This window comes from Loxodonta africana, chromosome 1, assembly GCF_030014295.1.
Source record: "Loxodonta africana isolate mLoxAfr1 chromosome 1, mLoxAfr1.hap2, whole genome shotgun sequence".
Classification (NCBI taxonomy): domain Eukaryota; kingdom Metazoa; phylum Chordata; class Mammalia; order Proboscidea; family Elephantidae; genus Loxodonta; species Loxodonta africana.
Window position 1 is genome coordinate 61,363,440 of NC_087342.1, and position 288,358 is coordinate 61,651,797.

At 40.4% G+C, this 288,358-nt stretch overlaps 1 protein-coding gene across 4 annotated transcripts; it reads right to left on the reverse strand.

The window, feature by feature from the left end:
- Positions 1-4,640: 4,640 nt before the first annotated feature.
- On the reverse strand, positions 4,641-230,494 carry KIF13A (kinesin family member 13A). Of its 4 annotated transcripts, XM_064281105.1 has the most exons (40): positions 230,386-230,494; positions 229,995-230,085; positions 128,846-128,858; positions 105,455-105,515; positions 85,935-86,027; positions 84,432-84,612; positions 81,710-81,797; positions 79,280-79,414; positions 78,477-78,589; positions 69,154-69,265; positions 68,589-68,801; positions 66,204-66,314; positions 64,570-64,704; positions 61,776-61,906; positions 60,156-60,242; positions 59,888-60,054; positions 52,805-53,018; positions 51,261-51,423; positions 49,988-50,128; positions 49,125-49,274; positions 45,858-46,019; positions 44,977-45,150; positions 42,539-42,690; positions 40,615-40,747; positions 40,286-40,432; positions 37,200-37,238; positions 35,098-35,197; positions 33,587-33,713; positions 31,413-31,468; positions 29,277-29,401; positions 28,842-29,018; positions 27,888-27,980; positions 27,580-27,732; positions 25,522-25,599; positions 21,550-21,597; positions 20,415-20,520; positions 17,469-17,620; positions 16,846-16,950; positions 10,256-11,047; positions 4,641-6,246 (listed from the first exon to the last, which is right to left on the reverse strand). In XM_064281105.1, the coding sequence occupies exons 1-40, from the start codon at positions 230,438-230,440 to the stop codon at positions 6,220-6,222; spliced, it is 5,400 nt and encodes a 1,799-aa protein (XP_064137175.1). In that variant the 5' UTR covers positions 230,441-230,494; the 3' UTR covers positions 4,641-6,219. The 4 variants fall into 4 exon arrangements, with proteins under 4 accessions (XP_064137175.1, XP_064137184.1, XP_064137193.1 ...); XM_064281114.1 differs by lacking the exon at positions 37,200-37,238; XM_064281123.1 differs by lacking the exon at positions 16,846-16,950.
- Between the last annotated feature and the right edge of the window lie 57,864 nt (positions 230,495-288,358).

Here is a 288,358-nt window from a genome sequence, read left to right on the forward strand (position 1 = left end):
ACACACACACACACACACACACACACACGTACCAATTAGCTTTGCTTTGGCCCATGGCCTCAAGTATGTAAGTCCTAACTAGCTATACTGGTTTTAAAGTATATGCACAAACCTTTGACACTCCTCTTTTTAAAATGAAGAGCCTCATTGATGAACAGTAGTCATTGAGCTCCCTTTGAGTGGAGGCAGGACTTAGTGACTCACTTCTAACAAACGGAATGTGGTGGAAGTCATGGTGTGTGTGACTTCTGGCACTGGGTCATAAAAGACACCGTGGCTTCTGTTTGCTCTTCTGGATCACTCGCTCTGGGGAAACCATCCACCATGTGGTGAGGACATTCAAGTATGGAGAGGGCTACATGGTGGGGGAGCACTGACTTGCCAGCTCTGAGGGTGAGCCACTCTGGAAGTGGATCCTCCCAGCCACAATCAAATCTTCAGTTGTCTTCAGTCCTGGCTGACATCCTGACAGCAACCTCCAGAGAGACCAGACATAGAACCACCCAGCTAAACCACTCCTGAATTCCTGACCCACAGAAACCATGTTTACTGTTGTGTAAGTTGCTAAGTTTAAGGATTTGTTATGCAGTAATAGGTAATACACTACCTTTCTCACAAATGTATGCCACTTTATATAAATCCAGTTGCTGTGGGGTCGATTCTGACTCATGGCACCCCCATGTGTGTCAGGGTAGAACTGTGCTCCACAGGGTTTTCAATGGCTGATTTTTCAGAAGTAGACCACCAAGCCTTTCTTTCTGAAGTGCCTCTGGGTGGACTCAAACCTCCAACCTTTTGGTTAGTAGTGAGCATGTTAACCGTTTGCACCACCCAGGGACTCCCTGTATTTAAAAGGACTAGAAAAAAAGTATAGATGAATTGGCATCCTCTGAAAATCATCAAGGAACCCTGGTGGTGCAGTGGTTAAGCATTGGGCTGCTAACCAGAAGGCTGGCAGTTTGAACCCACCAGCCATTCCACAGGAGAAAGATGTGACGGTCTGCTTCCATAAAGATTATAGATTTGAAAACCCTATGGTTTGTCCTATAGGGTTGCTATGAGTCGGAACTGATGGCTGTGGGTCATAGGATATCATCATCATCAAGAGAGCTTTGAGTATAAGCTGTGCTGAGGTTAAATATTATATACCCATTCTTTGTATAGATGCCCTTATATGTACCCATTCTTGGTGAGTTGCTCTCTTCTTGGCAAGTGGTGAAGCAAAGCATTGTAACTCTGCTGTTGGTAAATAGGAGCCTTGGTGGCACAGTGGTTAAGAGCTCGGCTGTTAACCAAAAGGTCGGCAGTTTGAATCCACCAGGTGCTCCTTGGAAACCCTATGGGGCAGTTCTACTTTGTCATACAGGGTCGCTATGAGTCGCAATCAACTCGATGGCAATAGGTTTGGTTTTTTTTTTTGGTTGGTAAGTAGGCTTGGTTTATTTGTGGTTCGCCACACACTAGGTAAAGGTTATGATGATTCAACAAGGGTGACTAATCGATCACACAAAAGTGTCTCTTGCTTTAGTTCAGTTGTGTTTTTCTTTGACTAAAAATCTCAAGAGAACGGATCTACTCGGCTGTGATTTTCCCAAGACCTTGTGCTGGGCTAGGGAAAGACAAACGATAACACAGAAACCTAAGAATATCTCTAAGGTTTGATTCAGGCAAATATGTAGGAGAAAAAGGCCCAAAATAACTGCTTGAAGTTGTTAAAACGCTTAACGTTTTCCAGTTTTAAAATCCAAATAGTTAAATGCATTTTAGGCACTGTAAAAGGGTTAAGTTGGCTTGTATAACTACAAGACTGAACTGGACCTTTTTTCCCTCTCTGTGTTGATCTTTTGTCCCTCAGGATACTCCAATTTCAAAACTTACCTCCTTCTTTGTAAACCACTCATTGTTTTATTAATCAGGTTCCCAATGGCCTGATGAATAGGGTCCCATAAGGACTCAGGACTTCCTTTCTCAATGGCAGTCCCGTGCTGAGAAAACCTACAGTGAGCGCCAAGATGCAGATTGCTGCCAGCTGGGCTCAGATTACCGTGATTGAGACACCGAAAGCATCTTCTTGGGCTGCAGAACTGTAGGCAGTAACACAGGCACCCAGTGAGCCTCTGGGAGGGAAAAATTACCTGTTTTACCAGGAATACCCAGAGGGAGGTGTGCATCACAGAACATCTGAAAGATAAAGACTAAGGATTTCATTTCGACTTAAATCAATATGCTGCATCCAGGAAACGATGGCATTGAGGGGTGCTCAAATCTATGAGTCAATTTTTTCCCTCCTTGACAGATTAAAAACAAAGTGACAAACAGGCTAAATTTAGACTTTGGGATTTTGTTTTCATAAAAACGCATCCTCTCCTTCCGCCACCCCCGTAGAGTCCTCCACATTCCAGACCCCACCAACGGGAGGCTGTGGACACCTCCAGGAGGTCCCAGGTCCACTGGAAGGCTGCTGTGCATTGCAGCAGATGGCCTTTCTTCTCAGTTAGGAGAAAACCTCAGACAAACTGCTATCTATTATGGATTGTCTTTTTTGGTTTGTTTTTTAATTTGGAAGGTAGGCTTAGCCTTACAGGAAAAAAAAAAAAAAACGAACAAACACTTGTGCTAGTAGGTGATGCAAATGGATAATGTACTTGGCTGCTAACAGAAAGACTGTCAGCTCAAGTCCACCCAGAGGTGCCTTGCAAGCAAGGCCTGGTGATCTACTTTCATAAAATCAGCCATTGAAAACCATACGGCACACAGTTCTACTATGACACACCTGGGGTCACCATGAGTTGGAATCAACTCAACCGCACTGGTACTTGGAATGTTACTGTGGCAAGTTCAAGACTGAATACAAAAAGCTTTCTACACAGCTGCCCACCAAGAGCACACTTTTCTTCTTTTAAAACTCTTGGTCCAGAAGCAAGCAAGGGCTCTATTCAATTACGTCTTCTTCGAAGATTTTTAATTGTAGAACATTATGTGACCAGAAAGCTTTACTCTTTTTAAGCTTAATCATGTAATTGGTTGTCTTTTCCCAACATAGTTCTAAAGCTTGAATATTTTAATTAAAAAAAAAAATTATTAGTTGGAACAACATAGTTTAGTAGAATCTTACCCTTACTTAACCCCAGAGGTATTTTTCATAAAAACAGTTATTCTTCCTTTAAGTGAGTGCCATGGAAACACAAGGCTATATTGTTGTTATGATAAAATGTGTGTCTAAATAACTATAAAAAAAATGTGATGGCACTACTAATGTTATAGTTTGGAAATTAACTGTGAAACACATCCCTATATTTAACTACCCAATAAAATATGCCCTGAAACAGGTTTGTTCTCTCCCCATCCTAATGACAAATGACAGCGTCAATGACCCAAATACCACTGATATCTCCTACTAGTAAGGGCACGACAATTTGTTCATTTTGTCTTGAACAGTATTTTTAGTTATCACCGTTTATCTAAATATTAAATAGCTGCTTTTTTCTTTCCATTCTGTAAAACTCAAATAGGTTTTGGGATTTTTGTCTCTCCTATTTTCTCCTGGAAGTCTCTATATAAGACATTCTTCTGTCCAGAATAAAAGAAAAGAAAAGAAAACAAAACATTGCTGTTGAGTTGATTCTGACTCATAGCGATCCTATAGGGCAGAGGAGAACTCCCCTATAGGGTTTTGAAGGAGCAGCTGGTGGATCTGAACTGCTGACCTTTTGGTTAGCAGGCAAGCTCTTAACTACTACGCCACCAGGTGTCCTCTGTCTAGAATAACCAAAGTTGTAGGCTAGGCTAATTCTTGATGGCTTTTTTTTTTTTTTTTCCAGAGAGGCTATTGTGAACAACTGAGATTTTTTGGGGGAAAAAATTCTGTGATAACTGTTTTTGGATAAAAATTTCATATTAAACTGATCTTTACCACTGTTTCATGGGTTGAAGGGCACTGCCACCTGCTCTAAAGCTTGTTAAAGTATCATGAACATGTTTAACACATTGTGTCCTTTCTGCCCCGCCTGTCCCCCCCAGTACTGGTCACTCTGGAACTTGGGAACACTGAACACACCCTCTGTTCTCTCAAAGTTCCAGTCCTGCCTTCGAGAGGCCTGCCCCATTACATGTCACCTTCAGTGGGCAGAGCACCAAGAGACTGATGAGGAGCATGAGCTGAATTCTGGCCTTGCCAATTGTTCCCAGTAACTGAGGCACATTTCTGCCTCAGTTTTCCATTTGCCAAATGCTTTATAACAAGAGTACCTAAGACATCTGTTGCTGTGAGGATTAAATGAGATAATAAATATTAAATGTTTGGAACAGTGGCTAGCACACAGTAGCCAAAAAACTAAACCCATTGTCATCAAGTTCATTCAGACTTATGGCGACCCCATCTGTTACAGAGTAGAACTCCTCCACGGAAGTAGATCACCAGGTCTACTTCCACTGGATGGGTTTGAACTGCCTGGGTTAGCACTTGAGCACAAACTGTTTGTGCCACCCAGGGCACAAGGGACCTTAGCACGCAGCAGATCCTCAATGAATGTTTGCAGTTCTATTGTTTGACACCATAGAGACATGCATACATACAAATACAGCAAATTAGAATTTGACCTGAAATGTATGGCAGAGTTATTAAAGACAAACAAGTGATGTTTTCAAAACCTGAATTAAACCATTTGTATTCTAAAACACACAAAAATCTGTACCAATTAAATACAATAATGTTGAAAAAGGATATAAATTACAGTTTTTTTCTTTCTTTAAACAGACAATAGTAAAATACTACAGTCAGCTCACTATACACAAAAAATCATGAACAGCAGCTTTTCATTAAGGTCTCCAATATCTTCGTCACTTATTGATGCTAAGAACTTAAAAAGGTACAGCAGGCTGTACACATTCTCTCTCTCTTGCTCGCTCTCACAACACATCCAATCCAATTGTACAGGCATCTACAGAATAGATACAGAAAGTACTTGTGTACAAATGTCCACACACATGATCCTTCCCTGTCTCCATCAGTAGGAGAATCTTACAAATGAAATCACGGACAGCAGGGTCACCTGTAACTGATCATCTCCTGCAAACACAATGAAGTATGCGCCCGTGAAGAGCTCAACCCATCTCTTCCAAATTTTCCAGAATTAAGTAAAATAACAACAACAGCAAAACCACACCACAATATCACCTAATAATCCAAAACAAAAACACACACACACAAAAAAAAACCAAAAACCAACACCCCCTCTTCCCACCTAACTCTTGGTATGTTCTTGTGTTTTCTTACAGTAATACTGCTCTCTGAATTCCACCTGCCTGGCTGGGCTGCACCAATGTGATGGGAGACACAGGAGTGAGAGCCCCAGGCATTGTCAATGGTTATAATACAATGTCAAGTCAGCAGATGGTGGCCAGGTGGAAGACCAAAGAATATAGTTGTGAGATTTATCAGTGTGCTTATGAGAGGACAGAGAACGGCAGCATGTGGCTTGGTAGCCAAGAGAACTATGGCACCAAACTTGCAGTCAAACATATATGTACACAAAAAACAAGAGTGGACAGCAAAAACGTTCAGTCTTATGTAAGTTCTTTGGTTATAAAGAACAGCATTCCGTAACCTTTTCTGCAAAGAGGGATCTGCAACCTCATCCCTACACAATAAGGTATTTTTCATTCACTTGCATCTAAGAGATCGCCCATGTTGCTTTGTAACAAAGTCCAGTACCTTCTGATTTTCTACAATTCACCTTTACCTGCATTTTAGCGTGCAGCCTTGTCTGTCTCTGGACAAACTATAGATACACATTTCATATACATTATATATATTATTTATATTAAAAAAAAATTAGAGCGTTAACTCCAGGGTCTACAGTAAGAATCGATTAAAGTTGTACAAGAATAGAGTTTACTTGTTCGAATCTGTAGAGGTTTCTACACAGTAGGGGTGTGTAGTAAGTGCAAACAAAAATACTGCCACTTAATTAATCCACGATTTTCGGTTCTCTTGCTTTCTGGAAAAAGCAGAGGCTGCCGATTCATCCAAGTGACAAAGTGCCGCTTCTCCCACGCAGAAGGGGGAAGGAGGTGGCCCAGGAGAAGGGTCTCTGTTTCTCCGGGCCAGAGCTGGTCTGAGGTCGGGCAGGGCTGCAGCATGTTTTAATGATGGAGGCTGGTGCTTGGCGAGTCTATGGAAGATGGCTGCCATTCCGTGGCCCCGAGCGCTCGCTGCCTTCACCGTGCAGTTGCAGCTGTGCTCCCCTAGAAGGCAGAGGCTCCATGAGTTCAAGCTCTCATCCCTCCCTCCCCGGCCACCCCAAGGACTGCACTCAGCCCTCACCACTCCTACAGCTCCCACATAATAGGGCATCTCTTCTAAAGGGACCCTCAGGATTGGGTCTCTCACAGAAGCCACTTCTGGAATTTACACAAGGGAGAAACACAGGCCCACAGTAACACTTCTGGGAAAAGTACAGGCACATCTTGTTTTATTGTGCTTCACTTTAGTGTGCTCTGCAGATGCCACATTTTTTACAAACTGAAGGTCTGTGGCAACCTTGTGTCGAGCTAAGTCTATTGGCGCCATTTTTTCAACAGCATGTGCTCACTTTGTGTCTCTCTGTCACATTTTGGTATTAAACTTTTTCATTATTAAATCTGTTATGGTGATCTGGCATCAGTAATCTTTGATGTTGCTATTGTAATTGTTTTGGGGCACCACGAACTGTGCCCATATAAGACGTGACGGCAAACTTAATTGATAAATGTGTGTGTCCTGACTGCTCCACCAACTGGCCTGTCTCTAAAAAAAAAAAAAAAATTTTTTTTTTCCCCAATCCCTGAGACAGACAATATTGAAATTAGGCCAATTAATAACCCCGCAATGGCCTCTAAGCGTTAAGTGCAATTTGAAGTGTTAATCATTTCAAATGCTAGAAATGATTAAGCTTAGTGAGGAAGGCATGTCAAAAGCTGAAATAAGCCAAAGGCTACTGGGCCTCTTGAGCCAATTAGCCAAGTTGTGAATGCAAAGGAAAAGTTCTTGAAGGAAATTAGAAGTGCTACTCCAGTGAACACATGAATGATAAGAAAGCAAAACAGCCTTATTGCTAAAATGGAGAAAGTTTTAGTGGTCTGGACAGAAGATCAAACCAGCTACAACATGCCCTTAAGCCAAAGCCTAATCCAGAGCAAGGCCCTAACTCTCTTCAATTCTATGAAGGCTGAGAAAGGTGAGGAAGCTGCAAAAGCAAATTTGAAGCTAGCAGAGGTTGGTTCCTGAGGTTTAAGTAATGAAGCTATCTCCATCACAGAAGTGCAAGGTGAAACAGCAAGTGCTGATGTAGGAACTGCAGCAAGTTACCCAGAAGATCTAGCTAAGATAATTGCTGAAGGTGGCTACAGTAAACAGCAGATTTCCAGTGTGGACGGACAGCCTTACGCTGGAAGAAGAGGCCATCTAGGACTTTCATAGCTAGAAAGGAGAAGTCAATGTTTGGCTTCAAAGCTTCAAAAGACAGGCTGATTCTCTTGTTAGGAGCTAATGCAGCTGATGACTTTAAGTCGAAGTGAAAATGAACGCTCATTACCATTCAGAAAATCCCAAGGCCCTTAAGAATTGTGCTGAATCTACTCTGCCTGTGCTCAGTAAAAAGAACAACAAGTCCTGGATGACAGCACATCTGTTTACATTATGGTTTACTGAATATTTTAAGCCCACTGTTGAGACCCACTGCTCAGAAAAAGAAAAAAAAAAAAGATTGCTTTCAAAATATTATTGCTCATTGACAATACACCTGGTCACCCAAGAGCTCTGACGGAGATGTACAAGGAGATTAATGTTTTCATGCCTGGTAACATCCATTCCGCAGCCCTTGGATCAAGGTGTAATTTCAACTTTCAAGTCTTATTGTTGAAGAAATACATTACGTAAGGCTATAGCTGCTACAGTGATTCCTCTGATGGATCTGAGCAAAGTAAATGAAAACCTTCTGGAAAGAATTCACCATTCTAGATGCCATTAAGAAAATTCATAATTCATCTTAGGAGGTCAAAACATCAACATTAACAGGGGTTTGGAAGAGGTTGATTCCAGCCCTTATCGATGACTTTGAGGAGTTCAAGACTTCAGTGGAGGAGGTAACTGGAGATGTGGTAGAAAGAGTAAGAGAACTAGAATAAGAAGTGGAGCCTGAAGACATGACTGAATTGCTATAATCTCATGATAGAACTTTAGTGGATGAATAAAAAGGAGTTGCTTTTTATGGATAAGCAAAGAAAGTGGTTTCTTGAGATGGAAACTAGTCCTGGTGAAGATGCCGTGACATTGTGGAAATGACAACCAAGGATTTAGAATACTGCATAAACTTAGTTGATAAAGCAGCAGCAGGGTTTGAGAGGACTGACCCCCATCTTGAAAGAAGTTCTACCGTAGGTAAAATGCTATCAAACAGCATGGCACGCTATAGAGAAATCTTTTGTGAAAGGAAGAGTCAATCAATGCATCAAACTTCACTGTTGTCTTAAAGCAGTTGCCACAGCTACCCCAGTCTTCAGCAACCACCACCCTGATCAGTCAGCCATCAACATCGAGGCAAGCCCCTCCACCAGCAAAAAGATTATGACTCACTGAAGGCTCAGATGATGGTTAGCATTTTTTAGCAACAAAGTGCTTTTTAAATTAAGGTATTACATTGTTTTTTTTTTTTTAGACATAATGCTATTGCACACTTAATAGACTACTCGTTGCCGTCGAGTCAAATACGACTCATAGTGACCCTATAAAACAGAGTAGAATTGCCACATAGGGTTTCCAAGGAGCAGCTGGTGGAGTTGAACTGCCAACCTTTTGGTTAGCAGCTGAGCTGTGAAACACTGTACCACCAGGGCTCCTTATTAAATATAACTTCTCTATGCACTGGGAAAGCAAAAAATTTGTGTGACTCACTTTATCGCAACATTTGCTTTATTGTGGTGGTTCTGGAACTGAACCTGCAATATCTCCGAGGTACGCGTGTAATGACAGCAACATCCAACATTAAAGTATAAAATGTATTCCTAGGCCTACACTCTAAGTCATTTCCTGGTGAGACCAAAAGTTCCAATAAAACTAGTACTTTAAAAGGTTCTCAGATAAACTTTAAAACTGTCAAAACAAATTACAAAAACAGCAGGAAAAAAAAAAAAAAACAGTAAAGCGGATTCTTTTCAAAAAAAGAGAAAAACTACATACGCCCATCACCCCGGTACAACAAATGTTTTTATAATTCTACTTTTAAGCTAAGATTTTTGGCAAGGACACACTATTCTGGAACTTTTCAAAAAGCTCAACAGGTACTTTTCCTGTTTGTGGAGTTCTAAGTAATCTAGGCCATGGGATAAGAGTGGGATATGGCCTCCTCTCTGTGAGCCATGCGTCTCCCAGTATGGCCCTCAGAGTCCCTGCATTACAGGGTGTGTACGTGTATGCGTGTGTACGTGTGTGTGCACATGTGAGAGAGAGAAAAAACCTTGTCAACTCTGCTCCAGGCATCCTGAAAAAATCTTGGGGGTGGAGGGTGACTCCAGCAATTATAAATTTTTAAGAGCCACCTACCCTCAACACCCATGCAGAGTCTAACGTACATTTAATTTTAAGGAGCACTGCTATGAGTTGGAATTGACTCAACAGCAACAGGCTTGGTTCTAGGATGAAGAATAAAGAGGCCTTGACTATGAACTTCTCGAAAGAATGACTGAAACGCTGATGTAGGCCAGCTATGCCAATTCTGCTTCAGGATCAGTATAAAGGAAAACAGTGATGAGTGACTACTCTTATTTTGGTGGGGAAAGAAAGTCTTTCTCTTATTTTAAGAAATCACTGTTTAGGGTTTGCCAGTTTTTTAAATGAGTATGCTGTATAAATGACCACATACTGACATCTTAAGGGCTAGTATCAAAAGCAGAGGACATTGATGGTTCACTGGTAGAATTCTCTCCTTCCATGTGGAAGACCCATCGCTATGAGTCAGAATCAACTCAATGGCAATAGGTTGTTCTATGTATTTCGTGGTCCCAACTCTTGTTCCCAAAGCAGACTTGCTCCCCCATAGAGCATCAGCTGGGCCGGATGTGAGCTTGCTCCCCAGCGGGTCCATTTTCCCTGTCAGAAACATCTGAATGAGTCTATCCTACTAACTTAGTGGGATGAATACCCTATGGGGGTTGCTGCACAATGAGGTACGCCCATTGATAGCACAGAATCCAAAGGGCTGCTTCTGGAGTCCATTACCTGGTCACTGTCTGATGCAGAATGCAGCTGGCCAGGGTCCTGCAGCCCCTCTGGGACACTCTTACTCTCAGTTTTATTTGGTAGGTTCCTCCTCCTCAAAAGTTCTCCAGCAGAAGAATCCGTTAAACCATCAAAATTGTTCCCATCCGACACACCCATGAACTCTGTGAAAGAATGATCCTCCAGGATGTTTGTGGTGTGTTCTACGGTCACCTCCCTGGGGAAGAATTCCCTGGCTGGTGGGCCATTTTTGCTGGGGCAGGCATCTAGTTCTGAACATGAGCCAGCTCTACACAGTATTTTGGAGTTTTTCTCAAGGATGCTTTGGGATGATGGGCTCCCTTTGGTTAAGGCACTGTTTTCCTTGAGTGGCACCGTGATTAACTTATCCTTTACCAAGCCTCTTTCTAGCTCTGTCAACTCTTTGTTTGAGGACAGTCTGCACTCGTGCGTAAGCGATGGTCCAGAATGGTCATGGGTATCTGCATCCTTCATCTGAATGGCCAGCTGATCTGAGCTGTCACTAGAAGGGACCACCATGTCAGACAGAGTGGCATTGGAGGCACTGTGGGAAAAGTAGCCACTGGTAATACTGCTGGTGGTAGGGCTACGGGATACTTCCTTCTCCAAGACCCGTGAGTTTGTCAAATCTACTTTAGAAGAAAACCACTCCCTGTTCTCCAAGCCAGCATTGTAAACACTGAAGTCAGCAAACTCCACAGGTACATAAGGCTGCGAGCTTATCAGCTTCCTGTTGATAGCTTCCAGCTCATTTTCCTCCTCCTCCGAGTCCTACAGAAATGAAGCAAAAGTCAGTCATTGGCTCCTTATGGCAACTGTATCGTTGAGACAAATTTTAAATACTTTCCTACTAAGGGCATTCGCATTCACATTCACATGTTTCATGTTTATTTTCTTTCTAAGTTTGGTCAAATGTCACCTATTGTGCTACACAGGTGAATTCTCAGAAACCTGTGTGCATAAACCCATTATCTCCTAACGTGAAGAAGACTTATTTCTTCGGTGTTCACTCAATGCTAATTTGAAAACATTCTTTCTGCTGGTTTAAGAGAATGGATGAAACTGAAAGTGCAGAGGACTTTTAATTATTACTCAGGATTAGTCTTCAACAGTGGCATCCTCCCTTAATAAATGAACAGAAGAATGGCTAAAGGCAGAGAGGGCCCTTCTACATTTGTTCTTACAATCTTCTCTTTGGGAAGCAAAATACAGGTAATTACGGTAATTTGTGAAAAGTTTCTGAGCTTTTTAGTAGGGGAGTGCGGTAACAGGACAAGGAGTACAATTTCAACACCCATCCTTAGTATTATGCTAAATGTTGCAAGGCTGCAAAATACTAACCACCAAAGTGATAACTACAGTTTTCCAGGGTTTCTGAGAAGCATGAATAGAGGATTTGGGTAGAAGGTACAGAAGGCTGAAAAGTGGTTTAAATGAAAATCTCCTTGCTCATCAAATAGCTGTTTATAAAGATTAGTGAATACACAAAAGTGGGTGACATCAACTCCCTGATCTCTCTCCATATGAATGATTTTTTTTTATATTTGGTAGAAGATATTATTAAACCAATGGGTATTTTCTGTTCAAATAAAAATAATATTACTATCTAGTCATTTCTAATAACCTCACAAACACCTGATGACATTCCAAATATTCCTTTTCTCACTTAAAATATGACTTTCATTCAGCAAATATTCACTGAGCACGTACTATGCGCCAGCCACTGTCCTAAGCCCTGGGAATGCCAACGGTGAGCAAAATAGGCCAGGTCCTAGCCCTAGGGGAGTTATGTTGTTGGGTCCTTGATCTTAGAATAATCCTGGACACGCTGCTTGGGTGGTGGAAATTTCATTGAAAACTAGAGCCATAAACCACAAAAAAGAGTTAGCTCTTTTCACTGGTCATTTAGTTTAAGAAATTAATTAAAATGTCCATACAGGTATTTATATAACAATTAGCAGACAGTACAGACCTGGAACCAAAAAAATCAGCCTTACTAATTAAGGTTACATTTCAAACTTATTAAAAAAAAGAGACAGAGAGGCACACAGGCAGAGAGAGAGACTGATGGTGGCAGATGACTGCTGACAAAATAAATTTCATCTGTTGAATCTTATAGCAATATTTTTTGCATCTCATAAAATTCAAAAATAGTCTAGTTCTCTCTTCAATCCTTCTTAGTTTCTAAAATAACTTGAATATAAATTATTAAAAAGCATTTAGTAGTCTTAAATTCCTTTGGTTATTAACCAAAGCTAAACATCCAATGTCAGTGATAAGTTTCTGGAATTTAGAAAAATAAAAATTGTTGGCAACACTAAGCTCTTGTTGTCTTATCTTTAGCTGCATTCTATGAAAAAGGGGAAGGAGCCCTGATGGCACAGTGGTTAAGTGCTCGGCTGCTAACCAAAAGGTTGGCAGTTCAAACCCACCAGCTGCTTTGCAGGAGAAAGATTTCAGCCTTGGAAACTTTATGGGGCAGTTCTACTCTGTCCTACAGGGTTGCCATGAGTCAAAATTGACTCAATGGCAATGGGTTTATTAAAAAGGGGGTGGAACATTCTTTTCCCCAGGTAGGGGGAATGCTTGTAAAGGCACAAACAGTGGACAAAATTATCTGAATCAGTAGCCTTTACCTGTATTTTCTATATATTGTCATGTTTAGACTCAAAATTGTATTTCCTTTTGATTTAAGCTGGCAAAGAAATACAATTCTCTGAGTCAAAATACCTGATGCAGTTAATTACTAAAAAGTTGTGTGCTGGAAGGAAAATCAAATTTTAAGACCAGAATACATAATTTGGGGCCCTTTTAATGCCTGAAGTTCTCTTTTCTAAAGATCGAGGGAAGGCACGGTATCCTAAAATACAACTTTGCTGAAGGAGATAATCATTCGTGGATTTATCAAGTAAGAAAAGGCTGAATAAGTGTGAATTTATCACACTCACAAAGAAAAAAAATTATTCTTAAGGGATGAGAATGACCATAGTAAAACAGCTCAAATATGGACAAATACAGTAACACACTTAAAACTCACTGCTGTCGAGTCCAATCCAACTCATTAGGGACCCGACAGGACAGAGTAGAGCTGCCCCACAGGGTTCCCAAGTCTGTAATCTTGACCGATGCAGACAGCCACATCTTTCTCCCAAGGAGCGGCTAGAAGGTTTGAACCACAGACCTTTAGCTTAGCAGCCGAGTGCTTAACCACTGCACCACCAGGGCTCCTCAGTAATGCACTTAGGAAGAGGGAATAAATGACCTAAAGGGAAAAGCTAAAGGAGTAGGGACAACTTATCCCAGAAAAAAGAAAGTTGGGTCAAGATTAAACATTTTCCAACATTTAAAAGGAGGGTGAAAGTTTACCAACTTATTGCCCTCAAGGAGAAAAGAGAAGACTTCATTGGGTTAAATTGCATGTTGAGGGAGTTTGGGTAGATATATAAATAATATTTTTGGTATAAAAGTCTATCTACCTAACCAAACTCCCTCAACATGCAATTTAAGCCAAGATAAATATTATTTTTCATATAAAAATCTATCATTGTATCTTAATGAAGACTAAACTAAGCACTTTCCTACTATTCCTTAAAGACAGAAATAAAGAATCAAGACCCTACCTAAAAGTGGAGAATGAAGTCAAGTTCTCAAACTTCTCTATAGCTAGAGTCTTCATGAATTGATTTTTGCACTTTAACTTGTACAGCTGACATTTACCTACAGACAAAACACCTTGCTTTTAAAAAGCGATCAAAAGCCACATTAAAGCAACGACTCTTTACAAGGAGCTTCGTTCAGAGTAGTTTTCAGCCCCAGTACAGTCAGGTCTGTGCTGTCCACCAGGGAGATGGCCTGTTTTCAGGACTGTGTTAACCAAGGGCTCCCAGTAGTTCTGTCCATGGTGCTTAGGAGTGGGCAGCACTTTGTTAGAAAGGCGCCCCAGCAGAGTCTACTGGAAATTGTACTCTTAGAAGCAGATGGATTGACTGGAGTCAGCCCAATTCTGCTGAGGGATGGGGCTCCTTGTTCTTATATCCTCGTTACCTGTGCAACCCTGGGCAAGTCACTCAATGCTTCTGGACCTTTGTTTCTACTTCTATAAAATGAGAGGAATGAACTATAGGCTGTTTATACAAGACTTGAAAGAAGGGTAGTGTGGATACTGGGTGAAGTGACTCACTTTTTCTCTCCTATTCTTCTGCTTCATGACTTAAAAAGATAAGACTCCAGAGCATACTGTTGCTACATTCATTTACTTTATTTACATAACACATAAAGTGCATTTCTATATCTTCCCAAATTGGTCAGACAACAAAATCTCACCTTATGAATCAACCACAACTATATTTACTATATTTAACGTGAAATTACAGGAGTTACTAGAGTAATTAAAAAAAAAAAAAAAATTTTTTTTTTTTTTAGAGTAATTAGGGGGGTGAAAAAAAAAACTGAACAATGTCTCGATATTCTCAAAAATGATCTCAAACTCCCTTGGTCACTCTGGACCACTACTTTACCCTCTGATCTTCCAAGAGTGCAAAGGAAAGTGAATTAGGAACAAAGGAAGAAAGCAGTTTACATTCATTTAAAAGAAGGGAAATAAAGTTTCCCAAAGAGAAACTGGAGGTTCATGTCAAGAAAGCAATGTACCTAAAATCTACCAAAATACCCTGGAAAAGCTGCTTTCTGAAATAAATCAAACAGTCCAGTAGGCTCAGAGATGAAGCTGGTTCAGTCAGTCAGCTTTCTAAGGAGAGTGGAGGCAGGTGTCTCAAGTAAGACTCCAGCAAAGAACATGGTACTATCAAACCCTACTTGGTATACTTCATGAACATTTGGCTGCTTGAGATTTCCTGGGTCGAGAGAATCTGGTTCTATCCTACTCTCTGCTGGCAGAAAGCCTTAAGGTGGCTTTATTTAAAAGTATTAAAAGGAAAGCAAAGAAATAACTACAACACAAATTCTGTGAACTGTGAAAACTCTGTTGGCCAGCGCCAGAAGGGTTACCCAGCAGTGTCTTGATGGTATGTTGTCTTATACCAAAACGTATTTTTTAAAAAGGTTTACAACAATGCTTGTGCATGAGGGTTGGGAGAGAGATGTGGCAGTCTGCTTCCGTAAAGATTCACAGCCTTGGAAACCCCATGAGGCAGTCCTTTAGGGTTGCTATGAGTCAGAATTGCCTCAATGGCAGTGGGCTTGGTTTTTGGGCACTATGGTCATCATTGGTATGTGAGTAGACATATGTAATCAGCCATAGAGCCAGGGGATCTGGAGGGGAAACAAACCAGCCACTTGGCCTTCTTAGCCCAGGCTGCTGTCCTTATTAACTAAGCAGATGGTGATCAAGTAAATGCCTGAGCAGCTCATTACAATTCAGAGAGATGAAAGGACAACTGCTGATCCTCTCATTCTTCTCCCTCAAAAAAAGCTGGGGAAATGGTGTTTTCCTCTTTTCCTCAGTGGGCATTAGGAATGAGAAGGTCATTTCTAAAGATCCACTAGCACCCCAAGCATGCAAACGAGTGGCCAACTGCACATCTGGATTAAGTTCCGGTTAGTCTGACACGGTGTGTGTTAGCAGTACGTTTTGGAACTTGGAAGGGCTCTCACATTCATGAGCCTTTAGAACGAATGTAGCGTGATGGAATTGGGGAAGTAAGACTTCCCACACTCTGCCCAACACTGCAGATCCTACGCAGACATAAATACCCAGCAGCCCGACTTGCTTCAAGTCGGCCTTACTTTCCCAAAGCCTAGGAAGGCACATGAAAGTGAGAGCTGAGACACACAATTAGAAAATTCTTTCCAGCCTTGAGAATATGCAAATTAAAAAAAATTTTTTTTTTAAATCGAGATCTAATTTATAATCTAATAAGTATGGTAGGCAGTGTTTTAAAAACCATTTCTCAAATCTGTAATTTAAAAACCAAGTGCTGGGCAATGAGGTTTTGCAGGCAGAGTTTCAACCTATCTGTGGTGAAATATACACAAGCCATCCCGAAAGCAAGGCCAACACCAAGGGTGCTACAAGATATTTCACCGGGTAGTTAAGAAAGGCTGCCTACGGCACAGAGATGATGATGGTGGCTGAGGATGGACTGTGGTGTGGCTACAAACTACAGAATAATCTTGGCAATAGCATCAAGCAACATAAAAAAGCTTTCAGACAGACCCACAGCTAAATGCATAATTACTTACTCCAAGTAAATTCAATTCCTCTAGGTAGATTAACTTCAGAATCTGGGCAATATGTATAGGCACATTAGAAATATTTCAATATTAGTTACAGTGATCTCTTTGCTACAATTTCATAAAGACCAGAATCATTAGAAGCACCTTTCTCCCCTTTTTTCCAAGCAAACTAATAAACTAGAATTGGCACTTAAAAAAAATCATCAGCCATGGCCACATCCATGCAAAATTTCATTACCAATGATCACATGTTTTTTAAGAAAGCAAACACCCAACGCACAACTTGATTTCTTCACAAGTATTTGGATGATTGTCTGTGAAAGGGCCTTAAACCCACCACCAGGCAATATGACAGAAATGGTTCCAGAACTTACAATCTTCTTCTCAGGTTTGCTATTGTGTTCTACTGGCATGCGGCTGCCATTGCTTCCTGAGGGTACAATGCAGCCAAGGTTATGTGGCTGAGGTGGAGACATGCTCTGCAAAGGTTAAGACACACACAGATGCATCACACACAAAAGACAACGACAGTGAAAATACATATTAAGTACATGCAAGTTAGAAAGGCAGTGCAAACACTTTTATTACAGGTGAGTGGTGCAGCAACCAATTTTGCAGGCCGGACTTAAACCCCTGATGATATCTGACAAGACTACATGAGCTTCGGTAGCAAAAAGCACAACTGGCTTCATCAAATTAAAAACATAAAAGCCTCTAATATTTTCCAAATGTCCAAGAAACATCTCTTTCTCATTCAAAAGATAAAAATACCTTGAAAATGCTATTTACCACAAAGAACAAAACCACAATCGTGACCAAAAAAAAAAATTTCTACCACAACCCTGTGTGCTTAAGAAAAAGGAATTTCAGAATAGGATTCATGGGTGATAATCCACCTATGTCCACATGCATCATCCAACCTGTTAGTTAATGCAAATTGCTACTTCTCCAGAGGCAACCTTCTATTCTGCACAGTACAGACAAGTGAAGCGTTTACCTCCTGGCTCAGAAGAGGCCTCGTTTCAAGAGCTGTCCTTTTCTTATGCTCCTCTTTTACAGGCATGAGGGGTTTGAAAAACTTTGGTGGCTGAGGAGAGAATGCTTTAAAAGGGCTGACCATTAAGGCATGAGGATTCTCTGATGTACAACCTGGGGAAGACAAAAAAGCAAGTTTACAGGTGCAGAGCACTGAAAGCACAGGGAGAAGACAATAACCTCGCCACAGGAATATTTAATATAACAAGGAAATTAAGAGGCTAACATTTGGCTACACATTCAAACAGATGCAGACAAGAATAGAGGTAAATCTGAGTATATACTCGGTCTTAGTTATCTAGTGCTGTTATAACAGAAATACCACAAGTGGATGGCTGTAACAAACAGACTGAATTCTCTCATGGTTTAGGAGGCTAGAAGTCCAAATTCAGGGTGCCAGCTCTGGGGGAACGCTTTCTCTCTCTGTTGGTTCTGGGGGAAGGTCCTTGTCATCAATGTTCCCCTGGTCTAGGACCTTCTCAGCACAGGAACCCTGGGTCCAGAGGACAAGCTCTGCTCCTGGTGCTGCTTTCTTGGTGGTATAAGTTCCCCTGTCTCTCTACTGGCTTCTCTCTTTTATACCTCAAAAGAGATTGTCTCAAAAAACAACCTAATCTTGTAGATTGAGTCCTGCCTCATTAACATAACTGCCTCTAATCCTGCCTCAGTAACATCACAGAGGTAGTACTTACAACACATAGAAAAATCACATCAGATGACAAAATGGTGGACAATCACACAATACTGGGAATCGTAGCCTAACCAAGTAGATACACATTTGGGGCATACAATTCAATCCATAACATACCCCAAAGAACTGAAAACATGGCTCAAACAGACACTTGTACACCAATGTTCACTGCAGCACTATTGATAACAGCAATAAGGTGGAAACAACCCCAGTGCCCATCAACAGATGAATGGATAAACGAAAATGTGGAATAGAATATTATTCAGCCACAAAAAGAAATGAAGTTCTGGTACATGTTACAGCATGGATTAACCATGAAAATATTAAGTGAAATAAGTCGGACCTAAAAGAACAATTAGTGTGGGATCCCACTTGCATAAAATATCTAGAATAGACAAATACATAGAGATAGAAAGTAGATATGTGGTTTTCAGGGGCTAGTAGGGGGAGTGGGAAGTTATTGCTGAAGAGGTACAGAGTTGCTGTTTGGGGTGATAAGAAAGTTTTCAAAACAAACAGTGGTAATGATTTTACAACATTACGAGTGTAATTAATGCCACTGAATTGTACACTTGAAATGGTTCATGTGGCAAATTATATGTTGTGTATATTTTACTACAATTAAAAAAAAAGAATAGAGATAAACCTATAGAGTCACAAAAAGTTCCTAAAGGGCTGTTCAGCCTGAAAAAAATCAGAAACCAAATTTTCCACCCTCTTTTTTAAAATATAAGAAGTGCTGTTGGCATAGTGGTTAAGCACTTGGCTGCTAACCAAAAGTTGGTGGTTCAAACCCACCAGCCACTTTGTGGGAGGAAGATGTGGCAGTCTGCTTCTGTAAAGATGACAGCCTTGGAAACCCTATGAGGCAATTCTACTCTGTCCTATAGGATCTCTATGAGTTGTAATCAACTGGACAGCAGTGTGTTTGGTTTTTTGGTTTTTATGATTTAACTTAAGTGCCACTTACCAGACCATTTCAATGCAGGCTCATCTGCCACTTCTCTGAATTCTCAGAATCCTTATTATCTGTACATGCATTTTGGCATTTAATCATTTCATATCTTCTATGTATCTTATTTCCACAGTTAGATTTTAAGAACCAGGATGGCACTCTCGTACCTTTCATTGCGTATAGCATAGTAGAAGCTTGAATAAATATTATACAAGTTTTCTTACAAATCTCTCTTTTCCTCAAGGCATCCTGCTCTATTTGACTAAGGAAGGACAATTCCTTTTTGCTTTTACTCATTTCTTACTTTATCTGGCCTCTCTTTCTCATTCTAAATTTTCTTTCCACGTCATTGGTACAATGGCGCTTAGTAGGTAAAATATGAAGTGTAAGGTAACACAACCAATTTACCTATTCAGAGAACATTGTTCTTTCAAGGCAGTGGGAGACTGTGTATTTAGGCAATGACGTTGCCACTGATTAAACTAATTTCTGGTATTGTTGAAATTGCTTTAGGAACCAGTGCCATGTTCTCCTAAAAAACTCTTTAGTTTGAGTAAAAAATATAATGATGTTGTTGTTGTTAGGTGCCATCAAGTCAGTTCCAGCTCATATAGACCCTATAGGACAGAGCAGAACTGCCATATTGGGTTTCCAAGGAGCAGCTGGTGGATTTGAACTGCCAAACCTTTTGGTTAGCAGCCGAGCTTTTAACCACTAGGTGACCAACCCCCCGCCCCCCCAAAAAACCCACACTCTTTGCTGTTGAGTTGATTCCGACTAATAGCGACCCTACAGGATAGAGTAGAACTGCCCCATAGGGTTTTCAAGGAGGCTGGTGGAGTCAAACTGCCGACCTTTTGATTAGCAACCATAGCTCTTAAGCAGTATGCCACTAGGGCTCCAAAAACATGATAGAGGTGTAAATTCTTTGGGTTAAAGGATGAAGTCAAACTATAATGTAATAAGACTTGTTTGTGTCTCAAAACTGACTTCAAACTCATGAAATGATGAATGAAAAATGATTTGAGAATTCTAAAGTGTTATACAAAAATCCTAGTATTGATATTTGGATACACAATGGGGAAAAAAGCAAAAAGAAATTGAGAGAATATGATGTATTCTGTTTAAGAAGAGAGTTGGATCTTCAAGCTAATTAGAATTTCAGCTTCAGATCTTATACACCACCCATGAAAGACCTTCTTTGTCATGCGTTTCCTAAGTACTTATAAAAAAATATCACTGAAAAACAATCTCACTGCTACCTTCTTTACTCCTTCGAGGTGAATCCCTGGGTAAGGTTCCATAACATGCTACATCTTGGTAACTGGAGCTGTAGTCAGACATGTCTAACTGGTTCTCCGGCCAGCCCTATAAGATAAAAGTATGGATTAACTGTAATTAAGTCCTTCTAAAATGAGAAATGAAGCAAAGATTTGAGTTCCTTCTTCTTTTTTTTTTTTTTAATGAGGGTGTATGCCATACTTTGTTTTTAGTACGAATTTCAAAAACAAAAAAGTACTGAATAACAAATACTATCCTACTCAAGGTATGAGTAAATGTTAGTATTTTATTGCATTTGCTTAAGATTTAATAAAATCCTCACAAATATAGGGAAATCCTCTTTTGTACCCTACATTGTCCCATTCACCTTCCTCCCCCTCCCAGACTCAACCACTTTAATGAATCTGGTATCTACCTTGGGTGACTAGGTAACTTAAAAGCCAAATTGAAACACTTTCGAGAATGAAAGGGTTCTATTAATAACTCTGCCTGGGCTGCACGCATAAGCTGGAAACGTCCCAGGCAAACCAGGTGGTGTGTTTACACTACGTATATTTGGGATTTAAAAGTTTTAAACAGGCATAAGATACTGGGGTACTAAAAGGAGGAAACTCTTGGATATACAGAAACTTATTTCATATTCCTTCAACTTCTCAAGAGTTGGCTGCCTCTAAGGACTAGATTTTAAACTTCTTGAGGACATAATCTGCATTTATTCCTTTTGAATTATCCACAGTCCTTGGATACAATTTGTGCTCAAGAAATATTTGCTGAATAAGATGGTGATGCAAACTGCCCTTAATTTTAAATCCCTAATTTTATCCAGTTGGGATAATTTTGATTTTGCTATGGTGAATGTAATACTTTACGCAGTTGATTGAGTTAGACCCATAAAGATAGATATTTAATTATGAGTATACAGAATGCTAACATAACACTGTAACACTAAGATTGCAGAGCAATTTCACGAGTATTTTAACTTGGAAACGGAGATATGGAGAGAATAGTTTGCCTAAGATTAAGATGGTAAATCCAGAGATTTTAAAAATATCACTATCCCCTGACTTTCGAGGTTTAGATTATGCTTGGGCCCTATCCATGTTCACGTGGACACACCTTATCATCTTCGTCAAAGCCAGAAAGGTCTGGTCGACTGGAAGAGACCTACAAGAGATGAACGGTTTTTATTAATGTGGTTTTTTCATTTAATATAATTATTTTTTCTAAAGAAATATAATGTCACAGATACATTGAAGCCTGTTTGACCCTCTCTTCATGCTCCTTCTTTCTTCCCAACCCTAGCAGTAACGACTACCCTAAGTTTGGAGTTTATCATCCCCATACATGTTTTATGTAATCACATGTGTATATATCCATAAGCAATATACAGCATTATTTTGCATGTTTTTATATTTCATGTAAGCGGTATCTTACTATACACTTTAACAGTTCAATTTTTTACTTGTTCCCTTCTCCTACTGATAGACATCTAGACAACTTCTAGATTTTTTGTATTACAAACTGTGATGCGACGAATGTTCCTCTTATTGCCTCTAAGTACCACTCTAACAACATCCAGCAAGTATTGCTACGTGTTTTGTTTTCAAAGTAATTAGTTCTAATTACATCCTGTATAGCAATGGGAATGGCTATATATCTAAAAAATGGATGTCTGGGTTGTAGATAAGGTATGTGCATCTTCAGTCCTGTTCTTCCATGGGGATTTTAAGATTAGCTTTAAAACCGAGCCCTACAAAACATGCTTTTGGGGATTTATAGGTCAATGTAAGGAGAAGTGACAGTATGTTTATACTGTGTGTTCCCATCAATGAATGTAGTCTGTTTTTCTATGAGTTGAGGCCTTCTTTTTGGTTACAGCTGTATTCAGCTTTTCTACTTCTTCTTGATTCAGTTTTTGCAAGTAATTTTAATTTCATTTAAGCTTTTGCATTTATTGGCGTAATATTATTCATGGTTTGCTCTTATGATGTCTAAGCCTCTGCTCTATCTGTAGTAATATCCTCCTTCTTATTCTCAAATTTCATAATATTTCATCTTCTTTCATGTTTTCTTTTCTTCCTCAAATCAATCTTAACTAGAGATCAGTCCATTTTACCAGCCTTTTCAAAAAAATCTGCTTTCCAGCTTTGGTGACCCTCTCAAGTGTTTCATGCATCTCTGTCCTAATCTTTAGTGTTTCCTTCTTCCTTTGAATTGATTAGACTTCTGCTCCAGTATTTATGATTTCCTTCCTTGTTTGAACTTATTCTGATTTTCTTTTTCTAACTTTAAACATTTTTATCCATAAAGATTTCACTATGTAACTCTAAAAGTTAAGGAACTCTTTTTAAAACCTTAATCACAATGCCATTATTGCATCTTAAAAATTAAGTGATTTCCTAAATAGTATCTAATACCCAGTCAGTGTTTCAATGTCTCCAGGTGTCTCATAAACTTTTTTACAGTTAATTTATTTGCAACAGGATCAAAAAAACTCATACATTGCAATTGGTTGATATTTTCTTTAATCTACGATTTTCTTCTTTTCTCTTTTCCCTTGAAATTTAATTAAAAAAAAGAAAACCAACAAACTAGGTTATTTGTTCTATGAAGTTTCCTACAGTCTGAATTTTGCTAATTGAGTCCCTATAGTGTGCTCTAACACTTTTCTCTGTGTTAGATGTAGAGGCTTGCATACAGGTTCAAAATTTTTTTTTTTTTTTTGCTAGAATACATCATAGGTGGTCTTTATTTCTTAAGCTAAATGCTTAGCTCATTATTTTTCAGTCCTCTTCTTTCTAGTTAAGAGCTGTACATTTCCTAATACTAGCTTTTAAGCTTCTATTCTCTCTACTGTCTAGTATTCTGCTGTGTAAATGGAATAATAAGAGAATTTAAGGCTAATGACAACTCTCCAAGTACCACTTTAACTGCACCCCACAAGTATTGATGTGCGTACCCTTTTCATTATTCTAATTATTTCCACCGTATGACCTCTTCTTTGATATGCTGAGCTAATTAGAAGTTTGTTTTCCAACTCCCAACTGTATGGGTCTCTTATTACCCATCTCTAATAACTGCACTGTGGTCAGAAGATATGTCCTATATGCTATTGATTATATGCATTTGCTTTGTGGGCTACTGCAAGGCAATTTTTGTAACTGTTACAGGTTTTAAATCATTTTCTGGCAATTCTAGAGGTCGGGAAGGCCAATAATACTATCTTGGAGAGCTCCTTACTTTTGTTCTACTGCTTCTATGAAACAGACTACTTTGAAGTGGTCCACACACTCATCTGTCCTTTCTTCCCATGACAGTGTCCCGCTCAGCTAGAAGCAGCTTCTGCTAATTACCTTTTCTAGATAAATCAGTTGAGGAAGATAATCAAAATGGTCAAAGGCAAGACTAGGAACCAGGGTGGCATCCACAAGGAGGTGCTTGGCTTCCTGTCACACTGATGGGCCTCACAATAAACCCTGTCACAGAAGCTAAAATGGGACATTTATACTGACTCAAAAGCAGCACCCAGGGGCTCTCTGGCAGCCAGGATACTCCTTCAACCTACGAAGTTCAAAGAGGAATCTGGCAGAAGAGAAATGATAACGGACTACTCCCTAAACTCTTCCTCCCTCCCATCTCAAGCTCTATTTGTCTTTATGTCTCAAGAAACTTCTTTCCAGAAGATAACTTTGTGAATGTTGTTGTTGTTGTTGGTTGCCGTCAAGTCAATTGTGACTCAGGTAACCCCATGTGCGCAGAGTAGAACTACTCCATACAGTTTTCTTGGCTGTGACCTTGCAGAAGCAGATCGCCAGGCTTTTTTTTCTGAGGTACTGCTGGGCGTATTCGAACTGCCAGATTTTAGTAGTTGAGTACAGTCTGCGCTACCCAGGGTCCTTACTTTATGAATAGGGATTTGCGGTGCAATGAATTACTTAATATGGCCTGTCTAACCATGGTCTTTGTGACTTAGACACAATGACTGAGTGGGATTATAGAAATAAACTAATTGTGGCCCACCAAGGGGAATTGGTCAATTTTGCCATCCTGCTAGGTTTAAAATGAGCCACCTAAGAGGCAGGAGGACAGGATCTCACCACTGCCAAGAAAGAAGAGCTAGGAGCAGAGCACGTCCTTTGGACCTGGGATCCCTGCACTGAGAAGCTCCTGGAACCAGAAGACTGAGAGAGGGAGAGAGAGAGAGCTGTAACACTGAAGACGGTGAGAAGCAGTGGCAGAAAAACGGCAGCAGGAGAGACAGGTAGGAGATAGCACAGTGGGCTTCCCAGCCCATGGAGCAAGAAAGCTGAGTGCCATTGAACAGAAGGCTTGCTAGTGGTATAGGGTGTCTCTGGGTGCTACGTGGAGCTAGGTTTGCTGACCCATGGAACTAGAGCTGAGCACCCTCAGGTTGAGGCTTATTGGAGGAGTGGGGTGCCTCTGGCTACTTATCAGCAGAGCTAAAAGAGCTTTGTAATACTTACCTGAGCAGGGCAAAGATCGAGGGGCCAAAGAGAAGCATGCCTGTGGGCACAGATGGGAAGAGGCCGTCCTGGTGGACGAACTATATCCTAAGTGTTCCTGAACCTGAACCGAAGCCTGTCACTTCCCTAATAAACCCCATAATCGTGAGTATTATCGGTGAGTTCTGTGTGGCCACTGCAATGAATTATCCAATCCAGCAGAGAAGTAGAGAGTGCCATGGGAGGGATGGTGGGTGTCAGAACTGGTAAAGATGGTGTAGAGAGGAGACATGTCTAACTCCCACCTCATAGGAGTCAGCCTTGGGCTGTTGATCTTGATTCTCTTTCCGCCTTGTGAAGTTAGAGGAGGTCAGATGCCACCTTCATGCCATTTTCACAGGAATAGTAAGATTCCATTAAAGGAAAGGCCATGTTACATGTGACTATGTCCTCTGGTGTGCTACCCTGCTGCAGATGAGTGGGTTTGGCACTTTGGGAGCTCTATACCAGCACCATATGGTCTACTCCCACCTTGTAAACCCCAACCTCATGTCCCCTCATGTCCTCCACTCTGAATTCTGAGATACATCACGTAAGAAGCAGATCCATGGAGGATGTAACTTACGTTATGAACATTTGGTGTACTAAGGCTCCTCCGCATATGCCGGGCTTTGGTGGAAAGTGCTTCTTTTACAGTGACGGCCTGCAAATACGTAATAGTTTGAAAATAACATTTCTTATTTTTTCCCTCTGATTCCAAAAGTAATCTTTTTTGTGTGTAGAAAATACAGAAATTAAAAATTACTTCAATACTGGTGACTACTGCACAACATGGGGAATGTGGTTAATGGCACTGAATTGTTGTTGTTGTTACATGCTGTCAAGTCGCCTCCAACTCATAGCAACCTGATGTATAACAGGACAAACTGTACATGCAAAAATTGCTGAAATGTTTTGTTATATGTATTTCACCACAGTAAAAACTTAAAAAAAAAAAAATCACTTCAATCATACACACGCATGCATCTGTATTTAGAAAATAAAATCACTGTATTTACTTCTTGGGGTTTTGCTTTGTTTTCTTTTTTTAGTGAAAAAATACTTATTGAGTACTTGCTATGTGTCAGGCACTGTGATAGGAGAAGAGGGGTTAAGAAGACATTGTCTTTGCTTTTAAGGGAGCTTTACAGTGTGATATTTCAATACCCTTTGGTAAGTGCTAATGGTAGAGATAAACATGGTACCATGAGAAGACTAAGAAAGGAAAACTTAATTTGGTTAGGTCAGTCAAGGTCTGAGTAGGTATTAAGGATCACTTTCTGGTGGGAAGTGATAATTGTGCTCAATTTTTTTTTTTTTTGGTAATTTGACCACACACCTAATATCCATAGTACTTTTTTTTTGTTTTTAATTGTGGTAAATATATATGAAACAAAACATTTTTTATTTCAACAATCTTCACATGTACAGCTCAGTGACATTAATTATGTTTATCATGTTGTTTGACCATCACCCTCATCCGTTCCCACATTTTTCCATCACCCTTAACAGAAGCTCAGGGTGCCCTAAGCAATGAGTCCCCTCCCCACTCCACCCACTCCGGCCTCTGGTACTTTCTAATAAACTTTGGTCTTTATACACTGGGCATCCACTTGTTGTTTCGCTTCACAATACACCAAAAGGGTTTTTTTTTTTTTTTTCATAGATAAAATCAGGAAAACTGCTGAAACAAAGATATTTATGCTGTGAGTTTTTCATATAGGAGGGCAGAGAAAATGAAGAATACCTCTAACTACATAGCCATCTTACTTGCAAAACTACCATAAACTTTTAGGAAGGCTATGGTTTACTCAGAAACTCTGGTGGCACAGTGGTTAAGTGCTAAGGCTGCTAACCAAAAGGTCGGCAGTTCGAAGCCACCAGGCACTCTGTGGAAACCCTGTGGGGCAGTTCTACTCTGCCCTGTAGGTTTGCTATGAGTCGGAATCAGCTCAATGGCAATGGGTGGTTTACTCATGTGGCAACTTTAGGTGGGACTTTTGCTAAAGGAAGATTTTTCTGACAGACTCTAATCTTGGCCCTTCTTGTTGATCAACATGTGCTTCCATAAATTTACTGCCATTGCTCTTACAAAGTAGTGCCTCTTCTGTCTTATAGCTACTTCCACGGCCTAGTGGATGATTTTCTCTTGAATGTCCTGCTGCCACCTCAAAAGTTAGCCTGGGTTCAAAAATTAGGGAGGCAGTAATTGTCCGTGGTTAAGCACATGGTCTCTGTAGAGTCAAGCTGTCTGGGTCTGCATCCTGGCTTTGTACCACTTACTAGCTATGTAATCTAGGGCAAGTTAGCCAACTTCTCTTGGTCTCTATTTTCTCATTTGAACATGGGGGTTCCCAAAGTCCTTACCCTATAAGGTTATTTTGAAGATTAAATGAAATAAATATATCTAAAATACCCAGGGCACAGTGCTTGGCAAATAGGCAGTATTCAATGAAGTTTTGCTGCTCTTAATACTTTTGCTACTGTTTTGTCCGAGTCACTTCTCTAAAAAGATAGCTACTCGGGTGTTTCTTTTCTGGTAGATTTAGAGAGAAGGAGTTTGATAAGTAAATTTCTCTTTGTCTGTATAGGGCTGGGGACTGGTAATCTATCATCTTCCAGTCCAGACATCCCAGTTACTTGCCTGGCGGAGCCGTTCGAGACTCAGAATGTTTTCCACCTGCAGCACACCACGTGTGTACTTCTCAATGTAGGTCTCCCCATCCGACGTGCCTTCGTTTTCACTCCTTGCTGCCATGAGAGCCAACGTTTCCCGGTCCTCTATCTCCTCTGTTGCCTAAAGGGACAGGAAGGCAATTAGAGTACTCTCACTTGAGCATTATTTTCATCAAAATTTTGGTGAGAAAATGATTTTAAGGTTTTGAGAATTTAGAGTTAACATCTTCTCCATTATTTACATATCGATACTTTTTAAAGTAGTATATATTTTACCTTTGGTATATTGGATACTATTTCATAGGTGACACCACAGGAATAAAATATATTTTTCAATGATATTCTCCTCTTCAAACTCTGGGTGAAACTCTGATAGAAAAGGAAAGCAGTATTAAGAGTTAGGTAAAAAATTTAGTATTTGACACAGTGGTTAAGAGCTAGGTCGCTAACCAACAGGATGGCAGTTTGAATCCACCAGCCGCTCCTTGGAAGCCCCATGGGACAGTTCTACTCTGTCCTATAGGGTCACTATGAGTTGGAGTTGACTCGATGGCAATGGGTTTTTTGGTTTATGCATTTGATACACATACATACTATTCAGCAAAACAGAAAAAAAGCTGAACCTAAAAATTAGAATCTCCAATCCTGTGTGACAATAATGCCCAGCTATCATTTGATTTGGGGATTAGATTACAGAATTTCTAGCATATTCAGGTGTTTGGTGGTGGTGTCCCTTTCCTATTGGCTGCCTCCCTTTTGATTTCTTCAGGGTTCAATCAGTCTATGAAGGGACAGTCAGAAGAAAACTGGAGAGGATCAGTTTTGTTGACAGCACCGTTGAGATGAGATTTGGAGAGACAGTAGGTGAGGGCTTATTTGGAGCCCGCATTTCGTCCTGGCTTTGTCACTATCCTCCCTGGATCTGACACTTAATCTCTCAGTGCCAGTTTTTCCAGTTTTCGAGCAGTGAAATATCATAGCTCTCCTGCCTCCTAGAATTTTGGGTCTCCAATCAGTGGAGTTAGAAAAGTCCTTTTGTGGATGACATTCCCCTCTGCTGTCCTCATGACCCGCTACCTTGGGTAAATGAGAATCAAATGATAACTTGACCAACGTGGTAACATCCTGCACGCCCATTGCATTAGCCCCACAGAAGAGTGCTCTGTGGTGACAAGAAGGAGAAAATTTCGAGCTCACATACACCACGGCAAACTCAGGCCCTGTAACTACCTGTTTATTGTAAATGTTGGCTGCAATCCGTTTTCGCAAGACTAACTCCATAGCAGCCGGGTGGCTGAGCTGGACTGTGGTCTTCACGATGAGGTAAATCCTTTCATTCTGGGGTGTGACCCTATTCAAGTGGACGGAATCATGTACTGAGGAGTCCCAAGAGGCTGTGGCTGAAACCTAGGAGTGGCACAAGGATGGAGGGACGGAAACACAAAACAACTCAGGCGTAGCTGTTTCACATCACAAACCAGAGGAAAAAAAGAAATTCAACTTTATTAATCCAATAGGTCTCTTTCCTCACCTTTTTTGAATGCCAATATACATGTTTATTTTTTAAAGTCCTCATTCCTCTATCACCAAAGCAGACCACCACAGTTTAATGGGCAGACAGCCATGAACCTGAAGCCATGGAAGAGAACCCGCAGGCTCCCTTACCTCATCGTCACTATGCTTTATGATGGGCAGGTAGAAAAACTGGCTCCCGTGCTCCTTGGGCAGGATGGAGTTCACACCCGATGCATGAGGGCCGACAAGCTGCTCATTGGCACTGAGGTCATCGGCTAACCATACCCAGGGCACCGAAAAAAGGAGGGGGGGAGAGGGAGTCAGGTTTTAAGCAAACATTAAAAATTTTTAAAATATGCTTTTTACAGATGAAGTTTACACAGAACACATTTTCCTTTCTTTCTTCCATTCCTTATCTTGCAATTGAAATAGAGACTCCAAGATACTACTAAAAAACAAACAAACCAAATCCGTTAACTCTTACGTCAATTCTGACTCACGGAGACGCCACGTGCATCAAAGGAGAATTCTGCTCCCTAGGGTTTTCAATGGCTGCAATCTTACAGAAGCAGGTCTCTAGGCTTTTCCTCCATGATGCCGCTAGGTGGATTCACACCGCCAACCTTGCGTTTGGCAGCAAAGTGCAACCTGTTTGTACTACCTAGGGACCTACAGATACTACCGTGGGAGCTAAAAAGGTGCCTTTGTGAGTCTACTATAAAATGGACAGAATATATTCTATATGTAGGCCTAGGAGCAAATATTTTCACAAAATAAACTCACCTTAGAATTTTGTAAATTTCTGGTGTCAATTTTTCCTATAACCTAATGGTAATGTTAGGTTTGTTGTGTTACTTACACAACTTAACACTAAATTAGGGATTTCAGCAGTTAAGTTACCAATTTAGAATCAAAGTTCTAAGCACTTGGGAGAAATAGGAAGATCATTTTATTCCAATGCCCTATCCAATGTGGGCTTCCCCTTCACAAATTTCTGTAAGTGGTCATCAACCTTTGCTTGTACACCTCCAGTAATGGGGAACTCACCACCTTATGAGGTGACCCCACAGAAGCAAATCTGCTTTTTTTTTTTTTTTTCCAAATTGTGCTTTAGGTAGAAGTTTACAGAGCAAAGCAGTTTCTCATTAAACAATTAATAGATTACTGTTTCGTGATATTGGTTGCCAAACCCGCGACGTTTCAACTCTCTCCTCTCCTTGACCTTGGGCTCCCCATTTCAATTCGTCCAGATTTCCTATCTCTTCCTGTCTTCTCGTCCTTGCCCCTGGGCTGATGTACCCATTTAGTCTTGTATACGTGGTTAAGCTATGTGTATTATTTTTTGTTTTATAGGCCTGTCTAATCTTTGGCTGAAGGATGAACCTCAGGAGTGACTTCAGTATTAAGTTAAAAGGGTATCTGGGGGCCATACTCTCAGGGTTTCACCAATCTCTGTCAGATTAGTAAATCTGGTCTTTTTTTGTGAGTTTGAATTTTGTCCTTCATTTTTCTCCTGCTCTGTCTGCAAATTCACTTCTATGCTTTAAAACAATTCTTCATGTGAGGGACCAAAACCAGCCTCCCTGTATCTCCCATCCATCCATTACTGGTCTTCAGTCTAGAACAGTGGTTTTCAGGGTGTATTCTGAAGAGCCCTAGGGTCCTGAAGAAGGGCCTGCTAGGAGCCTGCCTACCTCCAAACTCAGCAACTCTGCTTTTATGTTCTACATATGGGGTTCCACTTAAGAGTTCATTTTGACAAAGGATTTTATTGATAAAAAACATTGAAAACCACTGTTATAGGTTCACCCAGGTTCGATCTCATTGCTGTACTAGAAAACAACTCTTAAGGTAGTGTTCTTGTATCATAGGGTGCCACTGGCATCAGAATTTTCAGGAGGGTTGGTCCGCAGTTATAAATGTAGATTCCTCCGCCTCTACCAAGGCTAAAGATTCAGAATCTCGCCGGCGGCGGGAGAGGTGATTACATTCCAGGTAACTTCTAGGTCCTTTAATATTTGAGAAAAACTGCTCTAATGTTCTTGTATGCAGTTCTCGATCTCCCCAAGTACTCTCTCTTTTTTTTTTAATGAAATATCCACGTCTATCTTCCAATGATTCTAAATGTTACGCTTATACATAGTTGATTGGAATAAAAATGTCATCTAAATATGGCATATGAGTAATTAGAAAAGTGACTTAAAGATCAAAATGATGTGAGTCTGACTAGATTACAAACCTTAATGAAAATGGGATTACACCCCAGGCCTTTAAGTGTCTACTTACCGTTCAAATCAAGGAAAAGAACTGGTATGTGGGTTTCCATTCCAGGAGGTGGGATCCTAAATTTAATAACAAAATTTAATCATAATAAAATATGTGTTTTACATTCTGTTAAAGAACTAATAAAACACCACACAGGCATGGCAGCAGGACAGTATCATTGTGAGATACAGGATCTATTAATGAACTACTTCCACATTTCCTGACCTCCTTGATAATACAAATCATAGAAATTATGTGACTTACATAAACTAAGACTAGGAAGAAAGGCTTGGAGATTGAGAATTAGCCAATGGAAACCTTATGGATCACAACAGAACACTGTCCAACTTGCTTGCTCTGGACATGTCATCAAGAAGGATCAATCCCTAGAGAAGGACATCGTATTTGGTGGAGCAGAGCACCAGAATGGATGGGGGAGACTCTTGGGGAGGAAGGAGTGGTTTAATAGCCACAACAATGGACTTGGACATGATGGTGATCATGAGGATGACAAAGGACCATGCAACGTCTCATTCTGTTGTACTTAAGGTCACTATGAGCTGGAGTCAACTCAACGGCAACTACCTATCTTTCCAGTTAAAACAAAGATTAACTGAAGCCTTTCTAAAATCATTTCTATTGATGGGAAAAACGGAGAGAGAAGTTAAGAGTGGGGACAGGGGACAGGATTGGAGCCTAGAAGAAGCAAATGAAAGGGACAATATTTAAGAAGATCAAAGGAGAAGAGAATGAAAGATGTAAAAGTAGGAAAGAGTGTGTGCAGGAGAGACCAAGGTAAGGCCTTATCAAAAACTGGCCCATCTGCATCAGAAGCACCTGGGGGGCCTCTTAAAATCAGGAGTTCTGGGCCCCATCCTTTCTCTTCCACATGAGAAGAACTAGGGTTGCGACCCAGGACTCTACATTTGACAAACACTCAAGATGATCTCAGACATGCTAAAGTTTGAAAACACCTCAAATAAGAGAGATGTGGGTAAAGAGAACTAGCCTAGAGGGACAGCTTGAGGAACAAAGGAACAAAACGGAAGTGGGATGAGATGGCTGTCCAGGGTAACTGGCTGGCAGCTGCATTCCACATGACCTATAGGACCTGGCACAACAGGAGCATTTGCAGTGAGAAATATCAGGTGACAAGTTATATCCTTGCAAATTCTGATTTTTAAGTTTTATAAGACAGACCATGAAATCAACTATACTTTCATTTATCATCAGGGTTTCCAATGACTGGGATTTTTGGAAAGTAGATCAACAGACCTCTTTTATGAGGCATCTCTGGGTGGATTTGAACCACCAACCTTCTGGTTAGTAGCTGAGCACTTAACTGTTTGTACCACCCTGGGACTCCTCCATTTTATCATTATAGACACATATAACATCACTAATATTTCTATGCCTCCCCAAAAGAGATGCTGGGCATTGTACATTCTGTGTACAAAAGGAATCTGATTTCTCTTAAATATGTAGGATGTTTTATAAGCAGAATGAGAATAAGAAGCAGCAGCAACTAGTATTCAATGAATGGGTACTAAGTACAAGGTATTTTATATACATTATCTCTAATCCTCATAACAGTACCAAAAACGTAACTCTTTTTTTTATTAATAGATTCGGAAGCAAAGCATCAGATAAGTTAAATAACTTGCTTAAGGAAATACAGTTAAGAGCTGAAGCTGGAAATGAAATCCAGATCTCTTTGACTCCAAAGACTCTGATACCATGCTACTTCTCATGAGCAGATAATAGGATTGATCGTTTGATTGATTCAATCATTATTTGTGCATTGCTGAAGTGCTTTCTTACTGGTACACTAGACACCAAACTAGATAGGCACTAGGGCAAATAAGAAGATATATTTTCTGCCCTCTTCAAATATACTCTGAAACATCCTTCTTTCAAGCCAAAAGGAAAGAATTTCTGCAGATGAGAGAACAATGTCCCAATTGCTTCTGCAGAGCAGGAAGTGCATGGTATTGGATTCCCAGCCAGGTAAATGGCAGGAAGTTGGCTGCAGTGCGGAAGAAGGCGGGAGGGAGCGCTAGAACGTTGCCCTTTCTGGCGCAGCTCATGTTGGCTAGCATTTGTTGTGATAATCCTGGAAAGTCACATGTATAACTTCTGCCACTGACACTCTGTACCATCCTGCCCTGCCTGCCTGGAAGGAAAATGGGACTCACCAGTCGGCGGGAGCGCCGGGGATGCCACTGCCTGGTGCTGGGACCAGCACAGCGTTCCTCTCCTCAGTCAGCCCCACCCACTGCTCCACCAGCCGGGCTTCCCGCTCCACGTCATCCTCTGTCTTCTCTGCAGAGCGAAATGAGGAGTGAGTGCCAAGAAGGGAGCAAGTGCACCTTCTAAACTTAAACGGACAGATTCTTACTCAGTGGTAACCACAAGTGGTTTAAACATCCACAGCGTTCCCAAACAGGATCTGAGACTTCTAAGTTCAAGAATGAGTATGCAGATGAGCTCGGGAAGCTAAGATGCTAGCTTAATGTGCCATAAGGTGGGAAGAGTAGAAACAGCAATGGGACAGGAAGCAGAAGAAGGGTTATTTTACTGGTTCCATAACCCGGCAAAGTTATTCAACAAATGAGTCTTAGTTTCCTAATCTGTTAAAGTGGGATACCTGTCACATCTACTTCATGCACTTGTTGGAACAACCAAATGAAATAATGGGAGTGATTCTGCTTTATAAAAAAACTAGATACCATTTTATAAAGATGGGGGATTAAAATGCACCATATATTCCGCTCCTTAGAATCAACCTTTTTTCTTCCATTACAGAAGGAATTTCACTGACATACACTAAAGTCCTCTTACCCATAATTCAATTCTGAGGCTACCTATATGTAGTCAAAGTGAGTTTTCATTAGCAGGCTGAGCACAGACACAAACTGACACCACGAATGTTGAGCCAGGATGTTTCAGTGAGGGAGGATTTTTGCTGACTTCTGCAGGAAATGGATTAACACTCATGATGCATCCTTTGGTGCATAATCAATCACAGTAAGTGAACTGTAAAGTCAGGATGAGAAACTAAGGACTTTACGAGCACAGTTCTACTCTAGAATCTAAGAGAGCCGTGGCCAGCGTTGCCAAATGTCATCCTTGGGGCTAGGTGGCAGACAGTGGTGCAGCAAGGGGCAGCCCTGAAGAAGCTGGGCTCACGGCTCTGGCCAAACAGTAGCTGGGTGGTGACCTACCAATGCTGGGGTTTCTGAAGTGACCCTTTAACTGCTGTCAGTCCCAAGTTCTGACCCTAGAATACATCGTATTGAGGTATTGATCTTATTTGTGTTCCTAAAAACAAAATTTAACATTTAATGTCACCGTAAAAGCACAGTTTTAATGAAAACTGTATCACTTTCACGTTCAGAACTTTTGAAAACCAACACTCTACAATAAGATTCGCTCACGTGTATAATTTTTACAAATTCAAAAAAACTAAGATACTATGTCTAACAGTGGAAGAAAACAACCCAGCACTATTATGTAAAAGTGAAAAAGCTATTCGCAGAAAAAAAATTTAACGCCACATGCCTTCTTTTCTTTTTTTTTAAATTTGTGGTAACTATAAAAAAAAAAAAATTATATATATATATAATTTTTTTTATATACGTAAGAAAACATTTGCCATTTCAACAATCTTCACGTGTACAGATTAGTGACATTAACTATCACACACCTTTTTTATTGCTGACTTTTTTAATCTGTTCATCTAAGTATTCCCGTCGTTTAATGAGTGCGTCAGACCACCTCTCTCGTACACAGTTTAAATCTTCTTCCTGACATCAGAGAGGAAAAACATTTTGCTGTACAGTGCAGAGACAACCATTTCTTTTACTTTTTAAGGATATTTAAGTTGATTAGGAAACTTTTCATTAGGAAAGGCCATTGAATATAGCTGTGTGATTAATATGCGAGAAAGCAAAGAGGTCCCAGCAACACTGCATGCTGATCAAGGATCCCATTACTCAGAAATCAGAGCCCCTGGATCTCCAGAAGGATAATTATATTGAAAAGCAAGACATCTCCAACTACACCAGCTGCTGGACGGTTTTTACACTGTGTGTGCATTTAAATCGAGGCTATTCATTGGAAGGATTTGTGATTTCAAACAGGACACCATGAACAGAGCCCAAACCATGGAACAGCAAATGGGATGGAACAAGACAGCCATTACATAGTTCACAGTTCAGTGGCCTGATAACACATATTATCTGAAATGCAAGAATAGGTAGGCAGAGACCCTTTCGAACTTGTTGCAAAGGTTTCACTTCCAATAACTACCATCAGGCTAACCCGAAACCTCCCATGTGACAACCCCACATGCAGTCAGCCATGCTTTAAGAAATCCCAGAAGCATCTGTTGGACTTCGCTGTGAACGAGACAGGAAGCACACAAACAGCCCGCAGGACATTAGTAAATGGCGTCACTGAGAACCCGGGGGATGATGAAAACTTCCCTTTGTTTGTTTTTGTTTGCTTTCTTTCTCTTATGAGGAGGGAAGGAAAACCCACCAAGCCTATTCAAAATGCTGACTTGCCTAATCCCAGTCTAACCCTTAAGACTTAACATTAACAACTGTTGTTGTTGTTAGTTGCTGTTGAGTCACGAGACTCAAGGCGACCCCACATGTTACAGGGCAGAACTGCTCCATAGGGTTTTCTTGTCTGTAATCTTAATGGAAAGGAGCACCGGTGGTGCAGTGGTTAAGTGCTTGGCTGCTAACCAAAAGATTAGTGGTTGGAACCTACCAGCTGCTCCATGGGAGAAAGATGTGACAGTCTGCTTCTGTAAAGATTACAGCTTTGGAAACCCTATGGCACAATTCTCCTCTCTCCTATAGGGTCACTATGAGCAGGAACCAACTTGACAGCAATGGTTTTTTTAATCTTAATGGAAACAGACTGCCAGGCCTTTTTTACCATGGTACTACTGAAGGGGGGTGGTGCAAAGAGTTTGTGCCACCTAGGGACCTTACGTTAAGATAGACACATGCTATTTGAGGACTTCTGAGGCTTCCCCTACAATGCACCACAGTTTACATACAGGGAAAACATCTTTTTAAAGCTTGTGTGAAGAATCAGTGCAAAGACTGGGAAGCCAAACCCAGAAAACATTATCTTGGTTTGCTGCTCTGACCACTATTATCCCCAATCCATGACATGAGGTCAGTGAGTCTTCATGAGGTAAAACTTCTTATCTGCACATATTTTCTAGATTTCCAAAAAGAAAACGCTGAGACTTGAATTCTACAAGTCATGGATAACTAAGCTCATCCCTAAGGACAGAAGAAAACTGGCTAGAACAAAAACAAAAAAATATGTGCATAAAATGTCTTCAATATTCTCACCCAGCGAAAGTCTTGTAAAGTAAAGCGGCATATTAGAACAACGCCAGTCTCTTGGATAGAACCAGCAAAGTGCAGTTTAGCATAGGAAAGACAAGACCCTAGCCCAAGATTATGAGTGGATAACTGTGTGATTTTTAAGATTACTGATTTGAATACAGTGATGATGCTCTTTTTTAGCAAGGCTTTACAAGCTAGTCATTTCAGATGGCATAGCAAAAATGCAGAATCTGGTTATAAATTTTGAGCTGACAAGGAAATCTGTGGAAATAGCACTGTAGCCCTGATTACGCTTAAAGCAAATCAAAAGCCAGGGAAAAACTGCATTCTCAGTCTCCTGTCCTTCCTCCTCCTTGCCCCCCCCCGCTTTGCGAACGCTGGCCATTAGCAGTAGCTGTGCCCCATGCCACAGGATCGACAGCAGCAGTAATACCTGATAACTATCCATATCATCACCATCCTCATCATCTCTCTGGGAGGAAAAAAATAAACACAAAGGACATGCATTTTTGTTTCTCAAACAGCACACAAAGAAAATAATCCTATAGCTTAACACACACACACACTATGCTGGACAGCTCACAACATCAGCATAATAAAACACTTAATTGAATCTCAAAAAGTTTAGTGGATTTCATTCTGTTGCCTCTAATTATTTAGAGATTTTAGGGTTTTTATAAAGCGAGCGGTCACCTGAAAATAAGAACTCCATTGTTATGCAAATAGTTGGCATGTATTGACGGGTAGGCTATTTGACCGAGTGAGGTCTGGGAAGGGCCTAGAAACGCAAAATGGCACAACTAGAAAGGACTAGAAAAATCTAGAGATTCTTTTGGGAACCTTTAGTTTAGCGATGAGGAAATAAAGGCCTGGAAAGATGAAATGGATTAACCCAAGGACACCTGGATACTGGCAGGGTCAGGACTAAAATCCAGGCCTCTGGTCTCCAATCCCTTCGGTCATCACAAGCAAAGCCCACAGGGAACCTAAGGCTACACTGGGCAAGATTCCATACCCTACTACCACAATGAAAGCACAGGGAATTATTTTGCCCATGTGGATCTATCAGTATCCACTATCGACCATGACAAGACCCCTGGGAAAACTGTAACTGTCTCGAACCCATGGCAACATTTTATACTTTTGTTGCTACTGTTAGTTGCCCTCAAGTCAATTCCAATTCATTTTATACCATTTACCTAAAATAAAAATTTTGGCAAAAACTTTTTTTTGGGGGGGCAAAACTGAAAATCACCCTGCTAAAAAGAATTCTAGCTGAGACTATTTTCCTTAGACACAAGGATTTAGGAACCCCCCATCTGTAGAGACCCATCCAGACGAAGATGGGCCCTACTCAAAATGAGTGCTGGGCCTCCTGCCGCCGCCTTTCCTTTTCCTGTGCTTACTGGAGGGGCTGATATTCAAACAGGCAGTTTGTGGAGTGGCCTAGTTAGAGAAGAGACATTAAACTGTTGGTTTTTGTTTTTCTTTTAAATGCTTCAAAAATATAGTTAAAATTACTCTCTTATCTGTGTAGGCTTCAAAATATACTTGGGTTTTTCTGTTTTCGTTTGATTAAGTGATAGATCATTATCATTTAAATGACTAACTTCTTAAGTGAAAGTCTAATACTGAAGTCATTTTTCTAAATATTAATATTAATATTAATTCTGAATTAATATGGAGCCTCACAGTAAGGATAAAAGGACAGATGCTCATATCATTTACAACAAAGAGCTACTTAGAGTAACTGAAAACTGGCATCAACTTTCATGATGTGAAACTGCTGTGAAATCAGCATATCCTGGGTTGGTCTGCGCTATTCTAAAGTACTATGTCAACAACAACAAGAAGTTACTGGACATAACCTTGAGCATGGCAGCAAAGGGGGAAAAAAAATCTTAAAATAGCTACAGTTTAGATCTGTATGGCTTGTACTATGCTCTTTAAAGGGTTTGTAGCACTGCAGAAAGGTTAATAATTTAGAGCTCAAATTTCAATAATCAGTTTTAACTCCAGGTGGAGTTGTTAAAAAAAAATGCAATTAATCAATAAATCCTTATCCTATTCCTCGAACAGGAGTTCAGTGATCATATCCTGTATCCATACTGATCATATTCAGTGATCCATATTCTGTAGGTCACAGTTTAGGACACAGACTCACTGTTTAATCTGTGACCAGAGACTTATTAAGCCATACAGTTTTATTGCCGAAAGGGACCTCTGAGAATTAAGAAGGCCACTTCATCATTTTAGAGAAGAGAAAATGAACTTGAAGCATAATTGACCCAGTCAAGGTAACTATTTAGTAAGGCTGAATTAGACTGAAGAGCCCACATCTCCTAACTCCAAGTTAGGGCTCTTCCTACCTTTCTATCTGCAGCCACCCCAGAAGATGACCACCAAGGGAGTGACTGATCTGGGATGAGAACACATACAATCCAATGTCCTACTTCACAGGCAGCACACACAAGGAAAAGTTTGGCGGATGAAATCTCTCCACAAACAGAACAGCCCCTGTCCTTGGAATCTTATTCATCTGTTCCCCCAGGCTCTGAAAGCCAGAGGGGTCCTTGGCCTGAGGCCGGGAAGGCAAGATCTGATCCAGCTATGCCTGCCTTAGAGGCAAATAGTCTGCATAGGGATTTTTAGCCTTCCTAAAAAGCTTTTTTTAAAAAGCTTTGCCTGAATGCCAAAAGGAAATTGAGATAGAAGATGAATCATGCTCAAGACTAGCTGGGCTGATGCCCAGACTCCACAGAGAACCCAAAGGAGAAAAGTTTTCTCCTCATCAGGATTCTTTAAAGAGGAGGAAGCGTTCCCTATCACATACTGCAGGGGGGGAGCCAGGATGTGCTGGTCTGATTCTCCCCAGACCCTAGTTCATGTCTGGTAGTAAACTGAGGGCTTTGTGAAGTATATGCACTCCTCTAGACCACTGGGGGACAAGTGCCACATCTCACAGTTTATGCTCAGGGAGTTCTGAGGAGTCCTGACTGATAACATGAAGACCAATTCTTAGAGGTTCTACTGTATCTTTTTTTTTTTTAATGAGAACTTTTAAGATTTAATGCATGGAGATTCAATGAACAAAAATGATCATGAAATCAATTTTTGATTAAAAAAAAATAGAGATTTCAAAGAGCTGCTAATTATGCCAGCGTATGGGGCAATATTATGATAGTGATAAAAGTGTATTTGGCCAGGCCATGATGCCAAATATCCAACATAATTTGGGCCAGATATAAAATGAACCCTGCCCAGAGTAAGTGAGTACTGTAGCATTAGTCCGTGTGTGTTTATAAATAAAACTATTATTATTATTAAACTCTAAGCAAATAAAGAATTTTAAATCTAGAAGAAAAGTCACAGATGGAAATGTGAACTGGGGGCAGATATATGGTTAAGGCACGGAGATCTGTTATATTCCCAAATAGGTTCCCATCATAGCTCATTACCTGATTTAATGCTGTATCAACCAATCTTTGTTAAACACTCTTTTTAATCTGTTTGTCTTACCTGGTAACTGTCCAGCCCTCTTTGGAGTTTGGTAGACCTGGCCGTTACGCAGCCAATGGATACTGACAAGATGGCTTCAACCATAAGAGGCAATGTCCCTGAATGCTGTACAGGCTTCACTGTTACTTGCACTCTACGGGAATGACCCTGCAGAAGTGGAGGTGAGGTGGGGAGTGGGTGCCAGGGGGTGAAAAGGGGAGATGGAAATAAAGAAATAGAAAGAATTAAGGAAGAAAGAGGCAAATAATTAGAAGATGCCCAGAAACTGTGTATAGGAGTGGGACAGAGAAAAAACATAAAACCAAACAAATAAAAAACATACGTAGTACCTGTCTTAGTTGAAAGATGCCTCCCGTGTTGACATCTTTTGCCTGATGAAGTTCCACAGCAGTGTATTCCCCCAACTCATTCAGTTCTAATATGGAGATCCACATTTCTATCCTGCGAGTTACTTCGTTCCACCTGCAAAACCACAACCCAACACACAACCATGTCATCACCCAGGAAAATTACTGGTACTAATAGTAAAAAAGCCACCATTCACTGAGCATTTACTCACCAAGATTCTTTTTCTTAATGAGCTCTCAGAACAGCCCTATGGTGTAAGTTTTTTCTGTGCATTTATTTTATTGAGGCGGAGCTTCATTCAGTGAGATTGCCAGATCATTAGTATGCGGTCGGATGAGTTTTCACAAAGGCATACACAGCGTAACCCACACTGCCATGACTTCAGGAAGTTTCCTCATGCCCCGTCCCATACAATCTCCTCACACCCCTGCAGCAGCCATTTAAATGCATAGAGTAATTTTCTCCGTTCTAGAACTTTACATAAGTGGAATCAGGCAGTATGTCCTCTTTTGTGTCTCACTTCTTTCCTTCAGCATAATGTTTTTGAGATTCATCCGAGTGGGTACAGATAGTTCTCTTGTTTTTAATTGCTGAGTAGAATTCTATTGGATGACTATTCTACAACCTGTTTATCCATTCTCCTGTTGCTTGCAATTTGAGAGTACTATGAACAAAGTTGCCATGAACATTTGTGTACAAATCTGTTTGTGAACTTATGTTTTCCTTTCTCTTGGGTAAGCTCCCAGAAATGGGACTGCTGGGTTACAGAATAGGTGAACGGTCTACCTTATGAGAAACTGCCTGTCTTCTCCCAGACTATGGCTTGCTTATTCATTTTCAGAAAGGTGTGATTTTTTTTTGAAATTTTTTTGATGAGCACAAGCTTTTAATTTTGATTAAGTCCAACTTATCAATCTCTTCTTCCACAGTTAGCGCTTTCTGTACCCTCTCTGAGGTTTTGTGACTACCTTTGTGATCGTTAAGGTTGCGTGTCAACTTGGCTGGGCCATGACTCTCAGTGGTTGGGCAGTCGTATGATGATATGATCACTTCCATGATGAGATTTGATATAATGTGATCATCTCCATGATGGGATCTGCTGTGAGTAGCCGAACAGTTGAAAAGGAGTTTCCTTGGGGGTGTGGCCTATACTGACTATAAGTAGGCTTCCTGGTAAGGCTCGTGGGTTTTTGCTCGCTCTGGATCCTGCAGCTGGCTCATATTCATCTGACCGCTGGTTCTTGGGACTTGAGCTAGGAGCTTACCTGCCGTCTTGACTGCCAATTTTGGGATTCGTCAATCTCTGAAGGCTGTAAACAAAAGCCCTGCTGTCTGACCTGCTGATCTTGGGTTCACCAGCTCCTGAGGCTACGTGAATCAGGAGAAGCCTCTATCCTAAGCCATAGACTTGGGATGTTCCAGCCTCTACAACTATGTGAACCATCTCCTTGATATATACCTCTCTCTCTATATATACACATTTACACGCTTTACTGGTTTTACTTTTATAGAGAACCTAGCCTAAGACAATCCTCAAGTTGTGAAGATCGTCCCGTTTTCTTCTAGAAGCTTTATAGTTTCAACTTTTACATTTGAGGTTATAATGCATCTCAAATTAATTTTTGTGTATGCTCTGAGGTAAGGGTCAAGGTTGATTTTTTTCCCCCATGTAGATATACAGTTGTTTCAGTCCCATTTGTTGAAAAGATTATTCTTTCTCCATTGAATTTCCTTGGTGCATGGTAGTTCCTTTTATCTTTGTTTTATAAAGGAGGAAACAGGCTCAGAGAAGTTAAGCTTCCTCTAAGTAACAGCAGCAGACCCAGAGTACACAGCCTGTATTCTTATTCACTGTCCAAGGGCTAGTGCTGGCCCTGTGTCTGAAGTTCACAGCCAAGTACATACCTGTCATGCAGTGTCCTCGTCTTAGCATGAAGGGAATCGACTTCCCAGATGGAGCTACCATTTCCGGTACACCGGTGCCCCCATACTTCAATTGCCAATGCTCCATCTGAAATGAACTCCAGGAATTCTTCTGTTACGTTCACCACAAAGTCCTGGGAAAAGGGGAAGAAGGAAATAGCCAAAAGAGTTACGTACAGATGAGCCTGTGAGATTTCCTTTTTATCTTTCAACTGTATGTAGATTCAGGTTGGAGTACTTTAACCTGACCCAACCATAACCACCTCTGAAGTTTTACAGAAAAGTACAAGGAGCCACAGAATATTAAATCTAGAAGAGAAATTATGAGACAATTTAATTAAACCTCATTCTTTTATAAATGAAGGAACTGAAGAAAGCGACTTGTCCAAAGCCTTACTGCTTGTTAGTTACAGAGATGAGTTACAGCCATGTTCCCTTACTCCTCATTCTTTCTTAGTTCCACAATGCCACTCTGACTTCCAGCTGGTGTGGATTGATTCAGAACATCAAGATAGGAACTTCTGATTATTCCTTCCAACAGAATTAAATTCTAAACAATTATCTTTGTATCTCTCTGCTCTTAAATTCTTCCACCCCAATTCCTTATTCTAAAATGCAAACAGATAACTGTGAGGAAATGAATACTGAAGAAGTAGGTGCAAATCACCCAGAAAAACACAGTGGGCAAGGAATCAAGCCAATTTTCCTTCCAATGGCCTCTATGGAATTGCAGGGGAAAACTTCTCTTTAATTTCTGGGAACAGCTGAGCTATACTGTTTAACCTCACACACACTCTCTTATTTATTTCATTTGGAGACAGAGCCAGAATTTTAGAAGAAAAGAAAATTTAAGAATCAACTAGTACAATCTACACATTTCAGAGATGAAAAAAAGAGAGACCCAGTGAGTATGTGTAGCTCCTCAAGGTCACACAGTGAATCCAGTGGCTTTGGGACTAGTTCTTACAAAAACAGTGGCTAACTAGGATGTATTTAAAAAGTTAGATTTCACCCTTCTAAATAAGCAGCTTTGAGGATTCGAAAGAAAGACGGGGAATATATAAACAATATTCAGAGAGCAATAAAAATGGTCAATAATTCAGACTTAATGGTCTGCATGAGACTGGAGGGACCCCAGAGGTCATGGTCCCCAGACCCTCATGTTAGCCCAAGACTGGAACCATTCCCAAAGCGAACTCTTCAGACAGGGATTGGACTGGACTGTAAGACAGAAAATGATACTGGTGAGGAGTGAGTTTCTTGGCTCAAGTAGACACATGAGACTATGTGGGCAGCTCCTGTCTGGAGGCGAGATGAGAAGGCAAAGGGGGACAGGAGCTGGTTGAATGGACACGGGAATACAGGGTGGAGAGGAGAACTGTGCTGTTTCATTAGCGGGAGTGCAGCTAGGAGTACATAGCGAGGCGTGTATAAGTTTTTATATGAGAGACTGACTTGATACATAAACTTTCACTTAAAGCACAATCAAAAAAATGGTCAAAAAAAGATTTTGAGAAATAGACTTGGTAAATAAAGATAAAGAAATGTGGGCTAATGATTGATTTGTTGCAAGAAAAAAAGACCTGGCATCTTTACATGAGTGAAATTGAGATGAGGCAGATCTCTTTGCTAAGTGGAGAACCAGAGAGAATGGACACAATTTGGGTCTTGAGTATCTGCTCAGTGCTTTCCAAGGAAAAACAAAACCATGTAGTGGATTGAGCCTGCCTTTCAGAAATGAGTCGTTGGCAGCCCCGCACAAAAGCAAGGAAGATCAAGTGACCTCTCAAAGGAGACTCATCCAACATTCACCAAAAATTCACTTTGCTCATCTTATGTATGTTTTTAAAATTCATAGGATACAACAGAATACTATGCTGCATTTCTCCCTAACCCCCCGCCAAAAAGAGAAGCATCTATATCAACTTACATGCTACTATGTTCACATATATTAAAATAATAGGATACAAATCTGCAGAATGTATAATGTGATACCACTGTTATAAAAAATGTTTAAGAAGTTAGGCACACATGGCTATAAATATATGTATGCCCGTTTATGTGTGTACATATGTTTACCATACACATATAAAAGCTGTAGAGCAGTTTAACAGTTTATGAAAACTTTAATTTAGTTTCTTAAAATACATAGCAAACTGCCCTTGGTGGTTACACCTCTGGGGAATAAGATTCTGAGTAGAGGTGTTTTTCAGATTTTATTTTAAATATTTCCAAATTTAAATTTGTAAGTACATTCTGTACTTACAGAACAGAAACACATTTTGAGGTTTTAAAAAAAAAAGCAATAAAATATTAATTTAAGAAAATCCTTAGGGAAAAATTTTAAGTTACAGGTAGGTCTTTGAACTGCACCTAACCCGGCTGCCTCCACGTGGCTCATTTTGCAGCGTCATCTGTACCTTACAGTGAGAGAAAGTCACTGTGTACTGGGCATCCTTGGATGGTGGAGAAGGGACTTCTGGGTCCACCACGGGTGCAGCCACTGTAGACTCACATTGGTCCCAGAATGTGTATTGACAGAAGACAAAATTGGAGAGGTTCAAGGGCAGCCCAGATGCCTCTTTAATTTTCACCTGAAGAGAGAAAAATGCAAGGGTGACTCCCATAAAAAAAAAATAAATGAATAAAACTAACATTTTTTTCTTATTTTGATGACCTCAAATTTAAGGGTAGGCAATGTAACAATCAGCATCCATCTGACATCTGTAAATAACTGGCACCACTTCATTAAGGGTTAGATCTACAATTAAATCTGTAGATCGGTGCTGTAACTACAGTATATAAACGTGACAACAAATGTACACATTGCCCTAAAATGTTCTTATTGACCGAGTTTCTGATATAAATGTAAACTTTTCTAAAAAGAACATAATTAACTGAGCAACATAAAACTAGCTGCAGCTGATTCTGACTCATGGCAACCCTGTGTGTGTGTCAGAGTAGAACTGTGTTTCATACATTTTCAATGACTCATTTTCCGGAAGCACATCACTAGGCCTTTCTTTCAAGGCATCTCTGGGTGGACTAGAACCGCCAACCTTTCAGTTAGCAGCCAGGCATGTCAACCATTTGCACCACCCACGGACAGCAACTAAGCAACATATATTCCCCTTTAATTAACTAAGCAACACATGCTTCTTACATGCCAAATAAATATGTAATATGCTTTGAAATTTTACGCAAGTGCCATCAGAAAGTGCTCCATTCTTTTGGAAAAGGACCGTCCACCATGTATCTAAACAGGACATTTACATGAGCCTCCCCATGACCATGCTCTCACCCGGCATGTCAGTTTTTTGACTCGGTGAATGATTTCCCCAGTGCTGTCTACGACTTCGAGGCTCCCACTTTCACTAGAGTTCTCCGAGGAGTCATCCTCCACCACGCGCTCCGGAACAGCTCCTGTCACGCGCATCACTTCCACGTGGAGACGCCCTGCAACCTAGGTCAAGGCAAGAGAGCATCTGGAGTTCAAAGACGCCCCATGCACAACCTGGTCCAACACAGACCGGAGACAGAAGCACAGCCTACAATATCTCTGGGGAGCCGCTCTGAAGCTACTGCCCAGTCATCTTCAGCAACAGGAGGCTCCCTCCTCCCAGGGCCAGGCCATTCCACACTGGTCCTTGCAATCACTCTGCCTTACTTGGAGCCAAATTTGCCTCCCTGAAACCTGCCTTTAGGAAGCATCCCTGGTCTTATCCCTCATCCACATGACAGCCCTGGAACAGCTTAAAGGCAGCTATGATATTCTCCCTGGAGTCATCTATCTTCTGTGTTTGTTTGCAGAGTCATTCATTTATTCATTTGATCAAATGCTTCTTGAACATCCATCCTCAATACGAAATACTTAACTGGAACTAAGTATTTAAAAGTAAGTGTTTAAAACACTAACATAAAGATACAGGCTCTGTTGACAGGAAATGCACAAGCAAATGGGAAACATAGAGAACAAAAAAAAACACCAGTGGAGAGTAGTTGCCATAACAGAGATATGTGCAGGCTGTTATGGGATACACTTGCCCGCTCAACAAATATTTACTGAGAAGCTACTCTGTGCCAGGAATTATGCTAAGTGCTGTGTTTACAGCAGTTACGCAAGCAGACAGGGCTGCTGGCCTCATGAAGCTTCTATTCTCTTGGGAGTAGAGAGCAGCTATGTAACTCAGACTGGAGCTGGGAGCAGGATGAAGAACGGCTTCATGAGGCAGTGACACCAGACCTATTCTGGGAGGACCAGCATATGCCAAGTAACAAAGGTATGAGCAAACAGTTCTTTTTAAAACTGTTTTTTATACTCAGCAGGCTTTAAATGTCTTCACTCTCCTGGTGGTTCTCTGATATGTTCCACGTTAGTAGTGTCCCTATTAAAGCTGGATGCACAGATGTGAACTAAATTATGGGGGCTATGCTGAAATTCGCATTCCCTGAGTGCTTAGATTGGCTGAGCTATCTTTCATGACAGTTTAAGGATGAACAAGACTGCAGGTTGTGAAGATGACTCAGGGTTCTCCCAGTGTTGCTGTCATATTGGAATAAATAACCATATTTTCTTAAAGGTAGCTCAGATCCAACTTCCACATAGCAATTAGCACTGGCACCAAGGACCTGAGAGAAATTAGTTGATGATATTTGACCAATTAGACAAATACGGGAGAAGCAGTAAGAGAAAAAGAAGAAGAAGAAGAAAAAAGTAAAAGATAATCAACTAGAAGACAGTGATTCTTTAGCTTTTTGGGGTGCTTTTTGAGAATCTAATACACTTTAAATATAATTTCAGGGAGATTCATGAAACACCCAAAGCACACCATGGACCCCAGCTCAAGAACTCAGGAACTAAGGTCTCAACCATTGGATTCTTTGCCACATGCGGTATGCCTATTTTTAACCTGATGTGGTGCGATGGATCATTTTTGTGTAGCCTTTCTCGCCATGGTCTTTTAACTCCCACCCAAGTGACTGGGTGGGACTGTGCAAATAAAGTAACTGTTGCCCACCAAAGGGACTGGTTAGTCCTGCCATTCCTGTAGGCTTAAAATGAGCCATCCCAGGGGTGAGAGGAGAGGATCTCACCACCACTAAGAAAGAAGAACCAAGAGTGAAGCATGTCCTTTGGACCTGGTATCCCTGCACTGAGAAACTCCTGGAACTAGGAGACTGAGAGAAAGCTGTAACACTGAAGATGGTGAAACGCAGTAGCAGAGAAATAGCAGCAGGAGACATGGGCAGGAGACAGCACAGTGGGCTACCTGGCCCACAAGTGAGAAAGCTGAGTGCCTTTGGGCAGGACGCCTGCTGGCAGAGTAGGGTGCCTCTGGGAACTTGGTGGAGCTAGGTTTGCCAACCCACAGAGCTAGAGCTGAGTGCCTTTGAGCCAGGGCTTACTGGTGGTGTGCGGTGCTTCTGGCCACTTATCAGCGGAGCTAAAAGAGCTGTGTAACACTTGCCCGAGCAAGGCAGGGGCCAAAGGGCCAGAGAGGCATGCATGCAGGCACAGCTGAGAAGAGGCTGTCCTGATAGAAGACCTGTATCCTGAGTGTTCCTGATCCTGCACTGTAACCCGTTACTTCCCTAATAAACTCCTAAGTATTGTCTGTGAGTGCTATGTGGCCACTGCAATGAATTACTGAACCCAGTAGATAAGGAGAGCATGCCATGGGAGGACGGTTGGTCTCAGTACTGGTAAAGATGGTGCAGAGGGGATGCATGTCTGACCTCTGCCTCATAAGAATCAGCCTTGGGGTGTTGATCCTGATTCTCCTCCTACCTCATGAAGTTAGAGGTGATGCCACCCCCATGCCATTTTTACACCTGGGAGAGAGCAACTCTAGTCACCAGTCTTTTCTAGCAGAACGTGCACAGGAGAGTTATCATGTGTAGACGGTGTACTTGCAACACCACATTTAGGAACCTGGGATCTATTTCTCAGCTGCACTTTGTGCAGAATAGTATCTTATCCTCAGTCTGCTCTGTGAATTGCAAAAAACAACTTAGTAGTTCAAGTTTGTATGTTATTGAAGGATGAGCTAGAAAGTATTAAAAATAAAAACAGCAATTGATGAAGCGGGTAAAAAATATTTTTTTAATTTGAACTTGAACATTTTCTGATATGTCCTATGTCCACATAAGGACAATATACCTAAATAACTAAAATATGAGAGTTCAAAAAGAGTAATAGTGGGATATGAAAGTTTGTTTTCTTTGAATGCTTTGGATTTCAAAAGAATCCTCCCAAGTTGTATCTTGTAAAGACCATTTTGGGGCCAGGAGTTAGGAAAGAACTAGAGTGTATTATAAAGGGAAGAGACTAAAAGAGAAATTAATTTCAGGCATAGAGCTGAATCTGGTTACCAAAATGTTTTTGATTTTATTAAAACAAAGAAAAAACCTGCGAACCTTACATATAAAACTTGCTGTAATAATCTTTTGAAACCATGACTTAATTCTAGCAGTTTCTATCTGCATTAGCAGAGAAAAAAGAATGTGGTTCTGACTACTCACCTTAGTTTCTTGATCTACCTCAAGAAAGTAGCTGGCCTAGTCTTACCTCCCCCTGCTGGCTGATGATGGGAACTGCATACTGGAGTTTCACATCACAGAAGAGGCACTCCAAGAAGACATTAGCCACACCAATTAGGTTGTGATTCTCTTGGGCTTCATAAAACGGGTCACCTCGTTTCCCGCAGAGTCTCTTTGCCTAAAGGGTTGGAGGAACAGGCAGGCAAGTAAGAAACAAAATATTGGCTTTTTTTTTTTTTAAAGAAAGCACTTACTCATATAAACAAGAAATAAAATTAGAATCATGCCATTAAAAAAAAAAATTAGCACACTAGAGGGGCTTGTTTTCTGGGGAACTAAGTGATATCCACGGGGAGGACTCTGCTTTAGTCACTGCCTCTTCTTTCCAGTCACACCCCACCTGCAGCCTTTTCCATTTCATTCCTTGTGCTTTGCCTCCTTTTCTTCTCCAAGCCTTGTTTTCCATCACTAACATCCCCAAAATGGATTATGCTCACTAAAATCACTCTGAATAATCTACCCAGGCATGGTGACAGGCAGGGGCGCATGAACATATGCTAATGATACAAAATTCACATCGGCTCCACCCAAGCTGATTTTTTACCACACTTCATTTGGCTTGAAATACAGTAAAAATGCAGCCAAATAAGAGTAAGCTACATGCTCTCTTCATTTAGTTCCCATCTGTGTGGGGACCACACGTTACCCTACTGATTAAACGTAGCACTCCTTTCAAGATCACTTTTAATTTGCTTTCCTAATGTAGATGCCCAAATATCATTAGAGATATTCCCTGGCACGTGTGTATATATGTGTGTGTTCTGATGGCTAAACCACTTAAATTCTCTGCTCTTATGTAACCAAATCTCCATGACATTTTGCATCTCTTACCTCTGGAACTTCTTCCTTCCATTCTTGATAAAGTTCTCTCATGTCAATTAATTTATTCTCCAGCTTCTCAATGGTCCACACTTGGGTGCTCTTTCCTTTCCTCCTCACTTGAATAGCTGGCTCACTCACTATTGCCCCTCTCTGCATAGTGAAGAAAAGCAAACAGAACAAGCCCTTTATTTATTAATTCATAAAAGTAATATATAGCTTTTTCGGGCTGCTGAAACAATATACATTACAGTAATATAGTAAGTTTGAAAAACACATCGATGTGTACAAAAGAAGATAAAATTCTACTATCTAAGGAATATTCTGGTTTGCTTTCCCTTGTCTCTAAAGACCCATACACATACTCTCTATTTTTTATCACAATTAAGACCAACACAAAATATAATTTCATAGCCAACTCTTCCCACCACAGTTTTTATATTGTGATCATTTTTTGTGTTGTTAAATATTCTTCATAAATGTGATTTTTAATGGCTATAAAGCAATCCATCATGTGGCTTTACCACACATTTGACTAACTATACTCCTATTGTTCATCTTGATGGCTCATTCTTTCTTTGCTATTATAAAGGCCACTCTGCTAAGCTTCCTTGTACATAAAGTACTTAAATCTTTATGTATAATTCTGATTATAGACATAGAATAAATGTCTCAAAAGGGAACTAAAACCCACTCAAAGACTAAAACCCAGCAAGACTGCTATGATAGTCCCTGGCTCACTTTCTAGCACACGTGCTGGAGGGCTAAGTGATGGATGAAAAATTTTCTTTAGAGTTTCTCCCTACAGGAAAAATCCTTCAAGTTGAAATGACAGGAAACTTCCAAATGGCTGCAAACAGTTCTTCTTGGTACATAAAGACAGGTATTGTATAAGTCTTCCTTTCTTATAAAATTTACTCTTAAAAGGTTACCTTAACAAAACATACACATACCTCCAATTTCAGAAAGGGGCCATTTTTATGAAAGGGAAAGACAGGCATGATTACTCATGGATACTTCTAGTTTCACTGTTTTAAAGAAACCATTTAAATTAGCAAGCTCTTTAACCACCAAAATTCTGCATATTCTGATCATAACATACCTAAGGGCATTGTTTAAATAGCAATTCTTACCTGAGAAAGTCTATAGAGGGATTCTTAAAAAGAATAAATACTTCTGGTTTCTATGTGGTTCTCCTCATGGATTTTTATGGACGTTGGTTTTATATTTCATTTTACAGTACTTCCTGTTGTATATCTTGCTCTTCTTTAATAAAGTCTCTTACCTTTCTATTGGCACTGAGGTTTGTAGCAGGGATCTGAAGAGTCACTTGGTAATCAGTGAGTTTGCTCATTTCCTCAGCTAAGAAGTTTGCTTCCCTCACCAACGTATTAGCTTTCACTAGCTGCTCTCGGAGCTTTGCCAGGCTTTGTCGGAAGAGTTCATCCCTGTGGTGCAAAAGAAAAGGAAATGAGAAAAACTAAAAGAAAACTATGACCCTGTTTCTAAGTGAGTCATATTATTAGAAAATGGTAGAAAACTCCTGTTAGGCAATATTTTCCACCTATTTTTACCAGGCCACCTCCTAGCCTTCCTTCCTTCCCACCAGGGATCTGTGGGCTATCTGTCGGGAACTATGAATCAAGAACAAATTTGTGAAGTGGCTTAACTAAAAACCATGTTTTAAATGCTATGCCATTTTAAGGCTGACTCGATTTTGATGTAATGATGGGAAGGGGGGGAAACAATAAAGGAACGCTTTAGAAAAAAGAAACAATGATTATGACCTGAGTGCTTGTGGGAGGGGCAATTGGGCAGGGGAGAGGGACCCGGAGTTAAAAGAAAAGTGTTTTATGTAAGTCTTTCAGTCGGTAAAAGGCACGAAATGGGGACTTTTGTGGCAGCAGAGTTTTTTTCCAACTTTCTACACAATGGCACTTCCTGATAAAACCTTCTCTAATACCTGGACAGGGTCAGAACCCTATTATATATTTTCCCAATCTCATGTCTTTTGCCTCAGGAGCATTTATCATAGTTGTAATTTTTCATTTATTTGTATAATTATTTGATTAATCAAATAAATGTAAGAGTCCTTAGGGAAGAGACCATGACTTTTTAACTTGTCACCACACCTAGCTGTAGCCAAATGCAAGGCCCATAGTAGGATACCCAATAAATGCCCATGGAATGAAAGAGAAACGCACTTCTGGATTTCACAGTTGAATCCGGGTTCAAATGTAACCCAGTCTAGCAGATTGCTCTAAGCAATGTATTTATACACCTCCTGCCCTTACTTCTTAGAAAAAGGATGACCCTTGAACATCAACATCTTGAGTCTTTTTTCGTCACCTTAGAAATGACACAGGAGACAAACAAGGATGCTACTAAAGATGACCTAAAATATATCACACGTTGATTCTGCCTTCCCTCATTTCCTGAAGTCCCTGGGTGGTGCAAACAGTTAACATGCTTAGCTGCTAACCAAAAGGTTGGAGGTTTAAGTCCACCCAGAGGCACCTTGGAAGAAAGGCCTGATGTTCTACTTCCAAAAAAAGCAGCAACTGAAAACCCAATGGAGCAGAGTTCTACTCTGACACACACACAGTTGCTATGAGTTGGAGCTGACTCATGGCAACTGGTTAAAGGGGGCAGTCTTTAACAACTACCACCAAAGTACACATACTTCAAATGGACAGTATCTTTGAAAGGAAAAGCCAAATGCTGGTGAACCAGATATGAGATTAAACCTTTCCTTCTTTGCAAGGCTTGGCCCTCTTTGATATGTCTCACAAACGCTTCCCCTGAAGTCGCCCAGGTTGCCGCTCTTACCTCTCCTCTGCCCACTGGGTCACCTTCTGCTGAGCTGTCTGGCTGCTGTAGGCCAGGCGGTCAGGGCCGCTGCTCTGGGGCTGCCTCTCAGGGGAGAGCTGCTGGCGGAGTTGCTCCAGCTCGCGCTCATACATAAGCCGCTGCTCCTCCAGAGCACTCCTCTTTTCCTCCAGATATTGTTTCTCCAGGACCTGAACCACATTTTGAACTGGGTCTGGTGAGCCAAGAGACAAGGCGAAGTGTCTGTCAGTGGTGGCTACCGCAGGCATCCATATCCTACTGCCAGCCCATCAAGGCTTCCCCCAGCAAGAACCAGCTCTTTCTGCAGAATCCAGCCCTTCAAGACGCTTTCTGTGAGAGCCCTGAAGGGCCTGTCAGACGAGATCACCTCACTTTTCTTTTTACTAACATTTTAGATAAACGTCCTATATGTAAGCATTCCCCACATCCACTTTCTTCAGCTTAATGTGCTCATGCTAAAGTTTAGGTAGACCATTAATCTACTACAAGCAGAGGGTGAGGAAGAGGGTGTGCTCTTGCCCAGTGAGAAGCAAAACTTCCTGAAATCTAGTTCAACTCCACAGACAGAGCCACACAAGATTTTACTTGTACAGTAGCCAATTTCTAAGCCCATTTAGCTTCGGTTTTGGTATATGAAAAAAGTGTTTATATTTTTTTATTTTAACCACTAATCTTATTACTGTTAAATTTCTCTAATGAGGGAGGAAACTTACAAATTACAACATGTGTTTGAAAATACTGATTGAGTATATATATGGCCTGACAATTCCTTGGGTGCTAATATCTAAGAGGGCAATTCACATGTAAAAACACCAAACAGCTGCTTCCAATGTCTCCTTGGTGCAGAACCACAGCTCACCACATACATATGGGTGAATTAATGGATGATGCTCAAAGGGGCCACTACTATGATTATTGGTGGTTCTGGTGTCAACCATAAAGAGCTAATTGACTGGGCAGGACACAGGTTTGGTAATGACCAATGAGCTGGATGCCACAGAGAAAGATTAAGGCACTGGTCACATGTACAAAGGAGACAGTTACTGACATCCCTCAGTGAGGAGACTGTAGAGAAGCAGCAGGTTAGACAATCTGGATGGCAGAACAAGAAAATCACCAGCATACTAACTATTTCCTGGAAGTACATGGGACCTACAGGAATTGAGTTCGCAGACTGGCCTGGGGCATTTTTATCTCACCTGATAATGGCTATTTATTGACTGACTTAAAAAAATCCTATCCATCTATGAAATACTCATGTAAACTGCACTAATTTTCTATGTGAGCAGTAAAAGAAAAAAAAAGATGTTAGTTTTAAAAAATAAGGTTAAATAGTACAAAAGTAGGAAGCAATTTAAAAAAATCACAAGATACACAGAGTGCAGGTAAGTTGTTTTAATAAAAATGAGAACCACAATGGCAACAATAATGCTACTAGCTGCAGACTACATTTCAGGGAGAGGTACCATGCCCTTTGCATGCATGACCTCAGAAAAGCCTTGCAACAACCTAAGGCTGGATATCATCCCCATTCTAGAGATGAGGATATTGGGGCTCAGAAAGGTTAAGTAGCTTACCTAAGATTGTAAAGAGCTGGTAGGTGATAGTACTAGGTTTTAAGCTCAGATCAGAGTTAACTGGCTGGGGTATTAACTCAGTAATAAATTGATGGAATATTCTTACCCCCAATGTTTTATTCCAAATTAAGTACTCTGACTGGTAAAGAGCAGAAACTTTAAAATACTGTTCTTTGCTGATATAAAATTCTATAATCCAGTATTTTTTTTAAAGAAGAATAGTTTCCTTTATAGAGAGTCCTGATATAGACTGCCTAAAATATGTCACTTGAAAACCTAATAAAAAAATGAACTCAGAAAAAATTCTCACACAAAGGCAGATTGTGGGTGGGTAAGACATAATCTATAGAGCGACGATCCGTACATTCCAAAGCGTTAGGGTTCCTAACATGGTCCCGGAACTTCTGAAGAAAATACGAAAAACATGACAAACTTGTTTGAAGGCGTCTGAAGAAATTTTAAATGTATAGATAGGAGAACACATGTTCTCTCAGAAATTTTACAAAATACATTTCTCAAACAGTATCTATTCTTTCTCTTAGGCTCGGAGTAATTAACTATTGCAAAAATTAATTGTTTTTTAAAAAAAATTTAAAAGAAAGGACAGGGTCTACATCATCCATTTACATTTATATAAATATACAGAAATAAATATACATTTATAATTACCTTCAAGGGCCCTAACTTGGCGTTTCTGAATCTTCCAGACGAGGAAAACTGGAAACCGCCATTTTATAAAATAGTATTAAAGGCTTTTGCTAAAAGACACTAAAAAAGATATTTAACCCTCACTTCTTCTTGTTAATCTAGTAGCATGGAAACCCATATGATCCAATGGCTGCAGTAGAAGGATTTTATCTCAAGATTCTGTGTCGATGCAGAGACAGTATGACTGAGCCTGTTTAAAATGCCTCAGTAGCTACCAGGGAATCCCTGGGTAGCGCAAACAGTTAAGCACTTAACTACTAGCCGGAAGGTTGGTGGTTCAAACCCACTCAGATGCCTTGAAAGACAGTCCTGGCGATCTGCTTCTGGAAGGTCACAGCCTTGAAAACCCTATGCAGCACAGTTCTACTCTGACAAACATGGGGTTGCCATGAGTTGGAACTGACTCGAGAGCAACTAACAACAACATTAAGTAGCTGCTAAGGCATCCCTGGTTAGTGGAAACAGTTTAAGCCCTTGGCTACTAACTGAAAGACTGGCAGTTCAAATCCACCCAGAGGTGCCTCAGAAGAAAGGCCTGGCAATCTGCCACTGAAAAATCAGTCACTGAAAACCCTAAGGAGCAAAATTCTACTCTGACACACATGGAGTCGCCACAAGGTGAAATCAACTTGATGGCAACTAGAGTAGCTGCCACCTGTATTTACCATGTACTCACCGCTCATGTTGTGTCCACAAATCAACAGGCAGCTATGAAAGAGAAAGTAACTCACCAAGACCTTCCCCAAGCTGCCCCACAGTACAACCTTGTAAGACCTGCCCCAGGGGACTCCCTGCTCTGTCCTCACTGTATGTAGCTCTGAGGGAGTCACAGGGGTTGGATTTTGGTTTTACCTCTGATTCCAAAGCTAGTCTGAAAATACTCTCTCTTAGGGATATTTGATAATCAGTTTCAAGCTTTCGCCATGATAAAACCAATTGCCATTGAATCGACTCTGATTCATGGCAACACCATGTGTATCACAGTACAACTCTGCTCCATAGGGTTTTCAGTGGCTGATTTTTTATAATCAGATCGTCAGAGCTATCTTCCAAGGCACCTCTGGGTAGACTTGAACCTCCAATCTTTCAGTTAGCAGCCAAGCTCATTAACCATTTATACCACACAGGGACCCCTTCCACTGCTATAAACCAAAAGAAACCCAAACCCATTGCCACTGAGTTGATTTCAACTCATAGCAACCCTGCAGGGCAGAATAGAACTGCTACTATAGGGTTTCCAGGGCTGTAATCTTTATGGAAGCAGACTAACATATCCTTCTCTCACAGAGTGGCTGGTGGGTTCAAACCACCGGCCTTTCAGTTAGCAGCCGAGTGCTTAGCCACTGTGCCACCAGGGCTCCATTTTTTTTTTAAATAGGAGTTCATCCTTAAGAGCAAGTTAATCTGGCTCTGTGATACCGCCCAGGGCAGAATCCAAAGATCAAGTGGCCTGCTCTCAAAAAAAAAAAAAACAGCCAGTCAAATATCAGGGCATTATATACAGTTTTACTTTCCTCTTACCCCCCTCCTCCTGAATGAACTGTTATAAAATTTAGTGAGCCTAGCGCCTAAAGGAGATATTTCAGGTTGGTATATTAAGAAGAGAGAAAGGACTACATTTAATTAGACACAGCACTTCCTCTTCTTCGTTATTCTTTCCTGGACATAGAACTATGAATGAGCTCAAATCTGCCCTGTTAATGGCATAGAGAATGCTGGTGGGGGAAGAAGGGCATTTAGGTGAGGAAATAGAATAACTTCACATCAAAATGTTCAAAGAACTGAGGTCGGGGGAAGTAGATCCTTAGGGGAAAAAAAAAAAAGAACATTTTTATCCCGGATGTAGTAAGCTAGATCTGTGACTCTTGTTGTTAGTTGCCATCAAGTTGGCTCTGACTCATGGCGACCTTATATGACCCCTTGTCAGTCCCTTATAGCTCTTTATTTAGAGCTGCCGTTGATACTGTGAAAATAGATGAGCGTCTGGTGCCTATTTGGAGCCCTTGGGAAAACGGCATTATTGTCCACAGATACTGGGTTTTCTTTTACTTTTAGATCAAGTGAATTGGGTTTTAGATTATTATTTACTCTAAAGACTCAAAATTATATTATTCTAGCCTATTACTGGAATAATGTATGTGAATATATACCTGGAAGTACTACTGCCCTGAACTGCTGTGCCACCAACAGTAATAAAGCCACCAATAATGGTGGCATTAATACCAATGACACGTTTCAGTATGTCAGATGCATAGGAAAAAGGTAGCTACCAGGTTTGAGGCATTGGGAAGATAATGGAATTGGGACATAAGGGGCCCGTAACTGAAAAGGAACATTGCTCATCAAGAATTCAGAGCAGCTTTGCCAGGCAAAAAACTTCAGCTTCTTCCCAATCATGTTTGTTAGATTTTACCAAAGCATGTAGCAGAAGCATCAACCACAACAGCACCGCCCAAAACCCATCGAGAACCCTCATGCGAAGGCCAATCCATTAAAAACCTTTCTCCCAGCGTTTGTGGAGGAGCTTCGTCTGAAACCACACGAGAGGGAAGAGAATCTTCAAATAGGACCACCATGGGGATGACCACCAGGCAGACAGGCTTATTATCGGGAAGCCACCTAATAGCAGGAGTGAATTGCTTTGAACACTGTCTAGCCACCAGCCAGCCAATGTTGAAATAACACTTGTATCAGAGCATGACCGTGTAGCCTGTAGGGAAGTTCCATCTACTTGTGGAATTGGGTAAGGGGTGGGGAGGCAGAAACGTTACTAGACAAAATTAATACTGGAGAGCAAGGCTCAGTACGGAATACAAACGGTGACTCATGTGAACCCCATGAGTCAGAAAAATGATGACTCTAACTAGTTTGGCTAAGAGGACTGAAGGAATTAACAATTACTTCCTAAATACTGGTTATTCAGAGGTTTAATATATATATTAAGAAGATGGCAATTGGATAAACTTAGAAATCTGTGATCAGGATGGATAAATAATTAAATTGATATTACCAGGACCCTCTGCAGAATTAAAGAGAGAATAGAGATCTCTAGAGTTCTGTAACCTTCTTTGAACAAACAAGCTCTCTCCAAGTGGGTGTTCCTTAACCTGGAGTTTGGAGCCAACATCCTCCTGTCACACCCTCCTACAGCATGTACCAACTCAGGCTTCTAAGAAAATCACTCACAGGAGACTTGCTGCCCAGGCATGTTGCTAAAGTGACCCACTGATGTGATTTTGGCGTTTGCACATCACTTTGGAAAGTCTTTCAGAATTCCTGCCAGCTTGCTGGGCAAGTAGCAAAGCAGACCAAAGCCTGAGTTCTAGCTATCGCCTGTTTTGTGCTGCAGTGTTCAGTAGGTAAAAGCCTCAATAGTCAATTTAAGACCCTAATTCCAAGGATGCTTAAAGAGAGAAATTACCAAACTTCTTTCATAAAGTTATTAATTTTTTTCTCCATTCTTTTTGTTGTTTTATACTTCTGCTTGCTTTTCAGAATCTAGCCTTTTCTTCATACTTCTTTTTTCCAATTCAAGATAGGGGTCCTTGCGGCTAAAAATCCAGAGATAAATAAAAAGGTCATAACCTTTATTTCTACAAAAGAATCTCTAATTTGATATGCCAGAGATTTGACTGCCAATTCTCTAGCCGTGCTCAAATTCTTCCCAGGTAGGCTTAATCAAAGAGCAGAGTAAGAAAGGACATGCTTAAAGAAGAGCTCAACTGTGACAGACTAAAGGCTTTCCAAGCGCTCTGTCAGGTATTGGTGGCTTGTTCTAGAGCTCTCAGGGTCCCTGGAGGTCCTCCCTGGTTCACGTTAGGAACCCCTAGGTACCCAAAGAGCAGATAAATGGGAAAATAAGGTTGGAACAAGTCCAGAAACTAACCGGTCATTTTCCCAGGTGCCTCTGCTTGTAGCCTCAGCTTTATCCTCATAAAAGAGTTCTAGTCCTGAAATGCTGTTTTATCTCTGGTAACATGCAGACTTTCCTGTCCTGCTTCTGGGAGGTTGAGGGATGAGGAAAGGAAGGGACAGACTTATAAAATACAAGCAAGGAAGGAATCTGGTGTTTCTGAGCACACATGAGTGTGTATAAGCTCAGAAGAAGAAAGAAGAGGTAAAAGAACACTGACTTTCAGACAAGGAAAGAATCAACTTTAATGCAAACACTGAACACCATCTGGAAAGTGTGATCTAGAAGGAATGTTCTAGGGAGGATCTCTTTCTGAAAACTCTGAGGCAGACTGGAGTGTAAGTAACACAAATAGCCTATAAAAGCATTTCATTTTTACAATTGGTTTTGTAAAAGTTATCTGGGCTCACTAAACAGGTCTCTTGGGGGTATAATTTCTAATCAAGTTTGTAGTAAAATATTGGGACTTTCATGTTTCCATTAGATCCTATTTGAAAGCCCTGGATTCATACTCTGCTACGGGTTTCCTACTCTGAAGGATTCAGCAATGACAGGTTCAATAAGTGGGAAATTTGATAAGCAATTCCATCACAATTACTCAGTATGGAAATGTTATCATCTGGCTTGGGAACAAGAGGTCTCAAAAAAGGCACTATCACCTCCTGGTTATATCTGAAGGGAGCCAAATATCCATCCCCTGGAATCTTCTCTTCAGCTCCTCACCTATGGCCTTTTTAAGGAATTAGTGCTTCTGTGTGTCTAGATTTCAGAAGGACACTTTAACTTCATACACACTTATCTCTCTTTGAATGGTGGGAGATAAGGAACGGCCCCAGGCAACAGAATCCAGGGTTAGGGTCTTACCATTGCTGTTCAGCGTTTTCATGATCACTTCCATCTGTGCAAACTCATAGTTATAGTCTGGTTCTGAGGATGCTTCACTGGCTGCATCCATGTCATGCTCCGGTGGACCCGTTTCTTTTTCAAAGTCTTTCAACCAGTCTCGCCGTTTCCTTTTCGGTAAGTTTATTCTGTGGGGGTTTTCACCATTAGAGAAAATCAACTTGTTTTACCCTTAAACCAGTAACGTGAAAACTTTATATGAAACTATTACTGAACATGGAGATGTTACCTAAAAAAGTGGTTATTTCCCCACAGGATTCTATCACCATGCCACAGCTGGGTGGTGCTGCACACGAGGGTGCCGTTTACACAGGACCTGAAGGGACACAGGGAAGATGGTAAGGTAAGAAGATGGAGGGTAAGAAGCACAAACACCAGCTCTGGGGGAACCTTCTCTGAAGAGAAGTATCCCAACTAATATACGGAGAAGTAATAACAGACTATCAAAATTTGCAACCACTAGAGAATACAGGATATAGACAATGATGACTAAAGGTGGATAACATCTCTCAAGGAGCCCTGGTGGTTAAACACTTGGCTGCTGACTGAAGGGTTGGCGGTCTGAACCCACCCAGCTGCTCTGAAGGAGAAAGCCCTGACAATCCGTTTACGCAAGATTTGCACCTTTTTCTCCGATCCCCACAACTCTATGGTACCTGAATGTCCCAAGGTTACCAGTGTCTTCCTAAATACAACACCCAAAAGAAGCTCGCTGGCTACAGTTTTGACCCTTTCTTTTAATATAGGAAGACACTGTATGACTAAAGATTATTTGAAATCAGGAAAAAAAAAAACTCGTTGCCATCGAGTCGATTCCAACTCATAGCGACCCTATAAGACAGTAGAACTGCCCCACAGAGTTTCCAAGGATCACCTGATGGACTCAAACTGCCAACCAAAGGAGCTGTAGCTCTTAACCACTATCCCACCAGGGCTCAAAATAAATAAAAATCAAGGAATGGTATCATTTCACCATTAAATATCTTAAGAATATCTTAACAATGGTATCAATACAACACACACTTTCACGTACTCCGTATGCTATTATTGTTAGTCTCAGTTTTTCATCATTTAGAAATTGATATGTCCTACATTAACAGAAAAATCTGAAATGAATGCAATGTCCTTATAAAAATTATAGTGCTCCAAAAGTGTGTTAATGAATATTTAACAGACTTTGTTTAAACTTTATAAATCACTGCAAAATAATTCAAGACATCATTCAATAGAAATAAAAAAGTAAATACATTATCTTCCCGATTCTCAAATTTCTACATATTATGGTCTGTTTTAGGAAATTTTTGTGCAATGGAGTTATATGATTAACTGTTTTCTTATATAATACACTGAATAACAGCAACTAATTTTATTCAGTACTTATACAGGTCAGGCACTGAGCCAAGGACTGGTAATTCTACCTTATTTAATCTTAGAAATCCCCAAGAAGGAGGCACTATCAGCCCCATTTACCACATGAGGAAACTGAACCTTAGATAAGGAAGTGTCTTATCTGACATCACACAGCCAGTCAAGACAGAATCTGCCTGATCCCAAGGCCACCAAAAAACCCACTGCTGTCGAGTTGATTCTGACTCACAGTGACCCTATAGGACAGAACAGAACTGCCCCATAGGGTTTCCAAGGTTGTAAATCTTCACAGAAGCAGACTGCTTCATCTTTCTCCTGGGTCCCAAAGCCAGTGCTCTTAAACAGGTGTGACATCATTCTCTACACCTGGAAAACCCTCTACACCTGATGATCCAGTGTATCATTGACTTTGACATAACTGAAGTCTTCTCCTGAAAATGAAGCACCCGAGACATGGTAAATAGCCATTTGCTTTTCTTACCTTGCGTTTTCTTTTGGGGTAAGAGACACATCTCCATCAGATGCAATGTCAATCTCACAGTGCTCAGGCTGAATTCCTATGCCAAAGAGCTGTATGTCCTGAGAGGTATCTGCACCCACCCTGGTATGAGCCTAGTCATAGATTATTCAGGAAGAAACACACTGATAAGTTATTCAACAAAATTGATCATGATCGGCTTGAATAACCCAACAGCACATTCATGACAACATTCAGTGAATCAGACAGGAGATGCTAGATATCTGGGACATTATAAGTCAAAAGCATTCATTAACATATTAAAAAATATTTTTAAACACTATCGGGGGAAAAAAAACCCAAAAACCAAAAGAAAAAACCTTGATCAACAATAATTAAAGATTGCTTAAAATTATTAGTAGAATTCGTTGGCATTCCAATTTTGACTTGATCCCTTACCATTTATGTGACTGTAGACAAGTCAGTTCACTTTCTGAGCCTCAGTTTCTTTTTTTGTAAAATGAGGACAATACAGGGTTCTTTTAAGGACTGTCTGAGGTAACAATTAAAATGCTTTAAAAACAAAAATGTACTATATAAATTCAAGAAACACTCAAAGCAGTTTCATGGAAAGTCATGTTTTAAAATATGTAACTTCAAAAAATGCTAAAATTGGCTGAGTTTCCAATAACAATATTACATAGAGTACTAAAGCCTGTGGCTTCTACAACAGACCAATTAGCAGGATAAATACCTCAGATCTCAGACACATGAGGACTCTGACTGTGGTGCATTAATCTACTGCTTACACCCTAGCATTTTTTCTAACACTCCTAAAAATTATTTAGTCTCTCTTCAACAGAGAGGAAACCCTGGTGGCATAGTGGTTAAGTGCTACGGCTGCTAACCAAAGGGTCGGCAGTTCAAATCCGCCAGGCGCTCCTTGAAAACTCTATGGGGCAGTTCTACTCTGTCCTATAAGGTCGCTATGAGTCGGAATCGACTCGACGGCACTGGGTTTGGTCTGGTTTGGTTTATTCAACGGAGAAAGTGTTGAGGCTTTGTCTTTCAAAACTGAGATTTCAGAAAGAATTCCTGACTCCTTCATCATTTCCTAAATAAACAGATCTAAAGTCCTTTGGAAACCCTGGTGGTGTGGCGGTTAAGTGCTACAGCTGCTAACCAGAAGGTCGGCAGTTCGAATCCATCAGGCACTCCTTGAAACTCTATGGGGCAGTTCTACTCTGTCCTACAGGGTCGCTATGAGTTGGAATCGACTCGAAGGCAATGGGTTTGGTTGTTTTAAAGTCCTTTAGTGGGCTCTCAATAAGTCAAGGGCTATTTGCACCATAGTTATGTCTCTGGGAAAAGTAGAATAAAAAGGATGATAGAAGACTGAGGCTCCTTCTTCAATTCTACCTATTTCTCCACTGTATCCTATATATTCATTAGACAGATCAGAACCCTAACTAACCTTCCACACGTAGGTAATTCAGAGATTAGAGAATCTCTGCATTTAGAGATTTAGGGTTTCGGATACTGCAATGTAAACTACCTTCAAGTTCCTAGGTCCCCAATCCTTGAGAGTCATTTAAACATTCCCACCTGTATTTATATATCTCCATAACACAGAAGGAGAGCCTGGTGGTGTGGTGGTTAAGAGCTATAGTTGCTAACCAAAAGGTCAGCTGTTCGAATCCACCAGGTGCTCCTTGGAAACCCTATGGGGCGGTTCTACTGTCCTATAGGGTCGCTATGAGTCAGAATCGACTCGACAGCAACTGGTTTGGTTTTGGATAACACAGAAATTGTATGCATGTGTGTGTGTGTTTGTATGAGATTAAAAATGTCCTAGTAGTCATTTGAGCACCCTGTGTCATTCGGGGTGCCCTAAAGCAAACAGGTGTCTCATTTTTCCTGGAACAAAAGAAGCCAGCAGTTCTGAAAGTGTGGCCTGAGAACCCCTGGGGTCTCAGAATCATTCAGGAGGTCCCTAGATCAAAATTAATGTCTTTTGCACTCTCATTTTCTTATGAGTGTACAGTGGAGTTTTCAAGAGGATAAAAGGAGTAAGTGATATATGATGATTTTTTTTTATATCATGGTTCTGAAGACTAATAGAATGTGTGCTTGTATATATTTTTATATTTTAAGTTTATCTCCATTTTAATGTCTAATACAGTAAATTAGATAGATATAACGCACAAAAACAACAGTTCTTTAGCATCTCTGACTTTTTGAGTATAAATGAGTCATGAAGCCAGAAAGTTTGAGAACAGCTGCAAGGCTGCAATCAACTATCTAACATGGGCTTAGTCAGTGGCATACCCTGAGGCCAAAGGGCTAACTCCAAAAGGCCACACCCCATCTCCACAACTGAAGGGTGATTACAGGGCCAAGAGTTAATTTCTGAGGATGCAGGTTTAGAAGGGATAGACCTAGAAAAACCCTTGCTGTCTAATCTACCACAAGGGTTTGCTTTTGGCTTATGTTGATCTTGAGATCACCTTAGAATTACTCAGAAGCTTATCTGAGAATACCCAGATCTCAGAATCCTTGTGGCTGAATTCAGAACTTCTCAGAATCCTTCTCATACCCGGAGCTGCCTCGCACCCGGAGCTAGGAATCACCCTGAACTGCACAGAATAGCTGTTTTTCCTTCTCAATGGTGACCTAACTGTATTATCAATCCTTTTACTCTCAATAAGGCCTAAGCTAGATATAAAACACAAAATAAAAAAAGACAGGCACCCGATTCAATTGGGAATTGTACATGAATACATTAGGATTTCAACTGTTGGTTTACATACCATCTTACCTTTAAATAATAAACCAGGAGTTCGTTAAGAGCAGGGTCTGCATTTAGGTTGACTAAGTAACACTTGTCATCCCCCACCTTGATGCCAGACGTCTCAAGGGAAATCCCCATACTTTCAAGTTGTCGTTGTCTCTCCTGTGGACAAAAGGAACAAATGCAGGGAACTCTGTTACTCTACACACAAGATGTATCCATGGAAAATTTAAGGCACTGTTGCAGGGCACAATCCCAATAAAATTACACCTTCTACTCAGTTCAACCAAGCTTACTGAGAACCTACAATGTGTGAAATAGTGTCCCTGTTTCATAAGGACACCAAGGGTGAAGCAGACATCATCTTGACCCCTAAATGGTCCACAGTCTAGTAGTGGGAATGTGGCCTGCACAATTAGAATACAACAGAAGAGATTACTGTGCCATGGGAAGATGCAAAGTGCTATAGGCTTCAAAGGAGGAGAGGCCATGATGGGTTAAGAGAACAGGAAAGCACAAAAAGATGGAAATAACTCAAAGGTCTATCAACAGATGAATGGATAAACAAAATGTGGTATATACATCTAAAGTAATATTATTCAGCCATAAAAAGAAATGAAGTATGGATACATGCTACAACACAGACGAACTTTAAAAACATTATGCTATTTGAAAGACACCAGACACAAAAGGTCCAATATTATATGATTTCATTTATATGAAATGTCCAGAACAGGTAAATCCATAGAGACAGAAAGCACACTGGTGGTTCCAGGGGATAAGGGAATGGAGAGTGACAGCTTAATGGGTATGGGTTTTATTTGGGGCAGATGGTAATGTTTTAAAACAAGATAGAGGTAGTAGTTGTACAATATTTTGAATGTACTGAACACCACCAAACCGTTCATTTAAAAATGATTAATTTTACGTTCTATGAATTTCACCTCAATTAAAAAAAAAGAGGTATCAGGAGAGTCTTCCAGAAGAGAATACATTTGCAATGGTTCTTGAAACATAAGAATCTCAACAGGAAGAAATGGGAGAGTAGTAAGATGAGGGTACGGCATTCTAGGGGCAGGGCCTAGGAAAGTACAATGAAGGCTCTGGGCAGACTGGATGATTTCAGGTACCAAGAACCTTTAGCAAATGTGGGAAAGCAGTGGGAGATGGAGCTAGCAAAGCAGGTTGGGCCCATATTGTAGACGACCTTGAATTCATTCATTCATTAGAGCGTATAATATGCTAGGCACTATTTAGAACTAGGAATATATTAGTGAACAAAACAATGTTCCTTCCTTCATGAACACTTACATTCTACACAAACCATGAAGAAACAGACGAGTAAATATATAGAGTTTCCAATGGTAGTAAATACTATAGAGAAACATAAAGCAAGGTAAGAAGGATAGGAAGTTAGTTTTGTGTGTGTATGTATGTGTGTGTCTATGATATCTATAACAAACATATAAGCAGAAGCCTGGATGAAGTCCCAATTACTGCTTTAAGCTACTTGATTGGGATGGTCAAATATTTCCAAGTAGTCAATGAGATTAAAATATTAATGAAATGCATGGTGTAGAGATATGTACAACACACATATGCAATAAAGACAGCAAATGAAAAAGGAATCACAACATTTTATGCCAAAGTTATCAAGCTACCTGTGCAATTTCTTCTGTTTTCCTCAGCTTCTCTTCCCATGTCACTGTTAGTTCTTTTATCAGCTTTTCAGATTCTTCGAGCTTCTCCTTCAGTTCAGGGGCCTTCATAGCCTTTACAACGAAACCAAAGATATCTGATTTTTCAATTTTTTCCCTATCATTTTGTACAAGACAATCATTTATTGTCCTTCCTTAAGCAGTTATCAATAATCCGTTGGGAGCAAGTAATTAAGTAATACACGCTGCGGGTGTGTTTTGGATCCTTATTAATCAAGTGAAGTGTAAGAGAACTTGGTTTCTGCTGCTTAAAGGAAATACCAGTGCCCTGAATTGAAGTGACACAAATCATTCAGAGTGATTTTATCCATCATACTCAAATTTCACACCTAAAAGATACTAAAGTTCATCTTCAAAACAGAAAAGTAGGAGGAAAAAAAAACTCAAAAAACAGGTTACCTAAGCAAAATTCTTTTTTTCACTAAGACAGAGATCAACACATTTCACTAATAAATGCATTCCAGTTATATTAACGGACTATAAGTCCATTAATATAATGGACATAAGATTCTTCTTATGTATTTGAAAAATTGAATCTGGGCCCTTTATAACTACTTTTCTCTACTGATGCTAATAAATTTAGCATCTTTATTATTTGCTTGGAAGCAGAACATCTGGTTAAAATGGCAGACTTCCCTCTGAGTTTGTTCAGTGACAATACCCAAAGGATCTAAATATAAATATATGCAACTTAAAAAAGGTTTTGGCCCAAGAGACAGAAAGGGCCACATAGGCCACAGACTACATCAGCCTGAGACCAGAAGAACTAGATTGTGCCTGGCTACAACCGATGACTGCCCTGACAGGGAACACAACTGAGAAACCCTGAGGAAGCAGGAAAGCAGTGGGATGCAGACCCCAAATTCTCATAAAAAGTCCAGACTTAATGGTCTGACTGAGACTAGAAGGACCCCGGTGGTCATGGCCCCAGACCTTCTGTTAGCCCAGGACAGGAACCATCCTCAAAGCCAACTCTTCAGACAGGGATTGGACTGGACAGTGGGATAGAAAAAGATGCTGGTGAAGAATGAGCTTCTTGGATCAAGTAGGCAGTTGAGACTACGCATCTCCTATTTGGAGGGGAGATGAGAGGGTTAGAAGCTGGCGGAATGGACATGAAAGAGAGGGTGGAAGGAAGGAACAGGCTATCTCATTGGGGGACAGCAATTAGGAGTATATAGCAAGGTGTATATAAATTTTTGTATGAGAGAATGCCTTGATTTGTAAATTTTCACTTAAAGCACAATAAAAAAAAGGTTTTGGGACTTCACTTGGTAACAATGTGCTGTGACACCCTATAGTAACATGAGCCTCTTCAGAGCCAAACCCTACAAATAAGAATGATGGTAGGGCTTGGGCAAGAAGTTGAAATGCTGTCTATGTGGAAGCTAGCTGAGTCTGCCTGAGTCTCCAGGTATTAACAGAGCCTGAGAGTGCCATTTAGTGCTGGATACAGGGAGGTAGACATGAAAACTGTAGGGTGAGCCTGCTGTGGCTTCTCCTCTCTTTACCTCAGCGAAGTACTGCTCTGGTGATCTGGCCTAGATTCTATGTGGCTGTGGAAATGCAGATTCAGAAATAAGTGAAAGTAACTAGATAATTCACCTATAAACAAATTCCAGGATCAATACACTTTCCCCCCAGGATCACCCCTCCCTTCAAAGTTTATCAGCATTTTGATTTTAGGGATGTTTTGTAACCCTTGTTGGCATCAATTTGAAAATTATGCTCAATGCACTGAATGATGATTTAATAACAATAAAAAAACAAACAAAGAAAAGTCTGGGTGAAGTCAAGGAAAGATGGTAACAAAGCAGAATTATTGCTTTTGTTTCCTGCCAGGAGCTGATATAAATGAAAAAGCAAATGGAGATTTCTGGGTTATTCCTCGTGTTCGACCATCATCGATCACCTACCTCTATGACTGAATGAGTAGATGATACGTAAGTAGTCTCTGAAAACTGCAAGGCACTGCAGAAATACGATCTACAATGTTAATAACCAGAAAAACAACATGCTTGTTTTTTACAATTTCACATCAGAAGAAATGTGGGCTCAGGGGCCAACTGATTTAGAAGTAAATAATTAGGTGGCAGTGGCAGCAGCAGCAGAAACTCTCTCTTAACTGTTCGCCTCCTCATCTGTAAGCTCCTTGGGCGGATCGGGTATTACGTTGTTCTTTACAATACCTAGCACACAGCAGGTGCCGATAAACACTGAAATGGTGAACTACGCTGAAATGACCTCGAACCAAGCAAGCACGTCCTCACCAGTCACATACCACAAGACAGGGAATTTCAAACACAGGGAGCATCAGGCTCACTTTACCTCAGCCTGTGAGAGCTGCTCTTTCAGTTTCTCCACTTCTTCCCGCAGTTCGCGGATGACTCTTGCATTGGGATCCTCATTGACAATGGCATGGTTAACAATCCTTTTGGCTCGATCTGCGTATCTTAATGTAGAGAGGGTCTCTTCATAGTTGTCTGCTGCTGGGCTGATGGTGGCTATCATGGAGGTCTGGCTGTTGCCCCCCAAATTGTCCTGCAGAGTATTTCAAATACAGTATTGGGAAAAGAGGTCCCTTCCCCACACGTGGGATGCAAGCAGTGCACATACATGTATGACGTGATTCCCCATGGAACTGAGTCTGCATTTCACAAATTATTCTGTTGAGAAGATAAAAATGTACCCTTTCTATTATCACAATAAGGAGTAATACCCTTGAACAGAATTATAACAGAATAAAAAGCAGCTGTTATCCTCCTAGGAGTGAGGATAACAGTATTGTCACGAGAGTTCTTTGTGTACTTGGTTGGCTTTGCACACACCTTTCAGCTGTCACATCTGAAATAGCCAATTTATAGCTGAAAAAACATTTAGAATGATATGTTACCTTAAGAAGCCAAGTGAGAACTGAATCTCGGTAAGGCACAAACTTGTTTTTACCCTTGCCAGCTGCCTGGTCGGCCAGTGAAGAAATAACCAACCCCAAGGTTGTAAGTGACCTGCCAAGAGACAAAAAAAGTTTTATGACATGCTTGTTTCCATAAAACAATGATCTTCTAGGTAATAAGTATAAAAGACGCAGAACAAAGCTCTAAAACTGATGCAAGCAGGTCTAAATAAATTTGTCAAGAAGCTGAAATAATGAGGGGGGAAAAGTAGCTATTAATTTGACAGAATGAATTTAGAACCTCCATAAGAATCTAGGAGCCCTGGTGGCACAGGGGTTAAGAGCTTGGCTGCTAACCAAAAGGTCTGGAGCTCCTTGGAAACCCTATGGGGCAGTTCTACTCTGTCCTACAGGATCACTACTAGTTGAAATAGGCTTGACGGCAAAGGGTTTTATAAGAATCTGTTCTGCCCAATCACAGAATCACATTCAGAACCTGGAAACATAAGTTTGTAAGATCAGACTAGAGAATTTTAATTTACTCCAAATGTTATGGTTAAAGATCTGAACCATTTACTCTCTGGGTCTAACTTGGACCATTCTGGCCTCTAATTTTGTTTCTCAGAATAACCAAGTAACTTGCAGGGCGCCCTCTCACTACACATTATAAGGCACACCCTATTCATCTGCTTAAATTTGGCAAATTTATTTCAGTGTATACTGCATTAAAGTTCTACAAAAACAAAGAACTACCCAAGAAGAGGATAACATATGGCTACAGTTTCAACCCGTTACTCAAAGCAGCATCTACATCACCTGAGAGCACGTTAGAAATGCAGATCTCCGAAGCTTCCCCAGACGTACTGAATCAGAACCAGTTATTGATATCCTCAGGTTATTCCTATGCACATTACATTTTGAGATGTTCTTATTGGACAGTACCCAAAATGGTAAACACATTTAGTTATTGAGGTCTATTGTCCTCAAAATGTGGTCCCGGGAACTTGTTAGAGATGCAAATTCTTAGCCACCACCCCCCCTGCAACATTCTTGTTAGTTGCCATCGAGTCAACCCCAACTCACCCGATCCCATACATATCTGACCTAAACGCCACCTGATCCTGGGTCATCCCCATGATCAGTTGGGAATCTGACTGTTGTGATCCATAGGGTTTTCGCTGGCTGATTTTCAGAAATAGACCACCAGGCATTTCTTCCTAGTCCATCTGAGTCTGGAAGCTCCACTGAAACCTACATGCAAGGATCATAGCAACATGCAAGCCTCCACTGATAAATGGGTGGTGGATGCACATAAAGTGCACTGGCCAGGAATTGAACCTGGGTCTCCTACATGCAAGGTTAGAATTCTGCCACTGAACCAACAATGCTCCCACACCCTAGACATTCTGAATGAGAAGCATAAGGTGGAACCTAGAGACCTGAACTCTAACAGGCCTGCCAGGTGATTCTGATGTAGGCTAAAATTTGAGAGCCCTCACAACTTTAGCCTAGGTCAATGAGCTTTCTTTGGTGACTAACAGATATTCTCCACATCTTGAGAATGGGGCCCTGGTGGCGCAGTGATTAAGCATTTGGCTGCTAACCAAAAACACCAGCAGTTTGAAAAGAGCACTGTAAAAACAACAGGTTTGTGGGGCTGAGGGACAGAGGGTTTCCTCTCTTCTCACAGGTAAGTACCAATTGCACTTTTAAAGGGAAATCAATTGGATCCCAAGTTTAGCAGCCAGAAAACAGCAACCTCAGCAGATCTTACTGGATCGCAATGGGGATTGCATGATATTACACAGAGAAAATCCTTTGTAAATATTTTCAAAAATTAAATTTAAGACATATTTTTATTAACTAGGAAGCCCACAAATTAGCAAGTCACCTGGCATTAGCAACTGAAAATGAGCTTTCTTTCCAATGTCAACAACAGATTCCCATTAAATAAGTTGAAAGGAAAGAAAGTGTATTCCCCACAAAACAAACTCCCCAAAGGTGCGGCACTGAAAAGTCATGGAAATATAAAGTGAATTCAAGAAGCAGACAATGAGCCAGAACTGTAATAACTAACAGCCATGACCGCAAAGTGACATAAATATGTACATCACACATGACAGATTTAAAAGCTAAGAATGAAAACATGCCCATACAAAAACTTACCCAGGAATGTTCATTCACAGCAGCCAAACTGTGGAAACAACTCAAGTGTCCAAACGGATAAACAAAAATGTGGTGTATCTATACAATAATATTCGGCACTAAAAAGGACTAAAGTTTTGATACATGCTACAACATGAATGAACCTTGAAAACATTAAGCTAAGCGAAAGCCTTAAAAACATTATGCTGAGTGAAAAAAGCTGGACATAGAAGGCCATGTTTTAGGGAAATGAAAACATTTTAAAATTAGATTGTGGTGATGGTTGCAACTTCTTAATATACTAAAAATACTTAATCATATACTTTCAAAGGGTACACTTTATGGTATATGAATTATTTATTTCCTAGAAGCTTTAAAAAAAAAGGTCAAGCAAGCACAATTACAGTTTTTCAGTTGCTGTCAAGTCAATTCCAACTCCTGGTGCGCCCATGTGTGTGAGTAGAACTGTGCTCCATAGAGTTTTCAATGCCTGATTTTTTAGCATAGACATTAGGCCTTTCTTCTGAGGTGTCTCTGTGCAGACTCATACCACCAACCTTTTTGGTTAGCAGCTGAGCATGTTAACGTTTTGCACCATCCAGGGACTCCTTGCCAATTTTAGAGGCAGAAAAAGTTATTTAAGGAATCTCTCAGATTCTGGCAAGGCACTGCTCCTTCCCCAAAGCTGTTGGAGTTAGAGATTAGAAGGTGGGTCCTCATTTTAAATCTCTGCTGCAGGGATGCTTCTTACCACAAGTTCGTGGGTGGGGGTGGGCTCGCTGAAGAGGAGGGAAAAGCTAGGCTAGGAGACAACATTTATAAACAGAGAGCCATGTTTTATGACAGACATTTTAAAACTCTACCTGTCTATAAAAATGGAGAATTCAGGGTCGAAATGAGAGCAAATGAAACTTGGGAGGATCAAAAACAAAATAAATGCTGTTTCACAATAAACCAACCAATGAGGAAAAAGGAGAATCATAATTCAAACTTTTTTTTGCTTTCAGGGCCTTCCCAAGCTTAGTTTCCCTTGAAACTCTTAACTACCAGATTCCTTTTCTTGGGAATCAAATGTGATGTGAGTTATCCACACTGTCTGAGACGGATTTCAAATATGTTATTTTATCTACTTTTCCAATGATTGTTTTCTAAGATCAGAAGTACTGTATACAAACCAAAAAAACCCACTGCCATCGAGGTGACCCTATGGGACTCATAGTGACCCTATGGGACAGAATAGAACTGCCCTATATGGTTGCCAAGGAGCGGCCGGTGCATTTGAACTGCTAACCTTTTGGTTAGCAGCCAACACACTTAACCACCGTGCCACCAAGGCTTCAAGTAGTGTATAAACCAAAAAACCAGTTGCTGTCAAGTCAATTCTGTCTCATAGAGACCCTATAGGACAGAGTAGAACTGCCCCATAGAGTTTCCAAGGAGCGCCTGGTGGATTTGAACTGTCAGCCTTTTGGTTAGCAGACATAGCTCTTAACCACTACTTGAGGGCAGAGACCATTCCTTGCCATACATTTTCCTGCATGCAATTACTGTCCTTGTGGGTCTCTCATGTCAAATGCAAAGACATTTATCCAGATTTTCTTTTCCACAGGCTTGGACCCTGTAATGTGTAATGTGTAGATTAACAAGGATTCTCACCCTTAGATAATGAACAGAAGCAGGCTATTTTCATTCTCCCTAGATACAAGTCCATGTTTGATAACTCAAGCAATAGCATTTTTAAAAAAATGAAGAAATGAACACAAGTCACAGAAAGCACTCAAGAAGAAAAAAAAAAAGACTGAGACACATAAAATGATAGAAATATGCTTCTAAGTTGTAATATTATAAAATAAACTTAATGACAGAATTCTAGGAGTAACATACATTAATATCCCTAGAGCAAGTGTTCAACAAAAGCCATGTTTTGGAAATGTTAGATTATACTGTACTATATAGTGCCACAGCAGTGGAAATGGAAATGAGATTGGGAATGATACTCATCAGATGAAAACTGCTTACACTTAATGACTGGCCACTGTTGAGAATGAAATGGAACCATTCTCAGTCACATTCCTAGGGGTTAGTGGGAGAGTTCCATGCTCTAAATGAGTTCTTAGAGAAGCTGTACTAACCAGACTCCAAAAAAAAAAAAAAAAAAAAACTGGCTATCAAGTCGATTCCAACTCATAGCAACCTTATAGCACAGAATAGAATTACCCCATAGGGTTTCCAAGGACCGGCTAGTGGATTTGAACTGCTGACCTTTTGGTTAGCAGGCAAGCTCTTTAACCATTGCGCAACCAGGGCTCCGGCCAGACTCTAGTAGCAGGGAAAAGGCTCCTTCCTTCCACCACCAACAGACAGGTGGAGCCGCAGTCTGATTTTTCAGTTACACATTCCCCTGTGAAGAGGGCTACAGATGACCTGTACTTCCCATGCCTCGAACATACCATGGCCATGTGGTGGCCACACAGCACCGTGGTTCTTCTAATGAAAGGAATAAAGTGCACTGTAAAGCTCTTAAGAGCTTAAGGAGAGACGAAGTTCCTAAATCCATAGGCCATTAAGCAGACACTAATGTCTGTGTGATGTCCCCGACAGGTCTGGTTAAGAGGATTATTACTGCTCCATCAAAGCTCAAAAAGGGGGCAGAGAGAAAGCTTAGGAAACATGTCAGAGACTTCTTTAGTTTTAGTGCTCAACTGGGCCTACGAGCACTGATTTTAAGGCTTAGAAAGTCATTTGTGCAACTATTGTGCAGCACTTCAATTTATCATTTTATTTTACTTTATTAACACCCATTTATATAGTGTTTCCACCACCTGTCTGTCAGTTTGTTGTACTGTGATAGCTTCTGTGTGGCTGTGATGCTGGAAGCCATGACACTGTATTTCAAGTATCAGCATGGTCACCCATGGTGGACAGGTTTCAGTAGAGCTTCCAGACTAAGACAGACTAGAAAGAAAGGCCTGACAATCGACTTCTGAAAATCAACTCTATGGATCACAACAGGGCATCATCTGATATAGCACTAGAAGATGAGCCCCCTAGGTTGGAAGGCACTCAAAATACACAGTGGCTGCAACAATGGATTCGAGCACACCAACAATTGTGAAGATGGTAAAGGACTGGGCAACATTTTGTTCTGTTGGACAAGGGGTCGCCATGAGTCTGAGGTGACTTGACGGCAACTAACAGCAACAAGAGTTAGGGGACTGAGCTCAGAGGCAGCTCCCCTCCCTTCTAGCCGGTGATCTTGAGAAAAGCGCAGGACCACCGTGGCAAACATCCGTGGGATGGTAAATGTGCTATGAAAAAATTTCCATGCTTAGACACTGGGATATGCAGCATTTCCCAAACTTCTCTGGTCAAGAAAATCTTCCTTCCTTTGACTTTTTTAATGAAGTGACTTACTGCTGCCCTAAACTTTGTGTTCATCAAGGGCAGGAATCATGTTGCAACGAAGTAAACCCCGCAAATTTACCATCTTGCAGCTCTGGAGGCTAGAAGGCTAGAATGGGTTTCACTGAGCTAAAATCAAGGGGTCAGCAGGGCTCTGTTCCTTCCAATGGCACTAGGGAACTGTCTGTTCCCTTTTCTTTTTTCCACCTTCTGTAAACCACCTGCATTCCTTGGCTTGTGGTCGCTTCCTCCATCTTTCAATCCAGCAATGGCTGATCACATCTTTCTCACACTGCATCAGTCTGACCCTTGCTCTCCTGCTTCTCTCTTTCACTTATACTCGTGATGACTGTATATTGGGCCCACCTGGATGACCACTCTATCTCAAAACCACTGACTTAATCACTCTGCAAAATCCCTCTGCCATGTAAGATACACAGCCAGAAGTTTGGGGAATTAGGACGCAGTCAATCTTTGGGTGCTGGGAAGGCATTTTTCTGCCTACCACAATGCCTAAATTACTTTAGCATTTGATGCAGTGCCAGGAACTCAATAAATGTTTGCTGGTCTTTTATTCATACTATTTACCGTATACCCAAGCCTCAGCTTCCTCATCTTTAAACAGGGATAAAAGTATCTGTTAGGAGCGTCAAATGAAATAATGCATGTGAACATGCTCTGAAAACTATAAAGAGCTATAAAAACAAAGATGGTACCTCATAATCTAGTAGTAGGGAACAGACATACCCATTTGTGAAAGGGCTAGAATATAAATAAGGAAAGACAGTACAGGGCAGAGAGAACGCCAATCAATTCAACAGTCATTACGAAATAGAGACATTTTTTTTTTTCTTTTATCATTGTGACCTTGAGGTAGTCCAGTTAGGGGTGCTACATAATTCAATGTGCAAATGAGGACACCTGAGAAGATTTAGGGGGGCGCTCTTACTGTTTACTCTGGAACAAAAGTATAAACCAGGACTCTTCCAGGCAAACGGAATGCAGGGTCCCCCTAAGTGGAGCCCAGTGGCTAAGCCTGGGCTCTGGAGCCAGACTGCCTGCATTCAAATATGAGATCCAGCACTTAGAGCTGTGTGACCCTGGACAAATTACTTAACCACTCTCTGCCTTGGTTTCCTCATCTGTAAAATGGAGATAACAGATTAATCTCATGACACTGATGTGAGGATCAGATGAATCATTACATATGGACCATTTAGAATAGCACCTGGCACATAGTGAGTGCTCAGTAAAAGCTAGTGATCATTATACATCAAGGCCACACACATACACTCTAAATTCCCACAAGTCCGCAAGCACAGAACGCGCAGTGTTTTCTCACAAGCCTAGCCAGCAGGCAAAAGGCTGACATGGCTCACACCAGTAAGCAAATCTCCAAGAGGGTGACAATCCTTTCTTTGGTACCTGCTCCCTCACACCCCCATTCCTGCTTTGCCATCTGAGTTTCTCAGCTCATTACAGAACGCAACGCAGAGCTGTAGTGCCAGTCTGGGATCTTGTAATGCTTCGTCATGAAATACAGCAAAATCCTTTGTGATTCGAGCAGGAGACAGGATGCCTGGAAGATTAACTTTCCAAAGCAGGAGTCTTTCTCCGGGAGTGGGGATGTGTCCATCTGATAGAGGGGGCTCTATTTTATTTCTAATTTTAAACTACTGTCTGCTGAAACCATAATGCGCTGACATCATTTTAAAACGCAGGCTGCACAAATACGTTCCTGAAAATATTTCCTCTTGTCACATTCTGTTTTAAACTAAATCCCAAATTATTCCAGCTCTACCGAAAAGATGACAAGGACAGGCTAAACTTGCTAAACTTGGAGTAATGATAATGATGATCAGAAAAATAATAGGTACAACAATTAATATTTATTCAGCACGTACTATGTCTCAGGCATTGTTCTAAGCACATTATGGGCATTTAATCCGCATTTCCTCTGCAACTATTTTATAGGTAGGTACTATTATTATTACCATTCTACAGATGAGAAAAATGAGGCACCGAGAAGTTAAATCACTTGCCCATGATAAGCATACTGGGTAAGTTATGGAGCCAGGATGAAACCAAGATGGTCTGGCTTGAAGGCAAACTCTTAACTACAAACTCTGCTGCCTTTCCTGCTGGAAAACAAAAGCCACATCCTCTGGATTATCAGAAGCACATACAATTTTCCAGTCCATCATGACTTGGTCCCCATTCATCTTTTCAGACTCATTTATTTCCACTCCTGTGCACATTCTCTCGCTGTCCTGAGTTACTGTTGCTGTTGGGTGACTCATGGCGACTCCATATGACAGACTAGAACTGCCCCATAGGGTTTTCTTGGCTGTAATCTTTATAGAAGCAGATTACCAGGTCTTTCTCCGGAGGAGCTGCTGGGTGGGTTTGAACCACCAACCTTTTGGTTAGCAGCCAAGCACTTAACTACTGAGCCACAGGGGCTCCTTTCCTGGGTGACTGCCTCACTGAAAATAACAAGCCTGGCATTTTTCTGGACCTCTGCTGCCCCCTCCACATGCAATGCCTGTATCTCCTTTGTCAACCTAGCAAACTCCTACACATCCTTCACCACCCTGCTTTCTTTTAGCCTGTGATGAATGGAATTGTGTCCCCTCCGCCCCCCCCCGCCCCCCACAAAAGATGTGCTCACATTCTAACTTCTGGTACCTGTGAATGTGACCTTGTTCGGAAATAGGGTCTTTGAAGATGTGATTGGTTAACATGAGGTCACACTAGAGTAGGTGGGTCCTAATCTTATATAAATGGTGTCCTTATAAAAAGGGGGAAGACACACAGAGGCAGAAACACAGAGTGAAGAAGGCCATTTGAAGATGCATTTATAGGCCAAGGAATGAATGCCAGGGCTACCAGAAGCTGGAAGAGACAACAAAGGATCTTCCCCTAGAAGCTAAAGAATGAGCACGGCCCAGCTGGCACACGGATTTGAACTTCTAGCCTCCAAAGTTATAAGTCAATAAATTTCAGTTCTCACAAGCCACCTGCTAGTAGTATTTTGTTTCAGCAGCCCTCAGAAACTAATACACAGCCTTTACTGCATCACTGTACCCACGTAGGAACTCAAGGCAAACAGCAAGATTTCAGTATGGTAGTTTTTCAATAACCTTTTTTTTTTTTTTTTTTTTAAGGTACTGATATTGAAACAGTATTAACCTTAGGTGGAGCTCTGGAGGCATGGTGGTTAAGGGCTTGGCTGCTAACCAAAAGCTCAGCAGTTCGAATCCACCAGCCACTCTTTAGAAACCCTACGGGGCAGTTCTACTCTGTTCTATAGGGTCCCCATGAGTCGGAATTGACTTGACGGCAACAGTTTGTTTTTTTTTTTTTAAACCTTAGGAAGGGATTCAAAGCAGATTTTCTTTTCAGAATAAACTTCCCCAGTTCATTTAAGATAATGACTGATCTGTAAAATTGTGACTTGTATTTACCTAACACCACATTTATATGATGATACACTATGTAGTGGAGAAAAAAAAAAAAAGTTTTTCTCCACTACACGTATGTGTGTATATAATCTTTGAGCAGGGCTGCACCATGTAGCTTTACCTAAATCAACCTCATGCATCTTAACAGGGGCAGGCTGTTTTCAACTCAGATTACTAAATCTGCATAGATTATGAACAACTTGTGCAACAGGCCCCTTACAACACAAGTCTCCCAGGACGCACACCAAGCTGGATGCAACACTCCAGTCTAACTCTGAGATCACCAATGTTGTCCTCACAGAGTCAGCTTACTTGTTAATGTTGCTGCCTTCTTTCAGTCGCTCTCCCGCAGCTCCTGTTTTAGACACTCTTTCGCTGCCTGCCAGGTCTACCAAGCTGACCTTACTGACTTTCTCTCCCGAGTTCTAGTTGTAAGAAACAAGAGAGAAATGACACACATCAATGAGAAAACCACACAGATATCAACACCTATGTCAACACTATAATTAAGAGAGCAATGTGAGTATCCGTCCCATTCCAACAAGGCAAACTTCTCAGGAAGTTTTTAAACTGCCAAAGGAGTTATCTGGACGAGCGATCCATTTCATACTCAATGTTTAAACCGGAGTGGAAAGCTCGCATTTTATTATGTATCTGGGTAATAAGTTCACTCAGCTTCCCGGCATCTAGTCAGAAAGCTGGAGGTTTTCTTTGGCTATGAGGAAATGCTAGGATTCCTGCACATTTAAGTCAAATTCCTCTTCTTCTGAAAACGTGCTCTTTAGGCTAAAAGCTGTGGTGTCCGCTGTGATAGCCCTCAAGTACTACAAGATAGAGTCAGTTGTTTTAAGGGAAATTTCAGGAAGAAAGTACAGACATTAGGAGCTGTGTGGTAATATCATGCTCTTGAGGGAGTTTACATTAAGAATCCAATTTTCTTTAAAAAAAGTTATATAGAAAGAAAGATCTAGCAAATTAAATGATTTAAGTAGCTCATCTAGTGAGTAGAAGAGCTGACATAAAACCCTCAGCCACTGACTCCTCCTGATCTATCTCACCCAGGCAGGCATTTTGAGTCATTCTGCTGCTGCTAGAAGTTCTGCCCGGACCCTCACCCCAGACTGCAGGTCATAAAGTGTCTGTGTGATGATGATGTTGAACACGGCATGGGAGCGGCTACTTTCTTCATTCATGTTGGTTGCAGCTACCGTCCGAGACTTATTTCCCTCAGACATCAATGACTCAATATCCTAGAGGCAAAGCATAAGGAAAACATTACAAGCAAAAAACAAGAACACCGTACTGCCTACCAGGTGTAACTATTAATTACAATCCCCTGACGCCCTGGTTACCGCCCTCCCATAAAAACCTCCCTGCCTTCCCTCCATCGAGCATGGTCTGGTCTTCCACCTCTTTCAGTGCTTCCTATTATATGAAATGTCTCCCCCATTCTTCTGTCCATCCCCCAACTGTCTTCTTTCTATGTTGCTGGTGTTACTGTATACCATCAAGTCCATTTCAACTCACAGCGACCACATAGGACAGAGTAGAACTGCCCCATAGGGTTTTCGAGGCTTTTCAGGAGCAGATCACGAGATCTTTTCTCCCATGCAGTGGCTGGTAGATTCAAACTGCCAACCTTTTAGTTAGCAGCCAAGCGTTTAATCATGTGCCACTAGGACTCCTTCTCTCTAAGTACCTATTTTCTCCTTTGCAAGTTCCTAGGAGAGAAAAGAGCTAATGTTTATTGAGCACCACAGGTACTGCAAAGGTAGCTACCTGGTTTAACTCTAACTCTCCCATGCTTATCAGCCTTGTCTTGCTATCACCCGCTATGCTCCTCTGTCTCCACCAGCACTGTGGGTCTCCCAGAGCAGGGGCTGTTTCTTATTCATCTTTGCACACTTGCTCCTAGAACACCTGGATCCTATAGATTCTTATAAAATGTCTGATGAATGAACATGACGAAAGAGGTATTTTCCTGATTTTGCACACAAAGACACTGCAGTGCAGGTAAGTTAAATAACTTTTCCAATATGTAGCAAGAGGCAGAGCTGGGATGCAAATCCCAAGCTCCCTGGCTCTTACTAACATGTAGCAGGATAAGATGGACAAAGAACCCAAGCACCCCGAGCTAAAATGAAGGCTCCTTAGCAAAGCATTTGCTAATTCCACAGACCCACTGTACGACTCTGCATTTTTACGTCAGGCATGTTTCCATTCATCTCAGAATCAAAACATTTTTAAAGGGATGACTGCACCATATTTCTAATCTGAGCCATACTAAGAATATCTTCATTTAAATGGCTGGAGAGTGTTACCTCGCAGATTAATTTTAGTCATACTGATTTGACATGCTGATACAACAGCCATATAATATATATATAGCACAAGTAAGTATGAGTATTCATACACTCATTTGCATTCTTCAGCAACAGAGATAGCTGTTCATGTTATAAGATTTCCAAAGCAGGGATTACAGAAATAAGAGCAAAACATTGAGCCAGGCCTTAAGAAGGCATAAAAGTTAAGGAGTAGGTAAAGGAAGATGAGTCACTCAGTGGAGAGAGGAATGATTCAGAAAAGCAGAAGAACCAGAAAAGTGAAAAGCGATGGAAGCTGAGGCAGGAGACACCATCAAAAAGAAGGGGTCGAGAGAACTAGATGGTACCCAGCAACAATCCATGACTGCTGTAAACTGACAGTAAATCAGAGTGTAACTAGTAACACAAGAGAGAATCCCTGATGGAGCAGGAGAGCAGTCGGATGCAGACCCCAAATTCCTATAAAAAAGAACAGGCTTAATGGTCTGACTGAGGCTAGAAGGACTCTAAAGGTCATGGTCTCCAGACCTTCTGTTAGCCCAAGACTGGAACCATTCCCAAAGCCAACTCTTCAGACAGGGATTGGACTGGACTATAAGACAGAAAATGATACCAGTGAGGAGTGAGCTTCTTGGATCAAGCAGACACAAGACTATGTGAGCAGCTCCCGTCTGGAGGCGAGATGAGAAGGCAGAGGGGGACAGAAGCTGGTTGAATGGACATGGGGAATACAGGGTGGAGAGAAGGAGTGTGTTGTCTCATTAGGGGGAGAGCAACTAGGAGTACATAGCAAGGTGTATGAGAGACTGACTTGATTTGTTAACTTTCACTTAAAGCACATTTTTTAAAAAAAATTCTGGAAAAAAAAATAAGAAAGGGTGGAGTGAAATGCTGTTTAGACTACCAGATTTGTCTAGAAGGATTTCACTTGGCAACCCTAGGGTAAACAGTTTCCAACAGAGCAGTGTTAGTGAAAAGATTCAGCAACCTCAAAATGTTGGGCATTTCAGCCACACTGTAAAACTTTCACAACAGAACAGCTTCAAGCGTGTGATTAAAAGCCCTTTCTCCCTGTTTGGCATGTGTTGATCCTGGGTTTCTGAGGCTATGAAGGATATCAATACGCTATAAAGTATCAACATAAAAATATACCCAACATCAGTTACACTATGACTTACTGTCAGTTATTTTTAATGACTTTTTTTTTTTAACGACACTTACCTCAAAGCTAGTAACAGCCAGTTGAGATAAACCATCTACATATGGCCCCAAAACTTTATGCTCTCGAACTTTAAGAGACTGCCTACTCCTGTAGGAGGGAAGAAAATGGAATGAATGAATCAGACCAAATTTGGAAGCTTTTCTTTCTTTGTAAGTATGCAGAAATTAAGATTGCAATTTGGAATTTTTTTTTTTTAATGATCAGAAAATATTCTAAAAATGACTTTATTTGGATTAGCTAAACAGCATTCCATATAAGGAATCTCTTATGTGGTGATTTCTATTTAAAGTAACTTACTATTTAAAAGATTCTATTCTGAGTCCCAAACTAAACAGCCAGTGTTACAGAATACTAGGTTAGGCTAACTTGCTTTAGTAGATGAACTTCAAAAAAATGAAATTCTGCACATAAAAAACCAAAAACCAAACCCAGTGCCATTGAGTCAATTCCGACTCATAGCAACCCTATAGGACAGAGTAGAACTGCCCCATAGAGTTTCCAAGGAGCACCTGGTGGATATGAACTGCCAACCCTTTGGTTCACAGCTGTAGCACTTAACCACTATGCCACCAGGGTTTCCATTCTGCACATAGGAGGTTAAAAAAAAATGAGGGAAAGAGCATGGCCAGATTGAATTTAAGGCTGTTTTGTTTGCTTTCTTAAATATTATTTTATTGTGGTAAAAATATGTATATATACCAAAGATTTGCCAATTCACTGCTTTTTATATGTACAATTCAGTGTCATTGACTATATTCATCATGTACAATTATCACCACCATTAACAGAAACCCAGTGTCCTCTAAGCAATGACTCCCCCTTTCTCCCTCCCCCGCCAGATCCTCGTAACCACTAATTGACTTTGGTCTCTACACACATGGCCTATTTCATATAAATGTGATCATACAATATTTGTCCTTCTATGACTGACTTATTTCACTCAGCATAATGTTTTCAAGATTCATCCAGGTTATACCAGGAATTCAGGACTTCATTTCTCTTTATGGCTGAGCAATATTCCCCTGTTATGTATATACCATGTTTTGTTTATTCATTCATCTGTTGACAGGTATTTAGGTTCTTTATACATTTGGGCTACTGGGAATAATGCTGCAATGAACATTATTGTAGAAGTTTCTGTCCGTATTTCTGCTTTCAATTCTTTTGTGTATATACCTAGGATTGGGATTGCTGGGTCATAGGGTAGTTCTGTGTTTAACTTTGTGATTAAGGCTATTTTATACAAAAACCAAACCCAGTGCCATCGAGTCAATTCCGACTCATAAGCGACCCTATAGGATAAACAAATTCTCAGTAAATAACGTCTTAAAATTTTTGAACGAGTACTGCACAGTATTAAAATGTTTCTACTTTAATTTACTTCTTTAAGTATGCATTATTTTATGCTGCTTCTATGCTAACGATTTTAAACAGAAAATGATATTACAGTATACTGGTGTTTACAGTTACTGGTATTTTCTTTATACTTAAAAAACTGGCTCTGCTGTTGAAGATTTTAGGCTTCTTTTGACTTTTTAAATGGCAAACCTGGTTTGGGGTCTATTTGAACAGCTTTTCAAGAGACAACTGAGATTAAAGGCAAAGCTATATGTATTATGACCATATTGTCTATGTCATCTTTTCCATACCATCAGATATTCATTACTTTTAAAATCAAGAGTCAGTGCTAGGCATCAACTCAAGTGAGAAAAAAGGAGCTAAGAATTACTGGGAATCCCTAGGTAGTGAAAATGGTTAATTCCTTGGCTATTCACTGCAAATTTGGAGGTTCGCCTTTACCCTGAGGCCCCTTGGAAGAAAGGCCTGGTGATCTAGTTCCAAAAAATCAGCCATTAAAAACCCTATGAACCAGAGTTCTACTCTGACACACGTGAGGTTGATATATGTCAGAACTGACTCGACAACAACTGGGTTTTTTTTTTTATCTTTCAGTGGTGGGATTATAGATCATTTTTATTTCTTCTTATACTTTACCTATTTTCTAAATTTTCTATAAATTTATTTTTAAATCAGCAAAAAAAATTAATTTTAAAGAAGTAAACAGGTCTCTCCTTTCTTTACGAATCTAGCTTTTATTACCTATTTTAAAAAAAATACAGACGCCTGGGTCTCACCCTGGGTTTACTAAATCATAATCTCTAGGAGTGGGGCTCAGGCCCATGTATCTTTTAAAAGTTCCCCACATGAGTCCAATGCACCAAGTAGAAAACTACTTGCTCAGGCTGAGTTGTTTGAATTCTTCAACTACTTTACCCCCAATATAGAGGCACTGCTTTCCAATATAAATGAAGGACCAATGTGTCATTCTTAAATCAATTTTTAGGAATAAGGTCATCATGGCAAAACGATACCAATAGTAAAAACATCTTTATAAAATGGCATTATGTTAGCAAATTTATACATGAATATAGAATAATCTGTAATGTGTACCGGGTACACCGATAGGCTTTGAGAGGCTGATAATTTCTCAGTAAGTGAACGCAGGGTACTAGTGACCAAGTCCTCAAATAAATTTATAACTTGTAATTTTAACTTAAGGATCAATTAAAATGATTAGCCCTATTACTTGTGAGGATGGCGCAGGACCGGGCAGTATTTCATTCTGTTGTACATAGGGTTGCTATGAGTAGGAACTGACTCAATGGCACCTAACAACAACAAGGACCCCTATTACAAACTTAATTTCAACCGTTAACTCACCCTTTGGGGTCTAAAAGGTCCCGTACTTTCTCATTATAAATTTCCATATAAGATACTTCAACTTTGAAGGTCTGTGATTCATTTTGCTCCAAAGAGATCCTTTGAAATAAAGCACAGCAGAGCCTTGGAATGAGGCCCAGCTGCTCAGCATTGCCCATCATGGAAAAGGATTTTCCTGAACCTGGAGAAGAGCAAACAGAAAGAAGGAAGGGTAGAAGAAGCAGTAAAACGTAATGCATCAAGCGTGCAAGTTTTCTACATTCCCCAGCCAAGGTCACACAGCAGGAAAGTGGCAAACTTGACCTTCCAACCCAGGCTCTCAGACGCTAAGGCTACTGCTCTTTCCACTACACTCACGTCCTCCAGCTTCATTCTGACCACTAGGTCCAGAGGGCACCTTCTTTACAGATGGGTGAGTATGTACCCACTAAAAACACATAGTCTTTAATAATACATACAATAAACCACCAACTATACATTATTAAATAATATAAGCAGTATATTACTTTTTTAACAGTATATTACTCTTCTTAGTATTTTATATTTGTGCCTTGAGATATATTCTGAGTCTCCTAGTTATCCTGTAATGTGATATAAGACAGTGCTGTCATGATTTCTTGATTTATTTCCACTTTATAGTTGAAAGAAGGAGCCCTGGTGGTGCAATGACTACGTGCTTGGCTGCTAACCAAAAGATTGGTGGTTGGAAGCCACCTAGCTGCTCCTCGGGAGAAATGCCTGGTGATCTGCTCCCACAAAGACTGCAGCCTATAACACCTTATGTGCAGTTCTACTCTGACACTTGGGGTCTCTATGAGTCAAAAAAATGACTTGACAAAACCTTACAAGGGAAACATGGTTGAAAGACTGGTAGCTAAGAGCCATTGGGTTTTTTTTTTTTTGTCTTAGTTCTTTCAATTAAGTGTGTCAAAAGCTTAAAACCAACCAAACCCATTGCTGTTGAGTCGATTCCAACTCATAGAGGCCCTATAGGACAACGTAGGGTTTCCCTACCCCATTGGATTTCCAAGGAGTGGCTGGTGGATTAGAACTGCCAACCTTCTGGTTAGCAGCCATAGCTCTTAATTACTGCGCCACCTGGGCTCCTATGCCAAAAGCTTAGGTTTAATAATTTATCATCACTCAGTTGCATCCTAGTGAAAGTCTTCAATATAGAATGAAACTAAGAGTTTTTCTACAATTTTTACTATAATATCTATATTGAGAGATTGGTAATTATTTTTCTAGTTTAAATACAAGTGAAAACTATAATTTAGGAAAATTACACTTAATAATTTGAAACTAGCTTTGCTCATTAACACTGAAATTACTCAATTACCAAAGCTGTTGAGCCTTCAAAAAGGTCACTTCTGATCATCTAATTTTAGTTAAATCCACAAAGTTAGAAACATTTTTCTGTTGCTTCCCAAATGTTTTCTATTTCCAAATTTTTATAAATGCATATTTAATATCATTGACTGCAAAACAAAAGCAGCATCTTACCTGTCTGTCCATAAGCAAAAATACAAGCATTATAACCCTGAAAGGCCTTTTCAAGAATTCCTTCCCCAAGGCACTTGAAAACCACTTCTTGACCTAAAAAACAAAACCAAAATAATAATAACAAATAAAATTTAAAAACACCAAAAGAGAATGATTTTTCTTGATGCATTTTTATTAATAGTTCCTGAACACACTGATAATATTCTCTCAATCCAAAAATATGTTAAAAGTGTACTCCATACCTACTACGTGTAGCACTCTGTATTAAGAGGTTAATATATGCAATTTCATATACTCTTCTAAACTAGAGCTCAGTACCTGGGTAAGTTTATGATTCTACACATTGTTTCCTTCTACTTCGTTTCCCTAGGCATTAAAGTTTCCCTTCCATTGTCAGCGGGCTATATGGAAGCATCATTCAAATTTGATTTAGTTTCTTCCCATGCCTTAAACCCAAACCCACTGCCGTTGAGTCAATTCTGACTCACAGTGACCCTATAGGACAGAATAGAACCGTCCCATAGGGTTTCCAAGGAGCACCTGGTGGATTTGAACTGCCGACCTTTTGGGTAGCAGTCGAGCTCTTAGCCACTGTGTCTCCAGGGCTCTTTCCATGCCTTAGCATCTAAAATATCTTAAGCATGAAACAGCTTATCTCCCCATCTGGATTCTGAGCTTCCGACTAACAGGAACCATGTCATACACAGCCTGATGTCCCTTCAGCACCTAGCACAGTGTTTTACACATGCTGCATGCTGAAAATGGTGTGTCACTAATGGCGGAATGAGGTCTTGAGCACTGAAGTGCTGTTTGAAGACTCACTGGCCCATCACAGGCATGAAGAGTGAGATGCAGGCACAGGCTCTTACGTGAACCTGTCCACTGTAGGCTGCAGCTTTTGGGGTGTTCTATCACGTATATGTTGGAAACCCTGGTGGCGTAGTGGTTAAGTGCTATGGCTGCTAACCAAGAGGTCAGCAGTTCGAATCTGCCAGGTGCTCCTTGGAAACTCTATAGGGCAGTTCTACTCTGTCCTATAGGGTTGCCACGAGTTGGACTCGACAGCAGTGGGTTTTTTGGGGGGATTATCAAGTATATACTACATTACAATCATGCTGCAAGGAAATGCGTAAAAATATTTTTGAACACTTAATAATGCAGCATTTACTACTCTTTGAATTTGGTGATTTTCTAACATTCATTCTCACCATTGCACACAAAAAGCACACCAATTGCTGTCCAGTTGATTCTGACTCATGGCAACCCCAAGTATGCAGAGTAGAACCAATTTATAGTGTTTTTGAGGCTGTGACCTTTTGGAAGCTGATCACCAGTCCTTTATTTTGAGGCAGCTCTGGGTGGGTTCAAACCGCCAACCTTTCAGTTAGGTAGTCTTATGCTTGACACCCAGGAACTCCTTTATTAACGGAAGTAAATTTATATTCTCCTTTCTCTGTGCTCTTAAAGCCTTACAAAGACCACTGGTTAAAGCACTCCTTTCCCTGACTGGAATGAGAGCCCCTGGTATCACAGACTATAATTTCTTTATCTTTGTAATCCTAGTGCCTAGTACTAAACGTTTAATAAATGTTTGTGGAAAGGATGAGTTGGTTTAACTGTTTCTTTAATCATACCTGCTACTACAATATGCTAATTCCTTTTACATGTGAAAATGATGCAACCAAATATAAGCTTTTGGATGTATATTGTTCTCCTATGCAAAGTTGGATCTGATTTTAACAGTCCTGATATACTGTGATATATCCAGGCTGCAGAATGGGACTTGTAAAATGTGTCAGCATGAAACAAGACATTTTCAACCATTAGGATGGCACAAAATAAGATTTTGACAACCAATATTGGTGAGGAGTGAGGAAATAGGAATTTCCATTTACTGCTGATGGGAGAAAAGACAGATACAGTCAATTTGAAGGACAACCTGCCAGCACCTGTTAAAAGGAATCAGTCCACACTCTGTGACTCCCTTCTAGGCATCTATCCTAGAGAATCCCTGGATAGTACAAACGGTTAATGTGCTCAGCTGCTAACTGAAAGGCTGAAGGTTTGAGTCCACCCAGAGGCACCTTGGAAAATCTGCCAAAAATCAGTCATTGAAAACCCTATAGAGCACAGTTCTACTCTGATACCAATGGGGTCCCTATGAGTTAAGAGCCAACTCGATGGCAACTGGTTTGGTTTTAACTAGAATCAAGTTAAATGCCTACTAGCTGGGAAGTGGATAAAGTATGACTAGTTTATATAATGGAACACTTTATAACAGCCAAAAAAACCAAAAATTATATGTGTAAGCAATGCTAGATTTCGAAAACATCACTGAGTGAGAATAAAAGTCATATTCAGAACTGTACATATAATGTAAAAACTTATGTCAAATAATGTGTATGTGTGAGAGACAGAGAGATCCATGGATGCTTAAGTATGAAAAACAGACTGGAAGAAAATACATCCAACTTACATAACCTATTTCTCTATTTGTGACTTCAAGCATCTAGTATAGACCCTGGTGCCAACAGGGAACTCAAAACATGTTGATTGAATGGGTAGATTTTTTACAGTGGGTATAATCCTAATTGTTGTGGTTGTCCTTCCTGAACAAACAGGTTTGTTGTAAAGACTACCTGAAGACGTGTATGTTTGCATGGGTGTGTGCATGCACACACATACACATCCTCTGAGAAGAATAAGGTATTATCCAGTAAATACACACTGTTGTTATTGTTGTTGTTTGCTGTCGTGGAGTCAGCCCCTGACTCATGGCGACCCTATGCACAATGAAACAAAATGGTGTCCAGTCCTACACCATCCCCATGATCAGTTGCAGATCAGACCACTGTGATTCACTGGCTAGTTTTCTGAAGTAGATCACCAGGCCTTTCTTCCTAGTCTGAGTCTGGAAATTCCACTGGAACCTGTTGAGAATAGTAGCAAAACATGTTCCATCACTGACAAACGGGTGATGGCTGCACATGAGGTTCAATGGCCAGGAATCAAACCCGGGTCTCCTACATGAAGGGCAAGTCCACCCAGAGGCACCTTGGAAAATCAATTAAGCCAATGCATCAAACACACACTAAACACACAAAAGGTGATATTATGTTATAGTCAAGTATGATAGAATCTTGCGTCACTAAGAAAATGTGTGACCCACCCTGTCACATGACTTTGCATATACATCAGTATATTTTTCTCAAAGGACCTTCTGTATTCCATATGGATTCCCAGACCCTAAGCAAGTGGCAGAGCTCATATCCAGAGCTGAGCCCTTTCTTAGAAGATCCTGAATTAAACTGAATCTTGTGTGCTCAAGCTTGTTAGAACTGTTTATGGTCCTCAGCTAGATCCAAGTGCCATTTGAAGGCATTCTACAAGCAACGCTTTCTTGGCACAATCAGATAAATGGAGCAATCCTGTTTGATCTTCCGCACTGGTTAACCAGCCCATGGGAAGGGGGTAGGGTACAGGTAGAGACAGCACACTGTTTAAGATTTAGCTAGGTCAGACTTCCTGACTGTAATTTATGATTTCAATTCATATTTAGTAATTTGAAAGAAAGCAAGAGTTATATAGTTGTTGAAAGGATTCAACTGCAGAGAAGCACTGTATCCAAAGAGATTTTATCATGGTCATGCAGAGCCTGAATTCATTAGGCAATCACAAATTTATATCTATTTCTATATCAGGTAATGAAATGTAGCAGTCTCTGGTCTTGATCCTGACAACTGGACCAATAAGCAACATCATGATAAATGGAAAATACCAAAGTTGTCAAGGATTTTCATTTTACTTGGATTCATAATCAACGCCCATGGAAGCAGCAGTAAAGAAATCAAACAATGTATTATACTGGGCAAACCTGCTGCAAAAGACCTCTTTAAAGTGTTAAAGAGCAAATATGTCACCTTGAGGACTAAGGTGCATCTGACCCAAGCCATGGTGTTTTCCATCACCTCATATGCATGCGAAAACTGGACAATGAATATTGAAGACTGAAGAAGAATTGATGCCTCTAAATTATAGTGCTGGCAGAGAAACTTAATATACCATAGACTGCCAGAATGAACAAATCTGCCTTAGAAGTACAGCCAGAAAGCTCCTTAGAAGTGAGGATGGCAAGACATTGTCTCACATACTTTGGACATGTTATCAGGAGGGTCCAGCCCCTGGAGAAGGACATCATGCATGGTAAAGTGGTGGGTCAACGAAAAAGAGGAAGACTCTCAACAAGATGGACTGACACAGCAGCTGCAACAATGGGTTCAATCATAACAATGATTATAAGGATGGTGCAGGACCAGGAAGTGTTTCATTCTGTTGTACAAAGAGTCACTGTGAATAGAAACCAACTCAACGGCACCTAATAAACAAAACAAACATTTTCCCTATGTTCTTTCAAGGGCAAACCACAATGTCCCTTTTTTCTTGGTAGGAATCCCCCCCCCCACCCCCGAGTGCCATCAAGTCGATTCCACATTTAGTCTTTTAAAATAAGATTATTGGTCTTGGGAGAAAAAAAGGAAGAACACTATAGAGCTACCTGAAATGATATGTTAATAAAAGAGCAGGATGTTCAAAATAAAACTGCATAAAAATAAATGCAAATGATCAAATAATTCCCCAGCTTATAAAATACAAGAGCAAATTTCAGTTTAGCCTATATCCAAATTATTGCAAACGTTAAACAGGATGTGAATTAACATAACTAAATGGTATACATCATTATGCTTGCTACTAAGGAAAATGCAGAGAATTAATTCTTATCAACAACCCCGGCTGCAATGCATTTTCCATATTTTATATCACTGAATTTTCATAATACTCAGGTAAGAGAGGTATGGATTGTAATAGATAAGGAGACAGGGGTTCTGAAAACTTAAGGCATCTGCCCAGGATCATACCTGTAGACAGAGGCAGGGCCTGAGGAGGAAGCCAGGTGAGCCTGACCCCAACGTCTGTAGGCTCTGACTACACTGACTCCTGAATATTAAGGCTATGTCCATCCATAATCAGTAACTCACTCTGCCCATCACAGGGAATCAGATGCTGTCACCTCTGGTTCCCAGGATACTTTACAAACTCCCAAAGTGGAACTTACCATATTACACTGTTTTTTTTTTTTTTTTTTTTTATGTGTGTCTCTATCATTGGATTGTGAGCTTCTTAAAAGCAAGGGTTGCGTCTTTCTAGAATGCCTGGCACAGAGTAACTCACAGAGACCCTTGTGCAGCAGAGTAGAACTGTGCTTCATAGGGTTTTCAATGGCTGATTTTTCATAAGTAGATTGCCAGGCCTTTCTTTCAAGGTGCCTGTAGGTGGACTCTGACCACCAACCTTTCAATTAGCAGCCGAATACGCTAACCATTTGTACCAAGTAGGAATTCCTATTGAGTGAACTATTCCTGTGCTGACACTGCTGTCTTCAGACTAAAGTGCATTTAATTGAGGGCACCTGTCCTCATTAATGGAGCCCTGGTGGTGCAGTGTTTAAGAGCTACGGCTCTAACCAAAAAGGGCGGTAGTTCGAATCCACCAGTTGCTCCTTGGAAACCCTATGGGGTAGTTCTACTCTGTCCTATAGGGTTGCTACGAAATGGAATCAACTTGACAGCAATGGGTTTGGGGTTTGGTCCTCATTAATAAAGAAGCCTTGGTGACACAGTGGTTAAAGTGTTTGGCTGCTAATCAAAAGGTTGGTGGTTCAAACCCACCAGCTGCTTCTCAGGAGAAAGATAAGACAGTCTGCTTCCATAAAGATTACAGTCTTGAAAATCCTATGGGGCAGTTCTACTTTGTCCTACAGGGTCACTATGAGTTGGAACTGACTCTATGGCAATGGGATTTTGGGGGAGGGTCCTCACTAATGGACATCAAAATATTGTTCTTTATGCTTAATAAAAAATGCTTAACTGTATTTAAGTTTACACTCTGGTCAAAAGTATGGCTCTTTTTGGAATTCTAACGAGCCCCTAAGACTACAGTAGCCTTTGTTAAATAATCCACTGGGGTGAGAATAGATTCGTCCACATAATATGCATCTAGTAATCGGATACTTTTGATAAAAATTACAGATTACACTTTTATTGACATCCACAGTAACCTTCTGGACATTATGACAAAATATACGTGACTGAAAGAAATAAACTGTCTCCAATTTAAATAAATAAGATTTTAGAAAAGACACAAGTTCTTTTAGTTAAATATTTGCAACTATGCTTGATAGAGTACAGTTCAGATTTCTCATATTTAATAAAGTTTTATTTATAACTAAAAAAAGGAAAAATTGGAGAAAAACAAAAATGGTATACGAAAAAGTAGAAAAAGATTATACTGTGTTTTTGGTGAAAAGAATTTTTCTCCTTTCCAGCCTTAAGTAACTATCCTGAAGCACAATTTGTAAAAGGATAAAATACAAAGAACTATTGTAAAGTGCATGTATTTTTAAAAATCAAAGCCAGACTAGCTTCTAGAAAAGACTGGAATACATTTCATCACTATGGCCTCACGTCTCAAAGGAAATTTCTTCTCTTCTAAGAGAAGAAATAATGAACATTTCCCCACCTCTACAAATACACGGCAGCATTGGCATTTTTAGTAGCTGTTTCCCTTTCTATTCTATGAATGTCCCACAATTAATATAATCAATTCCCTAGTATGGATATTTAGAATGCCCCCCCAAAAAACCTTTTTTAGCTGCAAAATTTATCCTTATCTTTATATACTTTTCTATTGATTTTATAAGGAAAACTCCAGAAAATCACATTGTTAGGTCTTATAGCAATGAATGAGTCCCTTTTCTCTAAACCCTTGACAAAAGCTGGCTATTATTCTTCATAGTTTTGAGCAAATTAAAAAAAAAAAAAAAATCATGTTTTATTTATTCTTTAGTAAACTGGCTACTTAGGACCTATGTTTATTTCAATAAGTCAATTGGTTTAGTCATTTGCTCTTTTTCATATTAATTTTAAAATGCTTATTATATATTAAGGGTATTAACTTTTGGCCTATCATAAACGTTCTGAATACTTTATTCCAATCATTTACCTTTCAGTTTTATGTGGCTCTTTGTCATACAAAAGCTTTTGGTCTTTCATATTCACCTATTTTTTCCTTTATAAGTTTGTCTATAATAAATGTCATGCTTCAATATCCTTTTCCATCTCCAAATTATACAGATATTCATGCATATTTTCTTCCACTTTTTTTTTTTTTTTTTTTACAGTTTCATTTTCCAACCTGAACTCTACTCCTTACTAGCTATATGACCCTCAGCAAGTTCCTGTTTTCTTCATTAGTAAAATAGGGATAACAGTTGCTACCTTATTGGGGTGCTGGGAAGATTTAATAAGGCAACACAGGTAAGGCACTTCACTCTGCCTTGTTAGTATAAATTTAGAATATATTTTAGCTATTACCTATTATTAATATAATCCCTGAAATCTTTAATCAACTGTAATTAATTTTGATGCAAAGAAGGAGGTAACCATGTAATTCTTTTTCCTTCAAATCTTCCTTCTGTCTTTGCAAAGGAGGCTAGGCAATTAGGAGGTGATCTAATTTCAAAGATGAAATAAAATAGAAAGGGCACTTGTCTTTAGATTTTTGAAAGGAGTCATTCATTGCTATTTTTCTAGCTCCTCTAGAGGTCCCACTTCTAAAGTCCCACTGACCAAATATAATGGTGGTCCACTCTCACACCAGAGAGAGTGAGAAAGGGACATAGAGAGCAAGTGAGAGACAGCACGCATGTGCACACTACCAAGTGTCTGTGTGCAGTGTGGTGTGTGTGCTGCAAGATGATGAGGAAAGGAAGAAGGAGTGTCATTACTTGGATCAGGGTAAACCAGTTGCTTTCAGTCGATTCTAACTCCTGGTGGCCCCATGTGTGTCACAGTAGGACTGTGCTCCACAGGCTTTTCAATGGTTGATTTTTCAGAAGTAGATCATCAGGTCTTTCTTCCAAGGACTCTCCAGGTGGACCTGAACCTACAACCTTTCAGTTAGCAGCCAAGCACGTTAACTGTTTACACCACTCAGGGACTTTGGACCAGGGTATGCCAACCTATACTGTCCCATGGAGAAAAAATATTTTCTATTCTTTTATAACATGGAGCCCTGGTTGCATAGTGGTTAAGAGCTCAGCTGCTAACCAAAAGGTCTGCAGTTCAAATCCACCAGCTGCCCCTTGGAAACCCTATGGGACAGGCTACTCTATCCTACAAGTGTTGCTATGAGTTGGAATCAACTTGACAGCAACGGGATTTTGTAACATTAACATACCTCAGAAGGGTACCAAAAAAAAAAAAAAACCCAATGCAGCAAAAGCTACATCAATAAAATTGTAAATGGTGGCATGTTCTAGAGTTCCCCTTATTTTTCAATTCTGGTGCCTTTTTAGCTGTATGAACCCCTGGCCACTATTACAGTTCATCAATTTTTTGGTATCGATGACCTTCAGAGCACCACTCGGACAGGAAGAAACCATGACAAAAATGGCCAAACTGTCAACCTAAGCCTAAAAGTGCCCTGTCAACTCTTTATACAGCCTCCTGCCCTCCTTAACCTAAACAGCTCTCCGTGAAGCACAAACAACAGCTACCCTTCACTCTATGACACAGGAAAAGCACTAAATATCAAAAACCTTTATATGGTCTCTCAAACTGAGACCATGGTTTCTCCAAAAGACTGAAGAGTTTTTGTTTTGATTTTTAAAACATAACATTCCCCTTTTCAGTGTTGGAAAAAATGACTTGTCCACTGCTTTCTGAAGCTCAGGTCCAAAAAAAAAACCTAGCTGTTTACGCTGTGTGGTGGTGGGAATCAGGGAATGTGACCAGTGCATGGGCAGATGCAATACACCAACCTAAGTGTTTCCTGACAACAGTTTACATTCAAAGAGAATGAAATGCTGCCTGTATGGAGGAACAGGCACCAGCCCATAAGCTCTACATGCCTGGCCTCGTGAATCCACAGGGCAAGCCTGGCCTCACTTGTTAATACCCATGGCCAGGATGCCAATTTCCTTTGCGGCATTTATGATTAGCCCTTCTATAACCATGAGGACAAGTCTTACAGCACTGGCATGCCCAAAGTAATAATGCAGTTACCCAGAATACATTGTCAGAACAGCAGAGAGAGCCCCAGCAGGGAATTTCTGCAAGCAAAGTCACAGGCCTGAGTCACCCAACCCTGAGTAGTCACATATGATACAGACCTTTGAAAAACTGACACCCTTGAGTCTCCACACTTGGGCAGCATATTCTGTTCCTATAGTGAACAGCAGCAGTACACTCAAAGCTACTGTACCTATGTGCACTGGGAGCTGGGTAACCAAGGTAATCCTTTCTCTAAAGCAAGGTCCTGATAGTAAAACACAGAAGAGAAAACAGGGATGAGAGGGAAAGAAGTGCCTATCATCCATTTGCCTACGATCTGATTAATGAAGAGGTCCATCGGGTCAATTCTGACTCATAGCGACCCTCTAGGACAGAGTAGAACTGCCCTCTAAGGGTTTCTAAGGCTGTAAATCTTTATGGAACCAGACTGCCACAGCTTTCTGCTGCAGAGTACCTGGTGGGTTCCATTAGCTGACCTTTCTGTTAACAGCCAAACACTTTAATCACTGTACCACAAAGGCACAGGGTAAAAAAGTCACAGTGGACTAGGTTCTAGGAAATGGGAAAACAGAAGGGGAGGACAGATCCCATTCTTGTTTTACAATCTGTATTAAGCAAGGGAGACACATATAGACCATGGATCTACAAAACTATGCATTTCTCTCAAGTAGCTACAGGGAAGAGCATCTAAAATTTTAACACACTAATTTTATCGGTTTAAACAGAGTCCCTAGTTTTCCTGCTTTTCGCCACCTCTTTTCTCTTTGGAGTAAGAGTAGGAAAAAAAAAATGGTGGGGCTCAATATTTGAGATGTAAATTTCTGGGCTTGCTCACGGGTGCGGGTGTTTTTCCACTTCTGAACAGTGCTGACAGGCATAGCGAGTCTGATGAGTCTGGACTTGGCAGGTGGCCTAGCTCCAACACAAAGCACCTGGACAGTGCAAGACCAGACAGGTGCTTCACGCACACCTGAAGGGGCTTCTAAGTAAATGGGGTTTAAGTAAATCCCTCTCTCTAACACCTTTGGTGTATGGAAGTGTAGCTCTCAAAATTGTTGTATGTAGTAAAATCTGGTTTAAGTTAAATGACCAAAGAACTACAGAGAGTTCAGATAAAAATAACTAAGGCTTTAAAGCTGGACTCAGTGACTTTAGACTGAAGTTTTAACCAACTACACGGTTTGCCATTAAGGGGCCTGGTAAATGGATCCCGAGAAACAGGGCCACGAGGGTAAAGGTAGACCATAGGGCCATTTTCCACAGTGGGATCCAAGAGCTATCAGCATTTCAGTCCTCAAGAGTCTTACTTTCAGCATGGCATGAGGTGACTCACCCAGATGAATGTTTCCACCCAGAGACAGCCCTGGGGCTTGTCATGAGCTGGCAGTGAACGTGGGCTCTTTATTTGCTGCCGGATAAAGTGGCTGACTCACCCAGGAGGGGGTCATGCAACACTGCCCTCAGTACTGGAGCCCAGGATGAAAGAAGACAACAAAGCCACCTCACCTGTGGGGACTGACCTATGCACACTGCCTTTTGGGGTTATTCAGGAGGGCACTTTCACATAAAACAACTGCTGAAAAAGTAAATGTTCTTTCAAGTAAATGTTCTTTATTTCATCTTTTCTTTGGTACCAGACAGGGACTATCTGCTCTATAGTATTCAAACAGGAACTTATACCACCTCTCTGATAAAGAAATATATCTACTGGACTGCAGGGTGCAAAATATTTACAGACTTGGGGGTGAGGGTTAAAACAAAGCTCAAGCCAAACATAAGCATTCTGGAATCTAGACAACTCTGACAGGAGGGAGAACACTATTAATATTATTCCTGGCTGGGTTCCTGCCCAAGCACTCCAGTGTAACCTCCTTAGCACAGGCTCTCTCAGGGTGAGAGAGAAGGGTAAGAGCCAGGACTGGAGTGACATCCATAGCTTTCACTAACATATTTATCATCATTGATTAAAATCCACATTTACCATTGTGTTCAGCCATTTCACATGTAGCAGGGTCTCCCTGAACCTCAGTTTCCTTGTTTGTAAAATGGGGACAGTACTTGTTTCTACCTGATTTGGGTGTGTATCGCAATTAAGTTGTTGTTGTTATTAGGTGCCGTGGAGTCGGTTCCAACTCATTGCAACCCTATATACAACAGAAAAAAATACTGCTTGGTCCTGCGCCATCCTCACAATCATTGTTATGCTTGAGCCCATTGTTGCAGCCACTGTGTCAATCTACCTTGTTGAGAATCTTCCTCTTTTTTGCTGACCCTCTACCTTATCAAGGATGATGTCTTTCTCCAGGGACTAATCCCTCCTGATAACATGTCCAAAGTATGTCAGAGGTGGGAAAATTAAGTTAGCCATGACACATAAAAGGCCTAGCATAGTGCTGGGAGACTAGTACTCAGGACGATGTTGTCTACTGTTGTTATTGATAGCTACCTCTTAAATACCCTTAATGAAGTTAAGTAATGTCTTTCTATGTCAATAAATACTTCAAGGCAAAACAGAAAGGAAGGTATGGAAGAAAATGGGATGGGTGGGATAAATATACAGGACTGGGGGGTAAGAAATAAGAGAGAAGAATATGTATATAATTTTTTTAATTTAGCAATATTAGCTTAACTCATTTATTTCTTGTATGTGTGTGTGTGCTTTAGGTGAAAGCTTACAGTTTAATTTCGCATACAAAAATGTATACATTTATTGTTATGCGACAGTGGTTGCAATCCCTATAATGTGACAGCACACTCCTCCTTTCCACCTCGAGTTTCCTGTGTCCATCCAACCAGCTAACTCGTTTATTTCTGACATCTTTATGGAATAACCTTTCTTAACTGACCCCCAGTTCTCTATTCTCTGGGCGAGCCTACATTCTTCCTTCCATTTATAAAATACAGTGGTGGATGTCCACTGTGCACTGCATCACCCCAGCTGCTGGGCTACGCTCTGGACCTGTACCAGCTGAGTTATGTTTTTACAAAGGGTCAGTTGTGTTTGCTCCTACACTGGCTTATGTCAGCTGTACTTCTCTTTAAATATACAATTTAATTAACAAATTCAAAAAAAGAGGTCCTAATTCTGAGCCAGTAAGTTGAATGCTTAGTAACAACTGAAAGAACTGCTGTCAAAATAAGTACAGGTGAGACAACTGTAAAAGATTAGGGAAACATAGTAAGTATAGATGGATTCTGTGTCCAGACTGCTTCAGACTCACTTAAACTGGCATTCCTGGTTTATAACGAATCCCTACTTTAACAATCTTTTCAAATAGCCAATTAATTTTTTTTTTCTTACAACTAGAGGGAAAATTTCTATGATATTTGACAAACCTAATAGTTAACAATTATTGTTTTCTCAGTGCAAGACATTTGCTGATTGCCTGTTTTCATGCTCACATGACTTACAAGAAGAAGGTACTGTGATTATCATCCAATGTCGCAGTAAAATAGCGGCAGAGCCAGGACTTGGTGCCCAGGAAGTCTGACTCCAAAGACTAGAAATCTGACTTTCAATCAAACAGAGCACTTGAAGAGCAAAATAGCGAACCAATATAATGTGATTAAACAAAGTGATACGGCAGAACTCTGCTAAAAAAAAATTGGTTCTATTTTTGCTCCTGTTGGCTTTTAGACTGCAAATTTTGATGCACAAATGTTTTGTTTCATTACTGATCTCACTTCAGTTAAACAATGTGAAACAGAAATTGTTCCTACCTCTGAGAAAATAAAACCTCCCATCATGGGAGCAGACTCTAACACGCCTGCTCTGCCTGGAGGGACAGCCCATACCTCGGAGGGGCTCCCTGCCACCTCTCAGGATAAAGGAGGGTGAAAAGAACAAGAATGAGAAGTGCAATCTTTCTCCTGCACTGCAGGCTATTAGCAATGCCTGAAAACACACGACTTCAGCAAGTCTGAGCAACATGCCATATGGCAAGAGCTGTTATATAATTTCTAAGTCAACAGTTTAGAATCTCTCGGGTCAGTAAGGAAATGTTAACGTCCACGCCAATCCCCAGATTTGCCATACCAGCTTGGTTATTTTTGATATAAGAATTTGTAGAAAAATAAGGTTATGAAAATATGTCTTAACTATAAAGAAAAGAATCATGGTTACTGGGAGTTACTGTTATTTACCAACATGACACATTTTAGGCAATGATTAAAAGTATATATATATATATATATATATATATATAGATTCATTGTAGAGATTGCCTTAATTGCAATCAATATTGACTTAAACATTTACAAAGACCTATTTATTATGTTATGATAGCTCTCCAGTTTATTAGTACTTGCTATAATAGTTTCATAATCCTAAATGTGTATCCATGTTTATGTGCATGCATATATGGGGCTTTGGGAGACATGGGTTTACACAGGTTTACATAGAAATGTCATGTTTTAGGTGCATTTAGTCATTCGAACAGAACGAGGGGATACCACATGGTTTAAAATCAGGAAAGGTATACGTCAGAATTGTATCCTTTCATCACACTTATTCGATCTGTATGCTGAGCAAATAACCCAAGAAGCTGGACTATATGAAAAGGAACATGGCATCAGGACTGAAGACAGACTCATTAACAACCTGCGATATGCATGGGACACAACCTTGCTTGCTGGAAACAAAGAGGACTTGTACTTATTGATGAAGATCAAGGGCTACAGTCTTCAGTATGGATTACATCTCAACATAAAAGAGAAAAAAAAATCTCACAACTGGACCAATAAACAACATCATCATTTGAAAATAACGAAGTTGTCAGGGATTTCATTTTACTTGGATCTGCAAACAACACCCATGGAGCAGCAGTCAAGAAATCAGGCAATGTACTGCATTTTGGCAAATTTGCTGCAAAAGACCTCTTTGAAGTGTTAAAAGGCAAAGATGTCACTTTGAGGGCTTCTGTGAGCCTCACTCCAAGCCACAGTATTTTCAGTCACCTCATATACATATGAAAACTGGACAGTGAATAAGGAAGACCAAAGAAGAATTGATGCCTTTGAATTACATTGTTGGCAAAGAATATCAAATATACCATGGACTGCCAGAAGAACGAACAAGTCTATTCTGGAAGAAGTACAGCCAGAATGTTCCTTGGAAGCAGGAATGGCAGACTTTGTATCACATACTTTGGATGTATTATCAGGAGAGACGTATTATCTGAAGAAGGACATCATGCTTGGGAAAGTAGAGGATCAGTGAAAAAGAGAAAGACCCTCAACAAGGTGGACTGACACAATGGCTGCAACAATGGGCTCAAACATAGCAACGATTGTGAGGGTGGTGCAGGACTGGGCAGTGTTTCATTTTGTGGTACACAGGGTCGCTACGAGTTGAACTGACTCAAGGGCACCTAACAACAACAACAACAACAAGGTGCCTAATTCTACAGGTTACTTTTTGTCTTTTCTTAGCCCCAGTACAAGGGTAGCACAAATGGTTAAGTGCTCAATTACTAGCCGAAAGGTTGGCAGTTCTAATCCACCCAGAGGTACTTTGGAAGACAGGCCTGGCAATCTGCTTCCAAAAGGTCACAGCTTGAAAATCCTATGAAGCAGTTCTACTCTGCACACATGGGGTCACAGGGAATCAAAATCGACTTAAAGGCAACTAACAATAACAACAGCACAAGGGTATCTTGCTTCAAAGACTCAGAATTATCTGCCAGGCAAGCATTATCATGACTATCTAGCCATAAGGTCATTGGAGGAAGAGAGAATATATATGAAGTGTAAAATGCCTCAAAGCATTATTTAGTGCAATTCAAACGGCTACACAAACAAGCCTGTGCTTCACCTCTGAAAAGTCCCCTGGAACAGCTGTGCAGCCAGCCTGAAATGTCTGATTCGTGTTTTATCAGAGAGCTGGAGGAGATATGAGATCATTCTAGGCTCTATCTCCTCATTTCACAGATGAGAAAACAGACACCCATACACACAGGTCATTTTGCCCAAAGTCTAACAGTTTGTGCCCAAACCAGATCTTTTAAGTCCCAGTACAACGCATTTTCTTTCCAAAGTACTGAATCTGCTGCTACCACCACCACCACCGCCACGGAACAGTGATAAAGATGATAAATATCAAGTGAGCCCTTCCTAAGTACCAGGTACTGGGTTAATTAAGTACTTTACAGGAACAGGTCATTTGATTCTCAAATCAATCTTGTGAGACAGAACTATTACTATCTTTACTGACATACAAGGAAACAGAAGTGACTGGAGATTAAGTAACTCATCAGACTTTTCTCAGATAGAAAATGGTAGAGGCAGGATTTGAACCCTGGCAATCTGACTTTTTTGTAATCTGACTTAAGAGCCCACATTCTTCAACCACCCCACTGCAGTGCCATTACACATACTATAATTATGCGTTTCTAAATCAGAAAGGTTAGAGTGGAGGCTCTTGCTATAACTTTTAATAAACAGCAAACATAAGGCAAAATTAAAGCTTTGCTTCTCTTTGCTCTCAATCAATCCCTACCCTTATCCTTATCCCCTGCCCTTCTCTCTCAAACACACACACACACACACACCCGTCCCCAGTTTTGAAAGCTGCCTTGAGAGCCCTGATTCATTATCAATGATGCCATTATTCATTAAGCCTGACGAATAGGTTGGTTTCAGGAAATAAGTGCTTAGCCTTCTCCATTTCCTCTATTTCCCACAAGAGAATGAATGCTTCTATCTTAACTTTTCTATCTACAATTAAGAAGACATTGCTGTTTTTGCTTTAGGTCTTTTTTAATGAAAAAAAAAAAGAAAACCAAATTAGTACAGAAGCCAATCTACTAGTAACATGTTTACTAGAGAGATTATTTACAATGGCTAAAAACGAACTTAAGGGATTAGCAGAAAGATAATTATACTTTTTAGCTAAGGTGGTCACAGTATTTATATAATAATGAGGAATATCTAAAGAATAAGAATTTCCCCCCAAATTTTGTAAACAGACATTGCTTTGTGAGCCAGGAGAATCCTATTTCAGAGATGACTAGAACAAGATGCCTAGAATGTGATTCATGCAACCTAAAATTTAGTAAAGATGGCTATCAGCATGTTTAAAAATCATTTTTATTGTATGATCCCACTATATGAAATATCTACACTAGGCTAGTGTATAGAAACTAAAGTTTATTAGTAGTTACCCAGGGTGGGTGGGAAGGAGGGGGAAAAGAGGACTCACTGCTTAGGGGACACTGAGCTTCTGATGTGGGTGATGGAAAAATCTGGAAACGCATATGGTGATGGTTGAACAACATGACAAACGTAATTAATATCACCGAATTGTACATATGACGAATGTTGAAATGACAACTATTTTACAATGTACTGACTGCAATTAAAAATCTTATTTATCTTTCTTAACTATTTCTGAACATAGCTATTTGTAATGAAGAGCTATAGAAATCTTGAGTTTCATGTTTGAATATTTTATCATCTGTACTTAGTGAAATTATTTCTGATAACAGAAAAAAGTGTCTCCTGTATTCAGGGACATGAGTGATATAGTGCCGGAAGCCAGAGTGGTCTCTCTGGGCAATAAAGGAAGATGTGAAAAACAATCTCCCTTAGCCGTTACTATCACTTTTTAAGTATTTTATTTTTATTGTTGTTGAGAACATACACAGCAGAAATTCAGTTTCTACAGGTACAATTCAGTGACATCGATTACATTCTTCAAGTTTTGCAACCACTGTAGCCATTATTTTAACCACATCACTCCAAAACCAACCAACCAAACAAACAAAAGCCCACTGCTGTCAAGTTGATTCTGGCTCATAGCGACCCTATAGAACAGAGTAGAACTGCCCTATAGGGTTTCCAAAGAGCAGCTGGTAGATTTGAACTGCTGACCTTTTGGTTAGCAGCTGTAGCTCTACTCCAGCAGCCCCTATTATACACTGCCTCAGTCTAAACTCAGTCTACCTTTTAGGATTTCCTATTATCTGGCCTTACTCAACATGTACACATAGGTTTCCCACTGCTTCATCCCAACATATACTTTCTGCCCAGAAAGGCTGCACACCATACTCAGTCCACATCTGCACCTTCACTGAAGAAAAAAAAAAACCAAACCTGTTGCCGTCGAGTCAATTCTGACTCATAGCAACCTTATAGAACAGAGTAGAACTGCCCCATAAGGTTTCCAAGGAGCAGCTGGTGGATTCAAACTGCCGACCTTTTGGTCAGCAGCCAAGCTCTTAACAACTACGCCACCACCTTCGCTGAAGGGCAAGTCAAATGAAGCATCGATTATGAGTGCCTTCCATTAATCAGCACATTGTTACCTATTTAACCCTTGCAATGACAATGCAGGAAACCCTGGTGGCGTAGTGGTTAAGAGCTATGACCATGTAAGTATGATCACTCCTATTTTTCCCATTTTACAAAAAGGATATCACAGCTCAGAGAGATGAAAGAAACTGTCCAAGAGAACCAAAATAGTGGTTCTGAGATTCAGACCCAGATCTGACTTCAAAGCCCATGTGTTTTCCTCGATAGCATGTTCCTTCCTCTCGTCTCACTCGATGCCCTCTACGCTCACCTTCATCTAAAAACCCTATGCTTAGCTTATGCACCCAGTACAAGTCCTATCTCCTCCATGATGTCTTCTCAGGCAATGTCAGCCTTATCACACTGTGCCTCTTCTCAGAATTTCTACAGCACATAAAACCTGTAAAATTTAGTTTAACTATATATTATATCTAAATGTTTACTGTTGTTTAATATGTATTTATTTTGGTCTCCAAATCTATTTTTGAGTTTCTCAAGGACTTCCTGGTCTGCACACATGGTAAGGGTTACATGAGTACTTAGGGAATTATTCTGAGACTTTTTGGCTTCCTGGGTTATACAAAAGGAACAAAGAACAGACTCTGGGCCGGGGCACAGAATGGGCGGTACAGTCAGGGCGCAGTGAACTGGAGCCATATCATAAAGGACCTTGAATGCAGTCCAAGAGTTTTTTAATTTTATCTAGTAGGTGATGAGGAGCCCTTGCAAGTGTCTGAGAATGGCAGAAGAGCTTTAGTTCAGGAAGTTTTATCTGGCTGCATCTGCACAACATCAATTGAACACAGCAAAAGACTGGACTCTATAGCTTCTGTCCCCCTTTGTCTCTGTAACCAGCAGGAAATTTTGTACCTTTGTTATTTACTTAAATCTAAAAGCACACTCCCAGCACAAACATACATAGGGCTAATGGTCAAGGCAGACTGCTTCAGACTCTTTAGAATCTACTATCTAAAGTCCTAAAGAACCTATAAGCAGGCAAATTAATTATAACTGACATTAAGAACTACTTATTCGCTTTAACAAAATACACTACTGAGCTTACAGGAATGATGTTTTTGGAAACGTGGGCTAATTTACCCAATATGAGCAACTGAAGCAATTCTCCTAGTGCAAAACTGTTAATTTCTGAAAAAAAATCATTTATCAAAGAATTTCTCAACAAGTTTGCTTTCCAAGTTAAGGAAAAGGCTATCAATTAAAAAAAATTTCATTCCCTATGAACAAGTAATGTCCCTTTTTCTTTTTTTTAAGATCTACATGTTTTAAGATCTGTATCTTTTCCTCTCCTTTCCAGAAAACTAAGCGGGAAAGTCATTCAGCTGATACTCACGTAAGTACAAATAAGAAGACAGTGTTCATTAAGATGAAATATCTATGAAAGGGGGCGGGGCAATCAGTAGGTAAGAATCAAAGCCTTCCTCCACTAAAACAAATGCTTCCCTCTTGTATTAAAGCAATTGTAACTGCCTTGTAGGAAAGCCTAAGATTCGCCTATGATCGTAAATGATGAATTGTTCAATGGAAAGGGGGATAAAATGCATTAAAGCAGGGACAGCTGTGAAACAGGGGGCCAGGAGGGAAAGTTTCCCTGAGGAACATGCAGTTTTAGTTAATGTCAGCACTGACTGCTTTGGAAACTTAGTATATGAGTGGGTTCTGGAAACCAACAGCACCTGTGCTTGGCTTACACATAACAGTGCCTTTGAAAGTCAGTACACAGGAAAGGCATGACAAATTAAACCTCTTCTTCATGTGATCATCCCAACAGCTACTGTTTATGGCTTGAGGTGGTTCCCCCATCATCGCTAATTCTTGGAACACCTCTAAAGTTATTAAGTACCCCTTTCAGATGAAGCTTAGTGACGTTAAAAAAACTGGTCAAGGCTTCAAAGCAGTAAGTGACAGGGCCAGAGTCTGAAACCAAACCTCGCTGGCTTCAAAGCCCACATGCAAGAATTGGAAAGAATGAGTACAAGTTTCACAAGAAAAACAAAACTCCAGAATAATTCAAGAAAATAGATATAATGGAAGAAGTGGCCAGGGGCCCAACAGTCAAGTGCAGAGAAATAACTAACTTACCAGCATATTTTGTCGTGTTAGATTCATCCATGGACCAAAAGCAATAGTCAAAGGCAAATACCTGAATGAAAAAAACAAAATATTAAACTTAAAATTACCCTTACATGAGTACATATGACTACAAAAAAGAACCCAAACAAAAAATTACTGATGAAAAGGAGAGGGATGTCTGCTAGTGTTTGATTTAAAAACAATGTTTGGAAAGGAGCCCTGGTGGCGCAGTGGTTAAGGCACTTGACTACTAACTGAAAGGTCCATGGTTCGAAACCACCAGTGGCTCAGCGGGAGAAAGATGTGGCGATCTGCTTCCATGGAGATTTACAGCCTTCGAAACCCCACAGGTCGCTCTGAGTAGGAATCAACTCGACAGCAGAGAGTTTTTTTGAGTTTGTGTGTTTGGTGCCTTGTTAATCCTTGAGTTTCTTTTAGATTAAATGTATGATTACCTTTCTGTATCATAACAAATTGTATATAAAAATTACTACATATCTAGAATTAAAGCAACATCACAACTACATCTTTTTCTAAATGATACGTATAGTGAGGGAAAGAAAACGAGCTCTCTCCCAAGTCCCACAGTTATCTGTTGGACACTACTGGCTGGATCTCCTCTGGCTTCTCAAATTCAACATGTGAAAACTAAACTGATCAGCTTTCATTTAAACTAGTTCCTCCTCCTAGCTTTCCATGATGTTGTCATTTCTAGCATCACTGAAGGTCAAAACTCCCCATTTGGGACTCCTTTCCCACTCCTGTTTCAGCATGCAATCTTGGGCCAAATACCATTAACAAATCAACAATCTATTCTTATATGCACTAGCTTTCTGTATAGCTGTTGAATGCCTGCTATGAGCCAGGAATTGCTGATACTTCCTCTCTACCACCGCCCATCTAACCACTGTTTCCCATGCATGTTACCACCACTTGTGTTCAAGTCATTATTAGCAAATGCATATGGCAACGTTCCCCAAAGTGTGTTCCAAGGAAGAGTAGTTTCATGAGATAGCCCATGGATAGAAGATTAAATCATGCTGGAAACAGTGCACACTTTATTTGAGATTCTCAATGCATAATACATATTAAAGGCTCTAAGAAGTCCTCCAGCAAAGGAAAAAAAAACAACCAACTAGCTGCTTTCAGGTCGACTCCGACTCACAGTGACCCCAAGTGTATCAGAGTAGAACTGTTCCATTGGGTTTTCAATAGTTGATTTTTTGGAAGCAGATTGCCAGGCCTCTCTTCTGAGGCACCTCAAACCTCCAACTTTTCTGCTAACAGCTGAGTGTGTTAACCATTTGCACTACCCAGGGACTCCCCTCCAGCAAAATAATCCATTTAATTGTTTTACCTTTTTATTTCCCCAAACAATTTTGGCAATGAAATTCTTTTTTGAGCAACATCTACTGACATGCCTTGAAACTAGTTTTTCTCAGAATACTCTTTAGCAAGCTCTGACCCAGATGACTCAGCAGCCACTTTCCTGGGCTCTTTGCTAATATATAGCCTTTGCCGCCTTGCAGTCCAAATACCCAACTATGAGCATCCATGGGTGGGATCATTTAACACTTGATCATTTCCAAGGGATCATATGCGCTGAGCAACAGACCCCAAGCTCTTTGGCCTGGCATCTGAAGGGGCCACACACAGCGTGGCACTTCTAGCTGATTTCCCCCAGCTTCCTCATGCTCCAGCTGAACTTGTCATCACCTTGCAATTCCTAGGTACAATGCCACCTCTGTCCCTGTTCTTGTCTTCATTTCCACATTCAAAATGTTTCACACTCCTAAGGCCCAGTTCAATACATTTCTTTTCCAGGAAGCATTCTTTGGTTAACTCCAAAAGAGTGAACTTTCCCTTTTCTGAAATCTCACAACACTGTTTAATCTTTTGCTATAACTACTATCCCTACACTTAACTGTGTATGTGATCTGTGTATATGTCTTATCTCCACTGGCAGACGAAGTTCTTTGAAGGCTGAACCATATCTAATTCATCTTTGTATCCTGCACTGTTCATAACGGTTGCTTTATAATTATTTACTGAATGATTAAAGGCATTGAGGCCTCGCAAGAACATAAAAATCTTTCATATCACACAAGTCTAAGTTACGTTCTGAATAGTTTTAGCACTACATAATATTTTAATGCTTTTAAAACTGATTCAGGTATATACAACGCACACAACTTACATCATCAACCCGAGGTCCAAATTTAATTTACTTATACAAATATTTGGAAACCCTGGTGATGTAGTGGTTAAGCGCTACAGCTGCTAACCAAAGGGTCGGCAGTTCGAATCTGCCAGGCGCTCCTTGGAAACTCTTTGGGGCAGTTCTGCTCTGTCCTATAGGGTCGCTATGAGTTGGAATTGACTCGATGGCAAAGGGTTTTTTTTTTTTTTTTTTTAATTAAAAACATTCATTCTATTCCTATACTAACCAAGTTAAAAAAGAAAACACTATAAGGATCATGGAAATAAAAATAGGGACAACACTAGGGACTCTAACATATGGCATAAATAGGATACAAACCATAACTAACAATGCACAAACACCAGAAGAGAAACTAGATAACTGGGATCTCCTAAGAATTAAACACTTATGCTCATCAAGACTTCACCAAAAGAGTGAAAAAAGAACCTACAGACGGGGAAAAAATTTTTGGCTATGACAAATCTGACAAAGGTCTAATCTCTAAAATCTATAGAATACTTCAACACCTCAATAACAAAAAGACAAATAATCCAATTTAAAAATGGACAAAGGATATGAACAGACACTTCAACAAAGAAGACACTGAGGAGGTTAACAGACACATGCAGAAACGCTCATGATCATTAGCCATTAGAGAAATGCAAAACGAGACTACAATGAGATACCATTTCACCCTGACATTACTGACACTAATCAAAAAAACAGAAAATAACAAATGTTGGGAAGGTTGCAGGGAGACTGGAACTCTTATGCACTGCTGGTGGGAATGTAAAATGGTACATCCACGACAGAAAACAATATGGTGCTTCCTTAGAAAGCTGGAAATAGAAATACCATATGATCCAGCAATACCACTCCTAGGAATATATCCTAGAGAAATAAGAGCCATCACATGAATAGGCACACATACACCCATGTTCACTGCAGCATTATCCACAATAGCAAAAAGATGGAAACGACCTAAGTGCCCATCTACAGATGAATGGATAGAAAAACTATGGTACATACACACAATGGAATACTATGCAACAATAAAGAACAATGAGGAATCTGCGTAGCATCTCACTACATGGATGAATATGGAGGGCATTATGCTGAGTGAAATAAGTCAATCACAAAAGGACAAATACTGCATGAAACCACTACTACAAAAACCCAAGAAGAAGTTTACACACAGAAAGAAACAATCTTTGATGGTTATGAGGGAAAGGGGGTGGGCAGGGGAAATCACTAACTAAATAGTAGATAAATGGCGACTTTGGTGAAGGGAAAGACAGTACACATTATAGGAGAAGCCAACACAACGTGACCAAAGCAAAGTCATAGCAACTTCACAGACCCATCCAAACAGCCTGAGGGACTGAGTTACTGGGCTGAAGATTGGGGACTATGGTCTCGGAGGACATCTAGATAAATTGGCATAACATCCTACTTTGGTGATTAGCGTCTGGGGTCTTAAACGCTTGCGAGTGGCCATCTAAGATACATTTACTGATCCCATCCCATCCCCAGCAAAGCAGAATAACAAAAGCCACTAATGGACCACACGAACCACAGCCTCCACCAGCCTGAGCCCAGAACAAATAGGTGGAGCTCAGCTACCACTACTGACTACTCTGACAGGGATCCCAATAGAGGGTCCCAGACAGTGCAGGAGAAAAATGTAGAACAAAATTCAAATTCACACACACACACACACACACACACAAAAACCAAACTTACTGGTCTGACAGAGCCTGGAGGAACCCTGAGACTGTGGCCCCCAGATACCTTTTTAATTTAGAACTGAAGTCACTGCCAAAGTTCACCCTTCAGCCAAAGATTACACAGGTCTATGAAACAAACAGTAACACACGTGAAGATCATGCTTCTTAGCTCAATCATGTAAATGAGACCAAATGGGCAACACCTGCCCAAAAGCAAAGATGAGAAGGCAGGAAGGGATAAGGAAACTGGATGAATGGAAATGGGGAACCTGGGGTGGAGAAGCGGAGAGTGTTGACACATTGCAGGAACTGCAACCAATGTCACAAAAACAGTGTTTGCATAAATTGTTGAATAAGAAACTAATTTGTTCCGTAAACTTTCACCGAAAGCACAATAAAAGAGAAAATAAAAAAGAACCTCAGCTATGAAACAATAGTTTCAGCCAATGGAGTGAGGCATATTTATGCATTCTAGGGCTCTTTCAGTGACTCGAGAGACCACACAGGCGTGATCCAGTTAATCTTCCTGCCTCTGGGCAGAACTCAACTTCAACACTTCTCCTGAGAGATGATGATCTGTCTTGTTTTCAAACATTTGCAGAAAAGGAGACTCCACAACCTCCCTTCAATGGCATTTTATAACACTTAACTCTCATCCCCAGGACACTTTCCTTTCTTTTTGACCTAAATCAACTCTCCTTACTTCAAATGGCCAATAGAGGCTATTTTCTACTTTTTAACTATCTTTATTGGTTTCTTCTGGGGTCTCAAATAATTCCTCTTAGTGGTTACTAGACACAAAAAATAATTATTCATTTCCTAATGCTAATTACTCATGTCTACTTCAAACTTAGTTTTAACAGTTTGCTATCCTGCATACAAAGTAAGAAAGCTAGAGATTTATATTCACAGTAATGCTACTTACTGAAATCCATGTACAACAGAACAAAACTCTGCCCTGTCCTGTGCCACCCTTACAATTGTTGTTTTCTTGAGCCCATTGCTGCAGTCATTGTGTCAATTCATCTCATTGAGGGTCCTCCTCTTTTTCACTGACCCTCTGCTTTACCAAGCATGATGTCCTTCTCCAGGGACTGATCCCTCCTGATAACATTTTCAAAGTATGTGAGACATAGTCTCACCATCCTTGCTTCTTAAAAGGTAGATGGAAATATTTCATTTTCAGTATTTTGTCCCCTAAAATTCAGACATGTGTTAAAAACAAGCAGAGGAGAAAGCAGCCCTGATGGTACTGGTAGACACAACTGTTCTTTGCTTGCCAAACTGCCAGCCTCTCCCTGAACTGAATTATGTCTTAATCTCAAAAGGTTTGATCACTGCCATTTGACAATGGTCATTCCTCAAATCAGTCAGGAAGTACAGGTTATTATTTTACTAAGCATTTACCAATAAGAAAAGTTGAAGCCAAGAAATTTGAGTGATTTCCCTAAAACTCAAAGAGAATGAATAGAAAACTCTTCTTATAAGTTTTTTTTTTTTTTAATCTCAGTTGGGCATGATCTCCCCCTTCCATGAAATTCTACAGCACTTTGTAGCTCACGTAGCACTAGTTCACACACGGTCCTATTTCATGCCTCAGTTCTTCTGTGTGGGTCTTACCTCCAACTCTATATGTTGAGCTCCTTTGGGGCAGGGACTATGTCTCACGCACCTCACAGTGCCTGGCTGTCCACCTAGTACAGGAAACCCACTGATGCAATATTTTTTCAATTAGAAAACATACTACCAGGGGAGGAAATTGGAATGCAGTGGAAGAGATGGAATGAATGTGAGAACTGTTTTGAATAAGCAGTTCAAATTGCAGAATATATTTTTAGATGTTTCAATACTTTCGGATCCATGTTTTTGAGAACTCAGTTTCTTCAACGGTAAAATACGGTTTGGCCACTAGGTGAGAACTGGGATTCCCTCAATATCATCACATGATTCAGGTGGATAAACAAGTAAGGCCACATCATGTATAATTTGTAGTTTTACACCAGAATTAGAAAAATTACTTGTCTGACAGTTGGTCAAACAATGATCTGTTATGACTGTTATAACAACAGTTTTAAGGATGTTTAAAAGAATTTCTCTGCCTCAGGTAGTCCCACCATTCCCCTTGCAATCTTGTTATTACTACAAACAAATTACTTGTAAACGATTATTCTTCTTTTCATGGACAAAATTTAATTCATTACTGGATAATAAAAGATTTGTTACAAAAGGGGTACACAGGTTAATTTTGGTAACCATGATTTTCTGAGGTCTTATAGATGTTTTGATTTTCCAAATCAAAATTCATTGATATTTCAAAAAAGATAACAACTATTTTCTTGAGAGCTATTCACTGGAAAGTGGCTACTTTGAACAAAAAGGAAAAAAATTTTTTTTCCAAAACCAGCACATTATATTAGAGAAATGTGTTAAGGCATGGAACTCATTTCATTAGAATTCCTAAGTGCTTCTATCATCTGCTCATTATGAAGTCAGTAATATCTTAATTCAAGTGTAGAAGATAAGGAACTTTTTAATACATACAACCAAGTAAAAAATAAATCAAGTACGGAAACAAGTATAAATTTTATATTTCATCAATGTCAACCAACACCATGAGAACGTTTTTTGTAAAGGCATTCATACCTTCCAAGAGCCTTTGATTAGAAAAAGAGCCAAAAGTACAGATGTTCTCTAGTCAATATTACAATCTGAAAGCCATTGTCTTCGTTGTGTTTCACAAAATTTAATCCCACCTTCTCAGAATCCCACTCCTTCCTCTTCATTTGCACCTTGTAAAACTTATACAGCATTTAATTCCCTGCAGCCTGATGTACACATCTGCTCCACCTTCATCACTCTCTTAAAAAATGTTAGTTTTGCGTGTGGGGGAACCACTGAACAGCTAGGAAAGTTACTACAAGCTGTTTTTAATAAGGCAAATGTGTTGAGTGATATATATTCTGAGGCAATGGAGTTCCAGGTCTTGCGAGCAGAATGCAGCATATACTCGAACTCCACGTGTACCTTAAAGTGCTATCTCTGCTGGCATTTCAGCAGAAATCAGTCTACAGCTAAAAAAAGAAACTTGTTCTATGTTCCGTGAAGAAACAGAATGTGTCACTATTTTAAGAGATGTGATCTGTAATCATTTTCCTGAGCCACAGACATCAAATGTGAAAATACTTAAACTGTTATTATTTCTGTATTCTTTCATTTGTCCTTTCTAGTTGTATCCTTTCACTAATATGTTCACCAATTGCAAAATGTTTAACCCAGAAGGCAATCAACAAATTGGCCATTTGCCAATCCTCTCATTTTACGGGCTGTAGGGAGCTCAAATACGTATTAGGCATGTTTTCTATCCCGTAGGGAGCATGTTTGCTTACAGGCTAGTTAAAAAGACAAAAATTAAACAATTAATACTCTTGAAAAAATACAGATTTTTTTTTTCCAAAATCTTTTTAATACTTTTCCCACTGCCTTCTCAGGCACAAGGTGATTAATCCAATAGTTATTATGTCAAGACAATTAACTTTTATGCAAGGAAATATTTTTGAACATATACATCAGATGATTTTTGCAAACTGAGTCTAAGTCCATCCTCTTTCAATCTCTCCTTATTAAAATCTTTCAATGCCATCTGAGCCCCCTAAGTTGCAAGGCACAACAATGAACTCAAACATACCAACAACCAAGATGGCACAGGACAAGTGACGTTTCATTCTGTTATACATAAGGTCACCATGAGTTGAAGCAACTAATGTGGCAACTAACAAACAACAATGTCATCTCAAATGTCACTCCCTTATGAAAACTTTCTTAAGGACACTATTGCTTCTTGCTCTGAATTCCATACCTATCTAACCAGATTTTGCATGTATATATATGTACATGTATGTATGTACATGCATGTATATATATGTATTATATATGTATATATACATCTCTATTTCCCTTTGTTCTGCTTTATCATTAACTATTTGTGGACAAGATCTTTATTTCATGTTTTTATTATGCATAATTCCACCAAACAAAAATACTCCCAAGAGTTTACTTTTCAAAACCAACTTCCTGGTGAACTACCTTTTAAATGATCTTGTAAATCTTTGTTTTCCTGCATTATGGCTGCTTAAAATAGTGCACAGAAATGAGTGTAAATCCTTCAGCAGCACTGCCAGGATAGGAGATACCACAACAGTGCTTTGTCAAAGCTTGTTTTCCCTTCAACAGTGAGATGACCTAGACTGGTGTCACCCCACAGACATTATTTTATGTTTACCGAAATCCCAACCCTTCCCCAAAGAGACAGAAGGAAGTTCCCCAATTCATCTATGTTTTACATCAAGGGCCAGCCACCTCTTCAGTTCTGAAAGCCTCCACTAGTGACCAAGAAATCTTCTGGGTATTTTGGGCACAGTGGGAAGTACACAGGAAAAAGAAGGAAAGAATATATAGACAAATAAGGGACTCCCCCTTCTGCTAATAGCCTCTCTCTCCTCACCTTCCTGCCCACTGAGCTGCAACTCATTCTTCAAGACTTGCCTAAAGCCACCTCCCCCAAGGTTTCCTTGACTTGCTCTCTGAGAAGTAATTATTCCCTCCTCTGGGCATTAAAGTTGGATTGTCTGTGGGAAATTAAACCCTGGGTGATGCAAATGGTTAACACATTCAGCTGCTAATCAAAAGGCTGGTGGTTCAAGTCCACCCAGAGACACCCCAGAAGAAAGACCTCCTGATCTACTTCCAGAAAATCAGTCACTGAAAACCCTGTGGAGCACAGTTTCTACTCTGACACACATGTGGCAGCAACTGGTCTGGTGGGAACTAAAGTAAAATACCTAATATAATGCTAGGCCAGGAAAACAAATAAACAAACCCATTGCCTTTGAGTCAATTTCAACTGATAGCAACCCTACAGGACAAACAGAACTGCCCCACAGGATTTCCAAGGAGTGGCTGGTGGATTCTAACTGCTGATCTTTTGTAGCAACTGAGCTCTTAATGTCACCAGGGCTCCAAAGTAAAATACCTACTAATATAATACTAGGCACATAGAAGTAACTCAGTGTACAGCAGCCGATATTATCAGCATTAGCATTATCTACTAATGGGCTCTCTCCTCAGTTAACAATACAGCTACCACTTATGGAGTGTTTACTTGTATCAAAGCTTCAGGCTGTTGTTGTGTGCCCTTGTGTCAATTCTGACTCACAGTGGCCCTACAGAACAGAGCAGAACAGCCCCACAGAGTTTTCTAGCTGTAATCTTTACGGAAGCAGACTGCCAGGTCTTTTGTCCTGCAGAGCCATCGGGTAGGTTCAAACGACCAACCTTTCAGTTAGCAGCTGAGCACTTAACCATTGTGCCACAGGCCTCCTCAGGCACCAGGCTAAGCACTGTATATTCTAACCAAGCTATGAGCCTTATTGAAGCCAGGCACTGTGCTAATGCATACCTTCATTTCCTACAGGTACAGGACCCAACACACAGGTGCTCAATAAATTTTTAATAAACTAAATGGAGAGAGAAAAGTGAAAAGACAAAAAACGTCCATATCCGGTAAGAGGAAGAGCTACTACAGACTGTTTCGTTCTGTGTCAGAAGCATCAATGCAAAACATACTACTTACTAGTTTCGAGACCAGAATCAAAAAAAGATTCCCCGGAAAAAGAAAAAAAAAAATTCCCTCTATGTGGACTCGCTTCACGCTGCAGGAAGGAGTGTGTCTCCTCTCATTCTATGCCGTCTTTCTCCTCTCTTTATACAACCAATTCTCTGTTCACATCTGCAGGCCCAGCTGCCACTAACAGCCTGTCCCTAGACACTACCTGCTTTGAAAAACCAGCACCTGAGATCTCTCCGCAAACACCCGGTTCTCTAGTTTTAGAAATACTGTACAGGCTGGCTTGCTGATGTCCTGTGTTGTGGTTCCTTCCCAAACTGGTCATTGAAAGACAACTGGCATGAAAGACATACACCAGATGTGTGCACATTTCACCACACTGTTATGACACTTGAGGCAGGCCAAAAAAAGCAAAATTATGGTATTTCATTTCATTTCTAAATTTTCCTGTTAATGCCAAGTTTCAGCACTTTTTTCCCGTTCATCTCTTTCTCCTGATATCAGAGATGTGAAGGGGCATTTTTTTAAAAAAAAAAAAAAAAAAGGAAGCATCCAACTTCATTCGTCTTGGAGAGGCCGGAGAGAAACTGAAAGGCCACTGAACCCAGAAAGCCTGTCTGATCACCGGAACTGTCTTCACCGCTGCTGTTAGCAAAAGCAGCACTGCCAACATCCACTCCTGCCTGTATTTGGGGATATCTGTTACTGGGCACCAAGAATGAGCGTCAGAATGATTATTCTTAGTACTGGTGAACTGTATGGACAGATGCTGCCTCCGCATTTAAAAATCTGTCAAGTAACTACTGTCTTTTTGTAACATCATTCATCGTTTCCTTTACGTATAGATGCCTGTGTACGCATAGCAAACAATGTCTTGGATTACATGGTCAACACTGCCTGACCGTGAGGATGTCAAAGCCTCTCAAAGATTCAAAGCAAGGCAACAGCATCTGTTGCACACCTACAGGGAATAAGGCACTGTTTCTGACTTCAGGGAATTCACAATCTGGTATAGGAAGCGACTGTGCTGTGCCAAGTAATACTCTGCACTGCAGCTAAAATTTCTAAGGGCGCAAGGAGAAGATGTCTCTTTAAAGAACTGATTCATCTTTGCATTCATTTAACAAAAGCATTTACTGAGCAGTTATTATGGGCTAGCTAAGGCATAAATGAGTGCTCTCACTCTTAAAGATCTCATACTCTATTACAGAAAAGTAACCAAGAAACTTTAATTGACAAATGGAAAAGAAATTGAAGCTGTAGATGATTTCATTCCACTTGCATCAACAATCAACATTCATGGAAATAGCAGTCAAGAAATCAGATGATCTATTACATTGGGCAAATCTGCTACAAAAGGCTTAACATTTTAATGTTTTAAAAAGCAAAGATGTCACCTTGATGACTAAGGTGCCTCTGACCCAAGCCATGGTCTTTTCGATCACCTCACATGCTTGCAAAAGTTGGATAATGAAAAAGAAAGATAAGAAGAACTGATGCATTCGAACTGCGGTGTTGGCAAAGAACACGGAATATAGCATGGACTGCTAAAAGAATGAATAAATCAGTCTTAGGTGGAATACAACCAGAATGCTCCTTAGAAGTTAGGACGGTGAGACTTCGACTCTCTTGCTTTAAACATGGCATCAGAAAAGACCAATCGCTAGAAAAGGACATCATTGTTGGTAAAGCAGATGGTCAACGAAAATGAGGGAAAACTTCAACGAGATGGATTGACACAACAGGTACAACAATGGACTCAAACATGCCAACAATCATGAAGATGGCACAGAACCAGGCAACATTTCATTGTTTTACATAAAGTCGCCATGAGTCGAAGCTGACTTGACAGCAACTAACAACAAAAACCACCAAGAAAAGTAAAGAAGGTAGTAAAGGATGACAGAAGAATAGAACTCAGTATACGATCCAGAAAGAATAAAAATGGAATAATTAAACTGGAGGAAGGAACTCAGGAATGGTTTCTAGAAGAGGAAAAATTGGGGCTGAATTTTGAAAGATAGCTGCTGAGTAGACACGTAGAAAAGGCACTCTAATAAAGGGCAAAGTTTGTAAGCAACACAGAGAAGAAGGAGTTGAGTGTGACTGGAGTAGGATGCAAAGTGCAGTAAGTAGGCAGGGGGAGAGAGAGAAAAAACTAGAGGAACAGGTTAAGACCAGATCATGTAGGGCTTTACATGCCTTATTAAGAAGCCTGAAATTTACCTTGCTGGCAAGTGATAGGGTCATATTTTCATTTTGGTGGCATTAATGTGGAAGACGGACTGAATGGGTACAAGAGACCAAGAGGCCAATTAGCAGATCATTATGACAGTAATTACACGTCATTATAAAAAAAAAAAAAAAAAAAAATTTTTTTTTTTTATGAGTCAGAATCAGCTTGATGGCAACTGATTTGGTTTTGGTTCCATGATAATGGTCAGATCTTCTACTACTCACCCCAGGGCGGACAGGGAGGAGCTATAGTGAACACCTACTCTTTTTTTACTTTTATTTTTGCCCAGAATTCCAATTTATTCTGAAATAGCACTTTTTCTTTTGAGGAATTCTCCTGTCCTCCACTTAGCCATTTGGCTCCTATGAGTGCTGCCATGTTTTTATATTCCCCACTACTGATTGCTTAGGGGAGAGGCATAGATGCTCAAGCTGGACCACTACCAGTTCCCTAATCCCTTGGCCATAGTTAATTGATCCCACAATGGATGTATGATTTGGGATTTTTAGACTTGGGTCTAAGGAAGTCAAACTAGTCTTTCTTTCTCTGATGACTGATGCCTAAATCTGGGACACATTGAGGGCATGTTTCTAACCATGTGGACCAGAGAATCAGAGAGAGGTGGTCTGTAGTGCGAGACAAGTGAAGGAGACGCACAAGAGCACAGTGACAGGAGGTGGGAGACGGGGCGGGGGGGGGCGTGATGACACTAGAAGTCCAGCTACTTCCTGCCCTTGAGTTCTTTGAGACATCCTAGAATCTTTATAATACATTTATCTTTTGGTTAATATGGTCTGAGTTCCTGTCACTTTTACCTACATGAGCTGAATTACCCTGGAAGGCAGAGTTGAAGCCCAGGGCCAAGGGGCCTCCACCCAGAATCCAGAGGGCATGGCCAACATCCAGAGTCTGGAGGGCAGGGCCATTGCCTAGATGGTCTCAGAAGAGAGGATTATTTTCAAGCCTTGAGAGCTAATTTACTTTGCTTTCTTGGGTTTTTTAGACTTGGTGCCTATTATCCCTTCTTTCTGTCAAATTCCTCCCATTTGTAATGGAAAATGTCTACTTTGTGCCTGTCCCACAATTGTACTTTGGAAACAGATACCTTGTAATCTAGATTTCACAGGTTCATAAATGACCCAGAATGGAATATGCCTGAAGTCTCACTCATATATGATTTAGATGTGAGATTCAGACAATGAGATTTTGGACTCAGAGTTAAGACTTTTGGGATCATGTGATTGGGTGAATGTGTTTTACATGTGGGAAGGACAGAAATTTTGGGGGGACAAAGGGTGGAATGTTACAGATTGACTCGTGTCCCCTAAAAATATGTGTTATAAATCCTAACCTCTATGCCTGTGGTTATAATCCCATTTGGGAATGGGTTGTCTTTGTTACATTAATGAGTCTCTTTTTGAGTTATAAAAGAGATTAAAACAAGCAAGCAAAAGAAGCAGAGATGAGGGAGGAGAGACACCAAGCCACATGAAGATCACCCAAGAGCAACAGCTAAGAGACAAGGACCTTCCTCCAGAGACGACAGAGAAGGAAAGCCTTCCCCTAGAGCCAGCACCCTGAATTCAGACTTCAAGCCTCCTAAACTGTGAGAAAACAAAATTCTGTTTCTGAAAAAAAAAAAAAAAATTTTTTTTGGCAGACATATTTAAAAAATAAAGAGAAAGATATAATTTTAGTAATATATTGTATTTTAACAAATATATCCAAAATATTTATTTTATATTCTTTTTTTTCTCTCATACCATATCTTTGAAGCCTAGTGTGTATTTTACACTCACAACACATATTTTGTGCTTAATGGCAACCATACTGAATAGTGCAAGTCTACAACTCATCTCATGAGACAAGATTTTAGTTTCTGGAAATCCACTACAGCAAAGCAGTAGAGGCAACAGAACATAATGACATTCACAGATTATAAAAATAAGACTGAATAAAACCACACTTCACATGGCGTAAGTTGTATATAATAAAGTTTTCCCCTCCTTTTTTTCTGAGCAATTTCTGTGAAATGCGGTAATTAGTATACCTTGGTATCTTTTTAAAAGATACTGCCATCAAAAGGAAACAATTTCATTTCACTATAATGTCATTTTCTTCTGATTAAGATATTTTTAAATATAAGTTTGCCAACAAACTTATGTAAGCAGATGGATTAAACACCTTGGAGTTGAGTAGTGAAGCTGAGAAGTGAAGTTAATTAACAAGATCTAATTGTTCAAATAAATCATATACTAAATTATAATGTATTAAACAGAACAATCATGGATAAAAAAGAATATGAGCCTAAACAAAGTGGTTTACAGATATTAACATTTTCTACAAACTTTTCCTCCTTACACTTTCTACCTATCTTGCCCCACAATACCCCACAAACAGAAAAACCACTTTTCAACCCCTCTGAGGTAACAGAAAGTATATTAGACTGGCCATCAGAAGGTACAGGTCTGGAGCCAAGCTCTCCCACTGGATAGTCTTGCCACTTCATTTCTTAAACCTCAATCTCCTTGGCCTTAAAACAAAAGGACTTGAATGGTCTGAGTTCAAAAATCTCTCCTAGCTCTGCAGTGACAACTTGGCACATGAAAAGTGCTCAACAACTATTGAGGGAGAGAAGAAAAAAAGGGAAAAGGGAGAAAGAATTCATTTGTTCTTCTCTGTGTGTGTTTCAATTTGGCTCCTTAAGAAGAAAAGATGCTTATGCCAAGTATGACAAAAGCATGAAAAATGAAGGGACCTAGAATGTGCCAGACATCCTGGGGCCATCTGGGAATCCAGGAACTGGGCTACCGAAGGCAAAGCTACTGTGACCGAGGGTATTTTCCTGTACTCCATCAACAGAGTGTGTATAATGGCCTAATGAGAGACTGACTCTCCACATACATGTGCCAACTCCCTTTATACCACATCCTGCTAAAATACAAAGTTTTATCAAAAAGTGACTAAACTACCAGCAACTTTTCAATTTTTACCTTTTTTTATAATACCTCTAAGACAGAAAATTCTGACTCAAAATTACAGTCACACTGGCAAGGAGAGACATACCTACCCAACTCTGAAAATTATGAGTAATTTACAAATATTTTCTCCCAGTCAGTGGCTTATATTTTCACTTTCCTAACCATGTTTTTAGCAGAAGCTTTTAATTTTAATGAGACCACTCTATCAATTTTTTTCTTACATGGATTATATTTTTGGTGTTATACCTAAAATGTCATCGCCAAACCCAAGGTCACCTAAATTTTCTCCTACGTTATCTTCTAGAAGTTTCATAGTTCTGCATTTTACATTTAGGTCTATGATTCATTTTGAGTTAATTTTTATCATTATTATTATGCTTTAGGTGAACGTATATGGAGCAAATTAGTTTCTCCTTCAATAGTTTATACACAAATTGTTCCATGACGTTGACTGCAATCCCTGCAATGTGTCAGCGCCATTTAATTTTTGTGAAGGGTATAAGATATGTCTAGATTCCTTTTTTTTTTTTTTGCACTTGAACATCCAGTTGTTCCTACACCATTTGTCTCTTCTGTACTTCATTTTGATATTTTCTGCCACCCTATCTTCCACTTATTTTACTCTTTCTTCAGCTGGATCTACTCCACTGTTGCTGTTACGTGCCATTGAGTCGATTCTGACTCATAGCGACCCTATGTACAAGAGAATGAAACACTGCCTGGGCCTGTGCCATCCTCACAATCATTGTTATGCTTCAACCCACTGCTGCAGCCACTGTATCAATCCATCTCATTGAGGGTCTTTTTCGATGACCTTCCACTTTACCAAGCATGATGTCCTTCTCCAGGAACTGGTTCATCCTGATAACATATCCAAAGTATGTGAGATGAAGTCTCATCATCCTTGCTTCTAAGGACCATTCTGGCTGTACATCTTCCAAGACAGATTTGTTCATTCTTCTGGGAGTCCATAATTCAAAGACAACAATTCTTCGGCCTCCCTTGTTCATTGTCCAGCTTTCGCATACATACGAGGTAATTGAAAATACCATGGCTTGGGTCAGGCACACCTTAGTTCTCAAAGTGTTATCTTTGCTATTTAGCACATTAAAGACGTCTTTTGCAGCACATTTGCCCAATCCAGTGTGTTGCCTGGTTTCTTGACTACTGCTTCCATAGGCTTTGATTGTGGATCCAAGCAAAATGAAATCCTTGACAACTTCAATCTTTTCTCCGCTTATCATAATGTTGCTCCTTGGTCCCGTTGTGAGGATTTTTGTTTTCTTTATGTTGAGGTGTAATTTATACTGAAGGCTGTAGTCTTTGATCTTCATCAGTAAGTGCTTCATCTTTGCACTGTGAACATGTGCAGGTCTTTGCAAATGTTCTATTCTGCTACTAAATGCTAATACTGAATCTTTAAGTTTGTTTTTTTCACATTGATAATTTACATTGGGTTATTTCCTACATCTGTGATATCACTTTTTATAAGTAACAGTTCTCTCCGACAGGTAACTCTCTCTTATCTGTTTTCTCCTTGAACATAATAAGCATAGTTATTTTAAAATTCACATCTAATAATTGGAACATCTAAGTTATATGGGGGTCTATTTCTGTTTTTCTGTGTGACCTTCTAGGCCACACAGGCTGTCAGACACACTGTTCCAACTTTAAGCTACTTCTTCCTGAATAACATACACCAAAACCACAGATTTACCTCTTTAAATTTCTACCTTCTCCTGGATCTTGGTCTGGTTATTCCTTACTGTGGTACAGTGAATTACTTAATATGGCCCTTCTAGCCATGCATAGTCTTGTAACTCCCACAAAACCACTGGGTGGGACTATGTAAATAAGGTGCTAGTGGCCCACCAAGGGGATTGGACAGCTTGCCAACAATACAAATAAGGTGCAAAGAACCCTTGTATAGGTGGGACCATGCAAATAAGGTGTATGGAATGCTAAGGGGATTGGCCAATTTTGCCATTCTGCTAAGTTTACAGGAAGTCAATCCCAGCAGCAAGAGGTGACCTCACTACCATCAAGAAAGAAGAGCCAGGAGTTTGGAATGGATCCTTTGGATCAAGGCGGCTACAGTGGGCAAGCTGACTCATGAGTGAGACTGCTGAGTGACTTTTGGCAGGAAGCTTCCCAGCAGAGTGGGATGCCTCTGGGCACTTGTTGGCAGAGCTAGGATTGCCAAACCATGGAGCGAGAGAGCTGAGTGCCTTCAGGACTATAATATCCTTACCCAGGTCACATCCCTGATCCAATGTAAAGGGAGTTTCCCTGGGGTATGGCCTGCCTAACCTCTTATCTCTCAACAGATAAAAGAAAAGGGAAGCCAGCAGAGAGTTGGGGACCTCATATCACCAAGAAAGCAGTGCTGGGAGCAGAGCGTGTCTTTTGGACCAGGGGTCCCTGTGAGAAGAAGCTCCTAGTCTGGGAGAAGATTGATAAGAAGACTCACAGAGAAAGCCTTCGGCTGGAGCTGATGATCTGAATTTGGACTTGCAGTCCACTAGACAGTAGACAATAAATTTCTCTTTGTTAAAGCCATCCACTTGTGGTATTTCTGTTACGGCTGCACTAGATGACTAAGACAGACTGGAATTTGTACAAAGGTTGGATGGAGCATGGAGGTATATTTGACTTCCACCTCATAGGAATCAGCCTTGGGCTGATGCTGATGGTGATTCTAGCCCCTCAAGAAGTTAGACGAAGAGGTCACACACCCCATGCCATTTTTATACTTACTAACTTATCTTTCCAGTGCCTTCAAGCACAGGTATTATTCTTTTGTACAGTCCTGGGTGTCCTCAGTGGAGTGAGAGTTGTTATTGTTATTTGGTGCCGTCAAGTCGGTTCTGATTCACAGTGACCATATGTACAACAGACTGAAATACTGCCCAGTCCTGCACCATCCTCAAAATCATTGCTATGTTTGAGCCTACCTTTGTAGTCACTGTTGTCAATCCATCTGATTGAGAGTCTTCCTCTTTTTCACTGATTGTCTACTTTACCAAATATGATGTCCTTCTCCAGGGAATGGTCCCTCCTGATATCATGTCCAAAGTACATGAGATGAAGTTTCACCATCCTGACTTCTGTGGAACATTCTGGCTGTACTTCTTCCAAGACAGACTTCTTTCTTCTGGCAGTTTGTGGTATATTCAATATTCTTCACCAACACCATTAATTCAAAGGCATCAGTTCTTCTTCGGTCTTCCTTATTCATCATCCAGCTTTCACATGCGTATGAGGCGATTGAGAACACCATGGCTTGGGTCAGGCACACTTAGTCCTTAAAGTGACATCTTTGCTTTCTAACACTTTAAAGAGGCCTTTTGCAGCATATTTGCCCAATACAACACGTCATTTGATTTCCTGATCACTGCTCTCATGGGCATTGATTGTGGACCCAAGTAAAATGAAATCCTTGACAACTTCAATCTTTTCTCCATTAATCCTGATTTTGTTTATTGGCCCAGTTGAAAATTTTTTTTTCCCTTTATGTTGAGGTGTAATCCATACTGAAGGCTGTAATCTCTAATCTTCATCAGTAAATGCTTCAAGTCCTCTCGCTTTTTGCAAAGAAGGCTATGTCATCTGCATAGCACAAGTTGTTAATGAGTTTTAATTTATGAGTTAATTAATTAATGAGTTCTTCATATAGTCCAGCTTCTCAGATTATTTGCTCAGAATACAGATTAAGTATGGTGGAAGGATACAGCTCTGCCACACACCTTTCCTGATAGCCCCTTGTTCTGTTCGAACAATTGCTTCTTGGTTTATGTACAGGTTCCTCATGAGCACAATTAAGTGTTCTGGAATTTGCATTCTTTGCAATGTTATCCATAACTTGTTATGACCCACAGTCAAATGCCTTTGCATAGTCAATAAAACACAGTTAAACATCTTTCTGGGATTCTCTACTTTCAACCAAGGTCCACCTGATATCAGGAATGATATCCTTCATTTCATGTCCTCTTCTGAATCTGGCTTGAATTTTTGGCAGTTCTCTGTCGATGTACTGCTGCAACCAATTTTGAATTATCTTCAGCAAAATTTTACCTACACACAATATTAATAATATTGTTTGATAATTTCCACATTCTGTAGGGTCACCCTTCTTTGGAATGGGCACAAATATGTATCTCTTCCAGTCAGTTGGCCAGGTAGCTGTCTACTAAATTTCTTGGCATAAATCAGTGAGTGATTCCAGCATTGTGTGTGTTTTTAAAAAACCTCAATTGGCATTCCATCAATTCTTGGAGCCTTGTTTTTCACCAATATCATTGGTTCTTGATAATACGCTATCTCCTGAAATGGCTGAACATCGACCAACTCTTTTTGATACAGCAACTCTGTATATTCCTTCCATCTTCCTTTGATGCTTCCTGCATTGTTAAATACTTCCACCACTTGTCTGTCAGTCTGTCATACTGTGGTGGCTTGCGTTTTGCTGTGATGCTGGAAGCTATGCCACCAGTATTTCAAACACCAGCAGGATCACCCATGGTGGACAGGTTTCAAAGAAGTTTCAAGACTCAGACAGAGCAGGAAGAAAAGATCTGATGATCTATTTCTAAAAACATTGGCCAGCAAAAACCTTATGAAAAGCAGTAGTGTGGGAGAGGTGAGATTAATTCCGAATTGGCCATTTCTGACTGCACAAGTCAGAACCGGACCGTTCAGCCTATGAGTTCCACAAATACTCTGCCTCTTGTGGCCGTTTGCACAAATGCTTTTATTTTATATTATGCATGTGTTCCCTACCCCACTCTCATCAGAATGCTGGGACTGGGTCTTACCCATGCAGCACACGTGTCCTGCCCAGAATAATTATAGGTTACATTAAGCCAACCAGTCTTCTCTGATGCTTTTGCTGGTTATTTATGCCCAAATCTCATTGTTTTAAATTAATAAAATTTCATTTGTATATGATCATCATCAAAAGCATCTTTCCCTTTCCACATCATCTTTCAACATTTATATTAATTCCTGCAGGGAAAGGCCTGTATCTTCTTTAATATCTTTTTTTTTTTTTTTTGACTCTATTGTATCATTTGTTTGATTTCAAGTTGATCTTTATACTTTCCAGATGTCCCTTACGGCATGCATTTATTTTTTTTAACTCAGTGATTTAAAACTAAAAAAAAATTTTTTTTTTTTAATTTTCCTTGTACTTTTTAGGAATTATCAACAGGATACCTAGTGAAACCAAGGCTGAAACTACTAGGCGTATATACTGGTTAGAAAGTACCCAAGATTTTTCTGTGTACAAAGCAGTTAGTTATTTTTTAAAATGTGTATGTGTAGCTCTGTTTAATCTCAGTGCCTCTCCTTTCCTAAGTACCCAAATGTGGGATTGTTTAGTATTTCATTCCCTTTTTCTGTGGGGAAAATATAAAACATATTACAAGAGTGACACTGTGTTACAAAACTTCTGGGAACCAACAGGAAGGGAAGGAAGTGCTACATAAAAGGCACTCATGTCTTCCTGAGCAGGGCCCTGTTGGTATAGTGGTTAAGAGCTATGGCTGCTAACCAAAATGTCGGCAGTTTGAATCCTCCAGGTGCTCCTTGGAAACCCTATGGGGTAGTTGTACTCTGTCCTATAGGGTCACTCTGAGTCAGAATCAACTCGAGGGCAATGGGTTATCTTCCTGAACAACAGATAACTTTTTCAGGTCGCAAATCTCAGAGATAATATCCACATCACTAATTGCTCAGGGAGGGCTCCCTAATCCTCTAGATTTGACCAGGATGCCATTGCTTATACTTCTACAGCATTATATATTTCCTCTTTCTTAATAGATCTCATATTTATATTATTTGTTCAATGAATGACTTCCTTACTGGAGTTAAAACTCTTCCTGCCAAGGACAATACCTATGAAACTATTAAAAAAAAACAAAACTGTTGCCATCGAGTCGATTCCAACTCATAAGAATTCCATGTGTCACAGACCAGAGTTGTCTTGGCTGTAATATTTACAGAAGCAGACTGCCAGGCCTTTCTTCCATGGTACTACTGGGTGGATTCAAACCACCAGGCATTAGGTTATCGCTGTTGTTGTTGTTAGGTGCCGTCAAGTCGGTTCTGACTCGTAGCAACCCTATGCATAACAGAACAAAGCACTGCCTGGTCCTGAGCCATCCTTACAGTCATTGTTATGCTTGAGCTCATTGCTGCAGCCACTGTGTCAATCCACCTCGTTGAGGGTCTTCCTCTTTTCTGTTGACCCTGTATTCTGCCAAGCATGATGTCCTTCTCCAGAGACTGATCCCTCCTGACAACATGTCCAAAGAATGAAGATGCAGTCTCACCATCCTTGCCTCTAAGGAGCATTCTGGTTGTACTTCTTCCAAGACAGATGTGTTCGTTCTTTTGGCAGTCCATGGTATATTCCATACTCTTCGCCAACACCATAATTCAAAGGCATCAATTCTTCGGTCGGTCTTCCTTATTCATTGTCCAGCTTTCACACGCATATGATGTGATTGAAAATACCAAGGCTTGGGTCAGGCACATCTTAGTCTTCAAGGTGATATCTTTGCTCTTCAACCCTTTAAAGAGGTCCTTTGCAGCAGATTTACCCACTGCAATGCATCCTTTGATTTCTTGACTGCTGCTTCCATGGCTGTTGATTGTGAATCCAAGTAAAATGAAATCCTTGACAACTTCAATGTTTTCTCCATTTATCATGATGTTGCTCATTGGTCCAGTTGTGAGGATTTTTGTTTTCTTTATGTTGAGGTGCAATCCATACTGAAGGCTGTTGTCTTTGATCGTCATTAGTAAGTGCTTCAAGTCCTCTTCACTTTCAGCAAGCAAGGTTGTGTCATCTGCATAATGCAGGTTGTTAATAAGTCTTCCTCCAATCCTGATGCCCCATTCTTCTTCATATAGTCCAGCTTCACATATTATTTGCCCAGCATACAGATTGAATAGGTGAACGAATACAACCCTGACGCACGCCTTTCCTGGCCAACTGACTGGAAGAGATCCATATTTATGCCTATTCCCAAGAAAGGTGGAAATTATAGAACAATATCATTAATATCACACGCAAGCAAAATTTTGCTGAGGATCATTCAAAAACGGCTGCAGCAGTATACTGACAGGGAACTGCCAGAAATTCGGGCCAGTTTCAGAAGAGGACATGGAACCAGGGATATCATTGCTGATGTCAGATGGATCCTGGCTGAAAGCAGAGAATACCAGAACAATGTTTACCTGTGTTTTATTGACCATGCAAAGGCATTCGACTGTGTGGATCCTAACGAACTATGGATAACATTGCGAAGAATGGGAATTCCAGACACTTAATCGTGCTCATGAGGAACTTAATATTAATTAGGTTATTAGTCAAGTGCAAACCATTTGCATCAACCAGGACCTATAGGCCTTCAGTAAATACAAATCGATGAAAGTCAGCATTTTAGTGGGTTTTTATACTCCAAAAGCTAAGTTGGATTCTTCTTCATAACCTCAAAGGCAAGTAAGCCTTGCCTATTCTGGATATCTTACCCTGTCCCAAGTAGCCATGGTGGCACAGTGGTAAAGCGCTCAGCTGCTAAATGAAAGGTTGGTGGTTTGAATCTACCACCTACTCTGTGGAAGAAAGATGTGTCAGTCTGCTTCTGTAAAGATTACAGCCATGGAAACCCTTTGGGGAAGTTCTACTCTGTCTGATAGGGTTACTATGAGTCGGAATAGACTCAAAGGCAACGGTTTTTTACCCTCACCCAACACAGCTTAGATTCTGACCTTATAGTATTTGTAGTAACAGCCTGTTCTGGTCCTATCTCAGAAACCACAGATATAAGCAATCTCATCAGTCAGGAGCTGGTAGAATTTCTCCTTCCTTTTGATACCAAGTGTGCCTCTGATACCCAATAAAATACTCACTGGTAACAAAATCAGCCTTCAGTTATTCAGGGGTTGATCATTCAGCTCCCTGACTTCTCTTACTTTTTTCCCATTTACTCTCTAGCTTTTGGGCTCCTCACTGGTAAACACACCATCAAAGGCTGACCAGAGCAATAGGGACAACTCCAGTTAATGAACTTTGTGATTGGCTGGGATCTACAATGGAGCACATGGAGGTGGTGGAAGGTTGAATATATAAAAGTTCAGATGATTTTTCTGATAATTTCAACTACTTTTAGTAAGGCACAGAAAAGACAGTGTCTCTGATCAATAACCACAGTTATCACACTACCACACTGTGATGTTACTATTTTTGTCCTTCCACTTTCTAAGGTGGTGATACTAGGTCCCAGGTCTTCCTCTTAATCATTGTGAATTACGACATGCGGTTCTCTCTCTTTGAGCCTCATTTCATCATCAATAAAATGGAAACAATAATTTGACATGTTTGCTTTGAGGATCAGAGCATTCATTTAGAGAAGGAACTAACACGTAAAAGTGCTCTGTAAATGTTGAGTAGCATTCTCGTTTTATGTTATTGCCAACGTCATATGTTCACAATCCGAGTTTTACATTACACTGCTGTTTTTTCTTGTCAGGGATAGGTGTTTCACATGGTTTATTGTGATGGGTAAAATCCTGAATTTGTAAACACTAAGCCACTATACCTGCCAAAATTCCATATAGGTGCTTACCTTGGGAGGTTTCCTTAATGATAGAAACAAAAAATTTCAGCAGCACAGGTAAAGAGGTTGTCAACACAGCAGCCAGATCAGCGGGAAGCAATGGAAGAGAGAAAACATAAGGTGAATTCAGCATCTTGATAACGTGAGTTGAAAGATATTCTACTTCATGAAGCCTGGAAGCAAAATTCAAATACATTACTGCCTAAAGTGGCAAACTCTTATATTTGCTCAAAAATACAATATGGGCACAATGCATTTCTTTCCTGGCTTAACAGAATGACCCCACAGTCATTCAGGGATATTTTTAATGATTCTAAGAAATGCCAGTGGAAGGGTGTCAAGATAAAGATGCTACAGTCATTATTGCATGTGGTCAAACAAATACTTTTAAGTTAATTTTCACATTTAAAGCTCTTTTCTGAAATTGGTATTAAAACATATGCATATTTTCCTTTGACTCCATATACTCTTAATTTATACGGGAGTTTTTCTCACTTAAAAAACCATGGCTCTAAATGATCATTTTCACATATTTCAACCCTGAGAATTTTTAAGTCACATTCTTCCCCCACCAACAACCATACAAGCTTATCTGTTCCCATATACATAGTCTTGTATTCTGCTTTTTCACCTAATATCATGATGCTAGGGGCACTGTACATATTTTAAAGTATTATTTGAGAAAATTATTCTGAGTAAACCTTTTTATCAAAGTATACATGCAGAAAAGTGCATGCATCATAATTTCTCAGCTCAGTGAATGTTCAGAACATGAACACACCTGCACACACGCACACTGTTAACATCAATTTTCACATATTAAGAACTCCGAAAGGGCTGAAATTGAACCTGAACACAACTCTAAAAAGGAAATAATTTTGAAAGTAGCAAAATATTAAGTTGACTTGTTTTGTAAATACGTTCCTTGTGGGCCAGTTAAGGCATTGAGCTACGATTCCTACGTTAAGACAGTTCTTATTGTTCTCCCTAACATGGTTATTCTTGATCAACCTCTGATACCATCAATTCACATACTATAAAACTAGCATGAAAGAGAAACAGAGAAGCTTTTCTCAGGGTTTCAATCCTTGTTCACAGGGAATAGAATCCTGGGGATAAGTAAACAGATTTTCCAGGGCAGAGGCCATGGGAAACAAAAGGTACAGGTGAAAACAGCATGGCGCCTTTTCTCCATCACTGCGTCCAACACTCCTCACAGAGCTCCTAGGACCCCAAACAAAGCCCAGAGCTCAGCAGCAGGGAAAGAATTTCCATGGATTCCACAATCAGGTAGATGATTTCACACATTTGAATCCAGGGAAAGAAAATTATGACCTTCCTATAACACAAACCTGAAGCATCATTTTGAAATTCCATGAATTAGCTGAAAGGAAATGAGTCCTCGTGTCTTATGTTATCAGCTCAGACAGCCAGAAACAATGAACATGATTTTTGTTTTAGTTTTGGAGCGGAACTATATCTAGAATAACTGGTATCTCCGGCTGCTACCAAGCAAGTCTCAACAAACTTGTGCGTCTACCTTTCAAACCCAACATTTATAGATGTTATAATAAAAATGCATGGCTTTAATCCTAACAGAGCTATGGAAATTCTGTACATAAAGTTTGAAATTCATGCCAAGAAAATTTCCTGAAGTGGGACACTGCTCTGAAAGGCATCTGTTCAACAATGAAAACTTCATGCACAGCACTGTTGACTAAGTCTTCTCTTATTTTGTTTATTTTTAAGAAGTCATTTAAATAACTGTTTATCAAAGAAAAGGAAAAAAAAATCACTTGGGTTACAATAAGACAATCAAATGAAATAACATGGGACAACCAGGAAAATACCCGTTTCCCATGTAAGCTGTGATGAACCAAATTACCTAACAGGGGGGTAGAGCAGCACAATGGGGGGTAGTGGGTGGCTGGGACAGTCTAACAGGAATCCCAGAGACCTCTCCAGAGTTCAAAAAAAAAAAAAACTCAGTTGCTGCTGAGTCAATTCCAACTCATGGTGATCCCAGGTGTGCAGGGTAGAACTGTGTCCATAGAATTTTCAATGGTTGATTTTTCAGGAGTAGATTGCCATGCCTTTCTTCTGAGGTGGCTCTGGTAAACTTGAGCCACCAACCATTCGATCAGCAACCATCATCCATTAACCATTTACATCACTCCTTTTGCACCCCAGCTGTCTGATAATCATCACCAGCTGCAAAGAACAAGTGCTGGTTTCAGCCAGCAGTGCATTTACCTCCTTAACTGCCCACTAATCAAACAACCCTTTCTTCATTCATATCTCATTAGCGTTTTCTTTATTCTTCTTAGGAAGTCAGTTCTATTTCAACACTTTTAGTACTTTTAAAGTAAGTCCTTTTTACTTATAAAGACAGTATATTATATGGTGTTATGGGTTGAATTGTGTCCCCCTAAAAAATGTGTGCCAGCTTGGCTAGTCCATGATTCCCAGTATTGTGTGAGTGTCCACCATTTTGTCATCTGATGTGATTTTCCTACGTGTTGTAAATCCTACCTCTATGATGTTAATGAGGTGGGATTAGCAACAGTTATGTTAATGAGGCAGGACTCAATCTACAAACGATGCATTGTTATCATTAGCCAGTCTTTTACTATTAAAATATAATAAAAATAGTAAAAATCTTTCACTATTAAACTACAACCTACAAGATTAGGTTGTGTCTTAAACCAATCTCTTTTGAGATATTAAACAGAAAAGAGAGCAGAGAGACAGGGGGACTTCCTACCACCAAGAAAGCAGAGCTGGGAGCATTACACACCCTTTGGAACTCAGGGTCCTTGCGCTGAGCCAGTCCTATGCCAGGGGAAGAGAGATGACAAGGACCTTCCCCCAGAGCCGACAAGAGAAAGAAAGCCTTTCCCTGGAGCTGGCACCTTGAATTCTGACTTCTAGCCTCCTAAACTGTGAGAGAATAAATTTCTATTTGTTAAAGCTATCCATTTGTGGTATTTCTGTTATAGCAGCACTAGATCACTGAGACATATGGGAGTGCCAACACAATTCTGCTACCTTCCTTTGTGTTTCTGAGTAAAGACTCCTTGTTGAGAATGAATGGAGACTGGGCAGCAGGGTAGAAAAGGAAGCCACCAAACTCATCTGCTGCTACCCATATGTACTCATCATTTAGTTTAAAACAAAGATCCTTACTGCTGAAGAAAAAGCAAGCCCTTTTTTTTTTTTTTTTTTTTACTGCATCATCACTTTGGCAAACCTTTCCTGAGATGTGACAGCAGGCAGCTAAGACATCCCTAATTCAGAACTGTAGGTACTGCCCTAATCCCCAGAGACTATGTGTCACTTTTCCTTAAGTATAAAGAAAAACACTTCCAATGTCAGTTATACCAATATTATAATTAAATACAATATGATATCCTTTGGAAAAAAAAAATAATGTGACAAACCCAGTGACATTCATGTGAAAAAGGATGAATGAGGGTGAATACTGTATCTATATCTATCAGATTCAACATACCCATTGCTGTCCAGTTGATTCTGACTCATAGCGACCCTACAGGACAGAGGTGAACTGCCCCATAGAGTTTCCGGGGCTGTCAATCTTTGCCGAAGCAGACTACCGTATCTTTCTCCCTCAGAGCAGCTGGCGGGGTTGAATCGCCCACCTTGGGGTTAGCAGCTGAGGGCTCAAACACTGTGCCACCAGGGCTCAACAGAATCAACATACTCAATATTAAATGTGTATTTTTAAAATTTGGTCCCTTTGTTAATTACATTAGTCAAAGCCATGTTTAGGTCTCTGTCAGATCCAGCTACTGTCGAGATACCTGAGCGCAGAGAGAGGCAATATCCCAGCTAAGCAAATCTCCAGTGAACTAAAATTCTCTCTTCAAACAGGCCTCCCTGACCCCAGTCACAGGCTCAGTTGCTAACTCCTTAGAAAGAATATTCCACCAACACTTAGCTAATGTTACGGGTACTTCTGACCATGCTCCACCGCCTACTCTCTCATTCATCCTCTGAAAAGGTCTTGTTTTTAGACATGTGAACATCTGTAATTTAAAAATATGTATTAAACCTGTTGCTGTCGAGTCGACTCCAACTCATAGCGACCCTACAGGACAGAGTAGAACTGCCGCATACAGTTTCCAAGGAACGCCTGGTAGATTCGAACTGCCGACCTTTTGGTTAGCAGCTGTGGCTTTTAACCACTAAGCTACCAGGGCTTCCAAAAATATGTATTAGAAGACTTTTTATGTATTCCAAAAAAACTAAACTGAATAGAACTTGACATTCTAAAAGCCAGCTAAGTAATATTTTTAGGTCTCAGAATTTGGAGAGAAAATAGAAAGTGCAATTCAACAGTGATACTAACTCTATCTTGGAAGAAGCCAAAGCTTCCTTTCTCTTCCAAGACAAGCAGCCCAATCTCCTCATGCCATTCACAGAATGTGCGTTCACCACCCAACTCAGGTAATTTCCACGCCTTTATCCTGCTTCCCTCTCCCCCTCTGCCTGATCAAATTTCCCACCCTTCAAGACTCAGCACAATAAGCAGATGAAAATATGCTCAACATTATTAGTCATTAACCCGTAGCCCACTGCCATCAAGTCAATTCCGACTCATTGAGACCCTACAGGACAGAGGAGAACTGTCCTATAGGGTTTCCAAGGAGCAGCTGATAGATTCGAATTGCTGACGTTTTGGTAATTAGCCAAGCTCTTTAACCACTGCATCACCAGAATGCAAATAAAAAACACAATGAGGTACCACTTAATATCCACTGGTACGTCTATTATTTTAAAAAATGGGAAAATAAGGAGTGTGTGGAGAAATTGGAACCCTCATTAATTGCTGATGGGACTGTAAAATGGTATAGCTACTGTGGAAAAAAGTTAAACACAGAATTTGGCAGTTTCTGAAAAAGTTAAACAGAATTATCATACAACCCAACAATTCCACTCCTAAGTATATACGCAAAAGATAGAACAGAATTTTAGCACCAATGCATCTGGTTTGCTTCAGAAGAGTATACCTTCTAGAATCTACTTGACTTAAAATACACGCTCAATGGCATTTTTTAATTGTTTCCCTTGTAGCCCCCCACCCCCTCATTTTCTATAAGACTTTGCTCTTACCACCTATGGATTTTGCTAACAGCAGTGCGTTTCAACAACGTAATTCCTGCAGTTACCATGAGGCTGCTGTGGTTCAATGGGAAGACCCTTTAGGGAATGGTTGAGTAGAGAAGTGAAGTCAAGAGGAAGGGAACCACCACCAAAACGTATGTGTGTGCTTACACAAATATGTATACAGGCATATATGTGTATGGGTATGAACATGAACGTATATATATGTACACAGATAGTTGTATCTATAGGCATATGTACATACACCTATTATATGGATATACATACATATTATATATGTATATCCATATATATAATAAACCACATAGTGGACACAGTTACAGATACTTCTTAGACATACCCAAACACCTCGAGAGATTGGTTTTCAGAGTTTAAAGGCTTAGGACCATAGTATCATGGGACAACTCAGATAACTGGCATAACATAGTTCATAAAGTGTGTGTTCTACAACCCAATTTGGTGAGTAATGTCTGGGGTCTTAAAAGCTTGCGAGCAGCGATCTAAGAAACAATTATTAGTCTCTACTTGTTTGGAACAAAAGAGAAAGAAGGAAACCAAAGACTCAGAGAAGAGAGTAGTCTACAGGACTAATAGTCTACACGAACTACGGCCTCATCTATCCTGAGACCAGAAGAACTAGATGGTGCCTGGCTACCATTACTGACCACTCAGATCAGGGTCATAATAGATGGATCCTGATAGAACAGGAAAAAAATGTGGAACTGACCTCAAGTTCTTAAAAAGTCCAGACTTACTGGACCGGTTCAGACTAGTGGACTCTCCAAGACTATTGCCCTGAGATACTCTTTAAACCCAAGGCAAAATTATTCCTTTAGGTTACCTTTTAACTAAATAACAGATTGGCTCATAAAACAAAGAATATCACCTATCAGTAATGGGCTCTTTTAAAGAATCATCTATGTGAGACTAAATGGTCAAAAATTACTCTAAAGCAAAGGTGGGAAGGTAAGGGGGCAGGGAAACTAGAGTACTGGAAATAGTACAACCAGAACGGAATGAATGGGAATGACGACATAATATCACTGAGTCATTTTGGTAGAAACTGTTAAATGGGAACCTAATTTGCTGTGTAAACTTTCACCTTAAACACAATAAAATATTAGTTATAAAAAAAAAAAAAGGAAGTAATCAGACTGGGAGAAAACAGTAGAGGCAAGAAACTTGTGGGGTGGATAAAGTTAAAAGTAAAGATGCTGGGGTGGTAAAAAGATAAGAGTGTCACAGTCAAAGAATGAGACATTGACCTGTAACATTTCAGAGGCAGAACATTTCAGGGTGGTAAACTCTAACCTGGTCTTAGTAGTATGTCTGTGAAATGGAGTGGACAATCATTCTTTTAATAATACCTAACACTTAAGAGTGGAAATCCTGGTGGTGTAGTGGTTAAGACTTACGGCTGCTAACCAAAAGGCTGGCAGTTGGAATCCACCAGGCGCTCCTTGAAAACTCTATGGGGCAGTTCTACTCTGTCCTATAGGTTCTCTATGAGTTGGAATCGATTTGATGGCAATGGGTTTTTTTTGGCAACACTTATGAGAGTACAAAGGGTTATGTGCTCAGCTGCTAACAAAAAGGTTATGGTTCGAGTCCAGCCAGAGGTATCTCAAAAGAAAGGCCTGGTGATCTACTTTCAAAAAATCAGCCTTGAAAACCCTATGGAACAAAGTTCTACTCTGACACACATAGGGTTGCCAAGAGTCACAGTCAATGTTATAGCAAAGGGTAGCACCTAGAAGTTCTTTGTGCCAGATATTATTCTGTTAGTTTTACCTGATTTAACTCATTTAACCTTCTTAATAACCCTGTAAGGCCGGTACTGTTATTTATTATCATTTTTCAGATGAAAAACACTGAGGAATAAGATACAGAGACTGCATGACTTGCTCACGTTTACACAGTTAGCTGGCAGCAGCGCCATGATTCAAACCCCAGCAATCTCTAGCACTTAACCCACTCTTAACTGCTACATTATTTTGCCTCTGTTGAGTCTAGAAGGATTTAGTGAAAGCTCCTTGAGCCTAGGCTAAGGTTTTAGATAGCAATCCTTGTGGGTATTCAACTGTGTGGATCACCCTTATCTACGTGGGACACAAATGTGGTTAATGCGTGAAGTAGCCCTGTCCATGCCCAGGTCCTACATGAATGTGCAGGAGAAACCTACAGAGAGTGAACCTCAAAGAAGAAATACTTTTAATGTGCAAGACGGCTGTGAAGTTAGAAGAAGACAGCCAACTGCCACTTCCCCTTGAGGAAGCAGAAAATTGAGCACCACTACAGAGGTTATGGAGTCCTTGGGTAGTGCAAACCGTTAATACGCTCAGCTGCTAACTGATGAGAATGAAGTGGTATCTCATTGTGGTTTTGATTTTCCTTTCTCTGATGGCTAATGACACTGAGATCTTTTCATGTGTTTGGTGGTCATCTGAATGCCCTCTTTGGTGAAATGTCTATTTGAGTCCTTTGCCTAAATGGAGTTGTTTTGAGGGTTAAATTAATTAATATATGTAAAGCCTATGAAAGAGCGCCTAGCATGTGGTAACCGTTAAGTAAGTGTTGGCCATTATTATTATTAAAAGGAGCCCAGGTGGCACAGTGTTTAAGCAGTTCAAACCCACCAGCCACTCTACCAGAGAAAGATGCGGCTGTCTTCTTCCGTAAAGATTATAGCCTGGGAAACCTCATGGGGCAGTTCTATTCTGTCCTATAGGTTTGCTATGAGTTGGAATCGACTCGACGGCAACAAGTTTGGTTTTTGGTCTCTGGGTGGCGCAAATGGTTATCACTCAGCTGCTAATCAGAAGGTTGGTGGTTTGAGTCCACACAGAGGTGCCTCGGAAGAAAGGTCCGTGATCATCTTCCCAAAAATCAGCCATTGAAAATCCTGTGGAAACAAAGCTCTACTCTGACACACACAGGGTAGCCATGAATCAAAATCATCTTGATGGCAACTGGTTTGGGAGAGGTCTATGAACAAAACCACAAAAATATTCATGTAAATGAGTTGGGAGCAAATCTAAGGCAGAAGGGGGCTGGAACAAAGTTGGAGAGTACAGCATACATTCAGAGAACAATAAAAAGACAGGGGTAATAGAGGGTAGTAAAGCTGAAATAATATATAGTGATCAAAGGACAAGGAAGGCCACACTGACTTTTCTTTGAAGCAACTGCCATGAAGGTTTCTGAAATAGGAATAAGGCAGTCAGATCTGACTTAGGAGGGTAAGACCCAGTGTGAATGAAGAGGCCATACCATCTCCACAGAGTATGCAGTGAGACGCACAGCCCTCAGAGTATGTAAGCTGAGACACACTGCAAAGGCAAGGGCTATAGAAAAGCAAAGAAAGATAGGATGTAAAGGTAAGAACATAAAGACAATTTGAAGAGAAACTCTATAAGATGTGTCTACTGATGTGTCCCACCCAGCCTCTCCACCATGTCTCTGAAGGTGGAACCACTGCTGTGTGACGGGAAGTGACTTTAGTATGTGACTTCGGGATCAGAACTTGAAGCTGATCTGACGAGATGAAGAATAAGGGAAAAACTACTTCAATTATATCAATGTTTATTATACTATTGACAGTTTAAAAAAATGAATTCAAAATACATTTGCTATTTAAAAAAAGATAATCCCAACATACTTTAAAAAAAAAAAAACAAAACTCATTTCTTTAAAAAAAAATTATCACTCCACTTATCCTGCTCTCATTGTCAATAAAACTGACAAAGAAAAACTTAGCTAACTTTGTTCTGGGGAGGAAAGACTTGTGGTTTGATTTTTTTTTTTTTTTAAACATATCTGGACTACATTCTTCTGGCATAACTATATCTGGCTAAAATTTCTACAAGAAGTAATATAGCACAGCGTTGCTGTCGTTAGATGCCATCAAGTTGGCTCTGACTCATGGTGAACCCATGTACAACAAAAGGAAGTGTTGCCGGGACCTTCGCCATCTTCCCCATCGTTGGTATGCTCAAGTCTACTGTCGTAGCTACTGTGTATTCTGAGTTCCTTCCAACATAGGGGGTTCATCTTCCGGTACTATACTGGACAACATTCTGTTGTGATCCATACAGTTTTCACCCGCTCATTTACAGAAGTATATCGCCATGTCCTTCCCTCTGTCTGTCTTAGTCTGGAAGCTCTGCTGAAACCTGTCCACCCCGGGTGACCCAGCTGGTATTTGAACTACAATAGCATAGCTTCCAGTATCAGAGCAACATGCAAGCCACCAGAGCATGACAAACTGACAGACAGGAGGCAGAGGATGTATTATGCTGTGATCTAGCTATGCTGACCTTGGGCAAGTTTACTTAACCCCTCTGAACCTTGGTTTCTGTGTCTAAAACTGGGGATAGAAGAGTGCTCCTTCAGGACTGTCGGAGGATTACATACAAGGACCCACCTAATGCTATTCACTGTTAGCGCGTGTAGCTATTGCTCAATAAATGCTAGATGCCATCGTTGTTGTTACAACAAATATCCCTCTTGGATTTTATATGCAAAAGGTCAGCACGTCTCAAACAAAATTTCATCTCTGAAAAGGTTCCTGGGAGCTGAAGAATGAGAGTACTTCTAAAACAGGCTTCGGGTTTTTCCCATAAGGGAAAAAAGTTTTTCCCTTTATGTACAAAAAAGCAGAAGAAAAAGAGAAAGAAAACAAACAAAATCCTCAGGAATAATTAAATAGGCATGCATTAAGTTCCCAACCTTTCTAAGAATTAAGCTATGATCTTAACTTTGAAGGAACAGGAAGGAGCAGGTGCTTAACTGCAAACACCTCAGCATACTCCATCCAGCTGGTCATACCTGACATCTGGTCCCAGGTACTGCTACACCTAACTACAGGGGTCAAAAAACCTCCTAGGACAGCAAAGCTGGTGCCATGGCAGCTGACAAAATGGCCAGAAGAATAATGATCTAAACTTTAAAATTAAACAGACTTTATTTTTAAAAATGACCTAATGTATAAAAATGCATCATTTATTTTCTTAGTCTAATAAATACAGGGTATTTATATAATCACTAGCTGAAGAATCTAGAAGTATATACTGTTCAATGTGAAAAGCTGGCAATAAAAGGTCAAGGGTCAGGGTTAGAAAGAGAACCCAATGGAGAAAATAGCTTTAGGTTCCCTTTCCCAAAGTGACACTAAAGAGCACCAGAGAGCTAAGTCTCATTACCAATGTAAAATGTGACCTATAGGCCAAAGTTGAACGGTTATACTGTTTAACTACCGAAGCCCACTGAAATGAATGGTGAGGCAAGGCGACCTAAGACAGAAGAGGTCCATTCTGGTAGTCATTCTCTAAAGCATTTTCTGCAATCAAGAGGTACTGGCTTTGTAACAGAAGCAATAAACTTATTTTTTTTAAATAATGTTTTATATATTATGTTTTCAGTGAAAGTCAGAAGCAATAAACTTTTCAAATAAAGTAAATAACTGCAAAGTTATATAATTCTCACTGGATGTTTTCTAATCTATTAAAGTTTCATAAATTCATTCCATTATTTTAAAACTCTGATGGTGCCAAAAATTGTTCTAAGGCTGTAGGACTTTGTGAATAGAGGAAAATAAAACTCCAATTTTTTAAAAATTACTTTTCTGCATCGTTTGATGTGATCATGTGTTTTCTTTTTAGTCTGTTAATATGCTTTACACTAATTGATTAAAAAAAATCATGGCGAAATCTACGTAACGTAAATTTTGCCATTTGAACCATGTTTAAGTGTACAATCAGTGACATAATGACACTGACCGCATTGTGCAACCATTACCACTATCTATTTGCAAAAGTTTTTCATCACCCTGAACATAAACTCGGTGCCCTGTAAGCAATATCTGCCTATTCCCCCTTCCTCTCAGTCCCTGGTAACTAACAAACTTTTGTCTCTATGGATCTGCCTATGCCAGATATTTCATATAAGTGGGATCATACAGTATTTGTCCTTTTGTGTCTGGCTTAGTTCACTCAGCATAATGTCTTCAAGGTTCATCCGTGCTGTCACATGTATTAGGACTTCATTTCCCTTTATGTCTGAGTAATATTTCATTGAACGGATACAGCACATTTTGTTTACCCATTCATCTGCTCCCATTTTTTTTTAATTAGCATTTTTTCCTACACTTATGTAAAATTTGTCTGCCACCCAGCAAAGACAAGTTTTACTGATGCCAGACATACCATCTCCACCAACTGGAGAAACCCTCAGAGTATAGCCCCTGGACACCCTTTCAGCTCAGTAATGAAGTCAGTCCTGAAGTTTGACCTTCAGCCAAAGATTGGAAAGGCCCATTAAAAAAAAAAGAAGGAAAGTAGGTCTGCCAGGACAATCCCAACCACTACCTATATTGGAAGCTCCCTGCAGCCAGGTCCTGTAACTGCTTTGCTGGCTGCTGTTTACATCCTCAGCACTTAGCACACAGCAGATGCTCCGTAAGAATCTACTGAATAAATCAACTGAACCACCTTTTTCCAATTCTTTACCTGGGACATGCTGCCTTTTGGAGTTTCACTTTGTATCTTCAGGCTTCCTTTTCCCATCTTTGAAATCATGAGGTTTTTTTTGTTTGTTTTGCTTTTTTAATGTCTTACAATAAAGTCTACAGATGGCTTAAGAGGAGGCAAGGTCACATGAAAATAAATATCCTCATAGTAATGGTTCAGAAGCACAAAGAAAAGGCTACTTGTTTCTCAGGCTATCCTCCCCAGCTAGGAACTGACCTGGCCCCTGCACAGAGAAACCCCAAGCAGATACTGATGGTAAAGATGCCTAAGCAAAAGAGAATTGGTTGGAAACACAATTCCTGTAATTTCTCCTTTCCAGAACTCTTGCAGAACTACAGATTTCCTTATATCAATTTTTTTTTTTTTTTTTTTAACGCATCTTGTAGCATCTGAATAAACTAAGAAAGTTCCCTTTTAATCAAGAGGATACTCTCCACTCAGAACAACCAAGGACAGGAAAAACAGGGTCAGGGGAGGAGCAGGGAGCTGGAGGCAGCTGATCCCTGGATGGATTGTGGAATGAATGTCCAATGAGTTTTTAAACCACTAATTTCAGGAATCAATGTGCACTAATACTTTCACTCAATATTAGCTGAGTTTTTTCCTTTTTAATGAATTAGCTTTTTTACGCTTACAATAATATTGCAGTAAGCACAGTCGCATCACATACCCCTTGCTCTTAATTACAATGATCTGGCAACACAGAACCAGAGTCAGTTGTGACCAGTACAAAACTGAAGAACGTCACCACTTTTTACAAGTCCCACCGTGCCATTCCAGGACGTAGGAATAATGTTAGTATTGTGAGGCAGGTGAGGTCAAAGATGGATTTGTGTCGCCTTCACCCATGTTTTCAACTCAAAGGAAGCATAAAGAGGTGACAGTCAACTCAGCTGAACCTTGAAAGAGGCGGGGGTGTTTGTTAGATACAGAAGGGAGCCAGGTGTGCAGAGAAGGAGGAAGAAAGGAATCTATTCCTTGGCAGTCCTCTGAACTGTAGGAGAATCTGTAGGGACAGGGAGCTGATGGAGATGCAAAACCAGACAAGAAAGAAGGGCTGAGGCAATCTGGTTATCAGGTAGCTGGTTACACCTGGATGAAATCTGGAAGTATCACCTAGCCCAGAGCTCCTGAAAGTATAGACTGAGAATGGGTACCAGTCCATGAGCTGTTTGCTACTGGTCCTGGAGGAAATACGAATCTTGTCCAAGGTACCAGCCACTCCCTCATCTTCCTGTGGGGGTCAAGTGTCATGATGCCTCCCCCAACATTTATGAAAGTACTGGTCCCTGATGGACTGGAATTAAAAAGAAAAAAAATTGTCCTTTACTATTTTAGATATTTTGAGAAGCAATTTCTTAATCTATAAGATATTCAGGTTAGAAGGCAAACCTCAAGTATCTATTACTAAATTCTAAAATAAGTTTTTAATATTTTTATTGCTTTTTAACTACATTATTTATATTGCCTCTTTTTTTTCCACTAGCCACTTAACATGATGTCTTCTGAAAGCATTTTAAATACTGCTGCCCAGGAAGCAGAGTAAAAGTGCTTCAGAATAAATTCCATCTCTATGTAATCAACTGGTTAAAAAAAAAACACAGTCAATGCAAAACTTGAGATGACTAGACAAGTGTATATCCACATACCTACTAATCTAACATAATGATGCTCCTAGGGTCTATATAGACATATTTCTAAAATTAAATGCCTACATAAAGCAAATGGAAAGTTTTACAAGTGACGTGAAGTTATAATATAATTACTATCCACCATAACAACTTCTGTGCCCTTTTCCCAAATATTGTCAAGGAAAGTAACACCTGAACTGTTTCTCCAGACTGACAAAACGTGTGACAAGAGCTGAGTGTCACAGGCCTCCAAGTAGGGCTGTCTCTGTGGAGCGCCCTCCAGCACGCTGCACGCAGCTCCTGTGCCTGATCATCATGACTGCAATTCCCTGTTGGGTGAGCCAAGCAAGAACTCACATCTGGTTCTTGTTGGGTGCCATGGAGTTGATTCTGACTCACCATGACCCCGTGTGTTACAGAGTGGGACTGCCCCACAGGGTTTTCTTGGCTGTAATCTCACCAGGTCATCCCCCCACCCCCACAGAGCCACTGGTGCGTTTGAACCGCTAACCTTTTACATAGCAGCAAAGCACTTAACCGTTGTCACCAGGGCTCCTTACCCGAAGCAAAATTAAGGAGACACAGGCGGCTTACAAAATCAAGCAAAATTAAAACAGCTCTTGTGCAATTTTCTTGTTATTATCCTGAAAATTATCATGCAGGAAGTGTTTTTAAAAATGCAGCACAGACCATCCATTCTCAACTTAAAAATAAAAAATTAAGACCCTCTGTGTGGTTATCCTCAGAGATAAATGGCTGCTACTAAAGGCCTGACTTCAATTAATGAATGGTGCATGCATACATTTAACAACCCAGATTAATTTTCCATTTATGTGAAAGCTTGTGCCTTGATAGCTTGTGAGAGCATGCTTATGACAGTATAAGCAATAATATATCTGTATTTTCTACATTTGGGGGCCAGAATCAAACATCATGTTCTATGCAGTAGCTTTATGAAAGCAAGGGTATTAGCTGAATAATCTTTTAGTCCTCGATAGATGGTTGGATGCCACTGAAGTGACTCCAATGTATAACAGAATGAAATGTTGCCTGGTCTTGCATCATCCTCACGATTGCTGGCATGTTCAAGTCCATTGCTGAGGCTACTGTGCCGATCCATCTCACCATCTCATTTTCACTGGCCTTCTATTTCACCATATATGATAGCCTCCTCCAGATCCTGCCTGATGATGATGCGTCCAAAGCAAATGAGTCAGACAATTTTCTACGATCCATAGGGTTTTCACTGGCTAATTTTTGGGAGTAGATTGCCAGGCCTTTCTTCCTAGTCTGTCTTAGTCTGGATGCTCTGCTAAAACCAGTCCACCATGAGTGACCCTGCTGATATTTGAAATACTGGTGGAAGAGCTTCTAGCATCTCATCAACACACAAGCTACCACAGTGTGATAAGCTGGTAGAGACACACAGATGGTTGTTTATGAGAGTCAGTACAGTATGGTGGTTAAGAGCAGGGATACAGAAGCCAGGCTGCCTGCATTCCATTGTTGGCTCCACCACTTTCTAGCTATGTGACCTTGGACCTGGCATTTAAGCTCTCAGTGTCTCAGCTCCTTCATCTGTCAAATGGACTTTTTGTTGTTGTTGTTGTTGAGAATATACACAGCAAAATATAGACCAATTCAACAGTTTCTACATGTACCATTTAGTGACACTGATTATATTCTTCGAGTTGTTCCTCCCCCATTAACATGATCTCACTGCCCCCTAAGGTTCCTATCTAAGCTTTCAAGATGCTGTTGTCAATTTGATCCCACATAGTTCTTAAATGAGCATATTGCAGCCCGAGGTCACCTTTTAGCTAAATAACAAAATGGATCACAAAATAAAGAGTATCACGTGTGAATACTGGGCTCCTTTAAAAAATCATCTATATGTGACCAAAGGGTCAATAATTACTTGAAAACAAAGATGAGCATGTAAGGGGGCAGGGAATCCAGATTTAAATGGAAATGGAACAACTAGAAATAATGAGATTGTTCGTGCATTGTAAAGAATGTAAATAATGTCACAGAACAATTTGTATAGAAATTGTTGAATGAGGACCTAAACTGCTGTGTGAACCTTCGCTAAAAACACAATAAAAAATTATTTAAAAAAAGAAAAAAATCTCCCTTCCTCCTAATAAGGAGGTTTCGGCAGAGGCGCCAGGGGAAGGCCTCATTTGAGGGCCTCCCATAATGGAGGTACCTAGGCTAGCATGTGTAAGAGCAGGGCCAACTAAGAGACTGAGCTGAGTCCTTGACTGCAACTCCCTTCAGATACTACAGTGCGCTGGCTGTGCACCAGGTCTGGTGTGGGGAGAGCAGCTTTCCCCCACAAGGCCTGTCAGTTAGGGCCTTTCTAATTGCCTTTGAAAGGCCACACATAAGATTTTGGCCAGGATCTGGACTCCTCTTCGACAAAACTGGAATTTCTCAAAAAGAGGACAAGAGTTGGGAACAAATAACATTAAGTCTATTTTAAAGGATTAACATCTGAAAAATTATTTGTGCGTTTTTTGTTATGACTTTCTCTTGAGTTTTTTTCCTTGTTTCTTCAGATTAGTCTACATACCTACAGGGAGAAAAAGTTATAAAATTTCTTTTAATGGACCTCATGGAATAGAATATCTTATATCACAATTAACGGAATGTGAAATACATCAACTAGTTCTTGTATTTTAAAAAAAAAGAGAATAATGTTTGGTTTTAAGAAGACTTCAGGGGATATTTTTGGTTTAAGGTTTAAAGATTACCTTAGGGCAATAGTTTCAGGGGTTCATCCAACCTTCATGGTTCCAGGAAGTACGAAGTCTATGAGAATTTGAAATTCTGTTCTACATTTTCCCCCTTTTGATCAGGATTCTTCTACAGAATCTTTGATCAAAATGCTCAGTAATGGTTGCCAGGCACCATCCAGTACTTTTGGTCTCGGGACAAAGGAGGTAATTTTTTATGGAGGCAATTAGCCACACATTCCATATCCTCCTCCTATAACTGGAATGTCCCATGAAACCGTGACCCTAAACCTCCAAACCAAGACACCAAATCCCATGAGGTTTTTGATTGTATATAAGCAGCCTCAGCAGCTACATTTTTTCTTTTTTTGTCGTCGTTGTAAATCTATCACACAACTTTTGCCAGTTCAGCTTTTTACAGGCGTACGACTTATTGACAGCAATTACAATCACCAGCTATGCAAACCTACCCTTAAGCAGTGTGATATTTCCATCACCGTTAGCCCCTCCTTCCCCCTCTCTCCCACCCCTGGTAACCATTAATAAACTTTGTTCTCTATACATTTGCCTTTTCTTGTCTTTTAACATAAGTGAGATTATGTAATATTTGTCCTTTTGTGATTGACTTATTTCACTCAGCATAATGTCTTCAAGCTCCATCCATACTGTAGCATGTAACAAGACTTCATTTCTCCTCCTGGCTGAGTAGTACCACATTTTGTTTATCTATACATCTGTTGATGGGCATTTAGGTTGTTTCCACCTTTTGGCTATTATGAATAGTGCTGCAATGAACATTGGTGGACAAGTCTCTTTCTGAGTCTCTGCTTTCAAGTCTTTTGAGTATATTTCTAGGAGTGGGAGTGCTCAGTCATAAGGCAGTTCTATTTTTTGTTTTTTGTTGAGGACCGGCCACACCATTTTCCACAAAGCTGTACCATTCTGCGTTCCCACCAGCAATGGATAAAAGTTCCAATTTCCCCATAATCTTGCCCAAGTTTGTTATTTTTTGGTTTTTTGTTTTGTTATTTTCTGTTTTGTTTTGTTTTTTGATTATGAGAATGAAACAGTATCTCATTGTGGTTTTGATTTTCATTTATCTGATGGTTAATGATGCTGAGCATCTTTTCATGTGTTTGGTGGTCATTTTAATGTCGTTTTTTGGTGAAATGCCTTATTTAAGTCCTTTGCCTAAATGCAGTTGTTTTGAGGGTTAAATGAATTAATATATGTAAAGCCTGTGAAAGAGCACCTAGCATGTGGTAACTGTTAAGTAAGTGCTGGCTGTTATTATTATAAGGAAGCTGGGCAGCGCTGTGGTTAAGCAGTTCAAACCCACCAGCCACTCTATGGAAGTGACGGTCTTCTTCCATAAAGAGTACAGACTTAGAAAGCCCGTGGGGCAGTTCTATTCTGTCCTGTAGGGTTGCTATGAGTCGGAATCGACTCAACGGTAACCAGTTTGATTTTTGGTCCCTGGGTGGCAAAAATGGTTAGCACTCAGCTGCTAATCAGAAGGTTGGCAGTTCGAGCCCACCCAGAGGTACCTTGGAAGAAAGGCCAGTGATTGTCTTCTGAAAAATCAGCCATTGAAAATCCTATGGTACAAAGCTCTACTCTGACACACATGGTGCGGCCATGAGTCGGAATCAACTTGACAGTAACTGGTTTGGCTTTTGGTTTTATCGTTATGGCTTTAAAGATGCTTTCACAGATGCTTAAAATATGCTGGTCAAAGAAAACCAGAGGACAACAAGCAAAATGCAGTTAAAGGTATGGGAGTAACAAATTTGGTGCAAAATCTCCCACTTTCGGCCATTTAATTTACTTATAAACTCCATTCTCTCCATCTGCCACAGAAATAGCTGTGTTACAGATGCCAGATGCTTGGGGGCTTTGAGAGCCTACAGGACCAGCCACCTTACGGGCTCTGGGGCCAAGAGACCCCCTGACTCAGCAGCCCACTTATTCTTCAGGACATCTGTGCAGAACCATCTAGTTTCAATGTCACATTGAGTCAAATCACCCAGGCAGTAAAATCAGAATTCAAATTAATCCCATTTCTGTTACTAATGAGATTTTAGGAAACATGCTAACAGGGCAGGATGGCATATCTCATCCTTGTCTCCATACTGAACTGGGAGCTGTGAGTCTTTGCCAATGAAGTGCTGATGACAAGAGCCACACCAGTGGCCAGCACTCATAGCAGTGTTATTCTCCAGGTTAGGAACAATGAGATGAAAAACCTTTTCAGTGCACAGTTTCATTCTAGGGTCTAGATATACCCAAAAATATTTAGGACGGGATGCAAGGATCCATTTTAAATTGCATCCAACCACACTGCAGAATGGAAGAAATGGGTGGGCAAAACAGGAGCCTGTTGTCCCGTGTAACCTCACTATATATGTGATCACTCTACAATGCCTATCACCCTCCCAGAGCTGAGTTCACAATGAGGCAAGTCTGAGATCCGATTCGTGAAGGTTTAGCATTGTGAAAACAAGGCTGCAAGATTCTCTCCCCATGCTCTCCTTGAGGACAGCTGCCATGTCCGAATTGCTTTTTATTACCCGCCTCCGCCCCCGACCATATAACAATGCTTTCTTTGCATGTACTATGTACGTGGCTTAAAAAAAAAAAAAAAGGAATTATCCATTAGTCAAACTCACATGACCAAAGGAACCCCATTATGATGAAATTCTTCAAATTAAAAGGCTTCCTTAAAGTTGTATAGGAAATTCATTATTTGCTGAAGATATTTTTTAGATATTAAAAAGATCAGGAAAATCCAAGTAAATTTTGGAGGATGAAGACAATTTCTTTAGTTTAAATGAGAATCTCAGGTATGAACAAGAGGCATCAAAGCTGGCAGACTCTCTTCCTGCTAGAACCTCAAGAATTATCAGTAATAGAGCAAACAGTAGTATTAGCAACTTAGTTCTCTGCTTGAAAAGGCACAAAGAAGACAAAAAGAATCTGTTAGACAGTCTCAACTCATAATCCCAATTACAACAAGCTATTAATAAAGCCATCGTTACTATTCCCATACTTGACCAAGCCAGATCGAACTCAAACAGAAAAAAAAAAAGTTCCACAGTCAGACAAAACCAGTTGAGTCAATTCAGACTCATGGCAACCACCCTTTTGTGTCAGAGTAGAACTGTGCTTGATAGGGTTTTCAAGGGCTGATTTCTCGGAAGTAGATCACCAGAGGCCTTTCTTTTGAGGTGCCTCTGGGTGGACTCAAATGCCAACCTTTCAGTTAGCAACTGCAGCGTCTACATGGCAGCCATAACCTCAGTGCTCAGTGCTGCTGTCCCTGAGACCATGAGACTGTGTTGTGTCTCTGTGACACCAGAACGCTACTCCTATCTTCTGCTTGATGGCAAGGAGGGACAGGGAGGAGGGAACTAATGTTACTGAACACATCTGTATGACACCCATGGTTCCTGGCACCTTGCCTTGTTCACTCAATCCTCAGACAACGTGAGGTGGAAATTATTAGCCCCATCTCTCCGATCACATAAACTGCCCACATGGCTGAGTAAATGGCAAAGCTAGGATTGATACCTATTTCAGGTTCTTTTTTGGTATATTCCCTTACCCCCACATATAATCTTGAAACCAGAATGATCTTTTTAAAATAAACTTTCTATCATTCTCCTAGCTTAAAAACCTCCAATGGCTCTCTATTGCTCTCAGAATATACACTTGGAACGCACGTACCTCTGCTTACCCTTCACACCCCTCATCTCCTTTCCCCTCCACCGTAAATTCATAAACCTCTTTCCCATCTCAGAACTTTCTCAAATGCAACTCCCTCTGCCAAGAACACTCTCCCCTTGCGGTTCTTTCTTGCCTTTGGCATAAATGTCACCTCCCCAGAGAGGCCTTCCTTGACCTTCCTTATTTCAGGACCCCCGTTTACTCACAATCATTGCTCACAGTTTCCCACGTGGTACTTACCACAGTTTCTCAGTGTCATGGTTTACTATCTGTCTAGGTCACCTTATAGTCCCTGGGTGGTACAAACGGTTAATGCACTCAGCTGCTAACTGAAAGGCTGGAGATTTGAGTCCACCCAGAGGTGCCTCAGAAGAAAGGCTTGGCAATCTACTTCCAAAAAGGCAGCAACGGAAAGCCCTATGGATCAGAGTGCTACTCTGACGTGTATGCGATTGCCATTGAGTTGAAGTCGACTCAATGACAACTGGTTTTTAGTCCATTTTATGGTAAGCTGCACCAGCACGGTGACTGTGCCTGCCCTGTTCACGATAACTGCATGCCTGAAGAATACAGATGTCCCCCAAGGCCACGTGACAAATCATATTTGAAGGACTGCCTATTTTTACATAAATAACTGGGTGCATTATTTTACTACTTACGGCAAAGTAGTTTTCATTTTGGTTAACCACTAATTTGAAAGTTCTTTTCAGTAAGGATGGTGTTTACCGGCTTATTCACTGGATTACTCAAGAGCTTTTAAAGTAGCAAGTATCAGGTCCAAAATAAAACCAAACCCACTGCCGCTGAGTCGATTCCTACTCATGGTGACCCTACAGGACAGAGTAAAACTGCCCATAGAGTTTCCAAGGAGCACCTGGCGGATTCAAACTGCTGATCTTTTGGTTAGCAGCTGTAGCAGCCCTGTCACTCTGCTTTATTTTCTTCTCAGCACCTTTAGCCACTTTAAACTATCTCATTTAATTTTCTGCTTACTTATTTATCAGATTTTCTCCCCTGGGCCCAATAGTTATGAGATCCATGAAAACACGGACTTTTGTCTTGTTCCCTGCTATAACTTCAATAACTAAAAGAATGTCAGGCACAGTCACTTAATAAATACCTGTGAAATGAATGAATGAGTGAGTGAGAGAGTTCCTTGGCTCATGTCACCGGGTAACATTACAAACAATGGTGATACTGCCCTGAATAATGGGGTTTGTGTGAAGACCAAACATACATGCAAAGTGTTGTGTTTTTAAAGGTGTTATATTAGGGAAAATTTCAAATACCTACAAACGGAGATAAAAATAATGCAACATAATGAGCCCACCTTCAACAATTATCAGTCCATGGCCAGTCTTAGGCAGGTAAAGTATACTGGTTGTTGTTTTTATTAGCTGCCATCAAGTCGGCCCCAACTCATGTGACCCCATGCACAACAAAATTAAACACTGCCCAATCCCATGCCAGCCTCATGCATGGTTGCAGATCCAACAATGTTCTGTGGTGAAACATGTGATTTTCATTGGTGGGTTTTCAGGAGATTACCAGGCCTTTCTTCCTAGTCCACCTTAGTCTGTAAGCTCTGCTGAAGCTTGATCAGAATCATAGCAACATACAAGTCTCTGGTGACAGATGGCTGATGGGTGTACATGAGGTACACTGGCTGGGAATCAAACCCAGGTCTTCCACATGGAAGGTAAGCAATGAACCACCAATGCCTCATTAAAGTATATTTAATGCTCCTAAAATAAAGCTGCTAGAGATTCTCCACTTTAAACATCAAATATTAATGTCAAATTCAAGGTGGACTCACATGTAGTCCCGGGAAACTAACACATTAAAATTTTCCAAGGGACTTCTCAAGGTTTTACACAGCACTGAGAACAGTTATCACTCCTTTTCCCAAGGACCTCAACCTTCCTGTACACAGAAGTAAGAAAGCCTGTGGGCACCAGAAATAGATGTTCCACAGCCCCAAGGGAGCCAGCCATGTCTTCACTCCCAGCACACTCAGGGGCACTACCAGCTCCTATCTGACCTGGTCTGTTATCTAATTCTCCAGCACAGGGCAGAAAGGTCAGCCAACAGGCAAGGCTGTGAGGGAGGGAGGCTGACAGTCCAGCACTGTGATGAGACACAGGAAGCCAAGACCAACACAGGCTCCTTTCACCACCAGAAAATAATGGATGTTCGTGATTATGGCGACACAGCCCCTAGACTCTGTTTAAGATCTTGGGAAACTATGGCAAAATGGTTAAGGACTGGTGTTTGAGGAATAAGCACCAGTTATGTGGAAAATTAACTTATATTAAAATACTTATGAATAGGAAAACACGAGCAGCAGGTAGAGTTGGGAAAGTTTTTTTTTTTTGACTGAAGTAAGAATAATTTTAGATAAAGTATCTAGCCAATTTTCCATTTTTCAGGCTTGAGTTTCTCTAGTTTTTCTTTAGTATTTTGGTTGAAAGGATCAAACCCACTGCCACCAAGTTGATTCTGACTCATGGCAACCACATGCGTGCAGGGCAGAACTACTCCTTAGGGTTTTCAAGGTTGTGCCCTTTCAGAAACACACTGCCAGGCCTTTCTTCTTCTGAGGTGCCTCTAGGTGGGTTTGAACCTTTAGCCTTTCAGCTAGTAATCAAGCAGTTAACTGTGTTTGTGCTGCCCAGGGACTCCACAAGCAGACTATAAGCAGTAAAACACCTGACTATACACACCTTAGCTTTGCTGTGCTCTATTGTGCTGTCCAAGACACCTTAGCATTAAAAAACCAAAGCCAAACCCACTGTCGTTGAGTTGATTCTGACTCATAGTGACCCGATAGGTCAGAGTAGAACTGCCCCATAGTTTCCAAGGAGCGCCTGGTGGATTCAAACTGCCGACAATTTGGTTAGCAGCCGTAGCTCTCAACCACTATACCACCAGGATTTCCTATCTGAGTGGAACACCACAAAATAAGTCATATGTCCCCAGTCTGAGTAAGGAATTTCTTTTGAAAGTTGAAACATTATTCTTCTGATCAATTTACAAAACTACTATTTCATCCTACTCTCATTATTTTATATATATATATATATATATATATATATATACACATATATAGTCTAAATTAAAAGTGAACTGAAAATAAGTTGCCCTTAAAAGTTCACATCCTACCTTAAGATAAATGATTATATGTAAGGTCCTGGAAAAATTCCACCATGATCCTAAGACCTAGGTAGAAGGCACCAATACAAAAGAATGGAAAACACTCTAATGGCACATTTCACTAAGAGTATTCAGAGGAGGATTATTACTTTAATTTACACTAAGCGGGGGACGAGGCTGCTGGCATAGTGGTTGAAGCACTTGACTGCTAACCAGAGGGTCGGCAGTTTGAACCCACCCGCTGCTCTGCAGGAGAAAGATGTTGCAGTCTGCTTCCGTGAGGGTTTACAACCTTAGAAACCCTATGGGGAAGTTCCTAGGGTCGCTATGAGTTGGAGTTGACTTGACAGCAGTGGGTTTGGTTTGGTTTGGTAAGGAAGGAAAGAGTTTTATAATAAAATACACCCACCTCTCACTTATCAACAGAGTTCCAAAGACCAGGTAGTTATGTGAAAATCAGTGTTATGCAAAAATGGAGATCACAAAATGGAGGATGACTACATCATTATATAACTGCCAAACCATTGAGAATCATGGCTCAGCCAAGTTGACACATAACCTTAACTGTCACAGCCAGTGTTACTCTCTCCTCACACCCTGCCATTTATTATTGCCAGATGTATGTCGTTAATATGCAGAATAGTCTGATAGTAGATTTTTTACTATTGCTGTAGATGTGAAATGTCAAGTAATGAAATAGTGATAAGTGAGAAGTAGGTATATGTTTTGAGCTTCTACTTCTGCTGGCCCCCAACTTAAAGATTCACAAGGCATGACAGCATGTCAAAGGCTCTGAGAAGTCCTGCAGTAAAAAAAAAAAAAAAATTAACTGCAGAACCATTTTTCCTTATGTGGCAACCCTTAACATCCAGTAGAAGCAAAGACAATTCAAGACAAGCTGAACAAATCTCAAGTAATAATCAGCTAATATAGAAAAATACACTTGGGCTTTCTACTTTATGAAGGAGGAAAAACATACTCATCTAAAGACATAGTTTCAAAAATGTCAGAGGACCACAAACATGAAGAAGTAACTCCTTAGTGCAATCTTTCCAGAATATTTTTCTACATTTGAAAATAAATGCAACCAGCTGAGCTTCTTATTAGAGCTTTGGTCATTTCCATAGGGATGTTTTCAAACTAAACAATGGGTGTGCCCCATAACTGACTCTCTAAGTGGAGACACAATGGAACAGAACATCTGCCAGTAACTGATGAGAAACAAGGTGGGGAGGGAAAAGGAAGGGAGGAGAATGCCCTTGGAAAGTCGAGTTCGGGAAGAACAAAAACTCTAAGTGTCTTCCTGTGCTCTCAAGGCTAGCCTGGTTCCAAAGACTAGCCTGGTTGAAATATTTGGGCTGCTAGCCAGCCCCAATCTATCCAGAGCCCCCCAAAATAATTTGTTATTTACCAGTTTCCATCAAGTAAACTCTGACTCATGGTGACCGCATGTGTGTCAGAGTAGAACTGTGCTCTGCAGGGTTTTTGATGGCTGACTTTTCAGAAGTAGATCACCAGGCCTTTCTTCCAAGGTCCCTCTGGGTAGACTGGAACCTCCAATCTTTTGTTTACCAGCCAAGCGTGTCAACTTTTTGTACCACCCACAGGTTCCAATATGGTATTAGCTCTAGAAAAAGTGCAGTGATCACAAGAAAGGGCTCACCCACAAGATTCTGCAGAAATAGGGCTTTGATTCCAACTTAGGAGACTCAAGTGAAGAGGTAGCAGACCCTAGGAGAGTCCAAAACAAGTCCATTTTCCAGGAAACCAAAACCAAACTCATTGCCGTCGAGTTGATTCCAACTCATAGTGACCCTATAGGACAGAGTAGAACTGCCCCATAGTTTCCAAGGAGCGCATGGCGGAATCGAACTGCTGACCTTTTGGTCAGAAGCTGTAGCTCTTAACCACCATGCCACAATCTCCACAAATGAAATTCTCCAGTATTCCCATTAATAAAAGCAAACCATTTGGAAATTCCCAACCTTTACCCAAGACATTTGGCCAGAAAGGAGTCAACTCTTGAAACTTTCAATGACAAGCCGATTTGCTAAATTTGGGGTCCATATTGTTTTCCAAATATCAGTGAAGAAACAAAACTGGAGAACGGAAAAATAAACTGTAGTGGTCCATACCAACCTGTACGCTGAGCAAATAATTCAAGAAGCTGGACTATATGAAGAAGAATGTAGTATCAGGATTGGTGAAAGACTCATTAACAATCTGTGACATGAAGATGACACAATCTTGCTTGCTGAGAACAAAAGGGGACTTGAAGCACTTACGGATGAAGATCAAAGACTACAGCCTTCAGTATGCACTACAACTCAACATAAACAAAACAAAAATCCTCACAATTGGACATCATGATAAATGAAGAAAAGACTGACCCTCTCAAGGATTTCATTATACTTGGATCCACAATCAAGACCCATGGAAGCAGTAGTCAAGAAATCAAATGACATATCGTATTGGGCAGATCTGCTGCAAAAGACCTCTTTAAAGTGTTCAAAAGCAAATATGCCACTTTTAGGACTAAGATGTGCCTGACCCAAGCCATAATATTTTCAATCACTTCATATGCATGAGAAAGCTGGACAATGAATAAGGAAGAGCTAAGAACAATTGATGTCTTTTAATTATGGCGTTGGTGAAGAATATTGAATATACCATGAACTGCCAAATCTATCTTAGAAGAAATACAGTCAGAGTGCTCCTTGGAAGCGAGGATGGTAAGACTTCATTTCACATACTTTGGACATGTCATCAGGAGGAACCAGTCCCTGGAGAAGGACATCATGCTTGGTAAAGTAGAGGGCCAGCAAAAAACAGGAAGACCCTCAACAAGATGGATTGACATTGTGGTTACAACAATGGGCTCAAACATAACAATGATTGTGAGGATGGTGCAGTACCGGGCAGTGTTTTGTTCCGTTGTACATAGGGTCGCTATGAGTTGGAACTGACTCAATGGCACCTAACACAACAGTCCATATGATGCAATACTTCATGGCAGTGCAAGTACATGAGCTACAGTTATGCACGTCAGTGTGGATGAATCTCAACAACATAATGTTAGAGGAAAGATACAAGTCCACAAATAATATATCCAGTATGATTACATTTACATAAAGTTTCAAAAAAAGGGCAAAACTCAACAACATATTGGGGATACACAGTTAAATGAAAAACTGTTTTAAAAAAGGCAAAGGAATGATGAATGCAAAAATCAGGAAAGTATTGGGAGCACAATACTCTTGAATCTCCTCTGAAGTACAGATAATCTGTTTCTTAGATGGGTGGAGGGTATGTGGGTGCTTGTTATTATTATTATTATTCTTTAATTCCCCTATATGTTTTATATCCTTTTAAACATATATTTTGCAATTTTCAAAAGTAACCAGTAATTCTTAAGTCACTACAAAAAATAAATTTAAAAAGATAGAGTGGATAAGTCAGGAGATTTCTATTAGGAGAAACTCACCAACTGTGGCTAAGGTCAAGAAAGCCCTTGGAATTCAATGAGTCTCTGCAATTAAAACAGGAAATTCCATCATATTTTCCTTGTTCCTCAGACCTGGAGGTGGCCAGCATGAGTCCCTGTTTTTCAGATGGTTGGTAGCAGGTTTTTTCATGTTTGTGAAAAGACAATATATGGTGATTAGGGGCAACCCTCTTCACGATGATTACATTAAGGAACACAAATTTTCAAATGAACCACTCAGACAAATGACAAGGAAAACAGACCACAATCCTTCACAAGCTGCACTCCAAGGATCAAATAACAGCTCTTTAACCCGTTCCCAACTTCCTCCAATGCTCCAATGGTTGTTTTGTCTTTTGTTTTGTTTTAACCAATGCCTGAGCCAGGAATATATTATAAGTCTTCAGTTCTTATCTCAGACGTTGTCAGTGGGGGCATTTTTTTTTTTTTTTTTTTCTCAGACGTTGTCAGTGGGGGCATAGCTCTCAAAAATCTTTCCTTGAGGCTAAGCAAGCTCAGGAGGCCCAGTAGGATAAAAACTACCATTTACCGAATAAGCTCTTTAAGGTCAGGCCCATGTCTCACCCTGGAGTATCTTCAGCACCTACCTCGCTATCTGGCATGTGAAGGTGCTTAAAACTCATTTACTTTAAAATATGATCTTAGAATTGTATAATTATTTTTAAGGAGCCCTGGTGGCACAGTGGTTAAAATGCTTGGTAGCTAACTGAAAGGTAGGAGGCTTAAACCCACCAGCAGCTCCATGGATGAAAGACGTCCATAAAGACTTACAGCCTTGGAAACCCTATGGGGCAGTTCTACTCTGTCCTACAAGGTCGCGATGGGTTGGAATAAACTTGACGACAGTAGGTAGTGGGTTAAAATTATCTTTATTTAAAACTTCTGACAAAAATTTCAGGAACATTAAGTAAATGTATGTTAGAACTAAAAGATACCGTTATGAACAGAGATTATATTTCTAATTACATAATATTTGAAGTATCATTTATTAACATGCTTTGAAAAGTCACGTTCACAGGTTCCAGCAGGACTCACATTTGATTTGAAGATTTTCCTGCCACTAATTACAATACTTGGTAGAGCTGCTTACCGTACACATTTTGGGGATTTTCTGCCCAATCTATCATGCTTGGTAAAGAAGAAGGTCAGCAAAAAAGAGGAAGACCTTCAACGAGATGGACTGACACAATGGCTGCAACAATGGGCTCAAACATAGCAACGATTGTGAGGATGGCGCAGGACCAGTCAGTGTTTCGTTCTGTTGTATGTACATGGGGTCACTACGAGTCGGAATCAATTCGAAGGCACCTAGCAACAATGGCCCAATCTCTAGCCTTAGACTTGAAATAATTTAAATTACTATGAATTCGTACAATGCTTTCAGTGCTGTTAACAAAAAGTCCAGCCTATCAGTGTGCTTCATTCCCCTTTTGTCTGATTTAGAAGTTTGAAATTTCTCCTTGGATTAATCAATGAAAGCACCTTACAAATAAATGCTGCAGATTTTTTAGACACTTAAGTAATAGGATTCAGCAGGTAAGATGAAATGTCTATAAGCAATAAACAAACTTCTACTAAGGGCAAAAAAACCCAAAAACCAAACCCAGTGCTGTGGAGTCGATTCCAAGGGCAGCCCTTCTTAAACAATCCTGGGATTAGGTTGGGTTACATACTCCCCATTTTTGTCCATATCTGCCTTAGAAACACGACAAAACAAGGGCAAAGAGTTACAGGAAGGACATTATGAGCTGAAAGGAGTTGAGTTGGGAGGGCAAGACAGAGAAGAAAGAAACTTAAAAAAAATATGCTAAGAAGCAGAGCCCCCCCGCCCACTCCCCAACCTCCCCACCCCAGTATTTAGACAGAAACATATTGCATTTCATGCATCATGTTTTCTCTTATTGCTGGTTGCAGCTGAGTATGAAACTAATACTTAGCTGGTTCAGAAGTAACAGCAACAAATTCCAACAAAACCTAGGTTAACTGATTCCTCTTATTATATACAATATCTAGGAAGATGGGGATAAGTGGATATACTCCTAAGAAAATTCACTAAGATGCATAGGAGCTTGATATTAGAATCAAATTAAATTTACCCCTCCCTCCAAATGTAAAATAAATAAATAAATTTTTTTCTCCAAATGTGTTCCCAAAAAGAAAAAAAAAATTTTTTTCAAATCCATCCAACAGATACCTGGGAGGAGAAAAGTCAAGGCAGAGGTATCAGCAAGTCCAAAAATACTGAGGCAGGAGCATGGTGATAGAGATGTTAGTCTTATTCAGGACACATTTTGAAGTTAGGGCCAAGGGGTTTGCTAATACCAAGAGGTGAGGTGTGCAGGAAAGACAGGAATCAAAGAGAAAACCAAAGTTTGTCACCTGATCAAGATGAAGAATGGGGCTGTCTTTCACTACAATAGGAGACGCTGTGGGAAGAGCTGGTTTGATGGAGGAAATCAGAAGTTTGCTTTTAAACATGTGAACTTTGCGATGCCACTTAGACATCTAAGTGGAGAACACAACTAGGCAGTCTAGATACACAAGAAAAGCCCAAACCATTGCCATCGACTCAATTCCAACTCATAGCAACCCTGAAGGACAGAACAGAACTGCCCCATAGGGTTACCAAGGAGTGCCAGGTGGATTCAAACTGCCTACATTTTGATTAGCAGCCGTAGCTTTTAACCATCATGCCACCAGGTTTCCCAGATACAGAAGAGGAGAGAATAAAGACAATGTTTAAGGCCGTACGCCTGGATGAGGTTATATTCTGTTGTGTAGAGCAGAGCTGTCCACTAGGCAGCGTGAAGGAAACGCACCTGGTTTCTCCATCACCACTTTGAAGAGAGAGTGTAGTGGACGTTTCACAAGAGAATGTAAAAGTTATCCTATGCATTTAACTGTTGTTGTTAAGTGCCAGTCAAGTTAATTCCAACTCACAGCAACCCTACAGAGCAGAACAGAACTGACCCATAGGGTTTCCAAGAAGCAGCTGGTGGATTTGAACTGCTGACCTTTCGGTTAGCAGCTATAGCTCTAAACCACTAGGCTGATATGGCTCCATACACTTAACTAGGAGATGATAAAACAAAGCCTATGGGTAGAGCTGATAATCAATAGTGTGTGTATTTAAACAATGGGCAGCACCTCAACACTTAACCAAAGATTATGCTTGATTAACAGCAGTCATTCCCTGAGAATGGGGTGGCTACCAGAATAACGACAGAGGCAAACACTCTTATCTATTTTATAAGATCTACTCACAAATAAGGAGATGCCAAGATGCCAGTTCCCAATACCCATCTGTCAGTTTGTCCTACTGTGGTGGCTGGCATGTGGCTGTGATGCTGGAAGTTATGCCACGGGCATTTCAAATACCAGCAAGGTCATCCATGGTGGACAGTTTTCAGTGGATCCTCCAGACTGAGACAACTATGAAGAAAGGCTTGGGTATATACTTCTGAAAATAAGCTAATGAAAAATCCCATGGATCATATCAGAATATTGTCCAATACAGCACTGAAAGATGAGCCCCCCAGGTTGGAAAGCACTGAAAATACACAGTGGCCACAACGATGAACCCGAGCATACCAACAATTGTGAAGATGGTGCAGGACCCGGCAGGGGTCACCATGAGTCAGAGCCACTAACAACAACAACAAAGATGTCAGTTTGCTCCGGAACTTACTAAAAAAGAGGATACTTGGCTAGGAGAGCAGCAAATCAGAAGGAAAATGTATTTTGTTGCACAAGTAGCTACATTCACTAAAGATGGCCGTCATTCCTACTCTGCCCCTATCCCGACACTGAAAGGAACCTGCTGTGCCCAAAGAAGCAGACGAGGGAGGCATCCTCGTGTAAACCTCTCATCTTAGAATGAAGACGCCAGAATCAAACACGTAACTGAAGTGGCCATTAGGCCCAATTTCCTATTAATTCTGGAAAGAAATGTACTGTTTATCTTTCGTTAAAATAGAAGGCTGCCAAAAAAACTACGCTCCTGAAATGTTCCAGGAGTTCCCAAATTTATCCATATCCTGGTGTGTTTCTCACAACACATTTAGGCCGTTTTCCTGGCCTTCAAAACGAGGTTTCACTAGCTACTTCTCAGCTAGAAGGAACCCCCAATCACAAGACTCATTGGGAAAGCAGACGACTAATAAGAAGCAGATTGAAATTTTCTTTGATGTAAAATTTAGCTGTCACCTAAGGATGCAAAAACTGGAAAATGCTCTAATAAATTAGATGATGAAGAGATCTGAAAGCGGTGTTTTAAAATCTAATCAGAGTACAGGTAAGTCCCTACTTCCATAATTGCTGGGTACTGAGGCTACTGGGGCAGGGTGCAGGTCCTAGCGTGGCTTAAACAGTTTGCGCTCAACTACTAAAGGTTGGCAGTATGAACCCAAACACCAGCACCAAGAAGGAAAGGCCTCGTGACATACTTCTATAAAGATTACAGCCAAGAAAACCCTGTGGAGCAGCTCTGTAACACATAGGGTTGCCATGAGTCAGAATCAACTTGACAGCAACAGGTTTAGTTTTGGAGGCAGGGTGAGAGAGCAAAACTTCTAGGGGGAACCAGAACAGTGAGGATTTGGTGGGCGGCGGGGGGAGAGTGGCAGCGGTGTGGCCCAGGCAAGAAGACTCTTGGTATAAACAAGCAGCTCCTACTTGGCAGGCCAGGGTTTAGGGGTCTTTTATTCAATGTGGGCCCCCACGACACCAGAATACCAATCCCCAAATACTTCAGAAGCAGACACTGGCAGGCAACAACACTTTGAGGACTCATGTACATCAGTCAACTCATATGCCAAAGACAGACCTGGACAAAAGAAAGTCAGTTTAGAATCACCCCATCATGTATAACGTGTAAAAGTGCAGGCTGTGAGAAAATACAGTATGTGAAAGCTGAAGACCTCTTACAGACGTTTCTGTATCTATTTCACAGGCTGGTTTAAATATGGGAAAATGAACCCAGTCTGTGAGCTAATAATAGGTGCAGCTCTTCATCCAACTTGGCACAGTATGGTTTAATGAACACAAATGCACAAAACTCACATATGTATTTGCTTTTGTATAGCTGGGGTGTTTTGTGTGAACGTATTCTTATTCTCCAAAATGTCTGCAGTACTCCAAACCTGTCTCAGGTGAAGTTCAAGGAAATCTCTTCACACCAGTCAGACGAGATAACAGGAGAATCAAGACCGTCTTCAGGCCTGAGGTGTTGGTGACATTGGGTCCAGACAGCTACAGAAACCAAGCAACTAGACCAGGGGAACATCAATTTGCCAGTTACATCAGAGGCCACCACCAAAGGCCACTCTGAGAAACAGAAGCCACAATCTGTTCCACTTCACTGATCAAGGATCGAGGGAAACGGAAGTTCAGAGGTCACTTTATCCTGCGATATTATGCTACAAGTAGACGGTTGTTGGTTGTTGCCGTCAAGTCGATTCAGACTCCTGGCGACCCCATGTGTGCAGAGCAGGATGGCTCTGTAGGGTATATGAGGCTGTGACTTTTTGGAAGCAGACCGCCAGGCCTTTCTTCCAAGGCACCTCTCAGTGGGTTTGAACCCCTAGCCTTTCAGCTAGTAGTCAAGTGGTTAACCACTTGCGCCACCCAGAGACTCCCCAAGCAGGCTACAAAGCAGCAGAAAGCCTGACGCAGCTTCCCATTGCTGCGCTCTATCGTGCTGACCAAGACAATCTCAACATCAGAAGACCACAAAATAAGAAATCTTATTTCTCCACTTTGAGTAAGGTCACGTGTGTTAAATGTCATCAGAAGATAACCATCCAAAAAATTACGTTTAAAAGGAAGTTATCGAAAACACATGATAGAGGTCACACCAGGTCTTAAGCTTCTCAGGGTAATTTGGATCACACGAATAACAAAAAATGTGAACTTAGAAAGATAAGTGTATTAATAGAAATGCTGAGGAAGAATTTAAAGTAAGATCACAGACACTATAAATATCTCACATTCAGATTTCAGTCACCTAGTCTAACCTCTTTGACCTCCTTCTCTAGCAAGAATGAAGGGCTCCACATGCGTGCCCTAGCCAATCCCCATGACATTAATCCCCACAGCCATGTACAACAGTTCACAGACAGGCAGCGGAAGGACAGCTGACGAGCAGGGCCACTGTTACGTGAGACTCATTAAAATGTTAAGTCAAAGAAAAGGAACTAAAAATGGGGTTACAGCCCATCTGCGATACTTAAAAAGATACCATTTGTTAAGTGCATTATCCTTTTGCCTTTTGCAGGATAAAATGAATTAACAGGTGCCCAGAGCTAGGCCCAGTGCTATGGGAACTAGAGAACAGAGCAAAATTATCCCACTTCCTTTAAAGAGTCACAATTTATTTTGAATTTTCAACACTGTACATCAAACCATTATGACGTATTTACTTAGGAAGTATTAAGTACCAAGTGTCAGCTCAGCTGGAATGGTGAAGTACCATTAAAATTTATAAGGAAGAAATCACAAAGGCCTAATTCCTCAGCTTCCTAATACATGCAGTGAACAATGAAGTGACAAACAAATTCCTCAGGTGAGACATCATTTTTAATTCAACAGATTGGTGGATTTCCATAGAGACAGTAACTACTTCAACTTCCTGGAGACATCGTAATAGGAAAGCAACTTATGGTGTTATCTGGAGAAACACTGTTCAAAAATTATCTTGCTTTTCCCAGAGTTGTCTGACCTCAGGGTTCATACAAAGGCTAATAAGTGTTACAGCCAAACTGGCTGAGACTGATGGAAAGTGGACAAGTCTGGGCTAGCCAGATTTTGCCATAACCTTTGCTGCAGCAGAAGGGTTGGGAGTTAGGGAAGTTTCCACAACAGACAGCAGGGCTGGGAAAAGGAAAAGGGTGGTAGGAACCTCACTGTTTAGATCACACCACTACCTTAGAGTCCAGAGGGTTTTAATGGGCTTCTGACCAGCTTTCTCAGAGTTCCTGGGTGGTGGAAATGGTTAATGTGCTCAGTTGCAAACTAGATTTGAGTCTACACAGAGGTGCCCTGAAGAAAGGGCTGGCAATCTACTTTTGAAAAATTAGCTATTGAAAACCCTATGGGCACAGTTCCACCTTAACACAGGTGAGGTTGCCGGGAGTTGAAGACAGCAACTGGTAAACCCGCTTTCTCACACCCTAGCTCATTTGATCACTGTGACAATCCAAGGCATTCCCAGGGTACCAAAATTACCATTTACAGACTAGGGCTTAATCCAAGGAGTTAAGTAATTTGTCTAAAATGTGATAGAATCAGATCTAGAAACTAGTTCTCTGGATTCCATAAGTCCTATGTTTTCTCAACTGGTCAATGCCGAAGCTTATTGTCAAATGAGAGATGGCCTTCCTAAAATACTGAAATAACATACGTGCATGTTACCATTGTTGTACTTTCATGGGAAAATACTGCATTCTTGAGGCTTTGTTTTGTTTGGTGTTATGGACATATTATTCCTAAACCTGTAAAGGCCTACCAATGAAGCACCTTCACAGGCTTAAATCCAATTTCTAGTGCTAGAGATTTTTATTTGTTTACTGGTTGGTTGGCGGATTGGGTGATTCTGAGGCCAAGAGAGCTGGATTATCATTTTGCTCTTGACTTGTTTTGTTACCTCAGATGAATGCTTTACATCTCTTTCAGATTCTTAAGAGATCTTCCTCTTCCAAAGGGATACCACATACAGTTTGTACTCATGAAATAGGATTCCATGAAGTCTTCAGAGAAATGATGTAGTATAAAAGAATTCGATATTCTAGCTAATTGAGATGTTGAGTATATATTAAACACCTACCATGTGCTCAGATAAGAACTTGACATGACAAATATGCCCTTCTCCAAGCTCAAATCTTAGGATGAGAAAATAAGAATGAGACACAAAACGCTCCATTCTCGAAGCTTTGTTCTTATAATGGTGGTATTATAAAGCTGGACCATAGAGGCCAAATGAGACTTTACGTGCTTATGAGAGTATAAGAACAAGAGCCGCCAAAGCACTTTACTATGCTGTCCTTACGATGATAACAGTAATACGCGACCATGGTGGGGGAAGGCGATACTGAAGAGTATACAGGAAAAATAAAAGCCCCTGGGATCTCATTGCCGAAACATAGCTACTATCACTGTTATGGGGAATTATTCTCCCAGACTGATTTCTTATGTCTCTATCTCCACAATGGTTCTCAAACTGTGGTCCCCAGACTAGCAGCAGAAGTGTCACTAGACACTTTTAGAAGGCAAATGCTCAGGCCTCACCTCAGACCTACGGAATAAGAAACTCGAGGGATGGGACCCAGCAACCTGTGCTTTTAACAAGCCCTCCCAGTGATTCTGACGAATGCTCAAGGCTGAGAACCACTGACATATCCTACACGCACATACACGTGTATCTAAACATTTCCTCCCAAAAAATGGGGCCATGGCATACATGTTTAAAACTTTAAATCTGTACTTGGTACCAAGTTTATATTTTTAAAATTACCTGAGTATTGTATAAATACAATAACTTTTGTATGCTTGAACACCTTGTACACAGGTGAACAGTATCACCAAATGGTTCATATGACAGATGCAACTATACATCAGAGTCAGCCGGACTAAAGCGCTGCTGGCTGAATAAACAATCATTTAGCAATGCTGGGACCTAACGAATCCATTTTTTACAATCTCTGAGTAGTTTCAGAAGGGCTTTAGATCTTTCTAAAAACAAGGGACATCCTCATTAGCTTCCCCATCCTGCCTATGAACCTATTTTGTTCTTATTTAAAAACCTGCTTTGCATTCCAGCATTCTGGCACTAAGCAAATAAGTCTCCTGACCCACCAATCTGCACACACCGGAACTGTCACCTAAACACTCTTGCTTTTGCTGCCTCTGCCCCATCACAGCAGGGCACCACAGCTCAGATTCCAGAAAAGCTACACACCACACTTCCAGCTCTAGAGCTGGTACGCAGGCCAGGCACCTCTACAGGGATCATGGAGTAACGCCTGAAGCAAGGAGGAAGTCTGTTTGAGATTGGAAAGACAAGAAAACTGCTGGTGAGTAGCACAAACCATTCCATGAAGATTCTACTTAATTTTGCCAAATTATTCCTCCAGTTTGGGAATCACATCTTTCCAAAATCTTTGCCAGCCCTAGGAAACCACAGTAGATTAAAGCAGAGAATTAGGTCAAGTTTTTTCTTTACACAAGGTCACACAAAAAGTTCATCTTAACTGGAAAAAACTATTAATAGTAAGATGAGAGTATCTTCACTATGTGGAGACCTGATGGCTCAGCGGTTAAGAGCTAGGGCTGCTAACCAAAAGGTTGGCAGTTCCAATCCATAAGCTGCTCCTTGAAAACCCTATGGGGGCAGTTCTACTCCCTCCCATAGGGTAGTTATGAGTCGAAATTGACTTGACAGCAAAGGGTTATTTATTTTAAAAGGAAGATAAGTTTAATGACCCTGGACAAGTCACTGAACCTTTCTGGGTCTGTTTCCTCTTTAATAAATGTGAGGGGATTGGAGAAAATGAACTTAAGAGTTGTCAAGTGCTAGGAGCAAAAGAAACCCACGAAAGCACAAGTATCATACAATTTTACAGCACCTGTAAAAGATTTGCTGGATAGCAATCTTTCCTCTCAACGAAAGAGTACATTCCAACTGCACTCTTTGTTAGAAACTTCAGGAGAAGAGAAGAAAGAGGATAGCAGGCACGGATGAAAGGCTTCGTGGAGGGGTGGTTAACACGCAGACTGGAGTCCGAACGCCTGGGCCTGAATGCTGGCAGAGCTCCCCCACAGGGCTTGTAAGGAGGTGGATCCAAGCTGCTGACCTTTTGGTTAGCAGCTGAGCTCTTAACCACTGGGCCATCAGCACTCCTACTAGCTGGGTGATTTGGGCAAATCACTTTATCCTGCTGAGCCTCAGTTTCTTCATTTAGGAAATGGGTTTAATAGGGTTTTGTGAGGATTATATGATTATGTAAAGGACATAAAACAATTTCTCACCTATATAAATGTATTATGAATAGTATGAATATTTATGAACATGCATATAAATATGAGTTATTACAAATAATATGATTAGTGATATTGGATGCCCATTAAGAAGTACAAGGTGGCTATGATCTGGAAACATCATTAAAATGTAACATAAGTGCCAGAAAACATAAAAGATGTACCAAGATTACATGGGGTTGCCAAAAATGCAGATACGGACTGAGTGAGTAAACACACTGGTCCCAAAGTTCAGCAGAGACTACCTACCACCCTGCTTAATTACAGCAATATCTTTTCAGGGGTGACCTTTCAACTCACCATTAGAGACCAAAGGTAAAGCAGCTCAGAGGAAAGTCTCTAGGCTTTGAGTCAGAACAGACCTGGATTCAAAACCCAGCGCCTCCACTTAGGAGTTAAGTAACCTTCAGCAAGTTACTGAACTTTCTCTGAGAATTATGGCCCTCATATCATAAAACAATATACTACCAACTACCCCACAAGATCGTTATAAACCTAGCACAGGAACAGCCACATGAACAAGTGATCAATATACGTAAGTTATAACAGTTAAAACAGCTCCAGTGGAAGTGTAACGACTGCTGAATGACCATAAATTTCCGTTTTGTGTGGGAAGGGCAGTGTGTGCAGATTGGCAGGTACCAGGAGGGTGAAAGGAAGCTAAATGAAAAATGACTCGTAGCATGGGGAGAGGTACTGACAAGACTAAGGCCAAACCACAGAATTCACAGCTTTGCTCTGGGGCTAAAAAAATAAAACAGTTGTCACTGAGACAATTCAAACTTGTGGAGACCCCAGCTGTATCAGAGGTGAACTGTGCTCCACAGGGTTTTCAGTGGCTAGTATTTTGGAAGGAGATCACCAGGCCTTTCTTCCACGATGCCTCTTGGTGGAGTTGAACCTCCAACCTTTCAGTTAGCAGCTGAGCATATTAACCACTTGCCCCACCCAGGGACTCCTTGTCCAGGGGTTACCCTCTTTAAAAACAAAAGCTATATGCACTGAAAATATTTTAGTCTTTGGACTGCAAAAACAAACAGCTTTGTTTCTTGTACCTTAATTTTTTTAATTTCATTGCAGATTCTGTTTCTTTAAAAAGTAACTATTTCATCTCTATTACTAATAATAGCAATTAACATCAGAACCCATATCCTGGGATGGAAATTCATAAAGCCATCACTTGCCATAACTAGGACCTCTGGTACGGAATACACCTTTTCTCATGAATGTTTTCCCCATTCAGTATTTGGCTGGTGTTCTTATGAGGAGGAAATGTGGCTTACCTAAGAGTTTCATGCGTGGAAAGCCATTTTATCAATGTCACAATGAAATCTTGTATTTCTAGTGCTGTTTTAACGTCACACACAATGACATACAATTCAAGACAAGGAGGGCTCCTGAAAACCACCTATGGTATCACTGCGTATAAGGCAAGGACGACAGAAGGCTGGAAAGCTAACGAGGATTGCCAAGAGGGAGAATTGCCTTAAAAACGACAGCAGATAACTGAAAGAAACGAACGGAACTACAATAATTAGACCACGGCTCAGAAAATGAAAACATGTTTGTAATACATTTTATGTGAACTGTGAAAAGATGAAGAGGTCTGGTTTTGATCTAGAGCTGATACTCTTCCCAAATTAATCACAGAGATAAGGGAATAAAAGAAATTTTATATTCTCCTTAACAGAGTAATTCAACCAGCTTTTCCAACTTCATTTTTTACTGTTTGGCATTTTATTTTATTAATGTGCCCCTTTAACTTGATGACATGGATAACAACACCTTCTCTTGGGGGAGGGAGCGTTAAAAAAAAAAAGAAAAACTGAAAATGCATTGTTTTCTTGTGAATTAGAATAACTATTCTACAAGGCAGTTTTTTTTTTTTTTTTAAAGAAATTACAATCAATGAATACTAATAATAGAACTTCATGAATAGTAAAATTTCACTAAAGGACTAAAAGTTAATGACATTCTGCTTCAAGTTCAAAGACTGTCTTCAATGTTGTCTGTGTTCTCACACAATGCATATAAAACACAGCAGGACACACTTACACTCCAATAGGAAGACAGTCATCCCCAGAGTGCAGCCCAAACTAATCTACAAACTACAAACTTTGTTGAGGGCCAAACAAATGAGCATCAATTATCAATTCCAGGAGTTGTAACCTATTTATTTCTATTGCTCCAATGCCGAGTGGGTTAGAAGTGACATACTCATAGTTGATGTCCTATCTGTTAACACTACAGTGGAGACTTTTAATCACTATTTAAAATTTTTATGTCACATCTTGATTCTGCTCTTTTCAGTTCAGATCGAATTTAAAAAACAAAACAAACATTTAAAAATTTGGACAATTTTATACTGTCTGGTTCTATTGTTAAAACCATCACACCACCAACAACAAACCTTCAATCCTTGCTGGATTTTTTGAACCACATACCTTACTTAACTCACTCTCCTCCCACTCAAGTTCTCATATTTCAAGAAATCCAGTTCAAAAGGCACAACGACTGATGTTCGTTAAAAAAAAAAAAAAAGAATATAATTGAAGTAACCAAAATAAAAGTAATAAAAAGTCTGGACCAAGTAAAATACACACTATACAGCCTAAAGTCTCCAGTATTCTTTGAAAAAAGAATAACTAAGTGAATGGGAACAAGAAAGGAGTAGAAAATCAGAATCATTAAGTCAGCAATTAAAAAAAAAATTTTTTTTAGGTTTACTAATTTCCTGGAATTAAAATAAATAAATAAATAAATACTCTGTATATGTTTCCAAAAAGAACTTTAGCAAATTCTCTTTCTAGGTATTGGTAAAATATAAATTCTCAACACAGAAGCAACAGTCCAAGTTTCCTTGATCCATTTTTATCTTAAACACAATGCACTAGAAATACCTTTCTTCCAACGGGAAATTTCAACTCGTTCGACCTTCCTGCCTAGCTCCTTACTAAAAACCTGGCACAGTGGCTTCAGAACCACATTTATCTCAGTCAATTCCTGGAGTGCCTTTCAGATCTATCCCTCAGTCTTCCTTTTATCTGACGACAATGCAATGTAACTATGGAAACGTAGGTCTGAGAGTTATAGGTTCTCTTATAAACACAGAGAGCTGCATTTTATAACTCGATTCCACCTAAACTGTGTCATATATAGGGTCAACTTGCATTTTTTTTTTTTTTAAACAGTGGGAGAAACAATTATATAAATAGGAAAGAATAAATGCACTATTATAAAATTCAGGGCAGACTTTCTTCATAATTACAAAAGAGGCCACAATTTGGTCTCATGTACTACTACCTAAAGGCCCGAGGTCATTGGCATTCTTCAAATCCTAAAGTAACCCTGGTGGGGTCAGAGCGGAGGGCCTGGGATGGCAGCATTTCCCTGCAGTGGGCAAGGTAGAAGCCCAAGCCAGCTGCTTACACAGAGAGAAGAGCAGCTGAACACCACCCCATTCCTAATTTAAGAACTCAGAACTCTCCCAGCACTATATGCTTCCATAGCTAGAAAGTCAAATAAAATATTCTGGCAGGTGGCATTCTGATATCATGAACATACTGGTACCAGTTGCCATGGAGTCGACTTGACTCGTGGCGACCCCATGTGAGTCAGAGTAGAACTATACCCCATGGGGATTTCAATGGCTGAGTTTTCAGAAGTAGATCACCAGGTCTTTCTTTCAAGGCACCTTTGGGTGGACTTGAACTTTCAACCTTTCAGTTAGCAGACACGCAGGTTAGCTGTTTGCATCACCCGGGGACTCCTATCGTAAACACAGACCACCCCTATCATGTGATAATTAAAAGACTTTTTTTTTTAAAGATTATACTCTTGCAATAACTGCATGTCATAAATACAGCCACTTACTGAGATCCAATTTTTATTAACAATAAACAGACATAAACACTGCAATCTCATAGGGATTAGGATTCGTCACCATGCAATCAGGTTATGTCCTGTACTGACTTACCAGCTGCAGCACTGAATGAGTTCCTTCGCTCCTGAGTTTCTGGATTCTTATCACTATAAGAGCAATTGCAACTTCACATGCTGGCCCAAAATAAATGTTCAATAAATGAAAGTTTGGTGTAACTATTTTTATTATTTCATCATTTACCGGGGAGGGAGGGGTACGGGGGAGGAGAGAAAACCCTGTTACCGTCAAGTGGATTCCGACTCATAGCGACCCTACAGGACAGAGTTAGAACTGCCCCATCGGGTTTCTAAGGGTGTCATCTTTATGGAAGTAGGCTGCCATGTCTTTCTCCTACCAAGCAGCTGGTGGGTTCAAACCACAGGCATCTTGGTTAGCAGCTGAGCGCTTTAACCACTGTACCACCAGGGCTCCATGGAAGGGTAGAGATGGGACACAGAAAGACCAAAACATCAGTGGTGGTTCTCTGTCTCGAGGGTGGGATTGCAGATACCGTTTTTTCTTGTCTGTGCTTTTCTCTGGTTCTTAAATTCTCTACAAGGAAAATTTTAATGCTTCCATAATATAATTTTTTAAAAAATTGGTCACTGTCCTGAATAAATACCACAATCAGATTCTGAAGAAATACTTATCCTCTTCAGAAGAGATAGGAGCCCTGGTAGCGCAGTGGTTAAGAGCTCAGCTGCTAACCAAAAGATCAGCAGTTCAAATCCACCAGCCACTCCTTGGAAACCCTATGGGCAGCTCTACTTTGTCCTGTAGGGTTGCTATGAGTTGGAATTCACTGGACTGCAACAGGTTTGGTTTGGGTTTGGTCAGAAAAGATAGTTCCTGTTTAACTCTCTCTTATCCTGGTAGTCAATAATTTCTGCTAACCACAGCCCATTCCCAGGCCCAAGGCAGGAGGAAAGAAAAAACCCTGAACCAGCACCCAGGGGATCAGTGAGAAAAAGTCAGTACCTCTGACCCTCCCTCAGCTCTGGGGTGGGTAAGGGAGGAGTGCAGGGAGACCTGGGCATAACACTTCTCAGGCTGCTGGTTCTCACCACCACCCACCTTTGCAAGTGGCTCAGTGCAGAGAAAAGCAATGCGTCCTGGACTGTCCTGTCCTCACCAAGTAACCAGAAAACTTCAGATGCCCTGGGGCTGGCCCTGGGCAGAGAGTTTTTTTAAACATTTCCCAAGTGTTTCTAACAGGCAGCCACCCAGTGTCGAGAACCACAGCAGGTTCCTGAACCTCAATGCAACACCCTCTCTCCCAAAAAAGGAGGACTTCAATTCTCTCGAAATTCATCTCTCTCTCACTATCTGTAAGAGAAGGAAGAAAGATAACTCTTGACAGCCTAAGAAGACTGAGCATTACCGACAAAAAAAAAAAAAAAATTATCTTCTTAAATTTGTACAGGTATAAAACAAAAAGCTAGTTACTTTCAAAATTGAAAAACCAATTGTATACTACACTTGATTAGTATAAATGAGGCTTTCAGAATGATAAATGGCTAATTTCCAACCAGAGTCTTAAGATAAAACCTGATGGCTTAATTGACCCTTACAGAGATCCTAAAACCACGATATTGCCTTCTCCCTCCTTTCAGCTTGTGCTGTCTATGCAAAGGTTATTTTTTAATGAAAACATAAAGAAATTTCCCCCAGTGAGAATATCGCAGAGGTGACCACACAAGCTGACCAACTCAAACAAAATGAGTGATTAATAGTGACATCAAGTCACTTACACTCACGTAAAAATCTGAACAGAAGCAAACCGCTAGAGAGACAGGAAGGGTCTGCTATAATTCTTAATTGAGGTGAGTTGTAACCAAAGGTAAAACGCTTCAGGCAAAGTAAAAGATGGCAATCATTTGAAACCAGAGAAACGAAAGAATAGAGAACAGGCTGGTGTCACCTATTCAGAACACAACCAAAGGGAACTCCCATCAGTAACTCACTATCAACAGGGTAAAATCAATGTTAATTTGACACTATTACAACCGTTCACCAGCCATCACAGGGAAAGAGGGCTGAGTTGCCCCTCCATTGCCCTAAACTTTTAGTAACATATTACACACACGCAGTCTAATATCTTTGAGAGGTTTAAATGTATGCACCTTTCTATGCTGCACAGTCCCAAGCAATGTTGTGAGAAAAAACAGATACAGAGGGAGCTGCAGGTATGATATGCCAGGGCCGATAGGTATTGTAAACAAATTCTTTCATTCTTTCAATTTATCCCAGTAATCCTGTAAAAAGCCCTGGGGGGCACAGTGGTTAAGTGCTTGGCGGTTCTAACCCACCCAGTGATTCCACAGGAGAAATACCTAGTGATCTTCTCCAGTGCCAAGAAAACCCATGGGGCAGTTCTACTCAGTCACGAGGAACTGTTATGAGTCAAAAATTGACTGGATGGTACCTAACAACACCACAGCGATCGTATAGAATGTGGCTACCATGACCCTAGTTTACAGATGAGGCTCAAAGAAGTCTAAAAACATCCTGAAAGTCAGCAACATAACAATGTCAATTAACAGTATTCACAAGTAATATTAATGAATTAATACTAACTTATTATTTTTGAAAATATATCATTCATTTTGACATCCGTAATGAGATTTCTATGAAGTAGATTTACACCTTCCATTTAAATGTGTTGGCATTTCCTCAGGAAAAATGGGTAGCAACAACCAGGAAATTTGTGAGGTAAAAAGAAAAAGAGAATCTAGATTCAGGATCTGCCACCAATAACCCAAAGTGGAGAGCAACAACTGGAAGTCTCTGGTAATTCCAAAAGCTGTTACTGCTGGCTGCCCTAAATCCAAGGGAGCCACATTCTCAATACCGATTAAAGTCTTGATGTAGCATTGGCCTTGACAATGATCTCAAATGGTTTTAGCCCTTCAGCCTCTATAGATGTTTTTCACTGTAACTGGGTGAGGGCAGTTTACAATAGCTTATTCCACAGTCCTGAAGACACAGTCATTTAAATGCGCTGTTTTTCAAACAGTGACAAGTGATCTTTTCATATAATTATGGAAAGCAAAGATGCCTTGAAAAGGGGGCACTGGGATAATTTATTCGGGTTTTTGATATGTGAAATTATAGAATTTTCCAGTTGGGCATCTGCATCTCAAGACCCACTATTCACTCCGCTATTGGTTATGTAACATAAGAATGAACAAGAAGTTATCCTATGTTTAATGAGATTACAATCCAATTAGGATTGTATTGACACATAACAGGTATGAAACAAAGCCTTGCCGAATGACCGAATTAATAAATGAATTGTAATGAAAAAGGTAAAACAACATAAAATGTGATAAATGCAATAAGAAAGGTATGGAGTGCTTCTGGAGTTTAGAGGGAGGAGACCATGAAGGATTTCGTGAAGATAGAACATACACTGGTCCTGAATGATGGGAGGATTTGCCAGTCTCCTCTTTCCCCTAACGAAGAACTGCAGTTGCCATCAAGTAGATTCTGACTCATAGCAACCCCATGTGTGTCAGAGTACAACTGTGCTCCATAAGGTTTTCAATGGCTGATTTTTGGAAGCAGATTGTCAGGCTTTTCTTCTGAGGTGTCTCTGGGTGGACCCAAACCTCCAACCTTTCTGTCAGCAGCAGAACATATTAACCATTTGCACCACTGAAGGGTTGGGAGTTTGAGTCTACCCAGCGGCAACTTGGAAGAAATGTCTGGCAATCTAAGTCCGTAAAATCAGCCACTGAGAAACCTATGGAGCACAGTTCTACCCTAACACGTACAGGGTCACCTGGAGTCTGAGTCGACTCGATGGCAAAGGGTTTAATGAAGAATAGGACTTCCTATGTTATGGCAGCCTTGAAACAAATGCTTATGTTAGGACTTCATCTAAAACAAACTTCATGCAAAGAATAAAGAAGAGTTAACTTTTTAAAATATCCTTTCCCTCTAGAAGGTTGTCAACTAAATTTCACTAAAATGTCAGAAACTAGTATCTCAGTTTTCTGAGCTATAATGGATTCAATATGGTACTTAAAAAAATTCTCTTGCCATATGTAGAGGTCGTCCTTGAAACATCACATTGTAACTGAAGGTCTGTCTTTAGCATTTCACTCCTTTGAAGGCTGTAACTTTACCCAGCAAAGAAGAGGTGGGGTTACTACAAGAGTGATATGCTCAGTTAATTTTTATGTACTCATACTGCAAAACCAGTTCAATTTATTCAACCAATCTCATAAAATGTTACAGCCTTGCATGTCAAAATCCCATGATGATGAAGACAAGAGTCACTTATCTCTAAAACATATGCGATTGTTATGCAAGCAAACTGGCACAAACCTTCTTGAAACCCCCGTCATTGGCTCCAACAGAATAAAATCTAAAGAGCGACAAATTTAAATCTTGAAAATACCCTAAGGTGTACCAGGGTTTCCCTGCCCCTCCTCACTGTGCATGTGGTACATATTAACAACACTGAAACAACAGAAGTCATCTATAAACAAAATTTCCTGAAAGGAAGACACAAGACATTCTGGTGCACATCTTAGTAACAGATGTTCTAGTACACCTGAAATCCAAAAATCAGCAAAGCAGTGATGATACACTTCACTGTAACACAATAACAACAAATACATAAGCTATACTTGATTTGGTTTTCCATAATAGCTCCTCAAGGTCAATTTAGTTCAAGTTTATTACTCTGCACAATCTTCTTTACTTTGGAGTTTGAGAGCCTAACCATTGGAAACAGAAATGAATTCTCACAGAGTCTGAACTGCAATGAACTGGAATGCTACATACACTTACAGGATCAGAGGATAATAGCAATTATTGAGATTAATCTCATTTCACATCTATGTGACTTGCCCAGGGACACAGGACCAGAACCCAGGCTTCTGGATTTCCATTTGTAAGTAATACAAGTACACACTAGCTGTCCCAGTCAGGAGTACCAGAGCCTTCCTGATGAGGTTCCAATGGTGTCTATTAAACAAAGAAAGCCTGATTAACACACGGATCTTGAGCCTCTTCAGGGTAGACAAACCAACCAAACAAACAAACTTGTTGCCGTAGAGTCAATTCCAACTCATAGCAACCCTACAGGACAGAGTAGAACTGCCCCACAGGGTTTCCAAGGAGCACCTGGCGGACTCAAACTGCCGAGCTTTTGATGAGCAGCTGTAGCTCTTACCCGCCAGGGTTTCCTCACGGTAGACAGGCAAGGTGAAAATGGACAGGTTGTGGACAACTTTCCTCTTCTCAGCTTTTAAAACATTTTGTTATAGGTTTTGTTTGTTTCAGAGGGGGGTTTAAAGACATCTATAAACAAAAAATTTGAGTGAATTACCTGATGGGTTGGTATGATAGCCCTATTTATGGTGACAACTGTTCCTCAAAAAACAATTACTACATTTATTATTGACTTATGCAGTAAGCACTTTATTAGACTAAGTAACTGCTGTTTGGTTTGCTCGTGGTTGTAGCAGCAGCGCTGGTGGTAATAATCAATAAAACAAAACAGAACAAAAAACCAGTTGCCATCGAGTCAATTCTGATTCATGGCAGCCCCGTGTGTGTTTCATAGGGTTTTCAATGGCTGATTTTTTAAAAGCAGATTGTCAGGCTTTTCTTCCAAGGCACCTCTGGGTGGACTTCAACCACCAACCTTTTGGTTAGCCACGAGTGCTTTAATCATTTGCACTACCCAGCAACTCCAATAATTAATAATGATAATAATAAAAGTCAATATGACTGAGCACTTGCTGTGCCCAGCACTGTTCTAAGAACTCTACATACATTCGCTCCTTTAATCTTCCAACACTAAGGTATTGTCCTCAGTTAACAATGCAGAAGTTGAATGGAAAAGAAGATAACGTAGCTGCCAAGTGGCTGAGCCAGAAAGTCCTCCTATATTCTGCCTAGTGCAATTGGATATTACACTGGAACAGAAAACAGAGATGAAACTCATTGTAGGAAATTTTTTTGTAAAAAGATTAAAGTTCTGCTCCTATCACCATTGACAGCAGTGCTTTTAAAACTTGACTATCTTTACAAATCACTCAGGAATTCTGTTAAAATGCAGGTTTTGATTAGGTCTGAGTTGGGGCCTGAGATTCAGCACTTCTAACATGCTCCCAGAGGATGCTGATGCTGCTGGTCCATAGGCCACACTTTGAGTAGCCAATGATGACAGCATGAAAACTGTTACAGAGAAAGCATTACTGTTAAACAGATTTGACACACGGGAGGAAAATACTGTTAGTGAATGTAAAGATTGAACTGAAGTAGGGGTAAAAAAAACAAACCACAGATAGTGTACACTTTGCCCCTCCAATCACTGTTTCTGTTCTTTCAAGAGGCACAAGAAGAGTTAAGCAGGCACTAGCAGAGTTAAAGGAGCCCTAGTGGTGCAAAGGTTAAGCACTTGGCTGGTAATCAAAGGCTGGAGGTTAGAATTCACCCAGTGGCTCCATGGAGGAAAGATTTGGCAATCTGCTCCTGTAAAGATTACAGCCTAGAAAACCCTGTGGAGCAGTTCTCCTCTCACATGGGGCTGCTAAATGAGTTGAAAATCAACTTGGTGGCATGCAACAACGAGCAGACTTAAGCAAGAGCTCCCATTTCCCCTTACCAGATAGGAGCCCTGGAGGCACAGTGCTTAAGCACTCAGCTGCTAACCAAAAGGTTGGTAGTTCGAACCCACTAGCCACTCTGAGTGAGAAAGCAGTGGCAGTCTGCTTTCGTAAGGCTTACAGCCTGGAAAACCCTGCGGGGCAGTTCTACTTGGTCCTACAGAGCCATAACAAGTTGGAATTGACTCCACAGCAATGGGGTTTAGCAATGAATAAACTAAAAACGAAATTAAGAAAACAATGACATTTACAATAGCATCAAAAAGAATATACACTTAGGAAAAAATTTAAGACAAGAAATACACATCGTGTGCACTGAAAATGAAGTATCCTTGAATGAAACAACAGGTTTAGACTCAGCTGACAGGTTTTCAGGAGCCAATTTCACAGGGGGCCATATGTAAAATACAGCTGAAGGCGGGGCTTGGACTACTGGCTGCATAATTAACTTGATGTACAACAGGACTGTTGACATTTCAAGTCCCACAAGTTTGTTTTTTTCTTATAACAAGAAAAAACTGAAGTTGGCAGTTTTTTACGACACACTTTTTAATTGGTTAAGACTTAATATATGCAATTCTAAATCATCAAAGAAGCTTTAATTGGTCTTTGAAGGATGAAATCTGTTCTGCTATCCAAATATATTACCCTCCTAAAACCCATTAAGAACCTGGCTTGTTCTCACCTGGATTACAAATAGCCTAGTTCCATGAACTGTGACCTCATTATATTAAAGAAAATAAAGTCAAGGATTTATGAATCTCAATGCAAATATCTTGACTTTCTGGGGAAACTCTAAATACCTAAAAGCATCTTAGTTGCTTTTTACTTTGATTCTCAATTCAGGATGAAATATAGAGAAACTAAATTTCCATGGAATTTAGAAAAAGATGGACTGTACATCCCCTTCATTACTACAGAAGAATTGGGGCACGAGCTGAGTATTATGAAGCCTCGCCATAGCTCCTAAATTACTGCCTTCTCTGTACATTCAAGATGCAGGTTACTCTATGTCAACATACGTATTTCGGTCCGTGGACGTTTAGGCCATGCCAGGGCAACACGCACCTACCTAGGTTTAAATTTTGGTCATGTCATTTATTGGCTAGACAATCTCCAAACTTGACCTGCTTCATCTGTAAAATGGGTACTGTATTAATTTTCTAAGGCTTCCACAACAAAGTACCACCAACCGAATGGCTTTAAACAACAGAAATTTATTGTTTCACAGTTTCGGGGGAGAAGTCTGAATTCAGGATGTCAGCAAGGCCATGTTTTCTTGAGAGAGATCCTTTCTTCTAACTTTCTGGTAGCCCCAGGCATTCCTTGCTTTGCAGATACAATACAACTTGCTCATCTTTCTTACTGTCTCTCTCTCTCTTTTTTTTTCCAGAAACATGCCTCAAATGTTTTAATAGAATTTAGCTTTCCCTTAAACTGTCTTCATAACAAAAACAAAATGAACAATAAAAAAAAAACACTCAGCGTTAAAACCACTACTGAAACTTACAAACTTGAAAAATTAGACATTACAGATAAGCAAAAAACTTCATATTTTGAAAGCAATATATTCCAAGTTTCAACGACTTGACAAGTGCTGCAGAATATCTTTCATCAGTAGATGGCATCTTTCAAAATCCATGGTCTTCTGCTAGGTAGCATTCACTAGTTTGAGGTATCTTTTATAGGTCAACCACTCAGAGATTGGATTAGGACCCATCCTACTCCAGAATGATCTCAAATTAATGGATAATATCTGCAAAGATCCTATTTCCAAACCAGGTCACTTTCATAGGTACAGGGGGTTAGGACTTCATCATATCTTTTGGGGGGACCCAATTCAACTCATAACAGGTACCTACCACATACAGTTGTGATAAGAATTAAATGAAATAATATGTCTCAGAACAGATGGTGAATTGATCAACTCTTCAGCACAGCTGGATGCCTATAAGCCCTGGTTATAAGATTTATTCAACAGAGCACAACCCTCCTCTCTTATGGACTGGCTTTGGCACTTGGACAGGAAATTGAAAAAGTAGATTAAAGCAAGGAATCATAAAAACTAATATGTGTACTACCAAAGCAAACCCACTGTCATGAAGTCAATTCTGAATCATAACGGCCCTATTGGACACAGTAGAACAGCCCCATAGGGTTTCCAAGGAGCGCCTGGTGGATTCGAACTGCTGATTTTTCAATTAGCAGCCATAGCTCTTAACCACTACACCACCAGGGTTTCCATGTGTTTACTAATATCTGCCTTTACGTTAACTTACATCACATAAAGTTCATTCATTCACCAATATTCAGATGTGAGGCAAAGGCCTTCATCTTTGATAATGGAGTCCTGACCTGTTTTTTTCTATATAAATGATACCATGATGGATGGTCAACAATTTTTGTTTTCACTTTCTTTAAAGAGGAGCAAAAATTAAAAGGTCTTTGAAAAACAATCTGAGGGCAGAAAACTTTTACATTTTATAACCCTCTCTCCTTCCTCAACAGCAATATTTTGAGTGCAGAGATTCTCAAACTGTAGTGTGCTTCAGGATCACCTGGAGGGTTTGCTAAAACACAGCTTTCTGGGCCTTACCCTCAGTTTCTGAGTCAGTAGGTATGGGTTGGAGCCCAAGAATGTGCATTTTTAACAAGTTCCCAAAGGATGCTGCTGATGATGATCTGGTCACCACACTTTGAGAACTCACCTTCACTGATTCTATCTTTCATAGGATGTGCATTTATAGTTCATCCGTTTATATAATATCTCATTAAATTCCACAATTTAACAACAAATAACTACTGACTCTCAGTAAGCTTACAACTCAGCTGGGAGAGGTAGAAGTGCTTGGTGTTATGAATTATGTCCCCTTAAAAGACATATTGATAATGTTCTACATCTTAATCTTGTGAGACGAGTCTGGAGACTTAAAAGCTCGTGAGCAGCCATCTAAGACACAACTATTGGTGTCTACTTGTCTGGGACAAAAGAGAATGAAGGAAACCAAAGACTCGAAGAAGAAACTAGTCCACAGGACTAACAGTCCACAAGAACCACAGCCTCATCTAGCATGAGACCAGAACTAGATGGTACCTGGCTACCACTACTGACCATTCTGACCAGGGATAAAATAAAAGGTACTAGATAGAAAGGGAGAAAAATGTAAAACAAAACCAAATTCCTAAAAAAAGGTCAGACTTACTGAACCAAAAGAGACTAGAGGAATCCCCAAAACTATTGCCCTAAGATACCCTTTGAACTTGGAACTGAAGCCACTCTCAGCGGCCACCTTTAATCCAAATAATAGATTGGCTTACAAAATAAACAATATCACCTGTGAGTACTGTGCTCCCTTAAATAATCAACTATAGGAGACCAAATGGTCAACATTTATACTAAAATAAAGATGACATGTTAAGGAGAGGCAGGGAAGCTAGATTAATGGAAACAGAACAAACAGAATGGAAATAATGAGAATGTTGACAACACTGTGAAAATTGGAACCAATGTAATGGAACAATTTGCAAAGGAAACTGTTAAATGGGAAACTAATTTGCTGTGTACACTTCCCCCTAAAACAATATTAAAAAAGACACATTGAAATCCTAACCCCTGGTACCTATGCACATGACCTTGTTTGGAAATAAGGTCTTTGAAGATGTTATCAGTTAATATTAGATCATACTGGAGCAGGGTGGGTCCTAATCCAATGAGTGGTGTCCTTATAAAACTGGGGAACGGAGACAGAGATAGAGGAAGGATGGCCATGTGACAATTGGACAGGTTGCCAGGAGCCACTAGAAGCTAGGAGAGGCACGGAACAGTTTCTCTCAGAACCCTCAGAAGGAATCAACATGATGTGAGCTAGAGATTTGGACTTCAGAACTGTGAGACAATAAATTTCTATTCTTATAGGTCACTCAATTCGTGAGATTTTGTTACAGCAGCCCTAGGAAACTAATACACTTGGATATCCAACCAGGATGTTCATGGACATTGGACCCACCATGGATATCAGCCGACTTGTGTCACAGAGAAAATACAGAGTGCCAGTAAGTGCAGTGAGTTGGTAAATGGAGATCAGTTATGAAAACGCTGACTGCATTAAGCCGATGCTTACAAATTCCCTGCATCCACTCCCAACATACAGGTGAAAAGAATCAGGGCTAGAAATGTGTGGTTTTCTAATAACCACATACTTATTGAAGTTTTTTCTCACTACTCAGCATCTCAGGCTATAATTATATTACCAGACAGAGTAATCAATCCAGCTTTAAATTTGTAGGTATAAAAATTCCCTGTTGAGACTTCACACATAAGCCTTATTGCTTTTATCACTGACGTCCTCTCAGAAATTACAAGGTTAACTTACCATTAAACTTTTTACATCTTCTACTTTTCTTTCGAAACCTCACCTTGTTTTCTAGGAGAAGTTTCAGCTGAAGCATTACACCAGAGTCCTTACAGATGCAGACCTAGGACGGTAGAATTTACTTGTACGCTGCTAGGCTCAATGTGCCCCATTCATTTCATTGCATCAAATAACAAACATAAATGCTAGCACACCAGTTACCACCCACAACAATCTCTTGGATACCCAGCTGCAGTGATAAACCATTAACCAAATGTGATGGTGTCTCAAGGTCCTATAAAAGAAACTGATCTCCAGTTGCACAGATGTGAGCTAGAGGCCAAGGATAAAGTAACTGCTACCCTTGTTTATTCCTCCCCAAACCTAATTCCCCTCTCCAAATCATATAAGCATTGAAAGGCAGCAGAACACAGGAGAACAAAAAATACACTAGGAATGCCAGCTTGATTTTACTTTTTCCAAAATCTAAAAAAAAAAAAAAATCTGTCTAACTTATTTATAAAATATATATACCCTGGTGGCACAGTTATCAAATGCATGGCTGCTAACCAAAAGGTTGGTGGTTTGAACCCACCAACCGCTCCATGGGAGAACGATGTGGCAGTCTGCTCCCACAAAGATTACAGCCTTTGAAACCCTATGGGGCAGTTTTATCTGTGCTTAAAGTCACTATGAGTCAGAATTGACATGGCAGCAATGGGTCTGGAATTTCTTCCCCCATGTTTTTGCATCTTACTTGTTTTATACTTCTTAATCAAAAGAAGTCAAAGATATAAGGATCAAAAAAAATCATTATTAGAAAACAGTATGGCTGTCTATAAAGAAACCCCAAGACAATCTGCAAAAAGCTATTAGGACGTATGAAAATTTAGCAATGTTACTGCTTATAAGATCTATATATGCTAAAGTCAACATTTCTAAGTTACAACAAAAAAGACTCAGAAAATGCAATTTACAAATACCATTTATGCTGTGCGTCAAAGGACATTATCAAGAAAGTGAAATGACAACCTAGAGAATAGGAGAAAATATTTGGAAACCACATATCTAATAGGGGTTTAATACCCAGAATATATAAAGAACTCGGCAACAAAAAGACAAATAACCCAATCACAAAATGAGCAAAGGACTTAAAAAAACATTTTTCCAAGTAGGATATGCAAATGGCCAATAAGCACATGAAAAGATGTTCAACATCATTAATTATCACCAGTTGCTGTTAAGTCAAATCAGACTACCAGTGGTGACCCCGTTAGTCATTCTTGTTGTTGTTGCTAGTTGCCATCCAGACATTAGGAAAATGCAATTCAAAGCCACAATAAAAAAAACTTAACATCCACTAGGTATGGCTATTATCAAAAAGCTGGAAAACTATAAGTGTTGGTGAGGATGTAGAGAAATTAGAACCCTCATCCTTTGCTGGTGGGAATTTAAAATGGTACAGTTGCTGTGGAAAATATTCTGGCAATTCCTCAAAAACTACCATATGACCTAGAAATTCCACTTCTGGCCATATGCTCAAAATAACTGAAAGCAGCAACTGAAAGAGATACTTGCACACCAGTGTTCACTGCAGCATTATTCACAATAGCAAAAGCTAGAAACAACTCAAATGTCCATCAACAAATAAAATGTGGTATATACATACAATGGAATATTATTCCACCATTAAAAGGAATTAAGTTGTAATACATGTCACAAAATGTAAGAATCTTAAAAACATTACGCTAAGTTGTGATGGTTATGGTTGCGTGTGTCAACTTGGCTGCACCATGATTCTCAGTGGTCTGGCAACTATGTAATGATGTAGTTTGGCAGCTTTGTGATGATGTAATTTGGCAGTTATGCAATGATGTAATAATCATGTGATCTGATGTGATCAGCCAATCAGCTGAAAAGGGAGTTTCCTTGGGGCTGTGGCCTACACCCAATATATACGAATGTTCTGGCAAAACTCATATGCTCTGGATCCTGCATCCGACTCACCATCCTCTGACATCTGGTTCTTGGGACATAAGCCAGCAGCCTGCCACCTGACCTGAAGATCTTGGGATCTGCCAGCTTCTGCAACCACTTGAGCCAGCTGCCTTCCACCTGACCTGTGGATCTTGGGATTCGCCAGCTCCCGCAGCCCCAAGAGCCAGCTGAGTTCCACCTAACTGGTCGATTTTGGGTTCATCAGCCCTGCAACCACGTGAGTCAGGAGAAGTCTCCAGCCTGACACCTGACCCACAGATATGGGACTTACCAGCCTCCACAACTACATGAGCCATTTCCTTGAGATAAAGCTTATGACATAAGTGAAATAAATCAGACACAAAAGAACAAGTACAGTCTAACCCCATTTACATGAAATACCAGAATAGACAAATGCATAGGAACAGAAAGATTAGTGGTTATCACAGGCTGGAGGGAGGGGTAATGGGGAATTATTGCTTAATGGGTAAGTTTCTGCTTAGGGTGATGAAAATGTTTTGAAAAAAACATTATGAATGTGATCAATACCACTGGACTGTACACACAAAAATGGTTAAATTGGCAAATTTTATGTTGTATATATTTTACCACACAAAAAATACCACCATGCATATTTATGCAGTTAAATACTATACAGCAATGAGAATGAACAATCTACAACTAGATGATCAAAGAAAAATAACACTGCAAAAGCCAAACATACAAGAACACATATTCTATGATTCCATTTGCCCAAAGAACAAAAAGAGGTCAAACTAACCTATGCTTTTAAAAGTCAGGGCAGTGGCAACATTGGGGCAGTGGTAGTAACAAGAAAGGAACAGGAAGATGGCTTCCAGGGAGCAGCTAATGTTTTTGTTTCTTCATTTGGGTGCTGGTGTTTAGTTTGGAAATTCAGCAAGTTGTACACTTACTGTCATGGATTGAATTGCGACCCCCCAAAATATCTGTCAACTTAGCTGAACCATGAGTCTCAGTATTGTGGGACTATCCACCATTTTATTTTATTTTATTTTATTTTTTGGGTCCACCATTTTATGTGATTTTCCTATATGCTGTAAATCCTATCACTACGTTGTAATAAGATGGATTAACGACAGTTATATTGATGAGGTCTACAAGATGAGGTAGTGTCGTAAGCCAATCTCTTTTGAGATATAAAAGCAAGAAGCGAGCAAAGAGACATGGTAACCTCATACTACCAAGAAAGCAGGGCCGGGAACAAAGCACATTCTTTGGACCTGAGGTTCCTGCGCTGAGATGCTCCCAGACCAAGGGAAGACTGATGCATCATAAGGACCTTCCTTCAGAGCCAGCAGACACAGAAAACCTTTCCCTGGAGTCGGGGCCCTGAATTTAGACTTCTAGCTTACTGGACTGTGAGAGAACAAACTTATCTTTGTTAAAGCCATCCACTTGTGGTATTCCTGTTATAGCAGCCCTCCATGACTAAGACACTTATACATACAGAACAGGGTACGTATTGCATTATACTTCAGTTAAAAGGTTTTTTTAAAAAAAAAAAAAGATACCACTTACAATAGCAAAAAATATTTTAGAAATACCTAGGTAGAAATCTAATAAAAGATGTGTAAAAACTCTACAAAGACATTTTTAATTCTAAATTTTTATCATTAAAGAACGCCTAAATAAACTGAGAAATATGCCATATTCTCAGATTAGAAAATTCAGTACCGTAGAACTCTCAGTTCTTTCCAAATTGAACTATATATCCACTACCACCACAACATAGTTTCTTAATGGAAATTTGTAAGAATGACCAAGCCACCCCCTGAAGCAAAATAACACGGGAGAACTTGCGCTATAAACTTATAAAAGTTATCAATAATTCAGACGATGTGGGATAGAAAAACAAAACACTAAAACAAATCAGAGAGCCCAAGAAATGCCTCTTAGTTATCTGGAAATCTGGTATGGCAGAACTTGTATCACAGGTCAGTGGGAAAGGAGGGATGACTTCATAAATGGCGCTGGGGCAATCTGCTATCTATATGTAGGGGAAATGAATCCCCACCACATACCATATATTTTCTAAAAAATCAATTTCAAGAATTTAACTCAGGAATTTGTGAAACGTAAAATTTAAACTTCTAGAAGAAAATATAAGAGAATATTTTTATGACCTTGGAGTAGTAAAGGATTTTTTTTTTAAAACATATAAGACATTAACCTTAAAGAGAAAGAGGTTTTACCAGTTACCAGCTGCCCTCAAGTCAACTCTGACTCATGGCAACCCCGTGTATGTCAGAGTAGAGCTGTGCTCCATGTGGTTTTTTTCAATGGCTGTCACCTTTTATAGGTATATCTCCAGGCCTTCCTTTCAAGGGGCCTCTGGGTGGACCCAAACTGCCAAACGTTTGGTTAGTAGCCAATTGCTAACAGTCTGCGCCACCCGGGCGGGCCAAGGTGAAGCATAAATTTGGCTATCTCTAAACTGGAGCCCTGGTGGCACGGTGGTTAAGAGCTCAGACTGCTAACTAAAAGGTCAGCAGTTCGAATCTACACGCAGCTCCTTGGAAACCCTATGGGGCAGTTCTACTCTGCCCTATAGGGTTGCTATGAGTTGGAATTAACTTGATGGCAGTGGGTTCAGGGTTTTGTTTTGCTTTGTTTTTTATCTTCAAATTGGAAGTTCTGATAATCAAAAGAAATATAAACTAAATGAAAAGAAAAATCACAAACTGAGGAAATATTTTTGCACATGATAAAAGATTAATATGAATGATATGTAAATGACTTTTAGGAATCAATTAGAAAAGACAAACAATGAAATAGAAAAAAGGGCAACAGAGCAGGCATTCCACCTACCCCATGAAATGGTCAATAAATATATGAGATGTTATAAGGAAAACGAAATTTAAACAAGATATCACTTCACATGCCATCCAAGGCACAATTGGTCTCTATTTAACTGGAGCAACAGAGGAAGAAGGAGAGTCAAGAATAGGAGGAGGATATGGAAAGGGTAGCTAATTGCCTCCATGAACAACTGCCTCCTTTGCCATGAGACCAGAAGAACTAGATGGTGCCCAGCTATCATTCCTGAACATTTTGATCAAAGATTCCATAGAAGAATCCTGATCAAAAGAGGGAAAATGCAGAACAGAATTTCAAATTCTCATGGACTCTAGACTTCCTAAAGCCATGAAGGTTGGATGAATCCCTGAAACTATTGCTGTAAGATAACCTTTAACCCTTCAACCAAAAATATCCCCTGAAGTCTTCTTAAAACCAAACAATTAAACTAGTAAAAAATGTCTGTCTTGAGCATTATGCTCTTTTAAAGATCTATATAGGAACAAATCAACAATAGGAACTTGAACGATTAGATAGGAACATTAGAGGGCAGTGAAATTACGTTCAGGGAGGAGGAACAACTCAGAAAGGGAGGATGAGAATCGTTGCACAACTCAAGGAATGTAATCAATGTCACTAAATGGTACATGCAGGAACTGTTGAATTGGTGTGTGTTTTGCTGTGTGTATTCTCAACAATAACAACAACAAAATAAATAAAATTATATTTGAAAAAAGTACACATATGCTATATACTTTTTATTATGCATTCAGTGTTTCGAGATTTTTAAAAATAAAAAACTTAGTTTTATTTTTAGAGATTAACTTCAAGAGAAAAAAATTTATTTCAGCAAAATTTGATAAATAATAATTGAGGCTAGCAAATTTGTTTTTGCTTTTAGGTTTCTCTTTAACTTCAAACTTTGAAACTCCATTGCCCATTAAAGTTTCTAAACTTTGTGATTCATAGAAAATGCACATTAAATATTAAGGGCAACCTACTCGCAATAGCTCAAAAAATTATAAACCCACACACTCTAACACATAAATATGCAGATAACGATAAAGCAAATGCAGCCAAGGTTTAAAATAGGTGAATTTGCTTTTCTTGTGACTTTTCTGTAAGCTTGACATTTTTTCAAAATTAAAGTTCTATTGCCCGAGAAGCATCTAGAACTCAGTAGAGGAAATACTATTTGACACTGAGAACACACTTTTCATGCTTTTCTCCTATTCTAATAATTTTTGATTGTAATGAACCACCTGCTCCCTCTCTCTGGTCTGAGAGCACGAGGTGCTGGAGTGGCCAGACTAAAGCATCGGAACAGGCTTGACTCGAAGAGATTCACTATGAAAGCGTCCTGGGTTTAAAACGAATTGCCATCAGGGAGTAAAGTAAAGTGGTAGGGTCTTGGGAGAGGACACTTTATATCCACAGATTTCAGTTTAAAAGTATTGATAACACACAAACGCAAGACGTCAACACCAGGAGAGACAGCATGCAGGGGGAGAACATATGGAAACTGTACTTCCTGAACAATTTCTCTGTGAACTTAAATCTGCTCTAAAAAATAAAGTATTTTAAAAAAATGAAAGGTCGTTTCCTCTGGGACATAAGAAATGTAATGAGCTAAATATCTCCTAACTTCAGGAAAACAACAGAAATTAATTGACTCAGTATTGTAGATTTCCTAAGAGCAAAATAAGTTATGCTGCTTCAATACTGAGGGGAAACATTTTGTTTCCAAATGACACAGTATCGATCATATGCCCTCTTTTACGACATAAAATCCGTTGCCATCAAGGTGATTCCAACTCATAGCGACCCTATAGGACAGAGTAGAACTGCCCCATAGGGTTTCCAAGGAGCAGACAGTGGATTTGAATGGCCGACCTTTTGATTAGCAGCTGTAGTTCTTAACCACCACGCCACCAGGGCTCCTATGATATAAAAGAACTATGCAATAGCAGGAGAACATAAACTTTTTGAAAGCGAAACCCACGCACTCTAATATACTTTTCAACTAATGACTGATAGCCCCCTACTTTACAATATTATATTCAATATGAATACACAAGTCCAATGTACAATATACAACATGACTTCAGAAAAAACAAGACCAGAGAGGATAAGTACATATGCCGTCTCAAAGGAGATGCTGAAACTTGCCTACAACCATACATCATACCTCATTAGAAATTAACATTCTTCTCCTCTGGGTAAAAATGCACTTAAGCAGAGAAAAATTTATTGTGCCCTGGTTTGCCATTAGTATGAATCTTTTAGGAAAAATTAACCCTAGTGTACCACAGCTCATCGATAAGCTAATAACTAGTGAGACAAAGCATGTGACCAATGGCTTTGGGGAGAATCTTGGTTTAATATTTGTTGTAGCAACCAAATGGGCCTCCTGCTATGAATTAATGCGACTCCACATTATTTTAATTCTGGCTACTGAGTGATTCGAGAAATAACAGGTAGCTATAAAAAAAAAAATTTTTTTTTTTTTTTTTATCTTGGAAACCCTGGTGGCGTAGTGGTTAAGCGCTACGGCTGCTAACCAAAGGGCTGGCAGTTCGAATCCGCCAGGCGCTCCCTAGAAACTCTATGGGGCAGTTCTACTCTGTCCTATAGGGTCACTATGAGTCGGAATCGACTCGACAGCACTGGGTTTGGTTTTTGGTTTGGTACTGACATCTTTGAGTACATTAGTATAAACATCGGTGACAGTCTGAAGGCACTGACGTACACAGGGACTTTAACTGTATTTTGCTGTTTGTCCAGGTTTTCTAAGGAGGGGAAATTGGGAAAGGCAGTTAGGATAGGAAAGGAAACCCTGATTCTAAGCACAGCCATAAAATACACCTGACACCAGTGTTCTCAATTGTCTAGAGTTGTGGAAACCTTTGAAATTTTGATCAAAGATATGAACCGTCACCCTTGGAAACTGTACATGCATACACAACACGTCGGTTTGCATTTGATTTCAGGGGGCTGACTAACCCCAGTTCAACATGCCCTGCACTACACAGATGGTCCTGATACTGCATAGAAGGTGAAGAAACAAGTGCCAACTCCAGTTTTTATGCCTAGAGGTTGGCAAACTAAGAGTAAAAACTCAACACAGTTAAGAAGTGACAAGTACACTACTGGTAGGTTTTAAAAGTAGTCATTACACTGGTTTTTATATTCATAAAGCACACTGATTAACTAAGATGATACATTTCTTACAAAATGCAGTTGCAAACTTATTTTAGCTAGCTCCCTTCTTCCTAAATAAAGCCTTGCATGAAAGTAATTATTAATTACAATCAATTTACTGGGCACTCATAAGAGTCTGTTGACAATAAAAACTAGTGACCCAAATAGTTTTCCTAGAATCTAGTCTGTAGCATACTGCTCTAATTGTTTAACTTAATCCTTGTTCTTTTGCAAAGCCTTGTTTAAATGTAAATTACATCTGGCAGTGTCTCAGAGTCTGGGGTTTCTGAGCTTTTCCGTTTACCTCTGTAAATACAAAATTACAAATCTTTGTGCTTCCTAACACAAGTAAAAGAAGAGCTGAGCACAATCTGATTCTATTCTAGTAAACAATAGGGGATTTGAAAAAAACCTGAGTGCAAACTTTATATTTGATTAGAAGAACAGAAGATTAAAAATGTAATTTCTATAAATATATATGCTGTTATCAGATGATTTATGAATGGATACCAAGTAAAGCACTGTAATTATGGATTTTACTGGTCAAATTTACCTTCTCACACTCTCGAGGCTCAAAAGAAGGGTAGGAAATATGTACACATACAAACATTCCTTTCTTATACGACATTTTCTGGATGAGTACCCTACAGAATTTTAACAAAAGCATTATTTCGTCAATGGTTGAGCTTCTGACAAAATTACAAAGCGACCACTATCTCTACATCTTAGGAATTTATCTTTATTTGTCTAATTGTCCTCAAACACATTTTTAATCATGTCTTAAAAAGCCAAGTGAAATGTAAAAAAAAAAAAAAATTAGAAATATTCCTTTAATCACCCACCTAAAAAAATCTCTAGACAACTACTAAAGGATTAAAATTTTTTTCTTAAAAGAACACAATATTATTGACTTTAAATGACTAGAAAAAAAAAATGACTAGAGTATGTGGGAAATCACAAACCCACTTAATCACCTTTTTTTTTTAAGGAGCTATAGTTAGCATATCACTTTACCAACAGCCCACTTTTTTTTATGTTTACGTTGGTTCTGATGCAACTCACCCATATATCATTTCATCTTTTTTTTAACATTTTATTGTGCTTTAGATGAAAGTTTATAGACCAAATTGGTTTCTCATTCAAAAATTTATACACAAATTGTTTCGTGACTAGTTGCAATCCCCGTAATATGTCAGCACTCTCCCCCTTTCCACCCCAGGTTCCCCGTTTCCATTCCTCAGGTTTTCCTGACCTTCTTGCCTTCTCATTTTTTGTTTTTGGGCAGATGTTGCCCATTTTATCTCATATACTTGACTGATCTAAGGGGCAGTTCCTTACAAGTGTTGTTGTTCTTGTTTCACAGGCCTGTCTAGATATTTGGCTGAAAGGTAAATTTCAGGAGTGGCTTCAGCTCTGAGTTAGAAGTGTGTCTGCGGGCCATAGTCTGGGGGGTTCCTCCAGTCTCTGTCAGGCCAGTATGTCGGGTCTTTTTTGTGAATTTGAATTTTGTGGTACATTTTTCTCCCACTCTGTCTGGGACCTTCTATTGTGAGTGTTGGTGGTATTCGGGCACCACCTAGTTCTTCCGGGCTCAGGCTAGTGGAGGCTGTGGTTCATGTCGTCCATTAGTCCTTTGGACTAATTGTTTCCTTGTGTCTTTGGTTTTCTTCATTCTCCTTTGCCACGGAGGGGATGTGACCAATAGATGTATCTTAGATGGCCACTCACAAGCTTTTAAGACCCAGGTGCTACTCACCAAAGTGGGATGTCAAACATTTTCTTTATGAACTATGTTATGCCAATTGACCTAGATGTCCCCTGAGACCAGGGCTTCATTTCATTGTAATAACAGTTTTCTTGAGATATAATTCATATACCATACAATTCATCCATTTAAAGTGTACAATTCAATGGTTTTTAGGGTATTCAGAGTTGTACAGTCATCACCGCCATCAATTTTAGAACTTTCACATTGTCATGAAGCTTGATATCAGAAGAGCACCACATGCTTTTTCAAAAAGCTTCAAAAGAGCACCTTGAGGTCTTGGGCCAGCCTTCATCCAGCAAAGATTCACAGAAAACTTTAGTAAAATGTCTCTAAAAGCAGTCACCAAATCCTGCTACTGAAGCTGTCTTCTGTCCGATAACCTGACACAGAAATAGAAAGCTTCATTTAATAGACACCTGCCTCTACAAGCCGTTACTTTTTCATCTGCAATGACAGTTACACCTCACGCACAATCAGGGATTTAACCAAAGAATAATTACAAACCATTCTAATCAACTGTAATTTGTCTCAGTGACATTAGTTTCGTCTACTGTCTCCACGTGACCATCAAATCAACCTAATTCCTCAAAAGATACTAAAGTGACTTGCAAAAACTCTTCACAGAAAACTTCATCTCTAGCCTTCTATTCCTTTCAGCAAAAGTGTTTTCTTACAATTGTTTTTTAAGCATCCCTGTATTCGCATAACGTATTCTGTAAAGCACACACATCTAACTCTGTCTTGTGAAAATTAGATATATCAGACTTTTGAGTAACTAAAATTGTTAAGTAAGATGTCTATAAATATCCCAAAACAGAGTTTGTTGCTTTTAACATTAGCTCCCAAGATACAAATAGTAAAAACTGTTCTCTACAAATATGGCACAGCTGTTATTTGAATTTTGTGAGGCAAAGACTACAACAATTGGGGATTTTAACAGCAATATACTTTTTCCCATCAGCTATCCTTTATATTTCAGATGGGACAATCTTGCTCAATTCTTTCATCTTCATTTTGAGTGTATAGTATGACATTTTCAATTAATTTCTGGTGTATGGTTTATTCTTATACTTTAATTTCATTTAATCCACCTAACTCACCGTCATGGTTTTATTCATCTAAACACTACATTCATTTCATTTTCTATTTTTTTTTAACATATACTTTTTTTTTAATTGTGGTAAAAATACACATAACATTTGCCGTTTTGATATTTTTTACATGTACAATTCAATGACATTAATTATGTTCACCATGTTGTACAACTAAAATAACCAGCCATTTCTGAATTTTTTCTTCACCCTTAACAGAAATTCAGTGCTTACTATGTACTTAATTTCTTAATTCTATAAAAAAAAAAAAATGAAATTATTTGAACAGTGCTCCCACCGTTGTACCATTTATTTCTAAATAAAAACTTACTGAGTTTGTAAGCTATTTGCTCGTCACTGTTTAAGGAGCTACATAAACCTTGTCATTCATTTAATGTTTACTGAAAACCTCTGTGGTAGGTTTACAGTGACAAGCAAAACTGGCATGATGCCTGAAGCCTCAAAAGGCTTTAATCCAGAAACACTCTCATTTATGTTGACAGGCCTGCATGGAAAACTTACCCATACAAAATCATGTCTTTTATGTGCCTTTGCAAATTGCTCTTTCTTTATTAATTGTGCTACATTATGTTTGGGAGCTATAATGTAGAAAGTTTTGTAAAATATTCAGCTGCCACCAAAAATAAAATTCTCAGAATACCAGATGTTTCTCTGTATGAACACATAAGAGTCAAAAGCTGGAATGCAGGAAAGAACGTATTCGTAGAAAAATTAATGATTAGCAACAGGTTGTCATATAAATAACCCAAAAATAAGTCCATCTCGACATCTTCTGTATCAGTAGCCTTCTCCCCAAAAAGTGGAAGCACTCCTCTTGAGCAGGATAGATCATTTTCAATTACATTTATTAAACCTCCACATTAACCCAAAAACAAGCATGAAAGTCCGGGGCATATAATAGTAGGTTTCCTCATTCCATTGAAAGCTCAGTCCCACCGAGCAGCATGCCCTCCACAAGAGGCTATACTATGGCTGCACTCTGAGGAAAGTTGCATGACGCATTCATTTTGAATGCTATTTATGATTCCCCCATCAGCTGAGAAACTTTAGGAGTTACAAGTTGCCAACAAGGTAGGTCTGAGTCAATGGGAAAGTGTTTATTCAGAAATTTAAAAAAAGAAGGAAAACATGCTTTCAGAGCCATTTCATGAAAGCCATGAAAAAAATAATTTTGGAGTTTGCTTTAACTGGGAACATGAATGGATGGGCCTCTCTGCTGACTGGACTTAACAAACAAATTATAACCCAAAACAAAAGTGCTAAACTACAAAACCAAAACACCTTTGCTAAGCAGACCTCTCTCCACGAATAAGTTTTTTTCCTTCTATATCTAAATATGCACTTATGGATGGGCTCAGGTTGTCCAACAAATCAGTAAAGATTTTAGATTAGTAATAACCTTCAACATTCTCTATTACGTGAGAGGATCTTCTTATTGCAATAATAACTGGGGGAGTATAGCATCCCCATTCCCTTCCCCCAGGTGATATATCAAGAATATCATCTCTCAGAGGGATGTGAGAGCTTTGTGTTGATCCAAAGGACCCATGGGTTTTAAATTTTTGAGAAATGCTTTTAAATGTCATTCCTCAGAGGCACATTCTAAGGAGATTAGGGGAAAGTAAAGCATTGTGGTGTCCATCATGTAGTTGTGCATGAGAACCAGCAAAGCAAGAGAGAAACAAGCTACGAAGATGTCCCCATGGCTTCACCACCAAGGAGCTCATTCATAGTTTTAAGTATCATCGATTCCTTCATGAATCCAGCTGCCCACCCTCTCGCTAGGCACCACTGATGATTCAAAGTAGAAGAAGCTAAGCCTCCTTTCAAGAAGCTTACCATACAATCAGTTTAAAAAATTATTAAAAAGCAGATAAACAAGTACATATGCTTAAAATTATCTAAATAAAGTTAACACAAGGATCAGAGAAAGATTCTTAAAGGATGCATTTTGAATCATGTAAAGGGAACTCATCGACAAGAGTTCTTAGAGGAAGCTAAAAGAGCATTTCAGACTGGAGAAAAGACACAAGTGAGAAGCCAGATGTGCTACTTAACAAGACCTGAGCATGGCAAGGGCATAGACTTGGCTAGAGTGGAGGGACCTGATGAGCAGCTGGGATTACAAAGGTGAGGAGGCAGCAACTGATGTGGAGCTAACAACACAAGTTATTAAGATAAAACAAACAAACAAAAAAAACCCATTGCCATTGAATCAATTCCAACTTATAGCAACCCTACAGGACAGAGGGGGACGGCCCCACAGAGTTTCCAAGGAGCACCTGGTGGATTCAAACTGCCTACCCTTTGGTTAGCAGCTGTAGCACTTAACACTACACCACCAGGGTTTCCAGATATTAAGATATATGACAATTTAAGTCCCATCAAGCAAGCCAGGGTGTGAAACCATCACACATTGGCCAATCACCAACCATATTTTAAACATCACATTACTCTGAATGAGGCTGACCACAAAGAATCAAACTGCACTTCTACTATTTTACCAATTGACTACCATAAATTAAAGAACACTAAACAAAACAGCCCAATCAAAATGATGGTATTTATGGTAAAGACGTTGTTGAGGATACTGTTCACTAAATGACACTCTAAGAGGACAGGGAGATATTTCATTCTGGGCTTAATTGCAAGAATAGCTCTGTTCTTTTTGAGCAACTGGTATTCTTTTTATAGACAATCATATAATTGATAGTGTTTTCCTCCGCCTGTGGCCTTGTAGGATCCTCCAGTCAAATATGAGGTCCCTTTCCAGCAACTACAAGGACTTTATAGAGTACACGGGGCACCTTACCACTAGTTTCGAGTTACTTAGTCTCCCTTCGCCCTGGACACCCTCCCCCTAAACCCTTGCCTCCATCCAGTCTGTGCTCTGTTCAATGGTTGGTGGATGATTCTGTATTTTTTCCACATTTTAATGTTTTCAAATTGCGGTGTGTCCTACAGTCAATGATTCGGTGGTTCAAATGGCAGCAGTTTCTCTTCCTTTTGTGGCACCTAAATAATGATATGTCTTATAATTTATAGCATTTTAGATATGATGAAAAATGGTAACAAATCAAAGAACAGGCTTGAAACAGCCATAAACAGGCAAGCTTTTCCTACAAAGGCTGAGACCAGGGAGAGAAGCAGTAAGCCTCAAGAAAAGTCGTAAAAAGAATGAAAAGGAGACCTGTGAAGGCACCTGCACGGGCGATAGCCAGGAATGGTAATGGAGGCAACACACAGAAGACACTGACCAGAGATGAGCACAGCCAGAAAGAGGCAAAAGTCAGAAAGGCTCTGCTCACAGAAGGTGGAGTGGAGCCGACATACGGACCCAGCTTTCCCTGGAGGGAAGGGCTGATGCTAGCATGGGTGTAGCGTGCATACTTGCCTGAGCCTAGAGGTCAACTACAGAGCCCTGCTGGCACACTGGTTAAGAGCCTGACTGCTAACCAAAAGGTTGATAGTTCAAATCCACCAGCCACTCCTTGGGAACTCTAAGAGGCAGTTCTACTCTGCCGTGTAGGGTCGCTATGAGTCAGGATCATAACAGGCAGAGGTCATCTACAGGCACCCTGAGGCACCTCATCCGGAGTGCTGTAAATGTTATATGTATTCCAGCCAGAAAAAGTTCCTATGGTCCTCTCTCTCACATTTCTCTGAGCCTCCACAACACAGCCAATTTCTCCCTTGCCCTTCATTGCAATCTTGCTCATGTTTGATTTGACTCAAATCTGATTTACCCAAGTTACTTCTGGCTTATGAATGACAATGTAATGATTAGAATCAAGTTTATGTTATCAGCCATCCCTAAAATTTCTTAAATATTGCATTTGGTTTCATTTGATTTAATTTGATTCCGACTCATGGCGATCCCATGTGTGCAGAGTAGAACTGCCCTAAACAGTTTTAAGGTTAGACGCCTCTGGGTGGGTTCCATTCAAGTAACAGTCATCATAAGGCAAACCTCCCAAGTGCAAAGGTAACACATATCCCCACTTTCCTATTTTTCCATTATCCTGAAACCTGCCATTCACATGGCACTTTGTCTCTCTGACCCTAACAACAGAGAGCTGGGTCTTCACAAGTTAGGATTCTGTCCCATCAGCCTCTGCTGGCTCAATGCCCCCTGAGGACTGATGAATTCTTTGTAACAACTCATGAAATTCAGAGAGACTATTACTGATACTATACGGTCATTATGAGTCAGAACAGACTCAACAGGGTTTTTTTTTTTTTTTTTTGGTATTACCTATACTTATGGTTACCTATTTATTATAATCATAAAGGATACAAATAAAGAGATGCAACAGGAAGGCCTGGGGGAGGTACCAGCGCAAGGCTTCCACTGTCTCCAGGGACAGACCACCCTCTCCCATGCCACCCTCTCCCATACATGGGTGTTCTTGCCAATCCAAAAAGTCCAACTGCTTCCATGTTCAGGGCCTCTTACAAGAACACATATGAATGTTTAGGGCCTCAATGCATATGCATCAACCATGGAAGCAATCAATATGGATAACTGCATCATGCCCCCTCCCTTCTGGAAGCCAGTTGCCAAAGACGGTTTTGGGGCTTCTACTACATTTTCACGTGTTTAAGTGCTGCCCAGCTGTTGTAGAAAAACAAAGGCACTTTGACAGCTCAAAAATTTCAAGGGCTATTTTCGGGAACCAGAGAACCAAAAAAACCAAACCCATTGCCATCGAATCAACTCTGACTCCTAGTAACCCTATAGGAGAGAGTAGAACTGCCCCGTAGAGTTTCCAAGGTGGATTCGAACTGCCAACCTTTTGATTAGCAGCTGTAGTTCTTAACCACTACGCCACCAGGGAACCAGAGACAAAAGGCCAAATCAAGTTCTTCCTCCTACAAGGTCTGTCTGTCCTTTCTTGTCGTTCTTAGCTAGCTGCCTCAGGGAGATCCCACACACAAAAGAATAAAATGCTGCCTGGTCCTGCAGTCCTGCATCATCCCTATAATCACCTGAGGATAAAACCACTGTGATCCACAGGGTTTTCACTGGCTGATTTTTGGAAGTAGATTGACAGGACTTTCTTTCTAGTCTGTTTTAGTCTGGAAGCTTCTCTGAAACTTGTTCAGCATCATGCCAGCCTTTACTGACAGACAGGTGGTGGCTGTGCCGAAGGTGCTTTGGATGTGAATCAAACACAGGTCTCTTGCATAAGGAGGTGAAAATTCTACCATTGAACCACCACTGCCCCATCCTCTTTCCTACTACACTGTAAACTTAAAGTGCATAACAACAATCAATTATCCCATATAGTACAAATTCATAACCAGTAGGTCTAGACATTGAAGGGTTCGGCTTCCTTTAAATGTTTTGACCAATAGAAATGGGTGGAGAGGGAAAAGAGTGGCTTGTGGAGAACATGGTCGGAGGTTTTACAATATGAAAAACATATTATCAATGACTGCAAAAGAGCACAAAAGAATTATTTCGGACAGAGATGTTCTATATCTTAATGATGGTTGTGGTGGTGGTTACACAGGTGTGTCCAACTGTAAAAACTCAGCAAAGTATACACATAAAATGGGTGCATTTTATTGTAAACAAATTACATCTCAATAAACTTGATTTTTTTAGAACCTATTATACTGCCACAGTAGTCAAAACAGCCTGGTACTGGTACAACAACAGATACACAGACCAATGGAACAGAATTGAGAATCCAGACATAAATCCACATATGAGCAGCTGATATTTGACAAAGGCCCAAAGTCAGTTAAATGGGGAAAAGACAGTCTCTTTAACAAATGGCGCCAGCATAACTCGATATCCATCTGCAAAAAAATGAAACTAGACCCGTACCTCATACTATGCACAAAACTAACTCAAGAAGGACCAAAGACCTAAATATAAAATCTAAAATGATACGGATTATGGAAGAAAAAATAGGGACAATGCTAGGAGCCCTAATATATGGCATAAACAGTATACAGAACATTACTAACAATGCAGAAGAGAAACTAGGTAACTGGGAGCTCCTAAAAATCAAACACCTATGCTCATCCAAAGAATTCACCAAAAGAGTAAAAAGACTACCTACAGACTGGGAAAAAGTTTTTAGCTATGAAATTTCTGATCAGCATCTAATCTCTAAAATCTACAAGATACTGCAGAAACTCAACTACAAAAAGACAAATAACCCAATTAAAAAATGGGCAAAGGATATGAACAGGCACTTCACTAAAGAAGACATTCAGGTAGCTAACAGATACATGAGGAAATGCTCACGATCATTAGCCATTAGAGAAATGCAAATCAAAACTACAATGAGATCCCATCTTACTCCAACAAGGCTGGCATTAATCCAAAAAATACAAAACAATAAACGGAGAGGTTGTGGAGAGACTGGAACACTTATACACTGCTGGTGGGAATGTCAAATGGTACAACCACTTTGGAAATTGACTTCGTGCTTCCTTAAAAAGCTAGAAATAGAACTACCATACGATCCAGCAATCCCACTCCTTGGAACATATCCTGGAGAAATAAGAGCCTTTACATGAATGGATATATACACACCCATGTTCATTGCAGCACTGTTTACAATAGCAAAAAGATGGAAGCAACCAAGGTGCCCATCAACGGATGAATGGATAAATAAATTATGGTATATTCACACAATGGAATACTACACACCGATAAAGAACAATGATGAATCCGTGAAACATTTCATAACATTATGCTAAGTGAAATTAGTCAGTTGCAAAAGGACAAATATTACATGAGAATACTATTACAAGAACTCAAAAAATAGTTTAAACAGAGAAGAAAATATTCTTTGATGGTTCCGAGAGTGGGGAGGGAGGGAGGGAGAGAGGTTTTCACTAATTAGATGGTAGATAAGAACTATTTTAGGTAAAGGGAAAGACAACACAAAATACGCAAGAGGTCAGCACAACTGGACTAAACCAAAAGCAAAGAAGTTTCCTGAATAAACTGAATGCTTCGAAAGCCAGCATAGCAGGGGTGGGGGTTTGGGGACCATGGTTTCAGGGGACATCTAAGTCAACAGGCATAATAAAAACTATTAAGAAAACATTCTGCATCCCACTTTGGAGAGTGGCATCTGGAGTCTTAAATGCTAGCAAGCGGCCATCAATGGGTCTCAACCCACCTGGAGCAAAGGAGAATGAAGAACACCAAAGACGCAAGGTAATTTATGAGCCCAAGAGACACAAAGGACCATATAAACCAGAGACTACATCAACCAGAGACGAGAAGAACTAGATGGTGCCCAGCTACAACCAATGACTACCCTGACAGGGAACACAACAGAGAACCTCCGAGGGAGCAGGAGGGCAGTGGGATCCAGACCTCAAATTCTTGTAAAAGGACCAGACTTAATGGTCTGACTGAGACTAGAAGGACCCCAGAGGTCATGGTCCCCAGTCCTTCTGTTAGCCCAAGACAGGAACCATTCCCAAAGCAGAATCTTCAGACAGGGATTGGACTGGAGTATAAGATAGAAAATGATACTGGTGAGGAGTGAGCTTCTTGGATCAAGTAGACACATAAGACTACGTGGGCAGCTCCTGTCTGGATGGGAGATGGGAGGGCAGAGGGTGTCGGAAGCTGGCTGAATGGACACAAAAATATAGAATGGAGAGAAGGAGTGTGCTGTCTCATTAGGGGGAGAGTAACCAGGAGTATATAGCAAGGTGTATATAAATTTTTGTATAAGAGACTGACTTGATTTGTAAACTTTCACTTAAAAGCATAATAAAAAAATTTTTTTAAATAATACAGTTGATTTTTAAATATATTATCCAGGAACTAATTATTCAGTTTATAGTATATCAGCTTCATTAACTCTCTTCCTTCTCTTTTAGCTGCTTATATTGTAGCCACTTCACTAATGCTCACAAAATACACTAGAAAAATGGTTGACAACATGGAAATAATATTCGAATCTGTTTTTTCCTACTTTTTAGAAGCTATGATCATTCATTGCCCTAAAAGGAAGGTTTTTTTTTTTTTTTGGTGGTAAGTTCTTTTGTTTTTTAATTGTATTGTGCTTTAGGTGAAAGTTTACAGAGCATATTAGTTCCTCATTCAAAAATGTATACACACACAAATTGCTTTGTGACATTGGTTGCAATTCCCACACTGTTTCAGCACTTTCTCCCTTTTTCTTTCCATTCCAAGTTCACCATGTCCACTCGTCCAGTTTGCCTGTCCCTTCCTGCCTTCTTGTCCTTTGCTTTTGGGCAGGTGTTAACCATTTGGTCTTGTATACTTGATTCAACTAGGAAGCATATTCCTCACATGTGTTATTGTTTGTTTTATAGGCCTGTCTATGGCTGAAAGGGAGACTTTAGGAGTGGATTCAGTTCTGGGTTAGCATGGTATCCGGGGGACCACAGTTTCAGGGGTCCCTCCAGTCACCATCAGACCAGTATGTCTGGCCTGTAAAACGAAGTTCTGATAAATGTTGCCTATGGTTCTCAAAAGTTGACATCTAGGACCCAACCCCTATTCTTCATTGCCCTCAAATGTAGAAACAGCCAAGACAAAAAATAAAAACTGAACTCAATCACTGCACAAAGTGTGACTCTTTTACAAGAACATTAAATTTAAAAAATAGTAGAAAACTAACAGGAGGAAAAAGTGGAATCCCACCAAACTGAGGATGTATTGATGTTGCTTTCTTGAAGAGTAACCTATAAGTTTAAGGGGCTTTTTTCCATAATAACATATAAAACTGGACAAAATGATACAAGCCCACAAATTTTTATGGACTTAAATGATCACCACCTATAAAGTCTTAATTTCAGTCATATTTAATCTCTAATATATTCTGTCCACAATTTTATCAGGTGATAAAGAATGTTGTTTGCAACAAGGTCAGCCATACAAGTCATCTAAAACTTGACTATCTGAGACTCCAAAAAAAACTCATCACCGTTGACTGAATTCCAACTTACAGCAACCCTACAGGACAGAGTAGACTAGGACTGCCCCATAGGATTTTCAAGGGACAGCTGGTGGATTCGAACTGCTGACCTTTTGCATACCAGCCGAGCTCTTAACCATTGCACCATCTGAGAGTAGTATACAAATATTTTTGCTATATTTGATTCAAATCTCCTAAAGTCCATTTTATTGACCAATATTTCAATAATTATTGAGAGGAACTCAGAGTTCAGACACAGAAACTGGTTCTCTGGTCCTTACAAAATTTCACATAGCTTTTATTGAGTCAAAAATTCCATTCTCTTTTTAGCAGCAGGAAGGAAAAAAATTATTACAAGTGACTCAAAACAAAGTAATTTAACTGTGCTTCATCAGTGGGATGTTTCCAAAATGCAGCCACTGAAGACACTGTGATATTAAATCTTATTATTTATCCAGTCTCTTTATCATCAGTGTTGATGTTGACCTTGTTACTCAGATTTGTCCTCCTGGTGATAAATAACATAATAGCTTTAATCATAATTTGAGATTAAGAAATAATCACACACTCATCAAATTAAAAAGAAGTATAATATTGGTTTGGGTAAAGGATTAAAATTTTTCATATAGGTAGGTGGTAAGGCTAAAATGAAAATTATCAATGTCAACTCATAAAAAGTGTGTGTGTGTGTGTGTTTATTTTCTCTCTAAAGTGGCCTAATATAGCAACATTAGTAACCATGAGAAATGACCTCCCATACCCACTAGATTTTGTTTCTATGTTTTTTTTCCATCAAAAGGATTCATATCTTGAAAGAGTCTTCATGATCCTGGAAAATATTTTTGCTAGTGAGCAAAATTCTTAAGCTTAGTTAAAAGGGCACAACTAAGACTCTGAATCAGCAAGATGTAACAATCTGAGCATTAAAAAAAAAAAAAAAAAGGAGAGGTGAATAAAAAACATGTCTAACATCTGATCCAAACACCACACAGGGCTTGGTTTCCACATGGATCAGGTGTAGATTCACTTGACTACATATTCTCCATCAGGTAAGTTTGAGAAGTTATCTAAAAAAATTTTGTTTTTATCCTCATTATGCATCATACTGCTTCAGCACCATTCCTCTGTCTTGTGGCTGTTACTTGTTGTTGTTGTTGTTAGGTGCCGTCAAATCAGGTCCAACTCATAGTGTCCCTATGTACAACAGAACAAAATACCGCCCGGTCCCGTGCCATCCTCATGATCACTGTTATGCTTGAGCCCACTGTTGTAGCCACCATGTCAATCCATCTCATTGAGGGTCTTCCTCTTTTGCGCTGACCCTCCACCAAACATGGTGTCCTTCTCCAGGGACTAATTCCTCCTGATAACACGTCCAAAGTATGTAAGATAAAGTCTCACCATCCTTGCTTCCAAGGAACATTCTGGCTATACTTCTTCCGAAACAGATTTGTTCGTTCTTCTGGCAGCCCATGGTATATTCAATATTCTCCACCAACACCATAATTCAAAGGCATCGATTCTTCTTAGGTCTTCCTTATTCATTGTCCTAGCTTTCACATGCATACGAGGCATTTGAAAACACCATGGCTTGGATGAGGCGCACCCTGGTCCTTAAAGTGGCATCTTTGCTATTTAACATTTTAAAGAGGTCTTTTGCAGCAGATTTGCCCAATGCAATGCATCTTTTGATTTCTCGACTGCTGCTTCCATGGGTGTTGATTGTGGATCCAAGTAAAATGAAATCCTTGACAATTTCAATCTTTTCTTTGTTTATCATGATGTTGCTTATTGGGTTCAGTTGTAAGGCTTTTTGTTTTCATGTTGAACTGTAATCCATACTGAACGCTGTAGTCTTTGGTCTTCATCACAGTAAGGGCTTCAAGTCCTCTTCACTTTCAGCAAGCAAGGTTGTGTTATCTGCAAAATGCAGACTGTTAATGAGTTTTCCTCCAATCCTGATGCCCCATTCTTCTTCATATAGTCCAGTTTCTCGGATTATTTGCTCAGCATACAGATTTGGTTCAGTGACTGTTACAAGTACATGAATAATAATAATAATAACAGTTCACTAATAACAGACAAATACATAGATACCATTGAGTCAATTCAGACTCATGGAGACCTTACATAAAACAGAACAAAACAGTTCCCAGTCCTGTGCCATCCTCACAATCACAGGGTTGTTCAAGTCCATTCTTGTGGTTATTGTGCCAATCCATCTCACACTTGCTGGCCCTCTACTTCACCAAACATAATGTTCTCCTCCAGCAACTGATCTCTCTTAATGACATGTCCAAAGCAAGGAAGTTGGACAATGTTCTGTTGTGATCCATAGGGTTTTCACTGGCTGATTTTCAGAAGATCACCAGACCTTTCTTCCTAGTCTGTCTTGGTTTGGAAGCTCTGTCTAAACCTGTCCACCACGAGTGACCCTGCTGGTATTTGAAATACCAGTGGTACAGCTTCCAGCATCATAGCAACACGTAAGCCACCACAGTATGACAAACAGATGGGTGGTAGCTAATAAAAATATCTAACATTTACTGAGTATTTAGTATGTGCCAGATATTATTCTCAGTGCTTTACCTATTTTACACAGAGGAAGAAGTTAAGCAAAGTGAGGTTAAGCAGTTTGCCCAAGATTACACAGCTAACATGTGCAGGTACTAAGATTCATGCCCAGAGAGCCTGGGCTCCAGAGCTAGTGTTCCTAATGCCACCTCATTAATTAGAGAAGGAAAATCCCAAACATTCCACCAGGGTCTAACTTGGTTTAGTAGACATTCTGCTCCCTGTTGGTACTGATCCCTTCCTCAGGGGAAAAGAAGTCTGAGGAAGGGAAAATTGGGGGGAAGGAAGATGTCGGAGATAAAGCAAAAGAAAAAAAATTATCAGCAAGACAGAACTTTGAGCTTGGACTTAATGTTGTAAATTTTTACATAGTGTTACTGCCTAGAGGCAGTGTGCAACGACTGTCTTCTCATAACTTAAAAAAAGTTACTTATCCCAATGGTATAAAACATCAAGCACATAAAATGGGAAATGCATCAAAACGATAATAGAATGAGCAAATTTTATTTCTAATATCTTGTACTTCCATGTGTCTAACAGTGAATGGTGAGTACCTGAGCAGTGCAAATGCACTCAGCTGCTAGCCGAAAGGTCGGCAGTTTGAGTCCACCCAAAGATACACCAGAAGAAAGGCCTGGTGATCCACTTTGAAAAAATCAGCCATTGAAAACCCCACAAAGCACAGTTCTACTCTGACACATATGGGGTCACCATGAGTCAGAATCGACTCAAAGCAACTGACAGTGGTAGCAGTAACAGTGAGTGGACATCACGTCTGGGTCTTTTTTTTTTTTTTTTTTGCAATTTAAAAAGTTTATTTCACTCTGTAAATAGAGTTTACATGATAACAGTCCAAAATCTGTACAAAAGTTTCTGAAATATTTGTTGACCATGGCGACGATGAAGGGTATGGATGGCAGCAGGGGCATGGTAAAAACCAAGGCTGGATGTGTGAGCAAGAATCAAATCATAAAGGGATTTGTTTATGTTGATACGGAGTTTCAACTACTCTGTAGGCAGCACGCGTCACTACTGAGGAGCCATTAGATACAACTAGACTTCAGGTTACACAGACCAAGGTGGTCCCCTGCAGTTGAGGTCCAGAAGACAGGGAGATGAGAGAAGTTAAACCTGACCTAGAGGCATTTTTTTTTAAATTGTTCTTTAGACAAAGGTTTACAGAGCAAATTAGTTTCTCATTAAACAATTAATACACATACTGTTTTGTGACACTGGTTGCCAACCCTACAACATGTCAACACTTCCCCCTTCTCGATCTTGGGTTCCCCACTACCAACTTTCCTGTGCCCTCCTGCCTTCTCATCCTCACCCCTGGGCTGGTGTGCCCATTTAGTCTCATTTGGTTTTACGGGCCTGTCCAATCTTTGGCTGAAGGGTGAGCCTCAGGAGGGTTATCAGTACTGAGTTAAAAGAGTATCTGGCAGCCATACTCTTGGGTTTCTCCAATCTCTGTCAGCCCAGTAAGTCTGGTCTTTTTTGTGAGTTAGAATTTTGTTCTACATTCTTTTCCAGCTCTGTCCTCTATCGTGATCCCTGTCAGAGCAGTTGGTAGTGATAGCCAGGCATCATCTAGTGCTGGACTCAGTCTGGTGGAGGCTGTGGTAGTTGTGGTTCATTAGTCCTTTGGACTAATCCTTCCCTTGTGTCTTTGGTTTTCTTCATTCTCCCCCTCTCTAGACAGGGTGGAGTATCTTAGATGGTCGCTCACAAGCTTTTAAGACCCCAGATACTACTCACCAAAGTAGGATGTAGAACATTTTCTTTATAAACTATGTTATGCCAACTGAGATAGATGTTCCCCATGACCATGTAAACCTCACTTTTATAACTAGAAAAAATATTTAGAGTAAAAGCAAAATTACTTGCACTTTCAAAAAGAGAAGGAAGGGTACACGTCTCTCACTTCCCCTTCGTAAAGAAACCCTGAGCCATGCAAAAGCTGGCTGCGAGTTGCTAAAAAAGTCAGTCACTGCTAAAAAAGTCAGCCACGAGGGCGCTTGGATTAAAAAATAATAATAAAAGTAGAACTGATTGTTATTTTGTCATTTAAAAGTGTTGTGAAGAAGGACATAGCAGGAGTCCATCTCACATTCAATCACTCAAGGTCTAAAAAGGTACAGAATATTCACAGCCTTTCTGGAAGACTGCAGCTGCAGGAGCCGTGAAGCCATGAGTCATGAAACAGCACCACCACACAGATGGGCATTTGGAAAACTTCCAATGGGCTATCCCACCCTTCACTCCCATCAGTAAGACCTGCAGCGTGGGTTTTCTCCTGCTCTGTATTTCTCCCCAAAATGTGTGTATTAACTTGGTTAGGCCTTGATTCCCAGTATTGTGTGGTTGTCCTCCATTCTGTGACTGTAATTTTATGTTAAAGAGGATTAGGGTAGGATTGTAACACCCTTACTGGGTCACATCCCTGATCCAATGTAAATGGAGTTTCCCTGGGGTGTGGCCTGCATCACCTTTTATCTCTCAAGAAATAAAAAAGAAAGGGAAGCAAGCAAAGAGTTGGGGACCTCACACCACCAAGAAAGCAGTGGTGGGAGCAGAGCACATCATTTGGAGCTGAGATTCCTGTGCTGAGATGCTCCCAGACCAAGGGAATTCTGACGAGAAGGACCCTCTCCCAGAGCCAACAGAGACAGAAAGCCTTCCCTCTGGAGCGGGCTCCCTGAATTTCGACCTGTAGCCTACTACACTGTGAGAGAATAAATTTCTCTTTGTTAAAAGCCACCCACTTGTGGTATTTCTGTTATAGCAGCACTAGGTGACTAAGACAGAGAGAAAGGAGAATGAGCATGCCAGTGCCCCATGCCACTTACAGCGCTGACGTGGATCCACAGGGCAAGTGACTCCAAATGAAGGAAAGTATGATGGCAATTCCTCAGTATCTTACCTTTCTGTCAATTCTTCCACTTCACCCCCACATCCTCTCTCTCTCCTCCCCGTGAAAACGGATGGAAAACCTACGGCCTAACTCATATGAACTCCACACAAGTCATGTGGGTGCAGGCCCCACCCTTAGTCTGAGACAACACACCACCACCTGGGCTCAGTGTCCCAGACGGCTTTGAGTCAGACAACAGTTCTGGTCTTACAGGAACATACCTAACTTTATGACTGCCAGGGGCAGAACTCTCTTCCGCTAGTCACCCGAGTGGTGCAAAGGTAATGCATTTGGCTGCTAACCCCAAGGTTGGAGGTTTGAGTCCACCCAGAGGCACCTTAGAAGAAAAGCCTGGTGATTTACTTCCAAAAAATCAGCCACTGAAAACACTATGGAGCACAGTTCTACTCTGACACACACGGGGTCACAGTGAGTTGAAGTTGACTCAACAGCAACAGGATTTTTCTTTTTTCAAATCATCTGTATAAAACTTGCTATTGGAACTGCAATATAAGGTGTGCAGCAAACATTAAAATGTGAACTTCTGTCCAAGTCTGGGTGGCTGCCCTTGGGAGAATCAACCATTACTTAGCTTAAATAGTGCTAAGCAGCTACAGACTGAGGGCAGTAGTGGTTCAGTGGTAGAATTCTCGTCTTTATTCCTAGTCCATGTGGGAGACCAGGTTTGATTCCCTGCCATGCACCTCAAGCACAACCACCACCCACCTGTCAGTGGAGGCTTGCACGTTGCTATAATGCTGAACAGGTTTCAGCAGAGCTTTCAGGCTATGACAGACTAGGAAGAAAGGCCTAGTGATCTACTTCTGGAAAATCAACCAGTGAAAACCCTGTAGATTATAACAGTCCAATCCTGTTGTGCATGAGGTCGCCACGAGTCAAGGGCCAACTTGACAAAAACAATAAGCAGACACGGCTGCTGCTTGTCAGCTACAGGCAATGTCATCAAAGCTGTAAGGGTGTAGAGCCATATCTGTACTGTCCTGCTCCAAAACTGCAGCCCTAGTGGCATAGTGGTTAAGAGCTCGGCTGCTAACCAAAATGTCAGCAGTTCAAATTCACCTGCCTCTCCTTGGAAACCCTACGGGGCAGTGCTACTCTGTCCTACAGGGTCACTCTGAGTTGGAATCAATTCAAAAGCAACGGGTTTATTTACTTATTTGATCTAAAATTGCCACATGACAATGCAGAGCCTATCATTATATAATAACCTAATGTAGAAACTAGATTAGGACCCAGGCTACAAATGGCAGAACCACAAGTGACATGACAGGCATGGACTGAGGGCCAAATAAAATCACTCCAACCTCAGACTCACATACCCAGGGTCAGCTCTTCTTTAAAATGTATACGCATATCTTTCATGGCATCCAGTCATAAAACATCTAGAGGGCACCCACTATGTGCAAGGCACGTACCAGATGCAGAGCAATGGGTACGGAGGAAACAAGATAAATAAGACAAGGAGCTCTGCCCTCAAGGAGTATAGGGTGTAGAAGGGCTAATAAGCCATTTGCTCAAATTCTTCAGGGACATGGAGCCAGTCATCATCCTCCTCTAGAGTACTTGGCACTATGACTGAACTGACAGAGCCATAATGTCAGTAAATGAACACAAGGTACCTTACAAGTATCAGTCTACAAAAACATAAATAAGCCACTAAGGAAATATTCATTGCAAGCTGTACTTCAAGTCTGTAAAATTACCAAAAGCTAGTGAAAAAGGATCGGAAACTTGCAACAGCTCCTCTCAGACACATGAGTCCTGAGCTGTGCTGAACAGAACCCCTTGGGCAGCTTCCTTCGAGTACACCTGCCCAGCTATGCCCGCCCTCCCAAGAAGGTTGGTCTGTTGACCTTTGGGGTGGATGTGGCAAGTGGAAAGTGTAACTCAACAAAACTCCCCACTGGAATTCTTTATGTGCTCCACCCCCACCCCACCATCCAACAAAAACCAAACTAGTTGCCATCAAGTCAGTTCCAACTCATGGCAACCCTATGTGTATCACAGTAGAACTGTGCTCCACAAGGCTTTCAATGGCTGACTTTTCAGAAATAGAATGCCAGGCCTTTCTTCTGAGGTGCCTCTGAACCACCAACCTTTCGGATAATAGCTGAGTGCTTAACCATTTGCCACTCAGGGACTCTTCCCACCATCCACAGAGATGGTGGGAAGGGACATGGAGCAAGTCATCATCCTCCTCTAGAGTACTTGGCACTATGACTGAGCTGACAGAGCCATAATGTCAGTAAATGAACACAAGGTACCTTACAAGTATCAGTCTACAAAAACATAAATAAGCCACTAAGGAAATAAGCATGATGACTGGCTCCATGTCTCAGTGGAGACAGGACTGAATCGTTTCAGAAAATATAAAATGCCAAGCTCCCTCCCAAAAGTCCAGTTCATTATCAGGACTGTAGCTGGTCAAAATAACAAGTACTTTACATTTAAAAGGTCAGATACTCCAAATATCATTCACTGAAGTGGTGCAGCATAACCTCGAGCCCTGTTTGCATTTGTCTGCCACCTCGATGGAATGAGGAGACGTTGGGCAGTTTCCACTCTAGGACTGGCCTCCACACAACAGCCCCCAGAGCAATCAGTGCCAGACACTGGCTTGGGCCTCTGCCCCTGCTAACAATGTCCATGGCGGTAACATTCACAGCGATGAGACTCTCAGGCCACATGGTTCTGTACACTGATGTAACACTCTACTGTGAAATTAGAAGTCTTTATTAAAGGGCCACATTCTGCAAGTGAGACACCACGAACTTTTCTGAAAACTACTTTCAGAAAACTAGAAATGTGAGTGTGATCATCTTCCCCCAATTTACTGGGCCCGAACACGTATCTGTTCCTAAACCGCAGCCTCTCTCAACTCCACCTTCACTCATAAAAGGGCAGCCCGGGTATCCTAATGATGTAGAGCAACTGTGGGATTGGCAGTAATAGGAAGTTTCACAGAAAGGACCGCTGAGCATCTGGCCAGCAAGAATCTTGTACTGCAAACCAGGGCTTTGGACTGGTTCTTCTCACTTCAATCGTGGCCAAGAAAGCAGACCCAAATTTTTAAAATCTGGGTGAACCGGAACCATAGCCAGAATGGGAAAAATTACAGGTCAAAGCCCTGCTAGAAATGTAATCTCTCTCTTAGCAAACAAGGGCAGCGTACTCACTGCATAGCAACCAAACCTCTTGCCCTTCGGATTTGCACAGAGTCAGAAACAGTGGTGCCCCATTCAAAGATGGTGGCTGACTGCACCACTTTGTGTCGCTCTCTCCCGTCCTGGCAATAACTCAGTCTCACTTATCAGGCTTCTAAAAGGGCTCATTATGCCTCTTCTGAGCCTCCCATTCCAGGGCTTTGACCCATAATTTTTCTCCTTCCAGTTGTGGTTCCAGATCACCCAAGTTGTAAAAATGTGGGTCTGTTCTGGTTTTGCTTCGTGGGCCATGACTGAATGGGTTCGAACAGGTTCAAAGCCGTGCTACAAACACATCCAAGAAACAAGACTATGTTAAAGTTGTCTCATTACACCCAGGGCCTTGGTAAAATAAAGGAGATGTCAGAAAAAGCCAGCTTCGGTTTGGTTAAATTTGTACATGTTCAAACTATATATAACAAAAAAAGATGTCAGTCCCCCCCAAATACCACATTACTCCTACTTATCTAAATCTAAGCATATCAAGAATTCTGCCTGCATTTTCACAATAAGCCATCTTAGGCAAATACATGTGAACAAGCTGGCTGTCTGCAAAACTTATTTTTGTCTCTTTATTCAAGGCAACAGGTTTTGGCCACATGAATGGAAGAAGGCACCAGGATGATAAGGGGAATGGATTCAAGACTTTTTAATGGATGTAATCTGTTTCTAAGGCACCCTAGTGGCATATATGGCTAAGCATTTGGCTACTAACCAAAAGGTTGACGATATAAATCCATCCAGTGGCTCTGTGGGTAGAAGACCTGGCGATCTGCATCCGTAAAGAAAACCCTACAGGGCAGTTCTACTCGGTCACGTGTGGTCACCATGAGTCAGAACCAACTCCACAGCACCTAACAACAATCTTATTTCTGCTCCGAACTCCTACTTCTGACATCCCTAGAAAGAATTCACTAAATACGAGGTTAGGGAGAAAGAGTTCACTAACACTCATAGCCAGGGATACCCAAGATCCAGATGTTTATGATGAAGACTGCATTAAAATTGGAATAAAAAATTAAAATTTAAAAAACCACCTGGTAATAAAAGCAAATTGCTGTAAGCACATGTAACTGATCTGAAATCTACTTAATTTCACTGTATCATTAGATCTCCTCACTCAGAATCCTAAAATAAAAATGCTCCCACCTGGTTCCTCACAAAGTTAAACATAGAATTACCTTCCAAAATCCACACCAAACCCGCTGCCGTCCAGTCGATTCCAACCCATAACCTCTCTACAGGACAGAGTAGAACTCCCCCATAGGGTTCCCAAGGATGTAATCTTTATGGTGTTGACTACCACATCTTTCTCCTGCAGAGTGGCTGGTGGGTTTAAACCATCAATCTTCTGGTTGGCAGCCGAGCGCTTAACTGCTGCACCACCAGGGCTCCTTAGAATTATTACCTTAAGACCCAGCAATTCTACTCTGAGGTATATATACCCCAAAGAATTAAAAGCAGAGATTCAAACAGATATTGGTACACCAGTGTTCACTGTAGCATTATTCACAAAAGCCAAAAGGTGGAAACAAGCCAAGTGTCCATCAACAGATGAGTAGATAAATAAAATGTGGTACTGTATTAAAAAAAAAAATTTTTTTGTTTTTTTCTTATTCATACAATGGAATATTACTCAGCCATAAAGAGAAGTAACGTCCTGATATTTGCTACACACCAATGAACCCTGAAAACATGCTGAGTGAAATAAGCCAGACACAAAGGACCAATATGGTATGATTCTATTTATATGAAATATCCAGAATAGCTAAATCCATAGAGACAGAGATTAGTGATTATTAGGGACGGGGATGAGATAGGAGTTACTACTTAATGGGTGTTGTGTTGTTGGGTGCCAGCGAGCCGGTTCCAACTCAGAGCGGCCTTATATACCACAGAACAAAATACTGCCTAGTCCTGTGCCGTCCTCACAATTGCTGTTATGCTTGAGCCCATTGTTGCAGCCACTGTGTCAATCCATCTCGTTGAGGGTCTTCCTCTTTTCCGCTGATCCTCCACTTTACCAAGCACGATGTTCTTCTCCAGGGACTGATCCCTCCTAATAACACGTTCAAAGTACATGAGATGAAGCCTCAACAGCCTCACTTCTGAGGAGTTTTCTGGCTGTACTGAGTACATTTCTACTTGGAGTGATAAAAAAAAGTTGTGGAAACAAATAGTGATCAGTTACACAACATTGTGAGTGTGATTAATGCCTCTGGATTGTACACTTGAAAATAGTTAAAATGGCAAAGTTTATACTGTGTCTATGTTACCACGATAAAAATAATAAAATAAAATGCTCCTAGGCACTCGGTGTCATACATGGAACAATACTTTCTGACGGGATCTGATACTTGCTTTTTAACAGCTGGCTGATTAGACTCATAGCAACCCTATACTATGAGTTGGAATCGACTCGATGGCAGTTTGGTTTGGTTTTTTTTTTTTGGTTTGGCTGATTAGACAAGTAAAAGGCTTTATTTTACCAATTTAAAATTGTCTGGACGGGGACTAGAAGGACCCTGGAGGTTATGGTCCCCAGACCTTCCGCTGGCCCAAGATAGGAACCATTCCCGGGGCCAACTCTTCCGACAGGGATTGGACTGGAATATGGGATGGAAAATGTTACTGGTAAAGAACGGGCTTCTTGGATCAAGTAGACACATGAGACTGTGTTGGCATCTCCTGTCTGGAATGGAGATGAGAGGACAGAGGGGGCCAGAAGCTGCCTGAATGGACACAAGAAGAGAGAGTGGAGGGAGGGAGTGTGCTGTCTCATTACGGGGAGAGCAATTAGGAGTGTATAGCAAGGTGTGTATAAATTTTTGTATAAGAGACTGACTTGATTTGTAAACTTTCACTTAAAGCACAATAAAAACTAATTATAAAAGAAAAATGGTCTGGAGATAATCTAATACCAGATACTTTAAAATATTACAGCTGTGGAATGAGATCACACCTTGTCTGGCCTTGTCTCCCCATTTCAGCCTATCGCTGTGCCTAGATTACAAAACAGACTGGTGAGCAGGGGCTAGAAGCCTAGACCATCAAGGCCCAGCCACTCAGGGCCTAGGCCTCCTCCCCCTCCCATCCCTAGCTTCCACTCCTCATCCTGCTTCCCTATCAAGTTCTTTGCTTCCAGGGGTGGAAAAAGGACCAGCTGCTAACTCTGAGAGAAGCCAAAGAGTCAGAGATCACAGCTGGGAGCAGGGAGAGGCAAGGGGGAAAACTGCATGCCTGTCTTTTCCCCACTTACAAAGCCCCAGGCCAGGATGTTTGCTGAGATATTTTACACGCAAAGTAAGAAAAAAGAAGAGAGAGAAAAGCAAAACACACATACTCCATGTTTATTCATCTAAAGCTACAAAGTATTTAGCACATTAGAACTTCTAGTTACCTGCCTCAAAGTATTTCTGTTACACAAAACCCAAAATGGACAAACTGATCAAAATTCGTAAGAGAACAAAATATTTCCCTTACATGGGTATATGTGTGTGTGTGTGTCTGTGTCTGTGTCTGTGTGTATATACTGCCAGGCGCTCCTTGGAAATTCTATGGGGCAGTTCTACTCTGTCCTGTAGGGTCACTATGAGTCGGAATCGACTCCATGGCAGTGGGTTTAGTTTTGGGTTTTTTTATGTGTATATATATAAATATGTTGTTGTTGTTAGGGCCTGTCGAGTTGTTTCTGACTCATAGCAACGCTATGCACAACAGAACGAAACACTGCCCGGTCCTGAGCCATTCTTACAATCGTTGTTATGCTTGATATATATATAACCCAGATCCAATGCACTCAAGTCAATTCCGACTAATAGCGACCTTATATATATATATATATACGTATATGTACGTGTGTGTGTTTGTGTGTACATATATATATACATAACAGATATGCATATACTTAGGCTTGCATGATAAGTTTTTAAAAAAAAATTTAAGAAAATGACTAATAAATTCAAAGAGAACTAGAGTGTTTCCAGAAAATAGCCTAAATCTGTTTTCAAAATTTTAATTTCTCAGTAAAAGAATGCCAAAAACGAAAGATTACAAAAAAATAAATAAGTGAAACAAAATTCAGGGATAAAATATATTCACTGAAGGGATGCCAGTGAACCACATATTCAAGTAAAAATATTTCTTTTTTCTGATTTTTATGTACGAGCCTTGTGTCCACCATCTTCAAAACGGTAAACATTGGAACAAGAGTCATCAGCACGGAGCCTGGAGATAATAAAGCCAGCTGCCTCAGGAAAAAAAAAATCACATTATTGAATGCAACATTTAGTGGCTCAAGATGGTCATAACCTCACAAGTCAGCTTATGACTAGGTAGAGCCCTGGCAGCACAATAGTTAAGCACTCAACTACTAACCAAAAAGTTGGCCATTCCAACCCAGCCAGTGGCTCTGAGGGTGGAAGACCTGGAGATCTGCTCCTGTAAAGATTACAGCCGAGAACATCCAATGGGGCGGTTCTACTCTGTCCTATGGGGTTGTCTGGATTGGAATCTCCTCAGTGGCAGCCGACAACAACAGTACTGACTACCCATGAATCCCCTATACTAGCTATAGCCTAGTAACCGCATATCCAGTTAATATATCCAGTTAAGTACAACAAACATTTATTGAGAACATACTAGAGCTAAAATCACAAACATCTGTTATTTTTAGTTGCCACCAAGTTGACTTCAACTCATGGCAACCTTATGTATAACAGAACAAAATGTTCCCTGGTCTTGTACCATTTCCATTGATTGTTGGTATGTTTGAGTTTGGGAGAGGAGCTTGGAGTTTGGGAATGGAGTGACTAGCACTCAATTTCTAGAACACAGAGCAGAAGCCTCACAAGTGGAGTTGGGCCCCAATCCTATGACCCAGAACTGATCTCAAAACAGGCCCTCTACATGTTGTACGATTCCATTTATGTGTATGAAATGACCAGAAAAGGCAAATACATACAGATAGAAAATAGATTAGTGGTTGCCAGGGGCTAGAGAGGAGGGATGGGGGAAATGGAGAGTCACTGCTAACGGGCAGAGGGTTTCTTTCTGGGATGATGAAAATGTTCTAAAATTAATGTGATAACTGCATAACTCTGTGGATATACTAAAAACCACTGAATTGAATACTCTGGGTAAATTTTATAGTGCATGAATTATATCTCAATAAAAATGTTAGTTTAAAAAAAAAAAAAAGCAGGGCCCCTTGTCATTCAGATAATTTTACAAAGGTTGAAATTCCAAGGAAGACTATCTATAACTGAGGTTTTTCCTCCTCAGGTCTTACTCCATGGTATCAGTGCTCCTCCCAACCCCCAGCCCCCATTCTTTGCACACATTCTTTTTAAAACATGTCAACCTATAAATACATATATATGTATTATTTAAATATATGTCATATATTTCTTAGAAGTATTCACCTACAATTTCTGGATATAAATTCTTTGTCCAAATTTATGACTGCCAAATGAGAGAGACTAGTGAAATATGGAACTTTCCTCTCAACAAAATTCATTGCATCCATCTCAGCCAAGCAAGCCTTCCTGGGATCTGTCCACTGAGGCAAGCAAACTGCTTGATTTCAGTTCAAATGAACAACATAAAAGTAGGCTTTAAACACATATTGCACTAAATGTGCATATTTTAATCAAAAGTAATCCAAAAATTCCTGGCTTAAAAGAATTTTCAGACTCCCTTTAAGAATAATCTTTAATTGTTCTTTCAAGGTATTAAAAAAAAACAAACTTCATTTGTGTAACCTGGAATGAGTAAGACACACTAGTAAAAGGCAGGCCCAGGTCAGTAATTTCGAAGTGTTCCATAGTAATCAAAATGATAATACTGCCAACACTTAGTGACTGCTACTTGCCAGGCACCGTGCTAATCCTCACAACCCTATGAGGCTTGTACTTTTATTATTCCCATTTTACAGATGAGGAAACCAAAGCACTGAGAACTAATTAAGGGACTTGCCCAAAATTTCACAACCAGTAAGTTGTGAAGTTGGAATTCAAACATAAGCAGTTTGGCTCCAAAGCCCACGCTCTTGGCCACTATACCATTCTATCACAAAACTTTACAGTGCTTTAAAAACTAGTCATTTACACCCAACCAAAAAACCAAAACCAGACCCAGTGCCGTCGAGTCGATTCTGACTCATTGCGACCCTATAGGACAGAGCAGAACTGCCCCACAGAGTTTCCAAGGGGCGCCTGGCAGATTCAAACTGCCAACCCTTTGGTTAGCAGCCACAGCACTTAACCACTACGCTACCAGGGTTTCCAACAGATGTACATAAAAACACAGCCTGCAAGAGGCAAATAAGATATTTCCCTTCATCCAGGGTAAAAGCTTTGGCTCAGATACAATTTACAATATCCATGAAAATTTAAAATAGGCTAACTTTTAAATAGGGTGGTGAGGTTACCTCAGTACATTCAACTATACAAGCAAAAAGGTAGCCTGTCTTTCACAACATCCAATTATACACAAATAAGGGGACTATTTGTTCAATTTTAAGGGAAAAATTCTTTAGAATTTATAGTATACATATTGCCTTGAAGGACCTCAAGAAGTACAAAGTCTAATGGCGGAAGTAATATAAGGCCTCACACACACAGTGACAACCAACTTGAGAGTCATCCGTGGTGATGTTTTCATCAATTCCCCCATAAAGGAGAAAATTAACAATGTGCAATGAGTTTTTTACAAAACTAAATTTATCCAATGTTTGAATCTGAGATTATGTCCGCCCTCCTATTTTGGTGTTAAAATGTATTTTATTAAATAAGGTATCAACATACAGTGGTGTTTTGGGGATTTTTTTGTTTTTTTTCATGTGCTTAGTTGGCACATTTTTAAAAGAAAAACTTAGAAACTCTTGTTTATCCAGCTTTTTATTTCTACTTTTTTTTTTTTTTTTAAATCCCTGAGTCTAGGAACCAATGAGCAAGGTTAGCCAGAAGTCATCAATGCAAAAAAACACTAAGTAATAACCTGGCTAGAGAACTAAAAAGAAAAAAAAGTTCCTTAAGGAGTTCAGTAGACCAGCAATTTTGGAAAATTATTCCCACTGCATAATTCATCATAAAAATGTAGACTAAGCTGTCATTCCAAAGAGTGCTATTTCGGCTATCAAAGCCAGCAATAATTCAAGGCTTCAAAAACCCTTAGTGATATTACCACGCTAATGTTACCTACTGGAGCTGTAACTCTAGATCAAAAAAGCAGATGTTTAAAACTGAATAAGGCTGCTCGAATTTGACACCATTACCTTGATAAGCCTTCCCTACCACCACACTCCTCCCTACTTAAAACCTTACCCTTGAAACAAGTGTTTTTAAGGATCTTCCTCACTGTGATAATGTAACCAATACCTGTTACAATTCGTATCATGAATACTAAACTTTAATTAACCATATAAGTAGAAGTAGTTAAACAGAGAAAACAAAAGGACAAAAAAAAAAAATCCTGAGAGTTTGTTACTCAAACAAAACGAGGGTAGTTACAACTGCAAGTTTAGCTACACATTCTCTGTAGCTGGGATAATAAACAAGTGAGCACAAAAAAAAAAAAAAAAAATTTCTGAGGACTTGTTTTATTAAACCACAGAACCTAAGTATATCTGAAGGTTTGTGAGGCTGCTCAACAAACTGGGATTCTTCTATGTGGCACTTCCCTGATTTGGGATAACCTTCTGCAGACCTGCACAGAGTCTGGGCAAGCTCCTAGAGTACCCTTTCTGATTTTCCTCTGAGGCTCCCAGCTGGAGATGCATGAATATTTGTGGTCATTCGAGGTGGGTGTATAAACTAGGGAGTGTCTCCTAAAGACAACACAAAGAGCCAACAGCAAAGAGTAAGCTTCCCTTTCCTCAAAGGCTTCCTTCCTATGTCTGCTTAAACAAACCAAAAAAAAAAAGTCTCCAAACTTCTTCCTCTAAAGGAATTGCAAACAGACGCCTCTTCTAATAGCAGCAAGGCTCATCACACCTACAGACCAGACTCTGTAGGGCTGCAGGAAATCAAAAACACCACTCTCCCTTCCAAAGGGACGATGAGAAGGCTAGAACCCAAGAGGAAATGCACATCCACACACACCCTAACCTGGGTTTGGACCACAATGATGAATATTGGGGATTATTAACTGGAGTTTGGTAGGGTGAAATTTCAGAAACAAAGCAAGCTGCCGAATGAAGACTGGAGGCTAACAGTTCTGGAAATGTCATCTCTCCACCCCCAAACGTACGTACTTATCGCATAAAGCAGCTGCACGCCTGCGAGAGCAGCCTAAAAAAATCCACTGGTTCACAAGACAAATGCAACTGCCCAACGTGAACACTAGAAGATTCAAATCCGATGGCTGACAATATCCTATAGGCACAACCAAAAGCCACTGTCCTGGGCGAGGTAGGAGGCATTTAGAGTGTCTCTGTGGAACCCAGGCTCCTTGGCTAAAAAAAAAAGGCTAGCTGATAACAACTTCAGATATCTGGAGCTAGAGGCTGTCTTACTTCACCTGACACCTTCAGCTCTAGCATCAGCTACTGCAGGAAAACAGGGCCTCTTAAGATCAGTGACCCTGACCTCCCCAGTTCTCGAATGCTCTGACAAGAAGTAAATTAAAATGCAAACCATTCCAGTCACCGTTAAGTGTTGCCTCCATACTCTATTTGACTCAACTCTATGTTTAAGCAGAGTTGGGATAAATCTGAATTTTAGAACTGGATAAAACATGGTACAGATTATCTAGGCCAACCTTCAATTTTACAGATGAAGAAACTCAGATCCAAAAGGATGAAAGACAAGCTCAAGGATACACACAAGTTAGTGGCAGAACCAGACAGCCTCCAGACTTCACACCAGGCTCACTATGCCACAGAGCTTCTCCATAGCCCAGATCCCCTCCTGTGCATCGTGGGGTCCCCAGGGCTCTGTAATGGTGTAGAAAGTGATGTTAAGAGTGCCATACAGTTACAGGGCCTGAAGCAGGGAACTGGGGTTACAAAGCCGAGACAGATCGGAAAGCCAAAAACCTGTGACTCCTGACATTGTCAGTATCGGGAAGAAACAAGAAAGAGCACCACAGCTAGACAATTCAGATAATACCTTCCCCCTCTTCTGCAACTTAAGCAAAAAACAAATAACCATTGGCATTATAATTAAATACAGCTGGCTTAGGAGTCCTTAAGCTATGAAATCAGATTTTAAAATTTGGTTTGTTAAACTAGCCCAGTGGTTTTCAACCTTGCCTGCTGGTTAGAATCAACTTACCAACCATGTGTGTATGTTAATCATCTTGACCATTCAACATGGTTTTGGCATCCTGACTTCTAGACTTCCCAGATGGGGCCCCCGAAATAGTGCAGTCACGTACCTACTTTGCTCTACCAAATTCCTGACCCACAGGATCAATGTGCATAATGAAATGGTTGCTTTAGACCATTATGTTTTGGAGAGGTTTGTGAAGCAACAACAGTAACTGGGATACCTGGGAAGCTTTTAAAGACCCACTGCCCACTACACAGATCATTTAAGCCAGAATCTCTGGGGGTAAGACCCAGGCATCTATTTTTAAAGAATCCCAGAGCAGTGTGACCCTTCTCATCATGGTCTTTTAACTCCTATCAAGTGATTGGGTGGGACCATGCTAATAAGGTACACGGAACCCTAGTGAGGGGATTCATCAGTTTTGCCATCTCGCTAGGCTTGAAATGAGCCATCCCAGAGGTGGGAAGGAGAGGACCCGACTGCCACCAAGGAAGAACAGCCAGAAGTAGAACACATGCTTTGGACCCAGGACTCCTGTGATGAGAAGCAGGAGGGGGAGGGAGAGAGACTGAAGATGGCGAGAAGCTGTGGCAGAAGAAACCAACAGGAGACAGCGCAGTGGGCTTCTCAGCTCAGTGCCTTTAGGCTGAGGCTTACTGGTAGAGTAGGGTGCCTCCGGGCACTTACTGGAGAGGCTAAAAAAGCTTTGAAACATTTGCCTGAGCAGGGCAGAGGCCAAGGGCCAGAAGAGGCATGCCTGTGATCATACCTGGGAAGAGGCTGTCCTGATGGAAGAACTGTATCCTGAGCATTCCTGAACTTGAATTGTAAACTGTTACTTCCCTAATAAACCCCCTAATTTTGAGTATTGTCTGTGAGTTCTGTGTGGCCATTGCAATGAATTATTGAACCCAAGAGAAGTAGAGTCCCGTGGGAGGGATAGTTGATGTCAGAATTGGTAAAGATGGCAGGAGAGGAGGCATGTCTAACCTCTGCCTCATAGGAATCAGTCGTAGGGTGTTCATCTTGATTCTCCTCCCACCTTGTGAAGTTAGAGGAGGTCAGATGCCACCCCGATGCCATTTTTACACCCAGGTGATTCCAATGTGAAACAAAGGTTGAGAACCAATGTCAAGATCTGCAAGGAGCCCTGATGGAGCAGTGGTTAGAGAGGCTGACTGCTAACTGAAAGGTCAGCAGTTTGAAACCACCAGTGGCTCCACAGGAGAAAGATGTGGCAGTGTGCTTCCATAGAGATTTACAGCCTAGGAAACCCTATGGGGTTGCTATGAGTCAGAATAGACTCAATGGCACTGGGTTTGGTTTGGCCAAGACCTGCACTGTCCAATAAAGTAGCCACCTGCAACATATAACTGTTTAAAACTGATTAATAAAAAATAAACCTTAAAATTCACTTCCTCAGTGGCAATAGCCACATTTGGACAGCAGAGATACAGAACATTTCCATCACCACAGAAAATCGGAGAGTGTTGGTCTAAACTAGTGTTTTTCAAAGCTTGGTCCTATACCAGCAGCATCAACATCACCTGGAAACTGACTAAAAACGCAAATTGTTAAGCATCACCTAATTAGAAATGGTGGGCATATAGTTCTCCACATGATTTTAATTCACACTCAAGTGTGAGAACCATTGGTCTTGTGACTGCCCATACAAAATCATTTTTTCCACATCCTTATCTCATATTTAAATCTTTAAATTGTCAACTTTTAGCTTCGTTCTAATGTAATAGAGTAATTCACGTGCCATAACAATTTCAAAGAGGTGTTTTTCTGTTACCAAGCTCAAGAATAAATGCCTTTCAATAGTAAGCAAAGAACTCCTTTAAAAAGTTTGATGAAGAAATGGAATCACCAGAATGGAAATAATGAGAACGTTCACATACTGTAAAGAATATGATCAACATCACTAAACAATTTATGTAGACATTGTTGAATGGGAACTTAAACTGCTGTGTTAACATTCACCTAGAACACGGTGTTTTTTTTTTTTAAGTCTGATGAAGATATTCTCAGCTATTTATAATAGCTAAGAAAAATAATGCCTAAAAATACAGAAATGGTTAAAAAATTATGAAACTCAACAGCCTATTCAATTATTAAAATTATCATTGTGGAAAACATGTAGCGTGACAAATAGAAATGATTTTGAAAAAAACAAAACACAAAATTGTAATTGTAAAAAAGTATATGAGGACAAGGACAAAATGAAGGTAGAGGAAAAATAAAAACAACTGATAAGAATGATTTCCCCCTTTTTAAAATTTCTGCCACGCTTGTTACAAAGCTTCCTATGCAATAAACGTTTTTATATTGTTTAAAGATACAATTCAAAAGAGATGAGATTGTGTTTTGATGTGAAAAGTCCACTAAAAGGACAATTTAGTAAAATATAAAATAGTCCTTGTTGTTGTTAGTTGCCTCTGAGTCACTTGTGACTCACGGCAACCCCACACGTGCCAGGCAGAACTGTGCTCCAGAGGGCTTTCAAGACTGTGACCTTTCTGAAACAGATTGCCAGGCCTGTCTTCCAAGCACCTCAGTCGGTTTCAACTGCCAACCTTTTGGCTTGTAGTCAAGTGCTTAACCAGGAATTCCTACTTTACCGATGATTCATGGAGTTGTTAATCTCGTGGTAACATGGAATCAAGACTGGATTCAAGCAAACAAGGGGCTTGGAGTGGGTCAATTCTCCAGTCTTTCTAGTCCTGAGTGTCTGTAAGGATTTCCCCTCTCTTCGTTTTTAACCTTAGATCAATCCCACAATCATTATAAGAATTATGCATACTTACAGTAAAAGCAGCAAAAGCCAGAACCTGAGTAAGGTGGAAACCTGTCAGAGAAAACTCAAATATTTTCCACTAAGAGAGAGCGATAGAAAAGCAGTAAGACTACGCCTTGTCAAAGGTGGAAAACTTTAGAAACCCAGAAAAACAAGGCAGTCCCGTTGAGTTTCAGCTCTCACAGGTTTCACTGTACAAATAAAATTTGAAAGAGAGGTAAGAAACTTGACATATTTCTTGTTTATTTGGTTTTCACTTAGTTGTTCAGTGGTAAAATGGCAAATGAACGGATTTCCAGAGGAATTTCTTCTTATTTTTGTATTTGTAGAGTGACCTTTGAAAAGACAGCTCCTGAACCCAGATGTAATCAATTTTTTGCTTGATTCAATATATTTTCATTTGAATATTAGCAGTACTTCCTTTAGGCAGTTCTGCTGTTAGTAAACCTAATTTTCATGTTACCAAGGAACAAAATAATTTTTGAGTGTTTTTGTGTTTTTCTTATGTCTTATGTGTTTATCTGCTTTTCTCTGTTAGCTTTTCAGGTAAAGTTCCACAAACTCCTTTAAGTTCTAAATGCGTATAAGCACACTGTTCTGGCTCCAGGGAAGATTTGAGAAAGGATAACTTTTGACAGATAACTCTGAGAAACCTTGCTGTCTTGAGGATGCCTACTATTTGGGGGAAACTTGTTCCTATACATGTTCTTTAAAATTTGAGTGCATGGCATGTGTAATTTTAGTAAAAATTGGCAATGATACAAGTTCTTCAATTTATCCCTAACCAGATTTTGCCAGAAGAAGCTGATTAAGTGGTAGGATGATAAACTGACCACTTTGGTATTACTTTGAAATTTTATACATATTTTTTTTTCTCAGCTCAACAGGTATACCTATTTTTAAGTTGAAGGGGAAAAAACTCTTTCAACTTTTTACCGTGGTGATGCAAAATGTGATTTAAAAAAAAATACTCTGCCTTTTTAGATGAGCCACAACCAATTCTCTTGATTAATTTGGGTAATTGAGAGTTACCTAGAGGAGTTACCATCTTCAATTCTAGCAGTTAACTATGCTCTTAAGAAAAAGGAAATCATTATTTTTATCATTGAACTTTAAGTAGAAGAGAGATTCGACAGAAACTTTTCATAATAATAATAATGAAATAGCAGTACTTGGTGTATTGGGTATTCTTGAATCTAGGCACTGAGTACACAAAGATGAATCATCTTTATAGTCCTTGCCTGGAGGAGTCCCAGAGTATAGCCGGAATTCAGCTACATCAGAGAAAGGTCTATAACATGAAAGCCAGAAATCAAAACATACAGATCAATATGCTTTAGGAAAAAAAAGTAGGTTATATAGGGAAAGGAAACTCTGGTGGCATAGAGGTTAAGAGTTACAGCTGCTAACCAAAAGGTCGACAGTTCGAATTCACCAGGCACTCCTTGGAAACCCTATGGGGCAGTTCTACCCCGTCCTATAGGATAGTTATGAGTTGGAATCAACTTGATGACAATGGTTTTGATTTTTTTTTTTTTTTTTTAATATGGAAAAAGGTGCCCTTGTGGCACAGTGGTTAAGAGCTCGGCTGCTAACCAAAAAGTTGGCAGTTCAAGTCTACCAGGCACTCCTTGGAAACCCTATGGGGCAGTTCTACTCTGTCCAATAGAGTCACTATGAGTTGGAATCAACTCACCAGCAACGGGTTTCTGGTTTATAGAGAGAAGACGATCACTAATATCCTCAGAAAGAGGAAGAAGATACTAAAACGATGAAACAAAAGTAGGATGCCACAGGAAAAAAAGTCAGAAACCAAAATAAAAGTGCTTGAAAATTTAAAATATGATAACATAAATGAAAAATTAAACATAATGGTTTGAAGATTAAACAGAGAAAATCTCCCAGAAGGTGGAATAAAAAGAAAAGAGATGAAAAACAGAAAGGAAAACTAAAAACAATGAAAGGACCAGTTCAGGAAATCCCACATCCAAATCAATGTTCCAGAAAATAACGGGAAAAAATGGAAAGAAAAATTCATTAATGAACAAATTTAAGAATTGTTTTCAGAACTGAAGCACATGTGTTTCCAGGTCAAATAAGGTCCATTATAGTGTTTTCTCAAAATGAAAAAGAAAATATCCTACAAGATTCCAGATAGGAAAAAAACAGGTCATCTCCAAATAATTAGAAATCCAAATAATTTGGGGCTTCTCAACAGAAAACACTGGAAGATTCAAAAACATTGGCTGTCGTTAAGATAGAATTTGATACCCGCCCAAGCTAACAATGAGCTAAGTGGGTAGAATGAAGATATTTTCATGGCTTCAAAAAAAGTTTTCTTCCTATAATACCCTTTCTTATGAAGCTACTAAAGGATGTGCTCTACAAAAAAACAGGCACATCCTGTAAACCACAAAAGAAGAAAAGTAAAGCAGAAAAACAGGAGATTCCATGCAGAAAGGAGGCCAAAGGAGTCCCCAGAATGATGGTGAAGGGAAAACCTAGAACAACCGGTCAGATAAGACTACCTTCCACAAAAGAGCAGGTTAGAGGGGCCAAAGAGAATTATCTCCAAGATAAAACCTAAAGAGTATGTGGTATCTTTCACTATCTGAAGAGAAGATTTGGACAAATGGCAGAGAGTTCGAATGTTGAATTAATAAGTATATACAAAAAGAAGTACATGAAAAGCAGAAAAAAAAAACAAAAAACAATTGTCAACTCCAGGGAAAGAAACCATAGAATAGAACACGGCTCAACAGTAAATAGTGTTCTACGTAGTCATATGGATAATGTAAACACTAAACAATGATCCAACCAAAATCTGTTGCTGTTGTTGTTAGTTGCCAGTCGAGTTGATTCCAACTCCTGTGTGTCAGAGCAGAACTATGCTCCATAAGATTTTCAAGGCTATAACCTTTCAGAAGCAGATTGCCAGGCCTTTCCTCCAACGTGACTCTGGGTGAGTTCGGACCGCCAACCTTCTGGCTAGTAGTCAAGTGCTTAATCATTTACACCACCCAGTACTCCTCCAACCAAAATTACTATATAACTACACTGGGAAAATGGGGGGAAGGGGGAGGAATATGGAGGTAATAAGGCAGAGAAAGAGAGAAAAATCCTCACGTTTCATGGTAGTACACTGACATTGATAATGCCAAAAATTGAAAAAAATCAAAAACTAGCACTGTTGTTGCTGTGTGCCATTAAGTCAATTCCAACTCACAGCAACCCTATAGTACAGTGCAGAACTGCCCCACAGAGTTTCCTAGGTTGTTACCCTTACAGGGACAGATCACCAGGTCTTTTCTCTCACATGTTTTTCAAAAATATGAAAAGAAATTCCAGAATTAGCTAAAGCCACTAAAAGGGTTGCCTCTGCGAGAGAAATGAAGAGGATTTTTTTTTATCATAGCCTCTATAACTATTTCGTACTTCAAACCATGTGCATGAATAACACTGATTTAAAAAACTAGAGCCCAAGCTCTTACCCACTAAACCTGTGTTTTTCAAACTATAAGTTGTGACCTATTATCGCGTTGTGAAATCAGTTCAGTGAGTCACAGCCATTATTTTGTTATGAATTAGAATAGGATAGGATAGAACATAACAGAGACATTGCACACAGAGTATTTTTTTTACAAATCTTTACACACACACACACACACCGGGTCATAATGTAAAATACATTTTTATCTGTGGAATGTGACAACGTAATATAAAAATCACCACTCTACTACATTGCAGCCCTGGTGGCACAGCGGTTAAGGGCTCAGCTGCTAACCAAAAGGTCAGCAGTTTGAATTCACCAGCCATACCTTAGAAACTCTATGAGGCAGTTCTCCTCTCCCCTATAGGGTCACTATGCATAGGAATTGACTTAACAGCAAGAGGTACATTGCATTATATGTAATCACTTTCAATCCTGTTTTTGAAAGAAAAAGATTTCAATCTAACTTTATTTTAAAACAAAGTGAAATGTTGATGGCTAGTGAAAATATTCCATTATAACGCTCTTTAAAATCCCACTTACAGATCATGACTGAAGAATGCTCCTTCCCACACTAGTGAAAACTAAATACTCTTCGGTTTCTTATAATCAAATCTGTAATATTTGAGCCACAGAAGAATAACAACACAGACAACAGAGAATGGAATTCAAAATCACACAAATAATTTTAAAATGTATGATGTTATTGCACAATTAAGTGTACTCTGGACATGTTATCTGGAGAGACCAGTCCCTGGAGAAGGATATCATGCTTGGTAAAGTAGAGGGTCAGTGAAAAAGAGGAAGACCCTCAATGACAGGGATTGACACAGTCGCTGCAACAACGGGCTCAAACATAACAATGATTGTAAGGATGGTGTAGGACCAAGCAATGTTTCGTCCTGTTGAACACAGGATCGCTATGGGTCATAACCAACTCGACAGTACCTAACAATAACAACGTTCTTACTTCTTAGGGTATTTATCTTTTTAATTTTGTATGACTTTGATTAATATTTAAACTTCTTGTCTACAGAGAGGCTTGGGTAGAAGGAGCCACTCCAGGAGCCTTGGGAGTGGCTGTGAAACCAGCTTGGAAATAAAAATTTGCAACATATAACACATAAACTAGAAAATATATTTGTAGTTGACTATGAGGTAGCTGACCCTCCCTCATACAGTTTGCAAGGCGCACTATATACTTTGCAGTACAGAAAAATGGGAAAGTAAAAACTTTTATGCTTTTTTTCTAAGAGCCCAAATTTAGTCCAATACTCTTTTCACTTATCTAATTAGATACACACTTTGCTTTAGCTGTATTACCTCACAATTCACTTAAATAAAATACAGAATCAAGAACAAAAACTTCTGCAGAAAGTTCCATTACACTGTTTTTATGATAAAGCTTCACTTCCTAAAAGCTGTTAAGAATCAAATCCATTACTCTGTATTTTAAAAACCACCACCACCATCTAAGTTAGATACTGATATTGAAAGATATCAAAGAGATCTGTTAAGCTTTATATTTAAAAAAAAAAAAAATCCGTTGCCATCAAGTTGATTCCGACTATAGCGACCCTATAGGACAGGGTAGAACTGCCCATACGGTTTCCAAGGAGGTGGTGGACCCGAACTGCTGACCTTTTGGTTAGCGGCCACTGCGCCACTAGGGCTCCACCCAAACCCAGTGCCGTCATATAAATAATATGTATTTATTTATTTATGTGTGTGTGTGTGTGTGTGTGTGTGTGTGTGTAGTGAGGAGATGGGACTAACTGGGGTGGCAACAGAGCTGGGAAGACTTTTCACTATCTCTTTATACTTTGGTTTTGTAGCTACCAGCAAATTAGGAATTCTCATTCTATTTTCCCACCTGAATTGCCCTGCTTCCACACCCTGCTCCACACCCCACACTTCTACACACACAATCACCCAGAAGTAATTTGTGGCAGGTATACTTTCCTTTTTTTTTTTTTTTTTATTTGACAAAGAACTTTCTCCTGCTCCTGCAAAAGTGAACCTACATTCTGAGCACCTACAACACCAGCACAAATGCCACCTGTCTCTAAAAGCTGCCAGGACCTAGGTGGGTTCCACAGTTCCCCATCAGTGCCCCCAGTGCAGTGCAGACATTTACTAAGCACCCATTATGTGCCAGGCATCAAGCGAGCAAGGGCATGAGACACAAAATAAGACAAGGTACCTGCCTTCGGTGAGCTCACAGCCTCAAACGGGGACAGAAGGGGAAACAGGTAATTTCCAAACAATATGGTTCATGTAATGACAAGTATACGCCTACATAGTTAACCACATTGTTTTTAAACTTTTTTCCTGTCTCTTCCTACACCTCTGGGAGGTGAGAGCCTCTGGAGTTGGCACAAGATCTGCATTTATTTTTGCATCCCCTGTGTCAAAGCATGGTATTAGCTGAACTTCATAAACATCTCCTGGACAACAATGCAATGGTATTTTAAGAAACAACACATGTATTTCTTAATGTTTCAGAACTGTGATCAACATATGGTCCAGCTATTAACCTGGATCTTTAAGGTAAAATCCTAGAGTTTCAGGACCAAAAAACATTTTTAAACTCAGAAACCCTGTGAGCTATTAGTCCTCACCATGCCATTTTGGCTTTGATTCTATAGAAGGGGAAAAATTATGAAACTAAACCTGTCTGCTTCTCTTCCTGAAAATCAACACACTCTGCTTGTTTTTACTGGTAAAAAATAAACCCGAAAATTTTCACCCAGTAATGCTGAGCTTCTACTCATGGCTAATACAGTAGTAATTTCTTGCAATTTTCAAGAAAATAGTAATTTTCAATTTGACACAAGTTTACCAGTATTAGTATAATGACCTCATACACTTCAAGCCTTTGGACTTCCAGGTAGGAATAATAATAATATCCTCAGTATTCCAGTCATCCACCCTCTCTCTGCCCTTAGTTCTATCGCAAAACAAGTAACAGAAATGAATTACAAGTGCAGGTATGCCCCACTTTTCAAAAGTTCGGTTTACACCACTTCACTTTTACAAAAGAATTACATCAGTACCTGTTTTCACTAACCAAAAGAAATCTGAAGAGGATTTTTGCTTTTATGAAAAAAGCTGAAAAGCAGAAATAGCATTCAGCATTTGTTTCGCAGCGAACCATTAAAAACAATAGCCTACGTTCAGGTTTACGCTAAGTATAACACCCTTACGCGCTCCCTGATCAGCAAGAGTGGAGTCTCCAAGCTCCATCCCTGGGAACTGTAGTCAGCATCTCAGCATCAAGCCACCATAACCTTGAACTGTATCTGTGAGCATCTGTGCTTTATCTTGATTTTGTGCATCCCTTAGCAAGATGTTAAGGTATCAGAAAAGCCTAACAGACCTGGTAAGGGTGTTAGACGGAGCGTAAAACTGGGTGTAGTTTAGTTGTTTGATACGGGAACGCTCAAAATTTTTTCCCATACAGATTAATGGTAATGGCTTCTTTGCTTCCCACCATTTCAGCTTATGAAAGCTTTCATAGGAACACTCTGCTTTCGGATAGGAGGGGAAACCCGTATAACATGAAGCATTGTGGCAATTAATCAACCAAGAGCCCAAGGGAGCAACTGTTTCTATTTTTAAACGCACTGTTGCTTTAAGGAAAAACCCTGTGGAGGAATATGAAACCAAACTGCATAATGAAAATCCAAATGCATTTGATGTCTTCATCCCTGCAAAGACAGTAATCCTAATCTAGGGGCAGCACTGCCATGTTGTTTCCACTCAGTATGACTATGGCCTGGACACGAGGAGAATTCCACATAAAGAACCCCATCCACCTTCCAAGAAAGGGATCTGTCAGGACAACAGAACAAGAGAACACCCATATTTCACGGCTATTCTTATAGCTCTAGATAGGGGACTATTCCAATCACCAGGCAGATGGATAAATCCCCAAGACCAGCCTACAAGTCTTTACTTAAAAGATCCTAATTAATAACTACAGTGGCAGCCCTAAAAATGATCAACTGATGATTTAGCATTTCTAACCAACTGTCCACAGTTACAACTGCTTTTCAAATTCCACAAAATTAAATCTGTTTCTTTCCACAAATGGCAAAGGTTCATTTCATGACATAGGAACCAACCGTAGCATTCATAGCCAAGAGTGACAAGAAGCAGGTGCCAAACCAGCAAGGAAAGGACACCATCAGATGCAACGGCCAAACAGCAGGAGTTAAAACATTCTACCTGTTTCCTACACTGTTCTGAAGAATCTGACCCAGCAGAATTTTTTCTCTAAAACAATATAACAACATCTAGTTTTGGGGGCAAAACTTTGGTGAGGTGGGTATCTAATTTAATTTGTAAATATTTTAATTTACACAAAGAGTGAACTATTACTATGAAATATACAACTACACTTCTATAAATGTATTCAAAAATAATAGGACAAAGGTACTGAAAAACATTGTCCAAGGATGCATCCATTACGGAAAAGTATCTCGTCACATTTTCAATATAACTTAGCTACTTAATATCACAAGACAATTATAGGTAGTAAAACTTTTGTAAGCTGGGTAAAAATTGCTAGGCTGGACACAAAAAAAAAGGACACTGATCTCCTTATAATTTCTTCCCCCAAAATTAGCAAAACTGTGCCTGATCACCACATGATTATAGAATGGTGGTGGTCCCTTCCTTTAGCAATAAAGTAACAAGCCCTACTTCAGAGTTTCTTGTCACTGAACATCTCTGACCTGCAAAATTCACTGATGTAGGGCATCAAACCACAGGTAACTCTTAGAAACACACTCATGCTCACTTCCGAGACAAATTAATTTTCAAAAGCCTCCCCTTTTTTCTTTTATATTTTTACAAACTACTGCCTTGCTGTATTGAATGAATTCCAAGTTTTCTTCTCAGGGGCTTACCAGAAAAATGCCAAATATTCAAATTATTTTCAGGCATTTTCCCATACTGCTGCATGGAACAGGGCAGAATTAATAAGGATCCAACAGTTACCACTTTTCAAATGCAAATATGTTGCCATCAAGTAAATGCAGCCTCCTTTTAAACATCCCCCAGTCTCTACACAGTTCAGGGCACTACTTTTGTTTCCCTGAAAATCAAAATTCCCGCATTATATTCAGGCATTATCTCAACTCAGCACCAACAACAAAATAGATTTTAAATGGTCCGGGCCTGAGTCTGCATCATACAAATCTGTTTTGCTTTGTGTCTTTCCCCCATTTTACACACTAAGTCCCTAAGCAACTCTGTCAAAGGAAGCAAACAGTGCAGGGGTGTAAAGAATGAGGGGCACTGGGTTCCACAACATAAGGCCTTGGGCTCCCGGCTAGTGACTTGCCCGCTTCGGCCTCAGTTTTCTTATCTGTAAAATGTGGCCGCTAGACTAATCATTTTATGGTCCCAGGCAGCCCCTCTCTGGGTATCATGAAGCCCGCCAAGGGCACAACTGATGGGCACCATCTAGACTCGGGAGGGCTGTGGCCAGGGTGCCCGGCCAGATGCCGCTCTAGATGGGCGGGCACAAGAGGGGGAGGGTGGACAGAAGGAGGAGAAGAACTTGGACTTGTAACAGCTTCAGACAGGAGCGTGCGACAAACTTGAAGCCGCCCTCCTAACAATAGAAAAGAGCACTGCTATTTTCCTGGCTCCAACTTGTAGAACCTTCTCCCCTCCCTCTCTGTATCCGCGTTACCTTTCTCCCTGTTTGGTGTTAGAAGGAGGAGGGTGCAGGACCGTTTGATTCCCTTCCATCTCTACCACGCACTTGGTGTTCAGTTCCAGTTCTGAAAGCACAAGGAAAAACGAACGTTGCAAAGTCGAGCATCCGTCCTCCAGCCGCCTGGGCGCGCCGCGTTCGGCTCTCTCCTGGGAGGCGGCCGAGCCGGGAGCCAGGAGTCGGTGCGCCGGGAGGCTCCGGTCCCCAGGGCGAGCGCGGGGACTGCCTCCGCCCGACTCCCCGACCCCGGCTTCCCTCTCGCAGCCCCATCCCGCGCCCTACCTCGCGTCCCCGCGCCCTCGCAGTTGCCAAAGTTGCCCCCGCCCTCCTTCCGACCAGAAATGAAAAGGAGCGGAAAGCTGCTCACCTCGTCGGTTCATGGGCCGGACCCGGACGGCAACTTTTACCTTGGTATCCGACATGTTGTCGGCGCTCACCAGGCGGCTCGCTGCGCCCGCTCGGCCCGAGGCGGCCCCTCACGCGCGGCGCCACCGCCGCCGCAGCCGCGCGCCCCCCGAGCGCGGCCGCCGCCGCTCCGCCGTCTGCTCCGCGAGGCAGCGCCGAGGCGCGCGGGCCATCCCGGGGGAGCGCGACGCGGGGAACGGCCGCAGCCCGGGGAGGGGCGGGCGCGCGGGGCGGGGCGCGGCTGCGGCGGCGGGCGGGGAGGAGGCCGGGCCGCCCCGGCCCAGGCGCCGCTCTAGCCGCGCCGCTGCAGCCGGGCGCGTAGCGCCGCGGCCCCTCGCGGTTGCCGCTGGCCTGGCCACGCCGCCATCTTCCGCGTTTCGCGGTTGCCCGCGCCCTCGGGCTGGGGTCGCCGCAGCTCCGGGGAAGGCCGGACGCGGCAGCGCGCGACGCCCACCTTGAGAGCGGCAGGGCGGCCCGGGTGGGAAGGGCGAGCGGCGCGGGGCTCAGGGACAGCTGGAATCCGGGGCGGGAGGCATTGTTCCCCCGGGTGGGGGGTGCCCGGGCCAAGCCTGTACCAGCGCCTTCGGGGACCCCACGGGGGCCGCTGTCACCCGCAGGCCCAGCGCCCTTGGGCGGTATGGAGGACTCTGACACGCCATGCCAGGTGGGCAGGCCTTACCCACGGAATTAAATACGCCTCAACCGAAATACCCGCGCGCCGCCCCCCTCTGCCGCAAACAGCATGCAGCGGTATTTCAGGATCGTTGTGGTGAACCGAGACTAGAAATTAATCGATGAATCTACCACGGAAAGATTGTGCATTTGTAAATAGTGATCTCGCTTCATTCCCTTCCCTTCCATTTCTCTTATCGTGGGAGGGATGTCAAGAGGGCTGGGAGGGTCATTAACTCTTACATAAGAATTTAACAGCAATGAGTTCTGGAGTCCTGCCAAGAGGAGTCTTTGCTGCCAGGGCGGAACTGGGCGAATTTGATTTATTCTGTTTGGTTCAACAAGTGCTTATTGAGCGCTTGCTATGTGTCAGGCGTTTTGAAAAGCTCAAAAGAAATCTGAAATCCAGAGTTCACGGCTGGAGAATCTCAGTTTTCCTTTAATGTGGAAATTCATTTGTTGATAAATTGATTCACTGAAACTTGGATTGAGGGCCTACTTGGTGCAGGTTGCTGTGGAGGACACACACATGAAAAAAGTGATGAATCCTGTACCCTGGAGACAGATGCTAGAAATGTCATGGAGACATGTATAATGCTAGACAGTGTGGGCAGGCAGTATGAGAGAGGTTCGTTCGTCTCTGACAGGTGCCAACGTGTGGGCGTGACTTTAAGTGAGGCTCCACTGATGCTACTTCTTTACCCCTCTGTTTTTTTTTGGGGGGGGGGCAGTTGGAGCCATCTACCTGTGAAAGGCCTGTTGCATCTTTTCTTTCCCTCTCCATTCCTACTGCTGCAAGCCTAGTTGGAGCATCCATTCATCTACTCAACAAATGTGTACTCAGCTACTACTATGTAACAATGTTTTAGGCTCTTGGGATATATTACTGAACAAAAGAGGCAAAAATTACTAGCCCCTGGGGCTTAGAGTCTAGTTCTGTGCATATCTTCTCACCTTTGGACTACTGAGGCATCCTTTTAAAGGATTATCCTAGCTCTACCTCCTTATAAAACTCACTGCCACGTGGAGGATTCCAACTCACAGCAACCCTATAAGACAGAGTAGAACTGCCCCATAAGGATTCCAAGGCTGTATGTAATTTTTACGGGTTGGTCTAGTGGTTAAGAGCTCAGCTGCTAACCAAAAGGTCAGCAGTTCGAATCCACCAGCCACTCCTTGGAAACCCTATGGAACAACAGTTCTACTCTGTCCTGTAGGGTCGACATGAGTTGGAATCGACTAGATGGCAATTAATTTTTTTTTTTTTTTTTTGGTTAGGGCAGTTCTACTCTGTCTTACAAAGTCACTATGAGTTGGAATTGACTCAAGAGCAGTGGTTTTGGTTTTCAGTTTTTTATTGGAGTCCCTGGGTGGTGCAAATGGTTCAGTGCTTGACTACTAACTGAATGGCAGTTGGTATCTATCCAGAGTTGCCTCAGGAGAAAGGCATCTCTGGCAATGGAGTATTTATTTATTTATTTAATATTACCTTCCACCATTCCTGATACTCTTCATTTCATCCAGGACCTTTTCATGTAAAATTCCATCCCTATGATTAGCCATTTTTCTGGCAGTTTCCACCAATGGGAGTTGTAGTCCATTGAATTGTGTGCCTCCTGCCCCTGCCCGCCCCCACCTGCCCAAAAACAGTATGTTCAAGTCCTAACCCCTGGTACCTTTGAATGTGACCTTATTTGGAAATAGGGTCTTTGCAGATGTAATCAAGTTAAGATGAGGTCATACTGGATTAGGGTGAGCTCTAAATCCGATGACTGGTGTCCTTATAAGGGAAAGGAGAGGGTGACTTAGACACACAGAGAAGAAGGCTATGTGAAGACAGGCAGGAACTGGACTGATATATCTACAAGCCAAGGAACACCTGGGGCCACCAAAAGCTAAGAAGAGCCTTAAGAGGGAGCATGGCCTTGTCAACATCTTGATTTTGAACATCTAGCCTCCAGAATAGAAAGAGAATAAATTTTTATTTTTTTAAGCAATGCAGTTTGTGGTAAGTTGTTATGGCAGCCCTAGGAAGCTAATACAGGAATCTCAATCTCTCTCATTCTCTGCCAGGTAATGAAAGCCTTGAGTACTTGAGTAAGAAATTTCAACTTCATCTAAAGGCATTGGGAACTGAATGAAGGTTTTGGTTTTGGAACCCAGGACTGACATGGTTAATATGATGATACTCTATGTGGGAGTGTCCGATGAAAGACTATCCAGAGGGCTGTTGTAGTCATCCAAATAAGAGGCAATGGTGGCATGAACACAGCCCATGATAGAGAAAATGGGACCGAAGGAACAGATGCAGGACTTACCGTGGAGATAAAAGTGGAATGACTTTGCAACCAATCAGATACAAGGATTGAGGGAGATAAAAAGTTTGACCTGAAGGATGGCGGTACCATAACACACCATGAACGGAAGAGGAGAGTGGGTCTTGCAGTGAGATGGCATGATTAATTTGGTGTAGTTGGTTATATCAACAGCTTCCATCTGTTCTTTGCTAAATGGTCCTTCCTTCTCCTTTTCACCTTACTAGTGCTCTTCCACCTGGAGGGAAGAATTTGGGAACCTCAATGTCTTGGTTTCTTAGTGCTTCTGTAACAAAAAGCCACAAAGAAATTTATTTTCTCACAGTTCTGGAGGCTGAGTCCAAACCAGCGTCTCGTCTGTTGATGCTGTATTGGGCCTCTCTCTTAGCTTCTGGTGACTACCCACGATCCTTGGCATTCCTTCCTGCTTGTAGATGCATGTGCCTCCTTTGTCACATGGCATCTCCCACTGTATGTCTCTCCATGTCTGTTTTCTCGTTTTATAAGACACCATTCATAGTGGATTAGGACTCATCCTACTCCAGTATGACCTCATGTTAACTAATAATATCTTCAAAGACCCTATTCCAAACAGGGTCACATTCACAAGTACCGGAGTTGGGACTACCATGTAACTTTTGGGGGATACAAATTAAATCCATAACACTCAATCTCAGACATTTGGCAAGCAGAAATCCAAGTAGACCAGAGATTTTAATTGGACAGACTTAAGAATCTGGAATCTTCTAATTCCCCCATGTTGTTGTCATTGCTGTTGTTATGTGCCACTGAGTTGATTCTGACTCATAGCGACTCTATTTCCAAGGAGCAGCTGGTGGATTCTAACTGCCAACCTTTTGGTTAGCAGCCTGAGCTCTTAACCACTTCACCACCAGGGCTCCCATGCTTGGTGTTTTTCTTATCCTTGTCTATTTACTTGAAGAGATTAGCAGTTGTAAGTGCTTCCCTTCAGGGACAGCAAGGAAACTTCTGGGAGCTGAACAGAGTGTTCCATTCTGGAGTCAATCTGAGGGAAAATAAGCTAAAGGCTCAGCAAAGTAGTTTGCTGAAGTCATGCTGTGTAGAAGTAAAGGCCCATTGGAGAACTGGCCTAACCTGAGAAGAGGCCCTGGTGGGGCTTCTCTGTCTGACAGCACAGCTGGCCGAGATGTTCTTTTCAACCATCTCTATAATCCCCAAGGACCTCCATAACCAATGAATTTGGCCATGTACACTGGTCACTAAGATATAGCCTGGTACATGCATCTCACACACATGGCAGTTTGTTAGGAAGAGTTTGTTAATAGGGCTTGACTTCAGAAACTAGAAATGCCATGGGTTCTTAAGAGCTGGCGAGACAACTGAACATGAACATCCCAGAGTCTCTGGAATCATCTTGATTTGTGTGAGACTGAGATAGATAGGGTTAACTGTGCTGAACAAAAGAGCTTTTAAAAGATTATCATCTAGAAGCTGGGTAAACAGGAACCCACCTTGTCAACATGAGATAGGAATTACTATCTCCTTCTTAGTATCTTTCTAGTCCGCTCCTCTGCAGGATCCGTAGTACGCACAGAGGAGCAGAGTGTGACTGCTGTTTGACCTTCCTTAGCCCTCCAAAGATGGCGAAGTAGTGCTGAAGATCGAGTGTGCTTGTGCTGTATCCCATAACAAGTGATGCCAAAGGCTGCCAAGAGGACTCCATCTTGAATATCAGCGGGTTCCATCTTAGATTCCAGATGGGTGTGCAACCTAATTAACACACACTGCCATTCTGAGAAGTACCCGCCCCTTGAAAGAAGCTCACTAAATATTCATTACTCTGTTGTCTCCACTGAACCCATAAAAGCCCTAGCCTTGCTTCCCTTTTCGAGTCAGTCTTTTGGAGAGGCTTAGATCCCCCCAGACTCCTTTTGCTTGACTCAAGCAAAATAAAGCTTGCTGAAGATACAGTTTGTCTTTCGAGTGTATTCTTACTTGGGAAAAGACAACGACCCTTTGTGTCAAATTGGCAATTGGTAACAAGACTACGTTCCAAACCTAATTCAGTCAGAAGTAGGCTGTCCGACTAATCTAAAAACTGCCAAGGGCTTAAGTTTGCAGAGGATCAAATAGTGATCATGGGGCAGGTAAATAATTAAATAACAGGCTTTCTATAAATCTGGTTTAACAACTCTATCAATCAGTTTAGGCTAAATTATGCCAAGGTGACTGTAATGAGTTGAAATTGTCCCCCCAAAAGGGGGGACGAGTCAATTGAAGTCCTCATCCCAGGTACCTGTGTGAACAAGACTTTGGAAATAGGGTCTTTGAAGATATTATCTGTTATATTAACATAAGGTCATAATGGTGTAGGGCGGGTCCTCATCCTTTCTGAGTGTTGTCCTTATAAGATAGAAGAGACACAGAGAAACTCACAGAGGAAAGATGGCCACGTGAAGACAAAGGCAGAGGTTGGAGTTTTGTTGCCACAAGACAAGGAGTGCCTGAGGCTACCAGAAGCTAGGAGAAATAAGAAAGGATCTTCCCCTAAAGTCTTCAGAGAGAACATGGTCCTATTGACACCCTGAGTGTTGTCTTCCGGCAGACAATAAACTGTTGTTTTAATCCCCCTGGTTTGTGGTATTTTGTTCCGGCAGTCCTAGAAAACGAATACAGTGACCAACAAATTTTGAAGCTTACAAAAACACAGTTTTATGCCTGCCATGGTAGGTTGGTTGATGGAGCAGCCCCTAGCTAGGATAATGCTGGTTTTGTAGCAGAGGGAAGGGAGAAGGTAGCCGACTTACACAATGACTCTTCAAACGTCTCCTCAGAAGTAGCGCATGTCACTTCTGCTCAATTTTCATTGGATAAAACAAGTCACATGGTCAAGCCTAGCATCAGTGTGGCGGCGAAGAATAATCTTCCTGCCAGGGTGGAGATCCAAACAATCTACTACAATAACGTTTATACTTTCCAATAGTAACAATGAAACAACCCAAAACCAAACCCACTGCCGTATAGTCAGTTCTGACTCATAAGGACCCTATAGGACAGCATCGAACTGCCCCATAGGGTTTCCAAGGAGCAACTGGTGGATTCGAGCTGCTGACCTATTGGTTAGTAGCCAAGCTTTAATCACTGTCGCTATGAGTCGGAATTGACTCGATGGCAAAGGCTTAGTATTAACAATAGCAAACATTTATTATGCATTTGGCTACGTACCAAGCACAGTTCTTTTATCTTATTCAATCCCCACAATAACCGAATGAGGTACACACTATTATTATCATAAAGACCGAAACTTTAAGTAGCTTGCTCAAGGTCACACACACGGTGAGTGATGGCCTTGGGATTCAATGGCAGATCTTCAAAACCACAGCCATCATTTTTACAACACTATAACTGTTTCCTGGAGCACTGGTGGTACAGTGGTTAGGCCTTCAGCTGCTAACCATAAAAGTGAGCAGTTCAAATCCACCAGGCGCTCTTTGGAAACCCTATGGGGCAGTTCTACTCTGCCCTATAGGGTTGCTATGAGTCGGAGTTGACTCGATGATAATGGGTTTATAACTGTTTCATCTGACTCATAGTGACTGAATGTGACAGGGTAGAGCTGCCCCATAGGGTTTCTGAGGCTGTAATCTTTGCAGAAGTAAAGATTGCCAGGCCTTTCTCCCGTGGAGCAGCTAGTGGATTCGAACAACTGACCTTTCAGTTAGCAACCAAGTACTTAACCATTGGCGCACCACGCCTCTATATTGGGTTGTTATGAGTCAGAATCAACTCAACAGTGCACAATAACAACATAACTGTTTCAGATGGGTTTTCCAAAAATAAAGCTACTGGTCTGCATAAGTGAACATGCATATGGGTGGTTTTCCTAAACATGATAATAAACTTGTCCTGACTCATCTATACTTTTGGGCACAAAAAATATGATAAACAGTATAATAACAGTTGTTTGTATTATGATTTTCAGTTTAATGTAATTTGTTGTTGCTATTGTTAATTGCTGCCAAATCAGCTCCAATTTGTGGTGACCTTATATATAAAAGAATGAAACATTGCCCCGCCCTATGCCATCTCCATGATCTTTGATATGTGTGAGCCCATTATTGAGGCTATTGTGTCAATCCATCTCATTGAGGGCTTCCCTCATTTTTCCTGACTATTTTACCAAGCATGATGTCTTTTTCTCCATATAATGCAATATGTAGCACTTCTAAGAGAGTTACAAAATATAATGGGAGAAAGAAAAGGAGAGAATCTTTTGGCAGCTCTCATCCAGGATACAGGAGGTAACATTTGCAGAGGATATTAGACTTAGAGTGGCATAGCAGGACAAGCAAATTTTGGTGTCAGACTAATGATGGTTTGTTTTGCACTTCTGTAACTTATTTACTGTGTTTATTTTGGAGATTCAAGCCTTGGGTCTGAGTATCTAGAGTGGATACAATAATGCCATTCTAACAAGGTTCTTGTGAGGATTAGATGAGATAATATATGTAGAATGCAATTGCTGCCTGACACATATACATAGAACATTCAACAAATGGCAGTTGTTACTGTACTATAGCCATTGTTCAGGAAAGGATAGAATTTCAACAGAAATATTTGCAGGAGAGCATTCTATGTGGAGGGAAAAGTGAGGATAAGAACATGTAGGCAGCAAAACAATGAAATGCTGTGCTTTAGGAAGATAATTGAGCATCATAAACTGGAAAGGTAGGCCACGGGAGAAATCAGACCCTCAAAATGATCTGGAAATGGACTTGTCCAAGAAAAAAGGAAGGAGAGCCTGAAGAGGGAGAAGAGCAGGGACAATGGCGAGGAATACAAGGGTTGAGATGTATCCCCCAGTGGAAGTCTTGGTCTGTACTGCAGGTAGGTAGAGCCGTCTTGCCAACTTCTGAGCAAGACTAGCAGCTGATCAGAACATGGTGTTCAGTGTCTAGTGATGCAGAGACCTGGAACCCAGCCTCACCCACACAGTGACCTAAACAGTGGGTTCCAAACCTGGCTGACTATCCTTTGGGGACTGCTAAAAGAGGCATTCCTGAGTCCTTCCCTAGGACAGGGATTCTGAAATAGCCCATGCCTGGACTGGCATTTAGGATTAAGCTTGACTAGGCCACCCAGTTGCGCTGGCTGCAGCCCACAATGTAAGGGAAGAGAGATTGTCCCTGGCTGTTGTATAGCTTTCCTTCTTGAACATGAACTCATGGACTGATTTAGAGCTTACCCAAAAAGAGTCAAAAGAGGATCAGAACAAAACATAGACTTTTCCTGAGGAATTTATTCAGAGGTGAAGACTTCATGTTGGAAGCTGTGTGGGTGAGAATTCAGTCACTCACTACCAAGGAGTGCAGAGGAACTAGTGTGCTTTAACTTTTATTCTACAGAGATTCCTAACAGAAAGCCGAAAAGCTCCCCCATCAATTAATGAATCCATTCATTTATCAAATGTTTACAGAGCAGCAGAACAAGAGGTACTATGGGAGTCTCACACACAGAGATAATATCTGTTGGAGTTATTATCTGTCCCGTCAAGGAGGTCATGGGCAAAGAAAGACCATTTAGATGCCATCTAAAGTGGGAAGCACTCTCGCGGTTGGATGAACCAAGTTTGGTGGTGGGAAGCAGCGACTTAACACTGGAGGGGACATTTAAGCTGGATCTTAAAGGCTGAGGGGTAGTTTGCCAAACAGGGAAAGAGAAAATCTTAACGTTGCAAGAAACAGAAATTTACTCAAATCAGCTGAAGCCAAAAGAGAAATGTGTGGGAAGAGCACGCCTCTCTTAGGAGGTAACTACCCCAGATCTCATGAAGGGTTGTAGCCAGTAACTGGAGATTTGGAATTGAAGTTAGAGTCTTGTTTCATTTCAGCCCCGTGGTCATCATCTCTGCCTCTCTCTGCATGCTTATTTTATTCTTCTCTCTCTCTCTCCTGATGAGTTTTGTCTTATTCCCTGTACCCACAATGAAAATTGGCCACCTTAGATCCCTTTGTCTATGGCTTTCTGTTCCAGTTCCCAATAACAGCTAACCAGGCAGAGCAATGAGTAATATCTTGTGCTTTAAGTCAGTTGAGGTTCAGTTAAAGCCAGAATGTGTATGTGTGTGTGTGTGCATGTGTGTGTGTGTGTGTGTGTGTGTGTGTGTGTGGTAGGGATTAGTGATAAAGACAGGAGAGACAGAGGAACAAGGAATGTTGACAGGCTGAAGAAAAGTCTAAGTTAACTGGGCATAAGAGATGAGCACATGGAAGGGTGAGTGGTCAGCAGAGTAGAGGGCAGAGGGGATAGTGGTAGTTGTGCTTAGGCAGCCACAAAGTGTTTGAGGGTGGAGAGCACTGAGGGGATCATGGATGAGATTTGGAATTATCTGTTCCTATGTGTGGTGGGATGGAAGCTCTGGTGGCATAGTAGTTAAGTGCTACAGCTGCTAACCAAAGGTCGGCAGTTCAAATCCGCCAGGCGCTCCTTGGAAACTCTATGGGGCAGTTCTACTCTGTCATATAGGGTCGCTATGAGTCGGAATCGACTCGGCAGCACTGGGTTTCGTTTTTTTGGTATGTGTGGTGGAGGTTGGGTAGTTAACTTCTTCAGACCCACTACACTTACTCTGCTGTAGGGGTTCAGTTAGAAAGGGTATTTTCTTTCAGGTGGCAGAAAACTAGACATTGTATCTCCACATCACCTTCAAGTGTAAAATTCTTTAGTCAGATTCCTGTCCCTGTGGTCCTGCCCGCTGTTTGCTTCTAGATGTGATCCACATCTAACCAACCACAGGAAATGGCCTAAGTAGGAAGGAGGAGCTCTGTGGATAGGTGTGCAGGGTATAAAATCTGAGCTGTTAGACACTGATCCATCCTTGTTTCACACCTTGTACACACTTTAACTGTAAGCACTAGTTGGGTGGGGGTGAGTGGTAGAGAAAGCATAGTCAATAGCACATAAAGAAATGGTCTGGGAAACATGATGGGGGGGTCCTCTTGGACAGTCCTGTTCTATGGGTCATATTCAAAATGTCCTGCCCCTAGAAGATGAAAGTACTGGCATCTTAACTCAATGAAATGGAAAGAGAGGACAAATGGCCCAAGGAAAAGTCTGAGGCTGGAAAAGCCTCAGTGTTGTGTTGTGATCCTGAAAACCACTTTGGTTATCCCGTTGCCCTTGATCCCTTCCTTTGTCAGGGACTTTCTCCTTCAGGGACTCTTGCTCTGTTTCTCCACCTGTAGCCAACATATTCTATGACACATTCACATGGTTGAAATATCAGATAGTAGAGGAAGATATAAAATATCAGCCCTTGTAATGGATTGAATTGTGTACCCCCAAAATATATGTCTAGGTCCTAACTCCCTGTACCTGTGAATGTAACCTTATTTGGAAATAAGGTCTTTATAGATAATTATACAAGTATATCTACAAAGACCCTACTTCCAAATAAGGTTACATTAAAGTTAAAGATCTCAAGATGAGACTTTCCTGGATTTAGGGTGAGTCCTACATGCAATGGCTGACATCCTTATAAGAGAAAGGAGAAGGATATTTGAGACATGCAGACACAGAAAAGAAGACCATGTAAAGACAGAGGGAGAGATTAGAGTTATGCTGTCACAAACCAAAGAATGCCAAGGATTGCTGGGACTCACCAGAAGCCAGGAGAGAGGCGTGGAATGGACCATCACTCAGAGCCTTCAGAAGAAACCAACCCTGCTCCAACACCTTACTTTTGAACTTTTGGCCTCCAGGACTGTAAGAGAATAAATTTCCTTTGTTTTAAGCCACAAGGTTTGTGGTAATTTGTTACCATTGCCCTAGGACGCTAATAAAGCCCTTTATCCCATCTTCTTCTACCTCCTGTCACACTCCCCAGAGGCAACCACTTTTAATCTTACATAACTACTAGCTATGTGACCTTGGGCCAATTACATAACTTCTCTATCCCTCCAATTCCTCATTTATAAAATGGCAGTAATAATATATCTACATCATAGGGTTGTTGTGAGGATTAAGTGGGAAAATCCATCTAAAGTGAGGAACATAGTACATTCATTAAATATTAGCAATCCTTATCACTGTGCATCGAATTCCATTGGTGCCATTGTCTCCCTAATAGACCGTGAATTCTTTAAGGAAGCAGAGTGTATAAAGTGATTGGCACATAGAAAGAACTCTGCAAAATGTGGTCATTTTTATTATTACTGTTGTTGATGGTAGAAAGCTTGCCTCACTCAATATCGCTAGCCCGTAGTGCCCACACCTAGTATAGTACCTTCTCAGTTGATGTCCACTGACTGAATATATTGAGTAGTTGGGTCTCTTTTCTTTTCAAAATAGTCAGCATATTAGCATATGCACAGATTACTGTGATACATCTAATTTTTTTCCTTCAGAGCCTGTAATACATTATTGTGAGTACAGCTGACCCTCTGTATCCAGGGGTTCCACATCCAGGGGTTCAACCAACCATGGATCAAAAATATTTGAAAAACAAAAGTTCCAAAAAGCAAAACTTGACATTGTTGCCTGCCAAGCACTATGCTGAATCCACCTGAATGAAGTGATGTGTAGGCATCCCCTGCTGTAGCCTCCCGCCATTTCATAGATCCTCGGTCTCTCTCTAGCACTTGGTGCCTGAGCATTGTTTGTCTCTTATCTTGTCATTGTTCCCTAAACAATACAGTATGACAACTGTTTACATAGTATGTACATTGTATTAGGCAATATAAGTCATCTAGAGATGATTTAAAGTATACAGGAGGGTATATGTAGGTTATATGCTGATACTACATCATCTTATATAAGGGCTTTGAGCATCCTCAGATTTTGGTATCTGTGAGGGCCCTGGAACCAATCCCCCATGGATTCTGAAGGATGACTGTATTCTCAATGTTGGCAGTTCTTCATCTGTCACATAATCCTGAGCTTTATAAGCTGGAAAAGATCTTTGAAATCAGTTAATCCAATTACTTTACCTTAGACAGATAAATTGGAACTTGAGACACCAGGTAATGTGGCTGAGGTCACACAGCTGGTCAGTAACAAATCCAGGAAGATGGTTTTTATAAAATCATTTGTAGTTGAGTCTGGAGGTTAGATGGGTGAATCATCTGAGAAATATCGGTTGGTTCAAAAACAGGGTATGGGAGAAAATAAAGCAAGCTGCCTTGCTTCATGGCAGTGAAGGCAATCCAAAAGAAGAGCCTTTATGAGCAGAGACACCATCACAGGAATGTGTGAGCACCTCCCAACATGGCTGCTTTGAACGTCTGTGCCCAAATCAGCTCCCCCATTCCCTAACAGCACTCAGGCTCTTAAAAACTCCTGGTGAAGTTATAGGTTTTTCATTAATAACTCTCTTCCAGCAAGGCTGCAAGCCCGGAGAGCTTAAGCAGTCTTATTTGACCTTAAAGACATTTTGTTTCAGGACTTCTGCATGGCTCTCTGCGCACCCCTTCAGCCTTGATGTCTTAGAGACTTTGTTAACCCAGCTTCCTCCCATCAACCACAGAACACAGACAGTGATATAGGTGGCTCTTCTCTCAATGAGAAGTTCAGTCATGAGACACAATGGATGCCTTGGGGGCATCAGGGTTTAATTCTTCAGAACTCCTTTGAGAAAGGGTCTCAGAGACAGTCCTTATAATTCTTAATCTGCCAGATTCCAATGTCTTCGCTCCATGTTACAGATACTAATCTGCCCTACACACTTCCACTGATTGGGGGTGTTCAATCAGTGAAGTACTGGTGCATTTGTTTTAAAAAAAAGTTTCCTTGTGTTGTTGTTGTGTGCTGTAGAGTTGATCCCAACTCATAATGACCCTACAGGACAGAGCAGGATTGCCTCAGAGTTTCCTAGGCTGTAACCTTTACGGAAGCAGATTGCCAGGTCTTTTCTACGGAGGAGCCACTGGTAGATTGAAACCATTAACCTCTTGGTTAACAGTGGAACGCTTAACCATGGCACCCCAGGGCACTTAGTTTCCTTTTAGTCGAGTTAAAAGCAAGACAGACAACTAGGAAAAATTCCATGGGCAAATCACAGATTAATCTTGTTTGGGGTCAGATAACAGCAGCTGTAAATTAAACAGTATTTCTCTTTCTATGGAAGTGAAAAGACTTTGGACTAGAAGATTTTGACTATTGTTTTAATTATTGTTATCCTCATTATTATTTACATAATTATTATTATCTATGCAATTTAACTACTATTTTAACTGTTATTCTTAACTTCCTGTTTTTTGTTAGCTGCTGTCGAGTCCACTCCCGACTCATGGTGACCCAGTACACAACAGAATGAAACTCTGTGGTCCTACCCCATCCCCATGATTGGTTGTGGATCATACGTTGAGATCCATAGGGTTTTTATTGGCTGATTTTTCCAAGTAGATTACTAGGCCTTTCTTCCTAGTCTGTCTTAGTCTGGAATCTACTGAAACCTGGTCAGCATCATAGCAACACACAAGCCTCCAGTGACTGACACGTGGTGGCCGAGCATGAAGTGCATTGGCTGGTGATCGAACCCAGGTCTCCTACATGGAAGGCGAGAATTCTACCACTGAACCACCATTGCCCCTCCTTAACTTTCTAGGGCCTCATTAAGCACACAATTTTGCCTGCACCAATTGTGGTTGTCTCCTAGAAAGTGTTTTAGGATGGAAGGAAAACAATTCCTGCAAAATCTTTCTCCAGGGAAGGTGCCTTCATGTGCACTGGGAAGAATTGGGTTTCCACACAAAGTATTTGCTGGTGGATGATTTATTTCTCTACTTACTGGTAAGCTCTGTTTTCCAGGTAGCACTCAGGTATAGCTTTGTAATTTTAGAAAGAGTTTACTAAAGAACTTGCCAAAATTCTGAGACAAGTGGAAGACATATGGCTTTAAAAATGACTTCCTTTTCCAACAAGGAAATCCCACATTTCTGTGGAGGGAGAAATATTCTGTAGTGGCCATGGACGGATGTGTTTCCGAAAATAGATTGTAAGGCAGCACTTGTAAGGCTATTAAGAACCTCACTGGTTTTATAAGTGTTTTCTCAAAAAAGAGTTAAACTAAGTTCAAGTATCTATTGACCTTAAAAAGGCTTTAACTGCCTATGTTTATTGTCTCCACAGTCTATGAAATCATTATTATAAAAGGTCAAAATATCTTCATATATTGGAAGAGAGAAAGGAGAGGCAATAATTTTTCCTCTAAGAGCTTTAAATGAAAAGCTTAACTAAATGTGCTGTGTGGAACACTTGAATCCTGATTCAAACCAAATGGAAACAGATTTTCTGGGGGCCAATCAGAAAATTTGAATATGGATTAGACATTAGATGATAATTCAGGAATTATTGTTAATTTTGTGAAGTGTGAGAATAGAATTTTGGTTATGTCATTAAATGTCATTAAAAAAAAGATACATACTGAAGTAGTTAAAGGCAAATAGGATGCCTGGGAGTTGCTTTAAATACATTAGGAAATATCATAAAAAACCAACCAAACCCTTTGCCATCAAGTCGATTCCGACCCATAGTGACCTTCTAAGACAGAGTAGAACTGTTGTGGACTGAATTATGTCCCCCAAAAAATGTGTGTATCAATTGGGCTGGGAATTATTCCTAGTATTGTATGATCTTCCTATGTGTTATAAATCCTGCCTCTATGATGTTAATGAGGGAGGACAGGTGGCAGTTGTGTTAGTGAGGCAGGACTCTACCTACAGGATTGAACTGTGTCTTGAGGCAATCTCTCTTGAGATATAAAAGATAGAAGCAAGCAGAGGACGGGGGACCTCATACAACCAAGAAAGCAGCACTGGGAGCAGAAGGCATCCTTTGGGCCTGGGGCCCCTGCGCCTGAGAAGCTCCACGACCACGGGAAGATTGAGGACAAGGATCCTCCTCCAGAGCCGACAGAGAGGGAAAGCCTTCCCCTGGAGCCTACACCCTAAATTTGGACTTGTAACCTACTAGACTGTGAGAAAATAAATTTCTCTTTGTTAAAGCCATTCGCTTGTGGTATTTCTGTTGCGGTAGCACTAGACAACTAAGACACTGCCCCATAATGTTTCCAAGAAGCAGCTGGTGGATTCGAACTGCCATAGTTAGCAGCTGTAATAGCACTTAACCACTTTGGTTAGCAGCTGTAGTAGCACTTAACCACTACGCCACCTTTCCGGTATCATAGATAATGCAAAAGTGGCAAAATGACAATTATTAATAGAGATGATGGTTATGTCAAGGTTCACTATAATAGTCTCTCAATATATAAATGTTTAAAATTTTTCACAATAAAGTCATTTAAAAATAAATACAAATGAACATTTTAAAGGAGACTCTAATACAACAAATGGGTCATTTCTCACACAAAAAAATCACAGATGCATTTTGCAAATGAAAATGATACTCACTGAATCTTAAATAGGTCATTTGCAAACCCAGTGCAAAGCAAATTAAATTTTTCAATGAACTTTGTCAATAATTCATGGTCAGACACGATGATGATATTCAGCTCATGGACATAAGCATGATAAAGAAGTCAGAAGGCTAAAATAATATGTTTCACTCACATTAACCCTAAAATGCACTTTTAGGTAAAAAAAAGTGAGATTTTGTTCTTAGCATAAATTGTAATAAAAATTGTTCTTATCCATGTAAATGAACTGTAATCCTAATACCTTCACTGATAATTGAATTTCTTCCTTAATACAAGAGTTAAATGTACAGATTTTTTTTACATGAGTGGAAAAGTAATAGCAAATTGCATAATCTCTACAAATCAGGCAATAGGTTGTTTCTTTTGTGACTAACACGGGAGCAAGAGGACCCATTAAAAGCCGCCTCTTGTTGCATGGACTTGGATTTGCCCCAGCTCATGTCATGTCTGAGGATGCTGCTAATGGAAGAGTGTTTTCTTACAACTCACGTCATGTCAGCAATTTAAGTGTACAGATTTCAGCTTAAGTCACAGCCTTAATTTGGCCTGTGCTAGGGTTCAGCCACATCTGGGAACATTTTATGAAAGCCTGTTAGGACCAGCCTGAAGGACATGTATTTGAAAGTGGAACCAAAGAGCCTCTGGTGACAGAACTCATTCTAAGGAGAGAAGAAGAAACCAGACATAAAACTTTAGTCATTGAAAGATGGTGAGCATTCCGAATACAGTGGTTTTGTGCTAATTCTTTATCAGTCAGAGGACCCCTTAAATTAGGACAACTTGAGGAGGGTTTTAGGACCAAGGTGTGCATAGGGTGAGGGGGATTCTAAGGGACAGTGTAGTAACCTGGGGTTAGAAACAGCAGAGTTCTTGCCACACTTAAATATGAGGGGAAGCAGCAGTTTCTGCTTCCAGATGGAGAGAGTCAAGAAGAGAAGGCCACCTTTAGAGGAGCACTGACTTTACTCAAGGGACACAGCTGCCCGTGGTGGCCCCACAGAGGAGGAGACAGAGGAATTGATACCACTAGCTCATTCTCCTCTCTCCCTTCCATCTCCCATTGGGCTCTCCACTAGCTGAACCCAGCTGGTGTTCAGAGGGAAGAGAGCCTAGCTGAGACAGGGCAGACGGGGCAGCTGGAGAGGGTGTCTGAGGAGCAAATGGAAGATATTGGCACATATTCTCTTCCCCTCCGTCTAATATGGCAGCCAGAGTGGTGTTTGAAAAATCTTCATCTTGTTGTGTCATTCTTATCCGCAGAACTCCCCAGTAGCTTCCCCTCAGACCTGGAATAAATCTAAACTCCTTAGCAGAGCTCACGGGGGCATCACCACCTGGCTCCTTCCTGCTCTTCAGCCTCATCTCTGAACACCCTCCCTTTGGCTCCCTCAGCTCCAACCATATGGCCTTCTTAATGTACCAGAAACACTAGGCTGGTTCTCACCTCAGGGCTCACATGTTTTCCTTCTTCATATCATTCATATTCCCCCTCAAAGTCCATCTTGGAAAGGCCTTCTCTGTCTCCACTCATCTAAGATAGCTATCTAAGATATCTAAGATAGCTCCCCATCTCCACTCATCTTGCATCCTCTTGTCTGTGTTCAATGCTTCACCTACCTATTCCTGAGGCACCTGACCTAGTGCTATGCTTTAAAGGAACCCTGTATAGCCCTGCTCCAGCCCTGCTCCTTTTCCCTTTTCAGAGGCCAAGAAGTCCAACTGGCCAAAGGGACAGGCCCATCAACAGCTTATACCCTTTGAATCTGTCAGGGTTCAATCTGAGAAGTAGAACCTCCAGGATCTATATCTGTATATAAAACATTGTTTTGTTTTGTTTGTCTTCTGCTTTTTTAAAAACAATTTTTAAATAATTTATTTCTTGTGGTCATTGAAAATATACACACCAGAACATATACCAGTTTAACAATTTCTACATGTGCTTTTTGGTGACATTAATTATATTTGTAAGAGAAATTTTCCTGAACCTTTGGCCAGAGTAAAATGCCTGAACTAAATTCATGTTTCTGGTTCATTCAGCAGAACTAAAACAGAAGTTAACAATGCCCGCCCTTGAGGCATTTTATGTGGCTAGAAATCATGGGTAGCTAGGGAGATATTGTCTCTGCAATCAAGTCAGGATGTGGAAGGAATGCACCCTAAGGAGGGGGTCTTGACAAATGTATTTGTATAAAGGGGCCTTAAGAAATAGTCCTTTCAGGATAGGGATGTAGACACAAAGTCTCAGGAAAAAGACCTTGGGCACAAATCCATTGTCTAAATTTCCCAGGCAACTAGAAAGTTTTCACTCAGGCAAGGGGTTTCTAAGGAAGGGGCCTTGGTGCCAATTCTTATCACCAGCCCTAGAGGCATCCCCAAGAAATGTTTTACATCAAACTTGACATTTTCATGAACCGTTCTGGAAAATATTCACTGTAAGCATCCTGTGATTATAATTGTAAGTCTCTGTGTCCTCTGAAAGTCCAGCTATTATCCTTTGTAACCAATCACTTTAGCCCACCTATGTATATATAGGGGCCCTGATGGTGCAGTGGTGAAGAGCTCGGCTGCTAACCAAAAGGTCGAATCCACCAGCTGCTCCCTGGAAACCCTGTAGGGCAGTTCTAATCTGTCCTGTAGGGTCACTATGAGTCAGAATTGGCTCGATGCCAACAGGTTTGGTTTATGTATATATATCCAATGGAAGCCTTTTCCTCGCTTCACTTGACTCTCTCTCTTCTGACCTCAATGAATGTTAAGCCAATCTGTGATTTTGTTGTAACATCTTCTTTTAGCCCTATAATTTTTTCTGCCCAAGATCCTTTCTCTGGAATCGCCATGTTTTCACTTATGTGAGCTGGTGATTCCCCCCAATCAAATGGATCTTTAATGCTGAATAAATCTGAATTTTCAGTTTAAGATCTGTGTGGTTTCTCATTGGCACTTCTCCGAATTGTGCAACCATTCTCACCCTCCTTTTCCAAATTATTCTTCCCCCATTAACATAAACTCATTGCCCCCTAAGCTTACTAGCTAACCTTTCGAGTTGCTGTTGTCAGGTCGATTCCATATAGATAGTTCTTTAAAGGAGCATGATGTTCAAGGCAGACATTCTTTACAAATTAAGCCAAACTATTTAGGGTCGCTATGAGTCGGGACTGATTCCGTGGCCATGGTGTTTTTTTGGCTTATTTGTTTGGTTTAAAGAAGACTTCAGGGGATATTTTTGGTTTAAGGATGAAAGTTTAAAGATTTTCTCAGAGCAATAGTTTCAGGGGCTCATCTAGCCTCAATGGCTATAGGGAGTCTGGATACCATGAGAATTTGAAATTCTGTTCTGCATTTTAGCTCTTTTTGGTCAAGATTCTTCTATAGAATCTTTGATCAAAACATTCAATATGCAGTGGTAGCTCAGCACCATCCAGTTCTTCTGGTCTCTTGGCAAGGGAAGCAGTTGTTCATGGATTGCCTTCTGCTTTTACTTAAGGTTTTTTTTGTTTGTTTGTTTTTTCACCATGCAAAAATTACAGGTTGTCTTATATATGCGTGTGTGTATTTATATATAGATACATATATATGTATGTGTGTATATGTACATATATACACATACATATAAATATATACATATATAAAAAAAAATTTTTTTTTTTTTTTTTTTTACACACACTCATATACAGTAAAACCTGCAAAAGCCAGGACCTACGTAAGGTAGAAACCTGTTAGAAAAAGGCAAACTCAAATATTTTCCTCTAAAATGAGCTTGGAAAATATTTGAGTTTTCCTTCTTAGGCAGGTTTCTGCCTTACACAGTTTCCTGCTTTCACAGGTTTTACTATATAGATACACATAGAGAGAGAAAGATTGGTTGCAGGGATTTGATCTTACACAATTTGACCTTACACAGCAAGGCTGCCCTCTTCCCATCTGATGCTAAAGCTTGAATTCCACAGGGCAGGCAGTTGGAAAGGGAAGATGGCTGTGAAGTGGGGGAGATAAAGAGCAGAACTCACAGTCATGAGCTGGAGCCCACGAGGATGCACCGAAACTCACATCAGTTGTTGTTCACTCTGACTTTAGTGGTGTTGGTGTCCTGGAGAAGCCCGGGCCTTTCATCACAGAGCTAAACACCTGGACCCATACATCTGGCCAAGGAATCAGACACTGAAGGAGCACCAGGGGAAGCTGGAGCAGTTTTAGGCTGCTGCCTCGTGCCAGTGAGGTGAACAAGCTGATTAGAGCTGATTAGCAACAGTGTATGTGAGCTACAAAATGGCTGTTGTTTCCCTCTGCCCACCAAACCCTTCCCAAGAAACAAATAGGAAAGGGAAATCTAATTCAGTATAGCCAAGGTGAAACATTGAAAAGCCACCATCCCTATTCCTGACTGCTCTCCATATACCTAATACCCTGAAATTCCCAAATAACCTCAACTCTACTTCCTGTATGGACCTCTTTCCTCATTCCAGCTTTCTTTTGTCCGACCATGCCGCCCTGAGGAATGCCTGTTTTAGGAGTTGTAAATGGAGTTGGGACATGCTGTCAGCCCACATGTGTGTTTGTAAGGCCACTCAGGATGCAGGGCAGAGTGGAAGGGGCAAGAAAAGGGGGCCGAGTCACAGGCCAGCTCTCCCCCACATTAATGCATTCCTGAGAGAAACCTTAAAGAAATTAAAAATTCTTCCCCCCTCCTTTTTTTCTTTTCATAACTCCTCATTCTTCCCTCCCCCCAGCCTCTGGTAACCAGTAATCTACTTTTATCTCAAAGCATTTGCCTACTATAGATATTTCATACAAGTGGGATCGTAAAATATTTGTCCTTTTGTGTCTGACTTATTTCACTCAGCATGATGTTTTCAAGATTCATCCATGTAGAAGTATGTATCAGAACTTCATTTCTCTTATATGGTTGAATAACATTCCATTGCATGTGTATATCACATTTTGTTTATCCATTCATCAGTTGGTGGACACTCGGGTTGTTTCCACTATTAGCTGTTGTGAATAATGCTGCAATTAACATTGATGTACAAGTATTTGAAATTAAAAATTCTAAATTTGAACTTTCCAGATAATTACGAAGTATGACAAATTATGAATTTGTCAGGGTAGATGAATAAAACATATTCTGGTTAATAGTCTTTTATATTGATTTACACATTTTAAATGCTTAGACGTTGCAGGAGGTAGAGTATCTGTGTGAGTAGCTGGGGGGATTTTTGTTGAGTAAGTATCCCCTAGGTACACAGAATCCACTTTTCATTCATTTAATTAAGAGAGTAACAGCATGCATCAAGTCAGAAAAACTCTTAAATTCTTTTGAAATTTATATATATTTTTAAATCCACATCATTCAAAACTCTAAAGGGAAAAACGATATTCAGTGAAAAATGTCCTCATTTCTACCTCCTAACCATCCAGTTCCTCTTCCCAGGACAAGAAATGTTACCTGTGTCTTATGTTCCCTTGCGGAGATGTCCTTTGCACATATAAGAACATTTGTACATTAATCACCCCCATTTAAAATTTTTAACCTACATTTTAGCATATTATTTGCACTGTTCTTCACTTGGACTGGAAACCCTGATGGCGTAGTTGTTAAGTGCTACAGCTGCTAACCAAAGGGTTGGCAGTTTGAACCCACCAGGCGCTCCTTAGATAACTCTATGGGGCAGTTCTACTCTGTTCTATAGGGTCACTATGAGTTGGGATCAACTCAATGGCAATGGTTTTTTTTGTCACCTTGACTTTGCCACTTAGTAATGCCCCCTTAAAGATTATTTTGTTTTAGTTAGTACATGAATAGCTTCTTTCTTCTTTGTTATAGCTGCATAATGTTTTATAATTTATTTAACTAGTTTCTTATAAGCAAGTATGGTCAGACTTTGGCTTGCTTACTTTGTACATGTCATCAGGAAAGACCAATAGCTAGAAAAGGACATCATGGTTGGTAAAGTAGAGGGTCAGCAAAAACAAGGGAAACCCTCAATGAGAGGGACTGACACAATAGTCACAACATTGGACTTCAACATACCAATGATCATGAAGATGGCACAGGACCAGGCAACATTTCCTTCTGTTATACATAAGGCCACCATGAATCAGAGCCAATTCGACAGCAACTAACATCAACAACAAATTTAGGTTGTTATAAATATTTTGCTATTATAAACAGTGCTGAAACAAATACTTTTCAACATAAATTCCGTTCACGTACATGTATGTCTCTAGGAAAAAAATTCATAGAAGTGGAATTGTTGGCTCCAATGACTTGTAAATTAACATTTCGATAGGTACTACCAATTACCTTCCATAGAGGCTACACTGTTACACTCCCATCAGTAATGTAGGAGAATGCCTGTTTCCCTACACCTTTGCTAACAAGGCATGAGAGGTGGTCTTGAAAATATACTATTTAGACTTTTTGCTGCAGAAAATGTAGCTGACAGTTCCTACTGCTGTGTTCTGAATTTATCACCGTGCATGCACTGAGGCCGGGCTTCCTACAGGCTGTGCCCAGCCAGTGGCTGACTGATGACAGAATACTAAGGAAGGCTCATTCCTGAAAGATGTGGACTCCTCTGTTGGCGACTTCAGCTCGAGAACTCCACATCAACCTGGCCAATCTTTCGTAGCACTGTGCTGCAGTTGGAGGCTCTATGTATCTAACCCTCCTTCCTCCCCTTTCCCCTCCACAAGGGTCAGCGCAGCATCTTCGTCCACAGAATCTCCCTGCCGCCCCCAAATTCTCTCCCTTTTTCCTTCACAAGAAGTCTCCCCAATTCATCTCTTATATATTTACTCCCACCTTGGTGCCTGCCTCTAGGAGGACCTGAGTTCAAACAGTGTCCTGTTGATCTCTACCAGTATGACAGGTAGAAAACTGGTATCTTAGTAAATTCTGTTTTTTCTTTTTTTTGTATCATCTTAACATGAATTTTTCTTATTATGAATAAAGTTGGGTATTTTTGTGTATCACTTGGCTGCTAACCAAAAGTCCAGTAGTTTGAATCCACCAGCCGCTCCACAGGAGGAAGATGTGGCAATCTGCTTCCACAAAGATTTACAGCCTTAGAAACTCTATGAGGCAATTCTACTGTGTTCCATAATGTCACTATGAGTCAGAATTGACTCGGCAGCAATGAGTTGTTTTCTTTCTGTCATATTACATAAAATATATATTTAGTATTTATATATATTTTATATAATATATAACTATATATCAGAATATATTTTATGTAATATATACTGTATAAAATATATAAAAATGCCCAACTTCACTCATTATATAAAATATATTCTGTATATTTTAAGTTTTTTTTTGTCAGATGCTGTCGAGTTGGTTCCAACTCATAAGGGACCCCACGGGAAGTCCTATGCCATCTTCCCAATTGTTGCTATGTTTGAGCCCATCATGGCATCCACAGTGTCAATCCACCTCCTTGAGGATCTTCCTCTTTTTCACTGACCCTCTACTTTACCAGGCATGATGTCCTTCTCCAGGGACTGTTCCCTTCCGATAATATGGCCAAAGTACATGAGAAGTCTCACCATCTTTGCTTCTAAGGAGCATTCTGGCTGTACTTCTTCCCAGACAGATTTGTTCATTCTTCTGGCAGTCCATGGTATATTCAATATTCTTTGCCAACACCATAATTCAGAGACATCAATTCTTCTTCGGTCTTCCTTATTCACTGTCCAGCTTTCACATGCATATGAGGTGATTGAAAATACCATGGCTTGGGTCAGGGGCACCTCAGTCCTCAAGGTGACATCTTTGCTTTTTAACACTTCAAAGAGGTCTTTCGCAGCAGATTTGCCCAATGCAATGCATCATTTGATTTCTTGACTAATGCGTCCGTGGGTGTTGATTGTGGATCCAAGTAAAATGAAATCCTCAAAAGCTTCAATCTTTTTTCCTTTTATCACTATGTTGCTTATTGGTCTTGTTGTGAGGATTTCTGTTTTCTTTATGTTAAGGTATATTTTAAGAACCATTCATATTTCCTTTTTCAAGAGATATCTATATCCTTTGCTTGTTTTTCTATTGGGTTTTTATTGGTTCTGTCTTACTGACTTGTAGGATTTCTTCATAGTTTAGGGAAATTAACCCTTTGTAATATCAGTTGCAAAAGTTTTTTTGTTTATCTTCTGCTTTTGCTTAAAGATTTTTTTGCCATGCAAAGCTTTTTTTTTTAAAGCTTACTTATTTATTTTTTGTCAAATTTGTTTTTTTTTTATTCTTTCACAGCATCTGAGTTTGTTCCACACTTTGAAAGTCTTTTGCCACTCAGAGAGGATTTAAAAATTCTCCCATCTGTACTTTTATTTTTTAACATTTAAATATTTAATCCTTCTTGAATCTATTCTGGCATAACAATCTGAGGTAAGAATCCAAATTTATTTGTTTTCCAGATGGCTTTTTACCAGTTGTTCCAACGCAATATCTTAAATAATCCTTCTTTTCCCTACTGATTAGAAATGCCATTTTTATCATATACTAAATTTTTGTTTGCATTTGGTTCTTTTTCTTTATGTTTCATTCAGTTCTACTGATCTAAGACACAAGCTTTTGCTTTTTTTTTTTTTTTTTTAGTCTAATATTTAAAATAAAATAAAACAAAACAGGCAGGTATCCAAGACTCCGGCATAAATTTATTTAAAAACTATCCAGAGCAATATATTCAACAGATGAACTGTTCTTTGGGGAAAATATTCTAAAGTACAACATCTTCTAAAATCCGATCTTCATATATTGAGGCTAAAGTACAAACCAACACTATCGTCAGTATTAGTCAGCACATCATGACTTTTGTATGGAAATAGCTGGCTAGTGTTGGTTTGTTGGTTTTCTGGGTCAAGTAAGCATGTTGGTGGACTATGCTCAGACTTAGGGCAAGAAACTGATCGTACCATTTCCCTGCTCACCTTTTTACTTTCCCCCAAAGCATGGTTCTGGTTTCCTTTTTTTTTTTTTTTTTAATTGGCCCACATACACTTCATTTATATCCTTACCACAAACCACTCTCTTCTTAGAACTGGTAGAATTTTGATTGGTAGGCAGCTTTGAGATGGCCATGACATAATGCCTCACAAACCTCCGACTATGGGGAGTGTAACTGACCAAGGCCTCCAGCTGCCCACCTCTGAAACTCACTGTGGTGTTTGTGCTGAGGCCACACCTAGCATGGGCTGCCCCCAGCCAATAGCTGAGGACAGCAAAGATGCTAAGGCAGGCTGGTTCCTGGAACACCAGGGAATCCTCTCACAGCTGACTTTAGCTCAAGGACTCCCCAGTGGCCTTTCTGAGCCTTCCTGTGACTGTGCCGTGGTGGAGGACACATGTGCCCAACTTTCCCTCTCTCCTTCACTTAGGATCAGACTTGCATCGTGGTCTGATGGTTCTCCCTCGCTCAGCTGTCTCCCCATTTTCTCTCACACAGGTATTTCCCCTAATAAAATCCTCTCACAGGTAACCGGGTTTAATATCTTCTTCTCGGAGGACCTGGACTAACACAAGCCTCCTGCTCTTATAGCTATTAAATGTATTTATTGGTGTTTTCCCTGCATACCAAGCATAACGGCCTTGGCTCTTGACTCTCTGATTGTGCGTTAGGAGTAGCTCTTTTTTTTCAGTTGACATTTTTTTTTTTTTTTTTTTATAGAGTCCAGTCTCTAAACCACAGAGATGCAATCAGAGACCATTAAATATGTATGCCAGTAAGTTAGGACTTTCAGACTTCAGTGGTCACATAGCAGGGATGAATGGGATATTCATCTCAAGAACAATTGGTGTCTGACTAATAATACAAAGAGATAGTTTTAACCTGAGCTTCCTAGGGATGAAGCCAGAGAACAGAGCACCTCAGGGGCCTGAGCTCACTCTTGTCTGGAAGTGAAGCAGTACTAATGCATCATCTCGATCCACCCAATAATGAAGAGACACACCCTTGAGTTTCGTTAAACATTCACCCCTCCTGCCAAGTCTAAAGAGGTTCCTTGTTTCAAATGCTGTGATTTAATTGCAAACTTTCTTCCTCTTCCCATCTTCAGGGAGTCTGACATTCTGGAGAAACCAAGTATTATTTGAGGGTTAAAGTTCAATTATTAAGCCTTCCTCAAAATTCCAGGATAAGTTGTTATTTTTTTTTAGCATGAAATACTTCATAGGAGAGCTGTTGAGGTTCAGGTGACCAAATCATTTTGCGTTCTGGTGTGCATGATGCACAATCACCTTGGAATGTCTCTGAGACGACTTCTGCAGGTGAGTCTTTCCTTCGAGTGTCTTTGGGGCTAGATCAGTCATGTGCACTTCATTGGTGATGAGGCATTTCGGTGAAAGAGAATTTTTAAACGATTTACTCAGCAGCTCTGATTAACATTTAATATTTGGATTCTAATGTGTCCATTATGCACATTTAACCTGCTTTTCACTGTGCAAAGGAGGGTATATATGAGTAACACCTGGGTGGAGTTAATTTGGGAAAGAATTTAGGGAGGAGAAAATTATGCTATCTCCATTTTTTTAGGGAGAGCCTGAACCTACCTCATTAATTTTTACCATTCTTAGTTCAAACGTTTCTGCTTATAGACCATCCCAGGTTGGTAAAAACCAGTTGCCACCAAGACAGCTCTGACTCATGGTGACCCTGTGTGCTCTACAGAGTTTTCAAAGACTGATTTTTCAGAAGTAGATTGCCACAGCTTTCTTTCAAGGAGCCTCTGGATGGGCCTGAACCTCCAACCTTTAGGTTAGAAACCGAGTGCATTAACTGTTTGCACCACCCAGGGACTCCCACATGATGTGCAACTCAACCTTGTTTTTTTTTCCATGGATCTTCATGCTCTAGTGTCAGCAGGATGTGTTTATTTCAAACTAAACTCCCTAGCAGGTAGCTTTTGTATGAGGTCTGTTGAGAAACCAGCGCTATTCATGCCCAAGGCTAGCACCACTCACTGGATAGGAGCGTGAAGAGCCATTGCCACCTATAGATGAGCTAGAGCATCTACCACCCTCCAAAAACTGCCCCAGAACATAGACAATTACACGTTTCATCAATTTCAAAACGTTGTAAAGAGGAAATTGTAATAAAGAAGGTGAAAAATCTCCACCCATCTTCATACCACCTTAACCAACCATCTATTTAATAACTGGGAGGTTCATTCCAATTCGTACTGATAGATGCATGTAGTTTTCACATAGTTGAATGACAGTGTATAACTGTCTCCTATGTCTTTCACTCGTTTCAGTGTTATGACATAACCATAACCATCATATTTATTATTTTTAATACCTAGATAATATTCCGTTGTTCATAAGTAATTTACTTAGTCATCCCAATTGTTAAACATTTAGGGTTTTTTTTTTAGTTTTTTGAATTTTAAATAATTCTGTTAATGCTATTATAAACATCACAACAAGCAGCTTTAAAAAAATTTCCCTTGTGATCACTTCCTAGGAATAGTAATAGTGAACCAAAGAATATAAATAATTCAATGACTTTTGATAACCAAACAACCTTGCAAGAATACACCACAGCTTTATAAGGTGTTATGGATTGAACTGTTTCCCCCTCAAAATGGGTGCTGTAAATTCTAGCCCCCATACCTGTGGAGGAAACCCTAGTGGTTTGGTGGTTAAGAGCTATGGCTGTTAACCAAAAAGTTGGCAGTTTGAATCCACCTATGGGGCAGTTCTACTCTCTCCCATAGGGTTACTAGGAGTCGGAATCCACTCAACAGCAATGGGTATACCCGTGGATGTAATCTCATTTGAGAATAGGGTTTTATTTGTTACGTAGTGAGACTGTATCAGTGCAGGCTGTGTCTTAAAACAACCGCTTTTAAGATATAAAAGGAGCAGATTAGGCACAGAAGCAAGCAAGCACTAACGGGGGAAATGTAGATGCCACATGGAGATCTCCAAGAAATGCCGAGAAGAACACTAGAGAAACTAAGACAAAGATTTTTCCCCAGAGCAGACAGAGAGAGGCTTTACCTAGAGTTGGCACCCTGAATTTGGACTTCTAGCCTCTTGAACTGGGAGAAAGTAAAATTCTGTTCATTAAAGCCACCCACTTGTGGTATTTCTGTTACAGCAGTGCTGAGAAACTAAGACGTAAGGCTACAAGTAATACATTATATATAAGATACATTTAAAAAAAATAATTCAGTGATTGGTGCAAGGAATCAAAAGGTGTTATGGTTATCTTTACAGTGGATATGAAGCTTGAGCTGAGTCTTAAAAAATGAATAGCGAGAAATTAGAACTCTCATGCATTGAGGGTGGGAATATAAAATGGCACAGCCACTGTGGGAAACAGTTTGGCAGTTCCCTAAAAAGTTAAAATAAAATTTTTATATTGTACCCGAAAGAATTGAAAGAAGGGGTGCAAACAGATACTGGTACACCAAAGTTCATTGCAGCATTTTTCACAATAGCCGAAAGGTGGCAACAACCCAAATGTCTACCAACTGATGAATGAATAAACAAATACTGGTACATGTATACAATGGAATTATTACTTTACTATAAAGAAAAATGAAGTCCTGATACACACTGCAACATGGATGAACCAAGAAAACATTATGCTGAGTTAAAGAAACTAGACACAAAACGTCATATAGTGTATGATTCCATTTAGATTAAATATCCAAAATAGGTAAATCCATAGTGTTATGGATTAAATAGTGTCCCCCAAAAATGTGTGTCAAATTGCCTAGGCCATGACTCCCAGTATTGTGTGGTAATCCTCCATTTTGTGATCTGATATAGTTATCCTATGTGTTGTAAATCTTAACCTCTATGAAGTTAATAAGGCAGGATTAGAGGCCTAATTAATTATACACCTATGATGTTAATAAGGCAGGACACAATCTACCAGTTTAGGTTGTATCTTGAGTCAAGCTCTTTTGAGATATAAAAGAGAGAACTGAGCAGAGAGGAGAGGGACCTCCTACCAGCAAGAAAGAAGAGCCAGGAGCAGAGTGTGTCCTTTGGACCCACGGTTCTTGTGCTGAGAAGCTCCTGGACCCAGGGGAAGATTGATGACAAGTACCTTCCACTAGAGCTGACAGACAGAGAAAGCCTTCCCCTGGAGCTGGCACCCTGAATTTGGACTTCTTGCCTCCTAAACTGTGAGAGAATAAATTTCTGTTTGTTTAGAGCCATCCACTCGTGGTATTTCTGTTATAGCAGTACTAGATAACTAAAACACACAGAGAAATGAAGCAGATTAGTGGTTGCCAAGGGCTGAGGGGAGGGACAATGAGGAATGACTGCTTAATGGGTATGAGGTTTCCTCCTGAGGTGATGAGAATGTTTTGGAATTAAATAAAGGTGATGGTTGCCCCACATTGTGAATGTACTAATATTAAATGCTACTGAATTGTACACTTTAAAATACTTAATTTTATGTTATGTGAATTTTACATGAATTAAAAAAAAAATGAATAGAGATTTAACATGCGGACAAGGTGAAGAAAGCCATTCCACACAGAGTTTACGGCACATGCCAAGGCCCAGGGATACGAGAGAGTGTGGAATCATTTGGAAAGGTTTAGTACTTTAGTGTGGCTGGAACATACAGATGACCAATAGGAGGTGAGACTGGCAATTTGGGTTGTTGTTGTTGTTAGATGCCACCGAGTCGATTTTGACTCATAGCAACGCCATGTGACACAGTTGAACTGCCCTGTAGGGTTTTCTTGGCTGTAATCTTTATGGAAGCACACTTAGATCTTTCTGTCATGGAGCTGCTGGGTGGGTTTGAACTGCCAACCTTTCAGATAGCAGCTGAGCGCTTAACAGTCTTGTCACCAGGGATTCTTGGGAATTTGAGTAGATGCCAAAAAAGTAAAAGGGTATTTGAAAGTACGAGGGCTTTATCTTGTAGGAAATGGGCACCTCCTAATTCAAGGCTCAGGAACTGGGCAAGGCCAAGCATGTAGGTGAAGGCACTATCTAGAAGGTTCCAAAAATCACTCACTGCTATTGATTCAATCCAGACTCATAGTGACCCTGTAGGACAGAGTAGAGCTGCCCTGTAGAGTTTTCAAGGAGAGCCTGGTGGATTTGAACTGCTTACTCTTTGGTTGGCAGCCATAGCATTTAACCACTATACCACCAGAGTTTCCTCTGGAAAGTTAGGATGACTAAAATGGCTTCCCATCCTGCTTCACAAAATGTTGGCAATGGAAGGGGCTTAGAAAATATTCAGCCCAGTGTTATCCAAGGTGGAGCCGTGAAACACTGGTCTTGTAGGTCTTGTATCATACTGGGGGGATGGGGGAAGGGAGGAGCTTCTGTGGCCAAATAGTTCATTTACTGCTATTTCGCCAACATCTAGAACATTTTCCGGGTGAGTCACAGAATGCCAGGTATGGAATTTTAAACCAGGCCCAACTGCGGTGAAATTCAGAAGTACCGTAATTTCCTAAACCCAAGAAAAATAAGGCCTCTGATTTTAATAAATGATTTGACGGGGAAGTTGTTCTCTAGTTTGGATGGAAACAGAGAGGTCTAGCCTGTTGTTTTTCCTGCCAGCACAGTCTGGCCGGTGCCCTGGCTAAGGAAGAGCTATTTCCACTTGGCCGTCATTGTTTATATTTACTTCTCTGGTTTTACGAGCAGTAGAATGCTTGCTTTGGAGTCTTCAGCCATCTGTTACAGGAACATCATTTTTCCTTATCCGTAAAATTAATACCTTACCTCACAGTATTAAAAACAGCTGCCGCGAGGTGACTCTGCCTCATGGCGACTCCGTATGTGTCGGAGTAGACCTGTGTTCCGTAAGGTTTTCAGTGGCGGAGTTTTTGGAAACAGATCACCAGGACTCTCTTCTGAGACACCTCTGGATAGACTCAAACTTCCAACCTTTTGGTTAGCCTCCAAGTGTGTTAACTGTTTGAACTACCCAGGGAGACATCCTTACCTCTCCGGAAGAGTATTTACCATGAAACATATGAATCTTAAGCCTCAGGCCCTTCACTTGCATGGGCCTATTTCACAATTTGTTGCATTTTTTTCTACTCATTCTAAAGAAATATTTTGCATAGTAAATTTGTATTCTCTTTCATAAAGAGGCCCCTAATTATATAAGGAGTCCCTGAGTGGCACAAACAAAAGAAAGGCTTGGCAGTCTGCTTCCGAAAAATCAATCATTGAAAACCCTGTGGAGCACTACACTACTCTGACACATGGGGTCGCGCCATCAATTGCAGTTGACTTGATGGCAACTGGTTTGTTTTTTTAGTTGTTGGGATGGTTAAGGTTATATGTCAACTTGCCTAGGCTGTGATTCTCAGTGCTTTGGCAGGTATTATATAATCATCCTCTATTTTGTGATCTGATGTGAGCAGCCAATCAGTTGAAAGGAGAGTTTTCTTGGGGGTGTGGCCTGCATCCAATGTATTTGGATGTTCTGGCAAAGCTTGCTCTTGCATTTGCCTCATCATCCTCTGACCTCTGGTTCTTGGTATGTGAACCGGCAGCCTACTGACTGGCCTGCAGATTTTGGGTTCGTCAACCCCTGCTACCACATGAGTCAGGAGAAGCCTCCACCGTGCCACCTGACCCACAGATTTGGGACTTGCCAACCTCCACAATTATGTAAGCCATTTCCCTGAAATAAATCTCTATGTATTTACATATACGGTTCACTGATTTTGCTTCTCTAGAGAACCCAGCCTAAGACAGTTGTATAAAGTTCATACCCCACGCAACCTAGATTTCGTGCTCATGGGCCACGATAAGTGACCAGACTGGTAGTTCCATGAGGACAAGGACCGTATCTGTCTCATTCAATGCTGAATCTCCTGTACCCAGCATTCAGAACTTATCTGACAATAAATAGGAATTCCATAAATATTGGTTGAGAATTGAGTGTTTAGAGATCATGTTAAACACTTGGCACATTAAGCACTTGGAAAATAGTCCTTATTAAATAGAGTCTTTATGAAAGAGGAGTCAGACAGGAGGCAGAAAGGGAAAGTGCAAGGAAAAGTGTTTCTATGTAGCAATGTGCAAATGTGAATGGCTTTGAACTGACCAGCACTACGTATTAAGAATATTCAACATCACAGGTACAAATTGCAGGCTTAGGAGTGTAAATTTGTCCCTTTGCTCCAAAAAGAATGTGCTCTTCCCATTTGCTGTCCTATAGCATATCCCCTCTGGGTTCGGAGGCAGCTGAGGCAGTCTGCCCTTATGCAAGAGCATGAGAAAGAATGATGCACTGTTCACCGTATTCTAAGCTCCATACAATGTGGGTGAAATAATTAGAACAACAAACATCTGTCTGATGGTCCTTACGAGACAGGTGATTTTCTCATTCGATTATGGCTGGCATTCTTTATAACAATGAGGGGGAAGTGAGAGCCTTCCAAGGAAGCCAATCGGGTTGGAGTAGTATGTGAATATTGGGAGCTAAGTGGAGTATGTGTGTGGTCTTTGTTATAGCTGTCTCTGTAAATGGAAATCCAGGGGAATCCTCTGGGAATAGCAATTAACTGTAGCAGTCATGCCTGCGCTATTAATACAGTGAGCATTAAGGCTGTGCCAGGCAGGAGAGGCTCTGCCATTCTTCCCCCTCCGAACCTCCCACCACCTCCAGAATCCTTCCTAGAAGTCACTCACCCTTCTCATCATTATCATAAAGAACGGCTGGAATGTGAGGATGACTGGAACTAACCCCTGCTGTTTCATTGTCTGAGTCTTAAACACTGCTCTAGTCTAGTCGAAGGAAAAGAAAGTGGAGGAACAGCCCAGCTTATTAACACTGGGGACAAGATGTCAGTGCCATCCACTGCTGGCCTGGAACACTGGGCTATTTATCACACAGAGGCCCATCTGTTCAAGGGCAGAGGAATGCGATTTGCTTGGGGAGGAAAGGGAAGAATTGATAGCAATATGCCCCAGCTTTTTCATTAGAGGGTTTGAAAAATAGCCTTTCAAAAGAAAGACACCTTTATATTCCAATTGAGTTATGAATTTAAAAGCATCACTGGGCTGCGGTTCATCATCTGTTTTAGTCAAGCTTTAGATTCAGCAGGCCTCTGAACCTTGCCTTTGAGAATTCTGCTCTGTTAACGAATTTCCTGAATTTTGGGCAGTTTTTTGTTGTGTAAAAAATGAATAAATAATTTGGCTTATTTTATCATGAACTGAATTCAAAGAGCAAAAGGAAGGAAAATAATAACAGATTTAGATTAAGAGAAGAAAGCATTTGCAAAAACCTTGCACACGGTTATCTTAACGCTCAGCAAGGAACATCTCTGAAGATGATTTTCCAGAACCAACTAAATCCACCCTTTATCCCCAGTTTTTTGAAAATTCATGATGATGTCCCTCAGTATGGGCCTTATTGTTCTGTTATAATTATTATTGCTATTATTTTGGACTTTTGTAGTCCAGTCAATCTGGAAATTTACATCTTGCAGTTCTGTGAAATATTTCTTCATTATTTCATTGATAATTTTCTCCTTTCCATTTTCTCTATTCTTTCTATAATGTCTATTAGTTGGATTTGGGACCTCCTGGAGTGATTCTCTAATTTTCTTATCTTTATACTCCTATTCTCCACCTTGTTCTATATTCTGAGAGATTTCCATCAATATTATTACTCAACATTTCTACTGATTAAAAATTGGTTAGCCTGTTTTTTATTTCTAAGAGTGCTTTCTTGAATTCTGTTCTTTTTTCTTAGCATCCTATTCTTGTTTCCTCCTAGGATATTAACTCTAAACTCAAATTCTAGCAAAAAGACCAGACTTAATGGTCTGACTGAGACTGGAGGGACTGCAGAAGACATGGCCCCTGGACTCTCTGCTAGCCCAGAATTGAAACCATTCTTGAAGTCAACTCTTCAGACAAAGATTAGATTGAAATATAAGACAGAAAATGATACTCATGAAAAGAGTGCTTCTTAGCTCAAGTAGATACATGAGACTAAACTGGCAGCTCCTGTCCGGCAGTGAGATAAGAAGGCAAAAAGGGACAGGAGCTGGTTTAATGGACACGGGAAATCCAGGGTGGAAAGAAGGAGTGTGCTGTCACATTATAGGGAGAGCAACTAGGGTCACATAACAATGTGTGTATAAATTTTTGTATGAGAAACTAACTTGAACTGTAAACTTTCACTTAAAACACAATTAAAACAAAAGATACTAATTCTATTTTGTTTTTTAAAAGTTTTCCTCTGTTCTTTGCATTAATTTTGTTTCCTGTGGGTTATTTTTGTTTATTTTGGACCCTCCTGTGGCCTTACCTATGGTCATGGATTGAATTGTGCCCCCCAAAATACCTGTCAACTTGGCTAGGCCGTGATTCCCAGTATTATGTGATTGTCCTCCATTTTGTCATCTGTTGTGACTTCCCTATGTGTTGTAAATCCTACCTCTATGATGTTAGTGAGGCAGGATAAGCTGTAGTTATGTTAATGAGGCAGGAGTCAATCTACAAGATTAGGTTGTGTTTTAAGTCAATCTCTTTTGAGATACAAAAGAGAAAAGCCCGCAGAGAGACAAGGGGACCACCTATCACCAAGAAAGTAGAGCCAGGAGCTCGAGTCCTTTGGACCCTGGGTCCCCGTGCTGAAAAGCTCACAGAGCAGGGGAAGATTGATGACAACGGCATTTCCTCAGAGCCAACAGAGACAGAAAGCCTTCCCATGGAGCTGACACCCTGAATTTGGACTCCTAGCCTCCTAGACTATGAGAGAATAAATTTCTGTTTGTTAAAGACATCCACTTGTGGTATTTCTGTTATAGCAGAGTAGATAACCAAGACACCCATGAATAGATGTAGATCCATACCTCTGGAAATCTCAAAGTGAACAACCAGACATCCTGATTGAAGTCCTGTCCACCAGGAGGCTCTCCCTTTTGCACTCTCCTTCATGGTTACTCCCGAGCAAAGCCATAGTGCTGCAGCAGTAAACTGGTGCTGGCATATTGTGTGAAACAATGGGAAAATCATACTTGAATTTTTATTCCTCAATCCACTACTTATTAGGAGCTTCAGTGAGGTCATAGGTATGCATTGAGGAAAGGTAGCAATGCAGCAGGAGTAGGTTGCATGGGATCACGCAAATTACCGAGGCTTTATGTCCTGCTCAAAGCCACCCTTGTCTGTGCCATTTAGAACTGATGGTAGCTAAAGCAGTCAAGAGCTAATTGGAAGTGGTGTGAGTATCTGTGCATATGCACATGTGCACGTACGTATGTGGTGATTTTCAACGGTGAGCTTCAGAACAGGTTAATCATGTGCCAAGCTAGCTTTTTCATTGAAACAACCCACGAATGTCAGTTTCTAGAAGACTTTTTTCTGAAAGCATTTCGTATAGAGAAGATTCTCCTAATATTCTTTCTAAGGAATATGAGCCTTGCTGCCAGCTTTCTGGAAGCATGGTAAGGGAATAGGCTTGAGCAGCAGTCCAGCTATGCAGCATGGGTGGTATCATCATCTTGCCTCCATTTTCTCCTTTAATCTCCTCTGTTATCCTTTTACTCTCTATCTGTTTAGGTCACAGAGATTAGGCAGAAGAAACTCTCATATTACGACAGTACCCAGTGTCTATCCGAATATATACAGTTTTCACGTAAGTGTTGTGAATAGACCCCAGGTCACCAGAATCCCAGTCCCGTGTTGAACTCAAGGGAGAGTTGGAAGATCCTGGTTTGAATGGTTAAGGCCAAGGGTGTTTTGTGAACTTGGTATGAGGGAGTGGGATTTTGGTGTGATAAGCAAAAACAAAAAAGCTGTTGAGAGTGAATGCCAGGTCCTCTTTTTGGACTGACAACCTTTTGGATATAAGCAGTTTAGTTTGGCTCTCCTCAAGGACTGCGATTCACATACCCCTCTTTTTTTCTTGGTGCACTTTTCCTCAGGTGTGTCTCTCCTTGCTTCTTCTTGCCACCAGAGCACTTGATCCAGAGGACTGATATTAAAGTAAGAGTTTGAAGCAGAGATGACAAGCAGGTTTCAACTTGCTTGTCACTCCAGCTTGTTGTTTGTAATTACTTAGAAGGCTGTTTTGAGAAGGGCTCTTAAGATCTGTCCAGGCTTAGCTGAAAAAGCAGGTAATACAGTTAATTCATAATGTATTCTGACAAGGCGACTATTCTAGGTTGGGTTCCACAGAGTTAGACTCTGAGACTCAGAGAATTGCACACAGGAAGTTTATTAGAAAACATGCGAGAGAACAACAGTTGTACAGAAATGAGAGAACGAAGATAAAAAATTTCAGTTATTCCAACTGGCAAAAGCCTCAGCCAATCTCATAATGATCTCTGGAGCCATACTGTCTCAACTGAGGCACGAGTGCCAGGACTTAGCATCAACCCCTTTTTTTCCACATTGACCATGGGAGGTTGTAACTTGGGCAAGGCAGATCCCTTTGGCTAAGGCTTTCAGAGAAGGATGCAATCATTAGCTATCAGCGGCCAACTTTCCTGGAAGCTGGAGTAATGAGTGCCTGGATCCTGAAAGAAAGAGGTGGGTTGCATATTACCATATCCATTAGAGCCATGTAACTGGGAGCGGCCCTGCATGTGCCAGACGTTGGCCACTTTTAGCCTAGGGGAGGCCAAAGAAGTTACCCTGTTTGCTTTAGGTCTAAGCCTTGGGCCAGAGGAGCAAGGTAAGACTGTGCAACACACAAGGTCTAGACTAGCTCACGACGCTAACAATACTGACTGCATTAATTTCCTATGGCTGCCGTAACAGAGTAGCTTATAGTGAATGCCTTGGAACAGAAATTCATTGTCTCACATTTCTGAAGGCCAGAAGTCTTAATTTGGGGTGTCAGCAGGGCCGTGCTGTCTCCAAAGGCTCTGGGGGAAGATGTTTTCTTGTCTCTCTCAACTTTGACAGAGGTATTCTGTATTATACACCCATGGCTTGCAGCTGCAATATAGTTCCATCTCTGCCTCCATCTTCACATGGCTATCTTCCTTCTGTGGGTCTCTGGGTCTCTTCTCTTCTTTTTTAAGGACATCACTCAGATCGTTTTAGTATCCATCTGTTCCTATACTACCTTAATGAACAGCATCTTCAAAGACCCTATTTCCAAACAATCTTGCATTCACAGGCACTGGGGTTAAGACTGCAACATATCTTTTGGCGGGACACAGTTCAATTCATACATTGAGGTTTGATATCAATAGTCCTTGTCAGCATAAAGTATTTCTGTGCCTGGCCTTGTTTGCTGGGAAACTCACATGAGGCAACCGACAGCTGCTTCTTTAGCAACTGGAGAGGATTTAGGAATTTGGGGCCCTGAATTCTGGTTATCTTTCTCAGTACACATTGTCTACACTGGAGACATGACTAATACCTATTTCATGCTGGCTCATCGTAACTAACGATATTATTCTCCTTTGCTTACCCAACTCTGCCTCTCTTCCATGTCTTCCGACTCTGGAGACTCTGTGGGTATACATGTTGGAGGGTGTCTGTGCCCCAGCTTGGCCTTCTCTAGAGTCTACACTGACTTTAGAAGAAGCTCAGAAGCTGGTGTGAATCTGAGCCCTTGAGAGGGGTCATTTGAAGCCTAGGGGTTCTCTACATCTCCTTTTCTTTTTTTCCATTTATTTTGAATTTCCCCCAAATTGATTAAATTTTCTCCCAGATCTTTAACTTTAAGTAACCACAGGTGTAGCTAGTCTATGGGTCAGAGTTAGGACCAGAATGTCCTCCAGCCTCACTCTACATGGCCTCTACTTGTACTCAGGTGGCATTAATACAGTATTATTAATACAGTATTAACACCAAAACTTCAACATTTCACAGCCTAAATAAGGTTGAACTCACTAGAAGTCTGCCATTTATATTTCTTTGGTTAAGCTTTAGTTCTCCCCCTTCCCATGATTAAAAAAATAAATGATTATAGACCTAAATGTTGTTCTTGTTAATTACCATTGAGCTGATTCTGACTCATGGCAACCCTATGTGTGCAGAGTAGAACTGCTCCATATGGCTTTCAAGGCTGTGACCTTTCAAAGCAGATTGCCAGGTCTGTCTTGTGAAGTACCTCTGGGTGGGTTCGAACCACTCAACTTTTGGCTAGTAATTGAGTGCTTAACCATTCGCATCACCCAGAGATGCCTATAGTTAAAACTAAAGCTTCTAGGAGAAACCATAGAAAATGCTTTCATGACTTTGGGATATGCAAACATTTCTTAGACAAGACACAAAAGGCATAAAGCACAAAACTGAGAACTGGACTTTATAAAAATTAAAAGCCCCTGCCCATCAAATGACATGATTAAGAAAGTGAAAAGACCAGATTCAGTCTTAGAGAAAATATTCCAGATATATATGTATATTGGAGCCCTAGAGGCATAGTGAAAACCCTGGTGGCACAGTGGTTAAGTACTATGGCTGCTAACCAAAAGGTTGGCAGCTCAAATCCACCAGCTGCTCCTTGGAAACTCTAAGGGGCAGTTCTACGCTGTCCTATACGGTTGCCACGAGTCAGAACGGATTTAACAGCACCAACAACAACAACAACATACATATATTAGCAAAGAATTCATATCCAGTGTATACATATTTTTTAAAGTCCTAATAACCAATAATAAAAAGGCAAACAATTCCATTAGAAAACTAAGTAACAGGCTTGAGCTGGCTGTTCACAAAAGAAGAGAACTAAAAGGTAATAAAGCTTATAAAAAGGCCCTAAAATCATTACTCATCAGGAATTTCAAATGAAAACCAGAACGAGATGAACAAATTAAAACAACTGACAATAACATGTGATGTCAAGAATGTGGAAGAGTTTGAACTCTTATATGTTGTTGGTGGAAATATAAAATGCCATAAACAATTTGGAAAATTGTTTGGCAGTTTCTAATAAAGTTAAGCATGTATCTACCTTATGACTCAGTCATTTCACTTCTGGGTATATACCTAGAAATGAGAGTGTATGTGCACAAAAGGGTTTATATGTGAATATTTATAGCAACCTTATTTATAATAGCCTCAAAATGTAAATAACAAAAATGTGCATCAGTAGGAGAATGGATAAGCAGACTGTGGTACAATATGATGGAATACTACTCATCAGTAAAAAAGAATAAACCCCTGAAATAGGCAACGAAATAGATGATTTTCAAAAATATCTCATTGAGTGAAAGGAGCCAGACACTAAAGAATAGGTACTGTATGATTCCATTTATATAAAGTTCAAGAACAGGAAAAACTTACGTATGGTGATAGAAGTCAGAATGTGGGTGGGTGAGTGTTAACTGGAAAGAGACAGGAGGGAACTCTCTCAGGTGATGGAAATGTGCTACATCTTAATCTGGAAGATGGTCACACAGGTGTGAACATGTATAAAAATTCGTTTTTTTCCCACGTAAAAAGTCATCTTAAGACTTCCGCATTTTACCGCATGTAAGTTATATATCAATAAAGTACTAGGAAATGAACACATGATATTAACATAAAAAGGGAAAGAATAGAACCCCCAGAACTATGGCCCCCAGACACTCTGTTAACCTAGAACTGAAACCATTTCCAAAGCCTACTTTTCAGACAAAGATTGTTTGTTGTTGTTAGGTGCTGTCGAATCGGTTCCAACTCATAGTGACCCTATGTACAACAGAATGAAACACTGCCAGGTCCCGTATCATCCTCACAATCGTTGTTATGCTTAAGCCCTTTGTTGCAGTTACTGTGTCAATCCATCTCATTGAGGGTATTCTTCTTTTTCGCTGACCCTCTACTTTACCAAGCATGATGTCCTTCTCTGGGGCCTGATCTCTTCTGACAACAAGTCCAAGGTACATGAGACATAGTCTGGCTATCCTTGCTTCTACGGAGCATTCTGGTTGTACTTCTTCCAAGACAGATTTATTCGTTCTTTTGGCAGTCCATGGTATATTCAATGTTCTTCTCCAACGGGACAATTCAAAGGCATCAATTCTTCTTTCATCTTTCTTATTCATTGTCCAGCTTTCACATGCATAGGAGGGGATTGAAAACACCATGGCTTGGGTCAGGTGCATCTTAGTCTTTAGGGTGACATCTTCACTTTTCAACATTTTAAAAAGGCCTTTTGCAGCCGATTTTTCCAATGCAATGCATCTTTTGATTTCTTGGCTGTTGCTTCCACGGGTGTTGATTGTGGATCCAAGTAAAATGAAGTCCTTGACAACTTCAAGCTTTTCCCCATTTATCGTGATGCTGCTTATCAGTCCAGTGGTGAGGATTTTGTTTTCTGTATGTTGAGGTGTAACCCATACTGAAGGCTGTGGTCTTTGATCTTTATCATTAAGTGCTTCAAGTCCTCTTCACTTTCGGCAAGCAAGATTGTGTCATCTGCATAACGCAGGTTGTTAATGAATCTTCATCCAATCCCGATGCTGAGTTCTTCTTCATATAGTCAGCTTCTTGGATTATTTGCTTGCTTACAAATTGAATAGGTACAGTGAAAGGATACAACCTTGACATGCACCTTTCCTGACTTTAAACCATGTGGTATCCCCTTGTTCTGTTCAGATAACTGCCTCTTGATCTATGTACAGGTTCTTCATGAGCACAACTAAGTGTTCTGGAATTCCCATTCTTCTTAATGTTATCCATAATTTGTTATGATGCACACAGTTGAATGCCTTTGCATAGTCAATAAAACACAGGTAAACATTTTCCGGTTGTCATGGATTGAATTGTGTCCCCCCCAAAATATGTGTCAACTATGTGTCTACCTGGTTAGGCCATGTGTGGTTGTCCCCCATTTTGTGATTGTAATTTTTTTTTTATAATTTTTATTGTGCTTTAAGTGAAAGTTTACAAATCAAGTCAGTCTCTCACATAAAAACTTATGTACAACTTGCTACATACTCCCAATTACTCTCCCCCTAATGAGACAGTCTGCTCTCTCCCTCCACTCTCTCTTTTCATGCCCATTTTGCCAGCTTCTACCCCCTCTACCCTCTCATCTACCCTCCAGGCAAGAGATGCCAATGTAGTCTCAAGTGTCCACCTGATCCAAGAAGCTCACTCCTCACCAGCATCCCTCTCCGACCCATTGTCCAGGTCAATCCCTGTCTGAAGAGTTGGCTTCAGGGAATGGTTCCTGTCCTGGGCTAACAGAAGGTCTGCGGGCCATGACCACTAGGGTCCTTCCAGTCTCAGTCAGACCATTAAGTCTGGTCTTTTTATGAGAATTTGGGGTCTGCATCCCACTGTTCTCCTGCTCCCTCAGTTTTCTCTGTTGTATTCCTTGCCAGGGCAGTCATCAGTTGTAGCCAGGCACCATCTAGTTCTTCTGGTCTCAGGATGATGTAGTCTCTGGTTCATGTGGCCCTTTCTGTCTCTTGGGCTCGTAATCACCTTGTGTCCTTGGTGTTCTTCATTCTCCTTTGATCCAGGTGGGTTGAGACCAACTGATGCATCTTAGATGGCTGCTTGCTAGCGTTTAAGACCCCAGATGCGACTCTTCACAGTGGGTTGCAGAATATTTTCTTGGTAGATTTTATTATGCCAATTGACTTAGATGTTCCCTGAAATGTGATTGTAATTTTATGTTAAGAGGATTAGGGTGGGGTTGTAACACTGGATCAGGAAGGTGATCTGCGTAAGGGTGGTGTTTCCTTTCATCTGGGGTGGGACCTGCACCACCTTTTATCTCTCAAAAGATGAAAGGAAAGGGAAGCAAGCAGAGAGTTGGGGACCTCATACCACCAAGAAAGAAGCACCAGGAGCAGAGTGCGTCCTTTGGGCCCAGGGTTCCTGCACCTGAGAAGCTCCTTGATCAGGGGAAGACTGATGAGAAGGCTGACAGAGAAAGAAAGTTGTCCCCTGGAGCTGACACCCTGAATTTGGACTTTTAGCCTACTTTACTGTGAGAAAATAAACTTCTCTTTGTTAAAGCCATCCACTTATGGTATTTCTGTTACAGCAGCACTAGATGACCAAGACACTGGTATTCTTTGCTTTCACCAGGATCCATCTGACATCAGCAATGATATCCCTGTTTCCACATCCTCTTCTGAATCTGGCTTGAATGTCTGGTAGTTCCTTGTTGATATACTGCTGCAGCTGCTTCTGAATGATCTTCAGCAAAATTTTACTTGTGTGTGATATTAATGATATTGTTCTATAATCTCTGCATTCAGCGGGATCACCTTTCTTGGAAATAGACATAAATATGGATCTCTCCCAGTCGGTTGGCCAGGTAGCTGTCTTCCAAATCTGGCATAGACAAGTGAGCACTTCCAGCACTGCATTCATTTGTTGAAACATCTCAGTTGGTATTCCATCAGTTCCTAGAGCCTTGTTTTTCGCCAATGCCTTCACTGCAGCTTGGACTTCTTCCTTCAGTATCAATGCTACCTCCTGAAATGCTCAAACGCCACCTCCTGAAATGGTTGAACATCGATAAATTCTTTTTGGTGTAGTGACTCTGGGTATTCCTTCCATCTTCTTTTGATGCTTCCTGAGTTGTTTAATATTTTCCCCATAGAATCCTTCAATATTGCAACTTGAGGCTTGAATATTTTCTTCAGTTCTTTCAGCTTGAGAAATGCAGAGCATGATCTTCCTTTTTGGTTTTCCATCTCCAGGTCTTTACACATGTTTGTCTTCCCGAGCCACCCATTGAAATTTTCTGTTCAACTCTTACTTCATCATTTCCTCCTTTCACTTAAGCTACTTGACGTTCAAGAGCAAGTTTCAGAGTCTCTTCTGACATCCATTTTGGTCTTTTCTTCCTTTCCTTAATGATCTCTTGCTCTCTTCAGGTAAGATGTCCGTGATATCATTCCACAACTCGTCTGGTCTCCGGTCAAATTTATTCTTGAGATGGTCTCTAAATTCAGGTGGGATATACTCAAGGTTGTACTTTGGCTCTCGTGGACTTGTTCTAATTTTTTTCAGTTTCAACTTGAGTTTGCACATGAGCAATTGATGGTCTGTGCTGTGGTCAGCCCCTGGCCTTGTTCTGATTGATGATATTGAGCTTTTCCATCATGTCTTCTCATACATGTAGTTGAATTGACTCCCGTGTGTTCCATCTGGAGAGGTCTACCTGTATAGTTCCTATTTACGTTGGTGAAAAATGGTATTTGCAATGAAGAAGTCACTGGTCTTGCAAAATTCTATCATGTGATCTCCGGCATCGTTTCTGTCACCAAGGCCATATTTTCCAACTACTGATGCTTTTTTGTTTCCAACTTTTGTATTCCAACCTCCAGTAACTATCAATGCATCCTGATTGCATGTTCAATCAATTTCAGACTGCAGAAGCTGGCAAAAATCCTGGATTTCTTCATCTTTGGCCTTAGTGATTGATACATAAATTTGAATAATAGCATTAAATGGTCTTCCTTGCATGCATATGAATATTTTCCTATCACTGACAGCGTTGTACTTCAGGTTAGATCTTGAAATGTTCTTTTTGAGGGTGAATGCAACATCATTTGTCTTTAAGTTGTCATTCCTGGCATAGTTGACCATATGATTATTCAATTTAAAATGGTCAATACCATTACATTTCAGCTCACCTATGCCTAGAATATCAACGTTTATGGGTTTCATTTCATTTTTGACAATTTGCAATTTTCCTAGATTCATGCTTCATATATTCTATGTTCCAATTATTAATGGATGTTTGCAGCTGTTTCTTCTCATTTTAAATCATGCCACATCAGCAAATGAAAGTCCCAAAAGCTTGACTCCATTCAAGTCATTAAGGTCAACTCTAATTTGAGGTGGCAGCTCTTCCCCAGTCGTCTTTTGAGTGCCTTCCAACCTGAGGGGCTCATCTTCTGGCACTATATCAGACAATGTTCCGCTGCTATTCATAAGGTTTTCCCTGGCTGAATCTTTTCAGAAGAAGACTGCTGGGTCCTTCTTCCTAGTCTGTCTTAGTCTGGAAGCTCAGCTGAAACCTGTCCACTATGGGTGATCCTGCTGTTATTTAAATACTGGTGACCTAGCTTCCAGCATCACAGCAACACACAAGCCCCCACAGTACAACAAACTGATAGACATGTAGACAAAGATTAGACAGGCCTATAAAACAAAAAAATAACACACATGAGGAATGTGCTTCTCAGTTCAATCAAATATACAAGACCAAATGGACAGCTCCTGTTCAAACGCAGGACGAGAAGGCAGGAAGGCACAGGAACTGAACGAATGGACACAGGGAACTCCGGGTGGAAAGGGGGAGTGTGCTGTCCCATTCTGAGGTTTGTAACTAATGTCACAAAACAATATGTGCATAAATTTTTGAATGAGAAATTAACTTGAGCTGTAAACTTTTACCTAAAGCACAATTAAAAAAAAAAAGTGAAAGACAAAAAAACAGAAAACAATAGCCCATAACCCAGTCATACAGAAGGTTAAGGCTTTCACCAAGTCTTGTTTCAATGCACATTTTATGAGAATGAAATACTACTGCACATACATTTTTATTATGCTTCCCCCATATCATCACATCATAAGCATTTTCTCGTGACATTAAAAACTTTTCATTAACATGATTTAAATGGTTGTATCATAATTCATCATACAGATACACTGTAAATTATTTAACCATTCCCTTAAAGTTGGATCTGTGGTTCATTGGTATAAATCATGCTTAGATGAATATCTGTGTGCCTAAAGTTTTCTATTTCTTGCATTTTGTGTTTAGTTACTTAGGTAACATTCCCAGACATGTATTAGTTGCAATTTTTTAGAAGACTAGAAAACGTAGCAGCAAAAACATACCTCTGGAAATTCTGCCTACTGGCATAGTGTCCTGGCATCCCGCCTTGGAAGTGAATGTATTTCCCAGCTGACCTATCGTTCTTCAGTAAATGCTAACGGAGATCCTACTCTGTGCCAATCCTTGGGTGAGGTGGAAGACAGGCAGAGATTAAAAAGGCACAGTGGAAGGTTTTATGGACTGATCATACAGGGAATACGGAAGAATTAAGAAAAGCTTCACAGAAGAGGTAATGTTTTAATTGGTCTGAAGAAAGTAGGGCTTTGCCGGGTAGAGAAAGGGCTACAGAGAATAAGCAAAGGCATGAAAGCACAGTGATGATAGAAGCTGGGATCATGGATGTTTTTTAAACATTAGAGAGATGTCATCATATTTGTGTTTTAGAATTTTTCTCTGGCAATGTTCTAGGTCAAGGAAGACAGATTGGAGTTGGAAATGGAGGCAGAGAGGGGAAGGATGACAAATTAGGGGACTCTCGATAAATGGGAAAAGTATCTGGGTCGTGCAAAGTGTCAACGCACTGGGCTACGAAGTGAAAGTTTGGAGTTCACCCAGAGACACCTGGGAAGAAAGACCTGGTGATCTGCTTCCAAAAATCATCCATTGAAAGCCCTTTGGAACGCAGGTCTACCCTGACTTACATGGGATCACCATGAGTGGGGACCAACTTGACAATAACTGGTATGGGTTTGATAAATATGCATGATTGGTGGAATTTGGTAGAGGAAATGTATTTGAGAGGTATTTGGGGGTAAGATTTTAGAACAAATTTTTTTTTTATTTTTAGTGCTGGGGGTGGAGGGGAGAAATTTCATTCAAGAATGAATTTCCGTGTACTCCATTGAAACTCTGGTGGCGCAGTCGTTAAGAGCTATGGCTGCTAATCAAAAGTTGGGAGTTGGAATCCACCAGGTGCTCCTTGGAAACCCTATGGGGCAGTTCTACTCTGTCCTATGGGGTAGCTATGAATTGGAATCTACTGGATCGCAACAGGTAGTATTCCATTAATGAATTGCAGGACTTCTGCTGAGTCTCAACCTCTCCAGGCTTCAGTTTCCAGCCTGTAAAATAAAGAGATTGGACTAGATCAGGGCTAGACTGGAATCATGATGTCACCTCCCTCTTCAATATCAAAGACAGACAGACGTTGCTAACTGAACAGGGTCTCTCTCCTTGCTGATTTGGGATAAGACTCTAGGCAATCATCATGAACAATGGGATTTGGAAGAGTTGAAATCTGTGTACTTGTCCCAGAGGTGATAATCTACAAGATTCTTTCTAGGGCTGAAAGTATGATTACAGATAACGTCTTCACATTCTTTAAGTGGGAAGTGGAATCATAAAAACTACTATTAAATAAGGGCCTGTAAGTAGTACTTATATGTAAGTTGAAATAACATATTTTCAACTTGAATATATATTCAAGTATATATACTTGAAATAATGTGAGCTTGTTCCCATGTTTGGGGGATTTGATTTTAACAAGAGGAATTCTCACAGTCAAAGTGTAAATAGCAATCAATGCGAAATAATGAAAACAATCATTGATACCCTATAATTACAGAAGATGCTTAGTTCCTAACAAAAACACTATCACTTTCAAAACTATATTTTCAGATGAATTTATTATCCAAAAATAAAAGTAAGGAAATAGACCCATGGCCCTTCTCTCTCTCTCTTTTTTTTTAAGCATTAAAGCATCTCTTTGTTATTACTTTTTTTCTTTAAATTTTATTGTGCTTTAGGTGAAAGTTTACAGAGCAAATTAGTTCCTCGTTAAAAAATTTATACACGAATTGTTTTGCGACATTGGTTGCAATCCCTGCAATGTGTCAGCATTCTCCTCTTTTTCCTTTACATCCTGGGTTCCCTGTTTCTATTCTTCCAGTTTTCCTGTCCCTTTCTGCCTTCTTGTCTTTGATTTTGGGCAGGTGTTGCCTATTTAGTCTCATGTCCTTGATTGAACTAAGAGGCACATCCCTCATGTGTGTTATTGTTTGTTTTATAGGCCTGTCTAATCTTTGGCTGACCTTTTGAATGCCTTTTATTTACTTACTTTCTGTAAGACAAGGTGCATTTAACTGTGTATTAATTCTAAATGCAAGTAAACAAAATAAGAACCATTGTGCTTACAATATGTTATTTTTAAAGAAAAAAAAACCAAACCTAGTGCCGTCGAGTCGATTCCGACTCATAGCGACCCTATAGGACAGAGTAGAACTGCCCCATAGAGTTTCCAAGGAGCGCCTGGTGGATTCAAACTGCCGACCCTTTGGTTAGCAGCTGTTGGCAATTCCTAAGTAAAAAGATTATTCTTTCTTCAAAAAGGAGCACAATTCTAGTTTTTTCTAAGATTTAAGTAATCTCTTTTCAGAGCTGGCTACCAATTGTTGTTGTTGCCAATTGCTGTTAAATCAACTCAGATTCATGGTGGCCCTATGTGTGTTAGAGCAGAACTGTACTTCATAGGGTTTTTAACGGCTAGTTTCTCAGGAGGAGATCACCAAGCTTTTCTTCTGGAGAGCTTCTGGGTGGACTTAACCCCCCAACCTTTTGGTTAAAACCGGGGAGCATTAGCTGTTGTTTGTTGTTGTTAGTTGTCGTCAAGTCGATTCAAACTCATGGTGACTCAATGTGTGTAGAGTAGAACTGCTCCGTAGGATTTTCAAGGCTGTGACCTTTTGAAAGCTGATTGCCAGACCTGTCTTCTGAGGCACCTCTGGGTGGGTTCAGAATAGCCTAATATAAGCAAAGGAATTACAGCTAATCCATTCCTTCTTATCATCATATTTCTAAGAGTCATAGGGATGTTAACAGGAATAAAATTAACTGGGATAAAACAAGATTGTATAGAATCCTGGCAGTGAACATTGACTCCTCGCGCTCTCACTCCGTCTCTCCTACTTCAAAGGGGGAAGAAAGGCAGGAGGAAGCCTTGATTTTTTAGCGTTTGCTGATTCCTGTGGTGTATATACTCCTACCATGACTGATTTCAAGCCAACAATCTGATGTCACCCAACACAGAGTTGTAAAAAGATGTTCACAGTTGGCTCTCTTGAGCTAGCACTAGCCACTCCAACATAGCAACACTGATTTCACCTCTTCTTTCTGCTTTTGGCTTCGTTTAGGCTCAGACTAGTGGCTAATGAACTGTATCCAGCCAAAAGAAGGATTTTATTTGGCTGCCATAATATTTTTGTTTCTAATGTCTTCAAATAGAGCATGCATCTCTCCTGGCCACATCACTGTGTGATATCTCACATCAAGCCTGTTGGCTCCTGAGGATTTGAGTTTACAACCTCTGTCCCTGTTCTTATTACTCTCTATTGGTCAGGGATTTGCATCGGTTTGAACCAGTTTAGCCATGGCTGATGAAGTGAAACTAGAAGAGACTCGAATTTTTACAATTTGGGTGACCCAGAACCATAACCAGAACGGGAAAAACTATGGGCCAAAGCCCTGGAATGGAAGACTCGGAAGAGGCATCAGGAGCCTGGTGCTTAAGGCTGGGTTATTGCCAGGACTGAGGAGAGTGACACACATTCAGAGTGGCACAGTCAGCTGCCGTTTTTGAGCAGGGCACCACTGTTTCTGACTGCACAAAATCCCACGGGCTAGAGATTTGGTTGCTATGCAACACATACACTGCCGTTGTTTTCTAAGAAGGAGATTAAGTTTCTAGGAGGGTTTGACCAGTAATTTTCCCCATTTTGGCTATGGTTTTGGTTCACCCAAATTTTAAAAATTTGGGTCTGTTTTGGTGTCATATCCTGATTCCCTGCCATGATTAAACCAGGAAGAACTGGTTCAAAGCCCTGCTATTGGGAAAGCTAGTGTGTTCTCTCACTTCTTCTAAGCCAAGAGTTTTTGCATTTGTCTCTGAATCCCAAGTGCTTAATAAATGTCTGGCACATAATAGGTACTAAAAAATGTTGATTAATTTGTGTGTGAATTAATATTTACTTATTTCATAAGCACACTCAGTGTATTATACACTATACCAAGCCTAAGCACCTCTTAAGAAATACCTTCTTTAAAATGTCTGGAATGTCCCAAGATACTTAAAAACTAAACAATAGCCAAATGAAAATGTTATGCATTAGACAGGACCCAGTTTTGTCTAGGGGATTCTGTCTATCATCATCATTTTTGCTCGTATAGATAAAGATAGGAAATCTTGGTGGCATGGTGGTTAAGTGCTACAGCTGCTAACCAAGAGGTCGGCAGTTCAAATCCGCCAGGTGCTCCTTGCAAACTCTATGGGGCAGTTCTACTCTGTCCTATGGGGTCGCTATGAGTCGGAATCGACTCAATGGCAGTGGGTTTGGTTTTGGTTTTTTTTGGTAGATAAAGATATTCAAGAATTTAGATACAATGACATTATCTGACTTCCAATAACAAGAAAACCCAGAAATAGTATTGTACACTTAGTAAAACTAAAAGTGTGTTATATTTCTATAGTATTATATAAATTTCTGAGTTCCGGGTTTTTTCAACCCCCCTTTTCATGCCTTAAAATAAAAAAAAATAATTACATTTGATACTAGGTGTACAATGGTGAACAAAAAAGATGTGGTTTCTGCCCTTATGAATTTTATAAGGAGAGGCAGGCATTAAACGAAGACACAAGCAAATATAAAATTAAAAATAATGATAAGCAATATGGAAGAACAGAATGAGAATATAAGGAAGATATTAGGGTGGGACAGGAGAACATGTACCTACTCCAAACTTGGACTGTGGCTTATGACGTTTGAGTTGAGCTCTGAGGAGTGAGGAAGAGCCAACAAGTGAAACATGGGGGAAAGGGTTTTCTAAGCAGAGACAGCTGAGTGTGTATAAGCCTTGAGCTGGCAAAGAGAGTAGTCCACTCAAGAACTGAAAGAAGGACAGTTGGACTGAGCAAGAAAAAAGAGAGAAGAGTCAAACTACTAGAGCCAGGAATGAAAGAGGGGACATAACTACTGACCTTACAGGAAAAAAAAAAGGATTATAAGAAAATACTAAGAACAATTGGATGGCAACAAATTAGATAACCTATGTGAAGTGGGCAAATTCCTAGAAAGACACAAACTATGGAAACAGTTCTGAATAGACCTATAAAAAGTTAAGGATTTCAGTTAGTAATAACAACAACAACAAAAAATTCCCACAAAGAAAATTTAGGTCCAAATGACTTCACTAGTGAATTCTACCAAACAGTTAAAGATTTTACATCAATCCTCCACACTATTTTAAAAAAAAGGAGTAGAGGAGGGAATACTTCTCGACTCATTCTATGAAGCCAATATTATCTTGTTAACAAAACCAGATAAAGGCATGACAAGATAACTATGGGCCAATGTCCCTTATGATATAGATGCAAAAGTCTTCAACAAAATACTAGCAAACCGAATGCAGCAACATTTAAAAAGAATGATACACCACGACTAAGTTGGATTTACCCCAGGAATTTAAGATTGATTTAACAAATAAAAATAAATTAATTTAATACACCATATCAATAGGATAAAGCACAAAATCTATGTTATCATCTTGATAAATACACAAAAAGTATTTGACAAAATCCAACATTTTTTCATGATTAAAAATTTTCAACAAACTAGAAATAGTAGGGAATTTCCTCAACCTAATAGAAGTTATCTATGAAAAACCAACAGTTAAAATTATACTTCATGGTAAAAAATTGAATACTTTCCCCCTGAATGTAAAATGGTACAACCACTTTGGAAATCTATCTGGCATTTTCTTAAAAAGTTAGAAATAGAGCTGCCATACAACCCAGAAATCCCACTCCTCGGAATATACCCTAGAGAAATAAGAGCCTTTACACGAAGAGATATATGCACACCCATGTTTATTGCAGCTCTGTTTACAATAGCAAAAAGCTGGAAGCAACCAAGGTGTCCATCATTGGATGAATGGTTAAATAAATTATGGTATATTCACACAATGGAATACTACGCATCAATAAAGAACAGTGACGAATCTGTGAAACATTTCATAACATGGAGGAACCTGGAAGGCATTATGCTGAGTGAAATTAGTCAGAGGCAAAAGGACAAATATTGTATAAGACCACTGTTATAAGATCTTGAGAAATAGTATAAACTGAGAAGAACACATACTTCTGTGGTTACGAGGAGGGGAGGGAGGGAGGGTGGGAGAGGGTTATTTACTGATTAGTTAGTAGATAAGAACTACTTTAGGTGAAGGGAAGGACAATACTCAATACAGGGAAGGTCAGCTCAGTTGGACTGGACCAAAAGCAAAGAAGCTTCTGGGATAAACTGAATGCTTTGAAGGTCAGTGGAGCAAGGGCGGGGGTTTGGGGACTATGGCTTAGCGGACTTCTAAGTCAATTGGCAAAATAATTCTGTTATGAAAACATTCTGCATCCCACTTTGAAGTGTGGCGTCTGGGGTCTTAAATGCTAACAAGCGGCCATCTAAGATGCATCAATTGGTTTCAACCCACCTGGATCGAAGGAGAAGGAAGAACACCAAGGTCACACAATAACTATGAGCCCAAGAGACAGAAAGGCCCACATGAACCAGAGACTTACATCTTCCTGAGACCGGAAGAACTAGATGGTGCCCGGCCACAACCGATGACTGCCCTGACAGGGAGCACAACAGAGAACCCCTGAGGGAGCAGGAGAACAGTGGGATGCAGACCCCAAATTCTCATAAAAAGACCAGACTTAATGGTCTGACTGAGACTAGAGGAATCCCCGCGGTCATGGTCCCCAAACCTTCTGTTGTCCCAGGACAGGAACCATTCCCGAAGGCAGCTCATCAGACATGGAAGGGACTGGACAATGGGTTGGAGAGAGATGCTGACGAAGAGTGAGCTACTTCTATCAGGTGGACACTTGAGACTGTATTGGCATCTCCTGTCTGGAGGGGACATAGGAGAGTAGAGAGGGTTAGAAACTGGCAAAATTGTCATGAAAGGAGAGACTGGAAGGAGGGAGCGGGCTGACTCATTAGGGGGAGAGTAAGTGGGAGTATGGAGTAAGGTGTATATAAACTTATACGTGACAGACTGACTTGATTTGTAAACTTTCACTTAAAGCACAATAAAAATTATTTAAAAAAAAAAATTGAATACTTTCCCCCTAAGATTAGGAAAGAGTCCCTGGGTTGCACAAATGGTTAAGTGCTTGACTACTAGATGAAAGGTTGGCAGTTCAAATCCAGCCAGAGACACCTTGGGAGATAGGACCAGTGATCTGCTTCCAAAAGGTCAGGGCCTTAAATACCCTATGGATCAGTTCTGCTCTGACACACATCCAGAAGCTTTAAGTCAGAATTGACTCAAAAGAAACTAACAACAAGATTAGGTACAAGACAAGAAAGTTCACTCTGCCACTTCTATTTGACATTGTTCTAGAGGTTCTAGCTAGGGCAACTAGGCAAGAAAAAAGAATAAAAGGCATACCAGATTAGAAAGAAAGAAGTAAAGCTATCGCTTTTCACAGATATCCTGATTCTGTATATAGAAAAACCTAAAAAATCTACACAGAAAAAAACTATTAGAACTAATAAACTAGTTCAGCAATACTTCAGGATACAAGATCAGTATGAAAAATTCGATTTTATTTCTATACCTTAGCAATGAAAAACCCAAAAATGAAAGTAAGAAAACAATTCCATCCACAATAGCATCAAAACGAATAAAATGCTCAGGAATAAAGTTAACAAAAGAAGTGCAAGACTCGTACACTAGAAAATAATAATAATTGAAAGAAAGTAAAGAAGACCTAAAAAAATGCAAACCGCCCCAAAAAACCAAACCCAGTGCCATCGAGTCGATTCTGACTCATAGCAACCCTATAGGACAGAGTAGAACTGCCCTGTAGAGTTTCCAAGGAGCACCTGGTGGATTCAAACTGCCAACCCTTTTGTTAGCAGCCGTAGCACTTAACCACTACGCCACCAGGGTTTCTGAAGACATCCTATTTTCATGGATTGAAAGACATAATATCATTAAGGAGTCAATACTACCCCAATTGATCTACAGATTCAATGCAATTCCTATCAAAATGTCAGCTTTTTTTTTTTTTTTTTTTTGTAGAAATTGCTAAGCTTTTCCTAAAATTCATACGGAAATGCAGGGAACCTAGAACAATCGAAACAATCTAAAAAAAAAAAAAAAGAAGAACAAATTTGTAGGATGCACACTCCCCCATTTCAAAGCTTACTGCAAAGCTACAGTTATCCAGACAATGTAGTACTGGCACAAGGATAGGTATACAGATCAGCTGAATACATTTCAGAGTCCAGAATTAAACCCTTACATTTATGGTCAATTAATATTTGACAAGGGTGGTAAGACAATTACCACTCTTGTCAAATATTGGGAAATAATGGTCTTTTCAATCGTTAGAGCTGGAACATCTGCATATACACATGCAGAAGAATGGAGTTGGACCTCTACCTCCGCCTTACACAGAAACTAACTCAAAATGGATCATAGACCTAAGTATAAGAAGTAAGACTGTGAAACCCTTTGAATGAATCATAAGAGTAAATCTTTCTGACTTGGATTAGGCAATGTTTCTTAGATATGACTCCAAAAAAAGAAAGAAAAAAAAAGCAGGTGACAAAACAAATAATAAATACATTGAACTTTGTCAAATTAAAAACTTTCGTGTTTTAAAGTTCACCATCAAGAAAGTGAGAAGATAACCCACAGAACGGAAGAAAATATTTTCTAATCGTATATTTCATAAGGGACTTATATACAGATATATATAGAACATTTAGAACTCAACGATAAAACACCAAATAACCCAATTACGAAATGGGCAAACTGTTTAAACAGACATTTCTCCAAAGAAGACATACAAATGGCTAATAGGCACAGGAAAAAATGCTTAAGATCATTATTTCTTAGGAAAATGCTAATTAAAACCACAATGAGATACCACTTAATTTATGGCTATAATAAACAAGACAGACAATTGTAAGCATTAGCAAGCATATTGAGAAGTTGGAACCCTCATACATTGCTGGTGGGATTGTAAAATAGTGTAGCCACTTTGGGAAATATTTCTCAAAAGATTAAACATAGAATTACCATATGACTCAGGAATTCTACTCCTAGGTATATACCGAAGAGAATTGAAAACATACGTCCACATAAAAATCAGTATATGAGTGGTCATAGTAGCATTATTCATAATAGCCAAAAAGTAGAAACAACTCAAATGGGGAGCAGCTGCTAATGGATTTTGGGTTTCCTTTGATGGGTGATAAAAGTGTTCTGGAATTAGAAAGTCGTGATGGTTAAATGGAAACCCTGGTGGTGTAGTGGTTAAGTGCTATGGCTGCTAACCAAAAGGTCAGCAGTTCGAATCCACCAGGTGCTCCTTGGAAACTCTATGGGGGCAGTTCTACTTTGTCCTATAGGATTGCTATCGGTCGGAATCAACTCGATGGCAACGGGTTTGGTTTTTTGGTTTTGAATGGTTAAATAATCTTGTGAATATATTAAAAACCACATTGCACGCTTTAACTGTTATACTTAAACAGGGTGAATTCTATGGTATACGAAATATATCTCAATGAAGATGCCATTTAAAAAATCTGGTGAGAAGCCACCAATAAAGTTTAAGAAGGAGAGTGGTATTATTTATGCTTTTAACAAACATCCTGCGATGTGGAGAGTAGATTGGGGATAAGTAGGGAAGCAAGAGTTAAAGTGGAGAAACCAGTCAGGAGATTACTGCAGTAGTTAAAGTAAGAGACCATGATGTCTTAGGCTGTGGTCCCAGTAACCCAGTGCTGTCGAGTCGACTACTGAACAGATTTGAGATACATGTTGGAGGTTGAATTTACTGGATTTGTTCTTGGGTTAAATGTGGGGAGGGAGAGAGCAGGAGGCATTAGAAACGATTCCTAGGTTTCTTGTCTGGGGACCTGGATAGATAGCACTGTTGTTTACCATTGGGGAAGATTCATCATGTCTCTCTACACTCCTGTGAGTAAATCATACGTTAAGCATTTGATGAAGAAATTGAGGATCAAAAGTGGCTAAATTCCTTGAAAACATTATGCCGAGTGAAATAAACTAGACATAAAAGGACTAATACTATATGATCCCACGTATGCGAAATATAAAGAATAGGCAAACGCATAGAGTTGGAAGTTTATTAGTGGTTACCAGGAGCAGTGGGAGGAGAGAAAAGGGAGTGATTGCTTAAGGGACACTGAGTTTCTGTTTAGGATGAGGAAAAATTTGGAAACAGCAGTGATGGTTGTGCAACATGGTAAACATAATTAAAGTCACTAAATTGTACCCGTAAAAATGATTGCAATAACAAATATTTAGTTATAAATATTTTACCACAAAAAAAATTACAAATAAGGAAAAAAAAAAGTGGTTAAATTAATTTTTCCCAAACCAAATAGCTAGTCAGGGGAAGCGTCAGAATTGGAAATTTGTTTTAATTGTGAGTTGATTGGCTTTCCCCTGGGTTTTTTAAATATACCTGAAGATAAACATTACATCAGGAATTTACATTTAAGAAAATAACATTTACAGATGATAAAACATTTTTTAAGTAAATTGAGATAAATCTTTTGTTTTTAAGAAAAAAAGAGGAATGTGTATAAACTCATAGCCTGATCATTGACTAAACTGAGGAATTTTTACCATGTAAGAAAACAAATTAAGTTTTAGTATTCATATGCAAGAAAAGAAAACAAGTGAGTTACCGTTTCTTGATTTATAATGTTTCCTATCATTGGCTGTTAGAATTTAGAGGACAATTCCACAGTTCAGTGGGTTAGATACAGAATTTTTGGTTCTTTGACAGCTGAAATTATTTGCTTCCTCTAAATACTGTATTTTTCAGTGCTTTCCTTGGCTTGGCACACCCAACTTCTGTTATTAATTTTCACATGCAACTTTGAGCAAATATTTCATTCTCAGGCTAACCAATGTCATTAAAATAGAAGAACAAGATCCCATAGAGACAGTAACTCTGCTTCCCACGTCAGTCAAGGAAAAGGCATCTCCAAGAGAAAGTGAGGGTCAGAATTTCAGGGAATTGAGAAGACATGGAGAAAGTGTAGAGGAAGTTTCATACAGAACCAACCAAGATAAGTGTCCAGTACATGAGGGTACATGTACATTGACCGAGAGGAGTCGTTCAAACAGAACAAGCGGATACTGTGTGGTTTAAAATTAGGAAAAGTGCATCAGGGTTGTATCCTTTCACCATACTTATTCACTCTGTATGCTAAGCAAAAAGCCAAGAGGTAGACTATATGAAGTAGAATACAGCATTAGGATTGGAAGAAGACTGATTAACAACTTGCGATATGCAGATGACACAACCTTGTTTGCTGAAAGAGACCTTGAAGCACTTACTGATGAAAGATCAAAGACTACAGTCTCCAGTATGGATTACAACTCTTCATAAAGAAAATAAAGATCCTTACAACTGGACCATAAGCAACATCATGATAAACAGAGAAAAGATTGACGTTCTCAAGTATTTCATTTTTACTTGGATACAGAATCAACACCCAAGGAAGTAGCAGTCAAGTAATCAAACGATGTACTGCATTGAGCAAATCTGCTGCAAAAGACCTCTTTAAAGTATTAAAAAGCAAAAATATCACTTCGAGGACTAAGATGTGACTGACCCGAGCGATGGTATTTTCAATCACCTCATATGCATGTGAAAGCTGGACAATGAATAAGGACGACAAAGGAAGAATTGATGCCTTTCAATTATGGTGCTGGTGAAGAATATCGAATATACCAGGGACTGCCAGCAGAATAACAAATCTGTCTTGGAAGAAGTACAGGGTGGCGAGGCTTCATCTCACGTATTTGGACATGTTAACAGGAGGGAAGAGTCTCTGGAGAAGGACATCATGCTTGGTAAAGTAGAGGGTGAGGGAAAGAGAGGAAGACCCTCAACAGGATGCATTGACATGGTAGCTGGAACAATGCACTCAAACATAGCAGCAATTGTGGGGGTGGTACAGGACCAGGCAATATTTTATTCCATTGTACATAGGGTTGCTGTAAGTCAGAACCAACTCCACGGCACCTAACGGCAACATAACATGAGGGTGTGGGAGAGGCCAGAAGACCTGTGTCCAATGACATATATCTGGCGCTGTACAAATATCTAAAAACTGTGGCATCTAAGTTGTGTCTCCACCACTTGTCTGTCAGTTTGTTTTACTGTGGTGGCTTGTGTGTTGCTATGATGCTGGAAGTTATGCCACCAGTATTTGAAATACCAGCAGGGTCACCCATGGTGGTCAGGTTTCAGCAGAGCTTCTAGACTAAGACAGAGTAGGAAGAAAGGCCTGAAGACCTACTTCCAAAAATTAGCCAATGAAAACCACAAAAAAAATATTGTGTGATATAGTGCTGGAAGATGAGCCCTCTACATTGGGAGGCGCTCAAATTACACAGTGGCCACAACAGTGGACTTGAGCATTCAAAGGACTGGGCAACATTTCGTTCTGTTGTACATGAGGTCACCATGAGTCAGAGCCAACTCAACACAACTAACAACAAAGTTGTATCCAGAGACCAATTACCCAGTAAGTAAGGTATGCACAGGTTTACTTGTGCTTACTTACTAATCTGTAGTGCACAATTTCACCTGTTTTTCACCACATCAAAGAAGCCTTCTACAGGCACCCTTAATCCCCCAGTGTTATGGTTTTAGGATGTGGTAAAACCATGTACTACAGATTAGTAAGTAGACACAAGTAAACAAGCCTGTGCGTACCTTGCTTACTGGTTAATCTGCCCCTGGTTGTCTTCCCTAGGTTAAGGTAGAATTTTTCAACCTGCTAAAATCGCTGCTCTCTTAGATAAAAATCCTCTATTCTTCACTAGCTGAGGTTCTGATATAGACTCCCAGTATCATATCATCCTCTGTGTTTTGCCACATGCCAAACTTCACTGTTGGTACCTTGCATTACTTTTAAAATAATTTTTTCTATTTTCCAATATGAATTTGCGTTATAATAGCTAATACGTCTTTTCAAACTACAACCTACTCCTGCCTCTTCAGCTCCACAACAAAGAGAACATATCTCTGCTTTTTATTTTCCTTCCTCCATCTTTTTCCAGTTTGAAAAGCAGGGAATTAAGGAATTGTCAGTAATTTAAATGTAGATACAATGGAGTAGAGAACATTAAACTCCATTTGTCATATTCAGTGCGGAGATGTATGTCAGAGAGGATATACAGAGGGGGACAGGAAGGTGACAGGTTTAGATTGGAAGCAAGGAAAATATGGTGAAGAATATCAGAAAGTAGTGCCAGAGGTGGATGAGATGTTTCTTCTTCTCTACCCTTACCAGACCTGTGCCACAGCCAGCCCTCCACCAAAAAAACCAAACCAAACCCAGTGCCGTCGAGTAGATTCTGACCCATAGCGACCCTATAGGACAGACACAGCCACCCTTAATCCCCAGGTTTTAGGATTTTAGGATAGGTTAGTGCCTTAGCTCCTAAGGCCACTATAACAAAATACTACAGTCCTGGAGCCTAGTAGTCCAAATCAAGGCATCACCATCTTGGTTACTTCTGAGGGCTGAGGGAGAATCTGTTTCATACCTCTCTCCTAGCCTCTGATAAAAAAAAAAAAAAAAAAAAAAAATTTTTTTTTTTTTTTTTTTTTTATAGCTTCCAATAATTCTTGGTGCTCCTTGGCTTGCAGCTCCATCTGCCTCCATCATCACTTGGCCATTCTTCCCCTGTCTCTCTATGTCTGTTCTCTTCTGTTACAAGACACTAAGAGTCATATAAAATTAGAACCCATTCAATTCCAGT

Coding starts and splice junctions, on each gene's coding strand:
- KIF13A (XM_064281105.1), bottom strand. CDS start 230,440: ATGTCGGATACCAAGGTAAAAGTTGCCGTCCGGGTCCGGCCCATGAAC. Junction 81,798..84,431: donor GACCTTTTAGACCCCAAAGG/GTGAGTTAACGG, acceptor TCCCTCCTACAG/GAGTAGGCAGTCTCTTAAAG. Junction 42,691..44,976: donor TGACTTTCTCTCACTGTAAG/GTACAGATGACG, acceptor CCCTTTTCCCAG/GACTTTGTGGTGAACGTAAC.